The sequence below is a fragment of the Vanessa atalanta genome, chromosome 24 (assembly GCF_905147765.1).
Source record: "Vanessa atalanta chromosome 24, ilVanAtal1.2, whole genome shotgun sequence".
Classification (NCBI taxonomy): domain Eukaryota; kingdom Metazoa; phylum Arthropoda; class Insecta; order Lepidoptera; family Nymphalidae; genus Vanessa; species Vanessa atalanta.
The window spans coordinates 4,561,283-4,785,355 of NC_061894.1; the positions used below are offsets into that span (position 1 = coordinate 4,561,283).

The 224,073-nt window shown below is 32.6% G+C and overlaps 9 protein-coding genes, 1 long non-coding RNA gene and 5 other non-coding genes across 18 annotated transcripts; 9 read left to right on the forward strand and 6 right to left on the reverse strand.

Moving 5' to 3' along the window:
- Positions 1-17,198: 17,198 nt before the first annotated feature.
- On the forward strand, positions 17,199-30,763 carry LOC125073317. The gene is made up of 7 exons (XM_047684095.1): positions 17,199-17,325; positions 17,912-18,105; positions 18,509-18,886; positions 19,568-19,712; positions 29,547-29,688; positions 29,857-29,990; positions 30,535-30,763. Exons 1-7 carry the CDS (start codon positions 17,199-17,201, stop codon positions 30,678-30,680), a joined length of 1,266 nt encoding a protein of 421 aa, XP_047540051.1. The 3' UTR covers positions 30,681-30,763.
- LOC125073624 lies at positions 20,144-20,337 on the forward strand. The gene has a single exon (XR_007120047.1). It is a non-coding gene; the product is annotated as a U2 spliceosomal RNA (small nuclear RNA).
- On the forward strand, positions 22,308-22,500 carry LOC125073628. Its single transcript, XR_007120051.1, has one exon. It is a non-coding gene; the product is annotated as a U2 spliceosomal RNA (small nuclear RNA).
- On the reverse strand, positions 23,594-23,786 carry LOC125073629. Its single transcript, XR_007120052.1, has one exon. It is a non-coding gene; the product is annotated as a U2 spliceosomal RNA (small nuclear RNA).
- On the reverse strand, positions 26,689-26,881 carry LOC125073625. The gene has a single exon (XR_007120048.1). It is a non-coding gene; the product is annotated as a U2 spliceosomal RNA (small nuclear RNA).
- On the forward strand, positions 28,906-29,098 carry LOC125073630. The gene has a single exon (XR_007120053.1). It is a non-coding gene; the product is annotated as a U2 spliceosomal RNA (small nuclear RNA).
- An 852-nt stretch (positions 30,764-31,615) lies between the features above and the next one.
- LOC125073318 (transmembrane protein 165) lies at positions 31,616-67,643 on the reverse strand. Of its 2 annotated transcripts, XM_047684096.1 has the most exons (5): positions 67,478-67,643; positions 67,129-67,240; positions 39,274-39,627; positions 36,560-36,833; positions 31,616-34,124 (listed from the first exon to the last, which is right to left on the reverse strand). In XM_047684096.1, exons 2-5 carry the CDS (start codon positions 67,231-67,233, stop codon positions 34,054-34,056), a joined length of 804 nt encoding a protein of 267 aa, XP_047540052.1. In that variant the 5' UTR covers positions 67,234-67,240; positions 67,478-67,643; the 3' UTR covers positions 31,616-34,053. The 2 variants fall into 2 exon arrangements, with proteins under 2 accessions (XP_047540052.1, XP_047540053.1); XM_047684097.1 differs by lacking the exons at positions 67,129-67,240; positions 67,478-67,643 and adding an exon at positions 55,943-56,293.
- A 257-nt stretch (positions 67,644-67,900) lies between these two features.
- LOC125073475 (exosome complex component MTR3-like) lies at positions 67,901-69,350 on the forward strand. The gene is made up of 4 exons (XM_047684325.1): positions 67,901-68,148; positions 68,226-68,343; positions 68,436-68,595; positions 68,865-69,350. The coding sequence occupies exons 1-4, from the start codon at positions 67,977-67,979 to the stop codon at positions 69,348-69,350; spliced, it is 936 nt and encodes a 311-aa protein (XP_047540281.1). The 5' UTR covers positions 67,901-67,976.
- A 356-nt stretch (positions 69,351-69,706) lies between these two features.
- LOC125073476 (splicing factor 3B subunit 5) lies at positions 69,707-70,284 on the reverse strand. Of its 2 annotated transcripts, none has more exons than XM_047684326.1 (2): positions 70,179-70,284; positions 69,707-70,057 (listed from the first exon to the last, which is right to left on the reverse strand). In XM_047684326.1, exon 2 carries the CDS (start codon positions 70,051-70,053, stop codon positions 69,796-69,798), a length of 258 nt encoding a protein of 85 aa, XP_047540282.1. In that variant the 5' UTR covers positions 70,054-70,057; positions 70,179-70,284; the 3' UTR covers positions 69,707-69,795. The 2 variants fall into 2 exon arrangements, with proteins under 2 accessions (XP_047540282.1, XP_047540283.1); XM_047684327.1 differs by having other exon boundaries at positions 69,707-70,078; positions 70,192-70,257.
- Positions 70,285-70,955: 671 nt separating this feature from the next.
- LOC125073477 (internalin A) lies at positions 70,956-77,158 on the forward strand. Its single transcript, XM_047684328.1, has 10 exons — positions 70,956-71,111; positions 71,194-71,499; positions 71,838-71,954; positions 72,027-72,144; positions 72,479-72,688; positions 72,839-72,926; positions 74,308-74,463; positions 74,544-74,710; positions 76,133-76,357; positions 76,899-77,158. Exons 1-10 carry the CDS (start codon positions 70,968-70,970, stop codon positions 77,117-77,119), a joined length of 1,752 nt encoding a protein of 583 aa, XP_047540284.1. The 5' UTR covers positions 70,956-70,967; the 3' UTR covers positions 77,120-77,158.
- On the forward strand, positions 73,796-74,160 carry LOC125073478. The gene is made up of 2 exons (XR_007120042.1): positions 73,796-73,932; positions 74,070-74,160. It is a non-coding gene; the product is annotated as an uncharacterized LOC125073478 (long non-coding RNA).
- Positions 77,159-78,223: 1,065 nt separating the features above from the next.
- On the forward strand, positions 78,224-96,808 carry LOC125073340 (dystrobrevin beta). Of its 2 annotated transcripts, XM_047684127.1 has the most exons (21): positions 78,224-78,283; positions 78,860-79,040; positions 79,799-80,015; positions 80,426-80,511; positions 80,852-81,003; positions 81,589-81,697; positions 82,231-82,397; positions 84,164-84,291; positions 84,477-84,580; positions 85,167-85,258; positions 85,999-86,037; positions 86,321-86,433; positions 87,013-87,184; positions 87,378-87,478; positions 87,653-87,738; positions 88,372-88,434; positions 89,041-89,136; positions 89,613-89,669; positions 91,659-91,741; positions 92,338-92,379; positions 92,656-96,808. In XM_047684127.1, the coding sequence occupies exons 2-20, from the start codon at positions 78,866-78,868 to the stop codon at positions 92,365-92,367; spliced, it is 2,070 nt and encodes a 689-aa protein (XP_047540083.1). In that variant the 5' UTR covers positions 78,224-78,283; positions 78,860-78,865; the 3' UTR covers positions 92,368-92,379; positions 92,656-96,808. The 2 variants fall into 2 exon arrangements, with proteins under 2 accessions (XP_047540083.1, XP_047540084.1); XM_047684128.1 differs by lacking the exon at positions 85,999-86,037.
- A 571-nt stretch (positions 96,809-97,379) lies between these two features.
- LOC125073527 (facilitated trehalose transporter Tret1-like) lies at positions 97,380-126,293 on the reverse strand. The gene is made up of 7 exons (XM_047684388.1): positions 126,083-126,293; positions 111,573-111,802; positions 108,591-108,914; positions 106,477-106,612; positions 100,770-100,993; positions 99,944-100,129; positions 97,380-99,267 (listed from the first exon to the last, which is right to left on the reverse strand). Exons 1-7 carry the CDS (start codon positions 126,153-126,155, stop codon positions 99,010-99,012), a joined length of 1,431 nt encoding a protein of 476 aa, XP_047540344.1. The 5' UTR covers positions 126,156-126,293; the 3' UTR covers positions 97,380-99,009.
- A 6,766-nt stretch (positions 126,294-133,059) lies between these two features.
- On the forward strand, positions 133,060-143,593 carry LOC125073523 (disintegrin and metalloproteinase domain-containing protein 10-like). Its single transcript, XM_047684385.1, has 15 exons — positions 133,060-133,255; positions 134,041-134,226; positions 134,934-135,049; positions 135,886-136,014; positions 136,573-136,687; positions 137,225-137,420; positions 138,126-138,289; positions 138,696-138,890; positions 139,274-139,382; positions 139,601-139,712; positions 140,529-140,684; positions 141,414-141,567; positions 142,432-142,604; positions 143,304-143,414; positions 143,513-143,593. The coding sequence occupies exons 1-15, from the start codon at positions 133,078-133,080 to the stop codon at positions 143,591-143,593; spliced, it is 2,175 nt and encodes a 724-aa protein (XP_047540341.1). The 5' UTR covers positions 133,060-133,077.
- Positions 143,594-146,887: 3,294 nt separating this feature from the next.
- On the reverse strand, positions 146,888-166,862 carry LOC125073292 (sodium-dependent noradrenaline transporter-like). Its single transcript, XM_047684062.1, has 20 exons — positions 166,808-166,862; positions 163,876-163,937; positions 163,041-163,151; positions 162,503-162,665; positions 159,887-159,934; positions 159,226-159,309; positions 158,677-158,799; positions 157,493-157,624; positions 157,036-157,098; positions 155,308-155,485; positions 154,531-154,664; positions 153,577-153,716; positions 153,230-153,333; positions 152,589-152,713; positions 149,837-149,949; positions 149,276-149,413; positions 148,501-148,600; positions 147,892-147,992; positions 147,646-147,813; positions 146,888-147,003 (listed from the first exon to the last, which is right to left on the reverse strand). The coding sequence occupies exons 1-20, from the start codon at positions 166,860-166,862 to the stop codon at positions 146,905-146,907; spliced, it is 2,241 nt and encodes a 746-aa protein (XP_047540018.1). The 3' UTR covers positions 146,888-146,904.
- Positions 166,863-224,073: the final 57,211 nt, after the last annotated feature.

Here is a 224,073-nt window from a genome sequence, read left to right on the forward strand (position 1 = left end):
TATTATGGTGATCTTTTGTGGTACATACGGATATAAAAACAAACTTTTTTGATTAATTATAAACGTGTGACGTCACATAGCAAATTGACTTGATTCATAAGTTCAGAAGCCAGATTTATTATCTGTATTTTTCACCAATCAGTATGGTACCTATAAGACTGCATACTTAACTAGGTTTAATTCCCGTATTGGATTAATAATATATATTTATCGTACAGAAGTGGAATACAAATACAAAAATAGTTCTAAATTCGAATTTATCTTAACATAAATAAATCACCAAACCATACATATTGAAGTTAACTACTTACTCAGTTGAGCTTACGAATCAAAATAAGAATCACAAGGATCTTTTGACAAATTAAAAATCAATATCTTACTGTCCGCGCCCAAAAAGAAAAAATGATGGCGGTTTAATTGGGTTTCGTGCGCTTTTTTTTTGTTCTAGCCAATTGTGTGGATAAAGGAATCTCCTAAATATATATATTTGAGTTTTCCTGGCAAGAAATTGTCAGTAGCAGAGCTGCGAAGTTAACAGTGACACGAAAAACACGTAATGGCGTTAGTCGTGCGCCCAAACTCTACAAAGTCCTGTGGGGTTGCCTTCTTATCGGATTATTAGGTACAGTAAGGAATTGAAGAATTATGTGTGTGTGCCCACACACTTGTACACTGTAATAGGCATAGGCATTCATCCAAAATCCAGGCAAAATTTGATTATAACATTTACATCCCAGAACGAAAACAGAATAATTTAAATACAATTCATTACAGACGTAGGTATGTTTTACAATTATTTTAATCCAATTAGAACTTCCACTTTCAAATTATTCTGAGATTTCATTTAACAAGGCTGAAAAGTATTGCCATCTTTTTTCAGTTAAGAAACGATGTCAATCTTTTAATCCTATCCAATAAGTTTAGTTTTTTAGTAGAGATAATACTACAAAATCAACAATAACATCTTCTAAATAAAACAAAAAAAAAACACTCAAATCCCTTCGTGTAATCGCTACTAACTTGAATTAACGATTCAAAAAAATAATATCGTTAAAAAAAGACATCACTATGCTATTAAATAATAATACTTATAAGTGTATGTTATATCACCAACAAGAAGACGGAGACGTTATAGCTAGCGATGCGCGTCGGCAGATGTCTACACATCTGGTGGCCTGGACTAGCACACCCTCGAATAACTTCTTACGGCCACTCACCTCGATCAGGAATTCCTTTAATGGTATCAAGATTAAAGGATTCGAAGTAAACATGGGGTCGAACGTAGAATATAATTTATCTTTGAACTGAACATATTTCTATTTATTTATTGAATCTACGTATGTATTATATAGCACTAGTAGTTTTTTTTTTAATTGTTTGTATTTATGGTCTAAGACATATGTACAATTTTAATAATGGCAATAATCTTTTTCTTATTAGAATTTACAGTCATTATAGTAAATTTAAAATTTTACAACGATGTCGTAGCGTTGCATCCGATCGATATGCAGACTGTCTTACTATTTTCTCTTTACCACCAAGCACTCGATGGATTGAATGAAAAATTTCTTTCCCCGATTTGAACTCGTAGTCTTTGGCTATGATGTAGGTCTTCAATGCACTTTGCCATTTCGTCTAACCCTGTATTATTATTACTCAATTATACATACGGTTTTTTAGGTGTGTGTGTGTGTGTTTTTTTTAAATCTTATCGTAAGTTTTTACATTTATAAAATGGATTATTTTACATAAAAAATACGATAACATTTAAAAATACGTCACTCCGTTTTACGGCTAATTCGTAGAACTAATTTGTAATGTCACTTTAAAATACTTGTGAGCTTATGAAGTCCCCGAGAGGTTTAGATTCCAGGTCGATGTCATAAAAAATATTTAGGTTTTTCCGTCATGAAATTTTATATTCACTAGTAGCCTGAAGTGCACCTGATTCCTCGGTCGACACATAAACAAAATTAAAAAGAAAACAATATTATTTTTGTAAAATTAAGGCAAGATCACATCTGCGGGAACAACGGTGCGTAAACGACCACAGTATAAATAAATCATCGGTAAAGCTAAATTCACACCGGAGATAATGTGATTGTGTAGTACTTTTTATTATAAACCTGTCATTTGGGCTTATAAAAGTGATGGTGTCGGATTTCTCGTCCGATCGGATTATCTAAATGAGGTTATATATATATATATATATATATATATATATATATATATATTCACCTGATTTGTGCAAGATCAACGCAATTTACTTTTTGTCAAGATCACATCATCATTGTAAACGTCATGTCAAACTCAGTTTTCACAGATTAAACACACAAATACAATTGGCAGCTTACTTTTTTTATTCCATAATAGACGAAAGACATCCAACATAATTACATTCAAGAATTACAAATTTTAATTCCGTATGATAAAAAAAGGAACTTGAAACTTATTAAAGAATAATTTAACAATTTAAAACCAAATTTATATTTCCGATATATCGACTTGAATCGAATTTGAGACGAATGGAATTAATTAAAATCATCATTTTACAAGGGATTAAAATTTTAAATGAATCCCTAATTTGACACAGTCGTTAGGTATTTGCATATTGTTCTAAGGATATCCTGTTAGAATAATTTTGTATAGAAATCGCTTATTTTCTCGTCTAATTACAAAGGTTTAAGGGATGCTTAGTATGTTAATTGGCGTATTATGGTTTGGTTAACTTTTTTGCCGTGATTAGATCGAAATGTTGAATTCTTTTTTGTGGGAATTTGTGAACAGTTTTATTTTTACTCTTAGTTGTATTTTATTATTATTATAACTACTTTGTTTGGCTGAATACGTTTAACTTTTTTAATCTACATAATAATATTACTACATTTAGTAAGGAACAGACTCTAAATGTCTGACCCTTGGATCCTGGCCTTAGGTCTTGGACCCTATCGATTTAAGATGATGGTTCGCAGCTTGTTCCAGCGTTTCGGTGAATAAACATTTTCCTTCACTGCACAGCACGTGATAAATTAAAGCACAACTTAAGCAAAAGAATGTGTGCCTCTCAATGCATTACAATGCAGGCCTCGGAGATCGTGAGACGCTGGTCTTCTTCAAGATATAAGAAATTACATTATTCAATAAAAAAATGATATATTTGTAAAGATCGATAAAAGTCTTTTGCCCAGCTATGGAACATGCCAGGCTAATATTAATAATATGCGGTACCTAAGCCCGTTGTGGTTTTTTTTCATTGAATTTTGTTTCAATAAGCTGTGTACGTAACCTGTGCAGTGTGCAGTTTCTAAAAATCTCTTTAAATAATTAATTGATACTCCTTATAATAGTCTGAGCTCCCCATCAGTGATCGTGGTAACACCATGTTGGTACATGGCTACGTGTCTATCGAGTCGTGTCATTGCTGGGTTACTTGGCGACAAATTACCACTCTCGTTGTTACGTGCGTGTTTTCGTTGGGCTCCGACTTTTTTTTTAAATCTTTTGATGCATATGTCAAGCGTTATAAATCTTTGTAAGTAAAACACATAAAGCTAAAAATATATTCTGATTAAAAAGTTCCGATTTTTTTTTCAAATATCAAGGGCGTGTAATAAATGGCATGCAAGTTTATTTACACGACACAACTCAGTTGCCTCAAGCAAATCAATCTAATGGATCTTATATGTATGAATATTTAAAATAAGTATAATCTTATATAAAATTATCCATTTCAATGTCACATAGGAATTAACTTTCATTTAACTTTTATATTTGCAATCTTGTATCGAAGTGGAATTTCGTTGGAATTTCTGTGATAAGAGAAAAAATTCAGAGTGCCTTTTAACTTTATTACATGCAACGTTACTGACTCAAAATAGTTTAACTCCGGTCACATGTTCAAAAAAATCAGGATATTCACGCTTGTATAAGTTAACGTCATTAGTATAAGTTAAAGCGAGTGAAACTATGAAAATAAGGCATATAACATACAAATATTATAATATAACATACAAAAAACCTTCCGAAACGCACTTCACCTTCTGGTGTAAATTTTATATATTTTGGCATAGTAGTATTTTCCGTTAGGCTTTATAAAAAAACGTCTTATGACTGTTATAGATTTTATTTATCCATAGATTACAAAATTCCGATAACAGTTTCGCCGACGTACAAAACGCCATTTTTTTTGCAAATCCTTTGGAAATATCATAGATTAATCGAGCTCTCAACCAATTATTACAAATGTTGTTATTTTGGCTTTTTCCTCTTATGGATGGAATAGAGTATATATTATCTTGGTGTGCGTGACGGCTAGGCTTGACACTCACCAAATGTCATAGTACTTAACAAGTATGCGTGTACTTAGCTACCAACTGTTGGCCATTATTTTTTCGACGCTTTCTCCGCTTTGACAGTCGTCTACATATAAATAATCAAAGATTTAAAGCAATGGAAACACACACAAGAAATTGAACCAGAGTCCAGCGTTACTAACTGTGCGAAACATAGCATGTCATCCACTTGTAATTTTTCTTTATAATCCATACATTTTGCATAGAGAAAGGTTCTGTTTGATGTTGAATCCATTGTATAATCAGTAATGACACATGAATTAGAGCGTCCGTACAAAACCGTTATTTATACGGAACAAATAAACATACGTCGGAGGAAAGTTATTGATCTTCGAATTAACATTACAATATTTATCACATTTTATATCTAGTATCCGTGGAATCCAGAGGTATACATTGCGGGGGCGGGGGTGTATGTGATGTTTGTAAGGCCTTAAACAAAACATGCTTCGTGATGTATTGAGTGTACCTACTATACGAATTATAGAAGTAAATTAAGCACATCATTTAACCATATATATTTGAGATCTACGTAAGTATTTTAATTTTTTTATTTTACAGTTAGGCGAAAGGGTAAATGAACCACCTGATAGTAAGTGGTCACCAACGCCATTGGTTCTGTAAGAAATAATACCCATGGCATACTACATGGCTAATGCGCCACCAACCTTGGGAGCTAAAATTTTATGTACCTGCAGTTCCACTGGCGATGAGATGATACCTACCGAGACGGACAAGGAGCCCTAACACCAAATATTCTATCAACTTGGCCTTCTCAATACGCATCAAAAGGCGTTGTTAAATTTTATTTAAACATGTAACTTCGTAAAAACGAACTTCAATAATAATTAAGTTTAAATTTTGAAGAAAATAAATCCGAAACACATGGAATAATTACTTTTAGTGGGAAAATATATGCATCGTTTCGAATTGATAGAGGTTATTTTTTACTGCTTACATTTCGAAATATTCTATTTCCGCTCTTTTGTGATAATATTTAACAATTAAGATTCGTTTTTTTGTTAATTATGCAAATGCTTGACAAACGAACGCTCTGTTTCGACGTCAATTTGCCATCACTAAAGAGATTTAATCTTATTAAGGGAATCCATTATTATTTAAAGAAAAACAACTCATTTGTGATTGAAATACATCCTTATGAAATTCTAGAACATCTTTTTTTATATAAAATTTAATACGTTGTAAATGTAGACACAAAATTAAAAAAAGAAAACAGTAATAACTATGTGAACCTTTTTATGTCAAATGAAATTAAACCTCGTCTTGTTTTTATTTTTTCGAAAATAAAAATCCGCTTAAGTTTTCTACATTCAGCCCAATTATTCATTTATTTTTAAAAATATTTATAGCGAAACTGTTTGTCTTGTTGCGTTTATACATAAAAACTATTTACATTAACATTTTTATGCTATGATATGAATCGCCATTATTCATTATAAAGAGGCATTTAATATGGTTACGCTAAAACAAAAAATGAGATGTCAAGTCCTGAAATGAAACGTCCAATGTCATTCATCAGCCAACTGATAACTGATAAATCGATAATTACTTAAAATATAAAGAAAATGAAATTTTAAAACTACAATTTTACATGTAATTAAGATCACGTCCAATAACCGTAAATCATTTGTAATAAATTCACTAAAGAAGGATAAACGGAAAAGTATAGCGTTTTTAAACATTTATACCTTTCTTGGAGTTGAAAATAATGAGCAAAAACTATGTGGTATTGAATCTGCAGTGCATTGACACCGCAGGTGCGTCGGCGCGTGCGCACCACCTTGCGCTGGACCAGAGATTACAAGATTACCCGCTCTGGATTTTTTTTTTCTTCGAAGAATAGCCATTGGTATTTAAATGTTAATAATTATTCAATTTATATTAAAATGTACATATAAAGTGTTAGTTCATTGTGCTATTGGTAATAAAAAAACTCTCTAAGTATAATTTAATATTATTTTTTTCCAATATTTGACATCATCGTATCTCGCTGTATATATATCAATGTAAAGTCTATTTTCTCCGAACCATCCCACACACACATATACACACATATGTCTCCAATAAGTCACCAACTTTGGTAACTAAGATGTTATTGTTCTTTGTGCATTTAGTTACACTGGCTCACTCAATCTTCAAACCGAAACAATACAAAGTATGGCTGCTTGGCAGAAAAATTATTGATAAGATGGTACCTACTAAGACGGGCTTGTACAAGTTCTACCACTAATAACCGAAATACAGCCTATTTAACACATAACCCTCTTTGACTGCAACCTTTATCTAAAAACAAATAAGGTCAAGGACACCTTTTGAATATAATTAACTGGGGTTGATAACTCATCAATATTTGAAAACTCCTATTGTCAATTTGACACAGATTAAAATAGAATTAATTTAAATTTCAATCTTATACATTTACAATTAAAGCTCAAAATAGCAAAGCACATTTACGTCGAAGTCGAAAGTTCTCAGCGTGAGTCAGCCAACATAAATACAAAACCATCCAAACTATGGTTACGTCTGTGACGTAGGCGTGACTCAGATGTACAATGTACCCTGAATCATTTAGTGTCTGGTTAAACAAAGAATACATCTATAGGTATTTCAAAAGTCTAGACTAACGCGTCAGACGTCAGACCTATGGTCCTATAAAACTGTGTATAGGTATAGCTTGTGGACGTTGTTTATGATATACGAAGAATCATCTAACCCTGGAAAACTTATTTCTCGGCTTACTTAACACGTGAAAATAGATTAGAGACTTCGCACAGAATATAGTTGTGACGTTTATCAAGCATTTCCTAAATGCAACATATTTATATTTAAAAAAGGAAAATCGTCGAATTCTCTGTCGATATGTTTGTAGTAACACATTCTGTTTTCATGATTCTTTCAATGACGAGCTCATGCAGGATAGGTTAGAATGTCAAAATTTTAGAAGATTAAACAGCATTTTTTATAGTTCTACTTATAATCTAATATTTATACAAAATTATTTACTACGACGGCAAAATATTTGACAACAAATGCAACACGCTTCTTGACTTCGTCGGTAAGCTAGTCTACATAACAAATAGTTAAGATGTATTCAGCTACATGTTGTCATAATTAACACAACACAATATGTCAAATCGGCGTTTAATTGATGTTTTTAAACACCGATAAGTTTAATCTTATTGCGTACGTCACAGCTGTCCAGCACCTGCCCATCGCATACGGATTTCCCGACCGATGACCTCTACATCATATTTGATAAATATTCTGACATAAAATATAATTAACTGGCAATACTGCGCAATTTAGAGTTAGGTTTTTTTTTTATAAATTTCAATATGCGTGCAAAATATTCAGCCAGTGCTATGACTGGTTTTAAAAAACGAATGTTTGGTTAATTGATATGTATGGAAATTATACAAGATGTTATTTATTAAGGACAGAGAGACGGGCAAATAAGACAAGTGATGGTTATAGGCTGTGTAATGCCACCTCTACCCATAGATATTGAGAACAAAACTGACTTATTATGTCGATGCGGGGCCTACCACGGGATTTAAGATGTTAGGATCCCTTTTGAAGCATTAAGTATGTCGGCACATGTTAATTTTTACAAATAAGTCTAACTTATGCGACCCGTGTATATGATAGTTCCAATATCAATTGAAATGTACTGGTAATACTACCTAGTAAGTATTACCAGCTCATATACCATAAAAAATCCATAATAATACGTTTTTTTACAAAAACGAAATGTCGAGTCTGTTGTTTTATTTATAACTTAGTTTTTAGTGAATATGGACATACTTATCATTTTTATGTATTTATATTGTGCTTTATCTTATATTCTTTACGCAAAGAAACAAAATTATTCGTCCAATAGCGGTATAATTTTCTTATCTGTTAAATTAGATACCTATCTGAATCATACAGCTGTACTAAAGAAATAAATCAAATAAGAATCTTTAGTGTTAGCGGAATCAGATTTTATTCTATCTGTTGATTAAAAAAATAAAAAAATAACCAGAACATTATATGAAATTATACGAAACTCTTACTTTGAATGGAATATTTTCCAACTAGATATTTAAGTTTCCACTGATGCCGTTTTCTTACATCCAAAACTTAATATAATATACCAAAATATTATACAAATATATTAAATTTATAATTCGATTTCCTGGTAATATATATTTAAAAATACTCGATCAAATGACACCATTAAGTATTGAAATCGATAAATATTTTAAAAAAAAAACTAAGCACATTAAATCGTTATTCCAATTAAAAATAATCTTTATGGTAAAACAGACTAATGATTACGAAATGTACATAATTAAATATAGCGCGCACGCGTCCACCATTTTGTTTGACATAGCCAATAATATTCTGAACAAACATAAATCGTTCGAGCCATTCATTCATACATTCATTAGCCGTGATTGGTATTAAAATAATCATAAAAGCAGCTGGCTGTCAGCTGTCGTATTGATACCGTAACCTGACCCATAGACCTGCATAAATGCCCTTGAATGATCAAAATTTCTCGAGAACGAAAGTGAAAAGGCGAGTGAATGAAAATAAAGATACATTCAATTATATACTACACACTTAAACATTTGTTTAAGTGTGTAGTATATAGTTATGTATTATATACTTGTGAATGTGTTCTAAAACCACAGAGTCATAATACATACATCGGTAAATCAAAGAAGTTTTGTATTCGACTGATCTTAGACCCTAAGACGATTGCCTTACTCGATGTGTATTCAAATATCAATTATGGCAAAAGAGACGCGGAAAACAAGACTGACAAATCATTAAATATTTTGAATATCGAAAGAAGAACTTACTGTTATAAATTGCAATTGATATTATAGTAAATAAAAAAGTTATGTCTATTCGTTACCTATTTTATTAATTGTCCTCAAACAGTTTTAAATTAATTAAATATTTTCACATAAATAGTAGTATATTAAGAATTACTATATAACAATACATAGATACTCGGTATGACTATGGCTCAAGACAAAGAGTAAAAAGTAGCAAGATTATTTAAAAAAAAAATTACAACATACATGACACGCGACACGTTTAAATTTTAAATAAAAATAAAATAAAAAATATCGAAATAAAAAACTATTTAACATTCATAATAACGATCGATAAATAGAATTCTTAATGAATTAATTAATAAAATATGCTAAAAAGAAAGCAACAGGTAGCAGGTTAGCCCGTGTCTTTTTACATATGTGTGCGTGAGACAGATGCTGCGGACATCTGTCGCGGCGCGTGCGTATTACAACGACCGAATAACCTTGATACTAGACAAAAATTACTTGTAGTTAGATATAATAGTTTAAAAACTCTCGTGTTATTATATATATATTATTGTTATTAAAGTGAATGAGCCAGCAATGTATAGGCGTAGCTTTACTTTTTTTTTATTAATTCAATCGTATAGTGGAGCATATTTCTATTTCCCGTTAATACATCCTAAAAACAGTTATTATAGCGTTAATGAGTTACATATTCAGTAGGGCTATTATGTAAGAATATACTCAAAGCTTTAGAATATGCTCATGAAATTGCCTTTAATCGTTATAACATATAAAGGATACGCTATTTAAATATAGCGTTTGGTTTCCAACATTCACGAGTGATATACGAAGTCGTACTCAACGGCACTTGACTTGCAATAAAGCTTACATATTAATCGCCTATAATATTATTTATTATGATTGAAATAATGATTTAAATTTGATGTGTTTTATAGAACATAAGAGCCCAATATTACTGCATAATTTAAAATAATAATATAAATTAGACACACTTTTTTTGTATCTAAAAACACATCTTTGGCATATTATTAATTTAGCAAACTTAGTTACTAAATTTCTGATGCGAACAGACAAGATGAGAACGCTCTTAAGTATATTCTATTCTTTCCTATCTCCATCTTTAAAAGTTCACAATAATCTTTATCACCTATCTGTTCTATAATCAAAAAACCTTTAAAAACAATGGAATTAAATTAATTAAAAACTAGTGAAGTATCAAGTTTTAACCATCGCAGTACATAAGTGGTCAGCTGTTTAGCGCGAGCATCTCGCGTCTGCTTGTCTCAACGTGTGTGGACTCAGAGACAGCCAGTGGATCACGTTACAAGCGTTATTCAAATAAATATAAATTATATGCTTATAATTAATGTTAACTAGATTATTTTTAGTTAATAAACTCTTTAAAATTTCTCTAGAGATATGAAGTCTTTAACTCTACAATATACGGGTTGTTGTTGCAATGAGACCTGACTCCTTGGAATATATCGTTCTCACCATCAAGTCTCAATAGAAACTTTAGTTCTTACGAAAATATAATAATAATATTAGTAATTATTTTTAACCAATCAGTTTTAAACAAGGACCAAATCGTATGAAATTAACCTTATTACATATTACAGAGAGTTAATTATCCATCTCATTTTTTTATATTAATTTTGTATTACACCACACTATGCACGTTAAAAATATATATTAACTTACTGTTTAATTAAAAGTACTTTTTAAAATCAGCAAAATAATATTTAATATATCCATGATTATAATACAATTATTGTTTTTATGTTTGTCAAAGAACAATTCGCTTAGAGCTAAAACTTGGACCATAAACAATTGTGACTCACGCAGACATTGACCGTGCAATCTTGAGCCGTAATTATAACATGTGCGAATAAAACTCTAGTATCAAACACATTCATCATTGCGCAATGAATTACGTCATCATGATCAGCATGTTATCATTATCGCGTTATCATGTCTATTGAGAAATATAACACTTTCATAACAAAATCACAACTAAGTTTTTTTTTTTATTTTACTTTGGCTGTTTTATATAAACCTGTGTATTTTGAAACGCAAGTAAAAGGTACATTTACATACAAATAACATCGCCTAACATCATCAGTATTGTTGTGTACCAGTTTGAAGGGTGAGTGAGCCCAGGTAGGAACAGGTATAAGGTATATAACATTTGCGCAATGTAAGGGATGAATTATTTTTTACATTTGTCCGTTCGCTTACATGTTACATAAAAAAAAAGTGTTGAGTTATTTTTTTTACATCGCCAATGTGGTCTTGACTGTCAGTCTGCCAACAAAAAAAATCATACCTACAAGGTATTTTTGCAAAGTATTTTTGGTCGTTTTCATCCGATGAGGATTTAGTAACGAATGAACGTTCAATATTTCATTACATTTAGAACTTAAAATTACAAAATTAATTGTTAGCGTAGTTTCATATTAAACGGTCTGCAGCTATCGCACTGCTGGCCAAAGTCCTCTCTTTTTGAAAGGAAACCCTATTCCACCACTCTGCTTTAACTTGCATTGTTGGTCTAGTGGGTTTTCACCTAATAATAATATAAGATATTCGACTAATACTGCTTATTCCTGATTTAACAAAGTTTTAATTTAATAATAAATATAGGTATATATATATATATATATATGTATTGTATATGAATATTACATAATAACATTCGCTTCGAAACATAATGCAAACTATTTTATCTAATAATTACGTATGTAATGATTTATTCCGTAAAGTAATGAAGAATAGAATTATTGCGTGTTTTATCTGATTTTATTTATTGTGAAATTTTATTTTAGTATTAATTGATTCTCAGTGAATACATTTTTTTTATGTAGATATATTCGCTTTAATTACGAATGGTGTTGTTGTGTGTCAAAATATTTAATCTTTAGGTATTTGTAATTGGAAAGCAGACGTCCGAATGTACCTACTACCTGATGCGCTGACCATCGCTTGTTGACCAACATTGACTCTAAGAAATATGAACTAGTAGCTGAATCGACTTAACTCGCGCCAAATTTATAAAACTTTACCTATAGCAATCAAACCGTCAACTTAACCTCTTGAGAAGTGAATTAAAAAAAGAGCCTATGTCCTCCCCCGGAACTCAAACTAAATGTCAAATTTCATCTAAATCGGTGAAGCAGTTTACGCGTGGAGAGGTTACAGACAAGGTTACTTCCGATAGCTGACACGGACGCTAAGGCAATAAATGTGGCTTATTTGTTTTAGTTTTTTTGTAGTGCGACAATCTATCTAAATTGTAATTGGTTAGTAGATACATACCGTACAGCTGATATGTCTGGGCGTTAGTGAGCACTTACCATCAGTTGGCACATTTGCAAGTTCTACTATATTGAATTAAAAAAAAAACAATCATGCAGATACGGAACCGGCAGATTCGTAGATTTGTCTTTTGTTTCAAAAATCCATTTCAGATTTATTGAAGTGTAATTAACTATTGTTTCAACTGACAAGTCGGGTTCTGTTGTAACCCGTTCCACGCCTTAACCTGTTCGATAAAATACGGCAAAAAATAGAAAATCGACGGAACGAAAAAAAAAAAACAACTCGCGACAGATGCTGACAATGGTGTACAATCGTAGATAGAATGTTTCCTCAATAATATTAAAACGTGATATGTTTGATCCTTTATGTGTGCGTTACACACACATGCATTATATCAATAAGTTCTATAATCAGATAATTTTATTAATTATGTTTTCTCAATGCGGATTGGACATATGTAAAAATCCGATATTTAGAATAGACTACATACCGCATCTTCATGACATATCATAGCGTGTTAACTTTTTTTCCTACGATGACGTCACACCAGCCATACTTGAATATCATTAAATGATTTTAAGATGAATTTAGGCTTTTTAAGTAACAAAATTACACACCGATGGTAAAGTTTTTACTACAGCAATGCGTCAAGTTTATGGGATACAAAAGGCAGCATTGCTTCGGGCTTACTCTAGCAGCAAAGCTTCGGCTGACTTTATAATTTATATTTTATTTTGACATTGATAGGCGGACGGGAAAATGGGCCACCTGATGGTAAGTGGTCACCACTACCCATAAATATTGGCGCCGCTAGAAATATTAACCATTCCTTATATCGCTAATGCGTTACTGACCTTTTGAACTAAGATGTTATTATTGTAAGATCGTTTATGACTGTACTTACATTGGCTCACTCGCCCTTCAAACAAGAATACAAAAATACCAAGTATTGCATTTTGGCAGTAGAATATTTCATAAGTATATGGTGGTTATGGTGGTGGTCTTTATTTATTTTTTAAATGAACAAAATTTCAGTTTATATTTACGAAATATATAATATAAGATCAATTTAAAAAAAAAACAATCAATTTTATCAATCTGCATTCTTTTAATTATTAAGTAATATAATCTTAGTAACTTGTCTGTTCGCCTGTACAGGAAGCTTTGGCACGAGCTATCTTATAAAAACCGTTGACCGTCTCCCATTGACATCTAACCTGAACAATGACACTGAAAATTACAATTTTTTGGGGTATCTGTGTGCTCGATTGGAGTACGGAACCGTAATCAGTTTCCTGTCGAAGTCATTACCATTAATAAGAGCAAGAAATAACATGTAAATATTAAAAAAAAACAATATCTCTACAATCATCTAAAACTTCAAGCTACTTGAAAAACAATTCTATAAAATAAATTGTTTTTTAATTTTTTTTTATAAAACAATACGGTCAATAAATAACGTTCAGATTTATTTTAATTGCATTTTTTATATGTATAAATAACTATCCGTAGACTTAACAGCTTACATCCCTTTACGGACAATTATTGAATTAAATATGAAAATCTTTAAAAAAAAAAATATGAAGGATAATAATGAATTATTTTATTTTAAAACTAATTAAAACAATAATAAAATAGGTATTTACAAAGACAGATTATTTTTTTCACAGAAATTAAAAGAACCGTTTACACAACACGATAAATAATCAATCAACGATCGTAAGTTATGAACGGGCACGATAAGGTGTGCCCTTAATTCAGTGAAAGTCAACGGCAGATGCTAGACTGTTTATTGCTTTCACAAAATTATACACTCGCTAACATTATGCATGCGTTGTCACATAGAAATATTGGCAATTCAGAACGAACATATTTACGTTACGTTTTTATGGCAGCATTTTTATTTCTTATCTGTATGTTGTTTTTTTGTACCTGTCATGAATAGCTGGCACTGTTTTACATTTTAAAAATAAAATCGTATAGTGATGATAAAAAAGAATATTTTAAAAGTTTTAATTATTATGTTTGTTATATTTTATATAAAAAAAAATAACAGATTTAAATTTAGAATACTTTAAGTTAAGAACATTTATTATTTTGTATTGAACGGCCCACCATTCTTCCAACCCCAGCCATTCTTGAACATCATAAAATAATTAATCCATTTAATTTTTAATGCATTTTTGTTAGACATTTGGTAAATGTATTAGGATAAAATAAATACGATAAATAGACAACGCCGTTGCAAAACAACAGACCTCGTTCTAAAAATTATTAAAAATTACTGATTTCCAGAAATAAAACATTTTAGGTATATTCTTCCTGCCTTCTTTTATGACAAATTACTTTATTTATGTTTAATGCATAGGTATAAAATAACAATGTATCTTAACCAAATTAATAAAATGAAAAATTCAAAGCTTCCCAAATAGACAGCAAAAAATATGCTTCCCTACACCAATAATTCTGATAGGTAGGTAATTTAGGTGAGCTTAGTTCTGCAATATTATAAATCAATCGTTTTTCTAAATAGGTACACAGGGTAGAAATTTAAATTCTACATATTTTTAAAACAGCGAACTGTGTGAGTGTAAAATATTTATTTCATCTTTTTAATGTTTCATTAATTATTTAACACATTTTCTTAGTTTATTATATTTTTTTGATAGATTAAAATAAATAGGTATCTGATTTTTTACGTGTGATAAGTGCTTATTATTTTATATATCACTGGCCGGCTGGAGGAAAGTCGACAGTCGATAAAAAAAAAAATGGAGAGAAACTTCCATTGTGTTTTGGTGTCTTCAATACTTTTGCCGAATTAACGGCAGAAGTTAATGTGACAAAAGAATTGTTTCAAACCGTTAGTTTTCTGAAATACGTCATTATACAACAATAAATAAAAAAAATGGACACTGAACATAAATCATACAGCCCATGGATCATTTCATGGTTTAACAGGATTGATCCTGTGAAATAGATTTATTAATTATTTTTTATCTGTATTTCTTTATATCAAACAAAGTGGTTATAACAAGATCTGGGCTTAATACGGCAATGAGAGCAATAAACATCTTTGCATTTTCCAAGAAAAAAAATAACACAAATTCAATTTTAATAAATAACAATAAAAATATATTTTTTTGATACATTTGCAGTTTTTGTTACTGATAAGTTTAAGGCTAAACCACAGTCATGTTATGTTATATGAGTTTTAAAAAATACGATTAAATACAAATGTGTTAAATAATTTATTTTAATACATTAGATAACAATCGTTACATCATTATTCTATTTACATAACAAAAGTATTATATAGACGCATGCGTTTAAGATTCTCGTTCCCAATTGGTTGATCTTGTGAGAGGCGTGGTCACAGCATCCAATGATCGGTGTTCATCTCGTATCTCGTTCGAGATAGGGGAAAGATTTATTTGGGAAACATGTAGGTATTATATTACAAAGATGATTGATAAATTGATATAATCTTGGATTCATAAAAAAAGATAAGCTTGGCTATGGTAGGTACTATAAAAAAGTAATAATTAATGACAATATTTCTTTTAAACTGAATGGTAATTATGAAAAATATGGAGTAAAGAAACACTCTATATAATAGAAAAGGTACTTTGGTATGTTATTGTAAAAAAAATGTCTGTGTCTATGTTTATAAATAAAGACAGATAGATATCCTTTAAATATTCCTCGGCATAGACAAAGTAAATGCTGTCAATAACTACGTATATATATTTAGGTATGTTTTAAAATCACTAGCTATCATTCGTAGCCCAAATGAAAATAGTTGATTATTTTTAAATTATAGTTTTATATTTTTATTTTAAGAAACATTTTTAGCAAAGACAATAGCAACAGCGAAATCTTTTATATATAGAGGAGTGTTTTGATACAGTCTTAAAACAAATTGATTACCTTTTTAATTAAAGTAATATGTCAAGAAAAACCATTTTATTTCAGAATCTTATAGCGCCATCTCTTACAGTGTACTGAAATCACATTATAAAAAATATATATTCGGTAACAAAAAAAGTATGTCGATATAAAGATGTACATTTATAAACACAATCTATACACATACATAACATAACAGCAATACAAGCATAATAATTTACATGCTCAAATTAAGAGCAAAGAACATTTATTATAATAAAATAGTGACAGAGTGACATCTAGTGTTGAGTAGTATAAATTCAAAATGAAATTTAAAAAAGCTTACTAAATTACTTTAATGATTATAATAAATAAATATTAAAGCAAGAAATTACAAATTAATCATATTATTATCTTATTAAGTGCTGTTAATGTTATTAAGTATTAAGCATGCGACTATGCTTTTAAATTTTCTGTCATTGAAATATAACTTCCGTCTTCCCAAATATTTTCACTGAGCGATTAAATTACAACAAAATCCGGCTTTGTTTATTATGTTATATTTAATTAAATATTATATAAAACATCTTTTAATAATAAAATTTTCCTCTATTAAAATAGACTTATTAATGACTAATTGACTATTGACTACTGCTAGAGTACCTAACTACCTAATATTTTGAAAGGAAAACATGTTTATTTAAGCAGTGTTTTATATTTCTCTCAATATATTTTTATATTATAACTACGTTAGTTTTAGGATATTGAGTGTTTTCACAAAATGAGCACAACAACTGGCATTTATCATTGGAAACTAGGCGATGTTGCTCTAGCAAGAATTTGTAAAAAAATTTACGCCAAAGTACAAGTAGTTAAAAACGAAGATGGTTTGTTTCATGACAAAAAAGGTACCTAAAATTAAACTTAGTTTCAACGACATATATTTGTTTGAACATAATAACATGTTACTAAGGTATTATACCTGTTAGATACGCATATAGAGCTGGATAACTTTAAATTATATATATTTAACGATTTTGCAACATAAAATATTTTCTCAATTTGCCTAATATATTGTTAAATATGTTCTTGATAATTACACAATTAGTGTAAAAATGTGTTTATTATTATTTATAAATTATTTTTTTTCGACACGAATGACACAATGAAAAAAAATACACACGACATGCAAAGGCACAGCCTATTTGTATGTTTTCAATTGTTTCTTCTTTTATTAGTATATTTTCGGAAGAACTAGTTATCATTATTATTATAACTTAAGAGTCTGATATAAAAACTGAGCACAATTTTATGTTTCATAATACATTACATAGTAATATATATATATATATACATAAAAAATCGTAGAAAAATTCATAGAATGGCTGACCTCACATTAATTTAGGATTATTTTAATCCAAATTGACAGTAAATTATTATCAAACTACAGTCAGATTTCAACAGATTAAAAATTCACCCTTAATTTAATTTAAGTTTTAGGTATATCAGCTAATGAGGAAGGCCTAACAATAACAAAACAACTCTGTTACTATGTGGAGATCATGCATTCTAAGCAAAGGTTGTGGCTACCGTACACTTGCATGCACTTAGCTGAACGTTCCAGACCTTTCTATGGACCTACTTCTAAACCTGTGACTAAGCCAGCAGTAAAAACTATACCAAGAAAGGTGATATTAATAAACTTTACAAAATAGAAACTGGTAGGAATATGTTGAGTACAAACCAGATCAAGAATTATTAAACCAATTACATTAAAAATAATTTAATAAGTAGTGTTGAGCTCAAGGAACAAGAAGTGTTGCAGTACATATAGTTTAGCTCACTATCTGCATGTCACGCATTTTTGTGTGTATATATATTGTATATATTTTTTTATATAGACACTATTTTAATTGGTAGGAATTAATGTTATTCCGTCAGACTCCTTATGTATTATTTGAAAAATCTATTCACACTAATATAGTGTGTAATTCAAAATAAACATATACATATTATAAAAATAATAAATAAACTATTTTTGCTTTAATTTTTTTTTTTATCAAATATTTCAATGGCTTATTAAAATTACAGAGAAAGATTAAGGAGGACCATATTTTACCCTTAAATGTGAAACCATCTAAGTTCAAGGAGCCAGATTTAAATGTTTCGTTTGAAATCAGACAAATGCCCCTTAAACAGGGAAAATATGATAACGCATTTAAAGAATTTGTTCGTCTTGGTAAAGAAGAAATATTTGATTATTTTTACAATTGTCTTTGCAACAATAAAGAGTCTAATGTGGATACTATTGATTATCTTCAAAATATCGATGCGAGTACGGAAGATAAGTTCGAATTGGTCATCAAAAATATCCTTAGTGAAAAGGAAATAGAGAATTATCTACATCAATGTTGGAGGTATAACTTTGTACACAAGCAAATAGACAGCAAGGATTCATCCGAACATTCTGTAAGTACTGACATAAATATTACTAATTTTTATACGAATTTCATATTACTTTAGGAAGGCAGAAAAGGTAATTGCCCACCTGACAGTAAGGTGTAACCCTTAGCCTATAGGCATCATCAATATGCTGTACTGTGAGCATTGTGTCTTTTAGACAATGTTCAACTCAATATTAATGGTGTCAACCAGATGGACATGCAAATAGCCCTTGAAACAAAAAAAATATCTAGTTTTTATTGACATTTTTGGAACTGGCAGCAATTGTCACATAGTGAAAAAGTGTTTTTCCCCCTCTAGGTGACCTTCCTCTATATTCTTCTCTGAGCCTTTATTGTATATTGGATTATTAAATTATTTAAACTTATTTTTTGTTATTGATTAAATTCACTTAAGATTTTAAGTAACATTCATTCTTCATTGACATTCTTGTCAATTCATTGTTCTCAAGCATCTTTAATTTATTAAATTGTGTATGGTTGTGTAATACATTATATATAGAGTACTTCGTTCTAACCAAGTATTTCAGGACACATCTCTTTATATATTGGCTTATATATCTTAAACATGTTAAATAACATTATTTTAATGTCTTAGTTAATTAATTAACCTACTACATGCCCAGGACTATTATAAGCCTTTTGTGTCTAATGAAAAAGTTATTTATATAATAATACATTTTTTTAGAAGTATTCTTCGGCAAAAGCTCCTGTAACCGTCCACATACCATGGTGTTTAGTATGTGGTGTTGGAGAAAAATTAAGAGAATGTACTAATTGCCCGTCATCTTTCCACCTTGCTTGTAGAAGGGAATGGTTAACATCTATAATACGTAAGTTCACCATTGTCATTCATCTTTTAAATGTTTCTAATTAATGAATATGAATATAGATTGCTTAATATTTCAGAGGTTAGGGTGTTAGAACATTTATTATTGATAAGACTCTGTTGCTTTGTGGTATCTTTATATTTTAAAAATAATATATTTAGATTTTAACTTTCATTAAAAAAAAGCATTAGTCAATTTAATCAGTGATTAGCATCAAGTATATAACGTCAGCAACATTTTCTTTCTTTATTAGACTTAAATTGCTTATAATTGCTAATAGCTAGTGGCGCATGTCAAATCTTTAAGGTGCCTTTATGCAACATAATACCCATTACTAACTATAGATGGCGCTTTATATTTCGTAGCGAATTCTGCATCGCGCTGACCAGATTTTCTGTCGGCGAATGACGTCCGCGGTCGTGCGGCGTTGCGGTATCGCTTCTCGGCCTTTTGGCTAAGATCAAAGTGTAGTATCTGTTCTTTTCAGCTTAATATCTGAAAGTTCCCGCACTGCGGGACCCAGTATATTAAACTGATTTTTGTACCACGACGGGATGTTCGGGGCTCGCTCCACTCCCGTCACGGGTCGGCCCGGCATTGCAGTGCCGCCGGGATCGGCCCACATAATACTGTATGATTCACCGAGGAGAAAGTGTATGAACTCTGGATCGTTCAATAGTAGCGGTCCCTCACTTATTACCTACCATAATCACTCTCATAGAGTCCGTTGATATTTCCTCGGTTTCGTTACACACCTCTCCATTTGTATTTTCTGGAAAATCGGTAATAATGTTTTTTCCTTCAATTATCTACTTTGTTCCTGGTGACATAGTGCTATTTTATCACTTATGTGTCAAATATTGAAGTAACGTATACATATATTCCGATAACATATTTATGTTACTGTCAATGAAAATATAAGCCTCAGTCTATTCGCCTTTCATAACTATATCCTATTTTTCTTTATTACTTGATTTGACTTTTCAAAAGGAACTTAAATAACCTGATCAACGTCACCCGAGGGCTCTAAAACCCGTGGGGTAATTATGGAGTAATTAATCATATTCTATATCTCGTTCCTTAAATTTGACGGAAATATTTCTGTTTCTGGGCGCCATTCGTTCTTCAACATTGAAATTCAACTCCTTAGTCATCGGGTACACTCTAATTATTAAAAAAAAAAAAAACACTATTACAAAGTTCTAAGCAGAAAGTGACTTAACAGCGTATTAGTCTTTTCTTTTTTTCTATAAAATAGGAATGGCTAAGGAGCTACCTGATGTGTCATCATCACTGCCCAAAGACATAGCTAGCTTAAGAAATTTTAACCATTCTTTCCATCGCCACTATGTCACTAATAATGGGGGAACAATTTTGCTATATCCCTTGTGCCTGTAGATACTTTACACTATCCCACTCTACCTTCAGACTTTAAACCAAAAATACCAAGTATCACTGTTTGACGGTAGAATATAGTCTTTTTTTCTATCTGGCAAAACTTTTAAGCTACGCAGCACCCAAGTTAATTATGATATAATTTCTTTATGAATAATTCAATTGTACGTGAAAAAAATTGAAACGGAATGTTTTGTTTTTAAATTCATATCGCATACTTCTAAATAGGGTCTTCAAGGCTCTTCAAGGGTATTCGTTACGCTTCATTTTCAAAGTAGAATGTTTTTATTGTTCTATGAGAAATTCTATCTGAAATGCAATTATAAGATTATTTTTTTATTATATTAAAAATGAGGAGATAATTTTTTGTATAATCTTACTGACAAAACTACTGAACCAAAATATACATAGAACCAGAAGGTGTAGCGCGTTTTGGAGAAGGTTTTAGTATATAAAGGCGCAAGGTATCGTTGCATATAGATAGACTATCGATAATTAAGGTTTTAGCGATATTATCGATAGTTTATCGATAATGTCAATACTATCGATAGTATTGATAGTGTCGATAGTATTGCAAAAACCATTACTATTAACCTAAATTATCGATAGTCCAAAACTATCGATACTATCGATAGTATCATTAGTATCGCTTCTACCAATAATATTGCTCACGGAGAGCTATCGAAACTATCGATAAATATGATCAAAACGATACTATCGATAGTATTTATACATGATAATACTATCTATCGATATCGATATCCTGAATAGTTTTCGAGGTCAACTATCGATAGTTCTGCAACTAGGCGCAAGGTGGCCTTCATTAAAACTCTTCGTCATTATTGGGATGTGCGTCCAATTATCAAAATTGCCAAGTAATATTTTTCAATAACAAAGTAAATATTACCATGTTCCAGTAACATTTTTAACATGCTTGCTTTGCTAAAGTGCGAGTAAGAGTAACAAGAAGTAATGTAAAAACATTAACACGACGTCATACATATTTAATATATGATGTATAACCTTTGTCGATGGTTATTCTTCTAATAAATTAATAAAGCTACCGGTCGTCACGATACATTTAACCACATAGTTTATAATAATCGCCGATAGGTGTCGCTGTACATTTCGCAACCATTCCTACATCGCGCTGGCCAGATTCCCCGTCGGCGAATGACGTCCGCGGTCGTGCGGCGTTGCGGTATCGCTTCTCGGCCTTTTGGCTAAGATCAAAGTGTAGTATCTGTTCTTTTCAGCTTAATATCTGAAAGTTCCCGCACTGCGGGACCAGTATATTAAACTGATTTTTGTACCACGACGGGATGTTCGGGGCTCGCTCCACTCCCGTCACGGGTCGGCCCGGCATTGCAGTGCCGCCGGGATCGGCCCACATATTACCTCTGAAACTTTAGCCAATTCTAAATTGATCATATCTGTTTGGGACTCCTACATCATGCCGTTGTCCTTCTCCTTGAGACATGTAGTAATAAATTTTTCTATAAATACTACTACTATTATAAAGACGAAAGTAACTACACAACACTAAATCTTAATAATTCATGTAAGTTATTACTATTAGTATTTTCTTGTTGATTGACCACATTTAAAGACGTAGAGCTGTGCTTAACTACCTAAAATTAACATATAACATTATATACATTTTGTTATAATCAATTGGTATAGTACAGACAATTCCCTCTCAAAGGCGCGCTCTCTAGAGTCTAGCTAACTTGTATATGTATAGTATATTCCAATAGAAGAAGCAACAAAAACATTAATAAATTAACTATTTACTATAAATTGTATATTTATAATAAGTATTTCAATATGAGGTATTTAATGTTTATGATTGTTACACAACTTAAAATTACCCTGTGTTCATTTAAATTAATCAGGAATTCATGTAATTTTTTATAAATTGTAAAAGGACTGTAATTTATTTTTAAATTTCCCCCTTCTTGTCAGTCCAACTTTAGTTTTTCTCTTTTTTTATTCCTTTTTATCTGAATTTTTCGAAATACTATGTTTTTCTTATGGTACTAAAATTATCCATTATTGCTATTTTTTTTTATTAATCAATCCTAACCATCTCATGAGATCTTAACTTTATAATTTACTGAACAAAGAATATGTTCATTCGTTCAGAAATAAAACTAGGCAGATTTATTATAATATAATTTATGCGACCAACCGTGACGGCTAACCCGGGGCTTCACCAATGCGAAATTTATAAAATTTTATGGCACATAATCCAACAACGCCCCACCCCCCCATTTCACCTCCTCAAGTGATGATTTTAAAAAATTACCTTTGCTGTAACAAAATTTTGTCTAAATCGATTCAGCGGCTTAAGCGTGGAGCCGTAACAGCCATAGTTCACTTTCGCTTTTATAATATCGGTAGTAAAATTAATTACTATATATCTTAAGGTAAAGGCAATGACCCATAAAGACATGTTATTATTAATGTTAGCATACGCTCTCAAAGATATTATGTGGGCCGATCCCGGCGGCACTGCAATGCCGGGCCGACCCGTGACGGGAGTGGAGCGAGCCCCGAACATCCCGTCGTGGTACAAAAATCAGTTTAATATACTGGTCCCGCAGTGCGGGAACTTTCAGATATTAAGCTGAAAAGAACAGATACTACACTTTGATCTTAGCCAAAAGGCCGAGAAGCGATACCGCAACGCCGCACGACCGCGGACGTCATTCGCCGACGGGGAATCTGGCCAGCGCGATGTAGGAATGGTTGCGAAATATACAGCGACATCTAACGGCGGTGATTATAAACTATGTGGTGCGATGTTTCGTGTTAATAATCATACGAGACGAATATTGAATATATCTGTATGTGAATATTATGTTTTAAATATAATTAAAGAATGATTGGACAACAAAAACAAAGGTAATAATAATAAAGTTTACAGGACTACGACATAAACTCATCAACGACGCAATTGATGCTTCTGAACGTAATATTCGCTTGCAAGTCTCAAGTCAAGAACTTGAGACTGTTGTTTTGTTTTTGATCATTGAGGGATATTGCTACTAACTTTTTATGATCTTTCTCGATTCTATTTCGATCCAACTTCGACTATTCCTCACTAATATACCTCAGTTTAATCATAACTGAGTTACAATTCTACTAATTTGTATCGGATACGATCAAGATTATATTTCGATCCAACTTCGATCGAACTGCAACTGGATCGTTTTGTGAGCAAACGACTACGGCAACGTTTACATTTCGATTCGATTGCGATAAAATGCCAATATGTTAGGAAAATCGGCAACTTGATGGTGAGCTGTGTGACAATTTATATAAGAAGATTCGTGAAATAAGACCACATTTTTATGCGTATCGTTGTCTTAATTACTACTTAATTATACGATTATTTTGTTCGTTTCTAACTCGACTACGGAACGAATATGACGTCAGCAGGCTTCAATAATAAATATTTACCTTAATATCCTAATATTCATTGATAGGTGAACAACCCTTAGGGTAATGTAGCTCGCGGGTCTGTAGTATTTGTTTAACGATATGGGTACATACAATATGAAGATTACAAATGAGATAGAATTTTATTTGAAAACTTCATGTCTCGACAAAAACATAGAGGTCAAGATATTCAAAAAAGTGAAACCCATATCTTGCAAAAGGAGAAACTAGAGATGATAATGAGATTTATCAGTCGTCTTTTAGCTATAAGGTAAAGGTTCTTAGAAATTTCACATAAAAAGCATCGTTTATGTGCTATTTCCAAAATTACGTTTTTTTTCAAAATGGCGCCCAACACTTTTCACCTTTTCGATACTTATACGAGATCAGTCGTAAAGTTAACATTTAGGGGATCAACTGAAATATTATTACAATTAATAACCTAATAATAAGTATTTTTAGTTATTAGACCTTACTTTTGGTAATGTTATCCTTGGAACTTGGATTTTATCCTTTTTTACTTAGTACATATGGTTAGGGAGCTGGCGAAAAAATTTCTATATAATTTGCTCATGAGACAGACATTACTAATAGTGATAATAGTACTATGAAATCATTAAAGGCCGCGTCTGCCAGCATGGTAGCGCTGTATTGTAAATTGAAAGCGCTTTGAATTTACAAAAACTATGAGGAATACTATTAATAATATTTGCTCATATCTGCCTCTGACGCTGAAATTTAGATTCCTTCCGATAACGTTGAAAATTGGAAATCGAGTATATACTTGCTCGCAAGCTCCCTGTCCAACAATATGCAGTAAAACTAAAACGAAATGAGGCTTCAGCCCACACGAAATTTATATTCGGCGCTTTAAGCCGTAACGCACAGTTATTTTCACTTTTATTATAGTAGTAGGGATTTTTAGAAAAAATAATTACTACATGTCTCAAGAAGAAGGACAAAAGCATGATGCAGGAGTCACAAAAAGACATGTTTTATATAGGGTCAGCATAAGCTTTCAAAGATATTATGTGGGCCGTAGTGCTGGGAGTTTTTTTCAGAAACGGTTTTAAGAACTAGTTACTTTAAAAAGAACGAACGAACTGTTTCTGGATTTAAAACGAACGAGACGACACTCGCCACCGGCGGCCTTCGTTTTGGTACTGCTTCGCGAACCGGTTCCTTTCACGTGTAACTGACTAAGCACTCTATTTTGATCGCCGTAAGGACTATTATTGTATGAATATTAAACCAGTTATAAAGAACTACTTTGGATTTGAAGTAACGAATATGCTACAATGAATCTTATTTCTATAGAAATACAATACAAATTTGGTTGTAGAAGAAAAGACTAAATCGAAAAACCTGTTTCTTGGTACCGCTGCGCGAACCGGTTCCGATCACGCGTAACTGACTAAGCACTTTATTTTGATCGCCGTAAGGACTATTATTGTATGAATATTAAACCAGTTATAAAGAACTACTTTGGATTTGAAGTAACGAATATGCTACAATGAATCTTATTTCTATAAAAATACAATACAAATTTGGTTGTAGAAGAATAGACTAAATGAAAAAACCTGTTTCTTGGTACCGCTGCGCGAACCGGTTCCTTTCACGTGTAACTGACTAAGCACTTTATTTTGATGGACGTAAGGACTATTATTGTATGAATATTAAACCAGTTATAAAGAACTACTTTGGATTTGAATCTTATTCCTACAGAAATACAAATTCAAATTTGGTTGTAGAAGAATTAAAAAATTACCAAACAAAAAAAAAAGTTTTCGTAGGCTCCTTATACGCTTATTATTTTTTTATTACAGATTTAGTATTAACTGCTTATTAAATTACAAATAATTTAAAAATATTTCTTAACTTTCTGTTTTTTTAAATGCAAATAAGTGCGTGACGTAGAATTAATCCAAATAAATTATAAAGTCGAAGTCTATTTTCAAAATAATATAATATGACTCCAGTGTTGAATATACATTATTTCAGTAAAGTATCGTAAGTAAATATAGTAAGTTCTCGAACCTATGAAAACAAACCGGTTTTTTTTATAACCATTTTGAAGAACTGTTTTGTAAGTGTAAAAAACCGGTTCGTTTCGTTTTACATAAAATCTGAAATGACCCAGCACTAGTGGGCCGATCCCGGCGGCACTGCAATGCCGGGCCGACCCGTGACGGGAGTGGAGCGAGCCCCGAACATCCCGTCGTGGTACAAAAATCAGTTTAATATACTGGTCCCGCAGTGCGGGAACTTTCAGATATTAAGCTGAAAAGAACAGATACTACACTTTGATCTTAGCCAAAAGGCCGAGAAGCGATACCGCAACGCCGCGCGCCCGCGGACGTCATTCGCCGACGAGAACTCTGGCCAGCGCGATCCAGAAATGATTGCGAAATGTACAGCGACATCTAACGGCGGTGACTGATAATAATAAATAAACTATGTGAAGTGTAAAGTGATATGTGTGATCAAATATGAAATTAATGCCAAGTAAAAGTATTTATTTCCAAATATATCTTTCGAGATAAAATATATGTCAGCGCCATCTATTGCAAAGCTACTGAATTGGCGAACACTTTTATTTTAGTCTGCCCGTCTGTCACCAGGCATATCAATATCTAACGAACTGTGATAGTTATACAATTGATGTTAGATATTTAATTATACAACCGTGACTTTTTTGCCGTTTTATAGAAATTGGTACGGAACTCTTCGTGAGTAAGTCCGACTCACACTTTTTATACAAGCATTTTAATGCTACCTTAAAACTATATAACAGATTTTCAGATGACACTAAAAATAAAATAACCATTACTTAATCGGTATCGCAAGAGCAACCAAAAATAAAAGACTGGATTTACTATTGAAAAGCTGACTCACAAATCTCGTTTTTAAGATTTATTAAATGAAACGATGCTTTCGATGAAATAGACCCGTGAGAGGAACTCTTTAACATGTTATTGCAACAGCTTTTAACAGCAAATTGAAGCGATATAATTATACCCTGTTCAAGTTAGCTTGATCTTTTTGACAGATGGGCTAGTGACGAGAACAGAAAAACAGAAACTAACAGAATAAAAAATATAACATATATAACAGTCGATGGAACGATGGAATGCGTAATTCAAATTAGTTTTTTTTTTTAAACTTATTTTATCTTATTGTAACAAGAACTTAACAATGATCTTTAATAAAGATTTCTGTAATCGATATTTGTAGCAGTTACCGCCTGTTATTCGCGTCCCTACCGTCCGACCGATGTAACATTGTACAAGCGTCTATTATTTTCAGTGTTTCTATTTAAATTTTACTTTGAAGCAATAATATATAATATAAAAAGTCTTAAAATTTTCGGATAACGCTTGAATCTTTGGGAACTTTTGTATTATATGTATTTTTTATTTATTTTTTCAATTTTTAAAATCATTAAATTAAGAAAATAATATGTTCGTCATTGCAAAGTTATGTCGATCAGAAAAATTTACATCTGTCAAAAAGATCAAGCTATCTTGTACAGGATATAGTCGAAAGCTTGATTAATCTATGATATTCACTATGGATTTGAGAAAAAATGGGGTTTTGAACGTCGAAAAAAACTGTTATCGGAATTTTGGAAGTAAATTTGTAATGGATATAAGTAGTTCAGTGTAGTAGTATTGTATTATAAATAAAGATATATTAATCATAAACTCTTAGTAGTGCACAATATAGCCGAGTTTTTAGCAAATCGCATGAAATACGTAAATCTAAGGTTTGTTTATCTTATTCCTACTTCGATTGGAATAGGCTTTATAATACACTGACGACGGCGAAGACGAATTGGGACACAGAGGGGCTTTTACGGTTAGAACGTAGAAACTGTTGCTATAAAATATGTGTTGCGGATTGATATCAACTCAAATCAAAAAAATTATAAATCAGTATTATGGGCCTATGCAGTAGCATAGTACTCCATATTACTGATTTATCGACTGGAATATTTATCAATCCGCAACAAATATTTGATAGCAACAGTTCTATGCTATAACCGTATGAATAGGTCATATTATGGCGATTACCATGAAGATTCTAGTATTTAACCTAAAAATGGCAATCTGAAATAGAGATGATTCGATCGTGATTGGCTGAATACCACCCAGACCAGCTACACATTATCATAAGACGACTTTATTACATTATGTTTGAATCGCAGCGTCGTCACACTACCACTTTAATTCACAGTTTATTTATTATTATCAGTCACCGCCGTTAGATGTCGCTGTACATTTCGCAACCATTCCTACATCGCGCTGGCCAGATTCCCCGTCGGCGAATGACGTGCGCGGTCGTGCGGCGTTGCGGTATCGCTTCTCGGCCTTTTGGCTAAGATCAAAGTGTAGTATCTGTTCTTTTCAGCTTAATATCTGAAAGTTCCCGCACTGCGGGACCAGTATATTAAACTGATTTTTGTACCACGACGGGATGTTCGGGGCTCGCTCCACTCCCGTCACGGGTCGGCCCGGCATTGCAGTGCCGCCGGGATCGGCCCACATAAAAACCATTATAACTTCTCGTACATTGATTCTGTCGATAACTATCAGTTAGACTGTTAATTGTTATGAGTTTGAAATGTATGACTCTTTATAATGTTGTTTTAATTAACATGTTTATTATATATCTCTTATGTAGAGATATATAATATAAAAGAGATTCGCATGCCGGAATTTTTACGCATAGATCATTTGAACTGTATGGGATGTAACGTTGTTTTAATTAATAAACAGTGGTTTAAGAGTAAGGCATATGTATAATACATGTATACCATAGTTGAGAAAAGCCAAAAATTTCAGCGTTCCTATACAGAAATAAAAGAATTTCACTTTTCGTTTGTACTTCAACCTAAAAATTGTATATAGACCCTTATTGTACCCGTGGGACAGGACGGGTTGCATAATTATAGTAGACACTAAAAATGCTCAGTTATGACTGGGAGTTTTGTTACAGATCGTAAAAATCCACCTAAAAAAACTCAAAAGGTGACTTTCGTAGAGAAGATTTTATCGAGCACTCGAGCAATTTGCACGGTGCAAAAAGACAAGGAAAACGTTGATCTGTGCCCCAGCTGCATGTGGGGTCCCAGAGTTGGGTATGTCGAATTAATTCTAATGCTTAGCGAAATCTAATGAACAAATAAAAATCATATGCACCGTGTATCTACTGAGACTGGCATACTCGTCAATTGCGCTCTTGGCGAATATTAGATTTAGTTTCGGTTGATCTGAAATAGTTCTCTAGTAAGCGGTGTGTCCGCAAGGTACGACGACGTGGTGTGGCACAAGCTGGGCAGCTGCCCGTGGTGGCCGGCGCGCGTGCTGCCGCCGGGCGCCGCGCCCTCGTGCCTGCTGGCGCGCGCGCACTCGCCGCGCCAGTGGCCGCTCAAGTACTACGGTAATATTATCGGGGGTTATTTTTTATATAAAACTATGGCGGGACCTTCCATGGTTTACAGCTATAATTTTATTTGGTCATTTAATATGTCGTACTTCACACTATATGTACCGAGACGACGCGATTCTGGAAAGTATCATTTTTCACAAGTAGCGCCATCGCTAGCGGGTTGTATTATACATACACATTATTATTATTGGTTTTGTCAGTCTTGCCAGCTCGACTAGGTTTTGCGTCTATAATCTTTATATTGTTTGGATGTTTGTCGAATGAAAATATTTTGTTTCGGTATTATATGGTTGTCCAATCAGGTCACCTGTCCGAAATATTCTAAGGCTCGCCGAAAACTCGTCTTATTAGTTACTCATATCCAAGTTAAACGAATAAATAGTGATGTAACAATCAATTCAGTGAAATGGTGATTGCTATTTTAACATTCATAATCGCCTTTAACATTAAATACAAACAAATAAATCTAATCTTCTGCAGATTTAGAAGTCCTGGAACCATCGCTCGATTAAATTTATTAAAAAGGCTTTTTTAGGTACGTTAAACTATTCCTGGGGCGATTCGAACAGAATGTGTTTATTTCTGCCCAAACAAACAACAGCCTTACAACCGAGGGACGAAACTCTCCGCCAGGCGATGCTGGACGCTTGTGATGACTACATTGCTGTATATTTAACATAAACAAACAATATTGAATCACGATATTAAATCATTTATAATAAAATATTTTAATTTTTGTACTACTAAGACTTAAAAGTGGTACCTTCGACGATTTGTTTTTAAAAAAAGGTTGTGTTCTATAATCTACGGTTACATATCTGTTGTGTTTGTGCTATTTGGCATGTTTTTATTTTTATTGAGTTGTTGCGTTTGAATTATTAATAAATATTTTTAATAACGAAAAATACAAGTCTAGTCTTATCAAACTTTGTTGTTAACTTTAGATAATTAAAAGTGTCAGTCACTCGTATTATGTCAATACATTTTTTACAATTGTTATAAATATTAATAAAATTTTTGTAAAGCAATATGCTTTTCAATTTATTTACCTACGTAGTACTCCTAGTCAATATTTTTTATATAACTTGTAGCCCAAATTAAACCAAGATATAAAAACTTCAAACCATTCCCTATATTCTATATGGAATCAACTAGATTTTCCACCACCCTTAACCGCCAACCGTTAACACTTCGTAATCATTTTTCAAGACCTATAAGGTTATATACCTTATAAAATATTTATAAATATTATTCTTTGATGTATTGAGCACATATTTTGTGAACTTCTTAAAAACCTAATTTTATAATTAATTTAAATACTCATACAAAAAATGAAATATAAGCCAATCACAGTAGGTAATTGGTAATCGTATGCTGTGGTTAATTATCTGTCTTTACATATGACATTTATTTCTATGCAAATAACAAGCAATATGTAAAATATATATGGCAAAAATATTTATATTTCATTTTATTTTGGTCTATAATCGGCTTAGTTTTATAAAAAACTAAAACATTCTGTTCATATTTTAATTTATCTTAAATAGTAACACCTGGAATTATAATAAAATTAAAAGCAGAAACACATTCAAATGACAAAAAAAGAAAAACAAAAATTATTTCCGACATTTTTATTAATCGTCTTTACATAAAAAATAATACTTTTTACATTTCAACATTTAGCGCTAAGCATTATTTGATGTGATTCATTAACATTCAAATTTTGTACTTACATTAAAATAACACGTGACAGAAGCAAAACTTCTTTTTGCGTCAGAAACGTCCCAACGTACATAGTAGCGATATGCACCCAAAGAAGTTTTACTTCAAAAAAATTGATACTATCAACAATTACTATGATCATTTAATATTAACCCGACTTGCTTGAACATTGAGTGTCACATTTCAAACGATACAGTGACGGAGACAAAACGAAACATCGCGAGGAAACCTACATAAAACATTGGCACGTGTAGTTTCATACCTCCTTAATAACTGTAGACATTAACGAACTGCACTGTAACGAAGGACGTCTGTAACACGTCTCATTATTTATAAAAATGTTCTATGTAGACACATGTATAATAAAATTGTATGTCATATTATATAAGGATTCAAAACCCATTTAGAATCTGTAAATGTAAATCACATCAAACTTTTTACGATGGAAATCTACGTCGAGTTTTGAGCTTCATAGTATCAAACAATACTATCATCTTTGACAAATCAATACAAAGTCGGGGCGGGCCACTAGTATACTATATTGAATGATCATATCACAGATTATAAATACATATATAGTGCTATCTTATATCACAACTTTGTATGTGGAATATATACATTGTTATATTTATTGCATAATCTGTTTTAAAAAAATACAAATATACATTAAGACTAAAAAATTTAAAAATAAATTGGCAACACAGGACCTGCAATAATTAACTTAATTTTAAAATATTGTCGACAAATGTGTTCGGTTATTGTTTATCGTTAAACATTTTATCGTCACAATAAATTAGCGAACCTGTTTCAGCAATACAGTTTTACAGAGGAATTTAATTGAAATTTTACGGAATACCAACTACCAACAATATTGCCAACCATCAAAATTGTTTCAACATTGATCGGGTTGAGACACGAGTGTCTAATTGTTTTTTTGCGATAACTTTCTTATCGGCCGCACAATTTTGTTAATATACATAAGCACTGTATGTATTTTGGAAATAACACTTAAAAATATATGATTTATGAATAATCTCTAAAATTCTAATCTTATTTTCGCCGAAAACGTCAAAGGAATCTTTCGTTCGTTCAAATCATTCAAATACTTCCTAGTACTAAGTATTTCGATAGATGTTTCATTCATCAATATCATTGATGTTTTATTTATGCAAATTAACTTTTTATTTAGCTAAATATTAACCCGCCTAATTTTACTTTCCGCTAAGAGATATATATATATATATAAAAATGTGTATGAAAAAATACATTATATATTTTAACACTTTCGGTAACAGGCTTTCTGAAATATATTAAGAAAGTAAGAACACTCTGAATTTTAGTAGTACTTATATATACTAAAAAGTCCAATTTAATGAAATCATTTTCGAACAAAATTAAAAATAAGTAATATTTTATGTAAAATTAAGGCATGTCCACATCTGCGATAGTATAAATAAGTTAACTGTAAAGCTATGTCACACCTGCGGGAAAGTAATCGTGAAGTACTTTTATTGTATACGTAATTTGATATAGCACTCGTATAGAGTGGTCGTCTCGGATTTACCGTCCCATCGGATCGTGAGAGGGCATTCATATAAGAGAGTGCATTGTTTGCACACACTTGTGCACGATGACATGATCCGCGCAGATAACCAGTCCTTCTTGAGAATGGCCGTGAAAGATATCATCATATAGATATACTTCGCATCACAGTTTATTTTGTCATGCATATAGTATACGCAAGTCCGCTGTTAAATGTCGTACACTCGTGAATTAGTAATTAAATTGAGGCTGTGTGAAAGCCCCTTTAGGAAGGCACTACTCACTCAAGAGTTATTCTACCCACAACACATGAACACTTTATTAGCGTCCCGTTTGGAGATTGAACATCTAAGATCCGATTGGTTCATTGTAGTTTATCAACCAAGAAACGTAAACATCATTCGCTAACAGAACTCTTCCTTTTAAATTAAAGTGCTTTTCGAACTTTTTCCCAAAAACTGTTCATATTTTGCATACCTATGGTAGATAGATAGCGAACTCACGTTAACGACAATTTAAAAAAAAAATCAAATTCAATACTTAATGACATTCTTATTAAGGTTGAATATAAACACTCCAATATTTCAAAGGCATATCGGTATAAACGGTTTTCGAAAAAAAAAACAAAACACTAACGATTCGATTTTTAAATGCACGGGCGAAGCGTTAGCAAAATAATATTGATCTAAAAATTATTTACCCCTTAATGAGATTAACTTAAAATTAGAATATACAACTAAATACATACGTTTCTTATTATTAAAATTGTCTATATCGTTGTGGACTGAGCTCATTCCCCGGGTCCGATCACTAGCGCACTCACTGCGAAGAAGAGGAACACTACACCACCGATTATGGTAACTGAAAACATTAAAAAAGATTATATTAATAACTTAATCTAACCATATCTATAAAATTATCAATGAAGAAGTTTATGTAAGATCTTAAATTAACATGGTTATTTTTACTATGGTTATTTTTTTTATTCGGTTTGAGTCTCGTGAACAAGACAATTTGTAGATAATGTCGAAATATCGAGTTCCACGAAATAAAAAACACGGTAATAATCCCGTTTTAAATACTTGAAGTAGTTTTATATTTTGAAATGGAATTTGTACAATGTATAATTTATATGTTATTAAAATTATAGCGTAGCCACGGCCACGCGTGGTCAGGTCTTCGTATATATACTAACGTACTCATAAACTGCATCACAGTTTAGGATTACTTTCGAATGAATACTTTTGATGAGAATGCAAATTTTTAGATTAAACTGAATGAAAATGACGAGCTGTCGATTAGCCATAAAAAAAATATATAAAAATAGGACTGCAGTAATTTTTTATTCAAATTATTGTTAGCATACAGCATAGAATTTATTATATTCGTCTTTTAAGCTCAACAAAAGTTTCGTAACCAAAAATATGGATACTACGTCCGAACAAGCCGCTCAAATTGTGGCATTGATGCAGGAACGTTTTAATCAACGAAGGATTGCTAGAAATTTAAATTTAAGCCAGTCTACGGTTTCTAGAGTATGCCGAAGGTTTGTAGAGACAGATTCTTACAAAAGAAGATCTGATACCGGCTCAAACTCGAGAAAACACCTGTAGTGACGACAGATGTCATTTCCTCACGTCAGTAAGCGTCCAAACAGACCCGAATGAAGTGCGTGGAGTAAACACGAATTCACGAACAACAAGAAGAAGCCTTAAGGAAGCGGCGTTCATCTCTTTTAGACCAGCAATTGGCGCAAAGCTGTCTGCAGCTCATAGACAAGCATCGTGAACATCTTAATTGGACTAAAGAGCAATGGACCTTCATATTGTCCGCCGATGAGTGTAGGACATGTTTAAATGGTGCAGATGGTCGCAGAAGAATCTATCGTCGACAGAGATATGCTCAAAGTTGCACTGAAGATCGTGTTTCTTTTGGAGGCGGTTCATTTATGGTGTGTGTTGATCGACACGGTTCTTACGACAGCATAACTATACAACAGATGTTTTAGAAGCTCAACCATACATTTAGCGTTTTTGTTAAAAAAAAAATTGAATGGTCTTTAAGAATTTGATGCTACGCTGTTATTAAATTAAACTATAGCTTTCAATTTAAATTTAAATTTGTATAAAAAGTTTGAATACTTGGTTAAAATATTTATTTCAAAAGCATCTTGAACAATGATGCAGTTTATGAGTCAGTCAGTGTATATATATAAATATATAAATTAGAGTGTCATCAAGAGCGTCTGTGTTTGTAAAGCAATATAATTGACGCTTTTAATTTACTAAAACGTAAACTACCATGATTTTCGGGTCTAATTAACTGATTTGGCTTAAATCTTAACGCTCATTGGTCGGATATTACTCTATTACGTCATTACATGCATTCGACCAATGACGATGCAGGATACAACAAAGATCACTCGAATAGAAAGAAAATCTCCAATCTAGGCCTTTCCAGATAACAAAATCAAAATATAATCTATTCAAGCAGGCTTTTACAAGCACTTTCGAATCGTCATTTAACAAACTATTTAAAGTAAAGCTACCACCGGTTCGGAATGTAGATTCTATCGAAAAGAACCGGCAAGAAACTCAGTAGTTACTCTTTTTCAATATCTAAAAATACAGTCATGTTAGTTAAATACAATTATATATGTATGTTATGTCAAACAGGCTAATTATATCAATACATTCCAAATCGAGACATTAAAACAATGAAACTATAAGTTTAATTCGAAATCGACTTCCATTTTTCAGAGTCGAGACTACCAGAACGGAGTTCGCAATAATTCACCAACGAGACACGTGTTTTTACACATCCAAATTGAACGTGTGTTTAAAACTCAAGGTCGACGCGAACTTATCATTTGTCTTTGTATAAAATAATATTTGCATAAATGACTCTCGTACTGGAACAATGGCTTTTTACACCGGATTAAATTTTACTGCCTGTGTGATAAAAGGATGAATTCATTCGTCGGTTATTTATAATTTAATGATTCCAACGCAGTAAAGTGACATAGATATCATTTGCATGTAAAACATTTAATGTTTACAAAAACTAATTTATATATAGATATATATTGTTTATGTATTATTACAGAACACATACAGGCATAAAAACAAACTACTGATGCACTTTGTAGGCATTTGTAGTACCTATTTTTTTGACTTACATTTGTGCAGGGATTTTTGTGTTCCTATTTTGATTGAGTTTATTTTTGACGTGTGTCGTTGGTGACTAAATGCGTCCAAAAATGATGTAAATAGGTCTTAGTACTCAGAAGAACTTACCAGTCCTAACAGATATCTTTTGTGCAACCATTCTCCCACCGATCACAGCCAGCCCTGTACAAAGGGCGTGTCCTAGCGATCCCCCAACCACAACACCGACCGCGTTCTCCCTAGTCGCGAGCACGACCGTCGCTAGCTGGGACCTATCGCCCCATTCAGCTAAGAACGTCAGGGAAGCAGCTTGGAGCAGCACTTTCAGCATTGCGTTACGCTTTCGCCGACGGTTCTCAGCTTGACCCTGTTCCAACATATCCAGGGTTTCCTCTTTTTCCTCCTGAAATTTATAAAATAATTCCATTTAAAGCAAAACTATTTTCATATAAAACGTAATGATGATGACGGAACTGTATAATTTTATGCATTGTATATATGGAACGAATTAAGGGTACATGCTCATTGGTGACAGATCGATCTAAAATCAACCATATATTCCAACCGCAAGAGGAGTACAGACGAAAAAACTTAGTTATTTGAATTGACGCGATATAATTGGCAAATATCTTGAATAATGTATGATGTACATTATGGCGTTTTGAATGAACTTTGAAAGTAAAATTCAAGTAGATAATTAAAACTTGAATAGTGTTGTTATGTTAATTATAAATAAAGATATCGACGATGAAGTGTCTTTAGTGCATATTATAGAAAATCGCATGGAATTTGTAAATCTACGATTTGAATGTCTATACTCTTGTTTGATTGGAATAGGCTATATGTGTAGGATTCATAATATATCGATACATGCTGTATATATGATTGAACAAAGAGACAAAAAACACTAGCATAGATTGAAATGAAATAAAACAGACGCTCTTGATCGAAAAAAAAAACCTATTTAAGTATGTCTGGTGATTTAAAAAAAAACTATGACGTAGGAAATTGAAACGTACAAGAATCTATAAATAAACGATATTACAAATATGATACGTTAACTATATTCAATAAACATGCTAAGCTTGTAATAAATAAAGCTAGTTTAAAATGAAACAATAACGATTTTACTTAAAGATATTTTTTAAGTGGTGATTAGTTAAACAATGCTGTCTCCTTCTTTCGAATGTAAAATCAATTATGACAGAGAGAGAGAGAGAGAGAGAGAAACATTGATGAACTGTACATCCAATTAACAACATTTATATGTAATGAATAATAATATACAATTTTCCGTCTAAATATTTTCATCAAACTAATCTAATTCGATACAATGAAACGTGATAAGTAATAAACTAATTATTTTTAATAAAACACGATGAAAACTAATTATTTTTAATAAAACACGATGAAAATACAATATAACACTGAGATTATAAAAGGATTCAAAAGGCACTATATAGCACTCTTATTAAAATATCGTCGGAAATCAAAATATTAAAAATAATATTTATCCTAAAACAACGGCTCAATTCTAAAGGTTACATTAAAAACATTTTTTTAATTTAATGACCGAAAATGCCTTTATTTTTTTTTAACTAAAACTGAATGGTTATTTATTTAGAACAATACGTGTGTTTTTAATTTTGTCTAACGATTTTTAGTTAACATTCTACGGCAATTTTAAAAATATGGTATTAAAATTATAGACTACATATATTACATAAACTTAGTGATTTGGATTTCAGTCAGTATTTAAATAAGAGTGCGATACGTTAATTCTACATTTAATTCGACCAAAAAATTTACAACCATTGTCTTCAGAAAAATATCCTTAAAGTTTTCCAATTGTTCTTTTTTGGTCAAATTTTGAATACGTCAAATATTTATAAAAATGATATCAAATGCTGAATTCCTTTGCGAGTAATTAAAAGTATTACATAAGCTGATTATTAAAGGCGTATGTGATGTGATCTGTGCATTTACGCAACCTAAAAAGCTAAGCTAAAAGAAAAAAAAAACTAATGTGTCATTCGTACTGCCAGGCATAATGACGTATGATCACCCTCAACGGTTCGGGTTGGGTCGAGGGACCCGCTTGGGGCTCCTCGGGCGTCACAGGGACCTCGACTTCAGGGGTACGAGAAGTACCGGGACTTTGGGACCGTTCAGACGTGGAGCCCTCTTCGGGCGATCTCGATCGCTCTTTGGGAGAGCCCTGTTTAATGTTAGATAACTTGATACCACCTTTAAAATTAGAAATCCGTTTTAAATTCAATCTGTATACCATGGAGTCATATAAGGAATTCCATACCCTCTACTTATCAACCAAAACATTCTATAAACCTATTACTAATTTGATTAATGATATCTTAATCAGAGTAATTAGAGAGATAATTAAGATGACACTAATAAAGGAATTCAACATTTGCATTGTAGGTAATTAAACTCTATTTCTATATATTTATCGCGTTTGCTAAAAATAAAGAAATATTATCTCGACGCTATCAATTCAGATTATATTCAAGAGCCTTCGTGACATATTTTGCAATGAAATCCTTGCGGAGACAGAAAAGAGGTTTTGATAAGATAAAAACAAAAATTGTATCCGAGAATTTAGGATCGTTATCAAGTTCAGTGGTCTTTTTCGGATCTGTATTTATTCATTCTCTTAACAAATGGATAATTTCATATTAATTTTCAAGCAAAGATAGAAAGCCCCATTATATTTTTACTTTTATGGTTATTACCTAAAAAGTTTGTCATTTTTTTCCAAAAAATATCCATCATTGATTTCGTAACACGCATCATAATATATCCTTAATAATATCACTTATCATTACCTGATCTTCTCTCCTCTTCAACTCACTCTGAACCTCCTCCAATTCCTCCTGGCCTTCGTTCGGGTCCATCTTCCATCCATCCCTGAGCATTTTCAGACCGAATATCGCGAACAAGGCAGCGCTGATATAATGCGTGTACACCCTCGGTATTACCGTGGCCACCCACCCAAAGGCGGCTGATAGAACAGTCATAAATACTAATGCGGATATCGCTCCAGCGAAGACTATTACTCTAGGATGTTTCATCGCCATTATGGCTGCGATGAAAAATGTCTTATCTCCTAATTCTGACACTATCACGACGGAAATAGACGCCAGGAAGCCCTGCCAGAAGCTGCCTTGGACTGCAGCCCTCTGAAAAGAGAAGAGTATAAAGTTAATTTCATCTGTCTAAAAAATTTAAGCATGACAGAGAATTTTTCCTATTTGGTTAAAATTCACGGTTGCAATGTTGATACTAAATGAATGTCTTTATATACATGTTCAAAGGTTTTTGGTTATTAGACAATACGAACCGCTATGTTCCTGCATTTTAAATCTATAATATCTTCTAAAATATTCATTTAAATTACATACTGTAATGGGCTGTATTAATCTATATTAAATTTACAATGTATTTAAGGTACTGAATTGTATAAGGATTAATGTTGTTTTGCTTAAAATCGAAAATAAGCCATTAACTCTTGTAAAAAGTAAAGGATAAAAAATGGTTATCTCTGTGAGATAGACATACAAAGACAGTGTACAATACTGTAGTACATTATTTACATTTGCAATGTAAGCGCAAAAATTGTGTTTATTTGCGACATCACACGTAATGATGCCTTCGACTGGGCAAAGATTTCCTCATTAACATAATCCAGGATCACTGGCATAAGAAAATTGGCGGATATATGTACATGTCATAATATATCTTCTGATGTTCAAGGTTCTTGAATGTTTTAGATTTAGATTGACATAAGGTCTTAACCGAAGGTAGCAAATTTAAATCCCCTAGCAAACATTCTGAATTTTCCAGAAGCATTTTTTCTTGGAAATTGATTTGTTGTATTAATCTCATGTGGGTATCGTTGCATGCCTAAAATGTCCATAATAATTGTGATTGTTATGTTTGCGAGTATTTCAATTACACATAAAATTTTATTGTCAAGTCTTTCAGTAACCAACACAAAGGTTCGGGATTTTACTTATGCTGAGACGCAGCCGATGCAATCACAAAGATGATCATATCATTTCAGATAACATTCACAATTTTCGAAACAAAAGAAACGAGCGATCTTTGAAATTTAAATATTTTATCAGACAAGTGGTTCGTTTATCACGTTACTTGAATGGTCTGCACTAATACGTGATGTCGATATATCATATTTATATGAGTGACAAAAAAACCCATATAAAGAATTTTAAATTGACGCTCAAGAGATAGAGACATAGTCACTTCAGATATATATCTATACGAATGTTATAAATGCGGGAGTAAGTATGTCTGTATCTCTATCATTTCAGACTGAACCGTTTTTGATGAAATTTAGTTATCGAATTTCATCTCATTAGGTGAAGCGGTTTAAGCGTGAAGAGTTAGAAGACAGAGTTACTTTCGTATTTATAATATTAGTATAGATAAAGTAATAAAAAGAGTTAAAAGCTAAAGAACTTCAGCTACACTATCTAATAGCTGTGCTAAAATAAGTATCAGAGCAAGTTAATAGAATTGGTCCGCTGTTGATCGACATGACAGAGATTACGCGTATCCAAAGACCCGATATTTTATTCTTGATTTCATCTCGGTTTTAAAGAATACATATATATCTTATCAAGCCATTATTCATGCGCTTAATTTGTGTTTATAATTCATCTCGTGTTCGGCGGTGAAGGAAAACATCGCGAGGAAACCTGCATGTGTCTAATTTCAACGAAATTCCGCCAGGTTTGTATATTGGTGCAGCGTGGTGGAAAAAACTCCAAACCATCTCCTCAAAGGGAGTGGAGGATTTAGCAGCAGTGGGAAATTTACATGCCGGCATATACAGGCATATATATATATTGTTTCATATTTAAGTGTAAGAACGTCGTAGAGGGAAGTTTCGTTTTATTGGACATTAATTTGTAATTAATAAACAGAAACTACTTAGTCCAAATTATTTTACACCTATATAAAATGTCTGTAAGTAACATAGGTTATATTTTATATTCACCGGAGCGCAACCGGGGCGGGTGCTATCTTAAGATATATGTACATATATTAGCACATCAAAATGACTCGTGAGAATCAACAATTAAGAATCTATTCAGTAACTCGTTTTAAAAATACTTCCTACATTAACATTAATCTGTTAGTAGGTACCAAGTATTGATATTTTTTTACATTTCCGAGATACAAGATTACGTTGCGTTGTATTATCGTCAAGAATCGATTAAAGTAATGCAGGAGACATCATTAATTGAAATACCATCTTGACGTAAATTGTACAAATGTGCCTTGATGTTATTTCATTATAGTACTTTTAAATAGGCTATTTGACTGGTTTTTAAAATGCATTTTATTTTATTTAGTAGAGCTTAAGGAACCCAGTAAAAGTTGTTTGTTTTAATTCTAGTAAATATTTGCTCAAATTAAAAATTACATATTTATATAGCGCACGAAAACGCTACTTTGACAATATGGCGCTGGAATGGGATCGGTGACGTCAGTTGCCTGTATTGTAATCTGTAGTACATATAGGTAGGTAGGCATACGAGGTTAACAAGCAAATGGCGTCATCATAAGCCCGCCCAATCAGGAGCGTTTTGTGTCATGTGACAAACGTTTAAAAAAATGCAATTTTATATATGGATTTTTGAACAAATTAATTATTATTTTCAACTTTCGTTAATAAATAACCATTTTTAAACTCATAATAAATACTGATTACAATAATTGACACTTTATTTTTCGCATTGTCAAATAACCTACTGTAGAAGTGTACATTAAATTTTATAATAATAAGTATGATATTTGTTCTATGTGTGTTCTATGTTGGTCTTGGGAGATTTTCGACAATCTCCTCGGTCAGAGGGCCTTATCCTCGGACGAAAACACAGGCGGTAACTAGTAATGAACAATAATTAAAAGTACATATTTACCGACGTCGAGACATTATATAAACTGTTTAATATTGAAGATAATGGCTGCTTATGTAACACAATGAGGTGTTATTAATAATGGAATTATGCATAACTGTGAGATATAATATCGCTTATCTAACGACGATGACATTACAAGGTGCGACCTGAGGTTAATATTTAATATTATATTTTACTTCGTATTGCTATGTGCAGGGGACTTTGGTGAACTTTACCCTCGGGTGCACGGGCAGGTGGACGGGCAAATGGGCTATCTGGTGACTATTGGTCATTGGTTAGTTGCGGCTGGTGGGGCTTTGTAATATAAACAATGTTTGATATTAGTATTAAATATTGGATAACATCACATACGTTACTCTGATCCCAATGTAAGTAGCACTTGTGTTATGGAAAATCAGAAGTAACGACGGTACCGCCAAACACCCAAACCCTAGACAACATAGAAAACTAATGAACTTTTACTACATCGCCTCGGCAGGGAATCGAACCCGGAACCTCGGAGTGGCGTACCCATGAAAACCGGTGTACACACTGCTCGACCACGGAGGTCGTCACTAAGATATTATGTTCTTTGTGAATACCTAAATTGTCATAAATGAACAAATTAAAACTAGACGTATTTCCGTTATATAAAAATTCGATTAAATTCAAGAAGGTATAAAAGCATTCTGTCAGAACCTATAAATGTACCACGGCTGGGATACTCCTCACCCCTCAAGAAGATAGTTTGAGGCTTAGCCCACCACGCTTCTCCAATACGAGTAATGATAGTAAACACATGAGTTAAGCAAATGAAAACCTTCCATGGGTTTGAACCCGGTATATTCATTTAAGTATTTCGTATTCTAGCCACTGGGTCCTCTCAGCTCAGAACATATTTAGCGTGTATAAAATCGGTTAAATTGTAATTTCGTGGATCGTCGTTTGCGTCGGTTTCATTTCATTCACATTTTATAAGCAAATGAGTATTTCAGTTAAGATTATTTTATATTTGTTATTCGCTCCAACTGTTGCGAATTCATTCTAGCATTGACATTAAAACTTAATGTTCGTTAGTCACGCGATACAGATTAACGCAATCTGGCAAAAAACAGAGATCCTTCACAAAGGCCCGCATTTAAATATCATAATGGGTACAAAGAGACACCATAAAAAAACTATCGGTGAATTACTAATAAGCATGTAATCTCTCTCATTTAACCGACAGCGAAATCTTGCGAGACCATATAAATTAATATTTTCGGAATCTATGAATTGAAATCATCCATCTCATCCCAGACTCGATTCATTAGTCGAATAACAAATATTCGGCGTGTTAGTGACATCAAAAACTTGGGCTAAATTAACGACACTTAATTTTTCAAAAATGAACGCCATCTATCCCGAACATATCTTAGTTTGCATGTGGTACTATATATTCACTAATATTAAATCCACAACAGCGCGATTCTTAAGACATTTTCTGCCTCGCACAACCGCTCTGTGGAATCAGCTTTCGCCGGCGGTTTTTCCGAACCGATACGACTTGGGAACCTTCAAGAAAAGAGCGTACTCCTTCCTTTGTTGCAGATTTTCATGGGCGGTGATAGTCACTTTCCATCAGGTAGGCCCCTGCTCGTTTGCCAACTATCATATAAAAAAAAAATTCATAGTCCGATGGAGCACGAGTCATGACCGGAGCTGGATCAGACGCACCATTGCCAACTTTCTGGCTTCACGGGCACTGACTTCCTAACTCTTGGCTGACAAAGAAACCGTTCATTGACCCGATCGGGATTCGAACCAAAGCGACAAGACAGGACCATAAAATCATTATCAGTTTCTGTATATATGTTCAATAATGATACTAACATATCTAAGTTTCATAATTTATTTATCTTTATGGATTATATGTTAACACCATATTCAGCGATAAAGAACAACAATAAAAACTGATAGACACGTGTTACTTGCTTACGTTTAGTTAAGCATATATTTTTTACTGTGTTATCATATTTGATACATATTATATTATTATGATGTATATTATCGTGTCAATATCAGGATGCAATCCCTAATATTATAAATGCGAAAGTTACTCTGTCTGTCACCCCTTCACGCTCTAACCGCTGAACCGATTTAGATAAAATTTGATATGGGAATAGTTTAGAGTCCTCGGGATGGACTTAGGCACATACTTTTTTAATTCAGCCTTCGAGGGGGTACAATTGGAGATCAAGGATAATGTTCTATAGAGTCTTACAAAGCCGCGATTTCAGCTAGTTAATAAAAATATTGGCCGAATTTTGGCCACGGCGGTATACATCATCCAGCCATCTGTGCAGCAGAGATAAAAGTGCACACTTGGCAATCCAAAAATTTCAGATTTAGACGCTGACTGATAAAACCATGCAGGCACATTAAAATAACATCAATCAAATTATAGATAGAAGAAACAACAACGGCACGTCAACGAAGACACGTCTGTGGAGAAACAAAATAACATCAATAAATAAAAAATAGAGTGTGCACATAAAGACGCACTCTTTATTCCCTTTTACTAATATTATCGAACGGAAAATGTTCAGTGGCGGTAGTGTAATCATCATATCATATCATAGTGTGACATCTTCAATACCTAGGGGTTTGCAGGTGCGTTGCCGGCCTTTAAGGAATGTGAATGAACGTATGGAATCCAACTACTAGGGCTCATTTATTTAAATGTTCCATTGGGTTTCGAATAACTGTCACTACTTTCTTAAATATGCAATTAGGGAACTGTGCGTAACTTACAATAACTGAAGTGACGGCTAGTAGTTACTCAATGCGCCGTGACGTGTCTCATCAGGACACAGAGAAACATCTATTTCATAATTTATTCATCAAAAAGTACACACAAACATACTAATAGTTTCATATTTAAATACTGGCCTAAAACCGTTATAGCTATAAATTACGATCATTTATTATTTATCAGCTGTATGAAAGCGATCTCGTCCAATATTTAAAAAGTGAAAAAGTGAAAACATTATTGTTGCCACTCGGATAATATTATAAATGATGAATATGTATTATTATATTCTTATATAAGCAATATCTAAATTCTCCTCCAAATTCGAAATTTAAACTCCAAAATTTTCGAATTTATAATTCGAGACTGATTAATGGGTTCATTAGGCTGATAATGGTTGTTATTAATATTTTTCATATTTAGTTTTCTTTTTTTGTAGTTTATGAACAACCTACTATAAACAATTTACCGATTCATGCCAAAGATTGGACTTATATGAGGGATTTAAAATTTTAGAGTCATGGAAGAATCCCACGTCCTAAGTTATTCTCTGAAAATTCTTGAGCACAAATAGATCAACCGCCGACAAAAGTATCACAGACGCAGGGAATTACCGTTTTCATGAATTTATAATTAATTTGTTTTTTTATAAAGATTACAAAATTAATTTTAATACGAATTAGATTTAACTTTAAGTCTTAAAAACGTTCTTTAACGACCAAATGACCAAAAATAAATCCCCATGAGACTCCTACATTTATCTCTTACTATATGCATCAACTGTCTGCTTAATTGTTTATGTACGTAATTAAATGATTAAAGGGCGTTCTTTACTGAACATCGTCACTGAACATTAGCGTAGAATGTCATACTAAAACGTGATATACGACATTGACTATGATAATTATAAAATTGATAAGATACACGTATCAAAATGGCGTATCACCGTAAGTCGGCTGTCAACATTTCACGAGTGAGATATGAAGTGACTTACAGAATCGCTCTTCTGATTTGACATTCGAAAGAAGACGATACGACATGATCACCATCAATAAAACCCTCAAAGGTGAAGCCGGTTTAATATTAAAGTATTTCTTTAAATTAACTTGTGTTTAAACTTCTTTTATTCCTAAAATTTCAGCTGTGAAATTAAAATAGTAATTCATTTAATTTAATCATTTTTTAAAAAGCACTCTTTTAAGTTTAATTTCATAATCAAAACAAGTTCTTAATCAATGTTTCTACAACTTGTTAATCTAATAATTACTGACAAACAAATTTGTCAAAAAATAACACGAACGGGGTGAGATCTGGCACAAAAATAACGGCTTCACGTGCTGTCTGAGTCACGGGAATATAACCCTAGAATTTTTCAAACGCCAGATGCTACTGAGTGTTACAATGATATATTATTGTTGATACATCACTATCTACAGATCGTATGAGATGGCGATTAGACCAAAGAGACATCACGTAATTTAGAGGATACAAGATAAAGATTGATCGATCGATTATTATAATAGATTCAATTTGTTTTGTTCATGTTTTTTTTATGTTATCGGTAGTCGGACGAGCAAATGGATTAATGTTTATTGGTCATCACCGGACATAGACAATAGCGATTTAAGAAATATTAACCATTCCCTATGATAATCAATACAATACAATGCGCCACAAACTTTGGAAGGTTGATGTTAAGTTCCTTGTGCCTGTAGTTACACTGGCTCACTCACCCTTCCAACCGGGACACAACAATGCTAAGTAGAGCTGTTTGGCGGTAAAATATCTGATGAGTGGGTGGTACCTTCCCAGACGGACTTGCATAAAGCCCCACCACTAATCAAAAACAAATTGTTAAATCAATCATAACGATCAGACAAAAGACAAATTGACATTTCATATTCGATCAACGATTTTAATCTTTGAATCGCTGGCAAGCGAAGCATTTACTTTCGGCTGGATTTGGATTTCGAATTCGTTGGATAACGTTCCTTGGGGTTTATTTGGGTTTTATACATTTAAACTGTTACATGCTACACTGTTATTGTGTCAACAATGTACGAATTCTTTATTTTACACAAAAAAAAAATGTATAAAAAATCTACCTATTCGTAACTTATATATTTGAACGAAGTTCTTTTACGCGTCTTACAGTAGGAAGAAGCTTTTCTTTACCTTCGATTCTTTCGGTTATGTAAAAAAAAATTGAATTTTAAGTTTTCAGTATAATTTCACACGCCCTTTTAACAACTATTTATTTTTTTGTAATTTAATTATTCTCAAACGTTCTTAATTTATTTCATTGTATATAATATGTTATTTAATATATAATAAATGGCGAAAGCAACTTCGTTCCAACCGTGTGACCGACGACATTTTTTCTTTTCGTTTTTTTTTATTCATTTATATGACCTTAATGGCGCATCATTGAGCAGGTATCTATCCAGACGGATAGAAACCACCCAATCTGCTGTATGCTGATGTGAAAGGTGAGTCAGTTTAATACATGTGGGTGGTGGTTACCTCTTACCATTAGGTTTGACTATAATTAGTAAGTAACCTTTTTTGTATTAGTCCACGCTAAACACGCATTCAAAAATTACAAGAATTCCCTTGTATACGTCCTTGAAAAACAGTGCTTAATTGCGTCGCGTAACGTGTAATTAATCTTTCGAATTCGCACTTAATATGTATATGATGCTTTCATTTCTTTCGGTATAATTTGATTTTGATAGTTGAGTTATAAAAAACAAACGCTTATTATTATTGCTCAAACGTCGGGACAGAAGTCTAAATATTTGGAGGTTGAATTAAAAAACAAGTAACAAATTACTCTAATTATAATAATAATGGATAGACTATGAAGAAACAAACGTATTTTGTATTCTTTCGACTTTACTCATAAACAGAAGGGAGAAAGCAAGATAGAACAATTTCAATATTTTTCACTTAAAAAAATTACGATCATTAAATAATTATACAATAAAGAATTTCTCTTTTAAATGTCATGTTTCTAGACCTATTGATTTGGTCGACCATTTACAAAATGTATAACATAGCTGATAGCCTGTTGTTTTAGATTTAGATTTCTGTTATATAAATACTTGTCTAGTGTTTGTCGGGTTGGTTCACGTTTAAGGTAACTAGAACGGTAATCATAAACGCCCTTCGTAAACGTCCTCCGCAGCTCTTCAGGGTTATTGAAGGTATGTGAAGCTATTATCGTCTTTAATCGAACACGAGTTATTTAACGTGAATTATGATATCAAAAAGTTTTGGTAGTTCTGAGATTAATGTACAATCATGTGATGTCCATCTGGCGAACGGCACCGCAGTCATTCTTAAGGGAGTCTAGTAATCTACGCGGGATATTTTATGGTGCACATGTATGCGCACTAACCCAAGTTCCCCCTGACAATAAACCAATAACACTATTACTGACCTAGAGTTAAGCCACTTTATCAACAAAACAGTCCAACTTTGTTGCAACATACATTACATAGATTTACAGCCTCTGATTGTAAGTCTGATACTTATTTTTAAATCCTTCATCTAAACTTCGAATTTAAGGCAGTTTTACATATGTGAGTAAACGAGAAATATGCGCTTGCATTATATGCGTAACTTGTAAGCCGAGTGATTACACTAAACAAGGACATTCGGATGTTCTGTGCTCATTTCAACGAGCAGAACCAGTGCTACTTAGTGCAACACGTTATTTAAAGTTCATTGACTTTGTTGATGAATACATTAAAAACCACTTTTGGATTTAAATGTCTTATAATATAACTGAAGCAACGATCAAAATCAAAATATGCTTTATTATATTAGTAAGCACTTACAAGCGCTTTCAAATCGCTATTAAATAGAAATTAACTGAACGTAAGGTTAAACTACCGGTTCGGAACGTAGATTCTATAGAAAACTACCGATAAGAAATATCGATATACCTGACGTACGTCAATGATAATGTAAATTATATATCTTCAAAAGGTACTGGCACTACACCGTCAATGACGTTAATTCAATGTCTCATAAACTACAAGCATAAATCCCAAGTGCGGAATAACTTCCAAAAAGCCCGTCGAATCAAATGAAAATTCAGTATGAATGTGACGTCACTCGCCTCAGACCATATTCCACCTCAGATTAAAGAAAATTACACTAGTGACGTAATCGTCTACATCCTTCACTTGAGGAACGTGACACCAATCACACAACCGCTAATGTTTTCTTCTATAGTGCCGTGTGTAGTGTAATAGTGTACCTATGGTTCCGTATTAGAATATTTATCAAGACGTATTCCGTATAAACTCATCGTGACGTCACATCGCTTGAAATCAGAGAATGGTCACGTCAAATTATGATAGGTACTTTACATGATATGCTGGAACAGTTGAACATACATAGATAGGCTGTTGAAATGAAGTTCGCCGTATTCGAGTAAATATTATCAGGTATTATCTGTATCTCATTAACTTAAGCGGTTTGCAATCAATTGCGAAAGTTAATTATAAACGAATATGTTAATTGTACCATTTAATTTATAATTTTGTATTTGCTAATACAACATAAGTACATATACAATGTACATACTTCAACATAATGCTGAGGTGGTTACTCTTTAGCCAAATCTATACTATATAGAAATACTAATCTTATGTATATTATATATGTTACTGTATAAGTTCCAACGATGGTAAATCTTAAGATTTTCCAGTAAAACCTAAGATTTACCGATTAGGGCTGCTACTGAGATCTTCGGCGTCTAATATTTTTTTCTTTATCGACCCGACTTTTAAACATCATCATTTTCAGCCGTAAAGATAGTAGACCGAAGAATACGTGATGTAACAAGGTACCGACATTATTTCCCATCTCTAACGTTCAAAAATAAAAATAAAGTTTTGTGTGTAAATCAAGCAAATTTTTTTTAAATTTCCACGAAGAATTTATATATTTTTTTTTTTTTAGGATCACGAAAATATATGCCCTATTTTACTTTTATTAAATCAAGAACTACTAGTAATCTAACGAGTCGAATAATAACCGTCCGGACCTTCATTAAACATCACTTGATACATTCTCCTTTATAGAAAGACGTAAATGTTGTCATTTCATGAGAAACTTCAAAATGACATATATAAAAAATGATCCTTACAATTATTATATAAACACTGTTTATGTGTGAAAGAGTTACAAAAAAAATTGTATTATTTATTAATGTGAAATTACTGATGATGGAAAGAGCTAGCTATATATATAATTAGCTAGCTGACCGCCCCGACTTCTTCTGGATGAAATAAGAGTTTCTATTAATTAAATTACTTCGCAATTTAAACTTTCCATCAACCCACTCAAATAAAAACAATAAAAAAAAACATCAATATCGTTCCAATCGTTTAAGAGTTGAGTCACATATAGACGTACAGAAAATGTATACATAATCTTCTAAATATAAGACTGTATTTAAGATTTTAAATTAACATGGTTTTTATTACTAACAGTATTTAAAACGGGATATTTACCATGTTTTTTATTTTTATTTGGTGGAGCTCGATATTTCGACATTATCTACGAAGGTCTTGTTCACGTTCAAACTTTTTATTTATTTTTTTTAATTTTTATTTTAAATACTGTTAATAATAAGACTGTATTGTTATAACATTTAAACTAAACGCTCCTTAGCGAATACTATATAGTTGAAGATTTTTTGTAAATTTACAGAATGCAATATTGGAGTACGAGTCATACATTTTATCAGCGAAAACACATAAAAGTTAAACAAATGTTTTTTTTTTTAATATACGTTTGTACAGCTGATAAACGAAGTTGCATTTTAATTACAAAGGTAGCAGTTTTTTTTAAGGTAAAACTTATCTGAGCGCGACAGCGGAAAATATTCAAGGTTTTAATGCAACGATTCTACGTGCAACGTTTAAGTTTCTAAAACATAAAAATAGTAATTAATCTGTATAGTGGCTACCTCACAATCTTCTGTTCAAACAAACCAAAAAGTAATTTGAGTAAATTTTCTTAGAAGCAGCCCTCAGAAAAAACGTAGAGCCTGGTACTGAACTCTTTCCGATCGTACCGGATTGCTGTACCATCAGATATTGGGGTTAGTAGAATAGATAGAACACCTGTGTACACACTTATGCAGTGTAATAAATATTTTGTAGCGGGTTATTCTCCTTTGGAATTTGCCCCCATGACTTAAATCTGTCATCATAATTATCTTTGGACGAATTTTATTATTATAAGAGTGGTACCATTCAAGTAAGACGGCGCCGTAAGCCGTATTAATCAAGTAATATACTTTTTTTAGTGTTATGTTCGTTATCGCAAGTGAATATTTAAAAAGTCACAGTAAATAAAAATTAAAAAACCAATACGTTCTATATTTAGAGATGATTCATAATATAATATAACAATGGTCTGGTTAAGCAAAATACTTGAATGTAATAATATTGCAATAGAATAATATCTAAACCAGATCAGTTTTACTTGGTGGTAGGGCTTTGTGAAAGCCTGTCTGGGTAGGTCCCACCCACTCATCATATATTCAACTGCCAAACTCAGACTCTGTTGTATTCCGACATGAAGGGCGAGTGAACTAGTGTAACTACAGGCACAAGAGACATAACATCGTAGTACCCAAGGTTGGTAGCGCATTGGCGATTTCAGGTATGATTAATATTCCTACAGCGCCACTGTCCTTGGGCGGTGGTGACCGCTATAACGTGGCCCATTTGCTCGTCCGCCTACCTATATCATGAACAAATAAAAGAAACTGCGCGTTGAGGGTAACAAAGGGTATGACACACTCTTATGGCGTCACACTGTTCAGCAGTCGCGATATACTTCTACTGTGATATATATTTATAAGGAATTGTCTATGTTTATGTTAATTTTCAAGTAAAAATATAGAGAGCACTTATGTTTGCACCCACACATTTGTACTGATAACTACGACTTATGTCCTGCACAGATGACTAGTCTTCTTCATGAATGATCAGGAGGGCATCATATAATTGCTCTGTTTCTTCTTGCAAATGTCAATGCACTGATGTTAGAAAGGGAGAAATCATTACGTAACGCATACAATACTTGTACCCACTGTAGTATTAAAACAACAGCTGAGTTTCTTGTCTTCTCTGTTCGATACAATAAACATTCCGAACCGATGATAGTTTTACATTTACATTGACATGCCAGGCTTGTTAAATGACGATACAAAAGTGTTTCGTAAAAGCCTACTTGAACGATGTCATCGACCTTTGGAATAGGTTCAAAACGGATCAACTGTAATATGTAAAGTAGAAGTGGTAACCCACGGGGGCGTAACAGCATATTTTTTGTTTTTAATATATGTATTAAGGTAGACGGGCCACCTGATTGTCTCCACCATAGACAATGTAGTCATAGACATTGGATCTAAGAAATATTAACTATTCCTTACATCGCCAATGCGCCAGCAACCTTGGGAGCTAAGATGTTATATCCCTTGTGACAATTGTGCACTCACTACTGGAACTCAATAATAGTACTGTTTAGTGGTAGAATAGACAATGAGTGGGCTTTACCTACCCAGAGCAGGTTTACACAAAGGTAACGACTACAAGACCACAATTGAATAGTCCCCCTAGTTATTATAAATTTCCCACAGAAAAACGACAATTTTTCGCTCATCAATCCATATAAACACCGGAGCATAATTACATCATTTGCCAAACTATATCATAAATTTAGCGTTACCGAAATAGATTTGGACTTCATGACGTAGGTACTTGCGTCAAATGAATACAAAAAAAAAACGTTGCTATTTTAACTTTTTCATAAGATATTAAAAACAAAAAAATTACATAGGTAGGTATAGACTGGGTTCAAGTATAAACGAATGATAATTTGAGATTTATATATTTTAGAACTAAATGTTTGCGTAAATGGAATTACATGTTTTAGAGCGAACCAGTTTATTTCAGTAACCAAAACAGATCGTATACGATAGGATAGGATGACCTCCTTGGTCGAGTAGTGTGTACACCGGTTTTCATGGGTACTCCACACCGAGGTCCCGGGTTCGATTCTCGGCCGAATCTATGTAGAAAAAAAAATAGTTTTCTATGTTGTCTTGGGTCTGGGTGTTTGTGGTACCGTCGTTACTTCTGATTTCCATATCACTTTTGATCGATTTTTGGGATCAGAGTAATGTATTTCATGTTGTCCAATATTTATTTATATTCATGTTTACCTACAATAAACACTAACATAAAATAGCGATAGAGTTTGTTTGAATATGCACCAACCAGATATATTTAGAAATTTAATATATTTTCCGGTAGATAGCCCATTCGTTGAGAAAGATTATAGTCTGTCTACTATGATGCTACGAGAGATGCAACAATATCATTTAGTATAGAACAGACGTTCATATCATGGGCCACCTCATGTTGTGTTTAGTTACTTACCATAGATATGGCGCTGTTATCTAGACTAGCATTGTAAAGCTAGATTGCGCTAATCTCGGAATCTACTAAATCTAAAGATTCTAAAATATATTATTTCGTTAGATAGCCCATTTATTGAAAACGACTAGCGGGGGCAGAGCAGAAACTGAAGCCGCAAGTAGCCGCTTCTATACAAATGTATATACCATACAGGCTCTGTTCCTAGAATTAACAATTTCGAAAATCGGTAACGTGCAATTTGTTGAACACAGCCGGACATCTAGCTGTAGGATCTTCGATGTTATTGCCCTTGTTTCTATAGTTACACGGCTCAACCTTCGAACTAAAACGCAACAATTCAAAGAACCAATGTTAAATGCCTTAACGATATATTAAAATAGGTTCCTATACTCTCATAAGGGTGATTTTACATGATCAAAAAATAATTCATCTTGGTACGGAATGTAGATTCAACTGAAAGAACCGGCAAGAAACTCTGTACTGACCTTTCATTTTTTATCAATCACACACATGTCTTAATGTTATGTAGAGGAACGATCAAACGTTTGTGTTTACGCAGGTGTAATCTGAATATATTGAAGAGATTCTAGAAATCCTAAACTAATAGAGAACACCACTACCATAAAGTAATACCTATACGCCTGTATCTATTTACAAATTACATTGAGATCAAAATTGTATGTTTATTTCCGTAGTTTCAACATTGGGATAAAAATATAGTATATAAGATTCTAAATATTATTAACGGCATCACACGGGTAGAATAAGGGTATTTACACCATTTTTAGATTCAAAAACAAACATAAAAAAAATCTTATTTTCCACCGGCTAGTAAAGTTAAATATTCTCGGCTTTTCTCAACTATTATATGCAAGTATTATACATATAAACCTTCCACTTGAATCACTGTTTATCAATGAAAACATGATTTAAAAGATCTAAGCGTACAGAACTACTACTACTCCCGAAGCGACTTTATTTTATACCATTTAGATATAGGAAATTACACTACAAATAACTTTACAGGTATATAGGACTAACCGATTTCAGTTCAATATTTGTAAGTCCAGTCGATAGCAAAATTAGATGTCAACGCGGGAGAAGCCGCAATGCGCAGCTAGTAATTCATATTCGTATTCTATTTGAAGTTTTAATACATCAAATTTTCATCGAAATGACTTTACCATAGATATTAGATATGCGTTTGTATGTATTTATGTTCAGGGATAGTTTTTTCGTCTCGAATATCTTAAGGATAAACAATGACATTGACTAAGTGCTACTTTATATACATTATTGCATAAAAAATATTCAATTTATATAATATATTCGATATCTTTTATTTCGCTTCATACATAAATAGATCTAGTATCTAATGACGTCAAATGAGATGAATATTGGATGACAATTATTCTACTTTTGAGACTTTGACAAGTTTTAATATCGTATGGAATTTTTTTTTTACAAAACGTCCTAAGTTCTCAAGGTCAGTGACGCATTGACGTAAGGGATGATTAATATTTCTAATATAGCCCATGTCTATGAGCGGTGGTAAGCATTTAACATCGGTCGGTCCCTTTACTAGTCTTCCTACCTAAATAAATACATAAACAAAACGGGCCTGTAATGAGCGAACTCGTAAGAGCACTTGTTCTAAACTCACAAATGAAACGAGGTTTTTCAGGTTAATTTATACAATTTTATTAATGCTCGATCCAAAATCAAGAGTATCAATTTCCCGCCATAAAGAATAACTGTCAATATTCGTGTGTTACCAGATTAAAAATATTTAATTTTAAAATATTTATACAATGTGACTATATATTCGTATTATAATAATAATAAAATTTGTATTACATTTAATATTGAGTATTTTATTCTGATCGATCTTATACATACGTATATTATTTTTCGATTATGATATAAGGATAACCAAGATTGATATGCTACTTTGAGACTAACACTCTTAAATCGTCATAGTTATTATATTCAAAGTCGCATGTCGACAGAGTTTCTATTTACACGATTGATTTCCATATGCAAGTTATTTTTATTAACCTTGTTAATTCAGTTTTTTTATAATATTTTCCTGATATGTATAGTACGAAATATTTGTAAAATACTAGTAATACTAGTATTTAATTTAAATACAACTTGAGCACCTCGTCTGATTTGCTTAGATTTATCGTTATCACAACGACATACATACAGTAATGAGAACAGTAACGAGAGCATTGTAAGTGTCACTTATAACTGTGTTAATGTAATAAAAAATAAAAAAAAAAACAAATGTATAATAAAGTACCTGTATAACAATATTCATAAGCCATGTCCTAACATCAGAAGACTCCACTTCGGGTACAACAGTCGTAGTCAACGGAAAATCCGTTGTTATATCCGTAAAATTCATTTTTCAACACTTACCACTACACGATTTAAAAAAAAAAAAAAACAAAAATAAAAAAATCTAAACGTCACTTTCATTCGCGCCAAATGAAACACTGACGATCGTTCGAATCGTCGCCATAGCTGTATTCATTTAAAATTGATAAAGTATATCTTGAGAACATCAGATAATATAAGATTTCATTTGATGAACCAGTTCTAAAGCGACGATAGTACGCGACCAGTCGCATGAAAATGCGCGATCGTACTACGCTGTTATATAGTTTTCGAGGAAAACTAAAGCGAATAATTTAAGAATCAGTGAGTTTGTCGAAGGCTAGGACTTTAAAACGCAAAGGCTTCGTTTCGAAATACTATCCAGCTTAGGCGTTGAATTTTAAGTAAGGAGTTTGTATCCAACATAACAACTTATTTGCTTGGGTCAGTTTAAGCTATTAATAGATGCGTGTTACGTAAAGCGTAAAAATTATTATCGCACTATGACAAAGCAGATGTGATGTAGGCAGTGTGTCTAACCTGTCGTGTTTGAAACGAATAACGAAACTTATATTAACTAGTTTTTAAATAAACAAAACGTAGATAATGCTAAGTACTCTATCATATTCGCCAGCATTTCGGATTCGTTCGCAAATGCGCAATTCCGCAGAACCACGCTATATAATATACAGTATTGGTCACAAATTGCGAAAATTCGTTCATTGTAAAAAAAAAATAAAAGCGTATAGTAACTTAGCCGATATTAAAATAGTCACATAAAATTAATGATAAAATTAAAAAAAAATTGCAAATTAAAAAAAAAAAACCTAATTAATATTTTACATCAGCTAATCAATACAAAGTAGGTAGTTGTTGAACAGAAACAAACTTGAAACTGAACCTGCCTACAACTCGAGCGTGTGTGTGATATGGGATGATTACAATAATATTTTATGGACGCATCAAATATGTATCATTGTAAAACGGATAGCAATTGTTTATAGCACGTCTTTGTTTTTAATTAATGCTTTGAGGATTTGATAAGACATTTTACTGATAGGGTTTTGTGCTAGCTCGTCTGGGGACGTATCACCCACTCATCAGATATTCACCGCTAAATAGCAGTATCTAGTATTGTTGTGTTCCGGTTTGAAGGGTAAGTTAACCAGTGTAACTACAGGCATAAAGGACAAAACAAGGTTCCCAAGGTTGGTGGCACATTGGCGGTGTGAGGAACGGTTAAAATTTCTTATAGCGCCATTGTCTATGGGCGGTGGTGACCACTTAACATCAGGTGGCCTATTTGCTCGTCCGCAAAAAATAGTATAGATACGGATTATGATGACATCCGATTTAAGGCACCATTCTCAGCGCAAAGAAATAAAACCTCTTATTTTTATTTGGCAAGTGAGCCACTTGATGGTAAGTAATCACCACCACCCATAGACATTGGCCATGAAAGAAATATTAACAATAAATTACATCGCCAATTCGCCAACAATATTGGAAACCAATACGTTATGTCCCTCGTACCTTACTCACTCTATATTCAAACCGGAATTGCTGTTTGGTGGACTATGTTACGAGTGCACGAGTTCCACCATGCAGGAGACACAATAATGCACAATAAGTCCTATCCGGACGACTACAAACTGGGGGAGAGATCAGGCGCTGAACCAACAACTTCATCACTTTCCGACCGATACTCCAGGCTTGCACTGAGAATTCTCTGATAAAAATACCTATAGTTTTTACTAGTCAGACCCGGAAACTCAAAATCGAAGGCAACAGATAGTCTTCTTAAGCGTAATTTTTCAAAACAATTTCATTTTGTGTAACATATCCATACAAATAAAAAACAAACATTCGTCCAAGGCTAGCGACTACAATATAAATAACATTAAATTTTTTATAGTTCAAAATCAAGTCAAGGGTATTTTAACATAAATGAACACTTCCTACCACACACATCCTCAAACTATATACGAATGGACAAACTACGAATTGCTACGTATATATAATAAGTACTGATTAATGTATAATTAATGTTCTCAATATTCATATGTTATTATTTTCCGAGCTGAACTTCGTAGTTCCACCCGCTTCGAATTCATATTATTTACGTGACAAGCGTGAATATTTTGTTATTTTCTATACTAATATTACATAGTGGTTAAATTTGTTTGTTTTACATAAAAGGTTTGATATCCGAACGAATGAACCATTTCTACGTTTTTTTTTTTTTCATTATTATGATTGATTTGAACGGTACAGAAGGTGCGCGTTCAATCAACTAGCAGCGAGATACAATACGACAAAACGGATATTATAAAACCTTCTCAATTTAAAATAAATATAATTTAAATTTAGAAGTCTATAAATCAAAAACAGTCTAATTAATATACAGTTATAGGAAAGGGAAGAGTAAAGGTACTATAAAATCAATGATAATGATAACCACTATCGTTGATTTCACAAGAATCAGTTAGCCCAGTGTTGCTTTTATGGTTATAGCATTTTCTGTTGCTATGTAATGTTTGTTGCGGATTGATAAATTTTCCAGTCGATGAATCAGTACTATGGAGAATTATGCTACTGCATAGGTGCATAATACTGATTTATATTTATTTGCTTTGATTTGATATCGATCCGCAACAAATATTTGATAGCAACAGTTGTTATGCTATCTCCGTAATAGCACCACAGGCCATCTGTCGATTGCTACTTCTTCTGGTCTCACCAGCTCGACCAAACCACAAACATACAGAGAACGCGAGATAAATTCAAAAGTCGATAGCAGTATGCAGTTATAGAATATAATTTATATTCATTCATAATGGATTTTCTCAAGGCAAATAAAACACAACCGACTTTATAATTAATTAACCTCGCCGTAGATTTGCCGTGTACGTACCGGTAACGCCATCTATTAGCGACTCGGCGCAACAGGTGCTACCATTGTCAAATATAATTTATCTACTAGACTTCGTACAGATAAAATGAGGAATTTACCCTTGTATAACTATTAATATTGAGTTCTTACTTACTATTGAGTTATTATTTACATTTTAAGCTGATTATTACTACAGTCCCTACGGCAAAGACCATACTCTAAGAAATGCTTACAACTAACCAAAGACAATGGGATTTAAACATAGACCATTTTACTATTTTTTAACTAATATGTAATATTCCTAACTGTGCGCTTTCTTTAACCAATTAATTTTAAGCATTCACCAATCGTGATACTGTATCATAAATCTCGCCCGGGTATTTTTTCAAGCATTTATTAATATATCGTAATATTTATATATATTTTTTATGTGTATGAGTACACATAGTACCCTACGAAATACATTTTTATGGCTACTACTGATACATCATGATGTGCCAGGACTGGTAGGTCTAGAAGCGATGATCAGCGGAAAATAGTAGCTACTGAGTTTTTTCATATCTCAGTAAAATCTACATTCAGAACCGATGATAAATTTAATTTGAATAGTAAAACGTCATGTAAAAGTGCTCATAAGAACCTATATGAATTAAATATATATAGATTTGGCTTATTTTGATTATTATATTTTTTTCTGAACCGGTGATGGATTTTTGACATTTAATGATCTCAAGTCACCTGACGCTAAGGAATCACTTGTAGCATAAGGTGACATATTATCTCGTTTGATTTCTAAAGTACTAACCCAAAATAAAAAAAAACAGCCAAACAAACAAACAACACACTCACTTATTGAAATCTTATAATTGAATAATTAAGTAAATACAATGATTTAGTAATTATTATTTTTCACGCAAAGGAAACATTTTCTCGTTGGATTTCTAAAGTACTAACCAAAAAAAAACAGCCAAACAAACAACACACTCACTGATTGAAATCTTATAATTGAATAATTAAGTTAATACAATGATTTAGTAATAATTATTTTTCACGCAAAGGAAATCTGAACGGTACCCGGGTACCCTTTGTATCAGTTTATGTGGGTTTCCATTTAGTACATATATACCTATAGACTTTTCCAATGGTAGGAGGAGAAAAGATAAACAACCCTTAGATTTACGTATTTCATGCAATTTGCTACTCAGCTATATTTTGCACAACTTACAGCTCTTGATTAATATATCTTTACTTATAATATGAGAGACGAGATGGCCCAGTGGTTAGAACGCGTGCATCTTAACCGATGATTTCGGGTTCAAACCCAGGCAGGCACCACTGAAATTTCATGGGCTTAATTTGTGTTTATAATTCATCTCGTGCTCGGCGGTGAAGGAAAACATCGTGAGGAAACCTGCATGTGTCTAATTTCAACGAAATTCTGCCACATTTGTATTCCACCAACCCGCATTGGAGCAGCGTGGTGGAATATGCTCCAAACCTTCTCCTCAAAGGGAGAGGAAGCCTTTATCGCAGCAGTGGGACATTTACGGGCCGCTAATGCATTAGCATTAGCTTCTTATAATATACAACACTATTATACTTAACCACTTATATCCACTTCAATTTTACTTCCAAAATTCCGATAACAGTTTCGTCGACGTTCAAAACGCCATTGTCTCGCAAATCCATAGTGATTATCATAGATTAATCAAGCTCTCGACCAATGATATCGCGTAAATTTGCTGTCAAATGTTTATTTGGCTTTTCTACTGTTATGGTTGGAGTAGAGTATAGCTTAAAGTGGTTCACGTCACCAACAACAATCTATATTAATATTATAAATATGAAAGTGACTCTATCTGTCTGTTACGCTTTCAAACCAAACCACTTAACCTAATTTGATGTTACTTTGTACGAAGCGAACTTGAACCCCAAGGTCCTACGTAGGCTACTTTCTTATACCTAACACCTGACGACAAACCCCTAAAACGCAGGCAAAGCCGCGTCCGACAACTAGTATTATATAAGTTATCAAGCACTTAATTTAAATGTGATATGCTTTCTTTTACGAAGATTACTTTCAAACGAGTAATTATTTAAATAAAAAGTATAAATTGTTCTAATTATATTTCATCGCTATCGAGTGATCAGATTCAAGAACATATTCGTGTCCTCGTTACGATAATTGTCATTCTCTATAAAACTAGAACAAATTTCAACCTTCATTAATATTAACCATCATTAACTCATTAGTAATTGGTACTTTTTTTTATTAAAATATAAAAAAAAAACTTTCTCGGTCATTTTTCCAACTGTTAAAACAAACAGTATTATTTATTTAGATTAAGTACAAATACAATAAAATATCTTCAAACATTATAATAAAAAAATCGTACACCATAACAGTGTTTGATATATTTAAAATGTCCACTATATATCATAGTATGAGTTTTGTTTTATTGTTTAGAAACAGACATAAAATCTAGTACCTGTTTTTCACGTTTACATTAAATAAATAATATTTTTTGAGTAATGGACTTCAAATTTATTTACCATAAACATTAAATTCATAACCGTCATCATTGTTCAAGATAATATATTTACTTAGTAAGTATTATTAGCAATGTAACGATGACAAGATTTATCAATTATAATAATTAAGAGATTAGTGACGTCATAATTTTAATCACCATGGCACCCATCCATTCTCATTTTTTCAATTTATTAACTTTTTAAATATAATAAAACTGAAACTGAATCATGTTTGTTCATTGAAGAGTTAAGAGAGGTATTATAATTATAATAGTTTAAAAAACTAAAAAACACGCTTTTAGCACGCACTAAAAATTACAAAAGCAAACCTTTCATTAAATACCCATATCATAGGGGTGCATTTCAAATAGCAAACCCGCCATCTTGGATGTCCGCCATGTTGGATTTAAGTCACGTGACCTTTGTTGCATATTCCACCACGCTGCTCCAATGCGGTTTGATGGAATACACATGTGGCAGAATTTCGTTGAAATTAGACACATGCAGGTTTGGACACTCACGATGTTTTCCTTCACCGCCGAGCACGAAATTAATTATAAACACAAATTCAGTACATTAAAATTCAGTGGTGCTTGCATGGATTTAAAACCGAAATCATCGGTTAAGACGCACGCAAATAATACAATAATATAAATAATTTAATCGCCAAACAGCAATACTCAGTATTGTTGTGTTCGAAGGATTGCTGATATAGTATAATTAGAGGCCCAAGACAATATCTTAATTTTTAAGATCGATGGCGCATTGGTGTTGTAAGGAATGGTTAATATTTACGTCGCCAGTGTATATGGGCGATGGTGACATCAGGTGGCTCATGGCAATGGGCAAAATATATGAATAATTTTATTTATAGTTTCCTATTTTTTAATACATTGCTTTTTATTTATATTGGTTTTTAGAAAGTGAGATAATCATTTATTTATATCTATACGGTAACCTTTTATGTATTTTATATAGATACCAATATATTTATTTCATTATTACGAACGACGTTTATATACATATATATATTATATAAGTACACAACTTGCGGTTTTTATTGCAGGGGAATTACTTTTATTTTAGTAGTATGTCGTTAAGGAGGATTGTCACTTTCAGAAAAAAATGTATTTAGATTTTTTTTAATAAATTATAATACATACTTATTACCTGAATATTAAACTTTTTATTATATTTTGAAAATATAATGTCCGGAAGTTCCGATATGACACCCACCTTTAATTTGATGCCATATTACTAACTACCATCGGGTAGTTAGTAATATGGCAGAATAGTCACGCATGGCAAATCATGTCAATCATCATTTATCTATACTATATCATAAAAGCGAAAGTAACTCTGTCTGACTGTTACTCTTTCACAGCGAAACCAATAAACCGAATTTGATGAAATGTTATATGAAGCAAGCTTAAACTCCAAGACATAGGCTTTCTCTTTGATGCCTAACTCTTAATGAACAATCCCTAAAACGCGCGCAAAGCAATGGGCGACAATTAATTTTCAGAAAGTTTTCGAAAGTATCCCGTCTGAATTTAAATATTAATTATAAAGACAGTCATAAACAGTTTAGAAGTTTTCGTGGTACAGCACCATCAAGCGGCATGTTACATCAAGTGGAAAGTGAAAATAACCTCTTTCAAAAAACTAAATATATTTATACACACCTTCATGGTGTGCTATCGGTCTAAAAGGTGTCTAAATCCTTCAATCTCAACAGTACCAACATCAATTATTTTTATATATTTAAAAGATTTGACAACCCTAAAATCTATCTATCGACTACACAATGGAGTGACTTCATCGTTCATAATTTCCATACAGAGGATAAGTACGTGCTAAATTAAAATACTGAACGTATTTCTCAGTAGTTTAACTCTGGACAATAATATATTTTCTTGTCTAAATCTTTAAATGGAATAAGACAATCTTTTGTTCTCAGGCTTCTTTTAAATTATACGTTGGGTATTTGCGCTTGTAACAATTGTTAAGATATTTTCTACGGGACTTTATTCTTACAATACATTTGTATTTAATCTGATAATAATACTAGACAAATCATAAGATTTGTAATTAAGTCCTTAAAATTTGTCCTGTAAGAACCTTGTAAATTTGTTCAGAAGTATAAAAAAACCCTTATCTACGAAACGAATATTCTAAAACATTAAATTGTATCAACATTTTTTTTACCTATATTCATACAAAAAAAAAAGTTATTCTAGTAACAAATAGATCTTATTATGCAGATTATAATACGAAATAATCAACGTTCAGAAACACTAGAACTTTCTTACAATGAAAGCGTGTGAAACATACTTATTGAGAATATTGCCACACACAAAAATAAAAACAGAATTTTCAATCACACAAATATTAAAAAAATATTTTGCGTTTTTACAATCACAGAACTATAATTAACAGAGTTGATGGACAAACTTAACTGCGGAATTATCTCTCCGTTAAGCCCTTTTTAAGTTAGTAGGTTTTAGGTTTAAGAGTAGTGTATACGTATATATAGGTTCAAGATTTATTTCAACTAAAGTTCAATGGTTTAACCGTGAAAGCCTTACAGACAGACACACAGACTTACTTTCGTATGTTGATATTAGTACCTATAGATATACAACAAGCAATAAGAGATAAGATAGTAAGCTGTCTATATGCTTTATTTAAATGTTTATGTCGCCATATTTCATGTTTATTTGTATTCTCATAAAAACTTTGATAATAACACTATTTATTTAACTTATAAATGAAAACTCAACAGAGGAACATGTGTTGGTTTAATGAGACAAAGTTTGTCTTTAAACAAACTAATAATAATCTAAGATTTATTTTATTTTGATCCTTCCAAGTAATCTCTGTTTTCTATTGCAATAATTGGAAGTGCTTTGAATAATACCATAGAGAAGGTCCCACGCACACATAACATATTCTACCCCCAAATAGTAGTACTTAATAATATTGTGTTCCGGTTAGAAGGGTGAGTAATCCAGTGTAACTACAGGAACTAGGGATATAATGTCTTTATTCCTATGGCTAGTATTACCTTGACGATGTAAGTGATAGTATGGATTATCTAAGTACTATTTCCTACAGTGCCAATGTGGATTGGTGATGGCAACCACCTACCATCAGGTGGCCTATTTGCCAGTCTGACCATCTATATATTTAAAAAAAAGTTTGTTATTAAATACTCTATGTCTCATTGTACACATAGTCTATTCCAACCCCAGAGGATAAAATCAAATTCAACAAAATTTGGCATCGAATTGAAGCGATATCATTGGTCGAGAGCCTGAATTATCTATGATATTCATAATGAATTTGCGAAAAAACAGCATTTTGAACATCGACAATATACTAAGACAACGGTATACTATTTTTCATAGAGAACAATTCGGCTTTTAAATTATATTAAAGATAAATTATATTAAAGCGTGGACTTGGTATTTATTGATTTCTAGGAAGGATATATAAAAAGTAATTGTACTTTACTGAGATACTCTGTAATTAAAATGATAGAACAGAGTTACTATTGAGTTTCTTGCCGGTTATGAACCGGCGGTAGCTTTAAATTTAATTCATCGCTGTAACGTGACCATTCAAAAATGATTATATGAGCTTACTTATTTATGAAGTTATTATCGGAATTTTAGAAGTAGTTAAAATATTATTGTATTATAAATGAAGATATATTAAACAAGGGCTGTTGGTTGTGCAAAATAAAGCTGAGCTAATAAATTGTACGGAATTCGTAAATGTAAGGTTTGTTTATCTTCATTTCTTCGATTGGAATAGGCTATTGGTTATACCCTTTCAGCGATGTATGATATCACTTTACGTAACACTGCAAAGCCACACTTGCCAGCGTTGTAAGGCACAATGCTGGCAAATGCTGCCAAAAGCTGGATAACGAATACTTGTCATGCGTTGCATTGTCTCTTTAAATTCGATTGTCAACTACTACATAACTTGCGCTTATAATTTACGATCATACATGTACGAGTATACAAATTCTCATAACGGTCGATTAGGGAAGTTAGCATTTAGAGGCGCCATCTAGCGACGTAAACGTATATCTATTAGCTTTCTTTAGCGGTTATCGGACAAACGCTATCGAAATCTATTCATCACCAACGATATAATAACATTCATTTTTATAAGCGCCAAAATAACCCAGTGGTACACGTCAATCTTGACTGATGATCCAGACAAACTCCACCGAATTACCATCTCGTGGTTGCTGGTTCTACCGCCATCATCAAACATCGTAACCTTCACGTGTCGGAAATAAATCTGTAACATGTGTATCCAACTCGTATTTGTGTATCATTATCATATTTACTTCCATTTTGTTTATAAAAAGTTAAGGCACCCGCAATTCTTTTTATTTTACTAAACATTTCGGCGGAGTTGCACCTTATTTAGTCATTAATTGAGTTAAATATTTTAAAAAAAAGTCACTACAATTATGTACAAACCAAATATAATATATAAAATTCTAAGTGAAAGTATAAATCCTAAAAATTACGATATATGATATTTTTTTTGGGGTATAAAAACTGATGCAGGAATGCAATGAAGTTTATCAAAAGATGTTCATCTACTCAGAAAAGCACTTACATAACTATTTTTTCTGTATTTCTATCATAGTTATTCAATTCATCAGCTTAAATTCTAATTACCACAAAGAATGATTCTAATTATACATTTTTAAGTGTTGCTAATCTATAAAACCTGTGATACCAATGTCTTATCACAAGCTATAACTATTACGATGTCTCTGATATCATGAAAGAATTATCTTTGATAAGAGCATAATTATATCACATTACGGCATTTAATAATGGAACATTCCCTTCTAATCAGAAATATACCCAAAATTTATGCTTAATGTACAGGAACCCAAAACAAAACTCTTACAAGACCACAGACCTAATTCTAGTTTATCAAAGAAAACAAACAAGTTGTCTACAAACTTTTAAAATGCATCAATACATTGCAGTTAATTATGATTATTTATTAAATACAACTTGATGATTATCGCAATTTAAAAATTACTATTTTGAAGCCTCAAAACAGTAAGAAAATTTTAACATTTCTACTTATTTAGTACAATGTAAAGATATTCGTTGGTCAATTATAAATATCATCATATCAGGAAGAATTAAAGCTGATTTTTAACAGAATGTCATGGCTATGGCTTTGTTCTTGCTACATTGCACTGCAATGCAATGCAATGCCATGCAATGCAATTTAGCCATGTAATTTCCCATGAAGTTTCAGTCTTTCAACTGAAAGACCGAAACTTCAACTAAACTTCTCAGATTCTTATCAGATCATTGATGTTATCAAACAAAACAGCAATCAGAATCATTTCATCACAACAATCACTTCAGAATAACACAAGATTTATTTTCAAGTGTACAAATCTGAATAAGTATTCATATTATATATGACAAAACTTTATGACTTCTTTTTAAGTAGATCAATGAATCCTAAATATAATAATATGTATATTTAGTTAAAGTTATAATAGAAAATAATGCCAATTCATTTAATTTTATAATAATAAAAAATATACAGCATACACCTATGCTCATTAATTTTAATTAAGAGTTTTTTTTCATTAGTAGGTGTTAAGTATTATAAATCTAACTTACCTCTGTGGTAGGTGATGGTGAGGGGGGATGGACTTGGGAACTTGATAGCGTACATGTTACGGCAAATACTATCGCAGCCAGTAAAATACTCCTCAGACGAAGCATTTTGTTTCTAAAAATAAAAGATAGTTGTTTATGTAAACTTGCATTAACTTCGTCGTCTAGCTTCAGGTTGTGAAAATGAAAATAAAAATCATATAATGAAATATTTATGTAGCTTTAGTGTACGGTTTTTGGTAAATTTAGATTAAAGCTTTTTCATCTATTCATTTACAAATATTCTCTGTAACGTCACCGGTTAAGTGAATGGTTAACATTGCCAACCCATCGAAGGCCAAAAGTAACTTACATTTTCTAGTAAAATGTCGAGCTATTGTTGTACAGTACAATAAATTATCAATAAACATTCATTTCGTTAGTAAAATATAAAGAGAAAATATATCTTTTTTATTGTTAATCACATTTTCAGGGTAAAATTGGTTGAATTGACATAAAGTTAAAATTGTCGACACTCGACTGTCACTTGTCAATTGTCAAGGTATCAAAAACATAAATTATGCAGTTCTTTACTTCTGTCTTTCTTTCTGAACGAAACAAATAGATTCTGTGTATTTTATTTACACTTAATTTTACTTTAAATAAATATCAAATAAAAAGCAAAAACATGAAAACTTGCTTTATAAGAAACGTTAAAAAATTAACTAAAAAAGACATTTAAGATTATACAGAATTTTTTTTTGTAGTAAATGGTAATGGCAATTTTTTTCTACTTTATTAAAAATGACAATTGAAAGAACCAATGTTGATACTGTTTTGTTTCCATCTATTTAACAACCTAAAAAGTGAACATGCCAACTGATTACCGAAGATTTAATGGGCCCGAAGATAGTATTTCATATAACCGTTTTACTAAAGAATATTTGAAAAGTTATGAAGACTTGCACAAAGATTTAATTGACGAAAATGGACTTCGAAAAGACGGGCGCTCCTTGGATGAGGCGCGAAGCTTGCAGATGTTCTGTTTGTGTTTTAATTATTTTTATGAAATTAATATTATATATTCCATTTTCATTCAATAAAATATCCTTAATTTCTAGTTGGCCGTACCGATATGATCTCACAAGCGAAAGGTTCGTCATACATAGAACTAAAGAAAACAAAAGTTGTGTGTTCCGTTTTCGATCCTAGGGAAATTGTGCACCAAAATGAATTTTGGTAACTGATTTGTATTTATTTTATAAATAGATTTATAAATAGATGTAATAATCTATTTTGTATGATCTAAAAAACTTATATTTGAATTTTAGTGCACTTGGCCAACTCTATTGCGAAGTTAAATTCGCGCCATTTTCGTGTCCTCGACAAAGACGGCCTCTCGCTCCTGACTCCGAAGAAAAAGCATTATCAGTAGCTCTTAGAAAAGCTTTAGAACCGTCAGTATGCAGGCATCTATTTCCTAATTATCAGGTGAGAGGTAAAATTATTGTAAAGATATTTAAAACACAAGTAAGCAATCAGTAAGGAAATCTTTAGAATGAAAACCTTCTTCATTTTCAAATAGTGATTTTGAATAAGCATTTAATAGGATATTTCTAAAATAAATAAAATATATTCCTCAAAATAAAACTACTCGTGAAATTATTTTTCAAAATTGATTTCTTAGTTATTTTTATTTTATGAGAGTAATCAATGTATAAATTACTCATTTACACAAATCTTGTCTCTTTTATTTTCAGATAGACATATTTGTATACATTCTGGAACATGATGGATCATGTTTAGCAGCAGCAATAACTGCAGCTGGTTTAGCTCTTGTAAATGCCGCTGTTCCCATGTATGATATAATGACTGCTTGTTCTGTCGCTATAATTGGTGACCAGATGTTTGTAGACCCTACGGAAGCTGAAGAGAATGTTGCAATAATGAACCCAGAGAAAAATGACATAAATAATGGACTCATTACAATGTCAATGATGCCAAATTTAAAGCAAATTTCAGATTTCAGGCAGATTGGCTCAATAAATTTTGACTGTATTATGAAAACTATGGAAATATTACAGAAAGAATGTTTAAAATTCCTTCCAAACATTCAGCGGATTTTAGTTCTAAATGTTAGGAACTGTTTTGCACAGCAAAAGTTATTGGACAAGGAGGCAAAAGAACGGGAAGCAGCTCTCAATGCAAAGATGGAGGAATGGAAGGCATTATTAAATAATGAATGAAGTTTATTGCCTGTTTTTCATTTTCATTCCCTGTGATATAATATTTGAAATAAGTTATTGAATTTTTCAATTTAACTTACGGATTTTGCTATTCAAAACTGATTCCTCATACATATGAAATAGATAAATATTAGATTTTTTTACCTTAATATAACCATTTCATCATCCATGTAACTCATAGTTTTGTTTTACTTTTTGGATCATTTTGTAAAATCATTCTTTGTTATAGAAAAATAGAAATTCAAAACATTTATAAACTCTCAAAGTTTTTCTTTTCACATATTCTAAATCATCAGGAAATATACACAACTACATACAGTTTGACTATATGAATAAATTAAAAAATCATATTGAGTAGTACCTTTATTATAATTTCTTAAATCAAAATTAATATTATAAAGCAAACCACAATTTTACTTAAACCAAGTTCTAACCTAAAATTTATTTAATCCTCTGGCTTTTCTGGAGGTGGTCCACACGGTTGAAGCATTTTTTCCATTAAGTTAAATTTTACTCTAGCTTTTGATTCATTTTCTACGATTGCAAAGTAGCTGAGAAGATCTGGATGCCCCATGTAACTGCAACAGGAATCTCTATGCTGGTTCGTTAGCCATTCATATTTTGTTGTATCTGCGTGACCAGTACCAATGTATTTACTCTGTAAATGCTCCAATTGACTGTGGATATTATATCTCTCTCCCATCTTGCTGTAAGATTAATATAATAAACATTAAATTTCAGTCAAGATCTACAGTTCCCAATCATTTTGTATTTTAGGGGTTGAAAATATTACTTGAACTAACATTTTCATGAACAATTAATACAAACCTCTTTTAATAAAGTTATCCTCGAATGATAAATAAATTATTTCTTAATTATATCTCCGGTATTGTTTGACTACTGACCATAGATAATACATATATTGAAACTGAAACTGCAACTGCTACTGACGTTTCTGAACTTTCTAATTTAGTATCTAATCTGTTGTGAACTTGTGATGTTTATTTTTTATACTGTATTTTTTATTTAATAAATATTTTTTTCCCGATAATATAAAGGTAATGAACTTAAAACAATTAATATCAGCACACAATTATACTGAAATGTAATTTCCGCTCGATTGGTATTCCACGTCTTAATTCTTTATATTTTGAAATGCATGTGCTTTCAATTATAAAAAACTTTGATAGTAAAGCTCAAGGGTTATAGGCCAAGGATAAGGGTTGAAATATTTTAAAAAATTAACCTACAAGTATATGTTACTAAGGTTAGTAAAAAAGAGTTTTATGATAAAACTATGAAATAGAACAATACATTTTAGTGTTTACTATGTCGTATTTCTTGCGTTGTTAATTTAAAGGAAATGTATTTTGTTATTTAATATTTGTATTTTTAAGCAGTAGCGTTTAAATCTATGGTTTAAATAAAATTAAATGTAATGAATGACATGCTTGAGATGCAACTAAATAAAATTTGTACTCTTGTGATACCGACTTGTCTATGCTAACTATACAAATTAAAATATGTTTAGTTTCTATGGCAACCATTATTTGGTTTATTGACACGGAAGTTCTTTATAAAATTAATTTGTTTATTCATATTTTTTATGACCATACCATGACAGATAAAAATAATTTAGCAGATATAGATCAAAGAGATGTTAGCTTGCGAAGACAAGCAAAAAAGTTAGTGAAACAAAAAAACGTAATAAATAAAAGACCGACCCATCTTTTTATGCATGAAAAGTCTCTCGTTGAAATAGTAAGTACGATACCTGGCCTTATAAGCATTGAATTTATTATTTTTCTATACTGTCTATGTTACGAATACCTTATTTTTACAGCCTAAACCCAAACACCCGAATCATATTATTTACGCTTATTATCATAACAATAACATTACCAAAATAGAAAATCTCAACATGCTGTATAATTTGACTCACTTGCATCTACAATGGAACAAAATATCGAAAATTGAAGGCTTAAATAATTTGACAAAATTAAAAAAATTGTACCTTAGCAACAATCTAATAAGTGTCGTCGAAAATTTAGAAGGATTGAAGTATTTAGAGGAACTGCACATTGAAAAACAAAATATTGCCAATTCAGATGCCCTGTGCTTTGACCCAAAGACCATGATATCTATTGGGGTATATATATATAAATCTTATATTTTACTTACTGATTTTCTTGTGTCTGGTAACAAGAGTTCAAAAGAATAAGAAATATCGTATCAGTAGAAGTTTATCACTATTCGTAAAGCGTTTAAAATACGTCATCTCATATGTTTTTTCTTTGTCACGCTTAAAATTGCAACAAAATAAAATAGATGTGTTGTTCAAGTGGATCAGTAGCACCTGGGACAAATCCTTTACTAGATACGATATTTTTTCCTACCGGTTACTACAGCACTAAAATAATAGCTATAATATTAAGTTTTTTTTTTATTGTACACAAAAGTACATAGTCTAATAAATATTTTTAATAGGCGTCTTTGAGAATTTTGAACGTGTCTGAGAACAAAATTTCCGAGGTGACTTGGGCTAAACCTTTACGTCGATTAGAAGTTCTAATTGCCAAAAATAATAAATTAGAAAATACAGAGGTATCATTCTTTTATCATTTTTGTACATAATAATGGTTGATTTTTTACCGTCTAACACTCACTATGTTCCAGTCCATTGCCAATGATCTTTGTACGTTAGTTTGTCTCGTGGACGTCAACTTTATTGGTAATCCGATGTGTAAAAAGCATCGATACAAAGAAATCATAATTGCAAGATGTGCACCATTACGTAAGATTTGTATATAATATTATTAATATATCTATTTTGCGTCTAATATATTTGTTAATGTTCCTGGAAATAGAAAAATGCATTCATCAAAGTTGTCGTGCTATTATTTTTTTACATGAGAAATGTGTCGGTGAGATAATCATCCAATAGACGAAATGATAATTTTTATACAAGATTATTCATCATGATGAGAACATCTCCAAATATTCCTTCCTTTCTTAAGCTTAATTAAGTTGTTTACATAACTTTGTAAAATATTTTTTGATTTTATGAATAAAATAAAATGGTATTTTAATATATACATGATGGTAATGGTACTAAAAAAAATTTGCAGGTGTTTTAGATACCGTAGCAATCCATAGCACTTCAAGAACATTTTTACAAAACTTTGACAAAGTTGTGAGATTACGACAATTAAACGAGAAAAATAAAATAAGCATGACTCGTCAAGGCGTCGAAGATTTCTTCGATTTAAATATGTTAACCGGACCGCGTGCACAAAGCGCTTTATCTATATCAGAATTTTCTAATCAGAAGCCAAGACGTACGTAAAATCTATATTAATTAAAGTCTTGCAAATATGTTATTTTTGGGAACTACTTCGTCGTGCAACTAAAATACTTTTATTTTTATTCCATTTTTTTTTTCAAACTATTTTAAATTACATTTATATTATATCTACTATTTTGTTCAGTTTCAGCAATAGATTCATCATATACTTTTATGCCTCGTGCTTTTTGGCGCAATAAGACATCTCCTTCACCTCGCGATGATGTACCACCTATGGATCCACCTTCTCTAGCTAAGCAACCAAACATGGAACCCCAAGGATCTGCCATCAAAGGAATACTTAAAAAACCTATGCCCATGAAATATATTTAAAAAATATTTGAAGGCCTTTGAATATTTTTATTGTAATAAATGTAACTTATTTTCATAGTCCTTTTTGATTTTGATTACAATCTGCTTATTACGTAGTCAATAAACTTTGTTCGTTACTGGTTTGGGCTTAATATATTATTTTTACTACGCTTTTTTTTCTGGCTTTTATTTATGCCTAAAAGGCACAGATTATTTCGCCAATGTCAAGTGCGATGGAGAAGACACGGTAGAGATTGATCGGTGCGGTCGAGATTACGGGCTCAGTTTAATTTTAAAGGCATAATAGTAGTAGACGGAATTAAAAACCCACAACCTAAAACAACACGATAATAATAATTAGATAAAAAAATTGCTATTTGAACACAGAAGAACAATCTTATTACGTTCAATATATTTAGATAGAAATTTACAAAATGGACTAAACACAAATGTTAACAAACATTCCACATTAATAGGGCGAGGAACTTTCGAAGGGAGAACGTCATATACGGGATAGATGAGTTTGGGGCATGAGAACAGTATATGGGGTAGGGAACTTTCGTCTAGGCCACACTCTCACAAAGAGTGATCTCTAACTCTAATTTTACATAAATGTATGGGAGTACATGCATGTTCAAGGCGTAGTCGACAGATAGTTGTGGTGATCCAACGATTAGCTTGCCTGTGAAGTGAAAACCATTTTTTTTTCTTTTTCTTATTATAATTGCTTCGTGACAGCTACGCTTGCAATTTGACACTGACAGTTGATGGTTATTATAAACTGAGTGTCAAATTACTGTCAATAGCTAAAAAGGTTATGTTTACAATATTTTAAAATGTATTTTATTATTAAAAATTAAAAACACCTAACAAGAATGTCGCATAAAATTCTCGAGGCCTTTAAAGTTCTTAATGTAGAATCATCAGGTAATTTTGGAAATAATTCCTTATGTATTTGCTAATTTTTATGTTTAGTTGATTGGTATTATTTAATTTATAACAGACTTATATCTGGGAGGTGAAATAGCAGAAACAGATAATTTAGAATCACTACAGTTTCACAGGGACTATGTATCAAAAAATATTCCAGTTATATTCAGAGGAGGCTGTGGCAACTGGCCCGCGATTTACAAATGGAATTCTAATTTCTTCAGGTATTATCATTCTTAATAAAGTTTCTTAAAAAATGTAATGAGCAATTATCAAAAATTTGTTCTTCTATATTAAATAACAGTATGAAATAAATTATAAATATTTTTAATAAATATAAAATATTTTTATGTTTATCTTAATTATCTTTAGGAAAAACTTTGCAACCAAGAAAATGACTGTAGCACTCACACCAAATGGGTTAGCCGATGGGATAACTGAAAATGAGGATGGAATAGAATATTTTGTTATGCCACAAGAAGTTAACATGACAATGTCAGAATTCCTAGACACTTTGGATGCTCAGGAGTATGTACTGGATATAACAAAAATATATAACTTATTTGTTTGAGAGATGTCCCTGTTTTGATTTCATCTTATATTTCTAGTGAAAACATAATTCCTTATATACAGCGACAGAACTCGAATCTAACAGAAGATTTTAGTGAATTAATGACAGATGTAGAAAGTGAGATAAAATTTGCCAGTGAGGCGTTCAATAAGAAACCTGATGCTATCAATTTTTGGATGGGAGATCAAAGAGCTGTAACATCAAGTATGAGATGCAATATGAATATTTATATTTAAAATGTATTGGTCTAGCTGTTAGCTTATAAAATAACATGGTATGCTTCAAAGTCAGGGTAATAAAATGTTATTGGGTCTTTCTATCGCAAAATTTTCAGCTGCCGTCAATAGTATAAAAGTTAAGTATCAAGAATTGGTGTATTTCACAGGAGTGCCTTGGAGAGCATGTGAAACAGTTGCTTCTGTGCCTGCTCTTTTTAGTTGTGTTGAATTGCCGTCCCATCTATGCGGGAAAGGAAGACTGTGCACAAAAATAGTCAACCTGTACAGTTATCTAGTCTCCCTTGGGAATTCTAACCGAGGCCGAAATTGGACAACATCACACCATTTACAATTATATCATATAGAATATACTTATTTCGATTTTTTTAAAAGGATAATTTAGTTGGAGATTTCCCTACGCGATTCTTCTTTCCTGTTTGTTACCGCCGACAGCTACCATGTTTGGGACTAGAGGGCCTGCCGGAAACTAAGGCTGTCTTTATTTGTCATAGGAGGAGCCCATACCCGTCAGCTAGATGTGTTGGCTAGTTAGGTAGCGGGTGAAATGTGCTGACCATACCTCTGATTGCCCCAGTCTCTTATTTCGTCACTTACGAAACGAGAGAACCTTTTATAATATAAAAATAAAAATTAAAACATAACTTTGCGCCGGTTACCATTGATCTTATCATTTGATCTTAGGTAGGTGGATAAATATAATCTATTGTACCGCCTGTTAAGAAAAATGTTAGCCAAGTCGAAAAAAAAAAAAAAAATCATCATGAACTAGTAACTGACTTACCTATGCTAAAGACTTGGCATAATAAATTTGTAAATTGTCGTGTTTTTTTTAAACATGTTATATATCTTTAATCTTCCATGATTTATTTCGTTGTTGAGTATGTTTAGTTTTACTGCTAGAGACAAATAGCTTGGCAGGATGGCTGATATTTGTTTCAGGTTTTTATTTTTATTTTTTCGTGTATTTCTGAACCGACGGCCACATTCGACCCTGCAGGACGGAGGTTGTTTTCAATCAATCTTGACTTTGTTTACACAATGGTTTTACCAATACGGTCATTAACGACTTCCATTGAGTTCACATTGTTTTGCCGAGCCTAGTCGTTAAATTTTTAAAACGCGATATTAAATAATTACAATTTACGTAATAATTGAAATTATTTAATATCGTACATAAGTTTACATTACGCAAACGAATCGTGTATAACGGTACCAAGGAAGTAGGTACTATTTTCTTGTCTACCTCTTGCTCCCTCTTTCCGTGGACTTTTTGACATCTCACTGTTAAATATGTTTAATGTGTGTAACAAGGATATTTCATATATACTTAATTACTTTAATTTAACCTCTTCATAGTATATAAAGTCAACAACTTAAAACTTTTTAGTGCATAAAGATCCCTATGAAAACATATACTGTGTAATTGATGGATACAAGGATTTCATACTAATTCCGCCCACTGATCTACCCTATGTGCCATATAAGCGATATCCTCAAGCTGAATTTAGGAGAAGTGGGGACAAATGGGATATTGTTCCTGTTGTAACTGAAGGTTGTAAATATAACAATGGTGATAATAACAATGATTGTGGATTACCTTGGATTTGTATTGGTGAGCTTAGTTATTTGTTTAATAAACTCAATCGTATAAGTTATATAGCTACTATTTTTTAGTGCGATGATTTTTATGGGGATCATTTTATTCTCAGGGATGCATTTTTTGTGCTCCGCAATCCTATGGCCTCTCCATGATAATGTCTCTCATTCAATATTGGGAGTCTACAATACAATAATAATATTGGCCATTTTTAAAATGTACATAAGTCCAGCATTAACCTATAGTACTATAACCTATAGTCGGGTCTAATCTACGCAGAGCCATTTAAATAGTTTTAACACATATAGGCCACGTGGCCTCGGCCCCCATTGTCAAGTGGGTTTATTTTATTTTTGGAATTTTAATTGGGGCCCCGTGTAGTAAGGAGGCCCCAACGAGAAACATACGACAAAAACTATTTAGTTAGATTATACCATACTTTTGTATACTCTAATAAGCTGAGACCTGAAAAGAAAGTTATTTATTATTTCCAAATTTATGCAAAATACAAACTAAGTAAATATTTAGTATAAATAATTTTATTTTATTGTTTTAGATCCTCTCAAACCGGATTTGGTGAAATACCCAGAGTTCAAAACAGCACATATATTTAAATTGCGTCTCTATAAAGGAGATTGTCTCTATCTCCCTAGTCTATGGTTTCATCACGTGACCCAAAGCCATGGCTGTATAGCTGTTAACTATTGGTATGATATGGAATTCGACATTAAGTACTGTTATTTTAAAATGTTGGAAAAGTTGTGTGATAAGTATTAATAGATAAGTTCATAAAAAATATTATTCATATTCTGTCAACACACGTGATTTATATAAAAAAATACACAACTGTTTTTTTTTTTTATTTAAAAAGCCTTTTATTTATCCCTTGTAATAAATGGATGGAAGACTATTTTGAAATTCTCAACTAAAAAACGAATACTAAAACAATCTATGGTTCTAGTTAAGCCAAATACCGATACTATCAATATACTTTAAATCGTTTTTTTTTTAAGTTGTGTCCTTATTTACCGGATAATACATATTAAATCAGTACTTTTTCAAAAAACTAATTGTTACCTTTGAACAATTTAATCTTATTAAAAAAAGCAAAGTAAATTACTATATTTTTTATTTATAAAGTAGGTAGGCGTACTGGAATAAGCCACCACATTGTCACCACAATTATTACATTGAAGCTGTAAGCCTAAATACATGAATGAATAACTCTGTCGTTAAATACACAAATGCATGGACCGCTTAGACGCCTTAAAATCCATATAAATGTGAAACTTGCTGGTACAAGTATGCATCTGCTTAAATTATACTCTTACGCTATTATTTTCATTAAAAGTCAAGACTGCTTTTTGCTGCATTAATATTGAGCAGCAAAAAGTACTTTTAATATTTCTAAGTACTCCTTCTTTACAAAAATTTGTTTCAGACAACGCATAGATATAATAAAAAATAAAATTGTATAAATTGACTTCTTCGTTAAAAAAATAAAAACCATAATTTATTTGTTGTCATTAATAAAAAAATTAAACATGACTTCAATGTTTAGCCTATTTAGCTTATCAAAAATATTTTTAAGTTAGTATAATATTATTTAACTTTATATCCATAATAGGAACGTCACTCTAATTCAATGGCAGTCGGCAGACTTGTCATTTCACATTCATAGAACCATTTATGACTTTAATTCGGAATTAAATTAAACATTGCATATTTTATAAAAATATATCAAATTTGAGTGACCTTTTGGAAAAGTGTTTGTTGAGAGATATCATTTGTGTACTTAATGTGTAGTTAAACCATCTTTCGCGAAACTTTAAATCTTACTCATTTCTATATAATCGATATAAGTAAATAACTTTAATTTATTAAATTAATTTTCCTTTGATTTGTGACTAATTTTCTGACAAAGTGATGAGATAGTAAGAAGTAAGTATTTGCTTAAATTTTATTCAATCATTTAGATTTAATTTAATAATATTTAACGATAAAATGTCCTAAATGTTATTGAACTATACCATTTAAAATTTGTACGTTGTCTTGTAAAAAAACTAGCGTACTATAATACTTTATAATTCGTTTATCCAAAAATTCATGAAATGGTAACTATGGGAAATTCATCGAAATAATATTCATAAAAAAAGAACTAAACTGAAGTAGTTTTATAATATCCATTAGAGAAAAGAAGCAATAATTAAATATATGATTACGAAATGGTAGTTTAAACATATTTATTCAGTTCTTATTACGAAACAAAAGATAAAACACTTATTTTTACATGTTAATATTTTCAATAATGAATGTATTTATAGAATATTATTTAAAAGCAAATGTTGTGTACCTATACAATTACCTCAAATTTTTCTACCTGAATATTAATTATTTTTTATAGAAAAACCACAACAAATATACAACCCTTTTATTAGTATTCACACTTAGACAATTTTTTTTAGATAAAAATGTATTTACTATAATAAAAATTATTATTCTATAAATTGTTTTAAGGTGACCATGTCACTAGAACGTGAGAGTATGGGTGTGATGCCCCCAATCCCCGTGGGCAGTGGGCCGTTAGACCCTCGTTCACAGCTACTTCAAGAAATGAGGGACCAGAACTTTGACCTTATAAGATTTGCATCTTATAGAACAGCTTGCAAACTCCGCTTTGTCCAAAAGAAGTGTAACTGTGAGTGTGTATATAATACTTACAATATAAATAAAATTGTATCAAATATAATTTCTTTTACAAAAAAATTTTATAAGGTAGTTTTATAATGGCCATTTTTTGCTGCTCTATGTATCTCTGTGTCAAGTAGGTTCCCATTAATTATTCTACTACTAAACATCAATTTGTAGTACTGTGTTCTTCATTGATGTGTGAGAGAAGCCCTGGCCCTATATACATGGGATATACCTAATACATACATTTTGAAAATCTCTATAGCAGAAGTAATTATCTACTACCATGGCCTGTGAATTTTTAATCATGCTATATCATTATGTATTTATCATTTTTTCAAATAAAATCACTTACCCTTGTAATAATTTAAACAAATCTTACAATGAAAATGGCACAAAATGTACCAAATTATATTAAAATACATTGAAGAAATCTGTCTAAATCAAATAAAAATCTTACACATAAATGTCCACAAACTGCATAAATGCTTTAGAGAACTGTGAATGATTAAGTTCCAAAACCTTAATGTTGTCTTAGATTTTCGCGATTATTACACATTGAAATAAAACTAGTTTTTAACGGATTTAATCGCGTGTATTAATTATTTTAACATCCCGACGTTTCGAGCACTTTGCAGTGTTCGTGGTCACGGGCAGTCTGCCCGTAGTTTTATTCCAAAACCTTCTCATCATGAGGATAGAAGGCTTTAACCCAGCAGTGGATCATCATTTTGTAATTATAATTATTTGTTTTTTATTTTACAGTACACGCAATAGATATATGGAATGTAATAGAAGCCTTTCGGGAAAATGCACTCAATACTCTAGAACCAACTGCCTGCGTCAATGTCACCAGATTGGAGACTCTTGTGTCGTCATTGTATCACAACTTGAATAAAAGATTACCACCTGCTAATCAAGTGTCAGTTGAAGCCTGTTCTGCTTTGCTTTTGAATTGGCTGCTCTCAGCATACAGTACAGGGTAGGTTTGATTAAATCTTCTTAGAATAGTATAAAATATAAATATGATCTATGCTATATATATTATAAATGCAAAAGTAAATCTGTCTGTTACTTCTTCATGAATCATTTCAATGAATTTTGGTATGCAGTTGGCTTGAGACCCAGGAAAGGACATAAGCTTTTTTTTTTATTTCACCTCTCGATGGGGTAAACTTGGTCATGCCTTATAACACACAAATGTGTTATAAGTAATGTTTTATAAACTTTGCACGGTTAAAGCTGTAACTTCAGCTAGTTCATTATTAATAATGAGATTTAAACATCAATATTTGACTGAGGTTTTATAAGTATTTTTGAATGTTTACTTGACGAGTTTATGACTTGTTAAGATCATTTCGTAGACGACAATAATTGTTCTTGTTTTTGCAGAGAAAATGTGGGAAAAATTAGAGTTTTCTCCATTAAAGTTGCATTGGCCACCATGTGTGCTGGGAAACTTATGGATAAACTAAGATGTGAGTAGCAAATACAAATTGTAAACTTGTAGTATACATTTTTATTCTTTTCCAAATTACTTCTAAACTTATTTTTAAAATAAATAAATAAAAAATAAAATAAATTAGCTTGAAGTGTTTGTGTTTTCGTTAGCATTAATTGTTTCGTTTTCACTTTTATTTTACATTGAATGTTATATTACAATAATAAATTATAATATCCATATACATGTTCATTTTGCATGCATAGAAAGTTAGTACAATAGATATAGTATTAGAACTTTGATTAAGATTTGATTGATATCCCTCCACTGGGCTTTTTCCGTCTTCCAGTATTGATAACTGTATAATTATTTTTCAGATATATTTTCTCAACTGTCCGATGGCAACGGGCACTTGTTAATGAAGAGACTGTCGGACTACCTACGTGAAGTTCTAGCTCTTCCTGCAGCTGTGTATGAGTCCCCGTCGTTTAGTTACAATGATAACTTGGCAATATCTATATTTAATCAGGTAAAGAATTTGTTCAAATATAATGAAGTATATTAAACTTGTCAACTTTACCTAAATAGACCCAATAATGATCCAATACCAAGAATTATCTGATTCTTCTTTATTTGGAATAGTTGAGATTAATTTAAATTAAAAGATACCACCGGTTATATTTATGATGATGGTCAAATTATATGTATGTTAATTAAATACAAAACACCAAGCCCATCATGAGATCTTCGAAACTATAGGTCCGATTGACTTGGAAATTTAGTACTAAATTTCCTTTCGCCAAATAGCCAATCACAGAGTAAGGATCGATTTATGGCAATTTTAATTTCAAGGGGGGGATACATAGGTTGTAACTTTGCTGTGCTAAGCAGGGACAGTAGTAAATAAATCACAAATAAATTTATACTAACTTCAAGCATTTAATCTTCAATTATTGATTAATAATATGCCTTATTTGTTGATTTTTTTTTTTAATACAAGATTTAAATTTACTATGTAGTCCTAACGTAACCAATAAAAAAAAAAAATAGAAATTGTAATTGTAAAAAATAATATAAATTATCTACATAATGTTTATTTGTTTTTCTGTTACAGAATGTTAAAATAACCGTGAACGATTTCTTAGACACCTTGATGTCAGATCCGGGACCGCCATGTCTCGTTTGGTTGCCTCTATTACACCGTCTTGCCAGCGTTGAGAATGGTATGATAAAAAATTAAGTTTAGTAAATGTATTATGTAAGTTCAGTATATTTAACTGTCAAAGAGTTGTTTTATGTAAAAGTTTCAAAGTACTGCTTCTTATTTTGCTATTGTCTACGGGTGAAGGTGACGAATTAACAATAAGCATTTCCAAACCTCCTGTACTAAATTGTAGTTAAGAAATAATACGTTTTAAATTTTGTGATTATCTCCCTATACCCCTGGCGGTAGTTATATATTCTACCGCCAAGCAGTAATACTTAGTAAGGTTGTGTTCAGTTTTGAAGGGTGAGTGAGCCAGTGTAACTAAAGGTACGGGGGACATAACATCTCGGTTCCCGAGGTTGGTGTCACTATGGATACGCAAGAAATGATTTCACACGGCGCCAATCTCAATGGACAGTGGAGACCACTACCAACAGGGGTCCATTTGCAAAAGAACCTGTAGGCCCCTCCCCCCGCCAAGCGCTACCTTCCCCCGAATGGCACACGAGCCTCGCGGCGTAAGACGTAACGAGGGTCGCGCGTCGGCAGTGGTGCACCCGCTGGCGTGCAGCGCGTGCCGGCGCGGCTCGCTGGCGGGCTTCCGCTACCGCTGCACGCGCTGCGCCGCCTACACGCTGTGCCAGGACTGCTTCTGGCGCGGACACGTCACGCCGCCGCACTGCAACGAGCACGAGGTCAAGGAGTACGCCACCTACGTGAGTACCGGCTCGGTCTAGCTGGCTAACATTCTTTCTTGCTTTATTAGCCTTTGGTTGTGGTCGGCTTAGTGTTTTCAATTATTCTATTGATATCTCCAGTAGCGCCCCGCTGCGTACCTTTGGGTTGCAGCCGATTGGGTCGGCGCGCACGGGAAGTACCACTATCTCACTAAATATCGGCATTAAGTCATAGATAATCCGTCGCGTTTCGCTTGATATATGAGAGTCATGGTCAATTTGGTTCATCCCTCTTTGGATATGGTGGCTCAGGTGGGGTTATCGGGCTCATTACAGTTCAGAATAAAAGAGCTTTTGACGACCTCCGTGGTCGAGTAGTGTGTACACCGGTTTTCATGGGTACGCCACTCTGAGGTCCCGGGTTCGATTCCCGGCCGAGTCGATGTAAAAAAAGTTCATTAGTTTTCTATGTTGTCTTGGGTCTGGGTGTCTGTGGTACCGTCGTTACTACTGATTTCCATAACACAAGTGCTTTAGCTACTTACATTGGGATCAGAGTAATGTATGTGATGTTGTCCAATATTTTATTTTTTTTTATTTTTATAAAGCAACCCCCCCACCCGCGCCATCTGCGCCGTCAGCCTGAATCACAACTTAAATACTGTAATACTGTTAAATACCTTGCCGAATCATCCCTAGCGGCACCCAGTGAACTTTTTCGGGTTTAGTACCTCGTTTTCGTCTCGTACCTGGAGAACAAATTTCAACATTACTTCATACCGCGATCTGGGATATACGTTTACGTCAAAAAGATAACTGCTCTCATTTTCTCTAAAGCCTCGAAGGGCGGGATCTGTATGGATTCCGTAGCGGTAATGCCGAAACGGACGGTCTCATTGAGGTCATTTAAATAGCTATAGATTCCGTGCTGCATCAAATTTAATATGCAGAAATTGTTAGTCTTGGCGTTACGGCCCACCATTTCGTATGACTTGGATCTCGTAACAGCGCTCATGTGGGGAGATTTGCTGTCGACGTCGCCTTAGCATATGATCTGACACAATTAGTCACGTTGTCCACGATAATACCACATGTATTATACATATATGAAAAGAGCCGAGATGGCCCAGTGGTTTCATGACTGAAATTTCATGTGCTTAATTTGTGTTTATAATTCATCTCGTGCTCGGCGGTGAAGGAAAACATCGTGAGGAAACCTGCATGTGTCTAATTTCAACGAAATTCAGCCACATATGTATTCCGCCAACCCGCATTGGAGCAGCGTGGTGGAATATGCTCCAAACCTTCTCCTCAAAGGGAGAGGAGGCCTTTATCCCAGCAGTGGGACATTTACGGGCTGCTAATGCTAATATACATATGTAGATACTCCTGACCTGACCTCTCATATGAATTGCTTTCAGTCCAGAGTACAGTGTCGGCTTCGCGCTCTATGTTGTCTCGCTTCGCGAACTGCAGCTGAGTGTGGTGCTGCCAGTTAGCGGACTACTTCTCGCTAAATGATCCTCTCATCGATGCCGACTCTTACTTATGTAGTGAGTCATGGGCATCTCTTCTGTAATCTGCAGTAACAAAAATCCTAGCCTTGTCTTGGTCGCAAAACGGCGTTACGATAAAAGCGAGAATGCTACCAGCCGAAGACAGTCGTTTAGGGATTCAAATAGTAAATACAGTTCAAAAATTACGGTTGATTTATATATTTCCTTAACATAGATTCACATACAGAAATAATTTTACTACAATAATATTAATGAATGCTAACAATAACATTGCATTGCGCGTTGCAGAAATCTCCGTCGAAGCAGATCGGCGCGACGCTCCGCAAGTCGTTCCGCTGCGTGCCCGAGCGAGCGCGCCCGCAGCTGCCGCGCTACCCCGACCAGCCCGAGCGGACCCTCAACCTCAGCCACATCGTGTGAGCTCTCGTGTCTATTTACATTTGTACTTATTGTTGTAGTAGGATGCAAGTGATATTTACTATCGTATTCAAATATAAAATTACCACAGCAACAAATGTGTAGTAGTAATAGTATAATAATGATGGCGATAAACGAATTAAATGATAACAAACTAAACACCAACTATTCCCTCCCCCCACAGTCCGCCGTCCCCGGTGCCGGCCCACAACGGGTTCCCGGAGTACGCGGGCGGGTACGTCAACACGGGCTCGCTCGACAGCCGCTCCTCCAGGTCCACGCACCGCAGTGAGTCCTTACTCCGTCCTTAGTCCGTACTTGCTTCTAGCTCATGCTGATCGTTCTAAATCAATTTCTCAGCCCATCTCGAAATATTTATTGACAAAAGTATATTTAAACATTTTTAATTTATTTAAATTGAGAACAAGCATTCTTTAGTCTGATAATTGTTTTTTGTGGGTCAATGTGTACGCTTGTACAACATCCAAGAAAACTTTTAAAAACATAAAGGATTTTATAAATCAAATGATCTAGTAGATCTCTGGACGCAAGTTGCAGGATACGAATGCAGTATAAGGTATTTTATTTGCCGGTAGTCGAGTAAAAGAAACCAGCCCATAATCGTCATATATAGTAATAGCAATTTTTATTATAAACACAGTATAAATAGATTAAGTCTATTATAAGGTGAAGAATTTGTGTTTATAAACGCATGATCCCACTGAGGGTATGTTTAGGCAAAGTGAACACCAAAGAACCGACTTGAACCAGAATTAATACACAGATCGCGTTCAACCCACGAGGACAGAGCAGTGGCGTAGAACGCGGAGTTATGGATAACAATTGGTGTAACTCGTATAATGGTTCTATTCAGGTATAGCGGAACACCTCTCGCGCGGCGTCGACGATGAACATCGCCTCATAGCGAGATACGCGGCTAGATTGGCGCACGAAAACCGCACCATGGTAAATACGTATAACTCATCAGATTTATAAATAACAGTAAAATCATTTTGTGATCATTTATATTTTCTAACCCATAATGTGACTTACTACGCTTTGCCGTTTCATGATTATGTTGCAATAATAAAAGTTGACAAATTGTAAGTCGATTAGAATAGTCTTTCATAACGAAATTAATTCAAAGCGACTAATCAAATTACATAATTATAGCACCGGGTAGCGATTTATAGAAACGAAACTATAAGAATTAAAAAAAAAAGGTGTAATAAACAAGTTTAGACGAAAAAAAATTATACTATGTTGTATACCATTGTGTAAACTCATCAACCACTCACCATTAGCTATCCTACCATCAATGTGATGATGAAATGGTTAGGGTTAACTGTCTCATTTGTGGTTTATAAAGCGCCAGAAGGGTTCCCTTGATCGGGACAAATCTCAGTCGCAGCTTGGTGTTAGAATTCGGTTGAGCTGTTGGTCCAACACTTAAACTTTCTCATGTCATGTCAGATTTCCCATGCTATTCAATTATGGCAAGAGTTATGGAAGAGAGGATGCACATACTGTCCTGTAGGGAATGACCGCCGTGGCCGAAGGCGGTCAAGAGAATGTCATCATCTATGGTTATAGGTGGTAGTGACCACTTAACATCACGTGTTCGCCTGCCTGTGTTGCCTGTTTATTATTATTTCTTTTTTAAATTTTGAGTTAACAATGATTTTTTAAATTTTACTTCGTCGCAGCCAAGAGCCGGCAGGTCGGCTTCTCTGACACCAGAATTGGTAAGAATTTACTACATATATGTGTATGTTTGTGTGTGATATACTCTTAGTTAAAGGAATGCCTGGATTTTGGTCAACGTTAATCTTCTATGTTTGATCTTTTAAGATTTTTCAAACAGGACTAAATCTGCGACAAAAATTTTCAAAATTAATCAAACAGATGCTATAAACTAATACTGTTTCCAAAAAAAGCTTGTTAAATATATTTTCGCCGCATTTTAATAGCATGTCGCTTAGAAACACTCGGAATTGGTCATATTTATTAAATTCACGCCGTTTTCAGGGCCGTTCATCATCAGAGGGTTCAGAAGTGGACGCGGCGAGACAGCAACGCGAGCTGATATCGCAGCTCGAGGCCAAGAACCGGGAGATAATGAGAGAGATCGCTCGTTTAAGGTACCCCCCAAATTTTTAATCCTTATTTTTGCTCTTAAATAAGTAATCCGTTCCACTTGTGCAATACTAAGTATTGTGGTGTTCTGGTTTGATGGGTGATTGAGCCAGAGTAATATACTAAGTCGTGTAATATGTACAGGCTCATGGGATACCGCAGTTCCCAAGGTTGGTTGCAAAGATTGGCGTTGTAAGGGATAGTTACATTTCTTAAAGCGTCAATTTATATGCTTGATTATTTAACCAAAAAATATTCAGATACCTTGTTGTTCTTGCCTTTGGTGTTACATTACAAATTTAAAAAATCACTGGTGACTTGAAATTTTAGTTGGCTTTTGCCAAGTGTTAAGACATTTAGAGAACTTAATTCTTAGTTGACTTATTTCTCTACATACAATTTTTTTTAATAGCGAAGCTAGATCCAAGAGTATAAGCAACATTTAAAAATGTCACGTTTTTGAAAAAAAAAATCGCCTAGCCAGGAACCGTATCCGTTGATTTTATAAAAGTTCACACCTATATCTTCAATATTTATTATATTGGTGGTAATAATAGACATCAAATGTGTGTGAATCTTGTCAGACGGCAACAAGAAGCAGAAGCGGTCGGCGGCCCGGGCTCCGCCCCGCCCCTCGTGTCGGAGCTGCGGGCGCTCCGCCAGCGCAAGGACGAGCTGGAGGGACACCTGTCCTCGCTGCAGGAATCCAGGAAGCACCTCATGCACCAACTGGAAGGTCTTATGAGGATGCTTAAGGTAACTAACGCATACATTTTTGTATTATAAATATTATTTAATATAATGTGTCGCTGTTGACTAGTCTCCTGAGAATTGTCGTATACGTGTAATAGTTTCTCCCAGTAGTGAGACTAGGACGGGTGGAGCGTGACTTGTATTATGTATTAAATATTTAAGAATGGAGTTAAGGAATTTTATTTATATGTATTAGACCCAGCAGTCCAGTCCCAGATCAACACCGAATTCGTCTCCGCGATCGACGAAAAGTCCTCCGCTGCCCGGATCGCAACCGCAGCCTTCCGCGCCAGAGAGGTAGGACATGTGATATATCTATTCAGAGAGGTAAACTAATTTCTTTATACTTATACAAAATATGCGATATCACATACAAGAAAATGTCTCCGATTTGTTAAGAGCATCTCCCGTTGCAAAACAGTAACACATACAGCTGTACCAAAAGAATGTTATCGAGTGGTTCCCGCGCAGGGAGGTGTCGCGCGGCGCCGTGCGCAGCGCGCCGCAGACGCCGTCGCTGGGGGAGCGCGAGCGCGTCGACATGACGCACAGCCTCGGTGCGTACTCCGCCGCCCCGGTCCTTTTTAAAGCTTCGATTGCGCACAACCACAGAAATAAGTACTCTGCGCCGAAGCGAGTGTCTCCTACTTCGGACACGTATAAACGACTCGTTATATCTAGCCTATCTAGGTTTTATTTATCTAATCGATTCCTCGGGTAAGGAATCTAAGGAGGCAGTGCAGATTTGTTGTCTAACCGTCAATCTTGAATGTAATAATGAAAATGTATTAATTGTGGTCGATTTTACCGTAATTACAGACAAACGCGATATAACATCTTAGTTGTCGAGGTGTACGACGCTATCGCTTTTTAAGAAGTGGTTAATATTTCTTACAGCACCGATGATAATGTGCCTAAAGTTTTTAAAGTGAACAAATACACATCGTGGTGGACGCTTTCTGGGTGGGTTGTTACCATTAACAGCTCTACAAAAAATGGTTTCTTCCAACACACATTTTTTATAAAGCTGTTTCGATTGTGCTAAAGTAATTTTATTATAAGTAACATCTTAGATCTCGCAATGTAATCGTGTCGGAGATACTAAACTTTTACAGTTCAAATTAGTACGTGTTGTGTTTATTAAGAAACTATTTTCAATCAAAGTAAATAATACAAATTTAACCGAACAGGTGCGATGGAATCAATGGGAGGAGATCCTAGAGGTTTTCATCAGAACCAGCGACCTACTACGAGTGAGTACCGAATACCGATACATTAATGTAAATATATAAAGAGAAATATGTTTTTCTATGTTGTAATAATATGTTTTGCAAATGTGAAAGTCTATCTGTTCTTCAATTAAACTTAAAAGTAAAAAAACGGCCAGGCTACAACCAGTACTAATGGGTAAAGATCTCATTCAATCTTGATGAGGTTTGTAGTGTATTCTACCACGTTGCTTTAAACCATGTTGAAGAATAGACATTTAATATAATTTCATCCGGCACGTGCAAATATTACTTGGTGGTAGGGCTTAGCGCAAACACCAGGAAAGTACCACCACCTCATCATATATTACCGCCAAACAACAATACCACAGGTATTGTTGTTTCCAGTTTGAAGGGGAAGTGACCTACTGTAACTGGTACAAGGGACATAACAACTTAGTTCCCAAGGTTAAAATCTTTTACGGCGCCAATATCTATAGGCCACATAAAGGTGGTGACCACTTACTATTTTATAAGGTTGCCTTTTCCTCTCCTTTGATTTTCTTCACCGTAGAGCCTTAAGACGTACATGCTCTAGCCTCTATAAATCCTGAGCCTTTTCAATATTCGTACAATATATATATTTTTCAGTGGGCATAGACAACAGAAGTCTACGAAGCGATCTGCTGTACGCCGCGGATTCAGTAACGAACGCCATGTCGACTTTAGTTCGAGAACTTAATTCGGGTGAGTTTAAAAACTTAGCTTTTTTAAAATACATGTCCGATGTTTTTTTTTCCAAATAGTGTTTAGGAGTTTTGCATGGTTTACCAGTTTTTACTGTTCTGTAATGATGGTGACACGGCACGCATTTGTCAATTTTTATGCATGTTTTATCGACACCCTTAGAACATTGACGCCATCTTTTACAGGCGTTTTTTTGAAAAATTTGTTTCATAAATAAAAAAATGATTTTTTCACTAAATAAATTAAACACCAAAATGACGATAGTGGATTATATATACAATCTGATTTTAAAAATTATGACATATTTTCAAATTACTTTTTTTAAACTTTTTTTTTTATTCTAATGACGTCACTCAATACAACCATTAGTCTAGACGTATCAATAATGCTTAGAAGTTATTTATCACGTGTATTTTCATTGAGCAAAGTTATATGAATGTGTGTTTAGTCGTTTTATGTTGCTAAATGTTTTGCAGAGGGTTCAGACACAGAGGATACAGTCAAAGGAGGGTTGGAGGCTAGGAAGAGACGGGGTAAGTTTCATTTGAGTATAACTAAAGTTTTCAGTTTCAAGGTTAGTCTTGGGAAATGGTTTCTGTAGATTCATTTGCACTATAACCTTTATTAGTTTGTAGATAGAATCCATTTTATCATTAATGTAACATGTTACCTTTCGCTTTCCTGCTATCTGGGAGAGTTATTACGTGAATAGGGACGGAAGTGTGTAACAGGCAGAGGAAACGCGCGCCCTTTGATTTGACCAATGAGAGCGCGGTGCTCGAGTTGACCGTCTGTTGGAGAGGATATAATGTTGATGTAGTTTATTAAAAAGGTGACGTGTCAGATGTTAGAGGTTGCATCATATGCGGCTGCTGTAAGGCTCACTTCTTTTTTATTTCATGTAACGTTTTGTCTAAAATGTTTTTTATTAAATTCCATTATTAAGAGTCGTATTGTATTTGATAATGCAGGATTATGCTGCTTATAATCAAAACATTAACAGCCTGTAAATTTTCCTCTGCTGGACTAAGGCCTCCTCTCCCTTTGAGGAGAATGTTTGGAGCATATTTCAAAGCGGGTTTGTGGAATACACATGTAGAGACTTTTGTTGAAATTAGACACATGCAGGTTTCCTCACGATGTTTTCCTTCACCGCACGAGATGAATTGTAAATACAAATTAAGCACATGAAAATTCAGTGGTGCCTGCCTGGGTTTGATCGAAATCATCGGTTAAGATGCACGCGTTAAATAAAATGGCATTATATAGGAATCGTTTTATGGTAAATAATAGATGGTTGGTTAGGTTTTTTATATATACTAATATTATATGCATCCCTCATTGGAGCAACGTGGTAGACTAAGCTTCCCCTCAAAAATGAGAGGACTGAGCCCAGCATTGAGAAATTTCCGGGCTGTGTTTTTAATATTATAGAGCTGAAGACTTTTGTTGTCTGCTTATTCGTGACCTAATTTGAGGTGTAAGCTACTAGATTTGAAAAATCCTTTTAGTGCAAGGTTTTCTAGCACATTTATTGAGAAAGTAATTGACTATCATAACTTAACTAACCTTGGAAGGAGCATTAAGGCTACGTCGCGAGGATCAGCTAGTCTTATATATATATATATATATATATATATATATATATATATATATATATATATATATATTTTGCTGAGTTTATATTTTTTTTGTTTTGAATATTTACATTTTTCAGAGCCCATATTAAAGTTTAATTACATAATTTTTTACAAGTGCATGAATAATAATAATAATGCATGCTTAAATATTATTAATCTGTACGTATTTGTATAAATTTCCGGTCGTTGCGAGTACGTCCAATAAAGGATCAAGATTAATTAGATTATGTAACTTTGAAATGGCGTACGATTTATGACAAAAATCATTGTTTTCCCTAGTAACGAATATCATTAAAAATTGCGTAAATATCTAAACATAGAATAACTTTATAATATTGCACTAAATATAATTTTAAATAATTAATAAAACAATTTTACAACAACTGACAGATGTCAGAAATATATTCTTTCAGTAGCCGGACTTTACTGTGAAATATACTTCAAACGAGTCTTATAAAGCAAATATTTGAGTTTATTAACTGCACATGACTCGCTCAGTCAGCTTGTGTCGTATTCAATTAATAATAAAAAGATTACATAATATTTGTTTACATAATTCTGTTTTTAAACGACTAATCAAAACTAGTTCGATCTGGATTTAACCAGTAAGATTGTTCAGGCAATAATATTGTAGGAATATAATTAAACTGTGTTTATAATGTGACACGTGAGAATTTCATCCATATATCTATATATGTATATATGTATGTATATGCAAAGGTCACTATAATTATCCCTGAAAGGATAATAATAGACTAATATATTCGGATAATTTCATCGATTTAAAAAAAAAAAACATTTTACAATGCAAAATAAAAATTACAAAAATATATAGATTTTCTGTAAAAAGGTAATCATAAAACTATGTTTAACTAATTACAGATTTCGAAGAAGATGAAGACAGTGATGAACCAATGCCACGACCGCAGCTCCCACGGCACTACATACACGACAACAATGTTCAGGTAAAATTAAACTTTATGGCGCAAGTATTAGAGTTCATTTTTTATTTCAAATGTAAGATATTATGTATCATATTATAATGGCCAGTTTTGTAAGATTCATTCCTATAAAACCGTAGTAAATTATGTTTTGTGTGTTAAAGTATATTAGGTTTTTTTTTGTGCATTTGCTTGTTTTTTGCTTACGTTTTAGTTTTTTTTTTTATATATTTTCAATTCTTATTTCGGTTTCTAAATTGTGTTATGTAATATACTTAGTTTTTATACAGGTGTATTTAATATACAATGATAGGTCATTCTATGCCATTCTCGAAAAAAAAAAAAAATTACTTATTTTTTTTTAAAGATATAACTATTCTAAAAAAAGACATTTTTAAGTACTGAGTTTTCAGATTTACAAATTTTTAGTGTTCTATTTTTTTTTTAATATTACATATCCAACTTTACAGACGCCAATTCCAAATAAACCCATAATCATTGAATTTTCCAACAGCCTGTATAGTTTGACATGGATGTTAAAGAATTTTTATTATTATATATATTTATTATTCAGTTAATATTTTATTTTTCGCTAAATATTTCGCTAATTTTTATTTCAGAACTTGCCACCTAGTGTTATTACGTCATAAGTAGTGTTTGAGGTTGGTTTCACTTGTGTTTGTTTTGTTTTGCACTTTTTCCATATATTGTTTCTTTTTTTTATTTGTTTCACTTAAGCTTATAACTGTACTGTTCACAAAATAAATATATGTATTTGTTTTTTTTTTTTATTAAATTTATTTTCTAAATTTCAATCGTAAAGTACCAAACTTTTGCCTATAACTGTAGGCATAAATTGTGGTAATTGGTTACAAAAGGTAAAAACTTATTGCTTGGTAATTAGTATAAATGATAATTAATGAACTAATTTCTTGCAGGACATACCGCCTCCGCTCCCGGCTCGTACGGGTCACTATTACCCGCGCACATAGCTCTAAAGTATACGTAATTTTATGAAAAAATCACAGTAGTTTGTTGTTGAAGCGACCTTGGGTTATATACCAATCATCTTGTTAAAAAATTAACTTGGTATTTCGTATAGGCTCGTTTTTGATTTGTAACTGCTATAAACTTACATGTTACCCTAAATCATATTGATCCTTATTACAGGGGATTAAAGTTTAAATTGAAATGCATATACATAATACGTATTCAATGTCAGGCAGTTTCTTTAGATATCGTAGTACATTTCTTTTTTGTTTTTATTTGTTGATAAAAATTGCGTTGACTTTAAGTATTCGCAACATAACAGATTATATATTAATATAATAATACGTACAGTTGCACAGACAATTGTATCAGATATAATTATTGACGTAAGGATTATTAATTATTATCGAATTGTAAGGATTCATATTTAAGTCTTGTCTCGTCTGATTGTAATTGTAAGATTATCTTCAAAATTAATAAATTTTGTAACTTTTGTTGCTGATTGTACTTTTATTCGGAAATAAAAAAAAAATATGTAGTCGAAAATAAACAGACTGATTATACATTAATGATTGATATAATTACAAACGGACACATCACTACATTGTCATCACAATATTCGTTTATTTTTTATATAAAATCAGTAAAGAAATGTAATAAATAAGTTCTCAGTTCCGAAATGTTTTGGCAAGATATAAATTGAAGTTGGCAGTTCTCATATACCAAACGTAAAGACTTGGTGTCTTTACTTGTACTTATTTAAGTAGTATGTAGTCATTGTCGTTGATTTAAAGTAAGTCATTTTAAACTTCGAATTTTAACCCTCTCAATCAAAGATTAAAAAAAATATTTTTTGATAGTTTAGTTTTAAATTAATTTTAAAATCTTAAAGTACCTTTGGTTGTTTGAGTCTAGTCCTTAGCTTTATATTTTTTTTAAAGCTCAAAATGTCTTTTTTTTAAATAGGTAATTCCGTTACCCTTCCCCTTCTGTCTTCCATTTGTCAATTCCTTCCAAAATGTACAAAAATGTCAATTGATACTTCCTTAAACATCCTTTGCCTATTTTCACTTTGAAACCATTTTAATCTCCCCCAAAACTTGAACGTATTGCTAATACGAACATTATATAATATGTCTTATTTGGTTTAATCATAGTTTAAATTTATTCCCATTTAAATTTTAAACAATTTTTTAGAATTAAAAAAAAAAATTTGTATATGAAATTTTAGAAACAAAAACTATGCTTTAAGGCAGAATATTTTTATTCCATTTAATATTCGTGATTAAAAACTCTTTCGTTCAATTTTATGGGTTATCAACCTTTCGACCCTTAAGCATACCGATGCATTCCCATACGGTAGCGAAATGTTCTCTCGTTCTTTCTTAAACGGTTTGTTTAGTCTTGTCCTTGTCGGCTTATAATATGGCTCGAATAATGCGTGCGAAAGCGACGTCGTGACAATCTTATTTTATCAACAATTTGTTGTATTGCAGTAAAAATATTATCGAGCAGATTATTCTTTATAAATATTAAGACTGAAGACATTGGTGTACCACCGCGAATGCCAAAATTTTTCAAACCAAAATCGTTTCATTGAATTTTTATTCTGTGGTAGCTTCGTTTCATATTACTATGAATTAAACTATGATATTTGGTGACCAGGGTTGCCATTCGTATTTATTGAGTATTTATATAATATTGACTCGTCAAAGTGCATGGGACTACGCGTAGGTGTTTATTTAATCTTTAAATTTATTTGTTTCGAATTATTTTATGCAACCAGATGAAAAGAAAAAATTAACAATTTATCTCTACGTTATGTTAAATCATGAACTACTTCATAAAGATTGTGTCGTTCCTAAAAGCCTCTTGACCAACCAGGTGTAACTTTGAAATGGCGAAGGATCTATCATTTTATTCCTTACAAACAAATATCATTAAAAACTACAATATATAATTTCGCAGAATTTATATTAGACTTTAGTCTAAATAAATATGTTATTTTTTTAAACACTCCGTTACAAATTTATGTTTATTGTTGTAGTGTAATAAGTATCCAAGAAACTTATTTTTTTCGAAGGCCAGACTTTTAACTGTCAAATACACGTCAAACGAATCACATAAGGCAAGCATTTGTGTTGATTGTCTGCACTTGATTCGCTTAGTGCAGCATTGCATTATTTTTTGACCAATAATAAAACATTAATTATTAATTAAATATATTATAGTAAATTGGTTCATGGGAGAACTTTATGATTATACATCACTTTTAAATGGCAACCCTTGCGATGTTGTATCTTACTTTAATGATATAAACGTCCAAGAATGAATGAATTTTTAAAATACGTATCGGAACATAATTTGTTGTAATAATATCATAATAATAAGTAATTTAGTTTTAAGATGTGTTTTCTTTGATATTTTTGTTTGTGTTGTTTGATTCATAATATTGTGTTTTTATGTATCATAAGCGCTGTACTTATTTTTTCTTTATTTGGTACGTTTTCTTTCAAATTTGGTATCGTACTTAAGGTTTAAAATTATACGATCTACTTGGTTTATCTGTAAATTTATATTAAAAATTAAAAAATTATAATCTTTCATAGTCTGATAAATATTTTACATAAGACTATTAACATGAAAGACGATTTAAAAGACAATGTTCTAAGACTACTGTCAAGAAGGTCTTAGTTTAAAAAAATACATTAAATATTCACTATTATCATAATCTTAGTGCATTTTAGTTTAATATGTACAAAATGTAAAAAAAAAAAACTTATATCGTGAAGGCAAATGGCCTCACGCTCTCTTATGAAGTCATGCATTTATATCTTTTTGTTTTCTCGAATTATAACGTCTTTCAAAAAACCTACTAATCTACGTCGATATTTCCAATACTTCTTTACAATTTGTACGTATAAATACGAAATGCACTAATAAACGTAGGCTAGGTTTTGGCATATCATTTATTTTATAGATAATTAAGTGCAATAAATATAGGGCGTGAGGTATATCTTGCCGGATATGTGATGGATTCTACCGTAGTTATAATTTATTTCGATAGCTAGAGATTTCGAGAATGTCATTTAGTATAACCCAAAGTATATAGCGATGGTATTTTTATATGACGTGGTGGATTCGATAAAAGCGTTCTTTATGATTTCCGCAGTGAAGCAATATCGATCACAAGATTTGTAAAGCTGTGGCAACACCTGTGTTTGTTTTTAAAGCATGTACGGCTATCTCATTTGACTACAAGTTAGGTCATAGTGTATTAACGACATTGCATCACTCGTATATAAATATTCAAATAATTATATCTAAAAAAATCTTACATGTCATATATTAAAAACTATTATTAGTTCGTAAGGTCTGTACTTATTACTATTATATTTCAAGAAAAAATTAAACATTAGATTTTATAAAGTATCCCGAACCCCTCCCCTTCTCCCCTCTCACAGGTGAAATATTAAACTATCTAATCTATATTTTAAATCCATACTATATGTAATACTAAAAGTACATAGTATTTTATACCATAATAGATTTCATATAAAACGTAGAGTAGTTATATGTGTAATGTTAACTATATGTAATTAAGTAGGAAGCACAAAGTGAAAACTTCGTTTCTGTATTGTGTCGTTTATATAAAAATACGATTTTTTATGTGTTGTCTATTAGGTCACGTCATGTAATATCTATGTATGTATTAACCGAATATTTTATGCAATGTTTTTGTATTTGTGTAAAAAAAACGCTTCGGACTGAGGCTGAAGAAAGGTGGTCTTGCTTTGTGCTTTTACATGACAGCTGTCAGGTGTCAACTGTCAGCTGTCAGGCCTATTTTTTTTTTGTTTTATTTGATTCCATTCGGCCAAGGCGAAACGTTTCATTCCTAGCTTGAGGGCGTTGTAAGGTTGTGATATCAACGAAAGGGTTGAGTAGATGATTCCAGATATATTATTTATTGATAGAGGAGATATTTTAATTGAATTACCCGAGGCAAAGTGAGACTGTCTTTCAAGACGAGGCTTGTAACCAACATCTATGATATTGTAAGGACTGTCGTTGCAATTGTAAACATTCCAATGCTTGTGATTATGTGTTTTATTTTCATCCCCTATTCAACCCCTTGTTATATTATATATTGAAGTAGATTAATACTGATAAACGTTTTATTTTACTTTGAAATAATATTTAGTGGCAGCGTTTTTTATACTTTGTTCGTTTCATTGCGTAAAGCACCGAAAAGATTTGATCCAAACATTAAATATAAAAATCTATTATAAAAAAATTACATTGGCATAGCCAAAATAATTTTTCAGGATTCTTGTTTTCATATTCTGCCACATTTGTGCTCATCAAAGAGTAGTGATGAAATTAGGTCCAATCTTACTCCTAAATTCTACTAAGAAGGAATGGAGGCACTTCTCCAGAAGGTGCTCCAGATACTCTTTTAATTTTTTTTGATAAAGATATTAAAAAATAAACAATTATTCCATGTAAATATTTATTAACACCAGTCTTCACAGTATCGGATACTGCCTAATAATTAAAGAGCTTTCTATCACATACATATGTGTTTTTTTGTATACAAACAAAATACGATCTCATATTTTATTTGAGTTTTAATTATACTTTATCTATTTTAAATAATATACTTGCATCATAATGTGAATTAAAATAAAATATAACTAAATAAATTAAAATATTTTAATTTATACAAAAAAAATTGACATTTTTTTAAGTTACTCTACAGCCATAATACATGTTCTCGATAAGCGGACAATTTTGTAAGCTTTGCAACAAATATTCTTGTGGAATTCCTCTACTGAACAAAAATCAAAGAGAGAAAGCTCAAATTTTAACATCTAAGTCAAGGATAAGCTGTTAAACACCAACGCAATATTATCTTTCTTTAATTTTACAAATTGATTTTGTAAAGAGTAAGCTGTACGCAGTAGGCACTGCTACTTTGACCCTTAGTTTCAAGTACCAAAATTTTCAATTCCAACGACATTGACAACACACAGACAACTGTCAAATTGAAGACACTCATAGTTTATGATACGGTATAAGAAATAGAAACTTTAAATCACTTTTTTCAAAAGATTTCCACTAAGTACATGTACACTAGTAAAGTTGTATGATGTTTGGCGAGTGACAATATAGCTGTCACGCACACCAAGATGAAAAAATTTTTCGTTTGTTTTAGTTCCTTTGTAATGCGACACTCCATATAATGTTTCCTACTTTCCCTTTAATACATAATATGGAGTCGTTTTTAATATAGTTACTCTCATTTGTTATTTAAATGAAATGAACGTTTTCTTTATTACTTATCCAATAACAGTATTGGGCCTTGTCAAAAGTTACATAAATGTTCTTATAATTCTATGTAGCCACATCCACACCAATCTAAGTAGCTAAACTTTTAGATAGGTAACCGATGTACGATTATCAGTGAACATATTATCTAACATAGTCTTCGTCTTCAAACAACCGATGAGGCTATATATTTCTTATACCGTATCTCGATATATATACTTCTTAATTTTCGGCGGCCGCTAATGCTAGAATATATTAATTTACGACTACATTTTTATATTTTTTCTTTTTTTCTCGATTAGATAAGTTCTACTTACACTACTTAAATAATTATGAATATAAAGATTTTTAAGTCCGCTCGCTGAGAGAATGTTTTCTGACGTCGGTCTGTTGGTCATGAAACTATCAAAAATAACGGGTTGATCTTATGAAAGCGCAGTACGTATTAAAAAAAAAAAACATTTTTGTTTAAAATGAAATTTATCACAACATTATAACATCATATGTAAGTCGATTTTTTATTAATACAATGTTTAATGATATTAGTTCTAATGGCAATATTATAATAATATACATATAAAATATAATAAATTCTTCGCCATCTCAAAGTGACATCTTTGTTTCGACTACAGACCTCTCAGACACATTTTCTCAGCGGCCAGACGTTGATATATATCTGAAGATATATTAACACATACTAACATTAAAAACTGATTAAAGCCAAGAAAGTTAACACCACAGACAACAGAGCTATTAATATACTTAGATAAAATATCGTTTAAACTTACAGCGTACATTAAGGATAATTTTTATCTTTTAAAATAAAAATAATATTTAATTACTGGAACATATGTCTACTACGATGATGACTATACAACTCGCAACATAATCGGCATTATTAATAAGCCTTTATTCAAAGCACATTGACAAGTTGCTTCAAAAGAAATCCGTTTCTAAACATTACAATCAGCTTAGAGCCTCGTAACGTCAGCTTCTGGGTCTTTTTCTTTCTTCCCACCGAGTTCTGCATAAATCTCTTCTATAGATCTCCTCTTAGTTTCTGGAACGTAGAAGACGATGTAGGCCGTGCTGACGAGACATACAGCGGCGAAGATCCAAAAAACTAGATATAATCCAACTTCTGCAGCCAAAGGTTGGAAGACGCGCAGCTGTACTGAGACTAGAGCACACGCGAATGCTATTACAATCGACGTGACCGTACCGCGGTACTGAAACAAATAACATTTATTATAGCAGATAAAATATACTTTGTACCCATTGAAATAAATTTATAGGACTAAATAAAGAAATAAATTTACGGAGATATTATTGTAACTAGATAGTGTAATAATAAATTAGGTCAAAAACTACCAAACGAAAAAAAAAAAACAAAAGAAATTCGATTGACAAGTAGAGTAGAAATACGTCCTGAACTGTATTGTTTTTGTCTGTATATGCGTATAGTTCCCAATGTTCATGCAGAGAAACCGTGACATGTTTAATGATTTAAAAATTTATTGATATTATAAGCGTTAAGACGTATCATATGTTATAAAATTCTGTGCATCGAGAAAACCGCTAACAACAAGTTTATGAAAATGTTTTTTATTCAAAATAACCTTCAACATTTTGCTTGTCTCAATTTGGGGCAGAGATTATTTCCATTCCGATATCGTATCTTTCTGTATTATACCGTATTATACCGTATTCTTCTGAATAGTGTTGTTTGTAGTTTCTCCAAAGCATATCCTGCATAATATCTAATATGATGCATAATTTGGATTTATAATGCAAGGTGGTGAAGGAAAGCATCGAAGGAAACTTGTGTATCGGAGGAAGTGTTGCCACTTTAATAACATAAAATAATACATATACATATATAGCTAAGTAACAATATAAACATGCCTGGAAAGAAAACATCTCGGTCATTATGACGAAGGGCACGGGCTGCAGGCCGGCGGCGTCGCAGTAGATGCACAGACACAGCGCCAGTACCGGCAGCCACGCGTGCTCGCCGTTACTCATCGCGAACCACGCGCCCAGCGCCGCCAGCGCCACGCCCGACACCGCGCATGTCGTGCCCAGCAACGGCTATATAGTGGGATTCATCTTTTATAATGTTTTGCTTTTCTAATAAAGGTGTTAATAAATTGTTAATAATAGGCTATTTGACAACGCGAACAATAAAGTGTCAATTATTGTAATCAGTATATATTTTGCGTTTAAAAATATTTATTTATTAATGAAAATTGAAAATATTAATTATTTTTTTCAAAAATCCTTAAAGAAAAATGTTTTTTTTTTTTTTAAGTTTGTCACGTGATACAAAACGCTCTTGATTGGTCGGGCTTGTGATGACGTCACTTGCTTGTGAACTTCGTTTACCTACTGCAAGTACATTGTATGTGCCACAGATAACAAAACAGGCATGTGACGTCACCGACTCCATTGCACCGCCATATGGAATTTTAAATATATTTTAATTTGATATTTTTCAGCAAATATGTACTAGAATTAAAAACAACAACTTTTACTGGGTTCCTTAACCTTTACTAAATAATATAAAATGGTTTTTAAAAATCAGTCAAATAGCCCATTGCAACAGCTGCGAATAATTGTCACATATTGAAATCGAACCCACCCCGGTGTAGATATATCTAATAATAATCGCTCTATAAATTCTTGTAGGTAATTTAAGTTACTTATTGGATTTTTTTTTTAAATATCGTACCTTCCGGCCGGTCCTTTCGACCAAAGTGGACGCAGTGCAAGATCCGACGAGTTGAACGACTCCCAACACCATTGCTTGTTCATTAGCTGACAGGACCCAGCCGCCGCCGGCCTTACTGAAGATCAGCGAAGCAAAGTGTAGCACAGCCAGGCAACCGCACAATTCCCTCGCAAGCGTTATTGTTAAGGTTATTCGGAACGCGCGGAATGTGCTGCGGTCAGACACTGGAAATAATGAATCATTATTTTTATTTATTTTGATACTATAGATAATGTAAAAAAAATATTCGATGTGAAACGGTGCTCGGATACCTGGCTGTAACATGAAATTTTTAATTCGGCAGTCAAAGTTTATGCAAATTGAATGTTTCGGCCGTGGACAATTTTTGATATATTTTTCACAATATAATTACGATTCAAATCCATTTTTATATTATTCATATTACTCATTTGTGGTTTACATACAGGTAATTAGTTATAAAATAATTATAAATACTTATTACATATGAAATTAACGTTTTGTGGTACTGACCACTTCGATCTGAAATATCTCCTATTTGGTTAAGAATTCCAAATTCAAATTTATAAATTAATATAGCTGGTACATTTGAGTTTTGAAAACAGTTATTCATTTGTTTTTTCCTTATTATTTTTGTCTTAGGCGTTGCTTATTACCGCACAATGGAAAACATGAAATATCGGTAAATTTAAGAGTACGCGTTCTACCGTGGTACCAGTAACAGCTCGAAGGATTAATTATGTGTACGGCGCTGGTGTCGCAAAAGAAAGCACGTTACGTTTTTGGTTTCAACGTTTTCGTTCTGGAAATTTCGACCTTCAGAATCAATCCCGTGGACGGCCGGAGACATGGTTGTTTTAGAAAGGGATCATCTATGAGATGGCAAAAGTGCATAGATAACAACGGTACGGTACATTGATTATTTAACTATACTTTACAAAAAAAAAAATGACTTTATCTTTTCCCGTATAAAACGCCAATTTGATATGTAAGGAACTAATATTTAATATTTTCTTATTAAGCGTATTTTTCTTTGTTACTTAGAAGTTGAACCCATGCGAAACCGGCTCGTATAAGATATTTTAGTTATGTAAGCTTATCTCGTACAAGAGATCTCCTTAAAAACCTTCGGAGAATTGAAGATTATTTACAAAACTAGATGTTGTTAGATACAATTTCGAAAACAAAATAGTTACAATAAGTTACACATTCTTTCGTAATCATATTGGACCGGCCCTTAAGCGGTTTCAATAACACGTAACGGTCTAGCAAAGAGAAACAATCGTAAAAAGTAGAAAAATATAATGATTGGATATGAAACTTTAGCCGAAAATAGGGTGTCAGGTTACTTGACGTCGAATGGTCGAAATATGGTCAAATTAACGCTATTCATAAATAAAAGTAGTACACAAATTATTTTTATCTATAATACATGTAACAAAATTGGAGTGTCTGTTTGTAATATTAAAATAACCACTTTTTACTAAATACATACATATGTATGTTTACACGGTACATATACCAAAATATCATTTTTTTAAACTTTTGTCTGTTTGTTTGTTCCGGCTAATCTCTGGAACGGCTGGACCGATCTTTACGGGACTTTCACTGGAAGATAGCTGATGAAATAAGGAGTAACTTAGATTACAACAATAACTTTTTTGTTAAATTCAAATGCGCACAAAGTCGCGGGCACAGTTAGTTTATAAATAAACATTTGGAAATAGTTTTTCAGAGATTTCAACTTCAGTTTAAAGATTATGATAATATTCTGGCCGTTTTAGCCACGGCGGCCAATATTAGCTTGGGATAATATAGTGCACGCTCATAACACGAGAGTTTGCAAAGGTCGAGTGTTTTTTTTTAAATTTCTCGCCTGAGAAACCCAATATCTGTTTTTATTACGTATATGTCAAATCATTAAAAAGTACTAGAATGATCTGTGTCTTAATCTCTAAAATTGTCTGTGATTAGTTGTCCTATCTAAATGTAAAAATTCTAAAAAACTCTTTGATTTCAATTTAAACATAAAAAAATGTCTAAATAAACTTTCCAAAAAAAATTAAATATAATTTTAGAAGACGAAGCCGCATTCCTGGCAAGTTTTACAAGATAATGCCATGATTAATCGAATATTTTTCGTTTTCAAATATTCGAAAGTTCACCTAATGGCTAATAATAGTTCATGTCTCAATATCTACCGATCCAACGTCTGCTAATAAAAATTATACAAGCAAGGTACACATCAAATTTTTGGTTTATTTTCACTGGATGATATAATAAATATTTTAATTTTAATTACTAAGAAAATATCTAAGCTATTATTTTTACTAGGAGCCTTTGACGGTTAAAATCCCTCCCACTCCTCCCATAAATTGATTTTATGGAAATTCCATTGTCATTCAATTCAATGATGCTACATGTTACGTTATAAAGTAGATCTTCGTCCGATATTTCAGTTTTCTAGACTCAATTTTGCTCGTTTGTTGTCAGTCATGATGAACGACAGTATTACTATAGATTAATCGCAAAATACTATTCAATGTCTTGACGTCATACTATTGGTAGCACAAATGAAATCATGACGTATTTAGATACTGCCTACGACACTGCCGCACACAATCACGCCTCTTGAAGCTTTACTAAATAATAGCAAATTAAACATAATATTGTTCAACAATCAACTAGGAACTTCAACTATTAACCTCTTTAATTCAACACTAATAATATTAAATATATATATATATATTTCCTATTCGATAACAAGTTTTCGAAAACGGAACATAAAAATAACGCTCAAACAATCTTTAGGCGTATTAAAATGCCTATAGATTAATTTACTTACTATAAAGAAACAGTTACATCTTAACCAAGACAAAACGAAGCGGGCAGTCGACATCAGGTATTAATATCTAACTTTCGTTGATTCCAATATTTAAATGTCAACTCTGGCGCATTTTTGCTATGAACCCATTAAGAGATCCATTAACAAATATATCCGATTATCGAACCGTTACCAAAATAGGACGAACCGGCGCGACCGGTACACAGTTATGTTTGCCATCACCAAGGTAGACTTCCGAACCACTCAGTCGCATAAACGGAATGTCAACGCAATGTCAATTCGTTACTTGCGATGGGAAGTATTGTTTAGCTACCACTTGGAGTACCGTTACTCCTTACTTTGTAGCCACGGTCACTAACAACTCGACGCAACGGAAACAATATTAAAGTTATGGCCGAAAGGGTTATTTAACGAATTGTAAATACGTCTGCTTGCACTTGTCGAGTCTAGGTTAAGGGTATTGGATAATGTATACAGTTGTTACTTTGTGTATAGCTCTTAGGGTTTATGTACACTGCTGAAGTTATGACATTGAGTTATTGAATACAAATGTTTGTTATGTAGCTTTTCGTTTTGAGCATGGAAATTATTTCGCCGACTTCACGAATAACGAGCATTTCGTTAAAAGAAAACGATTCGTGGAATATTCCATAAGTAAAATAGGTATATAGTAAAAGGATAATTTTATTGACAAATTTAAATAAAATAGCTTGTTTCGTCGTTTTTTTTTCTTCTAATTTACATCAACCAAAAAAATATTGAAGAAAAAGGTGTGGAAGACTCATTAATAATTTAATTTATGAATGTAATCGATCGAAACGCAGCGCGGGGAACTGCAAGGACCTGTTATTTTAAAGAGCTTAAACCTGTGCAGTACTTAGTTTAACGACAAAAAATATTTTTAGCAGAAGTTTATTAGTTATTTATGAATAAACAGTACTTCTTCATATTTCACGTCAATCCTCTTAAATAATGTTCTCATATTTGATTTATTTTTACACGCACAACTATCGGCTGACCGTGTCCGCCATTTATTATCCTACAACCTTTTCCGAATTGCGATGCATCTTCTGCTATAATTTTTATGTATATGTGTTTCAGTTACACAACACAAAAAGGTTTCCTCATTTTTAATATAGGTAAAATTTATTTTTTATTTTTTTATAATTCACAATCTTTCAGTCAGTGTTGGTCAGGAAAAATATTTTTTTTATTAAATTTACTTAGACATCAATCGAATTTTGAATATGTAATAAATAAACTTTCAGGGGATTAAAGTACATTTTTTTAAATAATGTGTTGAATTGGTAGTTGTAAAATGTTAAATATTTTAACGTAATTTCGGGATCTGGTCGCCATTTTCGTCTGAAGTTTTCGTGCAAGACTTATAAAATTTCTAAATAAATTTTTGATATTTTATTTTGGAATTTATTTTTTAATTAAGTTTGTTTTAATCTGATTTACGAGAATATAATTATTTATGTATATAATGTTTAAATAAGTAAATATATTTAACGTTAAAACCAATAAAATATACCTGTTTGAATTTTTATTGAATAATTAAATCTTTGTCTAAGCCGGCTTGGGCTTGCAAATCTTTCCATAAATGCTATAATTAAAAAAAACAAAACGCCGTTATACCCCTGCCAATATATAAAATATTCAAAAATGTTGATCGATATCGCGCCAACTCATTCGCACACTATTTGCATCTCTGTCGCACTCTTAGTTCGAGTAATAAAAGTGTAAGTGTAAAAAAACAATAAGATTTTATATTTATTTGATATAAACATTGAAGTGTTGTAACGGTCTTTTAATGTTAACCCACTGCTGGGCTAAGTTCTGCTGTCCTTTTGAAAAGGTTTGCAACTTACTTTACAGCGCTGCTTTAATGCTGATTTGTAAATATAAATAATAAATATATTTTATTAGATAGGGATGTTTAGGGATAGATAAGGAGTGTATTCCCTTAGCGAGCAGGAGATGAATATCAAAAAATACGCAAATGAAAATTCAGTAGTGATTGCTGTAGAATGAAATACAATACCTACTGCATGATCTTCTGCTCACAATCTGCTTCTTATCACGTGTTCTAATCAATGGACCACCTCTCTTCAAACCTATCTTTCTCTCTTTCTCTCACACGCATTCATCTCTGTTCAAATATACATCAAGTGTTATTGCGAGTGCTTTATACTTCATTTATCTGACAAACTCAACTACGTCCAAACAAAAACAAATGAATCTCGATACATGGTCCGATTTTGGTCACTGCAGCTAATTAAGGAGACTTTTAAACTGTGCAGGATATTTACAGTGCACAAGTAAATGCATGAACCACTTGGACTCTGTTTCCTCAGTCTCCTTGTCTGGGACCGGACGGAACTTTCGCAAAGAGTTCAGGCGAACAAAACCCAATATATTTTTACCAACTCAATCTTTCTGTATCAAAATCAAAATATTCTGTACTCAAATACGCTCATAAAATTACTTTTGGACCATAATGTTACTGTACTGATTTAAATGTGAAGCTGCGTCGGATTCGGAAAGTAGATTTTACCGAGAAGAACCGTCAAGATACTCAGTACTTACATTGACTGTCTACGTCAATCTCAGTCTCATTACATAATGTATATGGATAACTTATAATCTTTTGCTCATACTAGCATATATTATTACCGCCATTTAATAATCGTTTCCCTATTGACACGCGTTATGCTAAAAGTTTATTAGTACAAAGTCCAGATAAAACTAGATCATATTCCATAAACGTATCGTCTATGCATAGAATAAAAATGTCTTAGGGCTAATTTGAATTGTAGATATAAAATTAATGTCACATACCTAAAGTCTTTAACGTTGGAAAGAACTTTCTAGAATTACTCTGTTCCAGTTCCAAGAGTAATGTCTGTAATTCGCTGTCCACCACAGTGTCAGTGGTCTGCCGGCAGCGCAACCAGGCCAAAACTGAGCGAGCTTCCTATAGAAAAATTGTAATCATTACAAAATTTTAAAAAACATAATTCAAGCATATATTTAAATGTAGATTCTAGTGATGAAAACCGCAACAAACTCAGTATTAGTTCGTTAATTATCTTGTAATAACAATGACAGTAAATAAACAATACATAATTCGTTGAATATTACGTGGAATAAATAAATTTATTAACTAATACTATTTATCTTTTACCTTATATTATATTTTCGATTTATGTAACGAATACTATTCACCGGTTTTTATCGTTTATTATAATTATTCTTCGCTTATGAAATTGCTGATTTATATACAAAAAATCAAATTTAATAAAAACATAGTAGATTGATTGATGCCAATATGAAAAATAGTGGCCAATACATTTGTATTGGCCACTATTTTTCATATTGGCCATTTTAATGGAAGTTCATTGATATATTTACTATGACATTATAGAAGTTTTATCTTGCATTACATCCGAAACTACAAGAGAGCTATAATGACCGATTAAATGCCCGTGAAATATCAGAGAGTTATATAAGACATAGACTATGATCGCTGTTAATTAAAGGTTACACCCATCACAGTAGCGTATAACGCATAGTCAGTTCACAGAATTTCACCAGCGAGATACGAAATGATTGCTTACAGAATATCACCGCTAATTGAAATGGAATTATTTGTGTTTAAGCGCTTCATTTTCTTCAAATTGGCATGCCATAACACCGCATAACAAAACCGTTTTGCCAAGAGCGAACGACGAAAAGAAGAGGAATATGCCTTAATCTATACATATAATAAAATTGGAGAGTCTGTATGTAATATTAAAATTACATGATACATATACCTAAATAACATTTTTTACAATTTTTGTCTGTCTGTCTGTCTGTTTGTTCCGGCTAATCTGTGGGAACGGCAGAACCGATTTCCACGGGACTTTCACTGGCAGATAGCGGATGTAATAAGGAGTAACTTAGGCTACTTTTATTTTAGAATTATAAATAGAATCAAAATAAAATCACGCTACAATATCCAAATAACCTAAATTCAAACAAAGCACACGAAGTCGCGGGCACAGCTAGTTAAATAATAAAAACTGACATATCTTAGTATTTATCATAAAAAACAAGGACTATTTGTGAGTGGGTTTTTTTGGCGGGTGTTCTTTTAATTATGTGTATAAAGTGTTAATAAATAATTAAGAATAGAGGTTTAGTGTTATACTAACAGAAAACAGGATTTGAATCCGTTAAATAAAAAAAAAATAGTGATGCCCTATTTATGAGACTTTTGCCTGATGCAATAATATACACACTTTTCATAATAATGTCAAGTAATGGTACGGTAAACTATATATATTATTATCATATAAATCGTCTCTTTTTAATATTCCAGGATGATAGACAAGCAAACTAACCAGGGCCGGACCGTAAGTTTAGGGGGCCCTTGGCTAATACTACCTAGTGGCCCACCTAAGAGGTATTTGAACGTAGAATTGATGAACGTAGATCTGTTTAATTTAATCAAGTTATGGATTCTATCGCATTATCGTCTATTTTTGACTTTGACTTGACTTAGCTGGGGGCCCCTTGAGTCCACGGGGCCCTGGGTTGAAGCCCAAAAAGCCATATTGTAGATCCGGCCCTGAAACTAACCACCTCACATAGAGATGCGTAAACAAGGAAATAATTTTCAAAACCAATTGACAGACCTGTCTTATGATAAAAACAATTACAGGACGGAAAAAACGTCGATTAATTACAAGATGTATGTATGTAGATACAAGATATACCATCGTAAATTGAGACCAGGTGCTCGATTGAATTTTCTTAAGACTAATTGTTGAGTCAGCTTCGTTGAAACACATGAGATAAAATTCCGTACATGTATAAAAATCATTATTTTGTTTTCATATTTTTCGGGTTTATACAGTAATCCCTTTTATGTTATATATATAATATAATAAATAATAATACCAACTCACTTCAATTTTACCGCTTTTCAATAAGTACGACGGAGTCTCTGGCATCGTTGGGAAGACCAATAAATGTATCAGTGGTACAGCTAAACAAATCCACAAGGTCGCGTGGTAGCACAAATACTCTCCGATTATGTACACCAGGAGATTGCCCAAATTCTGTGATAAAACTACAAGACTCCCCAGTGTACCTCTGATGCAATCGTCACTGATCTCTTTTATATAGAGAGGGGTTACCACATATGAACCACTAACTCCAAGGCCGATGACAGCTCGAGCTAATATCAAAGCCCAGTTCTCAGTGGAATATAATTTTAACCCCCAGGCTACCTGAAAAAATCAATACATTTGAATGAGTTCGTAATATGCCGTTTAATAGTAAATCATGCGTGTATTCCAATGGAAGGAAGTGTTACAATCTAAAGACGGGTTTCGTTCTATAAAGATATAAATTTAAAAAAGAAGTGTCGCCTTCGACTGAAAAAATTGTTAGATCTGATTTAAAACTAAGTCGTTTTTTTAGTATCTATGGAAACACCGATTGAAAAACTTCGTCGTATATTGTTTCCTAATTAGTTATCTATTAACATTTAAAGTGACCATAGAGATCTTTATTTCTACAATAAATATAATGACCGAATGAAAATGTCGTTCGATTTATTTCTGTAATAAATCGCATGGCAACAAATCTATATATTATTTGGGATCTGAGCGCTTATATTATGCTTGTAAACAAAATGCATAAATTAATATTATTATTCGATTATTCTTGTATTAAAGTTATATTAATATCGGTTGCGGATGGCGATTAATCGTAAATAAATATTTTGGGATCATAACTAGGCATAGCATGTCCTTCTGATCACTGAATATTCAGGCTTCTAGATCTATCCACAACGCCCTTAGAAAGGTTGAAATTGTCCAAAAAAGGATGATAAAACTGTGCGAGAAGTGGCGTGGTCTCTGCCGTAACCACAGATAAACAACTTTTACATAGAATGGACATTAAATCACTAATCGAGATCTAAAGTAATCGATAATATCGATTATTCGTGAAACGTGTATAATAATATCAGCAAAGTTGATATCGGAATTTTGGAAGTGAAATAAAAATAGTCAATTGAAATAGTTTTTTTTTTATAAATTTAACTTCTTTTATAAATCGCATGATCTATTTAAATTGACTCCATCTGCCGTTGATATAGTCCACCACTAACTGGTATTACACGAACATAATATTACACTTAACATAGTCAGTGAGCCGTTTAATACCATAATGTAAATGTAATTAAATCAATTATTGATATTTATCACTGATAAGCAAAGTGAAATAATGTTGTAAGTCGCAATATAAGTAGTATCCTTAAGCCAATATTAAAATATAGTTATATATTACATTATAGTTTTTAATATGTAATTTTAAAAATTTATTTTTTGGTATTTTAATATTTATTTTTAAATTATTTTAATTTTTTAGTGTAATTTGTTTTCACTTAAAAATATTTTATAAAATATGTGTATTGTAATGTTATAAGTGCATGCCGAGACTACCTGATTAGTAGAACATTTTCCTTGATTCAAGTTGTTATATTGTACGTATTCAATGTGTTATTATATCTACTGTTGGTTGTCCTAAGTAAATAAATAAATAAATAATATTTATTTTTACTTCGTTAGAGAACTGAGATATAACAAGAATACCGTCTAGAACAGAAGATTTATGGTTTATTTTCGAGATTTATTGGCGTTGGTGAAAATTGGATACTTAAATGTCTCCGTATATATATGTCATCAATGTATATAAATTCTAGCAACACGTTTTTTTTTTAAATCAAAAATCAATGAAATATTGACAGATTTTTATTATACCTATCTGTAACATGTCTATAACACAAGAATTGGTTTTGCATAATTTTAATATTTATATTCATAAATAAAAAGTTCTATAGCGAAATCACTAATACGACACATGCTTTGTTAATTTATTATTTTATTAATAATAAATAAATTACTTAATTACGTGAAATTATCATATTAATTGTTATTACAAAGGTTGCTTGAATAAAATCTTATTGGAAACATATATGTATGTATAGTGTAGTTACTCAACATAACATAGTGCGGCCATTTAATTATTCCATAAGAGCGGGAAGTTAACAAATGAGTTTAAAAAAATAATACGTCACGTCCGAAAGACGTGGAGCTCAAAATTTCTTTTTAAATTTTAATAAACGTTTTAGGTATGAAATCATCATTTAATAATTAAATATAAAATACTTTAATGTTACGTAATTAGCATTATACCTATAATTTGGTTTGGATTTTGGACTTTTTAGGCTTTTTTTTAAAGACGGGAATGTTCCGCTCGAAACGAAACGTATGGTCACGTTATACACAACGTACGACAAACATCGTATAATATTATAATGTGAATTTTATTGTAGTTTTTAAACAGGTAAATGAAAACAATTATAGCTTTATTAATTATGGAAAATAGTACTATTAAGCGCGACTGTACTCGCGGAAAGTTAAATTAATATTTTTGTGCATGTTCAGAACAGCACTTTTAATCCCTAAGACGCATAATTATGATATTTATTTTTCCTGGTTGACCTTCTATAGGATTAAATTAAAAATCAAACATTTTATATAATCCTCTGTTAGTGCAGCTTTCCACATACGAAGTGCGCAAGTGATATGTGCAGAACCTGTGACTTATTCTTGATGACTTGTGTTGCTAGACAGTTAGTCAAAACATTGTATTTTCTATTTCTTAAAAAAATGTCCTCACTGACTATCAACGCATAGCAAAAACTAATGTGTTTAAATAGTTGAAATTTGTAGCATATGTTTAATTGATAACGTACGGATCTGCTAAGAAAGGAGTTTCAGAAATTTTAACTTTAAAGGAGAACAGTGGAAGGGATAACTTTGGATGAATCGGGACGAGCTACTAGCATAGTATATTTTTAATCCTAACTAACTTACAGCCATCGAAAATGATGTCAACATTAGCGCCTTTTTTCTTCCATAATTGTCCACTATAAACCCGAATAGAAATACCGCCGGTGTACCGACGAGGTAGGGGACGGACGCCATCCAAGATATTACATCGGGATGTACTGCTTCTGCTGCGGGTGAATCTTCAGACATGAGCCGTGCTCCCATTGGTGATAACCAACCGATCCCCATGCCATAGGAGAATACGGGCAGCACCACTGTGAACAATTGAATAAATGTGATTAATATAGTACAATTATTATATATTATTAATTCTTAATAATTGTCTTAGTTTTTGAACAGTATATATTATGAAGGGCAGTATAATCAGACTAATATTTTTGAAGCCAGGATGGCCCAGTGGTTAGAACGCGTGCATCTTAACCGATGATTTCGGGTTCAAGCCCAGGCAGGCACCACTGAATTTTCATATGCTTAATTTGTGTTTATAATTCATCTCGTACTCGGCGGTGAAGGAAAACATCGTGAGGAACAACACCTACAACCTGCATGTGTCTAATTTCAACGAAATTCTGCCACATGTGTATTCCGCATTCCAACCCGCATTGGAGCAGCGTGGTGTAACCACGCTGCTCCAATGCGGCTCCAATGTGGTTAACCGATGATTTCGGGTTCAAGCCCAGGCAGGCACCACTGAATTTTCATATGCTTAATTTGTGTTTATAATTCATCTCGTACTCGGCGGTGAAGGAAAACATCGTGAGGAACAACACCTACAACCTGCATGTGTCTAATTTCAACGAAATTCTGCCACATGTGTATTCCGCATTCCAACCCGCATTGGAGCAGCGTGGTGTAATATGCTTTATTTATTTATTTCCTGGAATAAATAAATAAACAAATAAACCTTCTCCTCAAAGGGAGAGGAGGCCTGTAGCCCAGCAGTGGGAAAATTTACAGGCTGCTAATGCAAAAATGTTAACAACTATTTCTGAAAGGTGGTGAATTTTTTGATAGATGATAGATTGAAATGAAATGATGAGGAAAATGATTGTCTATTTATTGCCTTTATTGGTGGTGGGGGACTGGACTGGAGTTTAGTTAATTTTTGGCTCAGATAATCGAAATTACGATTTGTACACTAGCTTTCTCTGAATCTTTTATTTAATTACACAGAAAATAAAGAAAACGTAGACGTATACGTAATATACTCATATTTAAAGTTCACATTATCTTTTCGAGCCGTGAATTAAAATTTAAATAAATTAAAGATGAAAAAAACTTCTCAACCAATAAAAATCCGAATTAATTAAGATAAAAATAAAAAACAAATCTGGTAAATGAATATTCACTAACAAAATAACAAATAACTCTGATATAGTTATGTACATATATTAATACATAGTAAACACTACACACATGAACAGTTCCATAGTACATGTGCTATACGATCGACTTCTCTTATGTAATGTTTACAATTTAAATCAACTATTTGTAGTATAATTAATTTCATTTGATGCAATCAGGTCGTTCATTCGATACTTATTACTTTGTAGGCAACGACTAATGTAGGTTTTCCACGTGTTTAATTACAAACATTTCTTCATTTATCTGAAGGATAATGTTCTATTTATAGCAGATATACTTCACGTAAACATCAAACGTTATGTAAGTCACATCGCTATAGATGGTGGGTGGGCTTTTGGGTTCGTACCACTCGTCGATCACTTATTCTTATTCGAATGGTGAGTGAGCCAGGTTTCCGGCGGCAAAATTAGGAGGATAAGCGAAAAGAAATCATCGCATTATCGAAGATGCTTTTCTAATCTTCCAAAATATAATTTAAATAATATAGATATAATAAATGTTCTACTTAATAAAATTACTGATAATGAATTATTGTGTATCCATTTTCGATACTATGCAAAATTTCTTTAATGGGGCATTAATGTTGAGCTCGGCACTGTCTCAGGTCTAGTCTATTTATTTCGTCGATCCTGTCTTATATGTGTGAAAAAAAATATATTTTGTGTAAAAACGAAGCGTGCCAGAAAACAAAACATATATACATATAATTATATCTTGTAAAATCTTGAGTATACTATTACAGATGACATATACATATAGCAGACGTTACGTCTGCTTAAAAACATTCAAGGTCCAAGGTCAAAAATATGAGTTTAATTGCATTTAATAAACTGTTTGAGTTATCATAAAAATCGGTCAGACAAAAATTGTAGATCAAGCATTTATATTCATTTTCTATTTTTCTTAAGTATCTATGTAAAAAATTGCTTTTGTTGCTTCACTATAATATTCCATCTGTATTTTGTTTTATGATTTCACTGTGAAAATATATCCAATTATTTTTACGCCTATCTTGATCACTCAAACACACATGCATACGTATACGTACTATATGCGCTCTGAGCTGTATCGTATAAAATGAACTTTTATAATCAAGTCATTGTGTAATTGAAAATCAATTGGTTACAAGGGTCGTTCTCGGCAACTGTATCATTTTGTTTTTCTTGTTAATTCATGTAATAATCGAAGCTTCTAGACCAATGTCCACTTGCAACTAACCGTCACTTGTTTACGCTTGTTTTAGTTATCGGAACCCCTGGATTTTATCTGACACTACGTGTTTGAAATTTTGGCACTACTGACCTCTACTCGTTTATTTTATGTAGTCAGAATGAAAAAAATATATTTTTTTATTCAATATAGAACCGTACACTTGCTTATTGATTGTCAAAAATCTACCACCGGTTCAGAAATAAACACTCACCACACGACGACCTGAGAAGAACCAGTGAAACAAACTCAGAAAGATGAGAAATATGTATTTATATAGTTCATTATGGATACGTTTGTTGGATTCCACTAAACTCGGTTTTTTTTCTCGCTGGAAAACGCGTTACGCGCTTCCCACGTGATGGAATGTGGGGGGGTGTGTGGGACTCCCCGGAGCCCTGGACGCCGAGTTCGCCCAGGTACGCCGGGTTTACCCACTAAAAAACCAGCGGTACCCTCTCCGTCTTTCGGCGGGCGCCACGGGATCGCTTGCGCATGCTACCGTGACGCCCTGACGGTCGGCCCGCCTATGCGGGCCTCCGTGCTGGTACAGCCTGGTGGACCAACCTCCAAAACATATTTTTAGGGAGAATCATTTTTTTAACTTTGTTAAATGAATCGATTTCCTCAACATTTTTTTATTAATATTTTTTCTATCAATTTACAAATTTGTAAAACAAAGTGATGTTAAATTATTTACAATACGAGGAATTCACCGTCTGTTCTAAGAAGAATCTGCAATAAATTGTTTTGTAATTACACACCTACCAAGAAGGAGTACGTACATGTCATTCTTTACTTGTAGTAAGACGTTTCTTGTTTTAAAAATATACGATTTGATTGATCGTTAGTATCGCTTAAGGCTTATGTTATAAAAAAAGTATTTTATAAATATATTACTGATGCAATTATTATTATTGATACGTCATAATGTTTGCATGGAAACAAGCTTTTATGGGCCAACGTTCGCGTTTTATACGGCTTTTATTATAATTATAAATATTTTAAAATAAAGAGCCTTTAAAAAATAAATCAATATGTTTTAAATCTTCGACGGAATGTTGTCGCGCTAAAAATGTCAGGTAAAAAATAAAAGATAACAACACGAATGCTGATCAAAGAATAATGCTCAATAAAAGGACGAGTTTTAGCCCAGCAGTGGGACATTTTACGGATTGTTAATTTACTTAACTTTTTAAAGTGCCTCAAATAATATTTTGGGTTATTATAAGCTCATTAAAGTCAACCTTCGAATAGCCAATTCAGTTCATTGCATTTATATGCCTGACGTCAATGGAAAGAAAGAAAAACTGAAACACCACATTGGTACTTTTTAAAAATGATATTTATAGCTTTAATTTTAAATCGTATTTTTCAAAAGTACAATATTGGCGCTTTAGTCGTTCTTCATTTCCACTAAAGATGTCTAGAATAATCGACGTATTTCAAAAAAACAGTTCAAAATTGAATTCGTGACATGTCTCTTTAATCGTCTGATGTCAAAATTGTCAAATATACAAATAAATAACGATTTAATTAAGTAACAAGGTACTCGCACGCCTATAAAAAACTTGAACGAAATCACATCCAGCTTATACAATTAATTATGTTTATCTGTGTTTAACTGGCTTAGCGATAACTAAGGGATTATTAAAAAACAAAAGAATGAGAAAAGTAAAACGATGACTCCATTAGTAGTGATATGTTTTATTTATAAATAGGCAAAGACAAAACAGTATAGAACTTTTTCCTCCAACGTCTGTCAAACAAATTTTTTTTTTCTTTGAAATCTACAAACCAGCTAATTCCATCTATGATTAGGTTGGCTCGCTTCGATCGAAACGAAAACGAATATTTATATTATAATATATGTTTTTTGACACTAAATTTAAAAATGTTATATGTATTTTCTTATGAAATAAAACATTAAACTTATTATCAGCGGAAATTGACATATTTAAACTATCTCCGAGTAATCTAACGTAAGAATGTTTTGATAAACCTTTCTTTATATAAGATTACAACCTTACTGACAACTTCCTATGCACTTAAATAGCACTTAACAACAAAAGCGAGGAGTGAATAAACGGCGCTACATCAACCAAGACCTCATTATTGCACTTCATTAGGCATGATTGTAGCGAGCGCAAGACTACCTTTACTAAAAAAAAAAAAACAAAACTTAATATCGTAACTGATGGCTAATTCTACTTTACCGTTATCGTTACGTTACTATTCCGATTATATTTCGATCAAACTTCGACCGAACCGCAACTGGATTTTTGTAGAATAGAAAAATAGCTGAACGACAACGACTACGAAACTTTTGCGATTCGGTTGCGATAGGGTAATTTTTTAAGTAGAATTGGCGCTCTGATCTGCTTATAAATAAACACGCCATATTGTTTTTGTTATATATTTAATAAAATGTCTTATTTAAAGATTAAACTGAACTATGGCGTTAAAACAAAATCGAAAATCAATGCGAAGACGATTCTGAAACGTTTGGAAGTGATGTGCGATATTGACTGTATGTAATAATTAAAACATATTAGGATGTATTTAAAATATATCTACTTATCTTACTTTCGATAAATTTTTATTAGAATATATAATGGAGTTGATTACGCTGCATTGATTGGAAAAAAGAAAAAGGAACTTAGCCGATGATTTGAAAGAAATATTTGATAATAAAAGCCTCATTTAACTCCGTGTTATTCGTGCCGCAAGTTCACGAAATCGAACTAAAATAATAAAAAAGTATATGTATCGTAGTCAATGCACGGCCAAAAGAAGGATTTTCAGAAACTTCATACATTTTTTCAGGAAAAAAATGCCAGTGTTGCCGATGTCGTTATGGAGATATTCGTGATTAACTTTTGACGTTTCAGTAGCGTTCTGTGAACTGCTGTTCAACTCAGTACGTCCACCGTATTGGACAAGTAGATGCGGCAACGCAGCGCTTGACAATATATAACGACGTAATATGTGTTATCATTGATGATAGATGCAGTCACATTTTCATTGGAATATTTAAATTTAAATATCGAATTGCGTATTAAGTTGATTAAAAAACGTAAATTATTAATCAAAATGACATATTTCATTGCAAATTATAAAATGCGAACAGAAATGATTGGGCATTGACATTTCTACATGTATATTAACATTAAAAAATAAATAGATGTACTGTGGATTTGACCTTACATACATCCTTAAAGTCGTTTAAACATTTCACAAGTGACATACGAAGTGAGTTTTTATAAAAACTACTGATGATTCCAATCTTGATTCTATTAAGATTCAAAGTTAATTATTGGTATGTTTTTTAGTATAAGGTTATTTTTAAGCACGTCAAAACTTCGTCGTTCGTTCACCCGCCACCGAGTGTATTAAAAACAAAACAATTGCACAGCTGATGTGTCCTAATGAGTTGGAACGCGTGTTATGTACGCGCAGATAAATAACATTGTTAGTGTGTAACGAACACTCTGTTTATTAGCCTGTACGTCTTTGAAGCAACGGAACAACTAATCGATTTAATTTACTGTAAATTATTTTCTTGTATAATTATAATTTGTATCTTTATAGATTTTTATTGTTATTAAATTTAAAAGATAAGCTCGTATATGATTAATATATTGTATTATTATATATTTGTAATGACTGTACATAGATGTTTTAATAACGAAACCCGTATTACAATTGAATACTTAATAAACATGTTTTATTTTTGTATGTATTGTAAGTGTAACTCATCAAGAGAGTTACACATAAAGTTTAATTAATCTCTCGTTTTGTATGTTTAGAAACAAATGATTTTAATTAATAGTTTTCTTATTTCAAATAGAGTCTTTAAAATGTTTCAGTTTTATTTTGACAGCTCTGTAATATTAAACGTCATATTTGTTTATTGCATTGAATGCTGTCAATATTAGTAAATGATCGAATATTTTGAATTTGTATTAATTAGTAGTATTTCATTGGTTTAGTATTTACGCGAAATGTCATTCTAAAAATATTGTTTTATTGGCAAATAAATATATCAATGCGTTATTTTCAGAATCTCAAATGTTGTATATTTCTTAATCCGGCCTACCCATTCATTACTCATTACTGACGTACTGTCAAAGACATTAAGGTACCATAGACAATTAATAGTATTTATCAACTAGTAAGACATATTTCAAACAATACACACATCGATTTATTTACAAACGAATCAAATATCACTTTTGGCTTGTAAAACAATATCCGCAAGAATGGTGAATTATTTTAGTCTTCTATACAGTAACCGGAAATAGGTCTATTATGCAAATCTTGACTTTATCATATTTGAAAAGTAAATTAATTATTATATACATAATTTGGAAATTTCGGTTAAAGATATTCTGACAAATATTTATAAATAACTTATAAATTTTGTCTTTATCAAGATAGGTCTTTACCCATTTTAATATTTACTGTCTAATGATACCTTTATGTTTTTTTAACGTGTTAAACAATTAACATTACATCTAAATTAAAATCAGTTGTTTTCGTAATTATTCGGTTTGTACAATAACCTTGTGTATTTTATACGATCTGTCTAAAATAATACTTTTATATTTTATTTCCTATTTTACGAATAATCACATTATTGTTTTCACTTCTGTTTTTATTCACTAACTAACAAACCAGGATTTACACGCGTAACATATTATTCAACGAGTTTTTTTTTTTGTAACCGCCAACTGAAATAACTTAGAGGCACATTTATACCAGAAGTTGCAGCGCGATTCGAAGCAAGTTTTCGTAGATTATTTGTTAATTTTTTTTTTATTTTATATTTTTGCCGTGGGTTTTGCTTGTATTTTAATGATATGTTATACTAGTTATCGCTCGCAGCTTCGTTCCGTTTCAGGACGAGGCCGTCAGGTGTTAGGTTAGATTAGGTTACCTTATGTACTTCATTGGATTTCAATCGACTTCATACCAAAATTTCATTAAATTCGTTTCATTGTATTGGCCGTGAAAGAGCAACAGACATACAGACAGAGTTACTTAATAATATTAGTATAGATTAAAATCTCTTGGTCAAGTCAAGCTCGTATTTGAGATAATTAATCTTGATCAAGATTCGTTGTAAGTCTGAATGTTGTTATAATAAAATTTTTACATTTTTTGTATGTGAATTTAATTTTTTCACATGTATACTTAAGTCTGTGAATTATGATTGACGCTATACCATTTTCATCATGTAATCATTGATCAATTTAAAGTAAAATGGAAGAGCTTTTGAATATTCTTACAAATAAATTAATTAAAATGTCAAAACAAGTATTAATAAAATATAAATTATAAGTCTATCGATTTAAATAACAAATAGAGGACTTAAAGCAGGTTTCCATTTTATCGTGTGCGCAGTTAGTCGTTTAGGTAAGCATTTAAATGGATGTTCTGGGTCTGGAAGGTGAAATAGTATTTCATGATAAACATAACCCCGTTGTATAAGTAAACCTAGAATTAGAAGCTTTGAATTGCATCTATTTATTAAAATGAATGTTCGTTCTGTGATCGAAATTCGACCATAGACATTATTGATGAATTGAGGAAGACATTGCATTCGAATGTACTGACTGAACTCTTTTTGTTTTTTTGGTAACTGTAATGGACATGGACAAACAAAGTTACTGTTAACTGTTTTCTTTATATACAGATAATAAGTAATTCAGAATATTTTTTTAATTATTTGTTTGGAATAATTAAATTAATATTTTCAAAATTTAATATACTTATAAATTAGTTTCGGCCACAATTGTTTATGGCGAAGAACTTATTCTAATTCTCAATGTAGTTTCTCCTGAATAGACCCATTTCGAGCCAATGTAGACCAATATATTTTTGTAACATTAGTTTAGTATTCATGTCGTATCGTAAGATATACACATAAATGTATAAACGACACAGTTCATAGTGCTAAAAGTATCGTCACGACCCAGTGACAAGGGTAAGAGCCTACCGAACTATCGATAAATGTGTCGTCACGACCCAGTGGGAACCGGCTCAACTTCCGCCCGTATACATCTCGAATCAGAAATTATTCTTAACATCCTACGCACGAAGCTCGGACTATAAGTAATAAATAACAATCTCGTAGGAAACTACTTTAACTTTGATAATTTACAAGTTTTAGAGCTTTACATATAACGGTTTATTAATTTTTAAGCATATTTACTTAGAGAAAACATGTAATAAATCTTTGAAATTATTTACATAATAGACATAACAAACCACTCCTCACTAATTTCTAACACTTTTAACAAGTCATAAAAGATATGATTAATATTATTCTTTAAAATACTGTGTACTTTACAAATAATTTAGTCTGAATTTGTATAGGACGTATACGTTCAGGACGAGGTGTTGCTTGATATTTTCACATTCCGATTTGTTTCGAGTTTCGTAATTTATGTAAATATTTTTTTACGGAAGTTTTCTTTCAATATATTCTCACTAACAATTAGCACTGATGAGAAAATTTGCAGTATGTCTCCTCCATGCCGGGGTTGCACTCTGATCTTTCGTCTCTGGTTGGTTACTTATTCTGAGACCGCCACCCCAGAAGACAAAGAGGAATAGAATGGACCTGTATTTGCGTCTTTAATATGGGTATATCTTAGTTTTAATCTTTGAAATTGGCTACTATGATCGAATTTAAGTTAATTATATTATATTAATACAATTAATAGTCTTATACTATGGAAATTTATTAAAAATTTAGTTTATAGAAATAGGCACACAAATATAGCATTTTAATCAAGTTGCCAATTATAGACATTAAACATATAGCGAATCCGTTAGTTTTATTATGTATATAAATATGTATATTTTTATATTAATCCAGTTAGATAAATGGCTTTAAAGATTATTTCAACGATTGTTTAACCGTTATAAATCCATTTTCACCGAATAAATGTGTTAATTATATTAATTAATTTAGATTGATAATACCGACGACGTATTTAGAGATAGAGAAAGTAGTCATTATGAAATTGAAGTTTGTTTAGACTATTGTTTTTGGGCGCGGTGACATTATTTTTTTTTTTTTATTTCTATGACGCAGATGAAAGCTTAAACAGTCTAATAAATTTAATTATCATCTATTCGATTACGAATTAATTATTCGGTTACGATTACTCTTGTATTCATTTTAAGAAGGTTACAAAGGTATAAATAGAAGAAATTTAAATGTAGTTAAAAACCCTTTTTAAAGTAAATTTTTATAAATAATTTTCTACTAAAATTTCAACCTGAATTGACTAATTGGCCACGAAACAATGCAGCAGAAAACCTAGCAGTATTTACTCTCTAAGAATCCAAATTGTATCTAACCCCAGACAAGTTGTGTTACGTTATTTTGACATCCATATCCATTAAATCTTAAAATCATTATAGTAAATTTCGCATATCAAACACGACAATATTTGATATGCGAAATTTACTATAATGATATGACACTATCACGTTTGTCTTCTGCGGCGAATTTCAATATTATTCTTACAGCTCTAAGTGACGCAAAATGTGCAGCAATGTTAAAAAAAATAAAATTAAGAAAATACGATGTTTGCTATCCTTTCTAACTCCATACATAAGAACGAAACAGTAATATGTATTTCTAGTAAATTAGTTAAGACATTAACATCATAATCAGAACCAAACATTACATAATTCACCAAGTCATTTCCCGTGTCGTTTCGTTTAAAATATTACGCGAGAACACTATCCGTTAATTCTATGTTTTGTGTCGGAATAGCGAACTGACGTTGCATACCGCGCGTCATAATTATATATCATTGGTTTTTATCTTGTTTTTTGTTATGGCAAGTATTTAAATCTGTCGTTGTTCTTGTGGAAAGCTTATGAGGCTACATATCTCAAAGGCCACGGGTCAATGGCCGGGTCGGGTCATTACGAAAATATTCACTTTTCTGATAGAAATTCTCAGTAGGAATTAAAAAATTTGAAGTGTTTGTCGCGCCTGCGCCTGACCTTTAACCACATTGGATATTAAAAAATTAGGGGTTAATATTTACGTAAAGGTAGCGTGTCGTAACTCAAGGGTTCATTATCTCTACCAAATGTTATATAATCGGTTCAACGACTTAGCCTTGAAATTAACAGCTGAGATACATTATCATAATATATGTCGCTATTAATATGTCTCGTATTAGTATAGTATTAGAATTTTGATTGTTTTTAAATTAAATACAGATTTATCTCTGTCTGTCTTCATTGATTTGATATTTGAAAGAAGAAGATAGCAAACAAAATATAGGTGTAATGGTACTCTCGGTTGAAATGAAGTTTCTTTCGCTATTATATCATTTATTTAAGCATAGACACAATGAAATTAATACAAAATTTGAGAATAATTAAATTAAATTTACAAAATTATAATAATAAAAAAAAAAAAAGTTTATAAATATAATAAACAATCGAATAAAATAGAAAGAAATGAGAGAAAGAGGGGGAAAGTTCGCTTGGAGGGGACGATTTCTGCTGATATCTAGAACACACATGCTGTTATTATTGCACGTTACTTTGCTGGGTAGCGTGCTCATTTAAAGCATACTCATTGCGAGTTCTTTGCGAGCTTGTGTTGGTTTAAAGCATTGAAAAAAGCATGCTTGTTTCTATCGCGTCAGAGACAACTGCACAAGGTGATTAAATGAATTTATTTCGATCGTGACGTTTAATTTAAATAACTATAATATGAGATTTCATAACGAGGAACTTTTTAAAACGATTTATTATTAATAAACATAATGTACAAAGTATTACATTTAAAATATATTTGTAGTATTACAGAAATAAAGACTTTCGATTGAGTAGCATGCTTTTTTACAAACACTGTTTTCGTATACATATGCTAATTGTCGAATACTAAGAAACATACGCTCGACACTAGCGTGCTTTTGTGCAACAACATAGCTTTAATATTCTATGGTTTATGGTGAATCATATATTACTATGTAAATCTCATTTAAATATATTCAATATTACTGGTAATGGTGGTTGAAAAATATTAGTATATATGTATATATAGGAATATGTTTAATATATCTTTTACACATATAATAAAATTGGAGAGTCTGTTTGTAATATTAAAATAACTTTTTACTAAATGCTTATGTGTGTATACACGGTACATACAACATTGTTTTTTTTTATTTTTGTTTGTCTGTCTGTTTGTTCCGGCTGGGCTAATTTTGACGGGACTTTCACTGGCAGATAGCTCATGTAATAAGGTAATTTATGCTACAACAATAATTTTTTTGTTAAATTCAAACGCGCACAAAGTCGCGGGCACAGCTAGTATCAAATATAATAACATAATCTAAAGGTATATAGTGTTTTGATTTATTGTATATTGAAAAAAATAATTATATCAAAGCGAGATTGTGAAGATAGAAATAATAAATAAAATCTACCTACCTATTATGTATATATAATATTTATGTATTTTATAAGGTCAAAATCGAAATGTTCTTCATTCAAATAGCCTCATTAAATCACGTTTGAATTGGCATTTTATAGTATAGTATATATATATATATATATATATATATACTTAGTATAGTGTTGAATTAAATGTAGAGTTACTAACGGTTCGCAAAATAGATTCTACACAGAAGAAGCGGCAAGAAGTTCAGTAGTTATTCCTTTTCACCATTTTAATTACGGAGTATGTCAGTAAACTACAGTTAAATTTTTATATATCCCAGCTATAAATCAATTATTACTATTCATTTTCAATATATATATTTAATTAGATTAACAAAAAAAGACCCGCTGTGTTTCTTGCGCCGGTTCTTCTCAGGTCAGGGTGTTTCCTTTTCCGAACCGGTTGTAGTGTTTAATTTGACTATCAATAAGTAAGTATAATGCTTCTATATTGAATAAAGGAATTTGAGTTTTATCTTTAATATAATCTTGTATTGAGTAATATGCTTTATTAGTTAATTTTTTTGAACCCAAGATTTATTTTTTTAATAGGCAAAGTTAAAAATAACTGTCAATATGTCACTATCACAAGAAGCGGGTAAAATTTCACAAATTTCACTCAATCGGTCGAACAGACTAATTTAAAATTCAATTGCAAGATTTAACCTTCACATACTAATATGTGGAGTCGAATTAAAAACCTTTCAAAAAGTGCATTATATAGTCATGATGGCCCAGTGGTTACAACGCGTGAATCTTAACCGATGATTCTGAGTTCGAATTCGGGACAAGCACCACTGAAGTCATGTGCTTAAATTGTATTTATAATACATATTGTCCTCGGTGGCGAAGAAAACATTGAGAGGAAACCTGTATAGGTGGTTGAGAATTTGCCACTTGTATCCACCTATCCGTATTGGAGCACCGTGGTGGTGCTCCAAAAAAAACTTTCTCCTCAAATAAGAGAGAAGGCCTTTGGGAAGCCACTTCTGGGAAGTGGGACTCTAACAGGTTGCTACTATACTTTTGTGTAGAATAAATACTATTTTTAAGTCCTGGCTTCGCAAAAATCAAGCGATCATCTAGTGATCTTGTTTTAAATAATGAGGTTTTATTTAAAAATATTAAATTAAAAGATCGTTGAATGATGCTGAGCGGTTGAAATTTAAGGATAACATGTTTTTTGTAATGCAATAACTTTTTTTTTATTTGACGATCTAAAAATTTTTATTTAAAATCGGTTAAGCCGTGTAGAAAAAGAGGAAAAGTAACAGACGCACACCGGAATTATATACATAAAAATAATAAATCTCAATTTCCACAGCACGGGATTCACCATATCTCGAGACTGCACAAACTGCCACACGAGCCAGTTGACTATGACGAAATAAAAAAAAAAAATTAGAAAAAAAAATCATGCGTATTTTTGAGAAAGCAGATAAATAATATTAATAATATATTAAATTTAGAAAAATGTGATTGCGTTTTTTTTTAAATGTAAATCCTCGAATTAAACATTTTAGTGCTATAAAATAAAACCAAGACGTTTCGAGTAAGTCGACTTTAAACCTTAATCAAGTATATCATCCGAGTAATCTGCTGGAGATAATCATCAGATATGGATATACAACCAGCAGTTCAACCGACACAGAAGTCCCAAACTAATCTTTAGGAGGAAAAGATCATCCTTATGTTACAATTAACTCAAAAATTACTTAGCCAGTACTTATCGTCCCTGGATATTCTGGAATAAAACTCATTCCAGTATATGCAGAGCGTTAAGAAGAATGTGTTAATATAAAAAAAAAATGATGTAACTGCGCTGCGGTTCATAGTTCGCACGTTTTAAATTTAGAGTTTAGACTATTGAAGTGATATATATTCTTGTATTATAAAAGAAAAAAAAAAAACATAATAGATATCGTCTTCAAAATTTAATCATGCAATACATTGACCCCGCAATATTTAAAAGGAACGAACTTATCTTAAGAAACGATGCGTTTTATAAATGTTATTTTAATCGCAAGCTTAAACAGTTCGTTGCTAACACAAAGTTATTACATTTCCAGAAAACGTTTATATCTAAATCAGCTTTTAAAAGCTCAAAGCCCGCAGCTTTCTTATGAAGCTGTAATCGTCGTGACAGAGCTTAATAACATCAGGGTCATTATGAGCAGACGAAGGCATACTAGACAAGATATTTCTAAGAAACACAAGATTGGTGTTTTTTATATAAAATCTCACCAATTTATATTCTTTTGGAATAAATGTCATGTTGAAAACTCATGTCGAAAATTAACATTTTTAAGTTTTTTTTTTTTTTTTTGTCGTCTTATGATACAATAAGATGATCGGAAACAAGATCGGTTTTTCGAGAAAAATAAAATGTTCATTGGTTTTTTTTTTAATTTAAAATATTTTTATAAAAATCATATGTAGCTATAATAAGTCTTAATTTAAAAAAAAAAACTTACTCAAAACTGCCACCATTACTTGGTTAATTTTGCTTCCTTCGGAACAATATTTTTTCACTGTATACTTTAACATTTTTATTTATTTTTTATCACAGCCAAAATATATAAAACCTCACGAGTTACTTACAAATAAAAATAAAAAAAATAGTTTTGATATAATCTGTTTTAAAATTATGCGGGAACGCGCGCCTTGTCCCGTGTTCTTATTTCAAATGAGCATACCATAGTTGGACCATGTATCCGACTGAACATAATCGTATAGGTCCATTTACGTTACGGTCACATCTGCGACGACAGCGCGAAATTATATTAATTCATTTCATTAGATACACAGATATCACTGCAGCTTTGTTACTATAACATCAATACACATACATATTTGACTAATTTATTATTGACTATTTAGAATTATTGATCGAAATATTTTGGTTCTGGATAATTGGACACTGGACAATATTTGGGCTTAATAGTCCAAATATTGTCCTATGCAAATGGTTGACTCGTAAGAACAATTACAGTAAGATAATGAATTAACAACATTGTTAATATTTATTTATACTTTTTTAAAAGTCAAATATAACTATTGAAGTATGACTTCTTAGACAAACCTCCATGGGAGTTAGATGATCGCCCCTCATCATCTTCAAATATATTTTTTTTAATAATAAACACAATAGGAGCCGAGATGACTTAGTGTCTATGCGTGATCCTTAGCTGCAGATTGCGGTATCAAACCCGGCAAGCACCACTAAGGTTCCAATTACTACAATACTAGGAAATACGAAACCAGCACACGCCGGACGATAGTCAGCTATACGTGCGTACCAACTTGCAATTGAGCAAAATGATGTATAAACTCCTGACCTTCCCCTAAGATGGGGAAGCCCTTAGCCCAGTAACAAAAACAAGGCTGTGCTCTTTTTCCTTCGAATGTAAAATCAATTTTATCAGAAAGACAGAAGAAATGTTTAATAAAACACGAGATAACCACGGAGTGTTACTAGTCGGCGATAAGCTGGTCAAAAACAGCTTATTACTAACGGACTGACGGTTAACGAATGTTTTTTTTTTCTGACAGATTGTAAGGACCTCTTCATGTTTTTGCGATTAAAACCATAAAAGTGTACAAATTTATTGTTATTGATTTTATATAAACTTATAAAGATAAAATTAATGACGATATTTTTGATAATGCTTTACTGAAAATACTGCTAAAACTATTTACATGAACCCCCAGAAGACAGCACGCGTTTCGCAGAATGTATTAATGTATATAAACCATTACCAAGGATGTACCCACAAACAAGATAACGTCAGCTGACGATTTTAATTGTTTAATTATAATTTTATTGATGATGAAGATAGAAAAGTTACGGATACAAAAATATATGAATGAATCTCTAGTCTATATAGTAATTGTGTATTATTTTATATACTGGTATTTTTTAAAATTTGTATAGTCCTTTTTGTCATTTGAGCATTAACAATAATTCTCTATAGAGAGTAAGATTATACTTTTCAGTCATTCGTTCTCTCAAGATGCACCAGATATCCTGCTTCTCCTCCCCAGTCGGGTTCCATCACCTCGTAGTGTGTAAGATATAATATTTGATGGATCATCGCAACCTCTTAAGATCAACGGTACACTAAGATTTATGCTCTACGCTGTATTTGCCAAGCAAGGTCTCCAATCTAGGACTCGTCTTCTTTAAATAAACATACCCATTAAATTTAGCTTATAAAAAAAGTTAGTAGTAATTATTTTAATAAAATAACGATATGTCAATAAATCTTAAGCCAGGCAGCTTTTCTTATTAGCCAAAATTCTATATTAGCTTCTGTTTGAGAAGGAGGTTTGGGGAGATCAGGTGTTCAATAGTCTGTGTTTAGACAGGATATTGAGTTTTTTCTATTCCAAATATCATCCAAATTGATCTCGCCGTTCTAGCGTAAAAAATTAACAAACTTTCAAATTTGAAATATTTCAAAATAGAAAAAATTGTCTTGCTCACGGAAAGTAAAAATAAACTATATCAGTTCGTTTTCAACGCGAACCTTTTTCCTAATTGGAAAGTTTATTTAATTACTCCTTTATGCAATCCCGTCTGGGCTTACTCATTATATATTCTACCGCGAAACAGCAATGCTTAGTATCTGTGTTCCGGTTTGAAGGGTGAGTGAGCTGGTGAACAACAGGCACAAGGGACATAAAATCTTAGTTCCAAATGTTGATGGCGCTTTGATGATGTGAGGATTGATTGATATTTCTTGCAGTGCCAATCTATTAGGTAACCTATAAGCCAGTCCTATCTCTGGCATAAAAACCTACTAGTATTGTTATATACGAAAAATTCGCCAAATTACAAGCTAGTAACTTAATCAGTGATTTCAGTCATAATATAGTAAGTTGTCGTTGTCACAAAAATAAAGGTATTCCTTATTCTAAATATACTACGGAACCCGCGATGCGCGATTCCACTTCGTTCTTAGCTGTTTTTTTCTATTTGTATTCAATCCTTTCGTTCGTCTCTTTACTCATGCAAATACGAACGTACAAAAATAGCAAAAAAAGTTATTAAAATGTATGCATTGAAACCAGTTAATCGTTTCGGAGAAATATCGCAATGCACATACGAACAGATCATTCAATAGTATTTTATTTTTACTTTAAATTAAATTTACATTTTTTAAGCCGAGAGTTGGGATAGTCCTATTGATAGAGGTCCTTCTGAGGTCAACTCGAGGATGAAGGTTCGAATGAAATATAATTCAGTGTTAATTTGCTATTCGTTACGGCCTAAGTTTATGTTTAGTATAAAATATTTCGTATTACATTACATTTTACATTAACAGCCTGTAAATTTCCCACTGCTGGGCTAAGGCCTCCTCTCCCTTGAGAAGGTTTGAGCATATTCCACCACCCTGCTCCAATGCGGGTTGGTGGAATATACATGTGGCAGAATTTCGTTGAAATTAGACAAGGTTGCAGGTTTCCTCACGATGTTTTCCTTCACCGCCGAGCTCGAGATGAATTATAAACACAAATTAAGCACATGAAATTTCAGTGGTGCCTGCCTGGGTTTGAACCCGAAATCATCGGTTAAGATGCACGCGTTCTAACCACTGGGCCATCTCGGCTCTTAATAGCTCTTAAATATTTCTCATATACTGAGATATATATATATATATGTCGGAGGACTATGTGGGCGTGAAATGGATTATTCACAAAATAAAACGTATTTAATATCGTCTAATCACTGTAATAATTGATTCAATAATCGTACACCACAAAAATATCAAAGGATTACAATAATTAATCTCGATTAAGAGCAAATGGGTTTGCAAGCAACCATCGCATTCGACATCGAGTCGCTTGTCAAAACATAACGACTCGCGTTGCCATGACACCTACAACTCCTTTCGGGGCGACCCGCTCTTAAAAGTAAATCAGCCAACATTTTTGCCAACTACTCAATTAATTAATTATATATTATTTGATATTATACATACTCTGTGTTTCTTTCGCCGGTTCTTCTCGGGTCCGAGGTCTTAATTTCCATATTGAATAAACAATGAATCAAAATGAATCAAATTGAATGAATTGACTTTGTCTTTGATAGACATATAGCAACTGCTTGCCTGTCTGTCAGATCCCAAAGTCCTTGGTAACAATTCTGGCCAATTTTAGTCCTAAGATTTCAAATAAATTATGTATGTGGTGTACAATAAAGTATAACATTAACATTATCATTATTGATTATTAAAATCAATTAACCACATTGGACTTAATTGGTCTTAAAAGTAACCGCAAATTTCGGTTAACCGTATCGTCTCTAATACCATTAATAACACTAAATTCATTCCATTTAAAAAATAGCAACTAAATATCATACAAAATGCTTGTCGCAACGTTGACAATATATAATCATTTATTAAATTAACACACAGGTTAATATGCGATGCTAAATATAATTATAGCAATGAAATGGTTGCATTAAATTAATAAATAAGTATTTACTTCCAAGTAATAATTAAACATATTAACAAATTATATGTGATACAATGTCATTTTTTTTATGTTTTTTAAATTATTATCTAAGGGTAAAAGACTATAAGAGGAAATAAGCTTAGACACATGATAAATTATTAGTAGTTTATTTAACCTTATAAATAGTCTTCAAAATTTCATGTTACTCCTGCGCAACCTCTCTCGCGCTTCTAGATCTCAAATAGGCGATCTTATTTTAATGGCAATTTTTATCTATAAACAGTATCTGTATAAACGAGTGATGTATGATTTTTTTCCCGTTGCCAAAATTACACACATAATCCTAAATAGTTTGGTTGTTTTAATTAAATCATGTAAAATGATAATTATTAAAAAATTAAGTCTCATTTATTCTTATTTATCTCGTTTTGATTGCGATGGCGACTATGAGACAAATATTTCAAGTACCCGTAACAACGACACGACTTGTATTTCGCTAAAAGAAAACTCTGTAAGCGCCAAAAGTTTTTTTTTTTTTCATAAATAAAACGCAAAGGACTTAAAAACGAAGCGTTAATATCTTCTACATTACTTGTAAATGTAATTCATTATTCAGTTTTTGTCTTTGTAACCAATAACATAATAATTAGATTAGTAACTTTATACGATATTACGTGATGTGACGAGTTTTGATCCTTGTCGACGCTTAAAATTATAATTTTGAATCGATTTAATATGTATGTTTGTACAATATTTAAAGTTTGAACTTTTAGCGCGCTAAGTCACAGATTAGCAATATTGCTTTATAATCACAAGCTCACAACTAATCGTGCCTATAGTGATTACGTGACTATCATAATGACACAGAATAAAATAATTCAAGACCGATTAACGGTTGCAACTGTCAAAATTATTTAATTTACAAATTGTAGTATAGTATATATCCAGTACGTTTAATAGAACAATGTTTGATCCTTGTAATTAGTTCTTATTTCAATATATTTACTAAATATTACACTTATTCAACGACAGCGAAGCCAAAAAAATGGCTATTCAACAGTCTATAACCTATTCCAAGGAAGTAGGAATAAAAATAAACAAACCTTAGATTTACGTATTTCATGCACTAGTAAGAGTTTATGATAAATATATCTTTATTTATAATCCAACACTATTAGACTTAACTAATTATATCCACATTAATTTTACTTCCAAAATTCTGAACAGTCTCGTCGAAGTTCGAAACGCCCTTTTTTCGCAAATCCATAGTGAATATCATAGACGAATCAACCTCTCGACCAATGATATCGCGTCAATTTGCTGTCAAATATTGTTTATGTGGCTTTTCTACTGTTACGGTTGAAAAAGAGTAAATATACTCACTTCGCTCAACTATTATAATTTGACATATTTTGTATGGCGTACGTCTTGTCAAAGCTAAATTGTTGAATTGATTATTTATATTGTTTTAATACAAATCGCGCGTCGCCTGTTACCGATACTATGACTTAACAATACTTAGAAACGTGCTTAACAACTGTGCAGTTTCAATGAAATCGGATGAACGTAACTTGAACGCGTTTCTCGCAAAATTGTAACATTATGTATACATACGTATAACGAAACTCATTATATATTCATTGGAGTGTCATTCATGGTGTACGTCAAATGTCGTGACTATTTGACATGTATGACAAAATTCAATTCAATTCGCTGAGTTGATTAAAGAAAGTTTTCTATAATTACTCACGTAACGATTGTCTGAGCAGTTAAAACGCCGGCGCCTCGCTCGCAACGTGATACAAACTATTATAATTATATCAATGATGTAACATTGACGTTTGAATTAAATTAATTCGTAATTGATTTGTACGGATTACTAATTATAGAATCTGCATAAATAATGTTTTTTTATTATTTATTATTGGAATTAAAGTAACTATCGCTTGGTGTAAACCCGTCTGGGTACGTAAATTCACTCATCAGGTATTCTGCCGCCAAACAGCAATATTTAGTATTGTTGTGGTTCGTTCTGGAGGTTGAATGAGCCAGTGTAACATAAGGGACATAACATCTTAACTCCCAAGGTTGGTGGTGCATCGGCGATATAAGTAATGATTAATATTTCTGACGGCACCAATGTCTGGTCTGACGGCACCAATGGGCGATGATGCCCACTAAACAGCAATCTGCCTATCTATTACATAAAAATATATGTATAATTTAATATATGGTCGATATTTTTGATTGGAAACAAGTAGCACGCCTTGGGGGTAAAACCGATTCGTATGCCGTGACGTTAAGCGACACTTATACCATCATGCTCCCTCTCCGCAATCGATGTACAACATTTCGTAGCGCATATTATTAATTAAAATTATATTTAATTTACTCTATGTTTTTATTTAATGTCTTAATTTTTATTTAATCGATTTCTATAATTATTTCATTTAACAATATTGTATGGATGTCTTACGATACGATATTATATCTGCAGTGTCCCGTGAAAGCTATTTTTTTTTAATCTTATTGTCTGAGTTATATTTACTTACATTAGTATGACTATATTAAGAGTACTATGTATATTATTACTGCATTACCTCAAATTATATATATTTTATGTAATATATGTAATTTAATTTTTTTGAAAGAAGACTAACAATGGCCCCTTTTACGGTATTGCTAATACTTATTCCTATTTACCCCTCTAATAAAGCTGGTAAAGACAATAAAGATAAATATAATTCATAATTTATTTTCAAATTCGTTTTACATTAGAAGTAAAAAGTTTTCTTCATTCATAATTCGATCACAGATATTAAAAATATAAAAATAAAAAAAAAATGACATTGACAGTTTTTAGCGCGCGTCAATAATGTAGATTCGCATTTTATGAATTTTATTTATTAAATATGTCAAATTTACATCAAATGATTTTAATTTAGGATCAATGATATTATAACGTTCATAAAAAAAACATTGAGAACAAATCAATCAAAATTCCACAATGACTTGGATCCTGTTTTTATTTCTTCCTTTGTTCTTTCCATTTCCGATAAGAGGTTTACAAATTCGAGAGAAAATACAAGCAGCAGAGAAGATCTGCAGCGCCTACGGATATCAAGTTTTGGAAGCAAAGTTTGGACAGGAAAATCATTTGCTCTGTTTAAAGTTACAGGCTATCGGTAAGAAACAAAAAATTACGCGTGCGCCTCGGGACGGCCGGCAGAATGTTAACTTAAACTATGCGGGTAGCGCTGTGGGTTAAAATGAGAGACAAGGAGCCTGCCGTATGCAGGTTCCGTAAAGCAGTTTACCCTGCCATAAGAAGTTATCATTTCAAAAATATTTTTAAACAATTTTTACAATTTGGATGGGCCAAGAATGGACAGTTAAAATTTAAGAATGCACTTTTCGTTTCATGACAGTAGAAAGATTTGACGTAGAGAGAAAAGAAAAAAGAACTATACATTTTAAGAAGTTTCACCTCTATCACGTTTACGGTGCTACATGCGTAATTTTTTTTAAATACCTTTATGATTTAAAGGAATTAAACGTATTCTGATATAAAAATAACAGCCTACAAATTATAAACTACAACATTAATTAAATAAAATTTAAACTAGAATGCTGTTGATAATATTCTTATTACTTAATACAATGATTTATTAACTTAACTTGACATGAGCAAATGGTTTGTGGTCACCATGATATTGAAATAATTTTAACCATCGCCAATGCAAACCCTCGCATGGAAACTAAGATGCTACTAATATGTCTCTTATATCTATCGTAACACTGGCTTACACAGCCTTCAAACCCGAACAAACGATACTAAGTATTTCTGTCTGTCAGTAGTATATATGATGAGTGGGGGCCCACTTTATACAAAAGTCTGCTTACAGAAAAAAAATATTATAAATTCAACGTAACATAATAATAATTAATCTTAGAATCTTTTTAACTACAGGATCATCTCACTTAGCATCAAATTCTTCAGCGATATTCTTAGACCCTGAATCGAAAAACCATACCAAAGGCTTTCGCCTGGCAGACGTCACAATGGCATTCGGTTTCCCAGTAGAAAACCCGTCGTCCGGCTCAGCTGAGGGTTACGTTGGCGACGATCATAACTTTTACGGAGTGCTTCATTTGGGTATTAAATAATATATTCTGTAATTTTAAAAATATTGTCTCTATCAATTAAATGTAGATAAAAAGAGAAAGAAAATCTCAAAGAATTAGAATCGAACCTACGACTGCCACTTGGCATAGCTAATTGTCTGTTATATAAAAGTAGCAATCAGTAAATGTCCCACTCCTGGGCTAAGGTTTCATTTTCAGTTCATCAGCCTTGGAGATTATGATAATGACACTATAAGAGGAACCGATCTCTTAAATTAAATCGTCCTTAAGTGTCGACTTAGGGAACCGTGTAATATGGTTATTTTATTTTTATTTTTTTATCCCGGCCATTGGGACATAATTATTGTATTGTCATTAGTACATATACCAAATTTCAACTTCATCAGACGTCTGGAAAATGGTAAAATTTGAAAGATTTCGTTACATAAGGTAAAAGCTAAGCATGTTAAAAAGGCGTGCCGATTTTTGGTGATACGTCCGTTGATTTTCATAAAGATTTTACTAAAATGTTTAAATGAATCAAAAAGTTCATAAAAGTCACTCCCGTTCTTCTTATCGGTTTTTCTGGAATAAATCAACATTTCCGTTGGTAGTTCTAAGTTTTAATATAAGACAATGTATCTAACATTATTAAAAATATTTGAATTATAGTGGCGGTACCACCTTTGTAAGTGACAGTAATTTAATCAATATCATTTTATTTCGTCACTGTTTAAGGTAACCGAACTCTTCACGCCGATCCCTATGGCAAAGATGATCCGAATAATTTTTTCGGTGTTCTGGAAAACGATAACATGGCCGCACCTCAGCGCTCTCGCCGAGACCATGACCAGGTGATCAGGTGAAGATGTCTAATATACATAATAAAATTATTTTTCCTTGATCAAATCTAGGATTTGCTTTGTTTTCAATAACATTATTACTCTGACCAAAATAGTATCTATACTTTGTAACTATTTATAAAAGTTCCATCGTAATCCTTCAATTTCCTTCTTTGGTAGTATCAAGCGTATCTTGTGTAAATTATTATATATTCTAGCTAGCTTGGCACGGCTAGTATAAGGGTCTTCTTCAAACGTTTGTTATCGTAATGTAAACTTTATTGGTTTCGCGGGGCACGCCAGTGAAGCTCCCGCGTCGATATATGTTTCTTTCCGACATCTTCGATAATCAAAATATATAAGCTAGTTACACAAAACTATAATAAATCATTCACCTAAACTTTCCTTCTGATGCAAGATAAATATTATCCGCCAAAATCATGTTGCCTTTGCCAGAGTCGCATAGTTTTAGTCGAGAAATTTCATTCTGAAATTCAAGGGCGTTTCCTTTGCTCGAGAACTGTTATTTTCGAAGTTTTTTTATGGCTTCGTAAGGACTTGCAAATGCCCCAACCATTAACCCATGGAATACATATTGATGATGACGATAACACACCATACATCATGGTGACGCACAAGGAAAGGTTTAGGTGTATAATTTATTATAGTTTTCATTCCGACCATTGATGAAAACCATATACAAATCCCTTTGGTAGTTTTTGAGTTTATCGCGTTCATACAGACAGATATACATAGCGAGGTTACTTTGTTTTATATTATATTAATATGTTGATATTTATAATAGAAAGTTTTGCATGTCATATAAACCTTATATACCTCTATTTCAGTTAGGGGCAGGTTTTTACCATCTCCCCTACTTCCCGTATCGCATAGAGCAGCGTAAGCACCAGCCAGGAGTCGCAAGCGCACGCATCTGTGACTTGCTTCTGCTGGCTGATAAGGAGTTCTTTGTAAAAGTATGTACATCCATTGTTGATGGATTATTATCGGTTATTGTTTATGTTGTCACGAATCTTAAAAAAATATCGAGAATTAATTAGCAAAGGATGATGATATCGTTCTATTCGATTTTTTGTCACTGCGGCCATTCTTAAGGGAGGCTAGTTCACTGCGCACGACATATACATTTATAATGTGCACTGGTGGTTCATAGAATTCATAGCGCCCCAAAGTTGTATACGTCAAATAAAATACCTTAAAAAAATAGTCAATTTAGTTAAATTTAAGATTTATCATATTTCGTCTATTTGTTAAGTCACAAAAAAGTTTGGTTGAGAGCAAGAGGAAGAACCACAGATGTATCAAATATAATCAACTGTCCAATAAGAATAGAGGATTTCCCATTTGACTTCTCCCTAAAATCTTTAGCTTCGACCGCTCCTGCCATTGACCCAGGAGGCAAGGAATCTACCGATGACGTATACAATAATGCATAATTTAGGAAATGATAAGTACCCCCAAATGAATGAGGCACACCAACGATCACGATAAATTATTGTCAGTTTTCTCCTTAGGATGCAAATTCCAGCCTCAAGCAGGTCGTTAGAAGAATGATGCACGCAGTAGCACAAGCAGACATTATATTCAGAAACGCTGATTTCAATGAAGACGGCATACCGGATAACATTGGTAAAGATTGAATATTAAAAATATATTTTATTTTAATAATGTATGAACATTTGTAATTCTAATATTACAAAAAGATTTTCTAGACACAGTTATATTAGACATTTGTCTAAGTTTATCAAAAATGACAGTTCTCGAGTGAAAAGGCGTTAACAATTTCTAAACTATAACAATCCCACTTTGAATGTATAACAGTTTAACTGAGAATGAATTCACGTGATTTTCTTTTCAAAGTTGATGACAATTTTCCACAGCTCCCTCTTCACTCATTATTTATATAACTTAGTAATAATCTAAAATAAACTTACTATATAATAAATCTCTAAAATAATGGAGTAACGGATCATGAGGAAAAATATGCACTAACAAATAAGTAACAACGTCTTTTGAGCCTCGACGCGAGTTTGCCGACGACGTCACGGCCAGCGGGCGGACCAGACGCGTCTTAGTTATAAAAGGTCTCAATCCATTGTGATCATATGCGGATTATACAAGGAAGATTCGACGAATAAAACTTGAAACTTTACATAATACTTTCAGGTTTCTCTGTTAAATATATCCTTGTCCTCACATCTGATGAGACCAATAATCGTGTCTTCGGTGATTTGGCAAAAGATCGCGCAGTAGATGGAAGAAATTACCTCATGCGCTTCGCAAGATTGAGGCGTCTGTCTGAGGTCTGCCTCGGTGTCGCATTCTCTGGACATGCTTTTTATAATAGAACACTCGGATTAAGGTGATTGTTTTGGGAAAAATTAATATTAATGTTGAATTTTACTTTCTCTATTTTTTTCTGTGGTTCAAATCAAATCAAATCAAAAACTCTTTATTTGGACATACACATTGTACAAATCATAAAATAAAATAAAAAATATACAAAATGACAAAAAACAGGAAAGAATGTGATGCCCAAATTGGTAAACCACTCAGCTTGTGTTGAAACCATTGTTAAATGAGCTAAATAGGTTCAAATGTATATAGTTTTTTTATGATTTAGTTAGACATTGTCGCTGTAATAAATATTAACCAATCCTTACATCGCCAATGCGCCACCAACCTTGGAAACTATGATGTTACGTCACTCGTGCATGTATTTACACTTGGCAAATTGGAACACAACAATACTGGATACTGCTGTTTAGCGGTAGAATATCTGATGGTCGATGGTGGATGGTGGTACCTACCCAGACGTGCAAGCACGAAGCCCTACCACCAAGAATACCCTGGTACTCGTTCTTTACTTATTATTCTATGATTAAAGTCATAATAAAAGTTATCGGACTTTGTTTATAGGAAAATGAACCACTCTAACTGCAACTCCAAGTGACATAGCATCCTTGATTGCATGGTTTACTCTACTTGCAATGCCAGCGTCTACGTGTGAGGATGCAAACTTACTATCAAGTGCAAAATCTTTCCTAAAAGTATTTGAATAAATCAGCTTCACGTCGCTGGGCGGCGGCATGGGCGGCGCGGCGGGCGGGCTGTGCGACCGGCGCGCGTTCGGCCGCTCGTTCAACACTCTCGCGCTCGCGCACGCGACCGTCGAACTCAACCAGCGCGTTCCTGAGAGGATCTCGGCTCTTACGTTAGCGCATGAAATAGGTATTTGTTATCACGTCATGATAAGTTTATACATCAAAACCTTTTACAATAACGTCCTTGAAATAGGTTACAAAAAAAATGGTGAATATGAACTGCCAAAACATGTTATCATAGTTTTTCGAATTTCTGTCTCCCGGTATATAGATTGTATATCACATCACATTGAAAGAGAAAATACAAAGAATATTTCCAAAGAGCTGACACTAATAACACTGACTTACAGGTTAACTGTTGCTACTGCTATTTTTTGACAGAGAGACTTTCATCAAGGCAATAAAATATCTAAGGATTAGAAATTATTATCCACTTTTTCATGCAGCGGAAATTTGATAGAAAAATAAACTAACGAGATAATTAGCTACCGTCTTAATTAGTTGGTTAAATACTCATTGCGATTATTCTATAGGTCATAGTTTTGGTGCCCATCATGACGATCGTTTTCCCAACCCGGAATGCCAAGGTTACATCATGGGCTCACAATCGACGCCGTCCTCCAACCACCACTTCGAATTCTCACTTTGCAGCAAACGACTTATAGCAGCCACTTTAAGTAGTATGAGTTACTGTTTGTCCGAAATTGATAAGCCTTTTTGTGGTAACGGTAAGTTTTAACATCCTGAAGTACAATATTTGTTTACAAATGAAACAAACTTTTCAAGAAAATATTTTATACTAGAAATCTTTATTCAGTTAGCTATGAGACATACCATTCAACATTCATCATGCGAAGAAATGGCTTAGAACTTTGTGCTTATGTTTAAAATGTGTTTATAATTGCGCGGCGTTGAAGAAAGACATCTTGAGAATGCAAGCTACAAATGAATTTCTGCCTCATGTATATCAACCAAACCACATTACAACAGCCTGGTGGAATAAGCTTTACTCTCCCTTCTTTAACGCCTAAGCCTTTATCTAGTGGGATATGGGCTGGTGTTAAACTTTACTGTATACATACCATATCAACAATACCAACGTAATCTTCAGGTGTGGTGGAAAATGGAGAAGCCTGTGATTGCGGTCTGCCTTCCCACTGTATGTTTAAAGATCCATGTTGCACTCCTCGTGCGGGAGGCGCTCTCGCATTTGAAGGAGGGTAGGTTTTATATAACTATTATAAAAAAAATCTAATAGGGTTTTTAAAATAATTCTGAAGGTTTTACGCAGAAAGCTATAACCCCAACTTTAATGGAAAAAGACAAATATCCTTATCACTTAATTTATTTAGTTTTTTTATGAGCGATTTATTGGTATCAAGGAGAACAGAAAATAGGTAAGATTGTGGAGACAATATCACAGGTATAAACATTTCAGGGCATTACACAAAGAAGGTTGCTCTGTAGCGCCTACAGCAGCCTGCCACCCTTCTCAGGGTCTCTGCTGTACCGCGAATTGTGAATACGCTGACCTTACCGCGGGCGGAATTGTAAGTTATATAAGACTATGTATTTATATTTCTTTCATGTTCTTAATTATGTAATGTAGCGCTTAAAGGACCAATGCATATGTATGGGTAAAATGTCATTAATGTTCCTGTATTCAAAAAAATTGAGATGTTAATCAGATCTTATCCAAAAAAGTACTTTGGGTTTGTCACACCAGGCCACACAGGTGTCTAATGTGCTCACAACGGTACTTTACAATTGAAAATTGAATTGAAAATATTGCATTATTAATATCCTTTTGTGACAATTTTTGCGCTAGCAATTGATAACTTGGCTGCCCAAGGCTGGCAAATTGCCACCCCTTTCCCTTAATCCCTAAAAAATTACGAAAAAATAATTGATGTTCAAAATACAATTAGGTAATTTTTTTAGATGTGTTTTGAGTTTTTAATCGGTCACGGGTGAGGGTTCAATGTTGGAGCTACTAGCCCTGCGTCTAGAAAAGCCGTATTTCTTGTATTTAATTTAAATGCATATATTTGTTATAACTTTGGTTCTCAAAAATTTCTTGGTTTTATTATTAATACTCGGTGGTAGAGATAAGTGCAAGCCCGTCTGGGTAGATACCACCAAATCATCATCATTGGTGGCGCATTGGTGATGTAAGAAATGGTTAATATTTCTTACAGCTTCATTGTCTATGGGTGGTGGTGGCCACTTATCATCATGTGGCCCATTTGCTCGTCCGCCTACGGATATAATTAAAAAAAAATTGCTACTTATATGTGTGCGCGCTTTGTGTGTGTGTGTGAGTGTAATAAGTATTCATAGTGTATATTTGTGTTCGTTACAAAAAGGAATGTCCAATGCTAGAAAGGCAATGCACCTGCGCGCACGTGTCGCCCGACTGCCGCTGCGGTCTGGGGGGGCGGTGCTTGGAAGATAGAACGTGTCACGCGGCCGACTGCGCCATTTTAGGTCTGAGAGAGTGCAGCTGCGAGAGGACTGGACCGGTGAATAAATATTACTTGATATCTTCTGACGTCCGAAAAACATCAGGAATATATATGGAGATCATGATCTGTGATTCCTGACTTGTATTATAGATGTGAAAGTGGTTTTGTTTGTTTGTTAAGCTTTGACGACTTAACTACTCTATCGATAATCATGATATATTCCATACCAGGACAAAAGAAATTAATAATAGCCGTCAGAGGAAAAGAAGAAACGCTAAAACACTAAAATGGTATTTTTTGGAAATGACGTTTAGTAGATCAACTTTAAAATTAATTTTGCAAAAGTACTTTTTTTCTTTCTCACCGACATTATTTAACTAGACTGACATTTGCGGGTAGATGTTATGTTTAACTAGTTTAATAAAATAAATAAATACCAGAGGGTCTCCTGCGAAACTTCGCGTTTAAACTCACTACATTTGGCGCCAAAATGATGAAAACTTTTTTTAATTATTTTTTAATGTAAAATAGTATACATTCCATTTTTCAAGCTTTTTTGCTTAAACAGCCATAGCACCGCTCTCTCACCGACCAGTAACTATCCGCTCTCTATAAGTAATTCTTTGTTAAATCGTAACAATGTAGTAAATTGCCATAAAGAATCCTCTATATTTTTCTGCACATCTATGGCTGGAGATCGATTTTTTTATGTGCAGCTATCGTCCCATAATCACTGGGAGAAAAATAGTTTTTACTCCATTTCAATATTGTCTTTCATTTTGGTAGGGGGGCGCATTGAGAAAAGCAAAAATGTGCGGTATATGTTGTCAAATAGATGAAGATGGCAGAAGCCGTTGCGTTGGCGTAGAGTTCGCTGCCAAAATGGTCATGGCTTCAACTGAACTGCCAGAGAACTGGCCTGATGAGGATTATAGAGGACGTTAGTATTTGTTCACTCTTTTCTGTGTATCCTGGTGTTTTTGCTAAAGGCCAATCCATTGTTCCATCCAATCTACTGTTGAATTTGTTCTATTTATTTAATATGACAAAATGTACCTACTATGAAGAAAGCATAAAGAGTTCTTTGTGGTAGGTTTGATACAGGCCCATCTAGGTAAGTACCAACCACTTGTTAGTATTTTACGGTGTCCTTAGGGCAACGTGAGTGAGCCAGTATAATACAGTAATATATAAGTTTGTCGGCGCTTTCAGAAACAAACTTATCTAACGAAATCAGCTATCACCAACTCATCAGATATTGTATCACCAAACAGAAATAATTACATTTGTGTTCTGGTTTGGAGGGTGAGTGAGCCAGTGTGGTCACAGGTATAACATTTTCGCTCCTTAAGTTGTTGGCGTATTATCGATATATGAAATGGTGCCAAAGTAAAAGAGAACCAAACCAACCAATCACAACTTTAATCACCCGAGTGTGGTTTTTAATTCACCACACCTAAGGAGTCAAATGATCGCCTCCTGGCTATTTTTATTCATATTCAATTGTGTAAATAATAAAAATGACGAAATAAAAAAGACCCGCTGAGTTTCTTTTGCCATTTCTTCTCAGGTCAGGGTATTGTCTTTTCCGGACCGGTGGTAGTGTTGCAATTTATGTATGTATCTAGACACGCGGTAGCGTGTCAGCCAAGTTCAAGTATTTAACTATAAATAAGTAAGTCTATTGCTTCTATATTGAATAAAGGAATTTGAGTTTGGGTTTGATTTTAATTGGGTTAGATTAAATATACCGTCAAAATAATATTTAAAAATATATCTTTTTCTTGATATTATTGAATTTCAGCTAATAAGACTCTTAGACTCTGTGGAAATAGAATATGCAGAAATGTTCAAATACGAGCTTGGTCTCCCGGAGACGCTTGTGTTTCGATGAACGTAGTGGGCATGTGTTCGCCGCGAGGGCTGTGCAAGATGGTCGTCATAGCACCCACTTCGAACATTTATCCGGATGTAATGGTAAGTATATAGTATGAACTGTATTTAACGGTATCATCAAATAAGCCACTGCTTATGAAGGTGTATGTGTTCCTATAGTCCGAGTCATAGTATATCCTCTCCTGTTTAATTTAAGAGTTTCATATTTATTCCATTACGAGCTTCCGTTCGCGGCTTCGGTAACGAAAGTAGAGGGGGTAGGTGTAAAAGGACCTATTTACTAATCTAGGGTATAAGCTATTTCTATTCCTAGTATACTAGATACAATTTTTTTTTTATGATATAATTTATTCCTATCGAGAATTAAAATGCGGAAAAATTGACCGTCAAAAATCTACCACCGCGTCGGATATAAATACCGCAGACCTTAGAAGAATCTGCGAAACTCAGTCTTATTTAGTTTTTTTTTGTAATAAACTAGATGCATCATCATTTCAAGGTGTGACATCATCTAAAAATTAACTATTTTTGTAATATATATATCCCTTAACACATAAACGATCTATCGAACTATACGAACAATCCCTAACGATCGAATCGGAACGTTATCGTTACTGCTCAGCTTTTTACCTGTTCTACAGTCCAGTTATGGTTAAGTCGAAGTTGGATCGAATTATAATCGTAAACGTATTGTAATATAAATAATTTATTGTTACAATAATACAATAACGTATACGTAATTTTAAAATAGTTTTTATATTAATAATGTCTTGGTTGCAGAGAGTGAAGGTAATGAAACACTCGGCGAGTGCATCAAAGTACGCAAGCATCAATTTTTTATGTATATTTCTAGCGATCTTATGTAACAGTATATTTACTTTTATGAACTTTGTATGTATTTGATTCAATCATTAAATACAAATAATTAATAAAGTTTTCAAGTCTTTGATTAAGGAAGTGAGAAAATAAAGTTACTTTAATTGGGGCAGCGTTGTGACTCCAAGCCATGCACTCAAATAAAAGAAGGATTTGCCCAGCTGTGGGATGTTTACTGGCTGTTAGTTATTTGATATTACCCTACTAAACGCATTTATCATTAACAAATAAATGTATGAATCAAATAATGAAATGCAACTATTGCCTGAAGAAAAAGTGCTTGGGTTTAGGATTATATGTCGCTGTATGAGATTGTTTGTAAATGTTAGACCTCCCAAACCTGAATCCACAAAAGAGATCTGCACCTGCACTCTCCAAAGAGCATTGCACCCATGAACGAAGCGGTTCGCTAGTATATTGAAAAATAATACCCTATACTACTAACAGGGTATAAATTATGTTTATATCGAAACATTTTCTTTAATAATAAATTGCACACGTTCAAAGCAGGCAATTCGGTAGTTTTAAAAAAAATCTAAATAAATGACTAAACTTTATATGTTATATTTGCATTTCACCAACAAAGTCATTGTTTTACTTAGAGCCGTCTCAAGCTATGGTGGCGCCCTTGGACACCCATGTATTTGGGGCTCTTTTGGTAGATATTTACTACCATGTACAAATAATTTGTTTACGGCCATGCCTTAAGTATAGTTTCAAATATACGGTGCGGTTGAGCATGTCTTTCTACTTTTAATTTCTTGATAAAAATGTAAGTTATTTCTTACAAATATATCACTTTCGAAAATATACATAGCAGTCAACGTGAGCACAAACGTGTGACAAAAATTGTTGGTTCTTCAGGGCCCTCTCAGGATGGGGACCTGGGCACGTGCCCCATGTGCCCTATGGTAAAGTCTGTAATGTTTCTACAACCTAACTTATAAGGCTGGGTTGAATTGGCAACGCTTATCACGCAAAAAAGGTTTATCTTACGTAGTCACTTACGAGGGAAGTAATAATAAAATAATATACAGTATCTAACACCTTTAATTATTAATAAATGAACACAGTTCACGTTGATGTCTAAACATTTCAGATTTAACATTTTCGATATAGTCATTAATACAGCGTAATATTTACAACAATCACTCAAATAGCAGCTGCTCTCTTGTTATATACACGGTTACTGTTTTAACTCGCTTGGAGCACCTTAGACACTACAAATTAACGATAATAATATCAATTTATAAAGATCAAACGATACAATATCTAACAAAGGAAGCTGCGAGTAATATTTGCAACGGATTTGTTTAAGGATTTCATAATAACTTTGGTCGTTTTCCGAGATTATAGATGAAAAAGTGGAAGGATCGCGCGGCGTCTTATAGTGCAGCAACAAAATCATTTACCATACAGATTCCCGGTCGTGTGCAATGTATTCGTGATTACACGTAGTGATTCTGTATTCGCTTTTCTTGATTCAATGTAATGTTTCGCGAGCTCCATTCGCCTTTGTAATATGTGTAATTAAATTAATTAAAACAATGTTAAGTCTACAAGAGTCCAATAAGTATTGTAGGTATTTATACAATTAACTGTTCATAGCCCTAGTCTTAGCGATTTTATTATTTTCTAACATTTAAGCTACCTACTACACTACCAACTATAATTAAATATTATTCATGAAATGATAACAATAATCGATTATAGTATCGATATTTATAAACTTGACTATAATACATATACATAGACACACAACTTTACATTTTATTTGTGTTTTAGTATATATAAGAAAAATAATGGTTATATTAAATGAAAACTAAATTGAAATGATAAACAAAAGTGTGTCTGCAACATAACAATTGTAAGGGTATGTATTTAATTTTAAAATGTATATATCACCGTAAAATTCTAAATACCGTCAGATTATAATCTATCTCGCGCAATTGTAAACTAACGAAAGAATGTGAACTTACAATAAAACATACAATTTCGATAGTTCATAATATATCGGTTAGGTTAGGTTAGAGTTTATATAATTCAACTAAAATTTTGCTACGATATCGATGAATTGTAAATAGTGTGATACGGTTTACAAAATATCGATAGTTAACAATCTCGCGAGATAGGTTATAATCTAACGGTATTTACATTTTCACGGTTGCATATATAAGTAAAGCACTATATATTTGAATAAATTGTGTACATTTTTCAGGTTTAATATAGTTAGAATATATTGTAATATTTACAATATTATTGTATCTGTCACAGATTTGATTACGAGTTTTTCCCGAATGACTTTCGATTTATATATACGAGTATACTCTTTCGTTTCGTGATTATAATATTCCTTACACTTAAATACATTACAATACATTTGTAAGCAAAATATGTATTCATTTAGATTTTATACGTGAATACCGCAATATTGGGACCCGCCCGAATCTACTTTATAACGATTATATTATATTTATTATGATAAAGATACTTAATAACCATATTTTGATGTACTGAAAATAGTTATTTTTATGTAGAGAATGAAAGAATTTTTTTTTTTTTTGGCTTTTGATGGCTTGAAACGCATGGCAAACATTTTAGAAAAACCGTTGAAGTACGAATTAGATTATTGTTTTAATAAATTTAATATATTTTTAAATAACAATACATGGACAATTTTTATTCTGAGATGTTTATATTTTTTATATGCTTAACTTTATTTATATATTTAACTAACATAAAACGGTTATAATATACTAAGAATTATGTAACTATAAGTGTTTAACACAACAATTAGACTACTAATATAATATCTCAACATAAATATATATATTAATTTAGATATGACTAGATTCATATATATAAGTACGAACACAATTACATAATACTACACATTAATTAAATAGGGGGTTATATTCATTTTACCGATTCCCACCAATATGTATCCCTTCCACAAACCACATCGTCAGAGTTAACACATGCGACAATATAAAATAAGACTAGTTTAGTACAATAAGTACGAGCAGAAAACAAAAGTAAATTTTATTTAAATCAATATAAAGTAAGGGTTTGCATTAATTTTATCATTTTCCTGCCATCTTCATCCCTCCCATAAATAACAAAGATTCACCAAGCAGTAAGTGTAAAGCTATGACTGAGTCAAATCAGCTATAATAATAAAAACTGCTGCATAGATCTAGGTCGTAGTATCGTTGATGTCTAGCACATGTCTGGTTATAGCTTTATATGTGTTAAGTAGCTATCTCTCCTTCCTTTTTAGTATCTGCGTTTAATTCTTCAAATGTGTGTATTTTAAGTAATATTTTTATAATTGCCACACTTTAAATCGTCGTCATAGCCATGTAAATAACATCTGTACTTAACACGTTGTCTAGCAAAGCCGCCATTTCTTCAACATGCTATAAACTTGCAATAAACTCCTCGTTACGAATATGTCCACGTCGTACTTAAGTAGATCCTGGCTATTTTGTCCAGAGATATTTGTCTAAACGTAAAACCAGTGTTGCCATGTGAAGCGACTCACAGGCGCTCCACCGCGTATCGCTTCGTGTTCCGACTCCGGTGATATACAACATGCTATACGCTGAAACGTATACAAAAAATATATAATTAAGTAAATAGTATTAATACAACAATTATCATATACATTTAACTTAACTGTTAAAAATATATGTGTAAGTTTTTTTTTATTAAGAACATCCAATATACTGATGATGTGTCAAAAATTAAGTCAATTTGACTTCTAATCAAGAATATCAAGACTTAGTAAAATAAGTTTCTTACGGTTATAGTCAGAAGGATTACAGTTTTTTCTAAGATAAGATAAGAAGTATATCAGTTTAAATTTAAATGAGAAGCTAAGCTTAGACAGATTTGTTTATACGTAGTAAACTAATTTGATAAAAATAATAGTATTAATCGTCGTCGAAATATATTTATTCGATTATGAGCGATATTTAAGTACTGGATTTTCAACAAAAACTCATTTTAAGTTTATACATCTATAATTATAAGTAAAGATGTTAAGTATGTTTGTCAATATGTAGGGGGTAATCTCAAGAAGGATGGTCCAATTTAAAAGAAAAACTCTGGTAAAAAGCTACATTATTGATGGGTATAAATTATATTATATCATATCATTTTCGAAGCGGCTAGTATCAAATAAATGTGAACTGTCTAAATATATTACTATTAATAGACACATACAGGGCTTAGAAGGTCTCACCTGTTTGCAAGTACCAGGTGTGCTGATAAGTTTATATATAGCCACCAGCGGGATCATCAGAATAGAGGAGCAGGCTAACCCCCAGCCGAGTATGACAGCCCATTGAGGATACATGTAATGCTGATATTGGAGAGGCTGCTGGTACAGCAGACCGAAGACCACTACACCCTGTAATATCAGAAAAATACTTGATCAAGACGTGAACAAAGCCACACGGTTATATAAAAATCTACACAAATTCCTTACAATTATGAAAATAGGACTGACGAATTTCCAGCATATCCTCCAATATAATCCTGGCCTGAATCCCAGCATTTCCTCCACGTCGTCCGAAAATCTCTTCAATCCTGAAATACGATTAATATAGATACTTTTATTTTTATTTATTTATTGAACAACATCAACTTATCACTTAGCACTTAAAATTATTTTCTGATGTGGGTAACATTCAAATACGTCTTTAATGGTGTGAACAAAATTGACCTTCAAAAATATTTTTGATATAGTTCATATAAACCAAACTAACCTATATAAGATCCAATTTTAATAATTAAATAATTATTGAAATTAAGACAACAAAAATAAAAAAACTGTACCGAGGAATATAAAAGCAAATTAGAAAATTTAAAAAAGAATAAACAAAACTGAAATATATTACTTGTAAGGTATGAGATCGAATAATGAGATCTTTGGAATGTTTAACAAAATTAGTTTTATTATTATGAAAGATGTCAATAACGCCGTTAGATGACAAGACATTAAACGAATACATTTAAAGTTAAACTCGATATTGGTCTAACACATATAACTCAAACGACCTAACCTCGAAATAGTACTAATAAAAGCACCACTCACCATAAAACCATGATACAGCCAAAGCTTCAAAAAGCGCTGAGCATAGCAATGATATTCCAGCGGCATATGTGTCCAACAAGTGGAACATGTATATGCCTCCCTGCAAATCAAAATAATTTAGCCGATTATTTTTTATCATGTACATGGGCGAATCGGCAAATGACTGTCTTGATAAGTGGTCACCACCGCCCATGGACATTGACGATGTACTATTATATAAGCATTTCTTACAATGCGCCACCAAACTTGGAAACTAAGAAAGTCCTGGTACACTGAGTCACTTGCCCTTCATACCAGAACACAATAATACTATGTATTGCTGTTTGGCGTTCGAATAAGGGCGAATTAGTGGACGGTACCTACCCAGTACAAAACCTACCAAGTGAATTTGAATAGATTACACAAAACATGATATTTTAAACGTAAACGTAACGTATGATTTTGAAAGAGTGACATTAAAAACGATATCGGTGCTTTTGTAAATTCATATCTAAAAATGGTTACTTGGTTAACCAATTACCGCAAATACCGACGAAAGATGTCTGCTTAAATTAATTTAACTTGGTTCTCGTGAACAAGACATTCGTAGATAATGTCGAAATATCGAGCTCGACCAAATAAAAATAAAAAAACATGGTAAATATCCCGTTTTAAATTCTTGTAGTAATATATTATTTTAATTTGAAAAGTTGTATAAACCTAGTTTGTAAAAAGCATTTAAAGCATTTAATTTAGAGATAACAGTAGAGGGTTAGATATAGTAGTCCAAACTAACCGGTGTGATGTTGATGCAGGCGACGCAAAAGGAGACGCACACGACGAGCAGTGTGAAGTGCTCGCGGCGCAGCCAGGTCGCACCACACGCGCGAGCCTCGTCCAGCAGTCCAGTGATCACGCACTCCAGACCACCCATCTGTGTAAGTATATTATTAGAGAAGAATAAAATTAAGCTTTAATTTTGGAATATCTTAAGTAAGGATAAGTAATTTGATCTCTTTTATGGGACAATGTATACGTTTTTACAAAAGAGTCCCTGAAAAGGTTTAAATATTTTTTTTAATAATCGCGTAAGTGAACTAAAAGATATTACAAAACTTATGACTTTCTAGTTGATTTCATAATTCGGGAATTAAGAGTTCCAGGCTATTTGAAATAAAAACAATACCTGAAATATTGTAGCAAAGCTATCAATGTATAATAGAACATCAAAAAAGCCCACTGAGCTTATTTCGTGAGTTCTTTTCAAGTCCGAATTGTTTATTTACGAACCAGCGGTAGATTTTGACAATCAATAAGTAATTATAACGCTTTTATAAAGATTTTGACTTTGACTTACTCCAGAATCCAACCCCAACATGATCAGCATAAAGAAGAACAGCATAGCCCACAGACTCGCTCCGGGTAGTGTGGCAACTGCTTCGGGATATACTTGAAAAACTAAGCCGGGACCTAAAAGTGTAAAATAATACGCTAACTTAAAAACTGGTATCGATCACTTAGTTTTATTGGTACATAAAATTTATAAACCTGATTTGCTTGATTTGGATCTTATTTTTAGCTTTTTGATGGCTTAAGTAAGCGGACGCGCAAATTGGACACCTTATGTTATGTGATTACAAGTCTGAACTGTATATAGACATTGGCACCGTATGAAATGTTAACCATTTCTGTCATAACCAATCCCATAAAAACATAAATGTAAAAATGAGAGCCAAGTTAAATATTATGATATATACCTTGGTTGTTGTCTTCAACGACAAAAGAAGTGAGATCTAAATTTGTGCCAAGTTAAATAATCCTTTCTGAAATTTATTTATAACTACATAAAATATAATTTCTTCTTATAACTTGGGATAATATATTTTGCCTAAGGTCTGACTTGGCTAGTTCTTATATGTTTATAAACACAAATTGTATTTTGTGTTTAAAATACATACATACAAATTATAACTCAGAACATCTAAGAAAAATGGAGGACAGCTCAGTATTGCTTAGTTAGTATTAACGTACATTAAGAGCTGCGATGGTCCAGTCACTAGAAAACATGAATCTTAACCAGATATTGCGAGTTCATATCCAGACAAGTACCATTGAATATTTGCGTGCTTAATTTGTGTTTATAATTCATTTGTAACAGACTTAGAACTTACGAAGGCTATAATATAATTCGTATATGAGAACTGGTATAACGTGCGCAGACGGTTGTACTCTACAATAGAGCTCTCTTGTGTCTTGATTTGACTTGGACCTAAATTGATAAGATGTACTCCATCTAAGTTTTTAACTCTAGAGAGGCCAACTTAAGCCTGCTCTTTACTTAAACTAGAGGAGCCTATGTCGAAAAGAGCACCGTCAAGGCGAAGGCCTTGTAATTTGTGTATAGTAGTAGAATATGCTAAGCAAATAGAGAATTGTTTCCTTTGAACATATATGTACATTACTTAATATCTGTAACTTGGTTTTGACTTCTAGTTCGCAAATTAAATTATGTTTAAATTGTTATTTTACGTGCGCTATTGCTATTGTCGACGTCCCCAATGTACCTTCTCTATTTTTCCATTGGACCCATTCACCAGTCCTTTGCTGACATCAGCATGCTTGCTCGATACTGTTCTTCCAAGCAATAAGGATCCCTGTTTATAGCGCTAGAGTACAAACTTAAATCATTCCAGTTACGATATACATACTCTACTACAGTCTCACGAAACCTATTTTATTGTTGTATACTAGTATACTCAAACAAAAAATATGCAGTCGAATAGACCAGGCAGCTTCCATCAGAAGGCATTGAAATAATTCTTATGAGCGCGGTTGCCACTCGCTCAGACACGTCCGCGTAAAGGTTTAATCGCAACGCTCCTATCCCGTTGCTCCGGCGTCGCGTCGCGCGCCGTGTACCGAAATGCCTATTATTATTATTTTTTTAAGTATAATGATTTTGCACCATTGATGTGCGCTAAATGCTAGTTAATAACGTAATAAATATGAAAGTCGGCTATACTCATAAGCAATAAAACGGAATTATTTGGATTTAAAATACTTAAGAGTGGTATTCAACTTGTTATATATTCACGTGAAGACCTTAAAATCCACATTAAGACCGACTGTCATAAGTTTTGATTGCTGGTTCTTACATCATTTTTTTTTTACTAACAGTATTTAAAACGGGATATTTACCATGTTTTTTATTTTTATTTGTTAGAGCTCGATATTTCGACATTATCTACGAATGTCTTGTTCTCGTGAACAAGACATTCGTAGTAATAGTATATCCCGTTTTAAATACTGTTAGTAATAAAAATAACCATGTTAAAAAATATAATTTTTTTTATTACAGTAACTAGGTATATAAGTGTTCCTATAAACCCAATAAAATGAAAAATTATAATTAAATGACAAAAAATTACCAGTTTCAGATTTTTTCCTTTATATTGGCCTAATTATCTACCTGCATGCCAAATTTCAACTTTCTAGGTCACCTGGAAGTAGGTTATAGTTTTGATCTATAGGTCAGTCAGTGATAAAAATGACGATATTTAGACGTTAATATCTAAATAACCATTTGAGATGCGTTTATGAAATTTGGAACACATGTGTATCTCGCGAGTCTCAATATATGAGCCAAATTTGACACATTTATGTCAAAAAGTTTTTGAGTTATGAGGGGGTCAAAAGTGGCTCCAAATGGTTCGTGTAATATTACACACGGTGCTGCTCGCCAGTTCTGTTACTAGAACTTGGCTGACACGCTACCGCGTGTGATCGGAAATAAGATGTTATATCCCTGGTACTGCTAGTTTCTCTGGATTCTACCAATACACTAGCTTGGTGGTAGAATATATGATGAGTGGGTGGTCTGGGTAGGCCAGACGGGCGAGCAGTTCTAGAAATGATCTTCCCTTCTCGGTGTTCTCTCAGTGCTACAATATGACCTTCTTTAAGCGAGGCTTTAGAAGAGTACTTTCCGCAAGGCAGCGGCTAGTCTGTGTTGTTTGGCATTGCAAACACTCATTGGCAACGGTGACCACTTACCATTATGTGGCCCGTTTGCTCGTCTACCCTGCGAACTAATAAAAAAAAGATCTCACCTTCAGTAGCAACGGATGAAATTGGTACGCCTTGTTTATGAGACATAAAACCCAGATACGTGAAGATGACGAAGCCGGAGAAGAAAGATGTGAAGCAGTTAACCAGAGTTGTTACGAGACAGTCCCTGAAAAAAAAAAAAGGTAAAATGGAGAAAAATTTTAATGTTAAAAGATAGATGAAGGTCTTCATAAAACCGTGGTTTTTTTTAAAGTGAATTGTTAAATATATCTGGCTAAAACTGCGTCTTTATCCGCGCGTTATTTATATAACACAAACTTCCAAGCCCCGTTTTACCCCCTATTTAAGTGTGGATTTTCGTAAAATCATTCTTAGCGGATGTCTACACCCGATTTGGAACCTACCTGCCAAATTTCAAGTTTGTAGGTGTTATAGTTTCTGAGATTTCGTGATTAATCAGTGAGCGGTATTTCGCTTTTATGTGTATAGATTACTAAATATTTAATTTATGGTTTTTTCAAACAATTGTTCGTTAAATACATACTAGTGTAACCTTTCCTCATCGTCGTGTCAAACTTGTAACAATATTCAATAATTGTTTACCTAAATGTCTAGATTGACCAAGGAATTGTTTACCAGTGATTTATTAAGTAATGAATATTATAAACTAGTTCCTAAATACCTGTAGCAGTTATTATGGAACGTGTTGTAGCTCGCATAAGACAGGTGGACACCAAACCCAGCACCGACCGAGTAGAAGATTTGAACAGCAGCGTCCACCCATACCTGAAATTCATTGAGTAGTGTAACTTTGACCAAGCTTAGTAGCATTATAATACAGTACATGTTGCAATTTGTATAGAACACTGAACTTTGAACTGCAAATTCTAGACCAAACTAAAAGTATAGGTTAATAAATATTCCATTATAATAGTTTTAATTTTAGAATGTTGAATTCTTAAAGAATTTAACGTTTTTTCTGAGAAGGTAAACAGACGGTATTGTTTTAAATAAAATCTCTCGTCTCACCTGGGTATCCTTCAATCTAGCCAATTCTGGGTTCAAGTAATAAGCAATGCCTCGGGTAGCGCCCGGCAATAGGAGACCTCTTGCAAGAAGAATCGACAACACAACATACGGCATCGTAGCTGTCATCCATACAACTTTTCCTGAAAAAGGTAATTCAAAATTCAAAGGCAATCATCTCGGCTTAAAAATAATTTAAATTCAAAGGGTTGCTCGAAAATCCAATAAGAATTATTAAAATTGTTTGAAAATATATTTTTGCCAATAATATGCCACTATTGAGTTTATTTGGTGGAAGGGCTTTGTGCAATACCGTCCCCGCCTCTATTCAGCATATATTCTATCGCTCGGCAGCAATACTTTTTATTGTTGGGTAAGTAAGTCAGTGTAACTAAAGGTACAATGTTCCCAAGGTTGGTAGCGCTTTAGTGGTGGTAAAAATGGTTATAATTTCTTACGGCGACGGTCTATGGACGGGACCACTTACCATCAGTTGGCCCATTTTCAACCTAATTGTCAGCTTATAAATTTTATAAAAAAAAAAACTTTTGTTTTGTGGAACATATCACCATTATACTTCTATTACCAAATTAATAGATAATAATATTATGTACAGAACTCAAGGGACAATTCTACTAATTCATTTAATGTTACCAATTCAACTTCGACCGAATCGAACTGGATCATTGTATTTGTAGAATAGTAGAACGGTAAAATGCCAACGACATCGCATCGATTCAATTGCACTAAAGTGAGAATTTATTAGTAGAATTAGTCCCCAGTTCAAATCAGATGACGACGTTATTTCAATGTTATTTTATGCACAGGGAAATCGTTGTATACCAGAAAGTTTTCGAACATCCTTCGATAAATAACGAAAGACAGATCGAATTGTTAATAATAATAGTTTATCAATAGTTTTGTAAAATATTTTGAGTATAATTATTAATAACGTACCTGAACTTTTAACACCTTTGAACAGAGACAAGTAGAGCGTGATGTAAACAATACCCAAGCAGATAGCCAGTTGCCATTTTGGTAATCCTAAATCGTTGAGGCCTTCAGAATGTTGCATCTCCAGTACCGCTCGGCTACAAATTAAAACAAAGCCAGTATTTACATATAATACTTTTACAAAACATTTATAGTTATAAAGTAGATTTTTGAGAAATTCTTTAGGTAATAAAATCATCCAAATCGTTTTAATCCGTTTTTGAATTAGAAAAAATGTACGTAATTTACGTGCAATAAATTACGTACATATTTAATAATATAATAGCATAAACTGTAATGCTCCGTGTGGACTCTGTCAATATTTAGGGAATAATTTAGAACGAAGTCTTTTTGTCGTAGGTCTTTGTGCTATTTTCACTGTGTTGCGAGTCAATGCGGTCAGCCAGCCAAAAAGTAACAGATTCATCATCAGTCCTGTAATATTACAATGCCTATGTATCTTCATGAATATTGCTTAGGGGTTGGGTTTTGTCCAAGTCTATTTAGTTTGGTTACCTCATGCAACAATACTTAGTATTATCGAGTATCGGTTGGAAAGGCGATTGAGCGTAACTACAGGCACAGGAGACGAAGAAGTTTATTTGTCGCATTGGTGTTGCAAGGATGGGTAAATATTTCTATGGGGTCGATATCTATGGGCGATGTTGACAACTTACTATCAGTTGACTCATTTGGATGTCGACCTATCTACTTTAAAAAAAAAGTAATGACTCAACTCACTGAAAGAATTCTGAAGCCGGTGTGAAATGAGAGAGTGGCCCTTGGTACAAGACGTCAGTTTTGTTTGTATCATTCGATTTGGCCGCGTCCCAACACTGTTCCGTATTCCAAGAGTTATCGCAATGTAACCAGGGTAGTTCAGATCTAGCGGATGATATCAGGAAGTAAAGAGCCCATCCTGAATGGAAAAAAGGCCATTAGATAATGGTGTGTTATGAAACATGACTATGTTTTAAATAAAACTAAATTAAGATATATATTAAAAATAATATATAATAAATGAGGCATATTAGACAATACAAGACTAAATTAAAGATAAAAAAGCATTTGTATGATATTGTGAAATTAGTATTTGTTGACTTCCAGACAGAATATATATATAAATTTAATTGTACTTTCCTGACATACTCTGGTGGAAAATAGTAACTACTGAGTTTCTTGCTAGATCCCAACCGGTAGCTTTACAATAATTTCAAAACTGTAACATGACGAATTAAACGTGTTTTTAAGAGCCTACCCGATACAGAATATTTTAAATCGATTAGTCCTAAATAACTTACTTAAACCGAATAAAAAACCTTCGAATTTTTTTTTGACAATGTAATATTTTTTCAAGGAAATTGTTTGAAATATAAAGTCAATATTGCTATACCATTGTCCTCTATTTATTTACTACTATTAGTAGTAATATTTTACATAAGTACGTACATGTTTCCCAAAATCTTCAAAATCAGCGTACATTAATAAGTTACAACAATATCTAAGAAATGTTTATATAATTGCTGTACAAATAAACTATGTCGCCGAAACTTCCAGAAGTATGTATAATTGTGAAATTGTTGATAACATTGGAGATAGTTCATTAATTGGATTAAAATACAATTAATGAAGTATGCAATGTGTAATTAATTTGCTCGCATCTCAGTCTCGGTTCTCATTTACATTTAATTAATACGTTATATACTAAAACCTGTTCAGCGAAATTTGTATTATTTAATTTATATCTGACAAAACACATGCTTATTATTAAAATTATCGCAAATAATAATACATTAACTTCTAATCCATGACTTTGGAATCGTCCACAATCAAAATATACCTACTTTGTTCAAGTAGGCTGTTACCGGCACTTTTGAATCGTCACTTAACAAACTATATTAAGTAAAGCTACCACCGATTCGGAGTGTAGATTCAACTGAGAAGAACCGGCAAGAAAATCAGTAGTTACTCGTTTCCAATATTTAAAATACAAAGTTATTTGCGTTAAATACAATTCCTTATATATTTAGATCATATATTTTGCCTGAAGTTAACAAGTATTAACTTTACGTTATCATCTATATAATCTTGTATTGAATAATATGCTTTTTTTATTAATGTATTTATTACAAATGATTTATATTTTCATGAAAAAAACTTAACAAATACAAATATTATTATGATTTTGATAAAAAGTAATTCATTTAACGTGGAAGGGTTTATTATTTCAGTTGCTGTTATAATGTTGGTAGTAGTGGAAGCGAGAGACAAAATAGTAAGATAAGGTTTATTCTAGACCTACGATTAAAAGCATATTGGCAACGTTAAGTACTATCAATGCCAAAAACCTAAGGGCAAAGTTGGCCTGCAATCCAGAGACCTTAGTCTAATAGTCAAAAGTACTAAATTATATAGATTCCAATAACGTGCATAAACCAAGTTTATATTCAAGCTTTGAAAATTACTCACCAATAATAACATTGTAATAAAACGAAACGTAAAAAGCGACCATCACTGCGCAGAATCCTACACCTGAAACAGAACATTTTTATATTATTTCTACTTTATAAATAAGTTTCGAAATAGATACATTCATCAAAGATCCTAATAGTAGATAGAACTGTGAACGCGCAGTAAATACCCCTTAAATGAACCCCTTTTCATAATAACTATCCCAGAAAAAAAGAAAAAAATAAGTGTAAAATTTAACATATATGTATAGCTTCGATTATTTATAATTAGATAATTACATATCAGATTATTTAAATAAGAGAAAAGTAAGCAAAGTAGACGACAGAAGAAGAGGAAATACCACTTCTAACAGTTCTCCTTTCTGCTTGTAAAGTGATACAGGCAATAACTTGGAGAGTTTTTTTTTAATAAATTGTATTCTATGTTCAAATTTAGAAACTCATTATTGACTTACCCTTGAAAAGAGGACATATCTTCCAAAGCGTGATAGGTCCTTGCCGATTGTATTGCCCGAGGATGAGTTCCATGTAGAAGAGTGGTACCGCACCGAAGATTAACATCAGCATGTATGGTATCAGAAAAGCACCTAACGCAAATAAATATTATCTAAAATACCATTAAATACTTCAATTTTAATAACTATTTAATAAGTACATATATACTATAAATAAAGGACGTTTTTCTTTTGGTCAAAGTGTTAATTCATTTAATTAGATTGGAAGACCAGGAATCTCAATTGATGTAGGTTTCCTTACCTTGTTTACCTTCATTACCAGAGATGATATAGTGGTTTTTAGTCATCATTTTATTCTAGATCTAAGCTCAGTGGTGCTTCCTTTAAATGTACATCTTAAATCTCCATCCTCAATAACTCGATCATTTATTATATCAATTAAATTATAAATTACCGAATACCTAATTTAATTTTAGTAGATGATGAAGGATTAAAAAGAGGATATGGAAAACAGAGTACCAAGAACTTTAGAGCACTTTGAAAAGGGAATATCATACTGTTAGTTAGAAGACCTTCACTGCTCGACTAAAGGCTTATCCTAAGGTTTACCACGATAATTTGTCTCGTGCTAACCACATCCGGCGTTAGATGTGGGTGGAATATGAACATCAGTGGACTATATTAGTTTGGGTTTAGATAATAATTGTTTTAAAAAACCACTTAAGATTGATATATATATATAGCATATCAGCATTTTCAACCCTCTCGAATTCATTATGAAATTGACTCATAGTGAAGTTAAAAATTTGCTGTAATAAAATTTACAATTTTTTTTCCCACTGCTGGGCTAAGGCTTCTCCCTTTGAGGAGAAATTTTGGAGCATATTCCACCACGCTGCTCCATTGCGGGTTGGTGGAATACACATGTGGCAAAATTTCGTTGAAATTAGACACATGCAGGTTTCTTCACGATGTTTTCCTTCACCGCCGAGCACGAGATGAATTATAAACACAAATTAAGCATATAAAATTCAGTGGTGCTTGCCTGGGTTTGAACCCGAAATCATCGGTTAAGATGCACGCGTTCTAACCACTGGACCATCTCGGCTCGAAATTTACAATATAATTTGAAAAATATAAAAAGTAATACAATATACATATAGAATTAATTGGTCGGTTCTAACCTCCACCGTTCCTGTAGCAAAGGTAAGGGAATCTCCAGACGTTAGCGAGATCAACAGCAAAACCGATTATGGAAAGAAGAAAATCTGCTCCAGTTCCCCATGTCTCACGGCCATCATTTATTTCTGGACAAAACCATTAAATAAAAAAAAAATATAATAACCCTTCTTAACATTGATCAGGTAATCAATGTCGTATTATACATTGAACGAACAAATACACTCAAGAAATTAATTAATTAATAATTTATTTTAACCTTTAAAATTAAGCATATTGGAAATTTCAATTTCATATTTCACTTATGAATAGTTTAGCTTAAAATAAATAGTTCACGAAACATGAAACAAACTTCTGAAATAATTAAATAAAAAAATAAAAAAATTGATATTTGAATGTACAAACGACCATGTCCAAAAATTACTGAATAACTTGTGTTCTCATAGCTTATATAATGACTTTTAAAAATAATTCAGAGACTATGACTCGAAAAAACAATGCCTATATAAATATATGCGTTGTATATGTGTTAGAAAACTTAAATAATTACTAACCTGCCTTAGCAACACTATTCCCTCGAACCCTTTTAGAAGGTTCGCTGTAGTACACTTCTTCCTCAATTTGAGTTTTAGGCTCCTCTGATCAGATGAAAAGAACAGATTTTTTTATCGAATAAGGCAAGTTCATTTTATATTTATTATTATTATCTTACTGTAGTGTTTGTAAATTTTGATAGTTAAACAATAAATTTAATGTGACATTATATAACTTCTTTTCACTATTTTTGCCATTGAAAAGTATCTCCCCAAATTTAATTCTACATAAGCTCCACTATTGGCTTAGCTGTCTTAGGGCATCAGGCTTAAGAGTTAGTAACGATCCGTTAAAGCTTCAATGGTGGCCAAAGGCTCCTATGAAGGAGAAGGGTTGGAGAATTATTTTACGCTGTTCCATTATTTGTAGATAAATAATATTTATCTGGGCAAATATTGTCTGGCACATGTATGCTGTTTAATTTTCCACGATGTTTTCCTTTAAGGCTGCACGCGACATCAATTACAAACAAAAATTAAAGACGTGAGAACTCAGTTTCTTTTCGATACTCGTTTTATATCTACATGACTTATCGATTCAACTAATCCTCTTAAAAGAATAGGAACTTTAAGAAAAAGTTTAGTGGAAAATTGGAAGAGTTCTGATGTAAAACGTACTTACTTTTGTAACATGACAGTGTTACTACGGAACTTTTAGTTGACTTATGATCTGAAACAAATATATCAATTAGCATATGTAAAAGTCGATAATTATTATTTATATATATATACAGAGTTAGACCATTAGTTTGTACACTGGTTTTTGGACTATATTATTTTTCTTACAAACGATAAGAGATTCGTTTAGTTTTAGACGGTTAAGTGTCTATTTCAAAATCAAAACATAAGTTCAAATCTTTGTTCACGTTAAAGACATTACCTTTACTTATTGAATATCAGAAATCTACTACCGGGCTAATAAGCCCTGAGAGTCACTAACTACTGGTATCAATTGAATTTAAGTCACAATTTCTAGAATATTTTTTTTTTATAAAGTAGTGGCGAACATACATCATTACAGTATTAAATACTTGTATATATTGACAGTCAATATTTAAATTAATATAGAATTGTTTCTTTAAAAATACTTTATTCCTTATGCCCCCATATAACAGCTCGTTTTTGCAGCACAAAATTGCGGTTGAATTACCCCAGTGCAAAATGCCAAATTACGTTGTACCGTTCGGTAAATCATTCGATGTCTAAACAAACCTTAAAAAATAATTAAATCTTATGTTTTCATCAAATTTAAAAGACGATACCTACCACGGACGAGAATACCTGACCGTTGGATCTCAAAGCGTAAAATGCCTTTCATAACACAGCGTCAAGTCTTCAATAACGTCGGTATTCGCACCATCTATAATGGGATGCCGATGCGAAAAAATTCCACCTCCTGAGGTGATTGTGTGAATGCAGATCGATTGAATGGAACGCAGATAATTGGTTTTCAAACAAATTCTAAGAAGAACAATGAATATTATATATATTTAAATTACGTCTTAATTTATCAACGCAAGTTTCATGACAAATTATAGTCCACATTTTAAATCTTAATACCTTCATAATTAAAATTAGTATTGTTTGATTTGAGACTTGAGACGTTTTTAAATTAACATTTTATTAGTTAATATAAAAAATAAACATTAATTGACATCAAAACGAAACGAAATCTTAAAGTAGTACTAGTTTTACGTTTAGATACCTTGTAAAGTAATCAAATAAGCTAATACTTTGATTTTGATTATAGAATTCTCATGTAAATTATTTTCTTATTTTAAAGAGTATTAATTTAATAACACTTACCAACAAACCATTTTAGGCAATGATTTGAAATGTGAATTTTTATATAAGTTATGATGATCTTTTAAATGACATGGGATGACATGTTTGTTGGAGTGCAATAGAGAGTATTTTGATTTGATTTAATTTGATATTATTTGGTGACAAAAAAAATTCAGTGAGCAAAAGTGGACTGACAAATCTACTCCCACTATCTCGAAACAAAACTTTAGCCTTAGTTAAAAATCTATCGTATCAAATGCAGAATACTTTTGCAACCATTAAATGATAAAATTCTATCAATAAATATATAATATAACTAAATTCAAAGTCAGGACAAAAGTCTAGCAGTGGTCAATAGGACGTAAATAAAACTGCATCGTGATAGCATTTAATCATTCTGCTTTGGTGACTAATCTAATTCGAGCTCAGAAATTTTGACATATCCACCATATTTCCCAAAACTATTAGTACTACCATAAGAGCACTAGAGATTCCTTAGATCTTTATGTACTCAACAAAATTGTATTGTACGAAAACACAGATATATGGACATCCAAGTTGGAAAATTTCATTGAAGCTTCAAAAACTATGACAGTGATAAAAACATTGAAAAACACTCTTCTGTTTCAAATGAAGTAAGTGATTTAAATACTTTCTCAGCAAGATATTCTGTAAGAAGAAACACGAAACTCACCGGAGAAAATGAGTGTGAAATATCAGGATATGATTTTCAACATTAACCATAAAAATTATTAAATAGGTAAACAGGAACAGGATTATAGAAATGGCGTATCACCTTAAGACGCTTGTCAACATGTTACGAGTGAAAAACGAAATGAATTCTTACAGAATCGCACTGCTGTACCTAAATTGCGATGACGTAAAGGACTTATTGCCACTTCACAGTACCTCTTAACAGTATTTGCCTCTCTACCTGTTTACTGTTCGTCCATAACATGCCAATTGATCTCAGTAAGGGGTCAGTCTGACAAACTTCTACGTATTATTTGTTTGCCATGATCAAATGATCATGTTGAGGTCAACTTACATTTATTGAACATGTTATAGTATAATAAAACCTTCCAAATGATATTAAACTGGTTTTCTCCTGCGGCTTCGTCCACGTATTAGACGGGGTTGGGGGAGCGTCGGTCGTAGGTTTTAGTAGGTTGTCATTCTTAGAGTTTCGAGATTGCTTCAAAAATCTTCTTTCATCAAATTCGGTTCAGTCGTTTAACCATGAAAGCCTACCATACAAACAAATATACAGACAGACAGAGTTACTTTGATATTAGTATTAATGTTGTTAGTAAATGATTGTTGTTGTAGAGAAAATATTCATCCCAGTAGTTAACGGCTAAAAAATTTAAATAGTAAGAGGCCACATAGCTTGTTTTTTTTACAATTTATTATGTTAGTTTCAATGAATAAAACGGACGCTTCAGTTTCTCACCGAAAGCCCTGGGCGTGCTCCCAGCGGAGCAGTAACCGTCATCCCGTACGCTGCGCCCGCCAGGCGTCCCACCAGCATTTCTACTAAGCAGTGCGGGGCTAGCGCGCTGCTCCTCATATGAAGGAGCTGTGTGTGTTACCACATTTGCACCACTTAGAGTTGCCTGGAGAAAAAAAAAATATGATTTCACGTTTATGAGGGCATGGCCTTAAATTAAATTATTAAGTCTTTGTAAAACTGGAAACAATTTTAAGACAACTTTATTACAAAGATTTCCAGATTATGATTATGTTTTTTATTAAAGAGTAATCATTCATTATAACATCAATGTGGCACCAATCTTGGAAGTAACATGTTATATCCCTTATACCAGTAGTTACACTGGCTCACTCACCCTGCAAACCGGAACACAACAATACTTAGTACTGCTGTTTGGCAGAAGAATAAGGAATAAGTGAGTGGTACCTACGCAGCCGGGAATGCATTAACCACCAAGTAAATGATGGCGATGACGATGAAGCAAAAAAAGTCTTCTTACCACAGTAGGTACCTTCTCGCGGTAATCTCTTTCGTAGCTGGTGGGGCGTGGTCGAGATGGTAGTGAGCTGGTCAAGTCTGGTCTGTGGCAGCTGACATCCGCTTCTTGCTCCTACAGTATACACAATTCATTTTAGATAGAACCGAAATAAGATTGGACAGATTGATGGTAATTCATTGAACTTCAATTTGTAATTCATATTTAAGGTTACCTATAGAATTTGTCACAATCTTTTGAATCTAACTAGATAGTTGGAAATTCGAGGAATACATGCAATTATTATTGCCATCATGACTAATAATATACTAATAATATTGCCATTTAAATATTAGTATGAATTTATATCTAAACATAATTTATCATGTAAATAAATGGACCTGAAGCGAACTGAAATTAGGTCTTTGTCACACTTGCTGTTGAGACACTTGGACCTTGGAGTAATAGTGCAAAAATCCTTTATTAAAGGTATAACACCTCGTCTAAGTGCTCTACTAGTAAGGACATTTGCCCAGAGGATTGGAATTGGGATTGCAGCTAGCATTCTTATTACCATTCCACGCATTTTTAATTTTTATTTGGACACAATTAAGACCTTAATATTACGTAACAATTCTTATGTGAATAAATATAATGTTTTTTACAATATTATGTGTATATAAAGTATTAGTTTTCTTCTACCTAAAGGTCGCCTGGAAAAGATAGCTGTTTTAACAATAAGGCCGACTCTTGCGCATCTTTCTTGAATGTGACTTATGTGTGTTTATCGGTGTACAATAAAGAGTATTTTTATTTGATTTGATAATATATTGATTTTGTTTATAATAAAATCACTGACCTGACCCCTTGTGGGAGATGATCCACGGCGAGATCCACTACTCGAAGATCTATTGCTCGCATCTGCAAACAAGACACGAGTTGAAAATAAGTGTACATTCACAATATTATTATTGTTGATATTAGTGACAATTTTTACATGACTTTAAAGGAACATTTCAACTTGAATTATTATAAATTGTATGGTAACCTTGAAATTATTTAATTTCCATTTTGTACATTTAAGTACTAGATAAGCAAGAGACCTGCAAACTAATATCGTTATAGGTCAATAGTAATTATAGTTTTTGAGTACTTTATTTACGTTCATACGTCCATTTTTAATACATGAAGCTGCATATATTGCTAAGTAAAATAAAGACAGCTTCCCTTTTTTAATAAAAAACTCTATGGAGTTATTGTTCATCGATATATATTTTTAATAATAACTTTAGATCGTGATTGAATATTTTGGTGTGAGAAGGCAGAAAATTGTATTTAATTTTCTTAAAAATAATTTGTTCAGTTTTATATTATTAATTAACTAAGAAAACAATACAATAAAACAAAAGTAAGGTAATGTTGTGGATAAAATGTTAATTAATAAAAATTCTACAGTAATTTTTAGGTTATTTTTTTTTTTATAAATAATGTCGCAAGAAGTGTTGTACAATTTTACTAAAATGTACGATAATATCGGAGTCTTGCTATAAATAAAAACATCAATTGTATGAAATCAGTACACAAAACGAACATGTTATTTAATTGTTTTGAAATGCATTCGTTTCGATAGGACTATTCGAAATTAAATTTTATCGTTGAACCATCGATAGTTTTACAACACTGTAACTCACATATATGATAAAAACCAATTTTAATGAATAGAAAAGGAACATTCTAGATACCATAAAAAACTGGGGTTGAAATTATTTGGTTATACTTTCTGCAACAATAATGGAATTTTGGCGGTATGTCGTTGCTTGTCGTGCAGGATATACAAAATTTCATCATATATTATATATACACTGGCTCACTCAACCTTTAAACCGGAACACAAATCTGATTTGTAGCTGGTAACCTATCCAGACGGGCTCGAACATAAAACCCTTCCACCAAGTTAATACTACCTATAATTCGTAATATCGTCATCTATGTAAAGAGTAACTACGAAATTAATGGTAAAGAGTCTCTTGGCAATTTTCCCCTGTTTCCATATTCCGAATCGGTCGGAAAATTTACCGAAAGTTCGAAAGACAACATTTCTGAAAAAACGTCTTCATAAATTCAATGTGATTACAATTCGTTTACATAGTAATGGCAGCTGATAATTTTCTATTCTACGTAATATAATATTTCAGTATTAAATATACCCAGTAAACATTTTTTCATTAACTAAACTAGCATATGAACATTACAATTAATCCTTATTAAAAGCAGTAATAACCTTATAACTTTCGAAAAGAGATTTTAATTACACGATAAAATTGTAATTATCGAAAGTCAACAAAACTCTCGTTCGAATCAACTCCTCTGAATAGACAAAGATATCAATCAGTTATAAAACTTCATAAAAAGTTACACTAACTTAAGCACTCTAAGCGCTCACTTTCTTGTTTTAAAATAATTAATTTAAAAATAGAATTCATGCATTTTAAGAAAAAAAATTGTCTATTTATAGCCGTTAATTCATCGTTCGATATTTTGAACTAAGAACGTATAAAAATATTATAATATTTTACATAATTTAAAAGGTCGTTCCATTCAATTGAGTCAATTTAGTTCACAGACTAAATAGTTTATCAACTAAATGTTTTACGTGTAAAAACATTTTAGTTAAACTAAAATATACTGAAACTATATTATTAAGCATTCAAGAATTGACTAAATTGCTGAATACGTTTAAACAGACGTGTTGTTTAGAATAGTGATGTAACAAATGCCAATGTTTGGCATTCTTGAATTTGAACGACACGACGATATTGATATTTTCAATTATGGAACTATATTTTAATTAAATTAACCATATAGATAATTTAAATAATGCAGAAATGATTTATTGACTATTTTATTTTAGATATTATTATTTTTTAATAAAAAAGAGCATAGGTATATCAAATAAAAAAGGTACTTTCGTAATAAATTTAAGAACAAATTTAATGAACTAAAATGTCGTTAGTTATAATAATTTTATTTTATTTCACTCCGAAGAATTAAAAAACTCCATTTAAAATAATTTGTTTTGACAAAATAATATTTTTATCGATGTCTCTGTGATTAGAAAAAAATATATCTACGTATTCGTTACATCACTAGTCTAGAGCTCGAAACTTAGTCTAGCGACTAGAAGATAGCGCAGCTGAGGGTACTTAGTGAAGATCTTAATGTAAGCGCCGTTAAATCCCTCGTATTTTCGCAATCAAAGAGAAATAAGCTGTTGTATGTTTCGTTCTTACGTGTGGTCACCTCTAACTTTGAGAATATCAGATTGTATATGGTATATTATTGTGTAAAATTACGTCATTCTCCTCTTAAGAAAAAACTTGATGGTAGGGCTTTGTGCAAGTACCGCCAAACAGCAGTACTCAGTATTGCTATGTTCCGGTTTGAAGGGTGAGTGAGCCAGTAACTACAGGCACAAGGGACGTAACATCTTGGTTCCCATCGTTGGTGACGCATTGATGATGTAAGGAATGGTTAATATTTCTTACAACGCCATTGTCTATGGGCGGTGGTGACCACGGTCATTATCCGATAGGAAGGTGAATTCGACACGTCCGGAAAGAGTTCAGGAGGAGGACTAACGCTTTTATGTGCCGTCTGATGCAAGGAAATCCTTCCAAGTTCCAAACTCTATGCGGTTCCTGAGAATTTTATGACACAAAAACTGAACTTTTTAAAAAAAAATTACGACCACATTAGATCAGGGAGGTTACCACACTTGCCCATCCCCCTACCTTCTCGCAGCTCCCCCGCGCCCACGCTGTTACCCAGTACCGGCATACCCGCCATGCCGTCGGCTACGCGTGCTCCATCATCACTAAAACAAATACTATATGTTAATAACACTTAAATTAACAAACTGTATTTAAGATATATTATTCTTATCTCTTTTTTATGATTATTGTTAATTATTAGAACTATTTATGCGATATTGACTGTAATAATTGTAATATTTATTATTATATTGACGACCTCCGTGGTCGAGTAGTGTGTACACCGGTTTTCGTGGTTACGCCAATCCGAGGTCCCGGCTCGATTCCCTGCCGAGTCGATGTAGAAAAAGTTCATTATTTTTCTATGTTGTCTTGGGTCTGGGTGTTTGTGGTACCGGCGTTACTTCTGATTTTCCATAACACAAGTGCTTACATTGGGATCAGAGTAATGTATGTCATGTTGTCCAATATTTATTATTATTTATTATTTATAGGACATATGTATCAAATTAGCGTATCACAAGTAAGTCAAGTAATTCTCAACAGTAATCGATTGGGAGACCAAATTAGTTCTTACTGCTGAAACACTATTGGCCTTAATACTTTTGCATTTTAATTGAGTTTCTGTTACAAAGGCTAGAAGAGACTGCTGTAAGCTATAAGGCCGCGTGTACACGATTATTAAACAAATTATTATTTATTTAGTCAAAGCTTTGTTTGTTCTTGTATATTATTAAAACAGTTCAAAATATTATATTAAACTAATTGAAGCTGCGACTTTGCCTGCGCGAAATTTATAAAACATAAACTTTCCGTTTTACCCCCATAGAGGTAAAATCCGTTAACACCCTACAAGGAACCTACCTGCCAAATTTGAAGTTTGTAGGTGTTAGAGTTTCTGAGATTTCGTGAATGAATCAGTGAGTGGTATTTCGCTTTTATTTATATAATATATAGATTATTATCTTAGATTATTTATATACGTAAAAAGAAGTAAAACGAACGAGCCAACTTTATTATCTTTGTGTAAGTGACAACCACGCTCGACGCTCGCCAAACGTCACACTGCTACCAGGGTGAGTGTATTTAAAAAAAATCCAAAAAAAATTTTCAGCGCGTTCTCTAGTTATGTAAATAATCAAATTTTATTATTATATTTAGTAACAGTACATTTTAATAAAGGATTTAATAAAGGATTGAGTTGCATTAATTATGTGCATAAAAGAGCAATTACGAATTAGTATTGCGGCCATTATAAAACGTTTAAAGCGAAGTATCCAATCCCTATGTTAATATTTTTACTTATGTAAGTAATGTACAATTGAAAATTGTTCAACATCATTTTGATATGTATTTTATTTAATTTTCTATTGGGAATAAAGACACTAGGAACAGACAGAGAAACGAATGGGCAACTTGGTGGTAAGTTTTACCTTCGCTAACGAGACCGACACTGACAATCTTAAAATATGTAAAGCACTCCAGAAGCACTTATGCCATCAATCCACCATGGTACCAATCATAGTATACCAAATTGCCGTGGTTAGTAAATGGTAACACAAGTCACAAAAATATACAAATTCCTTTAAAGTTTAATAAGAAGCGAATAAATACTATTTTAACACTAGTGGAGACTCAGCATAATGTTTCGAATAAAGAAATTTAAATTTGTAATAATTATGTTTCTGTTTTAATTAAACAGCCTTTTGTAAAACGACATAATAAATAAAAAACGATAAATAAAAACTAATTCTATATTTTAAAAATGATAAATAATGCGTATTCAAAAAATATATATGAAAACATTTCGGTAAAGTTCATCAATTTCGATTAAGGCCCAAGAGACCGGAGCTGTGACAAACATGCCATCAGATATCGGGTTAACGGATTTAAAAAGTAAAAACTTTTTACATGATCACAAATACAGGTGAGCTCGTTGGCCGTATACTTGTAAAAAAAACATTCAAATTCAAATATAATTACTTTTGAATCTATATTTAATATGATGTAACATTTGAAAAGAATAATATACTTTTTGAGGGAGCTCAGTTTTTTAACAATTTGCCACATACTATAAAAGAAATGGAAAATATAAATATATTTAAAAAAAAACTAAAGTTGTATATTAAAGAAAAAATCCTATAATAATAAAATTGTAAGTTTGTTTATACTTTGTTTAAAATAATTTTATAAAATATGTATTTAAATTTCTTCTTTGTTTAGTTATATCTGTGTGATGCATGCTTCCAAGATACGAGAACTCTAAATTTTGTAATCTAGTATATAATATTCTGTAATCTCATTTAAGTGAATTGTATAATTCTTATGAGAAATAAAGTTCTTTAACCAATAATGTAGTGCTCAATCAGTTATGTTTTAATAAAATAAATTTAATTTATTTTTTGTTGTCGTCTTACGCACACTAAGACATTTTATAAGAACGAGCTGATAATAATTGAAGGTGGATGAGCGCGCCTTCCTGAGATAGAGTGCATACGTAGATACGGAATTAGTATTTTCACAGATAAAAAATTAAGAATACATATAGTTACTGCGTTACAATATTTTTACCGCCTAATGCATCAACACATTAAAAAAAAACGGTTTACTTTTTTGGCGCGAATTTTGAATGCTTCGAACATACTATTTCTGAACCATTGACAAAAATTTTCGTTTTAGTTTGTTTTTATTATTCATTTAAAGTAATAAATGTTTTTCTTGATTGTTATTTATTTATTATAGAAAGTATTTTTAAAAAGTCGTTTTCACTTCTGATTGCTGAGATACTCATATATTATATAAATATAAATTCGATATTAAGTTTTTTTTTTTTTAATGCATAGAATTAAGTCAATGGTGTAACATTTGCAATATTTTTTTTTTTAGTCTGTACCCGTCCATTTTGTTAGACAGAATATGTTTAATTATTATGTTTATTTATTTTAATAGTTTTTCGAGAATCCAATAGCCTATTCTATAACCATATTTCATCCGCCATAAGAACCTAATTTCAAAAAAATATTTATTTAATTCTAGTTGGCGCTTTGCTAACTATTTATTTATGTTTGTTTAATTTCCGTCGCTTCGTCTTAATTACTTTTACTTGATCGTATCTAGTCGAAGACTGCTAAGATTAACGATTTCCAGCATCTTGAAGCAGCAAAGTAAAACTAATTGGGATGTGTCAACATGAGTTTTAATATGCCAACTGTATCGGGTTTTTCTAACATGGATATTGCAATATCAATGTATTGGGGAGATTGTTATCACTTATCATAGAAGTGTGCGTGTTACCTCCACATAGGACCCGGGTGCATGTTCTGTGAAAGCCGTTGCAAAAATTAAATTACTTTTTTAAATATTTAAAACAACACAGAAAACGTCAAAAAATTAAATTTTATTAACTTTTATAATTATTATTTTACTGATACACCTCAATCGAGTAACTATTTACGTGTTCGAATATAAACTCATGTTTTATATTTTTATATATATTTTTTATATTATATATATATAGACGACGGGCAAATACCACCTGATGGGAATTCCCCAGCGCCCTTAGACATTGGCGCCGTCGGCCGTAAGTAATATTAACCATTCCTTACATAGTCAATAGCCACCAACATTTGGATCTAAGCTGTTCCTTGTTCCTTCAAATCAGACATGACAATACTGAGTATAGCTGTATGACGGGCGAATATGTCATGAGTCGATTGTACCTACCGCTACGTGCTTGCACTACTACCACTAGTAATTCATATCTCTTCTATTATATTTATATATATATTAGCTGAACCAGCCGCTTTATCCTCGTGAAATTAATAAAACTTTACCGCTTTGCACACAGACCGTCACCTCGAGGGGCGAATTAGAAAGAGTAGCCTATATCCTTTATATTCAAACTATACCCTTACCAAATTTCATCTAAATCGTTTCAGCAGTCTGAGCGTGAAGGGGTAACAGACAGAGTTACTTTCGCATTTATAATAATAATATTCGATACTCCTATTATTATTCGATACAAGATTATATTGATGATAAAAAAGCGTGGAGTTAATGCTTGTTGACTTCCAGGCAGGAGACATAACATACATATATAATTGTATTTAACTAACGTGACTGTATTTTCAGATGTTGAAAAAGAGTAACTACTGAGTTTCTTGCCGGTTCTTCTCGGTAGAATCTACATTCCGAACCGGTGGTAGCTTTACTTTAAATAGTTTGTTAAATGATGATTCATAAGTGCTTGTAAAAGCCTACTTGAATAAAGTATATTTTGATTTGATTTGATATCGTAAATGTTATAAACGCCACACAAACCTCTGATACAGATTTTTTTACAGCGTAGTCGGAAAAATATACGAAAATCTGGACTTGAAACGTATAAAACAAAGTTTTAAGATTCCCGTCTACAGTCAAGGGAGTGGAAACAATTGTCTTCCTTCGCACACCATCAAATAGGGTGAAATGAAAAGATCCTTTGAAATTGTGATGTTTCCTATGAGAAATATTCATATTATACATTTGCATCTTTCGTATCTTTTTTAAACAATTGTAGAATGGCAAAAAATTATATTATGCGTATTTAGTACCATTAAATTTAGTACCCAGTGGCTAGAACGCGTGCATCTTAAACGATGATTTCGGGTTCAAACCCAGGCAGGCACCATTGAAATTTCATGTGCTTTATTTGTGTTTATAAGTCATCTCGTGCTCGGCGGTGAAGGAAAACATCGTGAGGAAACCTGCATGTGTCTAATATCAACGAAATTCTGCCACATGTGTATTCCGCCAACCCGCATTGGAGCAGCGTGGTGGAATATGCTCCAAACCTTCTCCTCAAAGGGAGAGGAGGCCTTTATCCCAGCAGTGGGACATTTACGGGCTGCTAATGCTAAAAAAAAATTTAGTACCATTAAATATGTAAGTTGGGTATAGGTTCTGTTCAATAACGATATATTTTTATTGAATAAAAGAATATAGACGAGAAAATATATACTTGGTGGTAGGGCTTTGTGCAAGCGTCTGGGTAGGTACCACCCACTCATCAGATATTCTACCGCCAAATAACAGTACACTGTATTGTTGTGTTCCGGTTAGAAGGGTGAGTGAGCCAATGTAATCACAGGCACAAGGGACATAACATCTTAGTTCCAAAGGTTGGTGGCGCATAGGTGATGTAAGGAATGGTTAATATTTCTTACAGCGCCTTTGTCTATGGGCGGTGGTGACCACTTACCACCAGATGACCCAATTTCTCTTCCGCCTATATACAAAAAAAAAATAGCTATATAATAATAATAAAAAAATTGATATTTGTTAAATTATTTTAACAAATTTCAATTTCGAAGTTTCACATCAACGAGGCGTCATCACGGACACACCTCTCTTGTTCATATATATTTCATTTGAGTGTAATAAATTGAGATGTATTAATATAATAGCAGTTATTTTATTGGTCATAATGCAACAGACGGTGTCGACATAAACTGACAGATGTATCTGCTCTTGGTAGTAAAAACGAATGGTTTTCTGGAAAGGACATTTTATGGGGTTTCCGTCTTTAAATTAAAAATTGACCATTTTCTTACGATTAACTATATATAACGCAAACGTAAAACAGTTTTTAATTGAAACATTTTTCCATGTCCGATAGTTATTGGTTATTGCGCGAAATGATAGCTTCTTAAATAGCGCCAATACTTTGGAAGTTTAGGGTTTAAATTAAGTTGTCACCTGCGGCTTTCCGCAGCAGCATATTAGTATAGATAGGCAAAGGCAGAACAGTTCAGTGCCTTATATTCTTCTGTTACTCTTTTCCACAATTTAAATTACAGAGTACAATTGAATTTTTATATACCTATCCCGCCTACAAATCAATGTCACTCTTTTTTATCTTTAATATAATCTTGTATTGAGTAATATTATTTATCAAAGTTTTTTTTTGACAATAGCTTTGAATTTTTTTTATACGCCAATTTAAAAATAACCTTGGAATCTTATTATAGAACCGAATACCGTGCCCCAGGAAGGATGTATTAACTTTGCGAAGTCGGAAACTAGGTGTTATTAGTTTACCTTTCCTCCTCATATCCATACAATCATTGTCACCATTTCTTTCGAAAAAATCTATATTATTGTGAATATACATAATATTATTGTAAACATATTATGAAGCAACTACTGACTTAATTACAAAAACTCCGAAGGGAGTCTCCAGCTCCAAGATTATAAATAGGCTGAAATGCTCTTTTTTACAGTATGAAAACAGGTTTAATATCCGCAGCATAATAAATAGTATTCTATGAAAGAAACCAAAGTATTCTGATCGAGAAGTATCAACACCAGTTACACATCTAACTTTTATGTATGCTGTGTAACTCAGTAAAATGTTTCATTAAAATACTGTAGTGTCGGTTGGATTTAGATCGCTATGGTTTAAAGTTCACTTGAAATTTTGCTTTCTTATATTAGGTAAGTCGAACAGTAGGCATTTTGTCTTTTTAGCATTAAGAACTAATTTTTTTTTTTTTTTGTAAACCGACTTTGTAACAGTGATAGTGCATTATTCACAGTCATAATTACGTTGTTACCTTTCAATTTTAAAAAGTAATGAGGTATCATCAGCAAACAATACAATATCACAATTAACTTTAACACAAAAAGGAAGATCATTTATATACAACAAAAATAGATAAGGACCCAAAATTGATCCTAGTGGCACGCCCATTCTTAGTACAGATCCAGAAGACTTTATTCCATTAATAGACACTTGTTGAATTCTTTGATTCAAGAATAAAGCAATGATATCATGGGCTTTACCTTTAACACTGTAATGTTTTAGCATTCATGTATAAGCTTGTCTACACCTTATCTACATAGATTGCTCTGTTCTACGAAATTTCAGCTTAAACGTTTTTGGTATTATTTTGTTTATTAATAAGATAACCAACAAAGTAAACACAGGCACACGAAAATATAGAGCTTACACGTACATATATGCGATGAAATTAAATAAATAATACTAAAAATCTAAAAATAATAATAACTATTGTCTTCATTTTCACTAAATAAATTTCCGAAAATAGATCATTGGAACTTTTTACTAATTGTCTACGATTTTATTTCGTTCAAGTTCATAGTTAAATGATCGTAAAACACGCTGGAAGAGCGTAAAAAATCTCCTTTCTTCTATAAGGAAAGGGAGGACTTAACCCAGTCACTTTACTAAGTTAACTTATCAGTGCATGGTTTAGTGCCAATACCGAAAGGAAACTTGCATCCGCCGGAAGAAATCCTGATATATGTTCGCTAAATCGTAGTGGGTTGCTCCTGTTTCCCTCCCCTGTAAACGACCAAAATATCATATATGTGAGGTAATATACTTTAAATAAAGACTAAAACATTACATCCATATGTTTTATATTTTCAAACACTATCACTAAACGCTATGATGTCAAAAATATTAGCTAAAATCTGGCTTAAGTAAGTTGACTCACAGCTCTAAGAACTTACTTCTATTTCATCTGTATATTTAATTTCTTTGCCCATCGAAAAACTCTGTTACATTGGTATTTTACTTATAAACAGAAGCCTTATCAAGGATTCTCATATATCAAGCTGTTGTTATGAATAAGAAATTAAAAGCATTTTTAAAGCCAGTCGTCGTATTACGTGTTTTCTTTTTCAGTGACCGTTTTAACGTGACAGCATTATACTTACAGCATTTTACTAATGTTATTTTTTTTCGGTCGCTTTTTAACATCTTAGGTCATTAGCGACCACGATTTTTAACAATTCTTATATTCAATTATAAACATTGATTAATTTCAGTAATTTTAATATTTCGGAATATCCTATTTGTCTTAAAAAATCTTTCAAAGTAATACCTATTCGTTTTTTATTTATGTAACCCATACAACTAATGTTATTTAACGTGCTAGTAAGGTAATATATATTTATAATGTTGGTAATATTGTATTATTACTTCTATAAATTCTCATCTCTCACTCATAAAATTAAGGTCGTACAAGGCTGGCCCTAAGGCAGAATCAAATCAAATCCCTTCCTGTAGCTGAAACGGATCATTAACGTTTATTCGTAACAAACGGATAAACAGCCAACCCAAAAACATTTATATAATACACAGAACTCACGAAATAGGGTGTCCTGTTGGCTTTAGATACATTATATTTTTGCAAAGGCATTGATGATTAAGAATATTAAATAACTTATGGTTTTTCGAATAAAGTTCTTTTACGTGGCTTCGAGTAGAGTGGACTGGAAGAAATCGTCATGTAAGGAATAAGCGCTATGCCCCTCCAAGCGAACTTCTCTCTCTTTCTCGTTCTCTCTGTCTCTTTCTATCGTATACGGCATTATACAATATTATTTAATGTTTTTTTTTGTGATTTACCCGGAGGTTTTATAACAATTTTCTCGTTATCATTAAATTATTCTCAAACGTTCTAATTGTTATTGTTGATATAAGTGTTATTCAATGGCGGCCTTTCATTAATTTATACTTATGAAATAACATGTCCTGACTGACTGATTCATCATCGCCGAGAGTAAACTATTAAAGTAAGGGCCATGAAATTTGGTGAGTAGGATCGTTTTATTGAGTAGACACCCAATAAGGAAGGAGTTTTGAATATTCTACCCCTAAGGGGGTGAAGTAGGGGTTGAAAGTTTGTACGGATGTCCGACATTTTGTTTGAAAGTTAGAGACATGAACCATAATCTGTAAATATATTCAACTTCCACGCGAGCAAAGCCGAGAGCAACAGCTAGTACACCTAACCTAACCTCCCATGACAGCATTTTTTTTTTAATTAGGATTATTTGAAAGATAATAATCGTAATATATATGGTAGAATATCTGATGAGTGGGTGCTACCTAGCCATACACAGCCCTACTGCATTGACTAGACCACAAACAACATAATATAAGCAAAAGAAAAAAAAATTAATAAGCTTATTCTTAATTTTAAGTTACTAATTAATATTTGTTTTTTACTGCTATGTATATTTTCTTTTCACATTTTTATCTTAATTGTATTTAAATTATTATTTAGTGCATGCTGTGGTCTCCTATAATTAAAGGAGCAGACAACTTGTAACCCTTATATTGTTTAATTTTAAGAATATGTATTCAGTGTGTATCTTTTGTTGGGTACTCGTAAATTATATAAATAAATAAACATAATATACGAATAAAATATCAAATGTTTTCGGTGAGTAGACTCTTTGAAAGCTGACGTACAGACAGACATTTGTTCATATAAATATTCCATTTTTAATCGAATGGACGAAAACCAAAAAAAATGCCATAATTTCCAATCGACTAAAGAATAGGTCTGAATACAATTTACAGTTTAAAATCTCTGTAATTTAATCACAGTTGAAGCTCAATCAATAACTTGTATTTATAATATCTTGTTTCCGTTGCACGTGTAGCTTCTTTTTCACACGTGGATGTTCGTTTTTATGAAGAGATATTATTTCAAATAATTCGAAAATAAAAAAATATATTAAAAAAAAAGTACAAAGACAAAACTGTTGTCGCAACTGATCTATCATTATTATGTAATGTGTATAATACAATTTTCTTTTTTTAAGGCCACTAATATTAAGCCTGTCTGGATAGGTACCACCTTCTCATCATATATTTGAACGCCGAATATAAATGTTTAGTTATGTTGTGAGAGCTGAAATGGCCCAGTGGTTAGAACAAGTGCATCTTAACCGATTATTACGGGTTCAAAACCAGACATACACCACTGAATTTTCATGTGCCTTATTTGTGTTTATAATTCATCTCGTGCTCGGCGGTAAAGGAAAACATCGTGAGGAAACCTGCATGTGTCTAATTTCAACGCAATTCTGCCACATGTGTATCCACCAACCCGCATTGGAGCAGCGTGGTAGAATATGCTCCAAACCTTATCCTCAAAGGGAGAGGAGGCCTTAGCCCAGCAGTGGGAAATTTAAAGGCTGTTAATATAATGTAAAAAAATGTAATGTTGTGCTACGGTTTGAAGAACGACCACACAAGGGACATATCATCTTAGTTAATAAGGTTGGTGGCGTATTGTCGACGTAAGGAATCGTTATTGTTGAATATTTCTTGCGGCGCCAATGTGTATGTGCAGTCCGCCGACCTGTATCATTAAATATTGGTCTCGCAAATCCTACACAGGAATACAGTGTATTACACAAATAATACTAGAAAAACTGCATTTATATTTTTGTTTTACTCACTCCGAAACAATATTATTAAATAAAATACAATACAAGGCTACGTAATAAAATTTAATAAAATTCCGCAGTCCATACTTGAGCTGCCTCTCAGCAGACTTTAATTTGTTATTGAAAATAATCTCCTTTGTAAAATACGCATGCATTTTTGTTAAATATATTTTTGCGTATCTCTGACGATAATGCGTAGATTTAACAATTCCTGGATCTTGACTATCAATTCCAATGCATCTTATTCAAGTAAACTTTACAAGTAGGCATTTTTTCAATGTCAATTTTTGGCCCTACCACCATTCCGGAAAGCGACCTCCAGCTAGAACAATGAGCCAGAAACTCAAATAGTTGCTCTTTTAAAATATACCAGATTTACAATGATTATTCTTGATTAATCCTGCGTTGAACTTAGTACAAACATCTTATAGTAAAGTATTATTTTTATGAGTAATAATAATTCTTGATTAATTGTGTATATTGTAGTTAGAACTCTTTTATGTAATTTAACTGTATTGATAGTTTTTACTGAGTTTCTTGGTGGAATCCAATATGCCAGTTCTTCACGGTGGATTTTATATTCTGATCAGGTGGTAATGCTGGACGGTTTAAGAGTAATATTAATCTTTATAGTTTTTCAATACCTAATAAATTGCCCAAAGTCTAGTCTAGTCTAGTAATAACTATATTTTGGGTTAAGCATATATTTATTTTTCGTACAAAACTACTGTAAACTGAATCATTCTATTGAATCTGTTAATACTCGTTCTATACAAACATATTTTGAGATGGGATAATTTGACAGATATCAACTGTCCTCGTGAACAAAGAACAGGTGCCATAAAAATGTCCACTTAACATGACATCCTTAACATACACCCATTGACGGGATTACAGATTTTTTCAAATTATTTATAAAAATCCTCACAATTTAATTGTGAACAAATATACTTATAAAATCATTTATCATACACCGTTTGGAACATAGGTTGGCTGAAGAGACGGAGAGGGAACCGCAGATTTTTAAGTGAGTATTCCAGTGTACTCGGGTGCACTAGGCGTCTTTTTCAAGGCGATTCCCACATAACACCCCCTCCCCCACTCGATGTAGGGGAATTTCGTAAAGTGTGTAAAAATGGGAAATAAGAGCCGCAATAAATTATGAATTTGACTCCTAATTAATTGAAAATATATGTGATGCTCAAAAGTTAAACGAATAAAGAAATATTCGACTGAATTGTTTTGATTTAAGATTGTTTTATTTTAATATATTGTAATTCGTATTGAATTATTACTTTTGTTTAATTATTTACGTAATCATTAAGACATACGTATCCGGTTTAGTCCCTACTCAACATATAGCTGGCGTACTGTCAAATATAACAGATACTGAGACTAAAATAATCAATGACAATGATATCTTCATAGACACTTTTATAATTTTTTGAAGGTTTGACATATTCCTTACCTGTATAAAATTAACCCTTAGCTCATAACCAAAACTTGTGTGAGCACCCATGGAGTAATAATGCAAAAACTCTTATACAAAAAACATAACACTTGTATTCCTTCCACTGGTAATAAGGCTGGTTCAATTTTTGTCCAGTGGATCGGAAGTTTGATTCAACGGGTAAATACTGCTAGCATTTTTGCCACCATTCCACTCGCGCATAGTTTTTACAGTAACTGTTTTGAATTTCGATGTATTTTATTGTATCTATAGAAGTAAATCCAAATCATAATTAATTCTTATGTAAATAAATTATCAAGATGAATCTTAGTGTGGAGATAGTTTGAGTCCTGGAGATGGAAGGCTTTAATTTACCCCTCGAGAGAGAAAATGTATAAGTAAAGTTTTATACATTCCATGCGAGTAAAGCCACAGGTTCAGCTATTACAACTATGAGACATGACACCAACCCAACTACCCAAAATATCCTGATAATATGCCCAATATTTCTATTTGACTTCAACGAATATTCATTTACCTAACTATTATGTGTCGCATACACTAAAGCCTTAGATCTTCATAGAATATAACACACAAAATGCTACATGGCTGACTCCGAAACTTGGATGGAGTTATCTGTAGCAAACGTCGCACTCATGCTTAATGTAGCGAGACTACAATTTATAAAAGCGTGGGACAGATAACCGAGTCACCATTTATATTATCATGTGTGGAACTAACGTAAGTCTTTTTTTCTTTCGTTAAATTGAATTTGTGATTATAGATAAGAACAATTTTAACGAGATATATTTGCTTAAGATCAACGAGTTCTAAACTCAATGGATTTTTTAATTCAATTGAACTTCATATACTTGGTGGTGGGGTTACAAGCCCGTCGGAGTAGGTACTACCCACTCAGCATGTTTTCTACCGCCAAGCAGCAATACTTTGTATTATTTGAAAGGTGAGTGAATCAGTGTATGATTGCACATGAGCAATAATAACTTGGTTCCCAAGGTTAGTGGCGCAAAGTAAGGAATGATTGGAGTTTCTTACGGCGCCAATGTCTATGATCACCATCGGATGGCCCATTTGCCCGTCTGCCCACCTTTCCCACCTATCTAACTAGGTAATATCATAAATGTGAAAATGAGTATGTTTGTTTGTTACATTTTTTGGTAACTCCTCATCCGATTACTATGAAATTTTGCATACATTGTCATAAGCACAGAAGATAACACAGGGGGTCCTATTGCCCCTCCACACACGATCGAAGCCGGGTGGAAACTAGTTAAAAATAAACAGGATGAGTACATACAACAATCCTTAAATAACTTTAATTCACTCACGTTCACAGAAACGCATTTCTGGATAAAATATATAAACTCTTTCGCATTAAACTCTTAGTTATAAAGTTTAAGTTAAATTAATTAATTAAATGAAGCACTTTTTATCACAAAACAATACAATTATACAAGACAATATTAATTTGGATCATTCAACTCCTCAAAGTGTAATCATTAGAGACAATTGTTCCGAGTCCTTTTAATTAAAGCTGGTATATACAAAGAGTTGTCTACACTGTTTAAAATTTGTATAATATGTTAGTTTTCGGCCAATCTATATAAATAAAAAAAGCACCTTAAGGATTTATAAGATGTATATACACATTCGTAGAAATAGGGCATAGTTCTCCTTGCCTGCACTGTTATTGGGTAATAAAACTATGTACTAAACCGTCCGTGCCTATAAAATATCTTTAGTCATAGCTCATTAACCAAGACCTCAAGATTTACGGACAGATAGGCCGATGGAAAGTGAGAACCTGTGAAATATTACCAGATTATATAAATGGGACGATTTTAATCTTGGTCCTTGACCCTAAAAAGAGGAAGGAATTTGAGTTTAAACACTGGCGATTTTCAAACCACGCCATTTTTTTTAATGACTTAAAAAAGTAGACGTATATAATTTTATCTTTAATATATTTTCATTAGGACAACCAACAGTAGATACAATATCACATCCAAAATATAAAATTACATTTCAAAATTATCAAGGCAAAAGTTCTACTACTTACAGGTAGTCTCTCCATGCATTATCGTATTACACAATGTAATTATTGAAAATATAAATTAAACATAAGCATAATAATTAAAAATAAGAAATATAAATTTTTTTTTATGGCATTTGTTTGCGGACGAGCATATGGGCCACTCACTTAAAAATCGCTAGTGTAAAATAGCTTTAAATATTTTAAAATTCTTTCTCAATAAAGTTGAACATAGTTTACAAGAATGTAATAGAGATTACGAGCATTGTGATGTTTTAAATTTATTTGCGTAGATCTTAATCTTAACTTCTTTAATTTTACAATATTTTCTTTATTATCAGATACATAATAATTTTTTTTTTTTTAAAGATAAACTAAGAAAGTCACGGACAACATGTCTGTTGAGATTCACATTATAAGATTAAAAAAAAAAAGAACAAAACACAGATTTAAGCCAATAATTGTCAACTTCTGGAATAAAACTTCTGTTTTTTTCACATGAGCTTTAAATTTTTAATAGGCCAAGTTAAGCACACGCACACGTTTGAGTTTGTTTTATAAGTAAACATAATAATATAATAATGACTCCTGGACTATAACTACGTAAGACTTAAATTATTCGAATTTATAAGAACATATACTAATGTCGATCCGAGCAGAGCCACGGTCGCTAACTAGCTACAATTAAGTGTTAATTGCTTTTCTAAAAGTGTACCTCATTGAACGTCAGTACTGCGATCGATTCGAAAGCTAAGTGATTGTCTAATGTTCTGTGATCGAGTACTGGCGATGATGAATTGTTGTTATCAGCGATATTTTGTTGTTTATCAGACTATACTATATCAGATACTCTATATATACATTTAATTTATTTTCTTTGAAAATATACTTTAATATAAGTTAATAATACTTTGATTATTAAATAATTATGAATATCTTGAGAGTTATAGTTAAAACTGAAGAGTTTGTTTGATTTTCGTTTGTACGCACTGATCTCTAGAACCAGTCGGATTTCAAAATTTATTTGATGTCTTTTATAGCCCAATTGTTGATGAAGGCTATAGACTTATGCAACGTCAGTCTGAGCATTGATTGGTATGGTTAAGTACCGACCTAATGTAGTGAACATTAGGTCGCTCCTCGGAGTTTATTTACAACCAAAATGAATATAAAACTTCAGTGGTTTAAAGTGCAATGTTAGCGTTAGAATAGTGGTTTATATTTCCTGAGTGCAAATTATTATATGCGAAGTTTATTGAGCCACAATAAATAATAAATAAATACTTGTATGACATACATGAGGTGGAAAATTAAAATAATATATTGAATTATATGTGAAATTTCCAATAAACCCACTACTTTAAATTTTCTTTTAAAAATCATTGAAAGTACAGACGCAGGGTCGAATACAATTTAACAGCAAGTTTAACATATAGGAAGATCTTAGTAATCGAATATATTATTATTATTATTATTGTTAACAAAAATGGGTTAGTTTAAATTTTTTATTAAATAAAGATATCACTACCCTGGGGCACTTAACACGTCATAAATTAATAACGCCGTGACTAATGAAAGTAACTTTGTTAGTAAATGTATGAACTATGAAGGTAGCTCAAGGCTGCTTTCAAACCTATATTGAAACGTGAACAGTTTTTCTAATAACGCCTTTAAATACATGAGCAAAACAAAAGGATTTGAGTCAATAATTATTTTTATGCGAAGATTTTTATATTGAATGGACCACCTATGGTTAGTGGTCACCACCGTCCATAGACATTGCCACTGTAAGAAATATTTACCAGTCCTTACATCCTTAGGATGCTATATGCCATATGCCTGTAATTACACTAGTTCACCTTTCAAACTGGAACACAATAATACTGTGTATTGCTGTTTGGTTGAATATTTGATGAGTGGATGAATCAGACGAACTTGTACGAAGCCCTACCACCAAGTAAATTCCTTCTTCAAAGTAATTAAAGTCTTTCTATTATTTGATCGGGTTCGGTAGTTCGATGTGCCTGCGTGTTTTTATTTCCGAGAATCACAATCAACATTTCAGGAAGACAATTTTTTGTTTATTTTCTTTATTGTTCGATTGTGTTCCGTACAATATTTCGGGGGAACAATGGCTCAAGTTTTACTGAATCTTTTGCGATAAAATATTAGCATATATTTTTCAATAAAATTTCGACATTATCCATTTGATAAAACTTTCTGATTTAAACTATATTATTATTATATTATGTCAAATTTCTATTTGCACAGATTTGGCGTCCAAGACATTTTTCGAATATATTTTTCAAATCGCTCCATTCTTGTATTTTTTTCTTTTTACATCTACTTATTACAATTTAATACATTTAATTATATTTTGAACACACAATAAATATTGTCTTAATATTGACGGATTTCGTGCGGAGTAATATTATGCAGTACCGCATCCAATCAGCTTCTTGGTAACCACGACACATAATAGGGGCTGTCAAGTAACTTAGAGCCTATATAGCTCAATGGTTGACCTCGAACTTAAATAAATTTTGTCTTATCTTAAATATCTTGTGGGTTCAAACCCAGTTTAATCTCGCAGTCGGTGATGAAACAACGTGAGAAAACCTGCCTATATTGGATGAAAATCTTCAATTTGCATTGGATACACATGCAGCAGACCTTCTCCTCAAACGGAGAGGCTAAACCCATCAGAGGGACATTTACAGGCTGTTATATTTTAAAGTATCTTTATTCGAAGATCTCAGGAAGAATTGCATCGAGTGACTTAAAACCTGTCAGTTTTATCAGCCAACGTACAGTTTGGCTTTACAACGAGGTAACGCTGCCAGAACTCTAGAATCCATATAAATTTTAAAGTGCCGTTTAATTCCTTGTAAAAAATTGTGTTTTAAGGCAATATTTGCTAAGTCGATGTCAAGTTTAGACATATACATTTGTAAGATAATCCTAATTATCCTAATGAATATTATAGTGTGAAAGTGAGTTTGTTGGCTATGCTTTAAAGCCTTAACTAAAAATTTATATTTGACATACGCATCAGGGATACAGTCTCAATAGACGTTACCTGGACGTATTGCTACTTAGATATATTGATCATAATGCTAACAATTAAAGTTTCCTTCTGTCTGAGTGAGGGGGAGGTCCGCTCAGGACGGACTTTAATTTTATAAAATATTTGTCATCAGACAATGTTAAAAGGGAACTGTTCCATCGGTTTTCATAAACAATATTTTTAGTACTTAGCTAATCGTGTCATTTGGTGCCTGTACGTTACACCAAACCGTTACACGTAGAAACGTTGCAACCAAATCTGAACTTAACATTTCACTATCATCAACTTAGATTTTTTTACATTGTATTGTATAACAAACGAAATATTTAGACCACCTCTGTGGTCGAGTAGTGTGTACACCGGTTTTCATGGGTACGCCACACCGAAATCCCGGGTTCGAGTCGCGGCCGAGTCGATGTAGAATAAGTTCATTAGTTTTCTATGTTGTCTTGGGTCTGGGTGTTTGTGGTACCGACGATACTTCTGATTTACCATAACTCAAGTGCTTTAGCTACTTCAGGATCAGAGTAATGTATGTGATGTTTTCCAATATTTATTTATTTATTTATTTACTTTGTAATTTCTTAATAATTACTCAAATGCCGCCACCACAAAGTGAAACCACAATTCGCTTGAAATGCATGACTTGATTTATCATTAGGAGGGTTGTAATGATATTAACAAGTATCAAGGGCATGGCGATTCCATTATCACACGAAACGATCACCCCAAGGATACCGTCCCGTGTACTCTATTGCCACTGTAGGTATTTGTTTTTATAATTTAAGAAGTCAATATAGGATCGTAGTTCATATACAAATAATGGACATTAAAAAAATCCTTTACATAGTAATAAATAGTAAGAAAATAATTTCACATTAAACGCAAAGTTATTAGCGAGGATAGAGCAGGAAGGCTTAACGGTTTAAGATTGAATTTTAATTTATGTATTTCATAATGTTGTGGAAAAATGCTCGATGTTGAAAAACAAAAATTAATCGTAATTTCGAACAAGGTTATCAAAGACATGTTACATTAAAATAAAAAAAGACGTTTTTTTCTTAAATCTGTCATTACTTTTCAGAATTTGTTCCTTTTTCAAAATCAACTTTAACTACTATTTAAAATTGGAATTTTCTCTTGTTTGAGCAATTTTTCTGTTCCTCATAGTTTCGTATTTGGCCATCCAAGCCCAGTTGAAAATACCAATTAAAATAACCTTTATATTTTTTAAGATAGCCAGTTTATACATATTAGCACCACAATAACACAAAGCATTAGCAGAGCAGTAAAGCAGATAAGGGATACAACGATCGTTTGCCAAGAGGCTTGAAATATCCGGGGAGATATGAAGACATTTAGGATCTAATCGTATGTGCAAATAGGTCCATACGCTCAGACATATATTAGCAAACTAAAGTTCATAAGTATTAGAAAAAATTGAATTTCATTTTTAAATGCGATATTTAATTGGTATTATCTCAATTGTTAAACGTTGTAAAATTTGCTTAGCGTGGCGAAAGTCGCAAGTTCTATTCCTCACTTTCCTAGACTTCTTGGGCTGTTGTCGTCTATTGCCTTTTAGAAGTAATTACGAATATTGAATTAAAAAAAGTCGTTGCAAATATTTTTGTTTCGTAAATTCTCAGCTATTAAAAATGACATGTAATTTTATTTATGTAGCTGATTATTTCTAATGATTTAGATTAGAAAATAAACAATTTTAAAAAAATTAACTATTGACGACTATTTTGGTACACTTTTAAGTGACAGTAGGACGTTGGCTGTTTTTACACGCCCGTTCCTCAGAACAGAAAGCACGTGATGCCATTGACACCAGATTTCTCTCCAGTCGTGATGTGTCTCCGAAGTTTAGATCACATCGGATTATAAGAGTGAGTTCATTTGTGTGTCAACTTTATCTAAACACCAGTAACTAAGGGATTTACATTTACGCCGACTTTCTTTTTGACTTCATGCGATGGGTAGGTTGACGGCCTATTGAGCCATCTGATGGTAAGTGGTTACCACTATGGCCATAAGCATTGGTACTGTAAGAAATTTCAATCATCACCAATAAACCACTGATCTTGGCAATTAAGATGTTATGTCCATTGTGCCTGTAGTGTTATTACCCTCCACACCGGAACATGAAAATACTAAGTATTGCTATTTGGTAGTATAATACAAATTGATGAGTAAGTGATGTCTATCCAGACTAGCTTGCACAAAGTCCTACCAATCATATCCCTTGGAAATTAAATGGAAGTAAATACCAATACATTTGGAATTTAATTCCGAGGTCAAACTGTAGAGTCGGATGGTAAACCTTATCTTATCTTTTGTATTATAGAAATCCTTTGTTCAGTTGAAATTTATTTGACGACTATCTTAAAATCCTGCTTAATTAATTTTTAAAATACTTTAACTTTTACGTTGACTTTACTTGTGTCCGACACTCTGCGAACGCGATGGTAATTGAACGTTATTATAATCAATTAAAACCAATAAATAAATAATACATAAAATTTCGTTAGTAAATTAAATATATTTTTCGAAGTATATAGTAGCGATGATTGCGTGTTCAAACCACAGGCAGTACAAACACAGGTGGGCACCACTTAATTTTCGTGTGCTTAATTAGTATTTATAATTTATCTTGTGCTCGGCGGTAAAGGAAAACATTGTGAGGAAACCTGCATGTGTCTAATTTCAATGAAAGTCTGCCACATGCTTAGCGAACCCGAATTGGAGCAACATGGTGGTATTTACTCCTAATCTTCTCCCTAAAGGGATAGGAGGCTTTAAGCTTCCAGTAGTAGGACATTGTAAATGTTTGATGATGTTTGAATGTAACTAACTATATAGTATACGTGATACGCACAGACAAGGGAGTAGATACCTCGGGGAGGTGAATAATTGGTAAAAGATATACCAATCGGTCTAACCCCAAATCACACCAATAAATGCTTCTCTTCAAAAATACGCACTCAACAGCATGTACAATTTATAATTTACATACGGCATCACCCGCGCGAAATTTATAAAAATTTACCTATTACTTTACCATTTTACTCCCTCAAGGGGTGAATTAAAAAAAAAACCCTGAGACTCAAACTAATTCCACACAAAACTTAATATAAATCAATTCAGCGATTTAAGCGTGAAGAGGTAACAGAGAGAGTTACGTTCGCATTTATAATAGCACAGATACGAATGTAAAACAATTGTTAAAACACTTAGATTTGGTTTGCACTAATATCCATTTCATTAATTGTATTGTAGCGCGAGAGAGAACACTTAGTTAAATGCTTTGAAAATGAATTGCAATGAAACGTCGCAATGAACAAATACATCCTTATAAACCAACAATTGTTTTAAACTATAACAAGGCTTTACTTATCTTCACATTTTAGTACACGTGGTCAAATCATGTTGATTAATTGGAAAATAATTCCACAATCGTAATTTTTATATAGTTAATTATAATTTTTTGCTAGTAACCAAAATAATTAGTTAAAATCAATCTATATTTACTAATAATTCAAATAAGCTGTCACAAACACTTTTGACTTGTCGTTTTAAAAGATTAATTTTGATCAAGAAAAACCCAATTGGGATATAGATCTTACCGAGAAGAACCATTCATAAACTCAGTAGTTAGGCATATCAATGTCTAATCATTGTGAGGAAACCTGCATAAAATTCTGCTACATGTGTATCCACCAACCCATATTGGTGCAAGTTGCCCAGTAAGCCCAGCAGTGTGGCAATAGTGCTGTAAATACCTGTAGTGGTGTATCACACTGCATTGGTCCGTGTACTTTTGATTGAATTGTTTTTGTGAATATGCCGACGGTGTTTCAAATAAATAAATAACAAGCTGCTTCTAGGTATTATAATATTAGTTACTTATGGTAATTTAATTTATTATACTACTATTTAATTTTGCATGAAAATCAACGATAGTTTTTGGGAACGAAGTTCTTTGACGCGGCTTTCGAGTGAACTGGCAGAACTCGTCACGTAAGTAAAAACGTTAGGCGTTCCTGGCGACTTTGCCTTCTCTATCTTTCTCTTTGTCCTTTCTATTGGTTTTAAATAATATTATATAAACTTTCTTTTGTTTTGTACCAACTTTACACATTTTAACAACAATTTTGTCATTGTTATTTAATTATTCTCAAACGTTGTTAATTTATTTTAATCCGTCTGTTATTTAATTTATAATATATGGCGAAAGCAGCTTCGTTTCAACCGGGTGAGCCAAGACACATTTATTCAGGACCGGATCTACCATATGGCTTTTTGGGCTTCAGCCCAGGGCCCCGTGGATTCAAGGAGGGGCCCCCATCTTTAGATGTCAAAGTCAAAAATAAACGATAATGCGAAAGAATACATAACTTTATTAAATTAAATAGATCGTATGGTTTATAGCCCTGCGAGTCCTGCAATTAATAAAACCCATTCAATTCATTTAATTCAAGTCTACGTTCAGATATGTGTTAGTGTGAGCCCAGGGTAGGGGGCCCTGATCTCACATTAACTTACGGTCCGGAACTGCATTTATTTTGTTATTTCAAACTTTATATAATATTTAAGTTTTTTAGTTTATTTATTGATATTCTTATAAAGTGAAATTAAAATTTAATCATATACAATGCTCAATATGTTTGAGATATTTTACTCTAAAAGTAAACAATTTACTCAAGAATGTGCGAATTTATTTGTGGAGACGGATTCGTTGTTACTGTTTTTTTTTTTTAATATCATAATTGATTAAATAAAAGTAAAGTGTAATGCTAAAAAGGTTTTATAGAAGCTTAAATAAATTAAACATATTCTTCTTGATACTAGTTGTTTCAAGCGAAATAAGAGTTGAATGAACTCTCCTTTGCTACAGTACAATGCATAAAAATAATTTTATTTGTATTCGAGTTTGATGTTAAAGCAGGTAAAAACAGTATCCCTTTTTTTAATAATCACTATAAACCAATTTCGATCTCACGCAAATTGAAGTTTTATTCCATTTATTGAACTTAGATTTAGGTATTTGAGCGCGTCATGAAAGTTTGAATTTATATGATACGAGCGCACAGAATTTAAAAATACATGATGAATTTGCTGACTAAACTGCCACTTACAAGTGTCAAGTCGATCGAAATCGACACACTTCGTTTATAATGTTTATTTAATTTATACATATTTAATTATTTATATTTATAAACAATAGCGAAAATTCCCGGTTCATTAATACGTCAAAAGTGTCATTTTGATTATAAATTATTTTTCACTGCCGGAAATTTGTATTCTCTTTTGATTCTGTAATCGCTTTAGTTGCTGTATTTTAATGCTCCATGCGCTCCATCTGCGCTATCCTTTGTAATTTAAATAAAAGATATGCCACATTCGTACTCTTAATGGTAGAGCACAATTTTAATATATTTGTCTTAACAGAGACGCTGACGCTATGTCGCTGTCGTGTTCAATATGAAAACCCATTGACCCTGCGTTCATCATCAGCAGCAGCAGCATCATCAGCAGATCGTATCATCGTAATTAGACTAAATATAAAACTATTTACAATGCAACTCTTTTAATTAATAGATCAGAGATTTTGACTTTCTTAAATCCATTGGCTGCTTATATCTTAATTACCTCCTTCTTAGAAGTCGGTTAAAAATAAACAAGTCAAATATTACGCGAATCCGTAACAGACGAGCACGAGGTATAATTGAGACGGAAATTAGAACCACAACGGATATTATCCACAAACATATTATTACTGCTTAAACATCGTTTTCCCATAACATTGTATCTCACCTTAACGGCTTAAATATTCTGTTGCTGGCTGTTGACAACACATGACTTCAGAGGATTTAGTATCGAGAAATATTTACTTTACCATAGTTACACAAGACTGGCTTTGCTCGTGTGCGAATGAATGGTTGAATTTAGATAATCTACGAACTTTTCAGCACTTCTGACAAGGTATATGTAAATTTTCATGATTATCAATTTAGTAACATTTTATCATTTCTATATTTATAATATTTGTTAGGATTAATCATTTTATTTAAATAAGGAACTATGTACTAATAATAATAATATTGTCGTGGTGACCTATTTCAGCCACGATGACCAGATTGATCATGGAAGACCAGCCAACTACGCAGGACATTGTAGTGCACAATTGTGTGCGCAAAAACAGGCCGCAGGCAAATCCAACACAACCGGAAGAGTTCAGGACCAATGGATTTACGTGCGTTCCAAAGCACAGTGAACACACTTCCAACTTCCAGGTTCCGGGCAGTTTCTGAGAATTTTTCGAAACCCAATAACTTTTTATCGGATTAACTTGGGGTTTGTAACCAAGGACCTCGGGATATGAGGCCTAAATCTAAGCACGTAGACTTAGATTAATTAGGCCTCATATCCCGAGGTAGACCAAAGAGGCAGTTAAGTTTTAAGACTAATATTCTAAACAAACGAAACAATATTTTTAAAACAACATTATGTAATGGAATTCTAAGATAAGCCCTAATTTCAAGATAAATAGACATATCTCTATCATAGATCTCGTAATGAATCTTGGTGACAGGGCTTTGTGCAAGCCGGTACCACCCACTCATCATATATTTTACAGCCAAGAAGCAATACTTAATATTGTTACTATCCGTATTTAAAACGGGATTCGTATTTTATTTGGTGGAGCTCGATATTTTGACATTATCTACGAATGTCTTGTTCGTACGTACGAGAAAGGAGGTAGTCCGATATGGACACTTCTAATGCCGTCAACAACTACCCGCAAACTTCAGTCTCGTGAACAAGACACTCGTAGATAATGTCGAAATAACGAGCTCCACCAAATAAAAATAAAAAGCATGGTAAATATCCCGTTTTAAATACTGTTAGTAATAAAAATAACCACGTTAATTTAAAATCTTATACTTAATATTGTTGCGTTCCAGTTTGAAGAGCGAGTGAGCCAGTGCTACAAGCACAAGGGGCATAACGTCATAGCTGCCACGATTGGTGGCGCTTTGGCGTTTTATTGGCTCCACTTACCATCAGATGGTCCACTCGCCCGATATGATAAAAAGGGTCAGTTGTATTTCGCTATAATATCATTGATTATTATTATTAATATTGTCTTTGACAACAAACAAATAACACGTCTGTCAACAATGTTATACAATGAAATTTATATACCCCGCAACTAAAGTACGCGTTTTTATTTTTACTGATATTACAAATCCGAGGGTGTTCATTTGAACGTGATCATCTCTTATTTTTTATTTGCATTTGGAGCAATTATAGAAATATCTTTGTTTATTGTAGTAAATTATTTAGTATAAAGATGTTTGTAAGTTTCTTTGCCTATTATTCGAATTAAAAAAAAATCTTTAAGACAAAATACATTATGAACTGTGATCAATAAGAACAATAACACATTTGCTAACACACACATTTTTCCGTCAATAAGATATTACAATTACAATAATTATTATTATTTATATTTAACTTTATTACATGTGATAATTTTTAGAGACAAACAAAAAACAGCGCATTTTTCGTTATTGTGTGTGTAACACTGCCTTCAACATTACAAACCGGAACACAATAATAATAGTTAGTGCTGTTTCACGGTAGAATACCTGATATCAAACTTGCATAAAACCATTGACACAATGACTCTATAGACAAGAATTAATGGAAACAATTTATTCAAATACTGGTAATAGTTAGAGCTAAAAATCGCTGCAGCGATAAAACTTCATTATATCATCTAATCAAACTATTAAAACATACAGCGCTAGATCGCTTATAGAGAATAGTTTTCTCGCGACCAATATGTCATAAGCGCGGGGATTTCTGACGCTTACGCCTTTCGTTCAACTTAGTGTAACAAAACAATATGTCGCCCTATAGATTTGACAGATTGTAATAGCAATAGCATGGTATTTAAAAATATTATGATATTTCGATATTATTAGCTAGGTATGAAATAAAATTTACATTCTTTAAGTAATAGTAATAATAAGTAAGTAATTTAACTTATCTAACTGCTGAATTATTATTTAATTCTAGGATCGTAACTTTGATTCGAATTTTTGAATTAAGAACGCCGCTACACGGATACAATGAATGCGTCCAAAAACCAAACTAGGGATAGGTTAACAGTCTGCAGTTCAGCTCAGTCTGACAGACAGTGATTGAGCGATGATGAACAAAACTGTACCACGTGACTCACAAGTTACTACTACTGAAGATAACTTTAAAACGTAACGTAAGGTGTTCGACATTTAAAAGGCTAAAAAAAGATTGTGTTGTAGAACATTCTAGATTTAAATTTTAATAAAATTGCAAGATTCTTTGCAACAAAAGTTGTTTTAAAGGGTTTTTTTTTTTTTTAAAAAGCTAATAGTATTATCATTCTACTCGACTTTTTTAACAGACGCATTATTTTATAAAGCTTAGGAAATATTAAAATTCATAAAGAAACTTTAGTAATCGGCATGGAAGGGTTTCAGCAGTCTTTCAAAAACGTTTGACGCAAACAATCCTTGTGCTAACTTTATATGTGTGGGTTGGTACATCGATACCTTACGGTTGGTGGGGTACAACCAAGGGTTTCAGATAAATAGTTTTTTTTTATGACATAAATATACGGGCGGAAAAATGGACTATCTGATAGTAAGTGGTAACCAATGCCCAAAGAAATTCGCACTGTCAACCATTTGAATGCGCCACCAATCTTAGGAACCGAGATGTTATGTCCCTTGTTCCTGTAGTTACACTGGCTCTCTCACACTTCAAACTGGAACACAAAAATACTAATTATTGCTGCTTGACGGTAGAATATGATGAATAGGACTTGCACAAAGCTCTACCACCAAGTATTATATATGTTGGCTTACTTCTTCAGGCATCTAGGATAGTCTCACGATCCTGCGCGCACTATTACTATGTAACCAAGTACTCAATCGATGGGAAAACAATTTTTCGGGAACACTTTCTACCGACCGAGTAGTTCATTTATGACCTTCGTTTTACAAAAAATAAAAAAAGTTAAGACAGATTCCTCGACGTGGCTTTCAACATTGTAACAAGAGCCTCACTTGTTAAATAAAGGCCCTCATGTCTATCAAAATATCTACGACACTGATAGATAGAAAGCTTTATAGTTTTATATTGAGCTCTTGGGGTAAGTAATAGACAAGATAAGAATGTTGGGAATGTTTTGTCAAAGGAAAGCCGCAAAAACCAGTTCCAACCAGTTCGTTTAATAAAGAAACAATTGTTTTATTTATTATCAGTGAGCTACCCATGACCTGTTACTGTATTATTTTTAATGTGTTTATTAAGTATATATTATAATTTATAATGTTCTTTAATTATATTTTTTTTTAAATAATATATATTTTTTTAATCTGGATGGTGGAAGGTTTTTATAATCAATATACAAGTTTATCGCGATATTTAATAAAGATTTTGACTTTGAATAATTTTGATTAAATAACAGCCAGTTATTATACCACTGCTGGGCTTATGTTTCCACTCTTCTTGTGATGATTTTTATCAACTAATTCTACCATGCTTTAATACAGATTGATTAATACATATGCATTTAGTGAGCGATTCATCCAATAATTCCTACGACGTTTTTCTTCAGCGCCGACCGAAAAATTAATAACGTATAAAACCTCAGTGCCCTGGTTAGAATCCACAACCTTAATCTCAATAATATTCACTTGTTACTACTAGGAACAGTGTTTTAAATAAAGATTATTATTACATAAAAAAAATCTTATATTTAAATAAAAATCCATCTCCAAGAATAAGATTCGCTACGATGAAAGCAAAAACAGCTTTATTATCAAACCCGGCGAGTATTCGACAATATTACTGTACAATAATAAATTTACTTCCGCTAATACGATCTGAGTGCATCCACTTATAGAGCCAGCTTGCAACTAGATACTTCTTTGCATTATTTCAAGGCTTCAATAGAAGTTATCAAGGCTCTCAGTTTGAACTTGAAGTATATTACCAGCTAAGCGAACTCGTTACCTTCTTAAAGCATTATTACTTTAAAGGCCTTGAACAAATACAAGAAAGTTCTTGTTTAAGTTAATGAAAAAAATATTAGTTATTATTGGTTTTGAACTCGATGCATTAATATCTGGGCAAGTTTTTATTATGGCCCTTCAATTGATGGTAATTGATCAACATTGCTTAATGACACTGCCGTTTAATGAAACTATATCATTTCTTACACAATCAATGCGCCACCAACTTTGGAAACGAAATTTTATGCCCCTTGCACCTGTAGTTTAATTATTTATTTACATACACTTAATTATATACAAAATTAGCGGCTGGAATGGTAGTTAGAATGCTTACAGGATTGCTTGAAATTTGGATCCGGTTCTCCTGCCCCAGTCGAGTCAAAAGGAGGGATGTTTATTGAGATTTACATATTCTAACATTCAAGCTGAATATTAATCTTCTTTTTTAAATGTAATATAAGTATAATTACCAAACATAATTTTACTATAATGACTGCCTCGTTAGTCTAGTGCCTAGCTTGTAATGTCCAAAGTTTGAGCCATAAAACCTTATTGGATTTTTCTGTCACAAAAAGTTAGTAGCACCACGAAATATAGAAATCATCACAGTTTATACTTCGTGCCTCGGAAAAAAACGTAAAACTGTTGATTCTGTGCTTGAATTTATTTGCATTGTTATATGTTTTGCGGTAACATCGGATTATGACAGCACAAGACAGCACTTAACGCACGCTCTATAATATTACCCGCGCAGATCTGAAGGCTGAGTTATTATGACAGCCCAAGATCACTTGAGTTTGCACAAATACTTTTGCTCTATAATATTACCTGTGCAACTCTGACCGATGACTTATTATGACGGTCCAAAATTACTTGGGTTTATGCACACACATGTGTGTGTAATATTAATTAGTTGACTAATTGAAAACCGCTTGTGATTGGTACCCGTGATCGGAATCGGTCATCATGGCGGATATCTTAATAGTGTTGATAATGACATTATTATTGGGAAAACAAATATCAACGCTGGGTCTTTACAAACCAAATAATATAATATTTTAACAAAAATCATTATCTGATTGCAATTTTTTCTTCAAATTAAATTTGAAGAAAAAATTGCAATCAGAGACCAAACAGGAAGTCTTTTAATTTTAATTCAATGACACGAAATATATATTCGCTCAAAACTAAGAAACAGCTACAAAACTTAACGGAATTAACATTAAACTTTTAACAATATACAAATAAGTATTATAAAGAGTTTCTGTACAAATCACCCCGTGGAATGGTGGCAAGATGCTAACAGCATTTCCGCGTCGAATCGTAATTCCGATTATCTGGGCAAAAAATTGACCTTTCACCTAATAAAAATAATATACATATACAAATCAGACTTTTAATATATACAAACAAAATTAGATTTTTCCAAATTCAGAAATGACGGATTTCTGACGTAAAAATATAACAGAATCGTTTACCCAATTCTTTATTTGAAGTCGCTTAGTAAAGATGATATTTGGGACATAAAATTTTGCGTATTTTGAAAAGTGACTCACATATTCCTAATTTTTTTCTTAACAATATAATGTGTTTATGAAACTTATTTTCAGAAATATTCTTTGAAATAAAAAAAAAAATCTGTATTAGATAGCTATTTCAATGTTTTTCGGCAGTATAAAACGTTACCTTGGCTTCATTACACAGGCGCCACGTGCGTCGAAGCCCAAACAAGATTAGCGAAAATAATTTATAAACAATAAGCATATTTATATTACACTACTCTGGAAGGCTCTTTTAAATGTACACATGCCTCTCTCTATATCTCTAATGAGGGCCATACTTATTACAGTTCAATATTAGCAGCCTGTAAATTTCCCACTGCTGGGCTAAGTTTAAGAAGAGAGAAGAGAAGAGGCCTTTATCCCAGCAGTGGGACATTTACGGGCTGCTAATAGGCTAAGTTCTCCATTTGAGAAGAAGGTTTTGGAGCATATTCCACCACGCCGCTCCAGTGCGGATTGGTGGAATACACATGTGGCAGAATTTCGTTGAAATTAGACACATGCAGGTATCCTCACGACGTTTTCCTTCACCGCTGAGCACGAGATGAATTATAAACACAATTTAAGCACACGAAAATTCAGTGGTGCCAGGGTTTGGAGGCGCAATCATCGGTTAAGATGCACGCGTTCTAACTGGGCCATCTCGGCACAATATATTTATAGGTGGACGTGTTGATAACCGGTGACTGCCACCCATAGATACTGGCGCTGTAAGAAGTATTAAGCACATCATACGTTGCCAATGCGCGTACAAACTTGGGAACTAAGATGTTATGTCCCTTGTGCCTGTAGTAACACTGTCTCACTCATCTATCACATTCTAATACTATTGACAATTTCACATAATTGAAAATTTATCTACACCTTTAAAAATAATTATAATTCCTGGAATAATAAATATAAAATAAATTGAAAATAAAAATTAGAAAATTCGACATATCCATATCGATGTACCAATATTAAAATAAAAAAAAATTTGTTCTATATTTAAATTAGTAGCTGTAATTGTAGTGCCAGTTATATATATGTTTAGCGGCATTAATTATTGCTAAGATATTTCCATTTAAATTAATTTTCATTCTTTTTTCATGGCATTGGTTGGCGGACGAGCATATGACCCTCACCCCCCCCCCCCACCCCCACCTGAACGTTAGTGGTCATCACCGCCCATAGACAAAGGCGCTGTAAGAAATATTAACCATTCCTTACATCACCCATACGCCACCAACCTTGGGAACTAAGATGTTATGTCCCTTGTGCCTGTGATTACACTGGCTCACTCACCCTATCAACCGGAACACAACAATACAGAGTACTGTTATTTGGCGGTAGAATATCTAATTATACTACTATATTCAATTAAATCCTGTAATTATTCAAAAGTATATTTTCATTTTAAAGTAATTTGTTATAATCGAATACTACATACGCTAGTCTATGTTTTAACTAAGTTATTTTTTTTTATAAATACTAATCAACAGCGAAGGGTCATTCATCCTACCACCTGTTAATTAAATCCCTATGGATTTAATTAACATAGTACATAATTAAATTTTCATGTTTATACAATAACATTATAGATACTTAGCTTTGTCTATTAAACAATTTTAATATTAGTTAAAAATCATATAGTTAATTAATTAAAAATCATTTAGTTATTAAATCTTATCGAAAATAAAATAAAATAAATATGATTAAAAAGCCGGAATATATTTATATTATTTAATTGTTGGATAAGAATACTGTGCTTCTTGCTGGTTCTTATTCGTATCTTATATTTGTATCGTAAAATGTCGATACAAAAGTGCTTATAACAGCCTACTTAAGTAAAGAAGATTTAGTTTTATAGCCTTTTTTATTATGATAAATAAATTATCTGCAAATTTTCAGTAATAACTTCAGTTCATAATTACTAAAAATATTTAATACGTCAATAATTAGCATATTAAGTGTGTTTATGATTGTGTTAAAAATAAATTAAATAATTCAAATACATTATTGATAAAAAAAAAACAATACATAAGGCATTTAGTTATCAAAGAGATACATAACAATCGAAAGTTTATTTGAAACTAGCTGAACTTTCGGCTTTACACGTACAGTTAAACTTTACCTACAGCACACAAAGCGTCACCCCCATTTTACCTCCTAGAGCGGTGAAATAAAACCTTATGTCCTTCCGAGACTCTAAACTATATCCACACCAAATTTCATCTAAATCTGTTCCGCAGTTTAAGCGTGAAGAGGTAACAGATAGACTTTCGCATTTATAATATTAGAAGATATAAACGAAAATACTATCAGTATATCATATCATAATTCACGTCCAAAATGGTTAAACGGAATACTTCAAATAGAAGACCAAGTAAAACCACAAAAGTTCAAATGCCGTCGTCGTTACTTTTTTCTAAAAGTCTAATTAATCTCTACCTTCAGAGAAAGATTAAATACTTTTTACTAGGGATCTATTTTTTAATTATTCGTTCCACTTGTAAAATATAAATGATTTTATTGTAATTATTATCATGAAAAAATCGCAGTGTTTATTTAAATGTTAATTTTTTAAACAAAAAAAATTATGTTGAAGTTTAAAAATGTTTAGTAAAATAATAAAGAACCTATTAAAAACCATCCATAATTCTATTTTTAAACAATAGTTGTACATGTATTTAAAAAATGTATTTGAAAAAAAATATAACATGTCTATAAAGTTAAATTTTATACGTACATATTAAATATTTATATAAATTAATTAAAAACACAATTAAAGATTGAAGAAGAACAAGTTTCATTGTTATTAAATTATCACTAAACTTACCTGCAAAGAATGATTCCCTTTATAACGAATAAAATAAAATGAACGCGTTTATTTATTTTCTAATATTAAATTATCTTTATTTAATTTATCGATATAAAACAAAGTTTTAAGTGCAGCGAGACGCGTCCGTGCGTCTCCAACGAGGCATAACACGCGACTGGAACTAAACGTATGTAAGTGAAGAAATCCAACCTCGGAGTTAGGATGCAAGAACCTTCAGGGTAAACGAGTAGCTTTGTACTGCGTTGAATGTTTTCAATTGTTTTTTATTCTTCGTTTTCGAAATTCAAATATTTTTATTTTTCATAACTTATAAGTAAAAGTAATATTTTTGTTTAATTATTTCAGATGATATATATAACTTTTGAAGCGTAACTTTTTCCAGAACAGAACTATCTGTTCAGAGATACCTATGATTACAACTTCAATCCGGAGCGAGGACTGCTAAATTTTCATGCACTTAATTTGCGTTTAAAATTCATTTAAAACTTTCAGTGTATAAAAAACACCGTAAGAAAACTTGTATTGGAGTAGTAGTATGTTGGGATAATCTCCATGCCTTCTCTAGAGCCTTTTCCCAGTAGTCGAAATGTTGTGCGAATATTAGCGTTTTTAAAATAAAATAGATCGTGAAGGCTTCGTGAGATTCTGGGAAATGTTTATATATAAATATGCTACGGGCCTACGACGTAGCTGCTGAGCTAGATGTATAATTACTTTATTTAATCATACGACTTTTGGATGTGAAATTTGTGTTTGTAGTATATGTTTTTGAATTCTATTTTTAACAACCATTTAATAATGAGGAAAGTCTCAATTTGTGTTCATAGAATTGAATTTTTAAAAAAAGAAATTGTTATGTAACTAATTTGTTTTTTAAAAAAAATATATCATCACCGAAATATTGATATTTATAAATATTAATTCAGAATTATATAAAAAACTTTACCAAAAAGCTTAATTATATTTTTTATTGATTCATTTTAGGCAGACGGACGAACAATTGGATCACCTGGTTGTAATTCATCTTCATCCACAGATATTGAGAGAAATGTAACCACTTCAATTGTTATTGCGTCACTAAACCTGGGGTTGTATTGAGCCTAAAATACACCCACTCACCCTCTGAACCAGATCACATCAATACGGATTATAATATCGAATGAGTGGGTGGTACCAACCCAAAATAACACAAATGACAAAGCTACCATTGGGTCTAATTCTAAGTTCCTCTAAAGAATAGAACAGCTGACAATGACATTGATAATATCAGTGATATATTTATTGTGTGAAAGCTGATACGGCTGGTAACAATATTACTGGTGAGGTGACGTCAGACAGAGAAGTATGGAAGAAGAAGACATGCTGCACCGACCCCAAATAAAATTAGGATAAGGGCAGGAGAATGATGATCTTTACTGAAGATAAGTTTAGTGTTACATACACTAAGTTTAGTGGTGAAGGAAAAAGATTACATGTGTACCTTACATTCTCAGAAAAGGAGGTTTATATCCAATAATAATATATTTATAGACTATACAAATATAAATGATAAATATTAAATCCATTTACATATACAGTCATCGGTCGTTAACTTTTTACCTAGACGGATTTATGCAGTAGCCGAAAGGTTTTTTCAAAAGCTTTTCATATCATGTTTATACCAAAGTATAATTTGGTTTTGGACTTGTTTTAGAATTAATTAAACGCCGTGCAATTCGTAATGAATGTTTTCGCGGCAACGCCTTTAGGTATGGCAAAGATTGCATTCAAAGTCGACCTTGAAATTTTATTCTCATCGCGAAGACTTTGACGCGACGAGACTAACTTTGACTTTGCACACACTTGCACGCCTTTCTTTTTCTTTCACCAAAACTTGTCTGAGCGATCACTATTTCCTACTTATAATTGTCACAATTTTTTTCTGTTACTCTGAAGTTTTTACATATTCTCCAAAATCAAATCATAATATTTATTCAATATAGAAGCAATACACTAACTTATTGTCAAATTAAATACTACCATCGTTTCGGAAAAGAAAACTGGTGAAAGGTACTCAGCGGGATTTTTTTCTGTAAATATATTACATCTTTACATTATATTTAATATTACATGACGGGGAAGTTCCTCCAGGGTTATTTTTAAAAAAAGCGTGACGTCAGCATTGCTGACGTCACTTTTACCAACATGATCTTGATGGCTCATTTTGCAATGAAATAATAAAACTATTTCAGCAAAATAATAGGTTTATTCAACAATCGATCAGGACACAACGTTCGTCTGAACAGTCCGACGGCTCGAATGAGAATGAACCCCGAGCAACCGTCGCACTGCTTTTTATAGCAAACATAATAATAACAACACCTGTTGAACACAGGTGTTCAATCAATGAAATAACATTTAAAATTCATTTTTATGTTTAGTTTTCACAAATATTAATTCATTTCTGATTTTTAAACAATAAACAATAACTTATTTACAAATTAATTAGAAATAACTTGATTAAATAATCAATTTAAAGCGTTTGCGCCGACACGGCCATTCTGACAGGCGGTGCGTGCTCTGCACCTGCCTGCGTTGTGCGATTTGAAATCTGAGAATCAAGAAAATGATTTTTGAAGCAGGTATCTGTAAGCTACACATGTTGGTCTTTGAAATAGTTTTGTAAAAGCAGTACACAAAGAAATCTCTCATGCACCGGTTTAATAAATATGGGCAGATTTTATGAGTACCACTCATAACTGTCATAATGTCTAGGTCTTTTAATAATGTAAAAGATTCTGGTAGATCTGTGGTGAATACATGTCTATCACGGCTCCACAAGGCTTCCCAACGGTATCTCATGGTTCTCTGTGGATACATCAAGGATCCGTGGTTAGCTCGAGGGTAACACGTGGTTAGCTCAGAGGTATCACTCTCCAGATTATGTTGTGCACATGTCTGGTTGTGATTCCACCAGGTATTTCAACGGTATCTCAGGGTTCTCTGTGGATACATCAAGGATCCGTGATTTTGGCCAGTGGAAACACAACCAGCTCAGAGGTACCAATCTAAAGCCGGTGTGTAAGTGTCTAGTTACGGTTGCATGAGGAATCTCAATGGTATTGAATTGTCGTGGTTTATAGCACAATGGTAGCACATTACTAGCTCAAAGGTACCACTTTCGTAGATATTGAGAGGTAAAGTAAGTAAATTTTGCCTCACAGTTTTAATGCGATGATGAGTGCTCGTCGTTGTAGACTACTGGATCGGAATCAGTTGTGGCAGCAATGAAGAATCTCACCATCTTCTTCCGCCGACACGGTACCTTGGTTGCCCGGCTGCGATGCACGACGAAGCTGATCACGAGAAGCCTGTCGGAGACGCCCTCTGCCGACCACCGTCTGCACTTTCGTCTTTTTTATGAAACCTGAAAATCTCAAAAGGCTCACAGAATTAGTCAGATCAAGTAATGGTTAATTACGTGGATTCTTAATCTTCATGCTGAAAATAATAATTTTTAGCTTTGTGGGAATTGAAACGTTGTCCGTTATATTCCGAGTCATTCGTTGCTGAACTTGTGTTGTTAGCGGTTCAATGTCGACCGTTTGATTATTGATGACGACCAGGAAGCTCAATTGCTACGCAATGTATTCTTTACGTAATGAATATGAGCGGCGCAACTCCAGCTACTCGATGCACGGTGCAATTCATTGCCAACTGTAGTTAGTCCAGTACACTGCCACTGTTCGGTCTCATAGTTCTTGATTATTATTAAAGCGTTTTTTAGTGTAGCGACAACTCTTTCCACATAGCCATTTGCTCGGCTGATTCCTGGCGTATTGGTCATCTTGAGTGTACTATTTCCCCGTGATATCTATGTGAATCATCTGGAAAGCTTCCGATGGTTTTTCAATTGGATAAAGAAGTGCTCACATGATGAACCTTCGGTTGGTGCTTCAGTTTGGTACTATCTGATGTTATTAATATGCTGAGATTTGTACTATGAACCACAAAGAACAGTTGTGCCCTGATGGAGTCAATGCTATAAATCGTCTTCAACTCGATCAATGATATGACTGGATATTGGCCAAACCCCTTTAGTTGGTTGATTCCATGAAGATGTGGCTATTAACCAATCATCAATCCACATCTTGGCACGTCCTTTCATTGGTCTTGGGTTTTGGAGCCGATGAATGACTTATTGGAGCCATGGCTTCCGGCATTTCCACCAGAGATGGGCCCCGTTGGGACGAAGTTGCTCGTAGATGTAACAAGTAGTTGGTATAAAGTGCATAGAACTACAGCACTTCACAATATCGTTCTATCTTGTAGCGATCCTGATGTGACAGGTGGAACCGTAACTGATGAGGAAGTGGCTGAGATCGGAGCTTGTTCCGATCCCACTTCTGATGACGGGGAAGTTCCTCCAGGGTTATTTTTAAAAAAAGCGTGACGTCAGCATTGCTGACGTCACTTTTACCAACATGATCTTGATGGCTCATTTTGCAATGAAATAATAAAACTATTTCAGCAAAATAATAGGTTTATTCAACAATCGATCAGGACACAACGTTCGTCTGAACAGTCCGACGGCTCGAATGAGAATGAACCCCGAGCAACCGTCGCACTGCTTTTTATAGCAAACATAATAATAACAACACCTGTTGAACACAGGTGTTCAATCAATGAAATAACATTTAAAATTCATTTTTATGTTTAGTTTTCACAAATATTAATTCATTTCTGATTTTTAAACAATAAACAATAACTTATTTACAAATTAATTAGAAATAACTTGATTAAATAATCAATTTAAAGCGTTTGCGCCGACATACATATTACAAAGAAATAACCAGGAAGCGATCGCTTCATTCCCAAGGTGTGCTATCTACTGTGAACTCACTAATTTTATTACCGTTTGCAATTTTTTTTTTTTTTGATTTGGCATCAGACGCATTTTGAACGTTTCTGATGGTGTAAAACCATATATTTTGCAAACAAATCATTGACCATTCGATCGAGTAACAGGAGTAATAATTTTTATTTTGAAATTAAATTAATTTTGTCATAAAATTAATAATATTTTTTCCACACATACATAACATGGCATAAAATATATTGAGAAGCAACAGATAATACTGCCTTGATTTATTTAAATTTATACCTTAAGATTCTTTAGTTCCTAGGTTGAAGATAACGCGATTAGCCCTTTTTTACAGCACAAATATCGTATGGATAGGCTGAAGCACTCCTTGTACCGTAAGGCATAATACTGTGAAAGTTACTGAAATGTACAAAGCGAGCCGTATCAACATCGGTAAATAGTCTAATTTTGTTAAAAGCAAATTCCGCAAATTTTCTTGTCACCGTTTATATGAGGGTCAATTGCAACTTGGTATCAACAGTAAGGCCAAGAAATTCAGCTGATTCAACTTGATCCTTCGATCACTTCATTATTATAAGTACATCAGCTTTTGATTTTTTCACATTTGGTGTACAGAGTTTTACGATTTATGTTTTTTTTATTATGTAGCCTAAGATTATTTACGCTAAATCAACATACTATATCAGAACTAGTAATGCTTACATCTTCATACAATACCTGTTTTTTTTATTAATTTTAAGATCTATCATCATTTAACAATAATATATCATGTTTGTTCAAGAAAGAGCAAGCAATTTATGTATATGAGAAATAGAAAAGGTCCAAGAATTGATCTTTGAGGGACCCCCATACCATCTGTGACCACAGGACACATTTTTTCTTTAACGTCAACTCTCAGAATTCTATTGTTAAGATGAGAAGTTTAAAAGGTCGAGCTCACATTCTCTAAAACCATAGTGATAAAGTTTCGTAAATAGAATTTAATTTTGAAGACAATCAAAGGTTTTGGTTAAATTGCAGGAAATCCCTTAAGCATTCTGTAACTCCTCCCAGGCTTCATAGACAATCTTTATAGACTCGACACCTGCTTAGTTTGCGAAGGACCCCTCGTAAATTTGGTTTCCAGGAAGCAGATTATGTAGAGGGACAATAACTAATATTAGATATTTTTTTTTAATATTTTTGAGATTTGTAAAATTTTTAACATGAAAGTTAAATGATGCTAGTTGTCCGCAGTAATCTGAAATTAATTTATTAACAAAAATTTTATTTTGGCTATACAACAAGCTGTGGAGTCTGTTTGTCTAGTCTAGGCTCTAAGAACAGATTTACTACTTATTTTACTCTATAACCTAGTATACGAATTAAACAAAGATCTGAATCTAATATTTGAATTATCCAGCAAATTTATTTTAAAGTTTCTACAAACAATAATTTAATTATTAAATTCAGATTATTTCAAAAGGACATTTTACGATATATTTTCAATGAATTCATATAGCCCACTGAAGGGCCTGTATACGCATTTAACAATGACACACTTAAGCTTTACACATGCTTCTTCTATAGTTTGTTCAATAGAAAGGTATTAATTAGATTTAAACTTAATACTCACAAGAATAGTAACAGCTAAAGTCACCATTTGTCGTATCTCCAGAATTTGAGATCATACCTATGGTTGCCAGAGCTAGTATCGGAATAGGGTGTCGTTGATGTTTCGGACCTCGTTCAATTAAACCAAATTGGCATCTTAAAAGCTTGCTTTGCTCAGCAAGCAAAGTGAAAACGTGAAAACAATTCACAAAATTATGAAAGAATATTGTTATAACTATAACAGTGGAAAGTGTAGCTTAAAACTATGTACATTACATCAAACTATTTAAGCAGTAATTGCTACGGGAACGTTTACATAGAATTCTATTGAACAAAGTCTGCACGAAGGTTGTAATCAAAGTCAAAATCTTTATTTAATAGTAGTTTTTACCCGCAGTTTTTGTAAAAATTACAACGAACCTGTATTCAAAATTTGATGCATTTGGATAGTTAACTCATGAAAACGCAAAAACACAAACTCACTTTCACTCACATAATTTTATTTAGGAAAGAAGAAACATTAGATTCCATGTACTTATTAAGTGGCAAAAGTCTACCAACGGTTCGGAAACAAGCAAAATGCCTGCCTGTAGTTTATTAATTTTAATTTGAGTTTGACAATTTCACCTTAACTTTATTAATAAAATTCCAATCTATCAGATCAGTATATTGAGAAATAGCTAACATATACCAGAAACATATTAGAAAATGTCAACTGTGAAAATTTAATCTCGAATATTTAACTTGAACTCTTTAACTTGAACTCTGTTCTTTAAGTTCTATATCACATTGAATTCGAATGCCGACTTACCTGATTCTCGTTGCGAGAATGTTGACCTTAAAGATTTGCTGAATCTAACGTTGAAATGAAAAGATAAAGCTCTGCTATGAATTAATTTTCTATGAATAACAAATTTGTTTTATGTAGGGCATGTGGAATTCTAGGAAAACTTTTCATATGTGTTGTAAGTTCTTAGGGTTCCATTCTAAACCGTTGTATGGTGATCTCCAAATATTAAGAGTAAGGTCTCACACCTTATCCCACTTGTGGGATATTTACAGGTTGTTTGTCTATAGTCTCTCGATTCTCATTCTCATCTATTTCCTTTTTTTTAGGAACACGGACAGTAAAATGGACAGCTTTGTATCCATAAACAGTGGAACTTAGATACTCCATCTATGCGCCGTCACCCATTACATCTAAGATGGTAGGTCTGTTGTTACCTTTCAAATGAAAACCAGTAATACTAATATTTGATATTTAGCGTTAGAATAAATTATGGGTGAAGGTACCCGCCTGCGCAAAACCTACGAAGTTTCTACAGTGAGACACCTAATATTTGTTCAATTATGAAATGTTAATTGAAAAAACCTGAAAGTGCCTTAATTTGTAACCTATACCTAATAATTATACATACATTGACTTATTCCGTAGATTTGTAGCTAATTTATAAGGCCGAAGATCCTAAAGATCCAGGTGGAGTCATCTTGTTGATGAGATATTCTCAGTATCAGACCGGAGTCAAGTCTTGCGCATAAACTCTTTCCGAACATTTCGAATTCGTAACAAGTATCAAAAGTGTTGATACGTTTGATTGAAACAATTAGTAACCCTCTCCGAGTGCAAATTATAAAGAACGAAAATGAAAAATAATAAGAATGCCACAAATGAGAATTATGAATAGTATAAATGTTGATTTGTGTCTTAGAGTAATTTTATTGTAAAAAATTGATCTTATTTTGTCCACGTTACTTACACATACATATTCGAATTTCGAAAATTTTAAGCCATTTCTTAGCCAGTTAAATTGTTTTTTATTATTCTTACAACCAATTTACCGAACACACGTTTCGCATCAAACAATTTTTCCTTACACACATTTTAGACACAAAAATATCTTCCTAAGTATTTATTCGAATGTTTGCGTAAAAGTCAATTGCACAGATCATGATGCAAAGCTCAGAGAGTGATTTATGATCAAAAAACATTCCACGGAATTAATATTGCTTGCACACCGTTGTAAAATTTAACGTTTATCAATTATGTACTTTTAAAAAATTGGTTTATTGTGATAGAAACGAAAAAACCATGAAAATAATCCAAAAATCCGTCAATCAAGTGTAAAACTTGAAAATACTGTAAATTGCGAAAAAACTCTAATTCAGTTTTTTTTAATATACAAAAAGGGGATGGTCATCTTATCATTTAATTTCGCCCTCAGGTGGTACCAACAGGATGTAAATGTAAATGGATATAATGATATTGCTTATCAAGGCTGAATTTGACAATTAGAATATAGAATTTAATAATTGTTTAAAACTTTTAAGTGTTTGTAGTTAAAAAAAAATATTTTATTATATTTTTCCTATGCTTTAACTGAAGTACTTTGCACAAATATGCACAAGTGCGCGCAAAATCAAAACCTCTTTATTCCATCACACTTATAGTCTGGTGGAATGGCATTCAGATATGACCACGTAAATGTCAGCAGATGACCACCAGGGGTCAGAAACAACGATTTTCGTGCTTTCCGGGGCACGATAGCATAAACACGGGGCTGCTGCAATTTTTTTATATAAGGTTGTCAAGGACTTTTAAGTCATGAACTGGCAACTGACCTCGTAACTTAGCCAGTATACCACCGGAGCAGTTAAAACTACATTTTCGTACATTGTAAGCTAGATTTATTGTTACAGGAAAAACGTTTAAAACGTTTTCTATTCATTTGAAAATACTTTTTTTTTAGATTTCATATAGATTATAAAAATTAAAATAAACGGCCAGCAAAAAAATGGTAAAAAAGACACTTTTTTAATAAGTTTTTTTTTTCTAATTATATTTTAAAGTTATACCATCACGATACGACCAAAAAAATATTTTAAAATATAGGGATTTGCTAATAAAAAATATTTCAAAACGAGGAAAAATTATGTCTTATGAGAACTTTCGTTGCGTGCTCTGCGTTAACGGTTAAAGTTTCGCAAAAATCATGTATGACAGAATTTGTAACATGGCAAGTGTAGTCGTGACAAGTAACCATTGTATAAAACATTTACCAGAAGATAGATCGCGATTCGGAGAAGTTTATACATAATTTGTTATATAACTAGACTAAACTAATTACTTATTATACTTACTTTTTACTTATTTTTGCGTGGCAAGTGTGATTTTCATGGTGTTCAAACTTTAAAAAAAACACATAATTTATTATTGAATCTTATGGTGAAAATATCTCTACTTATACTTTACAATAACGATAAAAATAACACATTTCAGTAATACGTTGAACAGATACTTCTAAAATGAGTGAAAATTTTCTGGTATAATTTAAGCCCCAAATTAACATTAGGTATGATGCCCCGGGCTACAACAAGATCCATTTCCTTCTACGCATAATGAAACATCATAAACCGTTATAATTTAAATATTGGTAGTATAGCTTTTTGCCGCCTCTGGGTAGGAACCACACACAGCATATTATTGTGTTCTAAATTGTTGGATTAGTGAGCCAGTATAACTGGAGGCACAAGGAACATAACCCCTTTATTTCCAATGTTAAAAGTACCAATATCTTTATAGTGGTAGTGGTGTCCATTTACAATCAGACCCATTAGCCAGTCCGCCTACCATATCCTACCTACTAAACTCATTAGCCATTACAACATAAAAAAAACCTTTGATGCTGTAAGGATCGTTTGTGGAATTAACGACTATATTACAAAAACTTGTATTAATTAATAAGATGACTATTTAATACGATAGCATGTCATTATACGAATGAAGTAAGTATATAAGAAATTATTTAATTATATAATTACATGCCACTAAGTAGGTGATAGATCAAAGTTAATAGTTTATATTTATAGAGAGTTCTGTAAAAGTAAGAGTGGATTGTCGCTAGTCGGTTTAAATGTGGATAAGCACCCTTTAGTCTAATCGGCTTAATCTCAATTTATTAATTAATCTTCTCGTCTTCTCGATAATAGTCATCATTGTCGCTCGTGTATATCAAAATATGCTTTATTCAAGTAGAATCATAATAAAAGCACTTTTGAATATTCATGATACAAGTTGAAATGAAAAGCTACCATCGTTTCGGAAAGTAGATTCAACCGAGAAAAATCGGCAACAAACGCGATAGTTACCATACACGGATCGTACATATCTCATGGGTCCATACCGAATTTTTAAAAGCTATAACATAGATACATATGGAAATAAAAACACTGAGGAAAAAATCTAAACATTTACGTACGCTCTTTAAATTAAGCGAACAGGCTTGAAAACGCTCCCATTATTAATATAAATTACACGAATCTAATTTATAGGATGTGATTTACGTCGGGAGATGAAATTCAAAAGGATTTAAGATTGCGCTAATGGTATCAATTACTTTGATAACAATTACGCACCTAATTATTGATGATCTTTTTATGTGAAAATTTTTGTTAGATGAATTTAAAGCTCAAGGTAAAATTTCCAACGTTCTTTCTTATGCGGACGGATAATAATGGGCCACCTGATGGTAAGTGGTCACCACTCTAATGAAATTCAAATTCAAATATGTTTATTCAAAATTCTACCACCCGAGGAGAACCGGCGAAAGAAACTCAGCGAGATTTTTTTTTTCAGATTTCCTGTTGGTATTCTTATATAATTATTTATTTTTGCCCATAGACATGAGATTTCAATAATTTCTTAATTAACCAATTCTCCCCCTAGCCCACGTACTGATATGTTATGACACTAGTTCTCTCACCGTTCAAATCGGAACACAAGAATACTAAATATTACAGCTTGGCGGTAAAATATATAATGAGTGGGTACATACACAAAACTCTTACAACTAATGAGTGAGTAGCGTTTGTATTTAACGTTTCTTAACCAAAGAGTTTTTACTTTGTTGCTTAATATGGTATACATGACGGAAGATGCGCTTCATTTGTTTTTACTCCCAACGACCGTACTAATGTTAGTTGAAACGTAACTTCATTTATTAACTGCTTCATACGTCTCGTGGCTGATTCAAATACACATAAAAATGTATTCAGTTAAAACGCATTTAATCCAAAAATGTATTCCTCAGTAAAACTATACCTTTCGGATAGAGTTGCTTGAATTTAAGCTCGTCTTCCAGCGCAGGACTGATCAAGAACAGTAATTATAGGTAACCTCATTGTTTCTTCTCGCTTAACGCCACTTTTCGAAATGGCGATAGTGTTGAAATATTGACGAATCGAAAACTCTTTACTTAAAATCTTAGTTGAATAAAATATTTTGGATTTGTATTTAATTTTGGTATTAAATTTCTGTAGCCGCCAGAAGTTTGGAAATTGTGAATGTTTATGCTCTAGTGCGTCGTAAAGTGTAAAGAAACGTTCATATTCATGTTCCTGACTTCTCCGGTCGATTCGAAATGGTGTCTTTGGATTTTGTGTTTGAAGTGAATGAATATTTTAATTATTAAATTGAAATATACTTGATGGTAGGGCTTTATGCTAGCCCGTCTGGGTACCCGTATGGGTACCATCCACTCATCAGATATTCTATCGCTAAACAGCAGTACCTAGAATTGTTGTGTGCCGGTTTAAAGGGTGAGTGAGCTAGTGTAACTACAGGCACTAGGGACAGTTCCGCCAGCGGCCAGCAGTTGGTGGCGCATTGGCGGTGGTGCCCACTCAACATCAGGTGGCCTATTTGCTCGTCCGCCTACCTATATCATAAAAAAAAACAAATAATGAGACTAAGCGAATATTTATATTCGCTTATATTTATGTATAATTAATCTTTAAAGGTTCCTTTTGGTAACTGCCCAAAATATGTATTTGGATATTCCTCGTTGCTCGTGAAAATAACGCGTAACGTAGCACCGCAAAATGTAACGCGTTCAAATGACGTCATCCGAAAATCAGTAGGTAGTTAAATGTGCTTTTGTGCCATTGTGCAAAGTTCAGGGACAGGTTTAACGTAAAGGAAGTCTTACTCAGTACAGTACAGATCATATACTTCTGTACATTTATTATATTGCCGATACTGAGACACCATAAACACTAGTTATAACTAATCTACTACGAAAATTAATAGCCCATTTGAATAGGATATATTTATTCATTCTTATTCGGTACATAAACAGTACAATGTTAAAAAAATAATAACAAGTAAATACATAAACCAGTAAATTTTGCTCTATATACAAATTTCCAATAACTATTACTAAGAAGCATAACACAGGAATTATTCTTTTATTAGTTAAAAATCCAGCTTCGCTCGGGAAAATAACTACCGTACCCCAACACAAGATTATTATTTGAAACACACTTTCTGAATGCACCCGTAAACGTCAAACATGGCCACCCGTTAAAATATTATGTCATTGAATTTCACGGAAGCGAAATATCTCGATTATACGAATTTTACGGCTATATGTTGTCGACTAAAAAAACATTATTTCTTATCTATCTATCATTGTGATTAAATTTTGATCGGATCTATCGTAGACCTGCACGAAATTATTAATATAGATATAATTTATAGGTGGCCTTGAAAATGCCACCTGATGGTGGTTTAAAACGGCCCATAGATATAAGCGTACTCGTACATCGCTATTGCGCCACCAACTTTGGGAGTTAAGAAGTTATGTCCCTTAGCAGACAGTCTTGCTTCAATCGGGTTGTCAAGTCGGGCTGATTTTTATTGGGTTTTTCTTATCGAAAAATTCTCAGTAACAGCCCGAATTCTGGATTTGGAAGTTTGTACACTACCGTGTCTCGAAAAGCGCGTAAAGCGCGCCTTAACTCTCTCCGGTCATGAGTTTTTGCCGTCTCATCGCATTATGAGGCAACTGTGTTTGCGCGCCCATTCATGCACTATAGTTCTGTTAACAATTGTAAAATAAACTATTAAATATTTAGGATATTATGATAGTACGTGATAAATTATTTGCAAGTAATCTTGTTTTGTAAATGTTGATACCAAAGACGAACTTCCGGTTGCCGCCTTTTTCTTTCATAAAAAGCGGGAGATACAGGATCATCTTGGCGGCAACTTCGAGAGTCCATCTTTGGTGGTCGACTGGTGGAGATAGCAGTAGTTCCTGAGTTTGTAAAACGTGTGTAACAGTGTGTGTAAAAAGGTTTGCCATAATATACGAGTAAGTACCTTTTAACTTGTGTTTGCTTTATTTGCTACAAACGATTCCCACCCCAATCTGAACTGATAAATTGGGCCCGTATAGTTGTATGTTCTCAACTTAGTATTATAGAAATTAAACTATTTCAATATTAAATGATGTAGTTCTAGTTTTGCGGAGCTTCACTCTTTTATCAGTTCAAACTGTGTCACCCTGAATAGTACCTTAACGGTTAGCCTCTTACAATCGTATTCTGTAAGACGAACGCATAACCATATAGATGTAGATAATAAATTTGATTTAAAGGCGGTATAGTTTGGTACTATGACCTGCGTTAAAAGGCACATAGAAAATAATTATTTTCAATTATATTATTCAAATCAAATCAAAATATACTTTATTCCAGTAGGCTTTTACAAGCACTTTTGTTATCGTCATTTAACAAACTATTTAAAGTAAAGTTACCACCGGTTCGGAATGTAGATTCTATCGAGAAGAACCGGCAAGAAACTCAGTAGTTACTCTTTTTCAACATCTAAAAATACAGTCAATATTATATATTATAAGTATATAATATATTTTTAAGGAATGTGCCCTTATAATAATGTTTTAAGCTAACACTGTGGTTGTATTAAAAATATTTTCCTACGACAACATATGTCGTAAGAAAATATTTTACATTGCATTGTACATATTATATCCCCATTTTGTTTCATTCACTTGAAGTGACTTAAAAAAAAAACGATATTCTTGAATTTTAAATTAAAACTTATCAGTCTTCGTAAATGCTTAACAAGTTATAGGTTTCTTTGTAAACCCTCCTTTATATACGTAACAGTAGTTTGGTCTTCTAAAAAAACCTGTTATATTTTTTTCTTCTCATAACATACGTGTGCTTATAAAATGTAGAAATCTTACTCAGTACTTTAATTAAATTAACTAATACATTAGTTTATGAACCCAAGTTACTTGAAATATATAAATTACTCTGCAACAATAAGTAAAGAGCAGAATTAATAGCAGTAATGAGCAAATATTTAAAGTAAAATTAAAAGTAAAATACAGAATTATTAGCATTACAAGTTTTAGCTCATATAAATACAATTAGTTATATAAACAAATGTATATAACGAAGCTTAATCGAATTATGCCCTAGATCTATTCAAGATCAAATTACAAAATCAATCTGCGTTGAGATGGTAGTGTAAATTGTATGAATAATCACAGACAGTGCTTACCACCTGTTCACGCTACAGGTGCTCATTAAACTCTGCATTGTCTCCCTAACCTAGCAACCCCCTGCGTACACCACCCTAAGGGCGACGGCATAATGGATTTAATTTGAATAACAAACACTTAAAACTCACCTGATTTAATTATTATTAAATGCAATTAATATATTATTATCAATACTAATTTATTTAGAATCGATAAATTAGTCAGATAGTATTCCTATGTATTAATCGTGACTTTAGGCAAATTGTTGCATGAAGTGTCATTTATTAGACACAATCACATACATCACTCTGATCCCAATGTAAGCACTTGTGTTATGGAAAATCAGAAGTAACGACGGTACCACAAACACACAGACCCAAGACAACATAGAAAACTTATGAAAATTTTCTACATCGACTCGGCCGGGAATCGAACCCGGGACCTTGGAGTGGCGCACCCATGAAAACCGGTGTACACACTACTCGACCACGGAGGTCGTCAGATAATTTATGAACCTGAAGAGTTATATTTGTTTGTCTGAATGCGATCTTCTCCTCGATCCTTAGGTTAGGTTGGATCTACTGGATCTAAAATATTGTGTAATAAAACCCATTAATTGAAAAATATATAAATTATATGACATCACGCTACGAGCTAGAGCTATAATCCTTTGTCTTGTCTGACTATCAACTAGCCAGAACTTCTGAGTTACTCGTACTTAGCTGATATTTGAAACATATTTTTTTTATAACGCTAATGTTTGCTGGTAAAAGATCAGAGAGCCATATTATCATAAAATATCAGCTGAAATTTTACAGTCCCATTTTTTAATTAATTTCGTTCCAATCGAACAAGGAGTAAAGATACACAGTTCATAGATTTACATTTGCTCATTGCATACTATTTGCTTTTAGCTCTGTTATATTATGTTCTACGGACAGTTCATGATTAATATATCTTTAGATGTAAGTACAACACTATTTGACTTCACTGTTTATATCCACTTTAACTTTAATTCCAAAGTTGCGATAATAACTTTGCTGACATTCGCTATTTTTTTTGCGAATCTAGTAATGATATCATAGATTATTCCAAATCTCGTCCAATGTTGTCGCGCCGGTTCAATGTCAAAGTAGTTTGTTTTGCTGTACTCCCCTTGGGGATGGAATCTAGAAACTAGTTTCGCGAATTTAATAGTAATTTACTCTATTCTACATTTCCAGAAAGTATTTACATGATAATTTAATATAAATAATATTTAAAATATAAACTGAACTAAACAAGGGGTTTAGTCAAATGAATTCAATTTGAATCAATTTCTATCTATAATATTCGTATGTTTTTCATCACGTGATATATCTAACACTTCTGTACATTTCGATAGCTATATTGTTTGCCGTTTACGAATCTATTTCTGTCTCCTTTAAGCTGTTCTCGTATAATTATTATATAATACGATTCTAAGCGTGGGACTGTTTTAATAGCAGCGGTCGACCGTATAAGCATTTACTTCTATAGAGATATACCTCTCTATTTCTTGACTATAGTAGTATTTTCAAGATTAAAAGTAATATAAAGTATGTTTTGTATTTATTTGTAAAAGTAAATAAAACAGTTTTTCAATTAAATAGGTTTCAAGTTATCATCAACAATATACATAAATTATCAACAACCAATTTTCTCTTTTTATTTCTGATCAACAATATGGCCGCGTCCTACCCCCATTAGGAACGAGGGGGCATTTGAGGATATTTCAATTATACGCCTTATGAAATAGTTGTCTCGGTAGATGTCGATTTCATGGATGCCCGCAATATTGGTGCGATGCGATAGGCGATCGGAATTCTCGTTTGACTTCGCACACATTAAAAGCGGAAGCGTTTTTACACCATTAAAAATCTTCTGTAAATACAATTGTTAATTATGTAGATATAAATAGCCCAAATAGTTATAAGACGACATGTAAGTAAAATTTCTAGAAGAGCATTGTTTCATCCACAATATTAAAATGTTCAAATACGTAGTGTATTTACGTACGTACGTACTATTCTAGGTACTTTTGTCGAAAGCTACCAACGATTTGAATCATGGACATTGAACTGATAAAAAACTCAGTTACTTGCGACAAAAATCACTGATTGAATAAACTTAAAAAAATTTTTTCACGTACTCTATTGCAATTTGCCATCGTATTCAATTTAATTTAATTAAGATTAATAAAAAATCAAAATACTTGTACTGTAAATCTCTAATAAATATGTGTATATGTATTCGATAAATTTTGAGGTTTGGAAATAAGTAGAATGGATGGGATTTTTTTTCTATTTAATTAGCGCTAATATTCGTGCACTTTCAGATTTTCTAAATTAAAATATTTTTAATTGCATTTCAAGCGTACGTATATATATGAACATTTAATAACGAAAACTTAAGCCGATTATGTGCTTTGTTTTTATCGCTTGCCGCTACGGAAACCGCTCATCTAATCACCAAGGTAGAATTCTAAAGTACTTCACGCGCGTCGCGGTCGCGTCAAGAATGGCAGATATACCGAACGGAGCGTTTTTAAATTCCTCCCAAGGATCTTCATTGGAAGGACTTCATTTATTACATTTTTATACGCGTCTATTGCTTACCTGTTTTGGAGGACAATTTGTTTTTTAAGCGTTTTCAAAAAATGCAAAGAAATATCGTATTATTTATATTATATATACATTTAAATATTTTATCTCAAAAATACATTGTAAAAAAATTTAATTTGTATATATATGCAGATATAAATCCAAGTTATAGTACCAGTAATACCTTCTAATATTTAATCCTTAAAAATGTCTGCATACGTAGGTACCTATATAATATTGTACTTGCTCTTAAGTTAGTATAATATACAAAAAATAAATTGTTTAATGGTATTTTAGTGATTTAATTTGTGTATGTACTCTAGTTGTTAAGCATTATTAACAACTATATACATATAATAAAATCAATAACCATTTCTTTTGATAATCACAAGCATATAGCTGATAGCAGAAATATTTATTGTTTCATGTGATCAATGTATTAACTTTTCTTAAATTGTATATTAACTTATATTTAAAAAAAGTATAAAAATTTGAATTACCTGTGAATTTATTTTAAATAGCTCAAATGTTTTTCCAATTATTAAGCAAGTTTAAACATAATAATTGTTTCCACAGATAAATGAAAATAACGCAAGGTTAAGCCTTGTCTTAATTGCAAATTTTATATCAAAAGCTTAATCTAGTCAGCTTTAACTATAGGTAATCTGTGGTAAATCCATTCTCATCTAACACTAATCTGTTCCCCAGCGAGCAACTAAGCTAATTACACAGCCATTAAAATTACCTCACCTGTTGATTACAGGCACTAAATATCTATAATAAATTTATACCTACAACAACATAAATAAATATAATATTTATTTTCATCATATTTATTTTAATAAAACAGTTACTTTATTTTGTTGTTAATAGATGGCGTTAATAGTTCTTTAAATCGCGCTATAATTGTCTTAAGTTATTATGTTATTTTTTTTTTTTTTTTTAATTTTGGCTTTTATTTATGCCAAGAGGGCACAGATTATTTCGCCAATGTCACGTGCGATGGAGAAGACACGATGGAGATTGATCGGTGCGGTCGAGATTACAGGCTTAATTTAATTTGAAGGCATAATAGAAGTTGACTCTCTGTTAGATAAAAAACTCAGTTACTTGCGACAAAAATCACTGATTGAATAAACTTAAAAAAAATTTTTCACGTACTCTATTGCAATTTGCCATCGTATTCAATTTAATTTAATTAAGATTAATAAAAAATCAAAATACTTGTACTGTAAATCTCTAATAAATATGTGTATATGTATTCGATAAATTTTGAGGTTTGGAAATAAGTAGAATGGATGGGATTTTTTTTCTATTTAATTAGCGCTAATATTCGTGCACTTTCAGATTTTCTAAATTAAAATATTTTTAATTGCATTTCAAGCGTACGTATATATATGAACATTTAATAACGAAAACTTAAGCCGATTATGTGCTTTGTTTTTATCGCTTGCCGCTACGGAAACCGCTCATCTAATCACCAAGGTAGAATTCTAAAGTGCTTCACGCGCGTCGCGGTCGCGTCAAGAATGGCAGATATACCGAACGGAGCGTTTTTAAATTCCTCCCAAGGATCTTCATTGGAAGGACTTCATTTATTACATTTTTATACGCGTCTATTGCTTACCTGTTTTGGAGGACAATTTGTTTTTTAAGCGTTTTCAAAAAATGCAAAGAAATATCGTATTATTTATATTATATATACATTTAAATATTTTATCTCAAAAATACATTGTAAAAAAAATTAATTTGTATATATATGCAGATATAAATCAAAGTTATAGTACCAGTAATACCTTCTAATATTTAATCCTTAAAAATGTCTGCATACGTAGGTACCTATATAATATTGTACTTGCTCTTAAGTTTAAGTTAGAATAATATACAAAAAATAAATTGTTTAATGGTATTTTAGTGATTGAATTTGTGTATGTACTCTAGTTGTTAAGCCTTATTTAATACATATAATAAAATCAATAACCATTTCTTTTGATAATCACAAGCATATAGCTGATAGCAGAAATATTTATTGTTTCATGTGATCAATGTATTAACTTTTCTTAAATTGTATATTAACTTATATTTAAAAAAAGTATAAAAATTTGAATTACCTGTGAATTTATTTTAAATAGCTCAAATGTTTTTCCAATTATTAAGCAAGTTTAAACATAATAATTGTTTCCACAGATAAATGAAAATAACGCAAGGTTAAGCCTTGTCTTAATTGCAAATTTTATATCAAAAGCTTAATCTAGTCAGCTTTAACTATAGGTAATCTGTGGTAAATCCATTCTCATCTAACACTAATCTGTTCCCCAGCGAGCAACTAAGCTAATTACACAGCCATTAAAATTACCTCACCTGTTGATTACAGGCACTAAATATCTATAATAAATTTATACCTACAACAACATAAATAAATATAATATTTATTTTCATCATATTTATTTTAATAAAACAGTTACTTTATTTTGTTGTTAATAGATGGCGTTAATAGTTCTTTAAATCGCGCTATAATTGTCTTAAGTTATTATGTTATTTTTTTTTTTTTTTTTAATTTTGGCTTTTATTTATGCCAAGAGGGCACAGATTATTTCGCCAATGTCACGTGCGATGGAGAAGACACGATGGAGATTGATCGGTGCGGTCGAGATTACAGGCTTAATTTAATTTGAAGGCATAATAGAAGTTGACTCTCTGTTAGCCCATAACCTAAAACAACACAATAATAAATAATTAGATAAACATAAATTATTATTAAGATAACACATATGAACAAACACAAAAATATTTACAACTTAATGTTATTACGCTCAATATATTTACATAAAAATTTACAAAATGGACTGAACACAAACATTAACAAACATTGAACATTAATAGGGCGAGGAGCTTTAGGAGGGAGAACGTCATATAAGGGATGGAGGAGTTTGGGGCAAGAAAACAGTATATGGGATAAGGAACCTTCGTCTAGGCCACATTCACACAAAGAGTGATCTCTGACTCTAATTTTACAAAGATGTATGGGAGTACATGCATGTCCAAGGCGTAGTCGGCAGATAGTTGTGGTGACCCAACGATTAGCTTGCCTGTGAAGAGAAAACCAAGGTCGCCTTGGAATATCTGGTTGTAGAGATGCGTAAAATCTACCTTTAGATTTTGATGAAACTTTCCAAATAGAGTTCCAGGATTTATCCAGATAAGTTTTCGCTAGAGCACACAAGTCCTGAGATGAATTTTTAAAATGTTCAAGAGAGCCAGTTGTAATAGCAGCTCTAGCGAACGAGTCTGCTGCATCATTATCGGATATACCAGAGTGGCTTGGTATCCAGACAAGCGATATTTCCAGCCCTTTTTGATGACAGGAAAACAATGCCTCCCTGATCTTAAAGATGATAAAAAATTTTCGCCTACTACGAAACGGATTTTCCTTAATTGCCAACAGACAACTCAAAGAATCTGTCAGAATTACCGTATTTCTGAGGTCATGGGAGTGGGCAAAAAGGATGGCTTCCAAAATCGCAATCGCTTCACCAGAAAAGATGGAAGTTTCAGGAGGGGATTTAAATTGAAGGACAATTTTGAATTTAGGGATCCAACAGGCTGAGCCGACGCAGCTATCAGGGGATAGTTTTGAGGCATCAGTAAATATAAGTAAATGATTTGACCAATTTTGATTAAAAAATCTTTGAAATTTAGAATTTGAATCAGGGGCCCCTTTAATAAGACCAAGATCTGTGATAATAGATGGATTATAGACTAGAGCTCTAAATGGAGTGGAAAAAAGAGGATTTGACTGGAACCTTAAGATAGGATGTGGGAGTTTCGTAAATTTTAAAAAACTGTCTAATAGTAAGGATGGACTTTTGGGGTTCGCCCCAACGCAGAGTTGGGACAATTCGCTTAAACGGGACCAGAGAGGATGAGAGGATAACTGTAATGATTTTACCACAAAACGGTCGCATAAAAATTGTCTTCTCAGTTGGAGTGGAGGATCAACACATTCAACTTGCAGAGCGTTAGTGGGAGAAGTTTTCATAGCTCCTATAATTATTCTAAGACATTTGTATTGAATTTTATTAATCTTATCAGAAACGGCTTTATTTAGGGGTTCTAAGACAAACAGTCCATAGTCTAAATGACTACGAACTATTGCATTGTACAGTAGTTTAAGAGAATAGGGGTGAGCTCCCCACCAGACTCCTGAGACTGCTCTAAGGACGTTAATGCCCTTTTCACATTTTTTAATAATATGCTCAGAGTGATAAATTCCGTTCAGTTTGTTGTCGAGTATTATGCCTAGAAATTTCGTCTTGTTGACAAAGTTGATTCGTTGATCCCCACAAACCAAGTCAAAGGTAATCAGGAATTAGTCTTTTCCGAGTAAAAACAACTGCCTGGGTCTTATCTATTGATAAAGATAAGCCATGGTCAGAGAGCCATAGGTCAAGATAATGCAAAGCAGAGTTTAATCGCAAAGTTAAATTTTGAATAGAAGAAGATTTAAGATATAAAACAATGTCATCGGCATATTGAAGAATGTTACAAAAGTTGTTAACAGACAATTCGAGATCATGGGTATAAATGCTGTAAAGCAGAGGGCTGAGGACTGAACCTTGCGGGAGACCTTTCCAGACAAATCTGGGGGGGAGAATACAATTTTGATGTTTAACTGTAATTGATCTGCAAAATAGCAGATTACATATGAAATGAGTAATCCTCGGAGGGATACTCAGCTGTTGCAGTTTCTGCCTGAGTACCGGAAGAAGAACATTATCATATGCCGAAGAAATATCTAGAAAAACACCCACAAGGTACTCTCCGTTAGAGAAGGCTATTCGAATGTCTGTCGTGAGAATGCTGAGACTATCAAGAGTGCTCAAACCCTTTCGAAAGCCGAATTGAGAGGGTGAGAGAATATTCCTGCTTTCCATTATCCATTCCAAACGGTTTTTTAGGAGATGTTCAGTAACTTTCACTAATGTAGACGATAAAGCAATGGGTCTATAGGAATTTGGATCCAAAGGGCTTTTTCCTGGTTTGAGTATGGGAATAATAATTTGCGACTTCCAAGATTCCGGGACGATTCCTGTTAAGAAAAAAGCATTAATTATATTCAGATAGACGCATTTAGCTTTATCACTGAGGTTTATTATAAAGGAGTAGGGCACGCCATCTTCCCCTGGTGACGAGTCCTTAAGTCCATTTAGAGCTGTGTGTAGCTCAGAGAGTGTAAACGGACTATCCATATCATCTGATACTGAGGTTGGAGTAAAGTTTATAAAACTATCTTGGCATGGTACAAAGGGAGGAGCAAGTTTGGTAGTAAAATCATTAAGCCATTCGGACGGATTATAGGCGTTTAGGTTTTCTGAATTGAGGGAGCGGCGAAATCTCTTAAGATTTCTCCAAACTGTTTGAGGGGGAGACCGAGGACTAAGGGATTCACAGAAATTGATCCAACCCTGCTTTTTCTTTTTAGAAAATAGTTTTTTAATTTTGGCATCTATACGCTGATATTTGATGAAATTCTGTGTAGTCATAGATGCAGTATATGACTCTTCGGCTTCAGATCTCTGTTGGACCAAGGCATTACATTCTTCATCCCACCAAGGTGGGGAGAAACAAATCTTTTTATTAATATTTTTTTGTGGAAAATGGGTATCAGCGGAGGATTTGATAATATTAAGGAAAAGTTCGTAGTATGCAACAGCATTTTCACCATTTACAAAATCAGGGAGGGAGTTCAACATGACATCAACAGAGTTAGAATATGCTAACCAGTTAACGTTCTTAAGTCTATATTTTAGGAGAGGGGATGATTTGGTAGGAGCAATGGATCTGTTGTTTAATGAGAGAAGGATAGGGAAATGGTCACTTCCAAATGTCGATGGAAGGATGTTCCAACATATTTGCGAGGATAGGGAGGGAGATGCTAGGGATAAATCAACAGCAGAATTAGGATTCTGATTAGGATAAACTCTACGAGTAGGCGAACCATCATTGAGAATGCAAAAATTTACATCATCAGCGATATCCACCAACAAGGGAGCAAATCCATCACAGAAATAGGAACCCCATAATGTATGGTGGGCATTAAAATCCCCCATAACAAGAACAGGGCTTGGGAGAGAAGATAAAATGGAATGTAACTCAGGAGCAAGTGAAGGAGTAGGACGGGGAATGTAAATAGATAAAAAGGAAATGTTGAAGGCTTTTATAGCTACAGCATTGATGTGCTGGCTAAAAGGAGGTAAGGGGATTTGGGAGAAGGGAATGGAGTGCCTGATCAAGATGGCACTACCTGCATACCCATCACTTCTGTCATCCCTCAAACAGGTGAAACCCGGAATCCGAAATCGAGAACCGGGAATCAACCATGTCTCAGAGATGGCAATAATGACAGGTTTATACAAATTAATAAGTGAGAGGAGTTCAGGTTTCTTAGGACGGACGCTTTTGCAGTTCCATTGAAGGAATCTGATTGGGGCCATTGTGGAGGATGTTAAATAATTGATTTAGGTCATTGGCAACGTTGGACGGTAAAGGGATTTCATTGCATGTACTGAGGATATTTAAGAGGATTTTTGTGAGTAGTTCCAATAAGTTAGGATTATTATTAGGAGGGGACGGGTTAGCAACATTTAAGGCACAACCATTAGGAGAGGAGGAGGGGCAATTGCCAACTATGGCTTGATGGGCATGTTTATCATACCCCTTCCCTTGAGGAAGTCTAGGGGAGGGAGAGCGGACAATGGTTTGTCTGTATGATTTACTAGGACAGGGGGTGGACTTAGAAGGACCAGGGTTAGTTGGGATGTACGTGGGAACAGAGAACAACTCTTTTGCTACCTCTGCATAGGATCTACGGACACTAGGAAAGCGAGAGGCAGCTTCCATGTAAGAAACATTATCCTGAGACATTACAATTTTAATAGAGTGCTGTCGCGAATACTCCGGGCAATCTTTATCTGTGGCAAAGTGTTTGCCAGAGCAGTGTAGGCATGTAGCATTATCTTTAACAACCTCACACAACTCACCTGTATGAGATTGGGAACATTTAAAACACCTGGGAGTGGATCTACACTGAGTCTTAATGTGGCCATAACGACAACAGTTCAAGCATATTATAGTGGGGAGATTATAGGTTTCGACAGGGAGGGATGTATGGTAGGAAAAGATTTTACCAGGAAGGGTTTGACCTTTAAAAGTTATAACAACCGATTGAGTTGGAATCCAGGACACAACTCCTTCATTAAAAGTCTTGCGGTTTAGACGTCTCAATTTGATTATATCCCCACATCCATGAGGGAGCTCAATTGACTCCAAGAGATCCTCCATAGACCAATCCACTGGTATGCCTTTTATTAGACCCATTCTGGTAACGTTATATGTGGGTAAACTAGCCTTATACTTGCAGAGATCTAATATTGGGTTTTTAATAAAATTATTTGCCGCTTGTGCTGATGAAAATTGTATTTCTATTTTATTGCGACCAACATTTTTAACACCATCATTAACAATTGAGCCAATCTTGTGATTATGTAAGAACTGTCCGAATTTAATGGCTCGTATCGAAATACCAGCAGCTGGATCAGCAACTTCCCGAGAGACGTGAACTATGAAGGGACCTTTATCGTCATCTGTATAACTTTTAGGGCCATCGATGAAGGATGGATTTACATACACAGTTTGAATAGAAGGACTTGCGGTAGTAGGGTGGACTACTGTTTTCTTAGAGGAGGAAACAAGAGAACATGAGGAATTATCCCCGGAACGTTTGCGAGAGGAGGATGATGAGAGGTCAGTTTGTAATTCTGAGCCCCCAGGATCGGGAGGTTCAGGAGGAGGATCGACATCCATTATAAACTAACTACTGTAACTAAACTAATATACTTTATCTATAATAAAAAACCTAAAAAATAACACTTACCGTAACCGAATTATGTTAGTAAAACCCAAAAACCATAAAATCGAACTATTTGCACTGAAAATTAATGAAAGAATCACACAAAGTTATTGGAAAAACACAGATATCTCACTAACACGTGTGTCAACCAAAGCTAACGCAAGCGAGATTATTATGTTATGTTATTCATCATTCAAAATGTCAATTGAGTTTATTTCAATTGTCAATTGTCAATATTTTGTTTCATTCGTCATCTAACAGATATAGAACAGGAAAAAAGTATTTAAGCGGCAACCCCATTCTTTTTACATTTCAATAAAAAAGTATTACACTGAACTGAACTAGTGTTGTAATACAAACAAAGATACTTATATTAATCGAAAGAAAATAGATTTTATGTATATATTCGTGTAAATATGTATTTAAAGCAAGTTAAACTTTATCCGAAGAAGTTTAACACCTTTTGAATAGAACAAACCGTAATTTTATTTCCATGATATTTATAAATAAATCACAATAATATACTCAATATTAATTTATTTTATTATAAAAAGATTATAAACATTATACTTGCATCAAACTTTGATCGAAAATTGTCATAATAAAAAATTCTTATATTTGTTTTTTTTTTCTTATTACCCTTGAAAAAGAAAAGCGTATCGCGCCTTACAT

Excerpts from the sequence above, each read along its gene's own strand:
- LOC125073317 (XM_047684095.1), top strand. The coding sequence starts at position 17,199 with ATGAGCACAACAACTGGCATTTATCATTGGAAACTAGGCGATGTTGCT. Across the intron at positions 29,689-29,856 it reads ATGTGGGGTCCCAGAGTTGG|GTACGACGACGTGGTGTGGC; the intron begins GTATGTCGAATT and ends TGTGTCCGCAAG. Across the intron at positions 29,991-30,534 it reads GTGGCCGCTCAAGTACTACG|GTACGTTAAACTATTCCTGG; the intron begins GTAATATTATCG and ends AGGCTTTTTTAG.
- LOC125073318 (XM_047684096.1), bottom strand. The coding sequence starts at position 67,233 with ATGCTTCGTCTGAGGAGTATTTTACTGGCTGCGATAGTATTTGCCGTA. Across the intron at positions 39,628-67,128 it reads CACCATCACCTACCACAGAG|AGGGCTGCAGTCCAAGGCAG; the intron begins GTAAGTTAGATT and ends TTCTCTTTTCAG. Across the intron at positions 34,125-36,559 it reads AAAGATATCTGTTAGGACTG|TTACCATAATCGGTGGTGTA; the intron begins GTAAGTTCTTCT and ends TAATGTTTTCAG.
- LOC125073475 (XM_047684325.1), top strand. The coding sequence starts at position 67,977 with ATGCCAACTGATTACCGAAGATTTAATGGGCCCGAAGATAGTATTTCA. Across the intron at positions 68,344-68,435 it reads GTGCACCAAAATGAATTTTG|TGCACTTGGCCAACTCTATT; the intron begins GTAACTGATTTG and ends TTTGAATTTTAG. Across the intron at positions 68,596-68,864 it reads ATCTATTTCCTAATTATCAG|ATAGACATATTTGTATACAT; the intron begins GTGAGAGGTAAA and ends TTTTATTTTCAG.
- LOC125073476 (XM_047684326.1), bottom strand. The coding sequence starts at position 70,053 with ATGGGAGAGAGATATAATATCCACAGTCAATTGGAGCATTTACAGAGT.
- LOC125073477 (XM_047684328.1), top strand. The coding sequence starts at position 70,968 with ATGACAGATAAAAATAATTTAGCAGATATAGATCAAAGAGATGTTAGC. Across the intron at positions 72,689-72,838 it reads TTCTAATCAGAAGCCAAGAC|TTTCAGCAATAGATTCATCA; the intron begins GTACGTAAAATC and ends TATTTTGTTCAG. Across the intron at positions 74,711-76,132 it reads TCAAAGAGCTGTAACATCAA|TGCATAAAGATCCCTATGAA; the intron begins GTATGAGATGCA and ends AAAACTTTTTAG.
- LOC125073340 (XM_047684127.1), top strand. The coding sequence starts at position 78,866 with ATGTCACTAGAACGTGAGAGTATGGGTGTGATGCCCCCAATCCCCGTG. Across the intron at positions 80,016-80,425 it reads CTCTCAGCATACAGTACAGG|AGAAAATGTGGGAAAAATTA; the intron begins GTAGGTTTGATT and ends TTGTTTTTGCAG. Across the intron at positions 84,581-85,166 it reads CTCCAGGTCCACGCACCGCA|GTATAGCGGAACACCTCTCG; the intron begins GTGAGTCCTTAC and ends GGTTCTATTCAG.
- LOC125073527 (XM_047684388.1), bottom strand. The coding sequence starts at position 126,155 with ATGTTAAAGTATACAGTGAAAAAATATTGTTCCGAAGGAAGCAAAATT. Across the intron at positions 111,803-126,082 it reads AGTAATGGTGGCAGTTTTGA|TGGTGCTGCCCGTATTCTCC; the intron begins GTAAGTTTTTTT and ends AATTGTTCACAG. Across the intron at positions 100,130-100,769 it reads TCGAAAGGACCGGCCGGAAG|CCGTTGCTGGGCACGACATG; the intron begins GTACGATATTTA and ends CCCACTATATAG.
- LOC125073523 (XM_047684385.1), top strand. The coding sequence starts at position 133,078 with ATGACTTGGATCCTGTTTTTATTTCTTCCTTTGTTCTTTCCATTTCCG. Across the intron at positions 135,050-135,885 it reads CTCGCCGAGACCATGACCAG|TTAGGGGCAGGTTTTTACCA; the intron begins GTGATCAGGTGA and ends CCTCTATTTCAG. Across the intron at positions 139,713-140,528 it reads ACCTTACCGCGGGCGGAATT|GAATGTCCAATGCTAGAAAG; the intron begins GTAAGTTATATA and ends CGTTACAAAAAG.
- LOC125073292 (XM_047684062.1), bottom strand. The coding sequence starts at position 166,862 with ATGGCGGGTATGCCGGTACTGGGTAACAGCGTGGGCGCGGGGGAGCTG. Across the intron at positions 159,310-159,886 it reads AACACTGTCATGTTACAAAA|AGGAGCCTAAAACTCAAATT; the intron begins GTAAGTACGTTT and ends TCATCTGATCAG. Across the intron at positions 149,414-149,836 it reads TGTTGGGGTTGGATTCTGGA|ATGGGTGGTCTGGAGTGCGT; the intron begins GTAAGTCAAAGT and ends ATACTTACACAG.